At 43.3% G+C, this 288358-nt stretch overlaps 1 protein-coding gene across 1 annotated transcript; it reads left to right on the top strand.

Annotated features, from left to right (window-relative positions):
* The first annotated feature begins 60480 nt into the window (after positions 1-60480).
* CCDC134 (coiled-coil domain containing 134) lies at positions 60481-286477 on the top strand. The gene is made up of 7 exons (XM_073592725.1): positions 60481-60791; positions 134367-134478; positions 137395-137516; positions 187555-187639; positions 195724-195905; positions 196093-196164; positions 277354-286477. The coding sequence occupies exons 2-7, from the start codon at positions 134376-134378 to the stop codon at positions 277477-277479; spliced, it is 690 nt and encodes a 229-aa protein (XP_073448826.1). The 5' UTR covers positions 60481-60791; positions 134367-134375; the 3' UTR covers positions 277480-286477.
* The last annotated feature ends 1881 nt before the right edge of the window (positions 286478-288358 follow it).

The following is a 288358-nucleotide window of genomic DNA, read 5'->3' as shown; positions in this document are numbered from 1 at the left end:
TACTGGCACGAGGATATACACGCACATCTCTGAAAAAATCCTTCAAGAGAGTAATGGATAAACCTAGGAGTACACTTTTTCAGACCCCCAAACCTAAAGATACCAACTCATTGCGTATCATAACAACATATAACCAACAACACCGCCAAATTAGAAGAATAGTTGAAAAATACTGGCACTTACTAACTCTTGATCCATCCCTAGGTCATCTGATACCAAACAAACCCCAGTTTACATTTAGGAGAGCCACATCTATTGGCGACAAAGTAGTGAACAGTGAACTTAAAAATGAATCAACCAAAATACACTGCAAATACAAAGGAACATTTATATGTGGCTCGTGTCGGTATTGCGGATATATGTTGACACAAAAGAATCCCATTCTTCCCAATGGAAACATTTTTTATCCAAAGCATTTCGCTAACTGCAGAACCACTGGAGTCGTCTATCTACTCCAGTGCGACTGCGGTTGCTTCTATATAGGAAAGACTAAAATGGAGTTTTGGAAAAGAGCATACAGACATATCGTGTCGATGCAAACATCTGATCCTGATCTCCCTCTGGGTCGCCATACCTCCCTAGTACACGGGGGCAAATTCCCCAGAATTAAATTTTTGATTCTGGATCGGGTGCACCCTAGTCCTAGGGGGGGCGACTGGAACAAAATTTTACTCCAGAGGGAATTAAAATGGATTTATTTGCTGAAGGCTACCCTACCTCCGGGCCTCAACGATGCTATGTGTTTTAAACCATTCCTCGAAGGTTTCAACTCCGGTGGAATAGAGAAATAAAACACTAACACATGAAATTACGAGATCCCCCACTAACATGCAAGGAATATTCTCCGCCTTCTATCTGTACCCACTCTATATCCTCAACCATGCCTAAATACCACGAAATAATATTGTATCTGACATTTATGTTGTAAACTTTTGGGCTGTCTGTTCTTTGCACATATGATCCCCATATCATGAATTGCCTTGATCTCACAAGAGCCAGTTCTGACTCCTTTATTATGTTTCCCTCAATGCAAGGTTAATTATATATTCATTTAGAAGCTAAGATCTGACTGCCCCACACAAAACCTCCATATTATAGTAGCTCTATCATATTCAGTAATGACAAAATAGGGAAGCATGTGTGCAGACATGCAGATAGCCCAACAGTATTAATTTAACAACACCTTTAGTTTGTCAAACCCTTTGTGAATGTTTATTAAGCTGTATTGTTGCAACAAACAAATTGATTCTTTGTTTATACATGAATTGTGAATTAAGAATTGTCTATCTGCCTTACATCTATTGAAACTACTAGCTCACATGTCAGTACTAACATTGAGACATGTTATATGTTCATTGATATGAATTGATACAACTAACGAATTCAATTATGGTTAGAGCTATAATATAAACCGTGAAGCTAGATGAGCCATGCCACATATTTCACTGACAAAAATATTATGAGGTATTTATAATAGCCTGTATTATGTATGTCACTTTTTAGCCTTTGAAAGAGAGTTACATAAAGAACTAGTCTTTTTTGTCCATCTACAAGTAATCATCCATATAAAGTACTTGTAAGTATATAATAACTCGTCATTAGGCGTTTTGCCTGCTGTTCTCTGCTTACCCTTTTATATATATGACTTACAGATTTCATTATACATCTCTCTTTTTTCTATGCTATTATCAAATCCCTAATAGATTGTCTAAGTACTAATACCTTTCCTCTGCTTGCCTCTCTCCCGCCCCCCCTGGATGCGTTTGCCACTAGCGGTTGCCCGACACGGAAAGCCGCCCAGCACTTTTAGCTGGGCGGCACTTCAGGAGGTTACCAGGGCAACATAACAACTATGCCCATTACCTCCATATTGCCACTCCGGCGGACATGCGCAGTCCGCCGGTGAGGCATTCTGTGCCAGTGGGACGGGTGTGCGTGACGCAGCCCCAACATAACTGCGCTCGCGCATGCGCGGTAGGGGCGGCGTCGCGCATCCCTGTCTCAGGGAGCAACATTGAGGCTCTCCAGCTGACGAGTATTACCAGTCAGCTGAGCGCGATCACCGCTCCGGCTGATTGGAACTCATCCGATATATAGACTGGCTCCACTCATTCCCAGTTCAGGCGCTGTACCTGCCGGATGCTGGGATGTGTGGCTGGCCAAACATGAATACTGTCTGAGATAAGGTAAAAGAATCTTCCCTCCTAACCACCTAAATGTTGGACTCCCCCTTTTACTTTATAAACCTATTTACTATTTGTGAAACACTCCCTTTTGTTTGCCATCTTTTTCTTTTTTTTTTTTTTTTTTTCGTTATCTTTCAAACTTAAAATGCAATATTAGAGTCACTACCATAGGTACCTGTGATCTCCCATTCATATGTATAAATAGAGAGAAGGGACTGTAGGCATAAAGCCTAGGGATTTTAAAGGTGTCGATAACAAAAATTATAACAATCAATTGTGTGGGAGATAAAAAAAAGGAATTTTTTTTACAATTTAGATTAAAAAGAGCCTATCACTAGGCGATACATAGTACAACATTATTCAAATAGTTTTTTCATAAAGTGCAAATAACAGTTTATGATACAAATACCACATATAGTCTCGACATGTTTTGCTCAGTGGAGCTTCTTCGGGAGATCGTTTGTTATTATTTGTTTAAAAAACTGAAATTAATATAAAGAGAGAAAACATCAGTACAGAATAACATATAAACGTATTTTTGTAGTAGAAATAAATCTTACAGATCAATATATCAATTTGGTAAAATATGGCATTTAAATTTATAGAGATCATTATTTATATTAATTTACATTTAATTAGGAAGGAAAAAAAAGATATATATATGTAATGAAATAGACTATAACCTTACCCAGAGACAATATTTATAAAGTGAACCTGAAAGTTCATCAGGTAATGAAGAAATTAATCCCTATGTTGACCCCCTCTCATTAGAGTTCCCGAATCACCAGATTGCTTGCAGAGGCAATATTTCTAAGGTCACAATTTTTGTTTTTTATGTGCCAACTGAAAAACATAGGACACAATATAATTGGAAGAATATTAATAAATGTTTAGATTTATTCAAAAAGAGAGAGAATTGATTAATTATATTCAACAGAAATCATTATTATTGGGATTTTTACCTGAATATATTTTAAGGATAGAATCAATTTTGCTTTACGTAGGGCATCCAGGGTGTTTAGTGGGACATGAGCACCAACCGTAGGATGTAAAAAGAAAACCACAAAGATAGGGAGAGGTCGGGACAGTCTGAAAAGGGAAGGGATAAAAATCAGCCTTCATTTGAGTCTGTCAGCCATCTAAATAGCCCAGTAATAAGATTTACTCTCAGTTTAAATAGATCCCAGGCACCCTAGAGTGGGGGAGATTCTGATAGGTAAAACAGTAGGAGTTAGCATTCAAAATAAAGCTGCCTACCTTGCAGAAATATCTTGGGGTTTCAATAAAGTGAGGGGGAGAGATCCTTCCCTCCTCCTTCAATGGTGTCCGGCAGAGAAATGACAGCGAGATAGAGACAATCTCACTGTTTAAATATTGCACTCCGGAGCGGCTGGCGTCTGACGTCACCACCGCTCCGCGGACGTATATGAGACCCTATTGCGCATGCGCCCGCATTGGCTTAAACGCCGTTGTACGCTGTTAAGGAACACAGCTGTCGGTCGTCATTTTTAAAGTGGTTTTGCCCTCACATGATGGGAGGGGGGCTGGCATGGCTTAGAGGAATAGATGCTAATACTACAGACATACGTGAGCCAAAATAAAGAGCAGTAAAGGTCTATTTAGCAATGCGAGGCATAACGCAGAGGGCCAGGAGAGGCATTTGAAGACGAGGCCATTGATTGGAGACCAACATTCTAAACAAATGCCTGAGTGTCCGTGCAGGCTAATAAAGGGCGAATCAGGATAGAGGAGGGGTCAAAACATAAAGGAACCATTCCATATATGAAAAAATAATAACATAAAGATATAAGTATTCATAATAAAAGTTATTATCTGGAGGTAGGAAAAAAAAAAAAAAACCCATGATATATACAAAAACATAATTATGGCATACATAAGATACTAATACAGAAAATATGTAGTTAATCCAAGAGAAAAAAAGGGAAAGGGGACATGTTATGATGTTTTTTCACAGAAAGGGTTTGTAGCTTAAAGCATCATTCAGGCCTGGGGCTTTCAAAGCCTCTAGATTTGAAATCCATTTGGCCTCACGTTGTAATAGAATTTTGTCATAATTACCACCCCTTTCTCCTGGAGGGACATATTCTAGGGTTACAAAGCGCATCATAGTGTCATCAAATTTATGGAAGAGGCCCATATGACGGCTAATGGGCATCTCCATTCTTTTTTTACATACAAGGGAAACATGATCTCGTATACGGTGGAAAAATGGGCGCTTTGTTTTGCCCACGTAAAAGGCATCACAGCCACAGGTCATCAGGTAGACAATGCCAACTGACTGACATGTGACTGAGAATTTGGGAGAGTAGATGCGGCCATTGGGAAGGGCAATGGTACGTGTTGCATGAATATACCTACAGAAACCACATTTGTGGCAAGGTCGTGTACCCCTATTCGCACTGGTAGGGATGTGAGATGGATCATAATGACTGTGAACAATCCTATCTTTAATGGACTGTGATCGTTTAAAAGTTATTTCTGGATGATTTTTTAAATATTTAGAGACCCGTGGATCCCCCAATAAAAGATACCAGTATTTCTGCATTAATTCCCGTACTTGTTTGTGTTGTCCTGAAAATCTTGTGATCATTCTTAATTGTGAAGAAGGTGTGAGAGTTTTTTGACCATGAATGAGGTCCGATCTATTTTGTTTTTTGGCCCTCGCGTATGCTTTTTTTAGGCTTTTATTACTATAGCCACGGATCTTTAGGCGATGTTGTAAAGCCTTAGCTTCTTTTTCGAAATCGCTACTACTGCTGCAATTTCTTTTAAGGCGAAGGTATTGCCCATAGGGGATGTTCCTTTTTAATGATAATGGGTGAGAACTGGCGGCATGGAGGAGGGAGTTACCCGCCGATGGCTTACGGTGGAGGGTAGTGCCAATGGTTCTATCCTCGTTAACAAAAATTTGAATATCTAGGAAGGTTAACTTGTCTTGACTTGCTTCCATGGTGAAGCTAAGGTTATACTGATTGACCTTTAGGCTTTCAAAAAACCTGAGTAAATCAGAATGACTACCCAACCAGATGAAAAAATATCATCTATATATCTTCGCCAGATCGGTATCTGTTCCAAAAAACCTTGTGTATTGTCATCAAAAAACAGATCTCGTTCCCACCCCCCCAGATACAGGTTAGCATAAGAAGGGGCACATTTAGTCCCCATAGCCACACCCTGTATCTGGAGGTAGTGGGAGCGTTCAAAAATAAAAATATTATTGTGTAGGATGAATCGTAGAAGATCAAGAATTAATTGGTTGTATGCTGGAGAGAACTCCCCATTGAGAGAAATAAAGCCCTCTACAACTCCAACACCCTTGGTATGGGGGATGGAGTTATAGAGGGCCTCCACATCCAAGGACACCAGCCAGGCCTCTTCAGGTAGAGCCAAACCATCCAGAGCTCTCAAGAGATCTCTAGTGTCTTGTAGATAAGATGCTAAATCTTCCACAAAAGGTCTAAGATGGTCATCCACTAATTGGCTAGCCTTTTCAGTCAGGCAGCCATTACCTGACACTATTGGGCGGCCAGGGGGATCATTAAGATCCTTGTGGATTTTGGGAAGTGCATAGAACGTGGGCGTACGTGGGAAAGGGACGTTGAGGAATTGCCATGTGTTTTTGTTTATAAGACCTGACTGATAGGCAGAGCCTATAAGTTCATGATAGCGGATGGTCATATGTTGTACATGAGCATCCGATATTCGTTTGTACCAATCTCGATTGTTTAGCAGTCGTTTTACCATGGTCACGTATTGTTGGCAATTCATACCAGGCTAATGAGCGTCCCTCGAATCAAAAAAAGGTGGACACTTCTAAACACCCGGACGGTAATGCGAATGCACTTACTAACTCTCTCAAACGCACTCCCAACACCGGACGACCCCCAATGAGCACTCAAGCCACCACGGCTAAAACTAATACCGCCCTTAATTATAGAGAATCGGTTACTAACGTTGGCTCTGTCAACTTACTCCCTACTCAAATTTCATCCTCGCAAGTAAGTATGTCTAATGACACCAACACACAATCGGATTTTCGCCCGGCTCCGATTTTTACGCAGCCGGTGCACGACCAAAAGAAAAACATAGGCACGGATCCAACATTACTCAAAACTCTGAAAGGTTTGAAATAGTTAATCTTTCATCCTGCTCCCTTACACCAGATGAGATCTCTGTGTTAGAGTTGGGACTATCTTTTTGTCCCACACAAAGGATTGATCAGTTTGAGCTAATCAAGGATTTAAACTTATTCGCTAGAAAGCTACTTCTTCGCATATCTTTTGACAAACCTGCTGCATCATCTGAACCTGGTTCCATTCCAGTATCTTCTTCCCAGACCTCTAGTTCCACTTCTGTACTTCCTTCTCAGACGCCTAGTCTGGAAGACATAAAAGCTCTTGAAGATCTCATGGAGCTTTGGGATGAGGGACGCATCGATCAGGAGGAGCTATGGGAGGCCGAAATTTTGGCCTCTGATCGATGTGAACCCTCCACTGTTCCATCTAGTCCAGACCCACTATCCCAGACTCCTATTTTCTCACAACCTAGGGAATATAGACCAAAATCAAAAACCTTTCCTGCCCTACAGGGAAACCCTAATATCTGGGCCTTCACCCAACAAATGATTGAAGCCATCAAAAAAACAAAATGGAAGGGAATACATGACTCCAACTTAACCCCCTCGCAATTAGAAGCTCTATCCTCTTTACAGAACAACAAACAGCTAATTATAAAACCATCTGACAAGGGTGGGAACTTGGTCATTATGAATTGCCAACAATACGTGACCATGGTAAAACGACTGCTAAACAATCGAGATTGGTACAAACAAATATCGGATGCTCATGTACAACATATGACCATCCGCTATCATGAACTTATAGGCTCTGCCTATCAGTCAGGTCTTATAAACAAAAACACATGGCAATTCCTCAACGTCCCTTTCCCACGTACGCCCACGTTCTATGCACTTCCCAAAATCCACAAGGATCTTAATGATCCCCCTGGCCGCCCAATAGTGTCAGGTAATGGCTGCCTGACTGAAAAGGCTAGCCAATTAGTGGATGACCATCTTAGACCTTTTGTGGAAGATTTAGCATCTTATCTACAAGACACTAGAGATCTCTTGAGAGCTCTGGATGGTTTGGCTCTACCTGAAGAGCCCTGGCTGGTGTCCTTGGATGTGGAGGCCCTCTATAACTCCATCCCCCATACCAAGGGTGTTGGAGTTGTAGAGGGCTTTATTTCTTTCAATGGGGAGTTCTCTCCAGCATACAACCAATTCATTCTTGATCTTCTACGATTCATCCTACACAATAATATTTTTATTTTTGAACGCTCCCACTACCTCCAGATACAGGGTGTGGTTATGGGGACTAAATGTGCCCCTTCTTATGCTAACCTGTATCTGGGGGGGTGGGAACGAGATCTGTTTTTTGATGACAATACACAAGGTTTTTTGGAACAGATACCGATCTGGCGAAGATATATAGATGATATTTTTTTCATCTGGTTGGGTAGTCATTCTGATTTACTCAGGTTTTTTGAAAGCCTAAAGGTCAATCAGTATAACCTTAGCTTCACCATGGAAGCAAGTCAAGACAAGTTAACCTTCCTAGATATTCAAATTTTTGTTAACGAGGATAGAACCATTGGCACTACCCTCCACCGTAAGCCATCGGCGGGTAACTCCCTCCTCCATGCCGCCAGTTCTCACCCATTATCATTAAAAAGGAACATCCCCTATGGGCAATACCTTCGCCTTAAAAGAAATTGCAGCAGTAGTAGCGATTTCGAAAAAGAAGCTAAGGCTTTACAACATCGCCTAAAGATCCGTGGCTATAGTAATAAAAGCCTAAAAAAAGCATACGCGAGGGCCAAAAAACAAAATAGATCGGACCTCATTCATGGTCAAAAAACTCTCACACCTTCTTCACAATTAAGAATGATCACAAGATTTTCAGGACAACACAAACAAGTACGGGAATTAATGCAGAAATACTGGTATCTTTTAATGGGGGATCCACGGGTCTCTAAACATTTAAAAAATCATCCAGAAATAACTTTTAAACAATCACAGTCCATTAAAGATAGGATTGTTCACAGTCATTATGATCCATCTCACATCCCTACCAGTGCGAATAGGGGTACACGACCTTGCCACAAATGTGGTTTCTGCAGGTATATTCATGCAACACGTACCATTGCCCTTCCCAATGGCCGCATCTACTCTCCCAAATTCTCAGTCACATGTCAGTCAGTTAGCATTGTCTACCTGATGACCTGTGGCTGTGATGCCTTTTACGAAAACAAAGCGCCCATTTTTCCACCGTATACGAGATCATGTTTCCCTTGTATGTAAAAAAAGAATGGAGACGCCCATTAGCCATCATATGGGCCTCTTCCATAAATTTGATGACACTATGATGCGCTTTGTAGCCCTAGAATATGTCCCTCCAGGAGAAAGGGGTGGTAATTATGACCAAATTCTATTACAACGTGAGGCCAAATGGATTTCAAATCTAGAGGCTTTGAAAGCCCCAGGCCTGAATGATGCTTTAAGCTACAAACCCTTTCTGTGAAAAAACATCATAACATGTCCCCTTTCCCTTTTTTTCTCTTGGATTAACTACATATTTTCTGTATTAGTATCTTATGTATGCCATAATTATGTTTTTGTATATATCATGGTTTTTTTTTTTTTTTCCTACCTCCAGATAATAACTTTTATTATGAATACTTATATCTTTATGTTATTATTTTTTCATATATGGAATGGTTCCTTTATGTTTTGACCCCTCCTCTATCCTGATTCGCCCTTTATTAGCCTGCACGGACACTCAGGCATTTGTTTAGAATGTTGGTCTCCAATCAATGGCCTCGTCTTCAAATGCCTCTCCTGGCCCTCTGCGTTATGCCTCGCATTGCTAAATAGACCTTTACTACTCTTTATTTTGGCTCACGTATGTCTGTAGTATCAGCATCTATTCCTCTAAGCCATGCCAGCCCCCCTCCCATCATCTGAGGGCAAAACCACTTTAAAAATGACGACCGACAGCTGTGTTCCTTAACAGCGTACAACGCCGTTTAAGCCAATGCGGGCGCATGCGCAATAGGGTCTCATATACGTCCGCGGAGCGGCGGTGACGTCAGACGCCAGCCGCTCCGGAGTGCAATATTTAAACAGTGAGATTGTCTCTATCTCGCTGTCATTTCTCTGCCGGACACCATTGAAGGAGGAGGGAAGGATCTCTCCCCCTCACTTTATTGAAACCCCAAGATATTTCTGCAAGGTAGGCAGCTTTATTTTGAATGCTAACTCCTACTGTTTTACCTATCAGAATCTCCCCCACTCTAGGGTGCCTGGGATCTATTTAAACTGAAACTGAGAGTAAATCTTATTACTGGGCTATTTAGATGGCTGACAGACTCAAATGAAGGCTGATTTTTATCCCTTCCCTTTTCAGACTGTCCCGACCTCTCCTTATCTTTGTGGTTTTCTTTTTACATCCTACGGTTGGTGCTCATGTCCCACTAAACACCCTGGATGCCCTACGCAAAGCAAAATTGATTCTATCCTTAAAATATATTCAGGTAAAAATCCCAATAATAATGATTTCTGTTGAATATAATTAATCAATTCTCTCTCTTTTTGAATAAATCTAAACATTTATTAATATTCTTCCAATTATATTGTGTCCTATGTTTTTCAGTTGGCACATAAAAAACAAAAATTGTGACCTTAGAAATATTGCCTCTGCAAGCAATCTGGTGATTCGGGAACTCTAATGAGAGGGGGTCAACATAGGGATTAATTTCTTCATTACCTGATGAACTTTCAGGTTCACTTTATAAATATTGTCTCTGGGTAAGGTTATAGTCTATTTCAATACATATATATATCTTTTTTTTTTTTCCTTCCTAATTAAATGTAAATTAATATAAATAATGATCTCTATAAATTTAAATGCCATATTTTACCAAATTGATATATTGATCTGTAAGATTTATTTCTACTACAAAAATACGTTTATATGTTATTCTGTACTGATGTTTTCTCTCTTTATATTAATTTCAGTTTTTTAAAAAAATAATACCACACGATCTCCCGAAGAAGCTCCACTGAGCGAAACATGTCGAGACTATATGTGGTATTTGTATCATAAACTGTTATTTGCACTTTATGAAAAAACTATTTGAATAATGTTGTACTATGTATCGCCTAGTGATAGGCTCTTTTTAATCTAAATTGTAATAAAAATTCCTTTTTTTTATCTCCCACACAATTGATTGTTATAATTTTTGTTATCGACACCTTTAAAATCCCTAGGCTTTATGCCTACAGTCCCTTCTCTCTATTTCTACTATATATGGGATGTGGTGTCTTATTTGGTGTTTTTTTGTTTTCCTCTTTCCCATTCATATGTATGTATATGGGTATGTAGGTATGTGTGCATAACATATGTGTATGTATATGTGTATGTACATGTATGTATGTATATATACATAACTTTTCCTGATTTTGATTTTTGATACTTTGCACAGCCCTTGCTTTAAATCCTCAAGCATAGTGATGGCACTGTATTACAACTGTCATTGCGCCTGAACATGAATTATATTAATGTATGCGATGGGAGCTTACAGTACAAAATAAACATAATCCTCATGAACTTACTTTCTCTATCTAGAATGATATATCAGGAGTGTTTCACAATAAATATACTTTGAAGTGGACTATGTCCAGGAATTACTAATATAATTAATAATATATACCAACTAAAAATTACTGTTGCTCTCTTTGTCAAGCGAGAACTCATTACTTATTTAAATTATGTGGACTTTTATCCATAGGATTGCTCCTCTTCGCTCCAGTATACCGCTGTGGCCTGCACGCATCCGTGGGAGGCAGGGGTAGGTGAAGCTTTATGTACATACTTAAAAACAAACCCCCCCTCCCCTCTCTTTGGGGAAGTACTATATATGTGATAGAAGTACCCAGAGAACAGCATACTTCATCCACGAACACCAAATTAAGCGCCACCTCTTCTGCAAGCATTCCTTGCTCCTTGTTGTAATTGCCACCATCTTTTTGCATAGAAACCAACGGTAACACAACAGGTAAGTGATCCAAGGATCATTTAACCTACAACTGGTTATTGGCATATAGATATATATGGCAATTGATCAATCATATGTTTTTAATTAATTTAGATGAACCTTTCTTTTCAACCATGTCCCTGAAGAAGGACTGAAATAGAATGCACCCGAAACGCGTTGGGCTTGAAAAGAACTCCATCATATAAGTGTTATCTGCTAACAAAAATAGACACAAAATTTTTTTGAACTATGTTTATTATATAATATGTTCTCGTTGTTTGCAAATGTTTGCATTGTTTTTAATATAAGAACTTTTTGAATAAATATAAACATTGTTTTACTCTATACATGAATGTGTACTCTCCCACTCTATATAACATTTTGTGCAAGTGCCGGAAAAATCCACTCAGGGGAACCTTCTTTCTTTGAATAAGCTTTTTGGATGTGGCATGGCCTCTTTCTTTTCTAACCTAGGAAAACTAGTCACTCCCCTTCATATGTCTGCAGTCTCTGACCATCTCCTGTATTATGTCTGCACTCTCTGACCATCTCAGGTAATATGTCTGCAGTCTCTGACCATCTCAGGTAATATGTCTGCAGTCTCTGACCATCTCCTGTAACATGTCTGCACTCTCTGACCGTCTCTTGTATCATGTCTGCAGTCTCTGACCGTCTTCTGTACTATGTCTGGGGGCTCTTTCTAACAGAAGCTCCCTCTGTGTGCATCAGAGAGACTCATTAGTGTAAGCTCGTCCTGTATTTTTTTTTTTGTTAGAAGATCATGGGAGGATCCTAAAAGACTTCTTAGGAGAGCATCTCTGTGTTTGAGTCGTTGCCATAGAAACATGTGTAAAGGGGAGGAGTTTGTAACATGACCACGCCCATGTGGGGGTGCCAGAAATATCTGTGCACCCAGGCATCTGTGACCCTAGGATCGGCCCTGTCAGGAAGAGTGGGTCAATTATATCTTGCGGTAACAAGCTAGAGTTACGGGGGGTGCCCCCTCAGAGGTTTCTAAGATCCAGTGTTCCCTCAGATCCTCCAAAAAGAAACTTATTGCTTCAGGCACTACATCTAGTGCATCAAGGAGTGATTGTAGAGGTTCCGGTATCCAAAAGGGGCACAGGGTTTTACTCAAACCTGTTTATGGTTCAGAAACCAAACAGGAACACAAGGCTCATTTTGGACCTAAGGTCCCTGAACAAGTATCTATTGATACAATCCTTTTGGATGGAGTCTGTCCGCTCACTAGTAACCTCACTCCAGAGGGGAGACTTTTTAGCCTCCATTGATTATAAAGGACGTGTACTTACAGATACCTATCTTTCAGCCTCATCAGAGGTTCCTACGTTTTGCAGTAGAGGAACGTCATTTTCAGTTTGTGGCTCTACCCTTTGGGCTTGCTACAGCTCCCCGGGTGTTGGGGAGCTGGGAGGAGCTGTATTAAGGAGGGGGAAGATCTGTACTGGGAGACTTTATTCAGGTAAGCTGTACTATGAAGGGGGAAGTGATTTAGTGCTGGGGGAGGCTTAGACACTTCTGACTATGGTACTCTTAAATGCTGGGTGCTCATAAGTTATTGACTACTATGTTAATGGAGTTCTTCTTTAAGGTAGGCTGTGTGCATAAAAGCATATGTAATGGAAGAGTTTAATTTTTACAGGTCCATATTGTCCATATCAAAGGAGCCCCATTCCCACACATAATTATTATGTACCATTAAGTAATAGACTTGATGAAGATAGATCTGATGGGTATCACCATTCCGATACAGACTACAACAGGTCTTTTTTAGGGAGAGGCAGAGAGAATCACTCACCAAGGAATACAGAGGAAACAAGAAATACCAGGAGAAGCCCAGAAAGAAGAGAGGATGCAGAGCAGGCAAAAGAAAAAGAGAATAAAAGGTGCAGGAATTTTTAACCCCTTCAGCATTGGAAGGATTTACCCCCTTCCTGACCAGAGCACTTTTTACAATTTGGCACTGCGTCGCTTTAACTGCTAATTGCGCGGTCATGCAATGCTGTACCCAAACGAAATTTGCGTCCTTTTCTTTCCACAAATAGAGCTTTCTTTTGATGGTATTTGATCACCTCTGCAGTTTTTATTTTTTGCGCTATAAACGGAAAAAGACCGAAAATTTTGAAAACAATTGATATTTTCTACTTTTTGTTATAGAAAAAATCCAATAAACTCAATTTTAGTCATACATTTAGGCCAAAATGTATTCGGCCACACGTCTTTGGTAAAAAAAAATGTCAATAAGCTTATATTTATTGGTTTGCGCAAAAGTTATAGTGTCTACAAACTAGGGTACATTTTCTGGAATTTACACAGCTTTTAGTTTATGACTGCCTATGTCATTTCTTGAGGTGCTAAAATGGCAGGGCAGTACAACCCCCCCCCAAATGAACCCATTTTGGAAAGTAGACACCCCAAGGAAATTGCTGAGAGGCATGTTGAGCCCATTGAATATTAATTTTTTTTGTCCCAAGTGATTGAATAATGACAAAAAAAAAATTTACAAAAAGTTGTCACTAAATGATATATTGCTCACACAGGCCATGGGCAAATGTGGAATTGCACCCCAAAATACATTCAGCTGCTTCTCCTGAGTACGGGGATATCACATGTGTGGGACTTTTTGGGAGCCTAGCCACGTACGGGGCCCGAAAACCAATCACTGCCTTCAGGATTTCTAAGGGCGTAAATTTTTGATTGTACTCCTCACTACTTATCACAGTTTCGGAGGCCATGGAATGCCCAGGTGGCACAACCCCCCCAAATGACCCCATTTTGGAAAGTAGACACCCCAAGCTATTTGCTGAGAGGCATGGTGAGTATTTTGCAGCTCTCATTTGTTTTTGAAAATGAAGAAAGACAAGAAAAAAAACATTTTTTTTTCTTTTTTCAATTTTCAAAACTTTGTGACAAAAAGTAAGGTCTGCAAAATACTCACTATACCTCTAAGCAAATAGCTTGGGGTGTCTACTTTCCAAAATAGGGTCATTTGGGGGGGTTTGTGCCACCTGGGCACTCCATGGCCTCCAAAATTGTGATAGGCAGTGAAGAGTGAAATCAAAAATTTACGCCCTTAGAAAGCCTGAAGGCGGTGCTTGGTTTTCGGGGTCCCATACGCGGCTAGGCTCCCAAAAAGTCTCACACATGTGGTATCCCCGTACTCAGGAGAAGCAACAGAATGTATTTTGGGGTGTAATTTCACATATGCCCATGGCACGTTTGAGCAATATATCATTTAGTGACAACTTTGTGCAAAAAGTTGCCTGTTACATTCTCAGGGAATGTAAATAGTGACAGGTACTCTTTTTTGAAAAAATTGGGGTCTATTAGACCCTAGATCTCTCCTCTGCCCTCAAAGCATCTGACCACACCAAGATCGGTGTGATAAAATACTTTCCCAATTTCCCAATGGCGCTGTTTACATCCGGCGAAATCTAACTCATGAAATGCTCGTAGCTTCCGGTTTCTTAGGCCATAGAGATGTTTGGAGCCACTCTGGTCTCTGATCAGCTCTATGGTCAGCTGGCTGAATCACCGGCTGCATTCTCAGGTTCCCTGTTCCCTGTTGAGACAGGAGAGCCAGAGAAAAACACGGAAGACGGTGGGGGGGGCATTCCTTCCCACTGCTTGTAAAAGCAGTCTAGAGGCTAATTAGCCACTAGGATTGCTTTTACATGAAAGCCGACCGCTGGCTGAAAAGAATGATACCAAGATGATACCTAAATCTGCAGGCATCATTCTGGTATAACCCCTCAAAGTCGTGAATGGCGTACCTGAAGACAAAAAAATGGTTAACAATAAAACACAGTAAACGGTAAAGTATAAAAAATTGCATACCTGAAAAGCAAACATGATAAAACATAATAACAATAAAACATTGCAGAATAGAATACAGTAAAAAAGAGCAGAACAATAGAGAGAGAATAGAGAGAGAGAGAGAACAATAAAACGACAACTATTTTTTTTAGTTTATATATTTTTTGTGTTTTTTTTTTTTTTTACACTTTTTTTTGTAACTAACTTTTATAACTGTAACCGGTTCCAGGTTCGGGTCTCTCAAAATGCGATAGCATCTTGGGAGACCCTGTGAAAGTGTGCCTAGTCTGTGCAATGCTGTACCCTACGCTAATACTCATGAATGGTAGCGTTCAAAACATTCACCAATGCAAAGACCAGGATTGTCAGGACAGGAGGGACAATAATAGCAGGTGTCACGTCTATATCCGCGCTTTCTACAGACACGACATCTTTTTTGGGGGGTTCGTTGGGTAGGGGTACTCGGGAGGACATAAAGAAAATGCCTCTCATGCAGCTGACTGCATCTGGTTGGAGATGTGAATGGGGGAAGTACGGGCACTGCAGAAGTGGTGGGTTCCAATTAGGATTGGCGAATGCAGCAGGAAGGGCATTATGGGCATGACGGGCCTGTGTTTGTCTTCTTCTTGGTGGCAGTGGGACACTACTTGTGCTTGCCACCTCACCAGCTTGAACTGCACTTATGGGACTCGCCACGTCACCAAGTGTTACTGCAGTGCTGGTTTGACTACGACCGGGGTGTACTAGGCCGCTGGTGCTTGCCAGTTCACCAAAACGCTACCAAAAAAACTGTTAGCGATCGCAGGGATCAGGCCTGACTCTACGAACGCTGCAGTTATGCGTTTAGTAATTTTTAAGTGACAGTGATCGATCGATACTGCACTTGGGTGGGCTGGGCCGGGCCGGGTGGAGGGGCAAAACGCAGGTGCTAGCAGGTATCTGGGCTGATCCCGCTAACACTGCGTTTTTGGGAACCCTAAACTGCTGGGGACACTCGTATAGATCTGATCAGATTAGATATTGATCCGTTCAGATACTATACCACTAAGGGAGGTGTACGGTGCGTGCGTGGGTGTTATCGCTACTGGCACTAACCTGACGCTGCCTGGGGCTGGTGCTTGCCAGTTCACCAAAACGCTACCAAAAAAACTATTAGCGATCGCAGGGATCACGCCTGATTCTGCGAACGCTGCAGTTATGTGTGTTTAGTGTTTTTTTAAGTGACAGTGATCGATCAATACTGCACTTGGGTGGGCTGGGCTGGGCTGGGTGGAGGGGCAAAACGCAGGTGCTAGCAAGTATCTGGGCTGATTCCGCTAACACTGCGTTTTTGGGAACCCTAAACTGCTGGGGACACTAGTATAGATCTGATCAGATCAGATATTGATCCGTTCAGATACTATACCACTAAGGGAGGTGTACGGTGTGTGCGTGGGTGTTATCGCTACTGGCACTAACCTGATGCTGCCTGGGGCTGGTGCTTACCAGTTCACCAAAACGCTACCAAAAAAACTGTTAGCGATCGCAGGGATCAGGCCTGACTCTGCGAATGCTGCAGTTATGCGTTTAGTGTTTTGTAAGTGACAGTGATCGATCGATACTGCACTTGGGTGGGCTGGGCTGGGCGGAGGGGCAAAACGCAGGTGCTAGCAGGTATCTGGGCTGATCCCGCTAACACTGCGTTTTTGGGAACCCTAAACTGCTGGGGATGCTAGTATAAATCTGATCGGATCAGATATTGATCCATTCAGATACTATACCACTAAGGGAGGTGTATGCTGCGTGCGTGGGTGTTAGTGGTACTGGCGCTAACCTGACGCTGCCTGGGGCGACGCATATCACCGCCGGGCGATCAGGGGGCTAAACCTTTATTTGGTAATAAACAGCGGGTACCCTGACACTATAAAAAATAAACAAACTAACCAGCGTCACCCGTAACAGTTATACGGTGATTACTGGTGAAGGGGTTAACTAGGGGGCAATCAAGGGGTTAAAAACTTTATTGGGTAGTATATGGGGGTCCTTGACGCCATAAAACCCTGACGGCGAACCTAAATATTTACCTCCCTAACTAGCGTCACCAGTGACACTAATACAGCGATCAGAAAATCGATCGCTTAGTGACACTGGCGACGGGGCGATGATCAAGGGGTTAAAACTTTATTAGGGGGAGTTAGGGGGGTATCCTAGACCTAAAGGGGGCTAATACTAGCTGCCCTACCACACTAACTGTCACAAACTGACACCAATGCAGTAATCAGAAAAAAAAACTGCTTGGTGTCAGTGTGACAGGGGGGGAGGGGTGATTGGGGGGTGATTGGGGGGGATCGAGGGGTGAGCGGGAGTGTAATGTGTGCCTGGCATGTTCTACTGTGTGTGTAGTGTTTGTGCACTCACATCGATGTCTTCTCTCCTCGGCGCCGGAACGGAAAATACCGAGCCGAGGAGAGATGACATAATTTCCTCTGCTGCTGTTACTATACAGCGGCAGAGGAAGAATCTGATTGGCTGGGAGTGATCGCGAGGGGGGGCCACGAATGGATAGCCTCCCCCTCACCCCTCATCGCTCTCAGGTACGTGATTTTGCCTGCCCGTGCCATTCTGCCGCAGTATATCTGCGTTAGGCGGTTGGCAACTGGTTAATCTAAGTGGACAACCGCTAACCCATAAAGAAATTGGAGTACTTGACAAGGGCCTGAAATATGCACCAATAAAAACCTTGATAAGTTCCAAACTTATATAGGGATACAAAAAATATATTAGGAGACTGAATATTAAAAAATATATCATTAGTAATCCCTGTAAACCCAAAACTTCAACCTTTAACGAAGAAACGATGCACAGCACTTTAAGGAATAAATTGATTTTTAACCCCCCATGAAAGATAACAAACATATCGAGGTGTTCAAGAGAGTAGTTTTAGAAGAAGTAAAGGAATTGAAAATCAAGAAAAAAGAACCCAAACACATAAAGATTGGAATCCGCAAACTTACAAAGAGGAAGGATCTGGTAATTTGTCCAGCGGACAAAGGTGGAGGGATTGTGGTCCTCTCCAAAGAACAATACAGCGCAAGTATGAACTTATTACTACAAGATGAGGACACCTATAGCCGCATTTTGGGTAACCCTATGTTCAAGTGCAAGAAAAGCCTTAGAACAGACTGTCCATTTGGGCCTAAAAAGAAATATTCTAAATAAAAAGAGGCTAAAAACCTAATACCAGAGCCATGCCCCACACCGATCTTATATTCGCTCCTGAAGATACATAAAGACAAGAATAACCCACCACCCAGGCCAATAGGCAATGGGATAGACTCCCTTACAGCTAGAATGGGGCAATATATTGACTACTACTTACAGCCAGCAGTACAAAAGACCCAAGCTTACTTAAGAGACACCAAGCAGATGTTACAAATTTTGGAAGACATCCCAAGAAGAGAGGGCCCGTGGTGGCTGGCCACAGCAGATGTTTCTTCCTTATATACAGTCATACTACACCATGAGGCTTGTGAAGCTGTGAAGTGGGGACTTAGAAAATACACAACGCTGCCATGCCTTCAAAGAAAATACCTTGTGAAGTGTCTTGATTTTTGTCTAAAAAATAGCTATTTTTGGTACAACCGTAACTATTATTTTCAGAAAACAGGAGTAGCTATAGGAGCAAAATTTGCTCCCAGCGTGGCAGGCCTTTTTATGGCACAATGGGAAGAAGAGAAAATATTTTCCAACTCTCCAGAAGGTCTGTTTATCTACAAAAGATACATTGATGATATCTTTATCCTGTGGAAGGGCAAACAAGTACATCTATCTAATTTTCTTGAAGAACTAAACGGAAATGATAGAAACATTAAGCTGTCCTGGGAAATTAGCGACAAAAAGAGCACATTTTTAGATTTAGAGATCCTACAAGAAGATAAAGATCTTATTTCCAGAACACTTTTCAAGAATGTAGACAGAAATAGTTATTTGCCCCTTGAGAGTTGTCACCACAAAAATTGGTTGTACAACATACCAAAAGGCCAATTAATGCGCTTAAGATGGAACTGTACCCATAAAGATTCCTTCATGACCCAAGTTGAGAGCATGGGACATAGATTTATAGAAAAAGGCTACAACAAGTTCATTAATAAGAAAATAGCAGAAGTGGCAAACATGGATCGTGGTGAATTAATTAGAGACAAACAAACGTGAAGTCTCAAAAGATATGATACTGATTATCTTCGACTACAGCACTCAACACAAACAAATCGAAAAAATTATCAAACGACATTGGTGTATCCTGTTGGCTGATAGACATTTGCAAGACATTCTTCCCATTTTTCCAAAATTTGTTTACAGAAGAACCCCCACTATTCGTGACAAAATTGTGAAGAGTATCCTCGACCCTCCAGGTAGAAGTTTGACTTTCTTCACCAGCAAAGGTTTTTACCCCTGTAGACGGTGTTTCGCATGCATTAAAACAAAATGCCCAATCGAAAAGAGTTTCACTTCCACAAGTACAGGAAATTCCTACGAGATTATTGAGTTCATTTGCTGCAATACAGAGGGAGCAGTCTATGCACTTGAGTGTAGTTGTGGGCTACAATATATAGGTTGGACAAAAAGACCCCTCAAAATACGCAAAGGGGAGAACATGTGTAAAACATACTCAAAGGATTTGATAAGCACAGCGTATCTAAACACTTCGCCACACATCACAACAAAGATCCTACTCAATTTAAGTTTTGGGGAATAGAACCCTATGTGAGACATTGGCATGGGGGCTACAAAGTGAGAACACTGAGTCAATTAAAACCAAAGTGGATTTTTACATTGGACACTTTCGCACCTTGGGTCTTAACATAGAATTTGATCTTAACCGGTGCATACGTAATATATTTTATTGGATTTATTTTTATTGCCTCTGTATTCAGAATTTATCTATATAAATGATCTTCCAGATTGTGGTCGGCATTTTTTCTCATTTTATGTGTGGTTTACCAACCTTGGCATCACACTGTTTTAAGATAAAGATTCATCGTTTTTTTAGGTCATTTATATCTATTTTATAAACTATACAGTTATTTTTGTTCTATTAATATAATTTTTTATAACTGTATTTTTTTACATATTCTTTTATATATATTTTCCATGTATTAGCCTTTGTTGGTCACCTACTTTATGACCACCAGGTAAATTTTTTAACTGAACTCCGGTATAATGGCCGTGAGTTGCCCATTGCTTGTATAACTACAGCCGCCATGATAAGAAGGTCTTTGTGACTATGTAATATAGTCTGTTTATCTATTACGGTTAGACAACCATAAGAAAATGGCCGCTGCCTCATTTCCAGCCATTCAAAGCTATGGGAACATGGCCGCCAAATAAATGTTTACATACTATGGTTAGATACCCACAAGAAAATGGCTGCCGTTGCATTTCTGGCGACCGGAGCTACAGGAAAATGGCCGCTACACATAGGAATTAACAGGTATATATAAAGACACTTCCAGTACCAATAGTTATCCCCTGATGAAGTCACGTGACCGTGACAAACACGCGTCAGGATGTTAGGCACCGGAAGTGACGTTGGTGAGCTCGCTGCTCGTTTTTATTTGCCTGTTTTAGAACTGTTAAAAGTGAGTACCTTGATTTTACTTGCTGTTACCAAATAAATCTTAAAAATTACTACACTATCGAGCATCCCTCCTGTTCTTGACATCTCCCCACGCCCACCTACGAGGCTTACTTGATCCAGGCACACTTGGCACAAAAGGGGACTCTGGTTACAGATACAGACATACACCAGCAGAGACGGAGACGCCAGACTGGGAGGCTGCCAGACATCTAGATCTACAGGAGACATATTGGTTTCCTATAAAGATACACTTATATGCTGTTACCTTACAGCAGTAAGGTAAGGGGACATCTATACACTACGTTGCACAGAAAACAGGAAGTCACCAGTCACTTTCACTCCATTTAAGAGAGTGATCACCAGCACCTTATATTTGTTTGTTGACACTGAAGATATACAGTCACCAGCCATTTTGCACTTTATATTAAAGACTCTCACAGATACAATAGTTATCTTGTTTACATTTATAAAAAAGGATAAACTTTGCATATATTGAATATTTATACAGATTTATTTTGATGTTTGGGATATCATTGTTTCCATCTGAAGAGTACTAGGATTAGCACGTGACACTTTTTTATACCTGTTCATTTGTATTAATAACTTAAAGATATTTATTGTTTATTTGCCACAAGAATTGCCTCTATTAAATGTATTTAGCACTGTGCACTTGGTCACTTTATATTGCACATTTGAACTTTTTTATTATTTTATTACAGCGCAGCACTATCTTGATTTTATAATTTTTACAAATGATTGCGCAAATGATTGAGTTTTTAATGTGTTGAACTTCTGCTTGTGGCATAGTCATTAACCGCTTGCTGACCAGCCGCCGCAGTTGTACTGTGGCAACATGGCTCGGCTGTCCGTTATATTACGTCGCTTCCTTTTCTGGCCACTAGGGGCACGTGCCGCCGATGCGAGTGCGCCGAGCTCCCGCAATCGCTCGTGACATGGCGAGAACCGTATCTCTATAAACACAGAGATCCCGGTTCTCTGAGGGGAGAAGAGACTGTAAAAAGTCTGAACTATTTTCTATTGGCTCTGTCCCCCAGGAAACAAAAATATCTACAGCCCTGGAATTGTCTGGACTGAGGAGTTTGTGCTGGTTGAGTGAAGGGGCTGTAATTAGGGGGCTGTGCTGATAGGGGAGGAAGTCTATGCTGGGGGTGTCTATGCTGAGGGGTCTGTGCTGGATGGGATGGTGGTCTGTGCTGGAGGGGTGGGTCAGTCTGTACTGAGGGGTCTATGCTGGGGAAGTCTCATCTGTTCTAAGAGGGGCTCTGTTGAGGGGAGGGCATCTGTTCTGGACGAGGGGGTATGTGCTGGGGGGGAGTCAGTCTATATTGAGCGGTCAGTGCTGGGAAAGGGTCGGTCTGTACTGAGGGCTCTGTGTTTGGGAGGTTGGTCTGTAATGAGGAGTCTGTGCTGGGGGGTCGGGTTGTACTGAGAGGTGCTGAATAAGGGGGTAGGGGTCTGCATTGAGAGGTTAGTGCTGGGGAACCTGCACTGCGAGATCTGTACAGAGCGTGTGGGCTGGCAGGGGGTGGGACAGACCCAACCAGGACAGGGCCTTTTGAAGGAGACTGCAGGGTAGCCTCTTGCCTACTGACTAGGGACCCTGGCTTTTGAGGGGGGTTCTATTGTTGGAGTGGTTTTGCTTCGTATTCGGGTCCATGTTTCCCTAAAAGACTCTAACTTAGACTCTGGGAACCTAGGACCTGAATACAGATTTGGGGCCTCTGTGCCCAAACCAGCAATGATTGCTTCATCCCCTCTCCTAGACTCAGAGACTTAGAATAGATGTTAACATAATCAGCTCAAAACAACCTGTTGCTGGGGTTTCCTGCTATAATCTGTTTATTAAGGTGTCTTTCTCTCATGGTATAATTCCCCATTGTGTGCCTCCTAGGTGTGAATTCCTATTGTTCATTGAGTCACCTATTGTTTCTGTCTGCTAGTATTGTGTCCACTTCCCCTCGTTACTAAACTATTATGGGATTTTACAGTGCCTTGAAAAAGTATTCATACACCTTGAAATTTTACACATGTTGTCATGTTACAGCCAAAAACTTGTTTTATTGGGATTTTTTGATAGACCAACACAAAGTGGCACATAATTATGAAGTGGAAGGAAAATGATAAATGGTTTTCAAAAGTTTTTACAAATAAATATGTGAAAAGTGTGGCATGTATTTGTATTCAGCCCCCAAAGTCAATACTTTGTAGAACCACCTTTCACTGCAATTAGAGGTGCAAGTCTTTTTGGGTATGTCTCTACTAGGGATGAGCCGAACACCCCCCTGTTCGGTTCGCACCAGAACATGCGAACAGGCAAAAAATTTGTTCGAACACGCGAACACCATTAAAGTCTATGGGACACGAACATGAATAATCAAAAGTGCTAATTTTAAAGGCTTATATGCAAGTTATTGTCATAAAAAGTGTTTGGGGACCTGGGTCCTGCCCCAGGGGACATGGATCAATGCAAAAAAAAGTTTTAAAAACGTCCGTTTTTTTCGGGAGCAGTGATTTTAATAATGCTTAAAGTGAAACAATAAAAGTGTAATATCCCTTTAAATTTCGTACCTGGGGGGTGTCTATAATGTGCCTGTAAAGGGGCGCATGTTTCCCATGTTTAGAACAGTCTGACAGCAAAATGACATTTCAAAGGAAAAAAAGTCATTTAAAACTACTCGCGGCTATTAATGCATTGCCAGTCCGACAATACACATAGAAGTTCATTGATAAAAACGGCATGGGAATTCCCCACAGGGGAACCCCAAACCAAAATTTAAAAAAAAAAATGACGTGTGGGGTCCCCCTAAATTCCATACCAGGCCTTTCAGGTCTGGTATGGATATTAAGGGGAACCCCGGCCAAAATAAAAAAAAATGGCGTGGGGTCCCCCTCAAAATCTATACCAGACCCTTCAGGTCTGGTATGGATTTTAAGGGGAACCCGCGCCAAAATAAAAAAAAAAAACGGCGTGGAGTCCCCCAAAAATCCATACCAGACCCTTATCTAAGCACGCAACCTGGCAGGACGCAGGAAAAGAGGGGGGGACGAGAGCGCCCCCCCTCCTGAACCGTACCAGGCCACATGCCCTCAACATTGGGAGGGTGCTTTGGGGTAGCCCCCCAAAACACCTTGTCCCCATGTTGATGAGGACAAGGGCCTCATCCCCACAACTCTGGCCGGTGGTTGTGGGGGTCTGCGGGCGGGGGGCTTATCGGAATCTGGAAGCCCCCTTTAACAAGGGGACCCCCAGATCCCAGCCCTCCCCCCTGTGTGAAATGGTAAGGGGGTACAAAAGTACCCCTACCATTTCACTAAAAAACTGTCAAAAATGTTAAAAATGACAAGAGACAGTTTTTGACAATTCCTTTATTTAAATGCTTCTTCTTTCTTCTTTCTTCTATCTTCCTTTAGTTTCTTCCTCCATCTTCTTCTTCTTCTGGTTCTTCTGGTTCTTCCTCCGGTGTTCTCGTCCAGCATCTCTTCCGCGGCGTCTTGTTCCCTTCTTCTCCTCGGGCTGCTCCTCATCCATGATGGCATGGAGGGAGGCTCCTGCTCCTCTCTTCATCTTCTTCTCTTCTTCATCTTCTTCTCTTCTTCATCTTCCTTTTGGGCCGTTCCGCATCCATGGTGGCATGGAGGGAGGCTCCCGCTGTGTGACGCTTCTCCTCTTCTGACGGTTCTTAAATAATGGGGGGCGGGGCCACCCGGTGACCCTGCCCCCCTCTGACGCATGGTGACTTGACGGGACTTCCCTGTGGCATCACGTGGAATTCCATAGGGAACTCCCATCAAGTCACCGTGCGTCAGAGGGGGGTGGGGTCACCGGGTGGCCCCCCCCGTTATTTAAGAACCGTCAGAAGAGGAGAAGCGTCACACAGCGGGAGCCTCCCTCCATGCCACCATGGATGCGGAGCGGCCTGAAAAGAAGATGAAAACAAGAAGAAGATGAAGAAGAGAAGAAGATGAAGAAGAGAAGAAGATGAAGAGAAGAAGATGAAGAGAAGAGCGGGAGCCTCCCTCCATGCCATCATGGATGCGGAGCGGCGCGAGGAGAAGAAGGGAAAAAGACGCCGATGCCGTGGAGGAGATGCTGGACGAGAACACCGGAGGAAGAACCAGAAGAGCCAGAAGAACCAGAAGAAGAAGAAGATGGAGGAAGAAACCGAAGGAAGATAGAAGAAAGAAGAAGCATTTAAATAAAGGAATTGTCAAAAACTGTTTCTTGTCATTTTTAACATCTTTGACAGTTTTTTAGTGAAATGGTAGGTACCCCCTTACCATTCCATACAGGAGGAGGGCCAGGATCTGGGGGTCCCCTTGTTAAAGGGGGCTTCCAGATTCCGATAAGCCCCCCGCCCGCAGACCCCCACAACCACCGGCCAGGGTTGTGGGGATGAGGCCCTTGTCCTCATCAACATGGGGACAAGGTGTTTTGGGGGGCTACCCCAAAGCACCCTCCCAATGTTGAGGGCATGTGGCCTGGTACGGTTTGGGGGGGCGCTCTCTTGTCCCCCCCTCTTTTCCTGTGGCCTGCCAGGTTGCGTGCTCGGATAAGGGTCTGGTATGGATTTTTGGGGGGACCCCACGCTGTTTTTTTTTTTTAATTTTGGCGCGGGGTTCCACTGAAAATCCATACCAGACCTGAAGGGTCTGGTATAGATTTTGAGGGGGACCCAACGCCATTTTTTTTTGGCCGGGGTTCCCCTTAATATCCATACCAGACCTGAAGGGCCTGGTATGGAATTTAGGGGGACCCCCCACGTCATTTTTTTTAAATTTTGGTTTAGGGTTCCCCTGTGGGGAGTTCCCATGCCGTTTTTATCAATGAACTTCTATGTGTATCGTCGGACCGGCAATGCATTAATAGCCACGAGTAGTTTTAAATTACTTTTTTTCCTTTGAAATGTCATTTTGCTGTCAAACTGTTCTAAACACGGGAAACATGCGCCCCTTTACAGGCATACTATAGACACCCCCCAGGTACGAAATTTAAAGGGATATTACACTTTTATTGTTTCACTTTAAGCATTATTAAAATCATGGCTCCCGAAAAAACGGCCGTTTTTAAAACTTTTTTTTTCATTGATCCATGTCCCCTGGGGCAGGACCATGGTCCCCAAACACTTTTTATGACAATACCATGAATATAAGCCTTTAAAATTAGCACTTTTGATTTCTCCCATAGACTTTTAAAGGGTATTCCGCAGCATTCGAATTTGCCGCGAACACCCCAAATTGTTCGCTGTTCGGCGAACTTGAGAACAGCCGATGTTCGAGTCGAACATGAGTTCGACTCGAACTCGAAGCTCATCCCTAGTCTCTACCAGCTTTGCAAATCTACAGAGTGACATTTTTGTCCATTCTTTGCAAAAAAGCTCAAGGTCTGTCAGATTGGAGGGGAGCGTTTGTGAACAGCAATTTTCAAGTCTTTCCACAGATTTTCAATTGGATTTAGGTCTGGAATTTGACTGGGCCATTCTAACACATGTATATGCCTTGATCTAAACCATTCCATTGTAGCTCTGGCTGTATGTTTAGGGTTGTTGTCCTGCTGGAAGGTGAACCTCCGCCCCAGTCTCAAGTCTTTTGCAGACTTTAACAGGTTTTCTTCTAAGATTGCCCTGTATTTGGCGCCATCCATCATCCCATCAACTCTGACCAGCTTTTCTGTCCCTGCTGAAGAAAAGCATCCTCACATAATGCTGCCACTACCATGTTTCATGGTGGGATCAGTGGGGTCACCTGGTGCGGTTAAACATGGTGTCACCCCCCTCCAATATATATTTTTACATATAACACTGTATATAATGGCAATAGTAGTGCTGGTGAAAACTATAAAACAACTATCAAATTAAAATAACAATATGATTTAAAAAAAATAAAACTTCCCAGGAAATAACAACCCCCCCAGGATCAGTGCCCGTTTCAGCAATAATAACCGCCAGCATTGGTGTCAGTTTCTGCAATAATAACCGCAAGCATTGATGTCAGTTTCCGCAATAATAACCGCCAGCATTGGTGCTAGTTTATGCAATGATCCCCAGCATTGGTGCCAATTTCCGCAATAATAACTGCCAGCATTGGTGTCAGGTTCCGCAATAATAATTGCCAGCATTGGTGTCCGTTTTCCGCAAAACTAATTGCCAGCATTGGTGCCAGTTTCCGCAATAATAACTGCCAGCATTGGTGCCAGTTTCTGCAATGATCCCCAGCATTGGTGCAGTAGCTGCAATAAAAGCCCCCAGCATAGATGGTGAGTGGCATTATGCTATTTTAAAACCCTGCAGCATGACAGAGCTAATTAACACTGACACTGGCCACTAATTCAGCACAAGGGGTTAATTAGTACTGTAATGAAACGTCCCACACTCCGCTTGAGTGCTTTCGTCATATGCTGCTTCCTCCCAGCCAGACTATAGTTATCAGATATTCCAAACCGCTGACAACTAATAACAAGGCAGTACTCGTTTGGTTGCTCAATATGAACTGTTTATTGAAACACATGTACAGAGAGGTAACACTCGGGGACAACCCCTCCCCTTTCCTTTGCATTCAGGGTGGGGTAAACTGTCCAATAACAATAGACACACAGGTCAGGTGTATTCAAACTTCTCATCAGTAAACAGTCTTATCAGCAGGGAGGGACTGCTGGAGGAATCCCCCCTCCACATAGACATACATCCCATGATATACTTTTCTCCCAGGGCAGACAAACACAATAGAACAATGGAATACAACCACACCCCAAATGACCCAGCAAAGAATACACATCAAAATACATACACACAACATTCAGGTGTGGTTGTACAGTGAGTCCTAATAGTACAGAAGAGACTGGATTTCTCGGTCATCCTGTGCCCCTATACAAGGGATTCTGGGTTCCACGGGCCCCCTGCCCAAAATGACTCCCGTGCTGTATTAGTGGTCAGTGTTAATTACTCCTTTGTATTGCAGCATGAATGGGTTAATTAACTGCTACTGGCAACTACTGCATTACAGATCAATGGTAGAGTTAATAAAGGCCTAGTTCTGAATTTGCAACCAGTGTCAGTACATTAACCCCTTCATGCTGCATATTACTGGCTAATGGCAGTGTTAGTTAATTAACCCCCGATCACAAAACCCACCACAGTTTCCAAGACATTACCCAGTCCAGTGCACTGGAAAAGAGTCACTGCAACATTACACTGTTAAACAGCATATATTCTCCTCTGTGTGCCATTGCTCACTTACCTAATCCCAGCAACATGCACGCTCCCTTGCGGTGCCTCTCTCTCTTTCTGTCCTGGCCTCTGAATGACATCATGTCAGAGGCTGGGAATAGAAATGATCTGTCGGGCGGAGTTCACTCTTCCTGACAGAGAAGTTTTATGGATGTTTACTAGTGCTGAGTGTAGCAGCGCTCGGTACCCCACTGCAGCTCTGCAAAGTCACTGTGCAGGGTCATAAGGTCTGACTTCGGCAGTGATCTGTAACTGTGTACCGATGTGCATGTTTATCTGCCATCGGGCACAGTTTAGCCGGCACTGCCCGCACTGTCATTTCTTCACACTCCCCCCCTTGTCCTGGCCTTGGTGTCACCCCTGTGGCGGGTGTCACCCGTGTGCGGCCTGTCGCCCCCCCCCCCCATAGCAACGCCACTGGTGGGGATGGTGTGTTCAGGGTAATGTGCAGTGTTAGTTTTCACCACACAGCGTTTTGCTTTTAGGCCAAAAAGTTAAATTTGAGTCTCATCTGACCAGAGCACCTTCTTCCACATGTTTGCTGTGTCCCCCACATCACTTCTCGCAAACTGCAAGCGGGACTTCTTATGGCTTTCTTTCAACAATGGCTTTTTTCTTGCCACTCTTCCATAAAGGCCAGATTTGTGGAGTGCACGATTAATAGTTGTCCTGTGGACAGATTCTCCCACCTGAATTGTGGATCTCTGCAGCTCCTCCAGAGTTATCATGGGCCTCTTGGATGCTTCTCTGAATAATGCTCTCCTTGTCTGGCCTGTCAGTTTAGGTGGACGGCCATGTCCTGATAGGTTTGCAGTTGTGCCATACTCTTTCCATTTTTAGAATCCTCCGTGAGATGTTCAAAGCTTGGAATATTTTTTTATAACCTAACCCTGCTTTAAACTTCTTCACAACGTTATCCCTGACCTGTCTGGTGTGTTCCTTGGCCTTCATGATGCTGTTTGTTCACTAAGGTTCTCTAAAAAAAAACCTCTGAGGGCTTCAGAGAACAGCTGTATTTAAAAAAAAAAAGTCTATTTACTAATTAGGTGACTTCTAAAGGCAATTTTAGCTAGGGGTATCAGAGTAAAGGGGGCTGAATACAAATGTGCGCCACACTTTTCACATATTTATTTGTAAAAAAATTGGAAAACCATTTATCATTTTCCTTCCACTTCACAATTCATATAAAGTCCCAATAAAATACATTTACGTCTTTGGTTGTAACATGAGAAAATGTGGAAAATGTCAAAGGGTAAGAAATACTTTTTCAAGGCACTGTACTAGGGAATGTTTGCCTGGTTAAAGAGTATTTGCCATGGTGTCGGAGAGAGACTGGGCTGCCATATCTGTGCAAAGGGCACAGCTGTCAGAGAGACCCAGCAAGCTGGATGAATAGGGCGTCACTGGTTCTGTGAGAGATCACCATTACTGGGCCTTGAGTTGCTGCCAACACTGGTTCTAGACACCAGTGAGCAGGAGGAGACTTTATTAAAGCAGTTGTAAACCGCTGCACTTTTTTTTTTTTTTCCACAAAAAAATGTTATTTTGAAAAGATTCATAGGAAATACAGAAAGTATATTTCAAAACATACCATAGTTAGTGCATTTGGCATCAACAAGGCAATTCAAACAATTATAAACCAATAAACCAACATTTAGTGCTCCTCACGTGCCCTCCTTAATCGGTCTAGTAAGGAACTAGCCCTTTGATTTCTAGTGGTTGTGGCAGGGTTTTTATTTTTTTCCCCCCAAGTAGGGTGATGTTGTTAGGATGCACTGTAGCTTATTGGTGGTAGTGCTGTGTGTTGGAGGCCAGTAAGGGAGCGGACAGCTGCATTTGGTCGTACTATTAATCTTTAGTAGAGGATGGATAGCGTCCGACTCTAGGTCATCCCGCCATCCCAGTTCTCTTCAAGAAGAGAGTCCATGTAAAAAAAGAAAAAGGGGAGAAGGGGAAGAAAGAACAGAAGAAAGAACAGAGTAGAAGGGTGGGTAGGGAGGGAAAGAGGGGAGTCTCGAGAGACGCGCCTCCAGTGGAGGTGCCGCCTGCCCGGGGACTATGTGGGGAGGGGGTGGGAGAAGCCACCAGCTACCCTCTCCACGGGTCCCCGGGTATAGCATATAGTGTTCAGGGTCTAGTCAAGGGCTTTCCTGCAACAGTGCTTGGTATCGTTGTGAGTTCCGATATTCAAGCCAGGGAGCCCAAGTAGTCGAAAAATTCGGCATTCTGTCTTGTGAGGCGCGGATCAGCTCCTCTATCGCTGCTATTTTATTGATTCGGAGTGTCCACTCCTTCATAGAAGGGGGTAATTTGGATTTCCAATGGACCGGTAAGCATAGCCTAGCGGCATTTATCATATGCATGGCCACTGATTTGATAGTATTTTTTTTGGGAAATTTTGGAGAGGTGTAAGAGGTATTGTGCTGGTGTGAATTCCAGGGGGAGTGAGGTTATCTCAGTTGTTACTGCGTAGACCTTTTTCCAATACGGCTGGATTAATGGGCATGTCCACCATATATGGAGAAGGGTCCCTTGGTCCTGCTCACATCTCCAACATCGGTCGGAGACCATGGGGATAAACTTGTGGAGTATTTCTGGCGTTCTATACCATTTCATTTTAATCTTATACCCATTTTCCTGTGTGTGTACGTTGAGGGAGCCTTTGTGGATATATAGATGAACTCGGTCCCAACTGGTGTCCTCTATCTCCCTATCCAGTACGGTTTCCCAATAAGCGTGTTCCGAGCGCAGGGAGGTATAGAAACATTGCGGCGTAGAGCACTGAGATCAAGTGACTCTGGGGGAAGGGGCCGGTACACAGTGATTCTAAGACTGTAGGGTTTTTCCCAAAGCTGTCCCTGTTCGCGGGGCTGTCAAGAAAATGTTTTATTTGGATATAGGCCCAGAAGGGAAAAGACTTAGTGTTTGAGATTGCTGTAAGTTCTTGCTGTTGAAGGAATCTACCTCTCAGAAATAAGCGTTGGTTGAGCCCGCATCTCCAGATATGGCCATTCAGCCGCTAGGGAGGCTTGTTCCATACCAGGAGGGAAGTCTGGGTTGCCTTTAAGAGGCGTGATTGCGCAGTTTTTTGCTGAGAGTGAGTGTATTCTGCATGCCTTATTGAATGCACTTAGGATCGCTCCAATGAGGGGGTGTGTTTGGGTGGCTGCTGGTATATGTTTGAGCGGCAGCCAAGGAGCTAGGCCCAAATCAGTCCCTGCAATCAGCTGTTTTAGCAGTACCCAGCTTTTGTGTCGTCTGTGAAGCCTCCAGTCTACCACTTGAGTCAGGTGTACAGACCAGTAGTATCTCTGCAGGTCCGGGAGGCCTATCCCGCCTTTTAATTTTGGCAGAACCAGTTTTGCCCACCCAATACGTGCTGTCTTGGTTCCCCAGAGAAAGGCCCTACACATCCTCTTGTAGGTAGCAAAGAAAGAGGGTGGCAAATGGATTGGGACAGTTTGGAGTTTATATAGTAAACGAGGGAGTACTGTCATTTTGAGAATCGCGGCCCCACCAAGCCATGATATGGTGGGGGCTTCCCATCTCTTAAGATCTTGTTGTATGGATTTTAATTCTGCTAGGAAGTTTTTTTTGCATAAATCTTTGAGTTTACTAGGAAGCTGTATACCTAGATAGGTAAGGGCCTCTGCTATAGAGCAAAACGGGAAGTTAGTCTGACAGAGCTGAACCACGGAAGAGGGTAGTGATATGTTTAGCGCAAAGGATTTAGAATAGTTAATCTTTAGGTTCGAGATAGTCTTGAATTTTTCTAGAATCGGCATTAGATTGGGAAGGGCCGTTAACGGGGACGAGAGGAAAAGCAGGATATCATCCGCAAAGGTGGCAATCTTATATTCCCGCTGGTGTACTTCTATACCTTTAATATTTGGGTTTGCTCGAATGCAGCGGAGGAGAGGCTCTAGAGTGAGGATATAAAGTATAGGGGAGAGCGGGCTCCCCTGTCTGGTCGCATTCTGGATGGGGAAGGCGTACGACAGGTGGCCATTAACCCGGACCGTAGCTCTGGGATTCGTGTATAGCGCCCTGATAAAGGCCCGCATACAGTGACCCAGTCCCAGTTTTTCCAGGACTGCGTCCACATAGTCCCAGGCCACCCTGTCAAACGCCTTCTCTGCGTCCATTGCCAGGGCTTTAATGGTGTTGTCCCTGGCCTCTCTCCCAGGGACAAAACCAACCTGGTCCAGACCCACCCATGCAGGTACATGGAAGGTCAGTCGGGTGACCAGGATCTTGGCAAACAATTTGACACCCGCATTAAAAAGGGAAATGGGTCGGTAATTGGCTACGTCAGTGGGATCTTTATTTTCTTTAGGGATTACCGAGATATAAGCCTCTAAAAGGCTTCCTGATCTGCAAGGGGAGCAGGCAAGGGCATTGAAGGCCTTGAGAAATCCCGGCGCAAGGATATCGGCGAAGCTCTTATAGTATTGTGCCGAGAACCCGGACTTTTGCCAGGTTTCGTGGCCTTCAATACCGCCTCCCACTCCTCCGCTGAAATCAGGGCTTCCAGGGCCTCTCTAACTTCTGTTGAGAGCGCCTGTGGGCTATATGTGGTTAAGAACTCCCGCATGACATTCATGCGCACATTCTCTGCTACTGATCTGTGTTTGTGCGTTTGAGGATCATAAAGTTTGCTGTAAAATAATTGAAATTGGTTAGCAATCTCCTCATTTTTGGAATGGATAGCCCCGTCTTATCCTTTGATATGGTGTCCTGTAGATGTAAGGGTTCGTTTCTGAGTGGTTTTCGCTAGGAGCCTCCCTGGTTTATTACCCTGTTCATAGAACAACTTCTGTGACAGGAGTTGCCGTGTACATGCTCTTTTGAGGAGCTCCTCACAAAGGAGCGCTCTGGTGTCAGCTAAATCTTTTGCCACCCTCCTTGCCAGCGAGCATTTATGCTGTGCTTCCAGAGAGGCTATTTTGTCAGATACTTTTTTAATAGTAGTTTGGTATTCTCTTTTCTTCCTGTCCGCGATGGAAAGCAGGTGTCCTCGTACCACACATTTGTGCACTTCCCATTGAGTCATTGGAGACACATCTGGTGTATTGTTATGTCGAAAATAGTCCCTGATAGTCTGTGTTATGTCCGCGAGGTCTCTAGGTTCGGACAGTAGGGTGGCGTCTAGGCTCCATATTTTGGTGGAGGTTTCCCTCTGAGGGAATTGTAAGGTCAGTGTGATCGGATGATGGTCAGAGAGTACCATATTCTCTATAGTCACTTCATGGAGGTATGTCAGGTCGGCTTGGTGGATGAAGAGGTAATCTAGCCTCCAGTACCGATTATGTGGAGGTGAGAAAAATGTGTAGTCCCTTTCCTGTGGATTTATGGTGCACCAGGTGTCGTGGAGTGTGAGAGAGGCTAGGTGCAGCTTTACTTGGCGTAAGGCAGAGAACGGGAGTGAGGATGTGCCATTTAAGGTATCAAGGAGTGAATCCAGGGGTATGTTAAAGTTGCCACCCAGTATGAGCAGGCCTGTCTGAAATAGTGTTAGTTGTAAGAGGACCTCCTTCAGGAAGGTCACTTGGCCAGAGTTGGGGCAATATATGTTTGCCAGGGTTACTGTTCTATTTTTCCAGATCCCCTTCAGGAAGAGGAATCTACCATCAGGGTCAATGACTTGGTCCGTGAGGTGGAATGCAAATGATTTTGCGAGCAATATCCAAACCCCCTTTGTTTTGGAGTCTGCACAGGTTGCATGGAATATCTCATTAAATCTACTATTGGATAGGCGGGGTATGGAGCCCGATTTAAAGTGTGTTTCTTGCAGAAATACCACTTGGGCTCTGTGGCGGTGAACCTCAGAAAGAACGCTACTGCGTTTCTCGGGTATATTGAGACCCTTTGTGTTCAGGGAGTAGACCTTGAGGGATAAAGGAGCTGATGTCTGCACTGCAGGAGGCATGTTTGATAAAGGGGGCTGTTCGTTATTAAAACCTCCTAAGTTTGGATGGGAGAGGTTTAGGGGGTGGGGAGGGGGATAGGGGGTGGAGGGTGGGGGGTAAGAAGAGGAAAGTAGGAAAATAGAAAAGAGAAGGAAAGGGATTGAGCCCGGTACAGGGGGCAACTCAGATAGCTATAGTTACCTAAGAGGGCCTCGAAACAGGTGTGGTACACCTAGTACCTTGATAGGGAGTGGTACAAATTCACCGGAGGTACTGTCAGTCCCGCTGAGTTACCTAAAGGGGGGTTTATGGGGAAGGGGGATGGGAAAGGAGTATTCCGGTTCAGTTCAAAGGGGGAGCCTGCCTCCTTGTGGTGGGGTGAGAACTCAGCGCCAAAAACAAAGTTACGTACCCCGCCATCCAGGAGCTCCAAAGGGCATATATAGGGTTTGATGGGGGGGACACTCGTCCCAACAGATGGGAGGGGTGATGGGCAAGACCAGTCAAGCCCGGTGGGGATAATCCCTCTGGGATTCCTCTCCAGCCATGGCTGTCCATAACATCCTTTGAGCAAATCTTATGAACATGTGGAGTAACTTGTAAAAAAGGTTATGAAGTGCTAAAATATACCACGCTAGAAAATTTGGATTAACTGAACTCACCCAGTTGCCATGTGAGCTACCATGATGGTATGCTGAGGCCCCCAGCACCGGGAGCACCCAAGTCAGGGACACCTCTGGATCAGAGGGTCCCACCCACCAGTGGATCTCAGGGTGAGGCCCTTGGATGACTTTGCCCGAAAGTGAACAGATTACCTTGTAAAACCTTATCCAACTTAACCAAGCTAAACTATGGGGGCCCGCACTCTGCCCTGTTCAGGCAGAGGGCGCATGCCCCTGTGCCGTGGGTTTCCTAGTCCCACAGGTCGCAGGCAACTATAGTAAAGTAACCAGCCATAGGTCAGGGTTTGGCTTCCCAAGGTACCCCAAAAGGTGTCCCGGCCCGGGCGGTTATGTATTGGAAAATATCAATAGTAAACAGGAAACAAGCAACAGTATACAGTTATAATCACAGTCCCGGACTCGGCGGGCCGCAGCGGCCACCCCCCTCCCCGATCCCAAGCCATAGGAAGCAATAATAATAGGGTTCTGCACTGCCAGTGCGGTGCGTGCAACAGCGGCATGGTGCCCTTTGGCAGAGGGGAAGGGGAGGGTTAACAAAATGACTGCTCCCATGTATTAGGTACAGCAGTGTTGTTGTCAGAGTCATACAAAAAGTGTCCATTGTACTAGGTTCCCTACTATCTTGACCAGGAGGTCAGTCTCATTGTGAGGGGGGCCCGGACCAGTTGAATATGAAAGGGCCTCCAGCTTTACCTCGCTGTGACTGTGTATCCTCTGTTCGCTGGCTCGGAGCTGTGTAAAGGGAAGAGAGCGCTCCTTCCCCTGGGTCAGCTGGTTCGTCAAATGGGAAAGGACTTTCCAAGCCCTGGCTGGGGATGGAGTACATCTCAGATAGTCACAGAGGGGTTGGGGCATTGTTAGAGGTAGGTGTTTATCTCTGTCAGATTTACAGTCCAGATCTCGTAATAAGGCCTCTATGTCCTGGTCTCTGGACACTGCAGCGCTTAATCAAGTAGGTGTCTTTTCTCATAACATGAAGGAGGGACTAAATGAGATCCTCTCAATGTGGGGTGGGGTATATGGTGGTGTAAGGGTACCTGAGGCAAACCCCTCCACTACTCTTTACCATTCGCTTGTGTCTTGCTTGGGTTCGTGAAAATGGCGTGAGCCAGGTCTCTGGACAGTGCTGGTTGATGAAGGTAGGCAAGGGAGAGCGGGGGCTACGACACAGCCCACCGTGTTCCGGCCGTGTGTTCAAGGTTCTGTTTTGCGGCGAGCAGATGACGGGGAGACGCGTGGGCTTTCATCTGTTTCCATGTCCCCTTGTCTTCTGGGAGGAGAGTTAGCTGAAGTTCTGCAGCGCCGTTGTCTGCTTCTCTGCGATCTTGGGGTGTCACCAGGGTGGGCAGGAATCCAGGGTTCCGCTTGCAAAAATGCACTGTACCAGTCCGGGACTGGAACCACAGGAATGCCCAGGGTTTCACAGAAGGGTGGCAGGTCCGATGGCGTTCGCAATTGTGCTGTGCGATTTCCAGTGGTCGCCTACAGGCAGAATGGAAATTTACATCAGTAGGGGATACGTCTGTCCTGCAAAACTTGCAGGAGTGGGTGGAGGTCTCTTCTGTGCTGCAACATGATGGCAGAGAGGTCTTGGAACAGTTGGATGCGTACCCCTTCATACGCCAAATGAGCGTGGTTTCGGGCCAGGCGCAGTATGCCTTTTTTTTGGGTAAAACTGACCAGGCAGCATACTGCATCTTTGGGTGGGTCAGTGTCCCTTCCCCTAGGTCTCAACACTCTATGGCATCTCTCCATTTCTACTGGTGCATCTGGTGGTCTGCCCAGCAGGGTATTGAATATGGCCCACACAGCAGCCTGCAACTGGGGTCCCTCTACTGTCTCCGGGATCCCCCGGATGCGTAGATTGCATCTGCGGCCCCTATTATCTAAGTCCTCCAAGTGCCTGTGCATGTCCATGAGGTGCTGCGTGTGTGTGCTCACTGTTTGCTGTACCTGTGTGATGGCTGCTCCTTGTGTTATGGCTGCCGACTCCACATGCTCCAGGCGCGCTGCAACAGCTTTAATGTCCAGTTTCAGCTCTCAAATGGCTGCTGTTAGTGTGCTCTTAATATCCAGAGCAACTAGCTGGAGGTCCGCTAGGCAGAGGAAAGGAGAAGCCTGCGAGGGAGACTTGTTCGTGAGGGGGATTGCAGGGGTATCAGCAGCGGCTGGGTTTCCTGTATTACCACAGTCCGCAGCTTGAGATGCGGCCTGTGTGTCTGTGACTTGGGTCCGGAACATCACTGGGATGTTCCTGCTGAGCTGCGTGGATGGGTCTGGCTGTGACTGGGAGGTCGGCTGGCTCCTGCCCGCCATCTGTATAGCCGCGGACCGGGGCTATTTAGCTGCTGAGGTGCTTCGGTGGAGCTCTGGATGGCAGAGCTGTCTCTAAGCGGCCATTCCGTTCCAACGCTAGGCCACGCCCCTTTTTTTAATTTTTTCTTACCTGTAAGGAAAAGGCAATATGTGCTAGTTTGCATCGAATACTAGCACATTATGTGAAACTTACCTCAAAACGAAGCATTCCATCCGGGTTTGCGGACTCCGGCTCTGTGACTGCTGTCACTCACTGTCTTGGTGGACTCCTGGCCAGCCAAGACCCACTTTAAGTTGTTCACCTGGCTCACTGACCTGAACAGGTTGCTAGCCGCGGCCCGCCTGGCTTCTAGCAACCAGTGATTAAACGTCAAGGAGGAGAGCGAGGATGAGGTCCCAGCATTCAGAGCAGAGGAGGATTTAACTTCATCTTTCTCAGCACCTAGTGCTTAGCTCCACCCACCACCTCCCTGTATCTTCTCCGGTGGCATGCAAATGAAAGATCGTGAGGAACTGACTGCAGTGCATACTGCTGAGAGGACAGTCGGCAGATGAGTATGCTGGCAGAAGAGGAGAGGACAGATGAGACAACACCCTCTGAGGAATGGGAAGAGGACACATCCTTAGATATCAGGGCAGGGTTCATGCCAGAACTTGCAGTCCTTCACTTTTGGGGGATGTGACCCCCTCAAAAGTGAAGGACTACAGGTCCCAGCATGAACCCTCCAGAGCTGAAGATGTGACACCCCCGTCCCCCCAACTAGAGAAGAACTACAGGTCCCAGAATGAACCCGTGAAATATACGGGGACACACCCTTAGATCATAGGGGTTCATGCTGGGACTTGCAGTCCTTCAATTTTGGGGGGGTGGAGTCACATCCTTAGATATCGGGGTTCATGCAGTGTCCCAGCATGAACTCCTCAGAGCTGAAGATGTGACAACCCCCAGCCCCCGCATGGGAGGATTTACATCAGCAGCCAGGGGTGGGAGGGGGCTGGTGGCAGGCTGCGACACTGCATCTGGTGGCAGGCTATGGCTGGCAAGTGACATGGCTGTGGGTGGCAAGTGGCACACTGCATCTGGTGGCAGGCTATGGGTGGCAAGTGGCACACTGCATCTAGTGGCATGCTATGAGTGGCAAGTGGCACTGCATCTGGTGGCAGGCTATGGGTGGCAAGTGGCACAATGCATCTAATGGCAGGTTATAGGTGGCAAGTGGCACACTGCTTCTGGTGGCAGGCTATGGGTGGCAAGTGGCACTGCATCTGATGGCAGGTAATGGATAGCAAGTTGCACACTGCTTATAGTGGCAGGCTATGTGTAGCAAGTGGCACACTGCATCTGGTGGCAGGCTATGGGTGGCAAGTGGCACATTGCATCTAGTGGCAGGCTATGGGTGGCAAGTGGCACTGCATTTAATGGCAAGCTATGGATGGCAAGTGGCACACTGCATCTGGTGGCAGGCTACGGGTGAAAAGTGGCACACGGCATCTGGTTGCAGGCTATAGGTGGCAAGTGGCACACTGCATCTGGCGGCAGGCAACGGTGGCAAGTAACAAGCTGCATCTGGTGGCAAGCAACGGTGGCAAGTGACAAGCTGCATCTGGAGGCAGGCAATGGTGGCAGGCAATGGTGGCAATTAACAAGCCGCATCTGGGGACAGGCAATGGTGGCAAGTAACAAGCTGCATCTGGTGGCAGGCAACAGTGGCACGCTGCATCTGGTGGCAGGCGACTATGGCAAGTGACAAGCTCAGGGTTCCCACTGATTCTGCATTACGGTGAGTTGAACAATTTCATTATATACTACAGTATGTAGTAATAGAAATAATGTGAAAAATACAAAAAAGTGAGCACTGAGTAGGATAAATAAGGCTGCTGGCACTAAACAGGTGAATATACAACCCTCAAAGAACAATATAAAAGTAAGATAAGTGCAGTGCTATGAATTAGTATAGATAATTATACAAAGTGAAAAAAGTCCAACATTTTCGGTGTAATACCCTATGTTTCTTATACAATGGTTTGGCTGATGTCTGAGTGTTCTGACACTCCACATAAGGTGAACTCCGGATGACCTAACAGTTATCCAACAGACGATCTGCTGCAAATATTCACTATTTTGAACTTTCATCACTTTTCACATCTGTTCACGAACTGACGGCTCAGTTTCACTAATTGGACTTTTTTCACTTTGTATAATTATCTGTACTAATTCATAGCGCTGCACTTACTTTAAATGGCAATAATGTGATTTGATCATCCTGACATCATATTAAGCATGGTGACGGGGTGATTTAAGTGCTAACACCAACCATTTGTCTAACAAATCACCCACCACCAAATTCCCTGTCAACCCCGAGACCACATTCCCCCCCCTCAACTTTTTTTGGGAAGCGGGGTGTCCCTGAATGGCAGTTTGGAAATGTGGTCACCCTACATTGGGGGGTATCAGGCCGGCGTTGCCCACTGTGTCAGCTTTAATTAAATTGGCCAGGTGCCGCCGTCACAAAGTCCCACCTCCTGGTATGGCTCCTTTGACAGGCAGCACACTTGTCCAATGCCGGGACATGTGCTGACTATCATAGGTGGGAGCCGATCCAGGAGGCGGGACTAGTGTGTGACGACGGGCACCCGGCAATTCAAATTAAAGCTGGCACAGCAGCAGACGCCAGCCTGTGTGATGATTCGGCCAGCTCTCCTCTTCCTCTCCGATCCCCTACACAAGTGAGACTGCATTGCTGGGCACTGGTGAGGCTGCATTGCTGGGCACTGGTGAGGCTGCATTCATGGGCACTGGTAAGGCTGCATTCATGGGCACTGGTGAGGCTGCATTCATGGGCACTGGTAAAGGCTGCATTCATAGGCACTGGTGAGGCTGAATTCCTGGGCATATGTGAGGCTGCATTGCTGGGCACAGGTGAGGCTGCATTGCTGGACACTGGTGAGGTTGCATTCCTGGGCACAGGTGAGGCTGCATTCCTGGGCACAGGTGATGTTGCATTCCTGGGCACAGGTGAGGCTGCATTCCTGGGCACAGGTGAGGCTGCATTGCTGGGCACAGGTGAGGCTGCATTGCTGGGCCCAGGTAAGGCTGCATAGATGGGCACAGGTGAGGTTGCATTGATGGGCACAGGTGAGGCTGCATTTGTGGGCACAGGTGAGGCTGCATTGATGGGCACAGGTGAGGCTGCATTGGTGGGCACGGATGAGGCTACATTGGTGGGCACAGGTGAGGCTGCATTTCTGGGCACTGGTGAGGCTGCATTTCTGGGCACTGGTGAGGCTGCATTGATGGGCACTGGTGAAGCTGCATTGCTGGGCACTGGTGAGGCTGCATTGCTGGGCACTGGTGAGGCTGCATTTCTGGGCACTGGAGAGGATGCATAGATGGGCACTGGTGAGGCTGCATAGATGAGCATTGGTGAAGTTGCATTGCTGGGCACTTGATAGATAGGCACTGCTGAGCCCTGCATTCTTTATGTAGCACACTGCTGAGCCCTGCATTCTTTATTTAGCATGCTCCTGAATGCTACTTAGCCCTGCATTCTTTATTCTTCTATATATTTTTCAATCTTTATTTATGGACATAATGTGAAAAATAACGTATATATCATAAATCATTCCATAAATACATACCACATACACTGCATATATAATTTGAGTAAAATATGCTTATAAAATAGTTTACCATTTGCCAATAAAAAAGAAATATGTCCCCGGATTTAATTTTAAAAATCTGGTCACCTTAGAGTATAGCTCCCCCTCAGTTTTTCACATACCAAGTGGCCTGGGCTCCAAAGGACCAATAGCTAGCTCAGGAGTTTGGTTAGATCATTGAGCTCTAACCTGCAACCTTGTTAATATGCAAAACCTTGCATAAAAGTGAGCGCTGGGCACTTGGGGAGCTGTACAGATAAGGAGAGAGATGTTCTGGGACCTGACATTGTACACAGTGGCCATCGGAATGAATGTCTTAGTTTGTAAGCTTAGGACGATTACATGCCTTCGCTTTGATTTGAGTCTGTTTAAAGTGTTTGTTACCCCAACATTTCATATTCCTGATATGTGCCTGCTGTACCATGTGCTTGTATGAAAAAGTATACTGTTCTCTCTGTATTGCTTTCTTTGTGTAAAAATCCCTGGTATTCCTGCCAGTCCCTTTGCTTTCCTATTAAAAACTGACCACACTAAGCAGGAGAACAAACCACGGTCAGTTCTCTAGCAACTATATGCTCGGAACTCATCCTGCTCTCCTCCAATGATCAGACTTGTTCTGACACGCCTCCTCTGCACAGCCTTTCACTGGGAAGCTCAGTGTACAGTTGCTTCCCCTCCCCCAGCTCCTATGCAACTGAGAACAGAGGGAATGTAATCACTAATATAAAAGGGTAAAGAGGTATTTATAATGTTGTTTACATCTATACACAACTATTTTGCCTTTTCATTTTCTGATTTAAACTAAATTGGTTGTCTTACAAGGTTATCAATTGCAATCTGTTTAAAAAAAAAACTTGGAAAATGGAAAAGGGGGACTTTAAAGGTGCCTAAAGAAAAAACAACTATTTCATATATAATAATAAAAAAAACACATTTTATTAAATAGATTTGTTAAAAAAAGATATAACAATCTTCTAGATAAAAGCATATATAATGATCAGACCAAAATATTGATATATCTACTGTACAAAAACGTATTTCTCAACATGATTCGCTTTGATAAAAAAGCTTCTTCAGGAGATTAGTAATTGTCTGTGTACAGCGTATTTACTGCAATACATAAAGAGATACATAAGACAAAATACAATAATAGAAAATAATAAGGACAAAAAAGTCCTAATTCAATCATCTTAAAACAGGAACAAAAATTGTTTAGGATCAACTGGAACTGCTCTTACCCCAAAATTGATTTCAGGTCAGTATGCAAACACACCAGGGCCTCCAGACCGTAAAATATTAAGGATATCACTGTGTCATAGGAGGACCAAGGTGCCCATCTAGAGAGCTACAAATTATCAAAATGTAAACTCTAACATATTTGTCAGTGGCTTTATATCAAAGGACCTCCCAGTAACACCTACTGCCAACCTCTGCCTATATCAGGGGTCTCAAAGTACCGGCCTGTGGACCGGTTACAAATGGCCCGCAGGCGGGGCCGATCCTGGGCAAGTGCCTGGGGTGCACCGCACAGCGGCTGGGAGCTTTCTCTCTGTCTCTTCTGTGTCCTCTCCTCTGCATGCTGCTGCAGCCCAGCACGCACAGCAAAGGAAACAGACACAGCACAGGAGAGCAGAAAGAACAGAGTGGAGGGAGGATCCGCCCATCGCCCCACCCACCAAGGCTCTGATGATCATTCAGAGCTGTGCTCCCTCAGAGGCTGTGCCCGGATCCAGGGTCCTGCTGCCACCTCAGGGTGGAAGATCATGGCATTCTCGGGGTGCCCTGCTACTAGGCCTGTGTTGAGCCAGGATCTAACAGGAGGAGAGGACTCTGGAGGCAGAAGATCAGGCCACCAGCTGACTGCCAGGAGGAGAGGTAAGTGAGCCATCACACTGAGGCTGAGCAAAGTCCTTAGTGGGGTGACTGGGGTTGAAATTTGTGAACAGGGGGTATTTGTGAAGTGTTGGGGGGGGCATTTGTGAAGTGTGAGGGGGGGAGTTATTTGTGGAGTGTAGGGGGTAGTGCTGGGGGTTAATAGTGCGTCCACTGACACCAATGCTGGGGGTTAATAGTGCTCTGTTGACACCAATGCTGTGGGTTAATAGTGCGTCCGCTGACACCAATGCTGGGGGTTAATACAGTGGAACCTCGGATTACGAGTATAATCCATTCCAGGACTATGCTCGTAATCCAATGTACTCGCATATCAAAGCGAGTTTTCCCATTGAAGTCAATGGAAACGAAAATAATTTGTTCCGCATTGACTTCAATGAGATGCAATACCACATGCGGCCAGAGGCGGGGGGCGCCGGAGAGCCTCGGAAACGGGCGAAAAGGCCCGAGGGACACTTCGGTGGACCTCCACAAACGGAGTCTTTCCGAGGTTTGCTGAGGTCAGCCGAACTGTCCTCGGGCCTTTCCGTGCATTTCCAAACGGCACCGATCGGCGACTTTCGGCTCTGCTCGGCTCCAGCGCCCCCCACCACAGGCCAAAAGCGGTACTGCACACCGCTTTTGGCCTGAATCCTGCTCGTTTTGCGAGACAACACTCGCAAACCAAGTTAGGAATTTTAGAAATACAGTGCTCGGTTTGCGAAACGCTCGTTAACCGCGTTACTTGCAAACCGAAGTTCCACTGTAGTGCATCCACTGACACCAGTTCTGGGGGTTAATAGTGGGTCCACTGACACCAATGCTGGGGGTTAATAGTGCATCCGCTGACACCAGTGCTGGGGGTTAAAAGTATGTCCGCTGACACCAATGCTGGGGGTTAACAGTGCATCCGCTGACACCAGTGCTGGGGGTTAATAGTGCATCCGCTGACACCAATGCTGGGGGTTAATAGTGTGTCCGCTGACACCAATGCTGGGGGTTAATAGTGCATCCGCTGACACCAGTGCTGGGGGTTAATAGTGCGTCCGCCCACACCAATGCTGGGGGTTAATAGTGCGTCTGCTGACACAAGTGCTGGGGTTTATGCTGACACTAGTGTTTATTTTATTTATTTCAGGTACTTATATAGCGCCGTCAATTTACACACCGCTTTACATTGTACATTCACATCAGTCCCTACCCTCAAGGAGCTTACAATCTAAGGTCCCTAACTCGCATTCATACATACTAGGGACAATTTAGACAGGATCCAATTAACCTACCAGCATGTCTTTGGAGAGTGGGAGGAAACCGGAGTACCCAGAGGAAACCCACGCAGGCACAGGGAGAACATGCAAACTCCATGCAGGTAGTGTCGTGGTTGGGATTCAAACCAGCGACCCTTCTTACTGCTAGGCAAAAGTGCTACCCACTACACCACTGTGCCGCCCACGGTGTTGGGGTATTAATGCGCCCCCTGACACCAATGCTGTTTTTGATGTTTGAAAGTTTGCAAGCGGCCCCCATGGGATATGAAAATTTGTCTTGTGGCCCTCAGGTAACTTGAGTTTGAGACCCCTGGTCTATATAATCCCTTTCTTATGTAATAATTACCTACTACACATGAAAAGCTGGTTTGACAAATTTGGAAGCTGTAGTTTCCACCAGACCGAACACCGAAAAGCTGTGAGTATAACAGTGAAAGGACTTATATTGAGACCTCAATATACAGCAAGAAAGACAGAGGCAGTTCAGAGATAATTATCAAACTTCATTCATTCCTGATGCCGTGTACACACGACCGGACTTTCCGGCAGAAAAGGTCAGACGGAATCATTACATCGGACATTCTGATCGTGTGTGGGCTTCATCGGACTTTTTATTTCTAAAATTCTGATGGACCTAGAAATAGAACATGTTTCAAATCTTTCCGACGGACTCAACCCCAGTCAGGAAAACCGTTCATCTGTATGCTAGTCCGACGGACCAAAAACGACGCAAGGGCAGCTATTGACTACTGGCTATTGAACTTCCTTTTTCTAGTCCCGTAGTACGTCATCGCGTTCTAAACAAACGGACTTTGGTGTGATCCTGTGTAGGCATATCTGTTTCAGCGGAACTCCGTCAGAAAGACCGTCTGAGTCTATTCTGACGGAGAGTCCGGTCGTGTGTACACGGCATTAGGGCATTTGCATACAGTATTGCATGACCGGGCAGTTGCCAGTGAGTTACATTAGTAGTTCAGCGCTGAAAAGCAAAAAATGCCCTGGTCATGAAGGTGGTAAAACCTTCTGGTGCTAAAATGGTTAACCTCCAAGGCCAGACCCAAACTGGAAGCCACTTTCCAAAGTAGGTTGATATCTGTTGGCCTTTGAGGACCCCTGGTCAGAAAGCATCTTGGGCGTCAAGGTAACAGAAGTTCCAGGGGCTACAAGCTAGAGTTCTGTTCTCTGCCGCGTCCCTGTTTCATGCTATCCAACCTGCCTTAATGTCTGCTCCTCTAGCGCTGACATCAGGCCACTGTCTGATACTGGGTCGGCAGTGGCACCCATTGTCATATGTTTTTATGATTCATTTTATTTTGGCTTTTAACATACAATTCCAATAAATACTACACTATGGAGACTTCATCTGGCTCCCGGTGAGCTTTATTTACTACAGCTACATCTGGATGGTGCGAGTTGCTGAACAGCCTTCCCCACAACAGATGGCGGATCTACACTGAGTGCGTGTTTGCTGCTGTAACGGCAGCCAGCTTTTCTGATGAGTGTCCATTTCACAGGGGTGCAGTGGATGATTCTGGAGCACTGTACTGGATCACCTCTTCACTTTTCAAGTCGGCACAAAATTTTTGTGCACATCTTTGCACTGAACTATTGTGTTTTCACCAATAAGTTTATATTGCAGATCCTATCATGGAACTGTACATTTAAATCTATATTTTTCACTGTTTTTTTATTGTTGATTTCCATCCACAAGATTGGACTTATATAAATATATTTTTCACTTTAACGTTTTTTCACTTTAACACTTTTTTTGGACTTTATTTCAATGTGCTGTCCATTTATAACACAGTATTCTCATCTAATTGCTGTTCATTTACTTTTGGCACTACACACTTTTTCTTAAGATTATTTATAAGTTTGGTATATTACTTTTTTGTGTCAGCTGCCACCCCACCACAGCGCAGAGATACATCTTTTTTAGTACTATAAAATATGCTTTGATTGCTTTGTCTGAGCCTACCTTAAAGAAGAACTTCATTAAAATAGTCATGGACTGCATAGCAACCAGCAACTGTTGAGATAATGAACACTTTGTGTGTGGGGGTGCAGTAAAAAATGTCAGGGGGACAAAGGATGCAAGGTCAGCAGGGGAGTGTAGAAAAGTCAGTAGGGCAGTGTACAGGGGGTCAGCTGGGTGGAGAGCAGGGGTTATCGGGGCAGAAGACTGGGGTCAGCAGGGGGGAGGACAGGAATCAGCATGGCAGATGAGAAGGGGCTGCAGGGCATTGTACGGGGGTCAGCAGGGCAGAGCCCAAGGGTCAGTATGACAGAGAAGAGGGGGTCACAAGGGCAGAAGACAGGGATCAGCAGGACAGAGGATAGGGGGTCAGTAGGGCAGTGTAAAGGAGTCAGCAGGACAGAAGACAGGGGATTAGTGGGGCAGTGTACAGGGGTCAGCAGGACGGAGGACAGGAGGTCAGTAGGGCAGTGTACAAAGGTCAGCAGGATGGAAGACAGGGGTCAGTAGGGCAGGGTACAGGGGTCTGCAGGACAGAAGACAGGGTCAGTAAGGAAGGGTACAGGGATCAGCAGGAGGGAATACAGGGGGTCAGCAGGCCAGAGCCCAAGGGTCAGTATGGCAGAGAACAGGGGATCACAAGGGCAGAAAACAGGGATCAGCAGGACAGAGGATAGGGGGTCAGTACAGCAGTGTAAAGGAGTCAGCAGGACAGAAGACAGGGGATTAGTAGGGCAGTGTACAGTGGTCAGCAGGACGGAGGAGAAGAGGTCAGTGGGGTAGTGTACAAAGGTCAGCAGGATGGAAGACAGGGGTCAGTAGGGCAGGGTACAGGGGTCTGCAGGACAGAAGACAGGGTCAGTAAGGCAGGGTACAGGGATCAGCAAGAGGGAATACAGGGGGTCAGTAGGGCAGGGTGCAGTGGTCAGCAGGACAAATGACAGGGAGTTAGTAAGGCAGTGTACAGGAGTCAGTAGGGCAGGGTACAGGGGGTAAAATCCCCCCCATTACACCCCCCAAAATGTCCCCCCTTTACTCTGTACACTCCCCAATGAGCTTCCCTCAGTCACATGGGACCCCCATCCAGGTACCTTCAAGCTGACAGCAGGTAGCTCTATCTCAGCTCTTGAGCCCAGTCAGTGGGCGGGGCTCTCTGTCATGTGACTAGATTCTAGGACAAGAGGGTGAGAGGGAAGAGAGCGAGTGTCAGGGCCTGGACTTGAACCTCATGGGACCTCTGCTGTGTCTGGCAATTACTCTTCTTGCTGAGCTACCTGAGATGCTGGACAGGTCTGTCTGATCCATTGGACAACCCCGCCCCGACTTCTGCTGAACCTTGAACTCTATGCTCCTCCCATGAACTTCCTAAATTAAGCTATGTCTCTGCACTTCCTGTTTGCCAGATTATTGTGCTCTCCTCAGCCAGTATCTCACTGTCGTCTTCCCTGCTGCCATCCATATTGTGCTACCACTCGTTATTGACCTTTGGCTTGTTCCTCGACTACGCTTCTGCCTGATTTCACCCTGCAACTACTTGTTACTGACCATTGGCTTGTTTTACTGACTATGCTTCTGTTTAATCCTTACCTGCTTATCTGCTTCTGGACCCCGGCTTGCTCACCTCCTGGTGTGGCGATCCTGAGAACTGTGACCTGGTACTAATGTTCAGCAAAATCCATCTCTACCATCGGGAGCTCAGTTGAACACTGGTTAGTACTTAGACTCCGCACCTTAGCTGAGTCCGCGTCTTCCACCAGGGTGACTGCCTGTGTGCCCATCCTGCTGGTCGGTGGTAGTCCCACTACTGCTATAGCAACTGATCTTTGAGGCTGACCCCTGATCGTGACAGTTAGGGAGCTGGCCAGTCACATGAGCCCGGCAAGTTGCTAGGAGATGGCGTCCTGTAGGAACGAATTGCACAGGTGCATGTTTGCAGCCTTTTGTGGGCATCAGAGTGGCCCAGGGTGGTAATTGCCACCCTGCCCCCAGCCCAGTCCGCCCCTGCCGTGACTCCTCCCCACCTCCCCCTCCTGTCTGTGTGCAGGAAAGAATCACAGCCAAGGAGGAGGCGGGTTCAGCTGCAAGCTGCTCTGCAGTGCACTGTGTATGTGTGAGGCAGCCGGCATCTCTCACCACCGGCTGCCTCTCACATATACACAGCTATGTTTGTGGCATGTGGGACCCCAAACACCCTGCACAAGCTGCAGGGTGGGTGTTACTGGTGCCCGCGCTAGTGTGTGCTTGCGGGCAAGCCACTGGAGCCAAGTGCTGGAACTTGTTCCAGCACTGGGCTCAACTCTGGGACAAACCCTTGATTCGCCAGGACATTGAGACTTACATCAAGTCCCAGTGAATCTGGAATGGTTGGGAGGTATGCCAGTGCCATTACAACAATTGAGCCTCTAAATCCTCCAAGCCTGAGGACCAGTCCTTCTCCTCATTAATGGATGCACCAACTTGGATGCACCAACTTTTTAAAGTGGGGGAAGTCTGTTGGCCTTGGCAGACACCTGGCCAGGAAACATCTTGGAGGTCTGTGTAGGAGATGTGATGGATGATGTCCCCACCAGGAGATTTCTATGCTGCTCTTGCAGATTTTTGGAGCCAGGGAGTTATTGCTATTGTTCTAGTTGCAGAAGGGTTTCAGAGGTTTTACTCTAACCTTTTCACTGTGCTAAATCCAAAATGGGGCATCCACCCCATCTTGGACCTGAATGCTTTAAATGTCTTCATTCATGTTTAAAATTGTATTAAATCTACTAGGTCTGTCATAGCCTCCCTTGATCAGGCATACTTTATAGCCTCTGTAAACATTAAGGATGCATACTTGCATGTCCAAATTTTTCCAGTGCAGCAATGCTACCTCCTTTTTTTTTTTCTTTGCAGACATTTAAATTCCCCTTCTTTTTTTTCTAAAAAGAGTCCCTCTCTCCCATCTCCAAAGGTTGGGAGCTTTGTGCAAACACATGGGGTGTCTGTACTAAAAAAAAGGGTTTAATTAGACACAACTTTTTGTTTCCGCTAAGAATAACATGAGCTAGTTTTTTAAGGCTAATGCCCTGTACACACGATCGGAAATGCCGCCAGCAAAACTCCAATGAGAGCTTTTGGTCGGAAAATGTGACCGTGTGTATGCTCTATCGGAATTCCAGCCAGCAAAAGATTGGGAGCAGGTTCTCTATTTTCGGTCGGAAAAAGTTCCTATCCGAAAATGCGATTGTCTGTATGCAATTCCTACGCGCCAAAAATCACGCATGCTCAGAATCAAGTACGAGACGGAAGCGCTCGGTCTGGTAAAACTAGCGTTCGTAATGGAGATAGCACATTCGTCACGCTGCAAATTCTTTGATCTTTTAATGCAGGGCATTCTTTTGTTCTTTATAATGCTAGAAGAATGAAGTTTTTTTGCTGCTGATATTCACACAGAGTTCTTACAACCTTTTTTTAAATTATTTCTCGTGATCTCCTGAATAATCTTTTTTGTTTTTAAAGCCAGATTTCCATAATGATGTTTAGAATTATTTTTTATAGTCATTTTTTTTATTTTTAATCAAGATCTCCTGTTTTTTGGATTATTTTAAAATTAGTTTCTAGTGATCTCCAAATTTTTTTTTTTTTTTTTGGTGTGTCAAGTTTACACAACAACATTATTATCTTGTATTTTTATAAAGCTCAAAGAGGTTGGTGTTGGTGTCCCTTGTTAATTAGACATTGTATTTTTGAAATGTACCTGCCTACTCACAAACTGTCCTATTTGAATAAAAACACATAGGCAAGTATTTTTATATAAAAAAATCTCCATTTATTCTGGCTCATAATAACAAAATAAAGAGGAAGGCAACGCTGGAGAAACTGCTTCAATTTGAAAAGCCTTTGGCCCCCAGGGCAGACATCAACTCTTTGTAAATTAAAATTGGTAGCCTGAGAAGTCCATATAATAGTGAGCACAATGTGGTCCAGGACTCCCAGAAATCAGGAACAGCAGCAGATGACATATATGTCCCCAGGCTGTGGTACTACAACAGGCTGCGTCTTCTGTCAGACCAGACTGAACCCAGGCCATTACTTTCTTGTCTTCCCTGCAGCCTTCCTTGGAGGCTGTGGCTCTGGAGGTGGACTTGTGGCAGGAGGAGGAGGAGGATGGGCGAGCGCACATAAGTGCATGTTCTCACTAATTTGGCCCTTCTGAAGGGCATGAAAAATTAGATTCTCACACATGAAGCATTGGCCCTCCTCCATTTGCTGCAATTTGGCAGCTACATAGCAGCCATAGGCCTCTTCAGCGTCGGGGGATGTTTTCAGGGCTGCATTAGCGTCCTTAATGAGGCCCAGTGCTGCCTCCTCCACGTTACTCCCCTTCCTGGCCCTTTTTTTGGAAGGCAGAGGGGAGGCACCTGGGATTGTGTGAGGCTACAGGGCCCCGCCACCTCCTGGCTGACACTTACCACCGCTTCCTCCTGTGTGCCACATTCCAGAGCCTCGTCCTGGCTGAGGTCTTCCTGTGTATGAAAAAGGGACATAGTTTTAGTTTTTGGTTCATCAATCACACAATTTTCATGACTGTTGCAAATTGAAAAGACTATCATTCTGAGCCCAGCATTTTTCATTCTTGTCACAATCATTTTTGGCCACTACTGTCTATTGATATGTAAAACACTTTTTGTTAAATCATTCATTTGTTAGCAATAATACCATCTAGTTAACAACAATAATTTTCGGACAATAAATATGTTAAAAAATACTATACCTGGCTCCAGCTGGTCTCCTCCACGTCTTCCAGGATGGGGTTGAGGGAAGGGTTGAGGGAAGGCTGGATGGAAGTGTAGAAAGTGATTCCCTGACTTCCATCTGGTCTTCCAGAAACCGCATCCTGTTGTAGTACCACAGACTCGGTACATACACATCCTCTGCTACTGCTCCTGATCTCATGGAAGTCTGGACCTTATTAAACTTCTTCCTATACGTGCTTCTCAAGCTACCAATTTTCTTCTCCACAAACTTGATGTCTGCATTGGGGACCTGCGTCTAAACAAATTGCAGCAGTTTCTCCAGCGATGCCTTCCAAGCTTGTTTATTGCGATATAACGGGTTTTTAACCTCCCACAATTTTCGCATATCCCTGTATTTGTCAATGAACTGGCCCATGAATTCAGGGTCTTTGAATTGTTTCATATTTGCTGCAAGACAAAACACAAGACAAAAACACTAATATCATGCTGAACTCTCCTAATCTTATCCCAATATAGGCCTCAATCTCAAATCAGTATAGGCCACTGATGTCCCAAGTTAAAATGTTACCTTCGTTAGAACGTTCAGTGCTACCGGTCCTCCTTCCTACGCACACAGAACGTAGGTACAACATACGCGTGTTAGCTTTATATGCACTGCGCATGCATGAAACTCCACCTGCGTCGCCCTCCCCTGACGTTCTTTCTAGAATATTCCCCACCCCTTCTCTTTCGGCACAGTGGGAGATGACATGGCGGAGACACAGCAGGTGCGTGATAATAGCAGCAACAAGGAGGAAAACCTGGAGCCAGTAATGTCACGATCCCGGAGGAGAAGATTTAAAGCCTCAAATATGGCCTTTGTAGAGATGATGGAGATGGTGGACATCTTGAAGAGGGCCGACTATGATGGGAAGTATGGACCGTACCTAAACCCAAATGTGAGAAAGGCCAAGATCATGACTAAAATTGTGAAAAGTCTGCACTGGAATTTTGGGGTACGACGATCCAAGGAGCAATTGAGGAAACGCTGGTCAGACCTGAAATTGAGGGAGCAGGATCAGTACAGAATGATCAAGAAAGTGCTTCTAAAAAGTAAGTCGTTGTCGTGTGTCCCTATTATTATTATTATTACTTGCATGCTGCTCCATGTGCTTTTCTTTACTGTTGTAAAAATTAAAATGGCAACTTTCAGGCTCGTGGGCACAGTAATCGTTTGCAGTAAACATCGTTTGTTCGCCAACTAAATACGATGTTTTTGGCAGATACAGGGTTAACTACATTTGGTCATGCTAATTTGTATTAAAAGAAGTTTAGGACATTGTTGTCTAGATATGTTTGTAACTAGAATGAATAGCAAACTTGATTCAGTGTAATTATAAGAAGAGCACACTCAGCAGCTGTTTACACATCTGGAGCACTAGTGTGGGACACAATAACAAACTTTTTAGGGTGTCCCACACAGTGGATACTTGGGGTATCTCCATGTGTGAAACTTGTCCAAAAAAGGTAAGCACTGCTGCTTTGTTAAGGGAATAAATCATGTCTTCAGCTTGAAACGCTGCCCAAACAGACAATTGTACCCCACTTCCAAGCAATGTTTCACATTCATATTTCTGGCCACAAATATCTGTGTGCTAAGTATACCTTTTGTTTCATTCTCATAGGGGAGAAAAGACTCGGGACGTCTGAGGACTCCAGGAACCCCCCCCCCCCAACCTCCTGAAGAAGGGGAACAGAGGACACCACAACCTCAGGATGTGGAGGAAGGAGAGGTGGTTGAGATTGTCACCCCAACAGGTGAGTGTCTGACACCACAGATTCAGGTAATAGATGTATGGCTGTATATTTTTTTAATACATGGTGTGTATTTTTTCTGTTAGGTGATGTGCGTGTTGTGGAAGAACAATCTACTCATTTCACGACTGACAGTGCACAAAGGCTAATCCAGGAGATAATGTTTAGTAGTCGAGATTTAGACCTCATAAAGGAAAAAAACAAGGAGATTGAACAAAGAATGAAGAACATGATTGATGTACTAGGGAGAATATAAATACCAAAAATATTACACCTTTTTTTTTTTGGAAAAGAAAATTTAAATAAAATAAAAATAAAAATGTTAATAAAAATAAATAAAAATAAAATGTTGAACTTTGTAAGTTCCTGAGTTGTGTATGTTATGTTTTGAAACATGCCTGTTTATGTACCAAAAAAAATTTTCAAGGTAAAACTTTATAAAACCAAGATGTTATTTTTTTTTACCAAAAAAGGTTTTACAACGCACATGTGAATGTGCACGGAGTAAAAGTTTTTATACTCAACAATGTGTGGCTTCTTTTTTCAATGCTCAATACCAGTTTTTGTATTAAGTTGGTGTTTACAGTGACAATGGGTGTTATTTAAATAATGGAAAAACCACTTAGCACTACAAGTGCACTAGGAGAACCTAGGAGACAGATAAAAGAAACAAAAGCAGTAAATCAAATTCAATATTTTATCATATCATTTTTTTTTTATTTTGAAAATATTTAAAAATTTGCTGGCATAGCAATGGCCCCCCTACCCGCAAAATAATCAACATATTTTTGACGCACTTCACGGGCGCTTTGGGGGGGCAAGCCAGGACGGCCAGCTTCCAGGGCCGTCATTGTTGGTTCATGAAGTCTGGCCTCAGGCCCAACTGAGGCCACATAATTAGTAGCATTTCGCTTTAAAAAGTTGTGGAAGATGCGGCATACTAACACGATGTGGTTAAGTTTGTACTCCGCCATATTTATTGCCGTTAGAAATAGGCGGAACCGGCTGGCCATTATCCCAAAGGTATTCTCCACGACTCTTCTGCCTCTGGCCAGCCGGAAATTAAAAACCCTCTTCTCTGGGGTGAGGGTTCTCTGGGGGAATGGCCTCATCATGTGATCACTCAGACCAAACGCTTCATCAGCAATAAAAACAGGAGTCCTTCCTTGTTCTCTTCCGCAGGTGGCAATCCCAAGCCACCACTCTGGAGACGTGTGTAGAACTCCATCTGGACAAAGACTCCACCATCTGACATCCGGCCATTCTTCCCCACGTCCACGTAGAGAAACTCATATGTCGCTGACACCTCCGCCATTAACATGATACTATGAAACCCTTATAGTTAAAATAATATGACCCCGAATGGGGTGGTGGGACGATGTGGACGTGCTTCCCATCAACTGCCCCTCCGCAGTTGGGAAAGTCCCAACGGTTGGCAAAGTGGGATGCCAAAGTCTGCCATTCCTGTGGTGTTGAAGGAAACTGTGGAGTCAAAACATAAAAAAGAAATTAGTACATTTGCACTTAACATTGCAAGCAGATTAGACACAAACATTCTTGGCCAACATCAGTATAACATTTATTTTAAGGAGTATTTAAAGACAAAAATATAAGGTCCACTTATCAGATTCCTCCCCCCCCTGATGGCCCATTGGACAAATTTTAGGGGTGGGGGGGTTCTAAATGAGTTTGGGAGCCAAAAAAAAGCCTCTGGCACTCTTCCTGAATTTAAGGACAACAATAACATTTGGACACATTTTAGGGGGTGTTTAGGGTAAAGCACTACTATGGAGCTGACAAAATACACTGTTAAGTGAATAGGCTAGGTGTATATAGGCCCAGGATAGCATGCTGGGGAGGTTAGTGAAGGGAAATATGCATGTAGGCCAAAAAAGGAGCATTAAAAGCTTACAGCATGCATGGGCACAAAGGGGACATTCACAGCATATTACAATCATGGTAATTAGGGAATGATAAAATAAAAATACAAAACATTAGCATACATTAAATACATAGAATGTGATGTTAAAGGAGAAAACTTACCCTAATATAGTCCTTCTGCAGGACCTGAATGATATTGAACAGGTCTCTGGAATAATGATCCCCAGAGCCTGGGGGGAGATGCCTGTCGAGAACTTGAGGTCCTGCAGACTTCTCCCTGTCGCCAAGTACCGCAACGTGGCGACTAGCCTCTGCTCCGGGGTGATGGCTTGCCGCATGCAGGTGTCCTGCTTCGTAATATAAGGGGACAGCAAAGCCAAGAGATGGTGAAAAACGGGGTCCGTCATCCGGAGAAAATTCCTGAAATCATCAGGGTTATTCTCCTGAATCTCACGCAGCAAAGGCATGTGAGAGAATTGGTCACGCTGGAGCAACCAATTCTTGGTCCATGAACTCCTCCCCACCCTGTTCATGGACTGGGCTTGGAGCAAGAACCCCAACACCAAGCCCCCGCACAGCATGAACTCTACGACGAGCACGTACCTGCAACATGGCTTCAAAGCGGTCGGCTGGTCAGAACGAACAGAACACACTGAAAAACAGCAAGGCCCGTGAAGAGCGAGATGAAAATCAGAAACGAGCAGACAAGAACGCACTGGAAAACAGATACGAACTGACTACACGCACTAAAAACCAGATACAAACCCACAAGCACAAACTGAAGAGCAGTAATGGACTGAAAAGCACGATGCTGAAAAGCGCGAATCGTCTCTCACCAAACTTCTACTAACAAGAGATAAACACGAGTTTAGCAGAAAGAGCCCAAAGGGTGGCACACTGGCTATTGAATTTCCTTTTTATTGTGCCGTCGTACGTGTTTTTTTGTCACCGTGTTCTTGACAGTCGGAATTTGGTGTGACCGTGTGTATGCAAGACAATCTTGAGCGGAATCCCGTCGGAAAAGCCATCATACCTTTTTCCGACCAAAATCCCGATCGTGTGTATGCAGCATTAGTTTACAGACTGAATGTGCAGACATTGCCACGTCAGTCTGTAGTCCAGCAAGCAGTCTAGGGTAACAGTGCTGCTCCAGCACAGATGTATAGGCAGTGATTGCTGTTATCATTTAACAGGAAAAATCTTGTGTGCAGGAACACAATTGGGGAATAAAAAGGCTAAAGAAAAGAAAAAAAATAATGCAGCTACCACAGCTAATTACAGGTGATTTGCACTACAATAAAATGGGATTTTTGTACTTGCTGTAAAATTGGTTCTAGGCGTTCATTAAAGGAGAAGTTTGAGAAGTGAAAAAAAAAAACTATACAGTACCTACTCACCTACATGGCTGCAGCATCGGTCCAATGTTCCAGCTGTTCCCCGCCACCTCTATGCCCGAGAACTGCGTAATCATGTGGCAGCTGATTGCTCAGTTCTTGGGCCTGCTCTTAACACAAAGCGTGAACTGCCAATCACCGCTCTGTGCTCTGGCCCACCAGTGCTTATTGGAGCGCCAGGCAGGAGAGGGGCTAGAGTGACTGGCTCAGGCTCTCAAAAGTGGGCTGAGGGGCTGAACAGCTGCTAGTCAGGCATCTGAATGGATCCCAACATTATTGTCGGGACCCTCTCGGAGACTGCAGCGTATCTGTAACGTCAGCTGACAGCGTTGAAGTGAGGAGAAATTTCCTACTGATGTATTGGAGTTGGACCGAGAGATGTAAGAACAATGTCCTGGTTGAGATGAAAGACCAAATTTACTTTAAGAAGAAAAGAGGCTCTATTATGTCTAAATACTGCTTTATCCTTGTATAAGACCAAAAAGTTTTTTCTATGGGAAAAAGCTGCAAGAGTTATGCCTTGCAAAGGTGATAGCAACAAGGAACGTAACCCTGCGAGTGAGAGTGAAAAGGGGAATATTGATAGGATGACACGATTCTTGTAATGTTCAAGTGCTCTGCACCAACCAGGTCTAGACCTTCTTTCTAGCCCTTCAGGCTAGCATTCGTTGTGATGATTTTCCATGACAATGGGATGAAGGATTTTCCAACTCTGGAGCTGAATTCCTGAGGTACAAGGTCAGAATCAACCTGACCTTCTATGTCAGGTGAACTGGTTTGTCCAAGACTGCACCAATTTGTCCCATGACAACAGAATGCTGTATTGAAAATAAGCAAATAGGACTGCCCATAAGGAGACTAACATCAAGCCCAGAATGTTCCTACAGAGTTGGTCAGCTCCTCGAATGCAGAGTCCCAGTATGGGAGCAGAGTAGAATTTTTCTTGAGGAAGAAGAACTTTTCCCTGAGCTGAGAGAGACTGTCATGAGATAATCCAAGCCATGTGTTAGTTCCAGCACTCATTTCTGGAGGTTCAAATCCAACTGAACCTTGTTAAAATCTGAACTGTCTGTATTATGTTAATAGTCAGAGCTTGAGCTGACTCTTCCCACAGTCGAATATTGTCTAGTTTTCCCACAATGAAAGTACTCTGAGAGCATAGTAAGGCTAGCACAGGGGCTATAAACTTGGTGAACATGCGTGGTTTGGATGATAGGCCAAATGGTAAGGCTATAGACTGCAAGTGTTGAGAGTGCCCACAACAAAGTGAAGGTAGCGTTGGTCTACTGGAAAAATGGAGACATGCAAGTATGCTTTCTTGCCTCTTGATAGAGGGAGGGTATGACAGACTTGATGCATTCCTTGCAGAACTTTAGAGTTTGAATGAAGACATTTAGAGCCTTCGGGTCCAAAATGGTGCAAATGCCCCCTTTTTGGTTTTTCAAAGGTTGGAGTAAAGCTCCTAAACTTTTCTGCCAAGGTAACTATGGCGTGGACTTGATTTAAATGATCTGCAAGGACAAGATGGAGGTCTGCTATCCTGGGACTGGGAGGAAATTACATGAATCAGGGCAGGAGGTTGGATGACATGAATCAGGGCGGAGGCAGAAATCTAAACTCTAGCTTGCAGCCCCTGGACATCACGTCTCTTACCCAGACATCCTAGCTGCTTTATGACCAGGGGTTTGCTAACAGACATGATGAAGAGGACTTGTGTGCAAGCCTGGAGGATTTAGAAGCATAAGGTTTGTGGTTGTGTGGCCCATTCCATTACTTTTTTTGTAAGGAATCAAAAGGACCTCTTTTTAGTTTCAGAGGCAGAAAAAGATCTAGCAGTCTGAGGTTTGGGCTTCTGTCATGAAAAATATCAAAATTTTGTTCATTGTTACAGTAAGGGTCCATGCACACTGGGCTTAAAAAATGCTGCTATAGGAGTTTTGCGGGTTTTTCTTTCTCCTACCTGTAGAAGCAGCTCAGTGTTATTCTATGTGTCCATGCACATTAGGGTGTTTAGAGGCATATTTGAAGAGGAGAGTTTATAGGCAGAACAAAAACCTTCATCGCTGACAGTTGAATGTAAAAAAAAAGAATTGCCGGCTTAAAAAAAAAATGTGAAAAAAGTGTGGGGTCCCCCCGGTCCATACCAGGCCCTTGGGTCTAGTATGGATTCTGAGGGCCCCCCCCCCACGCCAAAATTGAAAAAAAAATGACATGGGGTCCCCCCAAAATCCATACCAGACCCTTATCCAATCATGAAGCCCGGCAGGTCAGGAAAGGGAGAGGACGAGCGAGCGCCCCCCCCCCCCCCTCCTGAACCATACCAGTCCACATGTCCTCAATGTTGATGGGGACAAGGGCCTCTTCCCGACAACCCTGGCCATTGATTGTCGGGGTCAGCGGGCGGGGGACTTATCGGAATCTGGAAGCCCCCTTTAACAAGGGGGCCCCCAGATCCCCGGCCTCCCCCCTATATGAATGGATATCGGGTACATCGTACCCCTACCCATTCAGCAAAAAAAAAAGTAGTGTAATGTGACAAAAGACAATAGACAGTTTTTGACAAGTCCTTTATTAAAAATGTCTTCTTCTTCCCCACTTCTTCCTCTTGGGGGCTTCTCCCTTTGGTCTTCTCCTTCTTCCTCCGGTCTTCTCCTTCTCCCGCTTCTTCTTCTGGTCTTCTTTCTCCTGTCTTCTTTGTTCGGTGTTCTTATTTCTCTGCCGCCGCTCCTGCCGACGACCCTCCTCCAATGCTGTGTCCCACTGATCTGTCTGCGCCAATGTCAAGCATTTCTTAGATAACTATGGGGCGTGGCCATCAGATGATGTCATCCGGAGACCCGGCCCCACGTGACATCACAGATCCATCATGCCCCTGGCGGTGAAGTCACGAGGGGACTGGGCCTCCGGATGATGTCATCCGATGGTCCCTATGTTGAGGGCATGCGGACTGATACGGATCGGGGGGGGGCTCGCTTGTCCCCTTACTTTCCTGACCTGCTGGGCTGCATGCAAGCTCCAAAAAGATGTCCACTATCAAAAGGCATGTGGTGTGAACGTTTTATGCATGGTTCTCTGCAGATTTAACAGATAGGAGACTTATTTGGGAGATGAGATGAATAATGTCAACCATACTGTCTGCACAGTAATGTAGAGCTATAGGCAAAAGATTTAAATGCTCCATAAATAAATGATCAGTTAAGAATGTAGTTGGATCATTAGTCATAAGCTAAGGTCTGAATGACGGACACAGCATGTCCTACAAGCAAAAACAAAGATTAGGTCCAGCCATAGGCAGATTGAAATTCGATTTTTGGTTGGTTCAGCAGGAACTGGCCAAATTTCAATCTATCTATGGGCATCTATGGACTGTCCCTCGGTGTCCTAACGTCCAGAGCAGGGGTATGGACCCTGCTCTGGCCTTGATGACATCAGGGCTGTAGATGGCAAGAACACAGAAAGGAGGATTGGTTAAAGGGTAACTCCACTTTCGTGGGGAAATAAAATTGCAAATAAAGAAAAAATATAGCGCATATAATTGCGACACTAATCATATTGTAATTGAATGTTATTAAAAATTACCTTTCTTTTTCAATCTGCAGCCATTGTAATTTTCTGAGAATACATTGCAATATGGCTACCTGGAGGTGCTGACCACTCCCCAGAAACATAATTTCCTGCTTCTGTGATTGGCTCACCAATTTTCCCAGAAGTCTGCCTAAGGCCCCTTTCACACGAGGCGGACTCCGTTTCCACGGAGCCCGCCTCGGTCCGCCGGCTCAGTGGGAGATCAGTCCGTTGATCTCTGCTGAGCCGGCGGATGACAGGTCCCTCTCTGCTCACTGAGCGGGGAGGGGCTTGTCAGACGCCGCTGCCACCTATGGAGGGATCGGACGAAAACGGACAGCATGTCCGTTTTCGTTAGATCTCACCCGATCCGATCCGCCAGCAACTGACGTGGACGTAGGGCCATCCGTCTACTTTTAGCGGATCAGACCGTGTCGGATGTCAGCGGATATGTCTCCGCTGACATGCGTCGCTCCATAGGCTAACATGGAGCGCCCGTTCAGGTCCGCCGTCAAAACTGACAGGCGGACCTGAACGGTCCGATCGTGTGAAAGGGGCCTAAGAAACAAATCAGATTTCAGGCATCCCTTGCAACAAAAATGTCATTTTTTGAGAGATACTTTCAATAGGAACACATCTAAAGAGATGCAGGCCCAGCAGATTTTGTCATTAGTGCCCAGTAGCTCCACACCTGACAGTTAATTATGAAACCCCTCCCATTAGACTCCCTCAGAACAGAGGCACAGAGAAACACACATAGATTTCTTCAGAATAACAAAAGGTAGGAATCTGCAACAAAGGTTGTTATAATCCTTGCAATGTACATAGATCACAAAAGTGGAGTTACACTTTAAGTATATTTCCATTTAGAGCCCTTTCACACTGGGTCGCGGGCTGCGTTAGCGGTAAAGTGCTTTTAACCCCATTGATTTCAATGGCAGGGGCGGTTTAGGAGTGGTGTATACACCGCCCAAAGATGCTGCTTGCAGGACTTTTTTTCCAGTCCTGCAAGCGCATCGCCCCAGTGTGAAAACACTCGGGCTCTCACACTGGAGAGGCTTGAGAAGCGCTATTTTTAATTTTGTGAATTATTGTTTTCCCAGACCAAAATTAGCAATTAACCCTTGCAGTGCAGGCACAGCCCCACCGCAGAGGATCATTTTGTATTTGCCCGTAGCTGGGTTTTAACGTATGAACGCAACCCTTTTACTACAATTTTAATATGATGTTCTGTTATAAATAACTTGATTTGAAAACCACATGCAAATCTATAGAGGACTGCTGTCGTTAGTGTTCCGATCATGTCGTTACCTTTACAAGCCGTGAAAACAGCTCAAGCATGAAATGACAGCGCCTCTTGTACAGCTATACACGGTACGACCAGCAGAGGGCACCGAATTAGCCACGATGATTTGTTCTTCGTCAGGACTCTTTAAAACGTGATTGTTTTTTTCACGCACATAGAAAGGTAACTTGGCTCCTTCACTACATCTGCTGCCACGAATCTGCTTTATTACACACATTATTGCAGAATAACGCGCTGCAATCTCACACACAGCAAGGCATCACCAGCACAACTACACAGCAGAGACGTGTGGGAAGCGGCACAGGAGGTGACGTCAGCGAGGGAGAAGCGTCTGATTGGTGGCTGAAGGTGCTCGAAAAATATACCTGGAAATAAGCAGCATGAGAGCCCAGAGGGAGTGAAGGGTCCAGCACGTCTGTACTGCCGGCTGCTGCTCAGGTCAGTGTCCAGTGCTGGGGATGATTGTGTCTGGTTATGGATCGGAGCGATGGGCTGACATAGTGATCGGTTTACATTGCATGAATGAGCTGTACACCGATTGGTCTATGTATAGGCGTCCAATATCCCATGGGGTATATATTGTATATTGTGCTTCCCTGACGTCACATGACCTGTTCTAATGATCAGGCTGGTTGGAGGGCTCAGCTCTCGATGGCCTATGTATGTGACATGGTAGCTGTGAGAGCAGGTTTATTATCGTGTTTAATAAGAGGTCACACACTCACATTGTCAGGCTGACATATCGACCTGGGAGCAGCTGTTGCCCATTGGGATCCAGTCTGGGCTCCTCCTGGAAATAAAAATATCACAATGTGGGTTTGTATGTCTAAAATGCATGCCAAATGTGCGTAAGGTAACCGCCACAACACCTCTACTTCGTTTTACTTTGCGTTTTCTTTGCACCTTATTCCATTCAGCTCTCTCAACTGATTTCTTCATTCATTTACATTGAAAAGCAGGTTAAACACATGTACAGCTGACATGAATATAATAAGTATTGTTTCCAGAACTTCTCCACATGAGCCCTTACTTTCTATGGCTCTACTCTTTCATTGCCATGCCCATGCCGCCATATTGGATCAGTGTGATGTCATAAACATCCCTACCTCTTTGTGTACATGCAGCAGTTGATTTGTCCTGGAGTGACAGCTTCCTTTTCGGATTCAGTCTGAACCCAAGTTCTGACCTAACCTGGGCTGGTTCCTGTTCACCCCTCAGCCAATGTGTCTTGAAACAGAAATGTACCCATAACAACTTGATAAATCGATGTAATGGTTTCACAAAAGTTACATTTCTGGAATGCCAGGATTGCTTACTGTCACATTTGCGTGTGTCCTCAACCAAACTGTCAAACCAGCAAATAGCTGGTGTCTGATCACATGTATAAACAAATATTAAATTAAAGTGGTTGTAAACCCTTTACAATCCACTTTTTGCTACAGGTAAGCCTATAATAAGGCTTACCTGTAGCTACCCCGGATATCTCCTAAACCTGCACGGTTTAGGAGATACCCCCTGTATCTGCATGTGCCGATGTCATCGGCACATGCGCACTGAAGCAATGGCACGTACTTGCCATTTGCTTCAGTGAGTGTGCTGTTACTGGCGGCTCCCACGCGCAAGCGTGGGAGTGACTTTATCGCGCCTCCGGCCAATCACAGCGTCGGAGCCACAGTACCCGGAAGTAACCCCGTGAAGAAATGTCGCCGGCCGGTACTGTATACGGGCACCGCAGCAGGGGCTTTGATCTCAGGTGAGGTATTACATAATGAGCTAGCTCGTTATTCCTTTGTCTTGCAGGTCTTTTTTATTTTTTTCCTTTCATGTGGGTTTACAACCCTTTAAGGATGGCGCTGATTCCAACAAACATATAGTAAATGCATAATTCAATCATAAACAATCCTGGAAGAAAAGAGTCCACACTCCAAAAAAAATGTCCATGGCAGTTGCAGCTTCCTTGACTGAATGGAGTGTTTAATTCTGCGCCAAGGCTCTCAGCAGATCATCCTCTACAAATTCAGCAGTGCCTAAAATAAAGAGCAACTGAGTGTGTGCAGAGCAAGGTGAGATAGTGTATTGGTGTATTTTAAACAGTATAAACACTTATTTTTAATGTTTTGCATAGCTATACCTGCAAAAGGGGCCAGCATGGAATGATCTAGCAGGACTTCATTTTATGACTAAAGTTCATTTTTTAAACCGGAACTAAAGGAAGTAAACTAACCTCTGGGTCCCTCGCTGGTGCCATCATCTTCTCTCCCGATGTCGGTCTTCACTAGCCAGTCATTCCACCACACAAGGACCATGCTGGCGATGTAAACTGAGATGTGCAGTTCAGTTTACATGCTGCAGAAGACTGCAGGCAGGTGTATTTTATAGCAGAAGATATATTGCATCTCTATTCTGTGATAATAGCTGCTCAGTCTTTTGTTAAATGCTTTCAGTCCTGCTTTTAGCTGGCCATAGACAGATCAAAATGTTGCCCGTTCAGCAGGGATGGGAACTGATTTTGTGTGACTATCCCCACTCGACATTTGCTTGACTTCTGTTAAAAAGAACATGCTTGAAAACTTTTGTCAATCAGCAGCTGCAGTCACTGATCAGTGTATTCCTCCAGCAGCAAGTTCTGCTGTCAGAATACAATGTCTTGGTGGGAGAATTCCTCTATCCAGCTAGTTTGTAGAGGAATCTGTTTTATTATTTATTTTCCCAGTCCATTTCTAAAAACATAACATTAATAAGTCACCGGGACCAGATGGCTTGCACCCGAGGGTCAATGAGAAACACAGTCAAGTATTTGCAAGGCCATTGTTCCTAATTTTTACAAACGGTCTGCTGACTGGAATGGTACCAGCTGATTGGAGAAAAGCCAATGTAGCACCAATATTTAAAAAAGGGCCAAGATACATCCCTGGGAATTAGACCAGTTAGCCTAACATCAATTGTATGCAAGCTCTTGGAGGGGATGATAAGGGACTAATATACAAGAGTTTAGTAATGACAACGGTATCATTAGCAGTAATCGGCATGGATTCATGAAGAATCGTTCTTGCCAAACCAATCTATTAACCTTCTATGAGGAGGTGGGCTGCCATCTAGATAAAGGAAGGCCCATAGGCGTGGTGTATCTGGATTTTAGAAAAGCATTTGACACAGTTCCCCATAAACGTTTACTGTACAAAGTAAGGTCCGTTGGCATGGACCATAGGGTGAGTACATGGATTGAAAACTGGCTACAGGGGTGAGTTCAGATGGTAGTGATGAATGGGGTCTGAATGGTCAGGGGTGGAAAGTGGGGGTCCCCCAGGGTTCTGTCCTGGGACCAATCCTATTTAATTTATTCATACACGACCTGGAGGATGGGATAAACAGCTCAATCTCAGTATTTGCGGACGATACTAAGCTAAGTAGGGCAATAACTTCTCTGCAGGATGTGGAAACCTTGCTAGAAGATTTGAACAAATTAATGGGGTGGACAACTACATGGCAAATGAGGTTTAAAGTGGTGTTCCAGCCGAAATTATAGTTTCTAAATAAAAATATCCCTATAATACACAAACTTAATGTATTCTAGTAAAGTTAGTCTGTGAACTAAGGTCTGTTTTGTTAGTTTATAGCAGTAGTTTGATATTTTATAAACTTACAGCAGGCCGTGGGCATCTTAAGTATGGGCATCTGAAGCCAGACTGTATTTCTTCCTGGATCTCATCCTTGCAGATCTCGCACATGCTCAGTGCAGCTCAAGCAGTGTAATAGGTTTCAGGTCAGGTTTCCATAGCAACGGCAGTTTCAGAGGAAGTTGCTGCCCCTTCCCAGAAGGCATTGCAAACAGGAAATGATGCGATGGGCATCGGCCAGGGAGGAGGAAGTGAAAAATGAATACAGCAGATATACAGTAGGTGCTGAGAAAAAAAAAATAAAAAAATATCTAATTTGTTTACAGTGCACAGTTTAGTGAGGGATTCTGAAGAGTTGTAAAAGTGGGTGGAACTCCACTTTAATGTAGAAAAATGTAACAATGCATTTGGGTGGCAAAATAATGAATGCAATCTACTCACTAGGGGGAGAACCTCTGGGGGAATCTAGGAGGGAAAAAAAGGACCTGGGGGTCCTAGTAGATAAGCTCAGCAATGGCATGCAATGCCAAGCTGCTGCAAGCAAAGCAAACAGAATATTGGCATGCATTAAAAAGGGGATTCATTCCAGAGATAAAACGATAATCCTTCCACTCTACAAGACTCTGGTCCGGCCGCACATGGAGTATGCCGTCCAGTTCTGAGCACCAGTCCTCAGGAAGGATGTACTGGAACTGGAGAGAGTCTAGAAAAGGGCAACAAAAATAATAAAGGGACTGGAGGACCTTTAGTTATGAGGAAAGGTTACGAGCAATGAACTTATTTTCTCTAGAGAAGAGACGCTTGAGAGGGGATATGATTTTAATGTACAAATACCATACTGATGACCCCACAATAGGGATAAAACTTTTCCGCAAAAGGGAATTTAATAAGACACACGGCCATTCACTAAAATTAAAAGAAAAGTGGTTTAACGCTAAACTGCATGGAGGGCTCTTTACAGTAAGAGCGGTAAGGATGTGGAATTCTCTTCCACAGGCAGTGGTTTCAGCGGGGAGCATCGATAAGTTCCCCCCCCCGTTCTCCTCTCTTTCCCCTTCCCATTCACCCCTTCCTTCTTCTTCCCTCCCACTCCTCTTCACCTTAGTGACTCTTATCCCCCTTTTTTTGGTTTTCATACTTAGTCTTGTTCACCAGACAGAGCCTTTTGGCCCCGTCCCTGGGCTCTTCCTGGCCAGCCTCTCTGTGTGCGGCCTAGTGTCCGTTTTTCCATTTGGCTCAACATTAAGTCGCAGGACATCACTTGGGTGGTTGATGGGTATTGGGCTAGGCGGTCAGTAGCATATTTTTCGTTTTTGATTACAATTTTGTTGTATAATTTTTTGTATTGTTTTTTAACTGTACTTTGTTCTATGCAGTATCACATCTACCTCTTAATAAACATCCCCTGAGGAAGCCCTAAAAGTCGAAACATGTTGGAATATGTCACTCCATGCTATTGAGTGACCATTTGTTCCATCATTTGATTAGATTTGTATTTCCTGTCTGCGTAATATATGTACAGTCAAAGTTTTAAATTTGTCTTCTGTGTAATAAATTTTGTTATATATTTTTTTTTTTTACACTTTGATGTATTGTCAGTAACTATATTGCTTGGCACCCTTAAAATCCCATCAAAATCATCTTCCTGCCCATATACTCTTCAGGGATGTTGGCGCCACCTTTTTGACCCTGTCGCCTAGCCATACAAACTACTAGAAGAAAAGAGGTTCAACCTTAAACTGCGTAGAGGGTTCTTTACTGTAAGAGCGGCAAGGATGTGGAATTCCCTTCCACAGATGGTTTCACAGGGGGGCATCGATAGTTTCAAAAAATTATTAGATAAGCACCTGAATGACCGCAACATACAGGGATATACAATGTAATACTGACCTATAATAACACACACAGGTTGGACTTGTGTCTTTTTGCAACCTCACCTACTATGTATTTATTCACCACTGGGTTTTTTATCTTTTGCGATTTATAAGCGAAAAAATTTGGAAAAAAACCCCCAATATTTTCTACTTTCTGTTTTAAAAAAAATCCCATAAAATCTAATTTCGTCATACATTTAGACCAGAATGTATTCTGCTAAATGTCTTTTGGTAAAAAAAAAAAACTGATACGTGTATAATTGATTTGTGTAAAAGTTATGCTACGTATCACTGAAAATTGATCAATCCTGATGTACTGACTGCCTATCTCATTTCTCGAGGCCCTAAAATGTCCCCTTTTTGTAAAGATGACAGACTAAGGTATTTAGTAAGGGGCATAGTGAGTTTTTTGAAGTTGTAATTTTTTTACCCACAATTGTTTGGAAAATGAAGAATCCCCCCCCCACAAACTTGTCATATTAACAAGGTATTTCTCACACATGGCATAGGCATACTTGCAATTACACCCCAAAATGTATCCTGCTGCTCCTCCTGAGTATGGCGATACCACATGTGTGAGACTTTTCCACAGCCTGGCCACATACAGAGGCCCAACATCCAAGTAGGATCGTCAAGCGTTCTAAAGGCATAAATTACACATTTAATTTCCTGACTATCACATTTTTGAAGGCCCTGGAGCACCAAGACAATGGAATTACCCACGAAATGACCCCATTTTGCAAAGCAAATACCCCAACATACAGTATCTCACAAAAGTGAGTACAGCCCTCACATTTTTGTAAATATTTTATTATATCTTTTCATGTGACAACACTGAAGAAATGATACTTTGCTACAATGTAAAGTAGTGAGTGTACAGCTTCTCTAACTAAAAAAAATTTAGTAAATTGTAAATTTGCTGTCCCCTCAAAATATCTCAACACACAGCCATTTAATGTCTAAACCGCTGGCAACAAAAGTGAGTACACCCTAAGTGAAAATGTCCAAATTGGGCCCAAAGTGTCAATATTTTGTGTGGCCACCATTATTTTCCAGCACTGCCTTAACCTTCTTGGGCATAGAGTTCACCAGAGCTTCATAGGTTGCCACTGGAGTCCTCTTCCACTCCTCCATGATGACATCACGGAGCTGGTGGATGTTAGAGACCTTGCGCTCCTCCCCTTTCATTTGAGGATGCCCCACAGAAGCTCAATAGTTACATAGTAGTTGAGGTCGAAAAAAGACACAAGTCCATCAAGTCCAGCCTATGTGTGTGATTATATGTCAGTATTGCGGTCGTTCAGGTGCTTATCCAATAGTTTCTTGAAACTATCGATGCCTCCCGCTGAGACCACCGCCTGTGGAAGGGAATTCCACATCCTTGCCGCTCTTACAGTAAAGAACCCTCTACGTAGTTTAAGGTTAAACCTCTTTTCTTCTAATTTTAATGAGTGGCCACAAGTCTTGTTAAACACCCTTCCGTGAAAAAGTTTTATCCCTATTGTGGGGTCACCAGTATGGTATTTATATATTGAAATCATATCCCCCCTCTCAAGCGTCTCTTCTCCAGAGAATAAGTTCAGTGCTCGCAACCTTTCCTCATAACTAATATCCTCCAGACTCTTTATTAGCTTTGTTGCCCTTCTTTGTACTCGCTCCGTTTCCAGTACATCTTTCCTGAGGACTGGTGCCCAGAACTGGACAGCATACTCTAGTTTAGTTAAGGTTTAGGGTTCAGGTCTGGAGACATGCTTGGCCAGTCCATCACCTTTACCCTCAGCTTCTTTAGCAAGGCAGTGGTCGTCTTGGAGGTGTGTTTGGGGTTGTTATGATGGAATACTGCCCTGTGGCCCAGTCTCCGAAGGAAGGGGATGATGCTCTGCTTCAGTATGTCACAGTGCATGTTGGCATTCATGGTTCTCTCAATGAACTGTAGCTTTCCAGTGCTGGCAGCACTCATGCAGCCCCAAACCATGACACCACCATGCTTGACTGTAGCCAAGACACACTTTTTTATACTAACCTGGTTGCCGCCACACACACTTGACACCATCTGAACCAAATAAGTTTATCTTGGTCTCATCAGACCACAGGACATGGTTCCAGTAATCCATGCCCTTAGTCTGCTTGTCTTCAGCAAACTGTTTGCGGGCTTCCTTGTGCATTATCTTTAGAAGAGGCTTCCTTCTGGGACGACAGCCATGCAGACCAATTTCATGCACTGTGCGGCCTATGGCAAAAAAACAGGAGAAAAAGTGAATTCATCAATGAGGGACATGCAATGGTCAGATCATGTAAATACTATTTATTGAAAAAAACTCACTTTAAACACCAATCCAAAAAAGATATACTGTAAAGACAGGTACCATCACCAATTAAAATGACAACTTGGTCATACACAGACGCAGATGGCCACCTATCACAGCCAACCACTCACACCACGCAAGTAGACTCATGCATAATGATTAGATAAGGATAGTTACAGAATAAATTGAATGTACTGATTTGCTGGAGTCCTTAAATTTCACGGAAAGGCAGCAGCTAGTAGCATTGAGTGTTCCTTGGATGATAGGTGTTGTGGTGACAGACGTAGTAGGTCCAATGAGGATCTTTGGGGACCGGGAAACCCAGAGCAGACCACTGAGGAGGAAGAGGGGAGGGGGGGGGAGGGGGAAAGGCCAATGGGGTGGGAGCCAGGGACAGAGGGACCAGGGGCTGACTTAGAAGCATTTTAGGAATACACAGCTGTGTAATGAGTCTCTCTGAATCAGTAGTGGCTCACAGCACTAGAGGCCGAGATGTGGAGGAGCGGAAGGTGAGGGTGCAGGGGAGTACTACTGGTGAGTCCTGGACTGAGCTAAATGGCTCGCTGGGTGGACCGGGTATCGTGTGGTGGATACCAGGTGGTCATAAGAAATAACTGTCCCAGACTTGGGATAAAGACAGGTAAGATCTCACCCAGTGTTGGCTGCAGTCCACGTCAGGAGCAGGGAATGAAGATCTCACCATCTCCCACTTGTCAGATGCTTGGTTGCATGGTGTTCCATCCTCCGGAGGGTCATCCATGGTGCACATCCATTGACGGTGTGATAAGGATAAAAATAGGAGAGGGTAGTCCCGGGAGAATACAGCGGGCAAAGCCGAATCTCCTCACACCGTCAGTTCCCCTCGTTCCGTTTTCCGCGAGCTGATTCAAGCGGCCACAATGATCCTGGGCCAATGGTGTCTGGGCTGGTAGGCGGGTCTGCTAGTCTGCAGGAGCGCTATGGACAGCGTGATGGCGTCATGCTGACGCGTTTCATCCGTGACTCGGATTTCATCAGAGCATGCGCAGTAGCAGAATTCGTCGTCTTATAAAGCATCCAGACGGAACCACGTAAGGGCTTCAGCGTCTTGTTGTCAAGGCTACGGCGTTAATCACTGACAGCCACACACATAAACAGGAGATTAAAAACACACAAGTAGTAGGGCGGATCCGTGAGTACGTACATCCAAGGGAGGAAATTAAATAAGACAGTAGCACCAGATATAGAAACCCAAATGGGAGAAGAAGTGAAGGAGGAGAAAGAGGAATTAGAACGAAGCAAAAGAAATAGGGAAGAAAAAAATTATTAAAAAATTATAAATAGGGCAAATATGATGCCGAAAGAAAAAAAAAAAAAAAAAAAAAAGGGGTGGGGGGGGAGAGAGAGAGAAAGTGGAGAATGGATATCCAATCAATGAGACGCTCGGGTAAGGAAAGAACGGGAGGCAGAAATAAGATTATTAATACTTTGAACCAGGAGAGAATAAAAGACTGGGTGAACTTCGACAGAACGTTCCAACCATAAGAAGGAGAAAACAGGTAATGTATCAGAGGAATTACGGTGTAAGGAATACAGCAAGATTGCACTCATTATTCAACCCCTGTGGGTACATACTGTTAATATTGTATATCCACATTTTCTCCTTCTGGTACAATATCCTGTCAAAGTCACCCCTTCTTTGTGGAAGATTAAGCCTGTAAATGCTTTTAAAAGAAAGCCCATCGGGCTTTCCTCCATGGCATTGAAGTGTAGTGGGATGGGTCGTTCATCATCCTTACCAAGGATGCTCTGAACATGTTCACCCATTCTGACCTTCAACTGTCTCTTGGTCTTGCCGACGTAATGTTTCCCGCATGGGCAGGTGAGCATATAGATCACCCTGGTAGTATTACAGTTGATAAAGTTATCTATTGTAAAGCGCTTTTGGCCCTCAGAGTCGGTAAACGTGTCTGTGCGTTCAACATACTTACAGACCGAACAGCGACCACACCTAAACATGCCTTTCAAAGGTGGTAATTGAGTAAGCCAGTTAGGGGTGGGTGATCTTTTATACTCAGAATGTATGAGGCTGTCTTTTAAATTTCTGGAACGGCGAGCCGTCAGAAGTGGTCTTGTGCCAACAATTTTACCCAGGGTGGGCGACTCAGACAGGATGTGCCAATGTTGGTTAAGTATGGACCTAACTTGGTCCCAGTGGGCACCGTATTTGGTGATAATCCTTAGGGGCCCCTGTGGCTCTTTGGGGAGTTCGGGGTCCTTCTTCCTAAGAAGCTTTGCCCGCTGTATTCTCCCGGGACTACCCTCTCCTATTTTTATCCTTATCACACCGCCAATGGATGTGCACCGTGGATGACCCTCCGGAGGATGGAACACCATGCAACCAAGCATCTGACAAGTGGGAGATGGTGAGATCTTCATTCCCTGCTCCTGACGTGGACTGCAGCCAACACCGGGTGAGATCTTACCTGTCTTTATCTCAAGTCTGGGACAGTTATTTCTTATGACCACCTGGTATCCACCACACGATACCCGGTCCACCCAGCGAGCCATTTAGCTCAGTCCAGGACTCACCAGTAGTACTCCCCTGCACCCTCACCTTCCGCTCCTCCACATCTCGGCCTCTAGTGCTGTGAGCCACTACTGATTCAGAGAGACTCTCATTACACAGCTGTGTATTCCTGAAATGCTTCTAAGTTGCTGCTGAGTCAGCCCCTGGTCCCTCTGTCCCTGGCTCCCACCCCATTGGCCTTTCCCCCTCCCCCCCCCCCCTCCCCTCTTCCTCCTCAGTGGTCTGCTCTGGGTTTCCCGGTCCCCAAAGATCCTCATTGGGCCTACTACGTCTGTCACCACAACACCTATCATCCAAGGAACACTCAATGCTACTAGCTGCTGCCTTTCCGTGAAATTTAAGGACTCCAGCAAATCAGTACATTCAATTTATTCTGTAACTATCCTTATCTAATCATTATGCATGAGTCTACTTGCGTGGTGTGAGTGGTTGGCTGTGATAGGTGGCCATCTGCGTCTGTGTATTACCAAGTTGTCATTTTAATTGGTGATGGTACCTGTCTTTACAGTATATCTTTTTTGGATTGGTGTTTAAAGTGAGTTTTTTTCAATAAATAGTATTTACATGATCTGACCATTGCATGTCCCTCATTGATGATGAATTCACTTTTTCTCCTGTTTTTTTGCCATATGTTATATGAATTCAGAGGAACACACCCATCATTGTTGGTGTTAGCAATTGTCTCTAGATCTACAAAGACGGGGCTATTCTTGCCTCCAGTCTGTTTCAATTATATTTGATTGCAGAATGTATTAGTTCTTTTTATCACCTGTTGTCTGCGGCCTATGGTCTGATCACTGACAGGCTGACCCCCAACCTCCACCCCTTCAACCTCTGCAGCAGTGCTGGCAGCACTTAACCGTCTTTTTTTTTCCCAAAGACAACCTTTGTATATGACGCTGAGTCTGTGGACTCAACTAATTTGGTCGACCGTGGCGAGGCCTGTTCTGGGTGGAACTGCTGTATGGTCTTGGCCACCATGCTGCAGCTCAGTTTCAGGGTCTTGGCAATCTTCTTATAGCCTAGGCCAGCTTTATATAGAGCAACAATTCTTTTTTTCATATCCTCAGAGTTCTCTGCCATGAGGTGCCGTGTTGAACTTCCAGTGACCAATATGAGAGAGTGAAAGCGATAACACCAAATTTAACACACCTTTTCCCCATTCACACCTGAGACCTTGTAACACTAGCGAGTCACATGACACAGGGGAGGGGAAAATGGCTAATTGGGCCCAATTTAGTCAATTTCACTTAGGGGTGTGCTCACATCCACCAGCTCTGTGATGTCATCATGGAGGAGTGGAAGAGGACTCCAGTTGCATCCTATGAAGCTCTAGTGTACTCCTTGCCCAAGAGGGTTAAGGCAGTGCTGGAAAATAATGGTGGCCACAGAAAATATTGACACTTTGGGCCCAATTTGGACATTTTGACTTAGCGGTGTACTCGCTTTTGTTGCCAGCAGCTTAGACATTATTGGCTGTGTGTTATTTTGAGGGGACAGCACATTTACACTGTTATACAAGCTGTACCTTCACTACTTTACATTGTAGCAAAGTGTCATTTCTTCAGTGTTGTCACATAAAAAGATATATATAATAAAATATTTACAAAAATGTGAGGGGTGTACTCACTTTTGTGTGATACTGTATATTCTATTAGGCATAATGAGTCTTTTGAACATGTAATTTAGTTCCATAAGTTTTTGGAAAATATGGAAAGGAAATAAATTTATTTATTTTTTTTTTTTTTTATGCAAAGTTGTCAAATTATAAGATATTTCTAACACACATAGCAAGTACATACCAAGAATGACACCCTAAAATACATTCTGATACTCCTCCTCCTGAGTATGTCGATCTCACATGTGTGAGACTTTTCCACAGCCTCGCCACATACATAGGCCCAACATCCTAGTAGCACCTTCAGGCTTCTAACACACAGTATGTACATACCAAGAATTACACCCCAAAATACATTCTGCTGAGCAAAGGGTAAAAAAAGGTTTACCTATGGTTTTAGCAGGCAGGAATACTGTCCCAGCACAGGCAAAGCATTGGTCCAGGTAGCCAAAGGAATTGTCCAGGCAGAGATGTGCCAAAGTATTGATCCTGGCAATAGGCAAGGACGTGGTCCATAAGCAGGCAGTTCAGGTGGCAGGCAGAGGCATGGCCAGTTGCAGGCAGAACTGTAAGGCTTAGGGCCTCAGTCAGGTAAGACCTGAGGACAGGGGTAGAGGCTTCTTCTCATCCAAATCTCTTCAACGTCTCCAGACCCTAATCCGAGAAGACGAAAACCCGGAGAAAGCCAAAAAGGTTTTCTCCACTCAGAAAATCTATTCTGTAGCCCCTCACATATGTGAGACCCCTGTGTTGCAGGGCAAAAGATCAGTTCAGGAGGCAGGCATAAAACGTGGTCATTTTACAGGCAGAGGTCTATTCAAGTGGAGGGCAGGAACGCGGTTGGCAAAGGCATAGTCAATAAACAGTCCGGGTCATACACAGAAATAGAAGATCGTGGAAACTGGAAAAATATCTTCACTTCACATATACTTCACTAATAGTGTAGTGGTGTGTGATAGATCCTATAGCACTCTCCAATACAGAGGCCTGGCTGGGAGGGACATTGGGGACAGTAGTATCGGGTGTCACAGCAAATTCATTTACTTGAACATACACAACTTTTTTTTTTTTGGGGGGGGGGGGGGGTTGTAGCCTGTTTGGGTAAGAGAGAGTATATAAGGGGTGCCTTTCATGAAGTCTGGCAAATGTATCAGAGCAAATTTGTTCAGGGGCGTGGCCATTCAGATGGAGAAGGCCTCTTTAAATTTTAGGTAGGTTAGGGATCTTTGTGTGCACTTGTAAAAGATAACATAAATTGTACAGGGCTAGTTGAAACAAGTAACTGGTGAATATTAATTGGGAAACAATGGGTAGAGGGAATTAGTGGGACTTTATATGAGGTATAGGGGTGCCGTTCAGGTCCCCCCCCTCCATCCCGGTTGAATGAAGAATAATAAAAAAATAAAAAAGGTAGCGGGACTTTATATATAGACACTCGGGAGCGGGAATAAAATTAATAATTTTTAATGGAATCAAATGATTATAGAGTTTCTGTATTCGAATAATTCAATGCATGATGCTATATATAAAATCATTCGTACAACTATTACAATTCATTGAAACCAGAAAAGATATACATACATACATGTTCCAACAAGGAATCAATACAAATACATAATGTAAAAACATTTAGAGCATGATTACATAATTAATTGGAAAAGTTGGAGACCAGAAAGAAAAGGGAGGGTTACAGATCATAGGGGGCAAAAAACAAATTATTATGGAACGGCCTGGTAGAATGCATCAATATGTACACTAGGTTGATATTGGCTCTACGCGTTTCAAGGTATTTGACCTATCATCAGGAGCAAGGAACCATAGTGATAATCTAAAAATTGAAAGGAAAAATGTTTAATTGAAAGAGAGAAAAAAAAAAAAAAAAGAAGGAAAAAACTCAGAACAGGCAGGAAGGGTCCTCACTAATGGACCCGAACCGCCTGTGCACTTACATGTGTGGTCCACACAGTGGCGGTGCGGCCACGAAAAGCACAGGCCAAACCAATCATGCCATGCACGGGAGCTGAGGGGACATGTAGCAACGGGCAAGACACAGGAATGGACGACGTCCCGCAGGAGTGTCATTGTAGATGATGGTGAAACAAAGGGACCAAATCTGTAGGGGAAAGAAAATGAAGTGGCTGTAAAGTGGATGTGGGGCAAGGTGCAGGAAATGGGTGGAGAGGGAGGAGATGTGGAACAAAGGGAGGAATGAAGGGGGTTAAAAAAGGGTTAGTGTGATTAGAAAAAAGGTTGAGAACATGAGAGAGGTAGATGGAATAGGAATATGAAAATGAAAAAGGGGAAAAAAAAAAAAGAGAGGGTAGGATAGGCGGGGTGATACAAGAGGGACAAGATAAGGAACAGAATGGGGAAGGAAGGGCAAGAAAAAAAGGGAAAGGGCAGAAGTGAGAAGGAGGAAAGGGAAAATTACAAGGATGTGAAAGTGATGAAGGGAAGTGGAACTCGGTTTGAAAGTCAAGAATAATGAAGGAGAAAATGTGTACCTGATAAACAAAGTGTCCAGACAAAATTGCATTGATGCATGGGTGATAGATAGGAAGGTGGAAACAAGTGTGTACCAAACGAGGTGCAGAATCCAAGCGGGATTGGGGTCCATAGCCGTCAAGCCCCCGCAGTCATGCCCCCAACGTCAGACGCTGGCCCACAGATGGGGAGAGAAGGGGAGGACGCCGACAGCCCAGGAACCAAGCCAGTGATGGCTCCACCGGCGGCGGCGGCGGCAGCCAGACCACCCCCCCAATGGGCCAGGAGATGATGATCACTCGGACGAGGATTCTGCACCTCGTTTGGTACACACTTGTTTCCACCTTCCTATCTATCACCCATGCATCAATGCAATTTTGTCTGGACACTTTGTTTATCAGGTACACATTTTCTCCTTCATTATTCTTGACTTTCAAACCGAGTTCCACTTCCCTTCATCACTTTCACATCCTTGTAATTTTCCCTTTCCTCCTTCTCACTTCTGCCCTTTCCCTTTTTTTCTTGCCCTTCCTTCCCCATTCTGTTCCTTATCTTGTCCCTCTTGTATCACCCCGCCTATCCTACCCTCTCTTTTTTTTTTTTCCCCTTTTTCATTTTCATTTTCCCATTCCTATTCCATCTACCTCTCTCATGTTCTCAACCTTTTTTCTAATCACACTAACCCTTTTTTAACCCCCTTCATTCCTCCCTTTGTTCCACATCTCCTCCCTCTCCACCCATTTCCTGCACCTTGCCCCACATCCACTTTACAGCCACTTCATTTTCTTTCCCCTACAGATTTGGTCCCTTTGTTTCACCATCATCTACAATGACACTCCTGCGGGACGTCGTCCATTCCTGTGTCTTGCCCGTTGCTACATGTCCCCTCAGCTCCCGTGCATGGCATGATTGGTTTGGCCTGTGCTTTTCGTGGCCGCACCGCCACTGTGTGGACCACACATGTAAGTGCACAGGCGGTTCGGGTCCATTAGTGAGGACCCTTCCTGCCTGTTCTGAGTTTTTTCCTTCTTTTTTTTTTTTTTTTTTTTTTTTTTTTTCTCTTTCAATTAAACATTTTTCCTTTCAATTTTTAGATTATCACTATGGTTCCTTGCTCCTGATGATAGGTCAAATACCTTGAAACGCGTAGAGCCAATATCAACCTAGTGTACATATTGATGCATTCTACCAGGCCGTTCCATAATAATTTGTTTTTTGCCCCCTATGATCTGTAACCCTCCCTTTTCTTTCTGGTCTCCAACTTTTCCAATTAATTATGTAATCATGCTCTAAATGTTTTTACATTATGTATTTGTATTGATTCCTTGTTGGAACATGTATGTATGTATATCTTTTCTGGTTTCAATGAATTGTAATAGTTGTACGAATGATTTTATATATAGCATCATGCATTGAATTATTCGAATACAGAAACTCTATAATCATTTGATTCCATTAAAAATTATTAATTTTATTCCCGCTCCCGAGTGTCTATATATAAAGTCCCGCTACCTTTTTTATTTTTTTATTATTCTTCAAGTAACTGGTGACTTTCTTTATACCAAAACGGTGATCTCCTGGTGGCTAAGTAGAGCTGCATCAGTTGGTCATTCAGATCCACCCCTTGGTCAGTTTACGAGGGAGATATTGTTTTATGCCAAGTCTTCCGGTGAAGTGTACTGGGGATTTATCCACACAAATATGTATGTCGGGAATAAACATTTTCTTAAGGCTAGAGCAAAAAAAATTGATTCGTGGCCAAATTTTTAACAGTTTGTCTGAATCAGGATGATTAAGGGAGGCACTGGGCATTATTATTGAATTGTAAAAATCTCATTATTTCGTAACGGTTTCTGGGCATCAAAGAAGAGTAGACTGGCATATGATGTATAGGTTGGGTAGACCACTAGGCATGGACTTCATCATATTATTATTATTATTATTATTAATATAAATATTTATTTTTTTTTTTTTGTCAGTTCCATGTTCAGGGTTAGTCCAAGAAAATGTTTTAATTCTTCCACTGTGAGGGGTTTCCACACAAATGGGCGAGCATAGGAAGAATCAGGATTGCTGACAATATGTTGGCTGGCGTTCAGATTACACTGCTCCACAATGTAATTCAGCAAATCATCCGTGAAAAATAAATGAGAAAAATTAAATTGGGGTAACATTTTCTGTTTGTATCTGAGGGCCTGGCTGCGCTGTAAAAGGGGGAATTGCAGGTTCTGCTGAAGTAGCTGCCAGCCATGTAGGATATAATAGGACGTCTGGGAGGCTAGTATGGGCCCTCGTTGATGGGACGCCCCATTACTAGCACCTGGCCTATCATCTGAGAATGTTGCCCTGGTTGTGCTTGCCACTGCACAAGGACTTGCAGAACTACTGGTGGATGCCTGCTGTCACGTATAGGTTGGAGGCTGAGGTGCTGAGAGGGCTCTCCTTGTGGCTAAGTGCAACACACCTCTGGAATTGTACAGGGAGTGTAGTGCCCAAAGAAGCACGGTTTGCCAGATGTTGCTGTAGTCAGGAGAGCTGATCGCCAGGAGATGGCTGTAGCAGGCTGGGAGCACTTGAAGAGTAAGCCGAGGTGGTTGGTAGAGGAGAAACTGAGAGCCAGGCCAAAGGTCATACACGTGGATCGGTCAGGCAGCGGAACCGGAATGAGCCGGGGTCATACACACAGGAGACAGGAGAAGTGGAGTCGGTGGGCCAAGCCGGGGTCAAACATTGGGAAGCAAGCAGGAGCAGAGTCAGAAGTACAGGCCAGAGGTCAAACCAGGATATTGGGAAGCGGGGTCAAGTTAAGTTGGGTCGGTAATGGGAACACGATCGCGCATCTGCATGCGCCGGTTCGCAATGCGTGCGCCACCGCACATTGGGGTTCTCCATATGCGCCCATGCTGGATATTGGCACCATTGCCAGTTCTTCTAAGGCCATTTCCCTTACAGTGCCCTCCCAAGGGGCAGCCTCCAGATGCCCAAAGGAGCCCATCTTTCAGGGTATCTGTTGCGGAAACTTTTCAAAAGTCTAGGGGCATGTACATGCAGGCTCCCAGTAATTTTTTTTCCTCTGAGAAATACCCTTCCCATTTAACAAGGAATTGAATTTGCATTCCTCTCTTCTGCCAATCCAAGATGGCTTCCACTTTGTATTCTGTTTCATTTCCTACTAAGACTGGAGGTGGTGGCTGTAACTCTTCTCTTCCAGGGAATGGGCTGGGTATAGTTGGTTTCAGCAAGGAGACGTGGAATACTGGGTGTATCCTGTAAGAATCTGGCAAAAAAAGTTCAAAGGCCACAGGGTTCACTTCCCTCTTAATTTCAAATGGCCCAACAAACTTTGGCCCTAGTTTCCGCGAAGGACAAGAAAGTTTCAGATTAATAGAAGATAGCCATACCTTGTCTCCCACTTTTAAAAGTAGGATTACCTCTTCTCTTCCTATCGTACTACCTCTTAAAGTCTTCTTGGGCCCTCTGTATGGTTCCCGGAGGGTTTGGTAGTTTGGATAAAGCTCATCCTGTCTTGGACGGCTGTTACCAATGACTCAAGAATGGTGTCAGGTGGGAACGAGAGGTGAAATCCGTAATTGGCCGAAAAGGGCGGTTGGTTGGTTGCAGCATGCACAGAGTTATTCTATCCAAAATCGGCACATGGAAGTAAAGAGATCCAGTCCTCTTGGGAGAAAGAACAGAAGCACCGCAGGTATTGTTCTAGAGTTTGATTTTGTTCTTTCTGTTTGGACATTACTCTGTGGGTGGTAGGCTGAGGAAAGGCATACTTCAATTGCCAGGATCTTGCCACCAAGATGGTCGTGAATCTTTCTGATGGGGGCAGGTCTACTATAAAGTCCATAGATATATTCTTCCATGGTTGCTCTGGAACTGGTAGTTGTCTTAACGGGCCCCAAGATTTGGTGTTGGAACCCTTGTTGCGTTGGCATGTTATGTAGGAGTTCACATACTTCTTAGTCTGGTTTTAAGGAAGGCCACCGTAGGTATTGTTGGATAAGATCAATTGTCTTCCAAACCCCAAAATGCCCAGCAAGTTGATGGTCATAAAAAGTTTTCAAGGCCTTCAGTCTGGCTTGCTGAGGGACAAAAATTTTGTCCTGGTGCCATAGGAACCCCTCTTGGTTTCTTTATGGATGATACTTCTGGTTCTGATTGGGTTTAATCAGAAGAAAATTCTGAGTCGACAGAATTGTGCCAGGTGTGGCCTCTTCTGGAGTATCTGGAAACATCCGAGACAGGGCATTGGCCTTCCCATTCTTGGATCCTGGGCGGTTGGCAATATGAAAATTGAACCTGGAGAAAAACAATCTACGCCCACCAGGCTTGTTGAGGTTTTAAACGTCTGGCAGTTCTGAGGTGCTCCAGGTTCTTATGATCCGTGAAAATCATGATGGGATGTGGGTCACCCTCAAGAAGGTATCCCCATTCTTTTAAAGCAGTTTTTATGGCCAGTAGCTCTCGGTCCCCTACATCATAGTTCCTTTCTTACTGGCTCATCTTTCGTGAGGAAAAGGCTACAGGATGAAGTAATGCCTTGGGCCCCTGGCGTTGTGACAAGATTGCTCCTGTGGCCCCCTCTGAGGCATCAACTTCTAGGACATAGGGCAGAGCAGGGTTGGGATGCTGGAGAACTGGTGCTGAAATGAATAAAGACTTAAGTTCATTAAGTGCCGTCCTGAGCCTCAGAGGACCATTGGAATCGGGCATGCTGGTGGGTTACTTGGCTGATGGGTGTGATGATGGCAGAAAAGTTCTTCACAAATGTTCTGTAGAAATTTGCAAAGCCCACAAACCTCTGAACACCCTTCTTATCCGATGGAGCCGGCCATTCCAATATTGCTTGCACCTTTTGTGGATCCATGGCAATCCTCTCCATAAATATAAGTTCCAGGAACTGGATTGACTCTTTCTCAAAGTCACGCTTTTACATAAAATCCATGCTTCCTTTAAAGTGGACAGTACTTTCTTCATATGTATTCTGTGGATCTCCAGAGTAGCTGAAAAAAGGATATCATCAAGGTATACAATTATGAAGTTATCCATATGTTCCTGAAAGATGTCGTTCATAAAGTGCTGGAGCATTAGAGCCAGAATGGCATCACCAAGTATTCAAAATGCCCGAATTGTGTTCTGAATGCTGTCTTCCACTCATCTCCCTCACGCATGCGGATGAGATTGTAGGCACCCCGCAGATCTAATTTAGATAAGATTCGAGCAGTACGGAACCTTTGAAATATTTGATAATAGGGAGTGGGTAGCGATTCTTGATGGGGATTTTATTTAACTCTCTGTAATCCACACAAGGTCTTGGTGTTTTGTCGTTTCTCCACAAAAAATGTATGCCAGCCAGCGCCCGCAGGAGAGGGGGATGGGCGGATGAATCAGTTTTTTCCAAGTTTTCATTAATGTATTGCCCTAAAGTTTCAAGTTCTGTTTCCTAGAGATGAAGTATATGGCCAAAGGGAGCCTTTAAGCAACTCAATTAGACAGTCATATGGCTGGTGAGGAGGAAGGGCATCGGCTTTCTTCTTGTCAAAGTCATCCAGGAATTCTTGGTAGGCAGATGGTACATGCTGGGTGGTGGCTGGCGCTGGGTACCGGTTGAACGGTCAAACAACTAGCAGAGTCTCTGGAATTGGAGCTAAAGCAATGCTGTTGGTAGTATGAAGAAGTAAAGAGGACTTCATTCTTGGGCCAGTTGACCTGTGGATTGTGTGCTTGCTCCTAGAATGACTGGGAACAAAGCTAAACGCACACCTTCAAAACGTACCAACTCCCGATGGCCAGAGTCGGTCACGGTGAGGAGAGGTGCAGTCTCTTGTGTAACTAGCCCAGAACTGGGCAGAGGGCCATCGGCTAGGTGTACTGTCAGCCGTTGTGTTTTTTGGAGACCAGGGGAATGCCAAATTTTATTAGCTGGAGTCAGGTCCAGAAAACAGCTGCAAGCCCCCGAGTCAACGATTGCCGGGAGCCGAAGATCCTGAAACCTGGCAGTATACAGGAGTACGTGAAGGTGGCTTACTAGGTCTTATGGAGCAATTTTGTAGGAAATGTCCAGTTCCTCCACAATAAAGGCACAGATTCGCCTGGCGGCGAAGGAGTCTTTTCCTCTGAAGAGAGCTGAGCGGACCAAGCCTGCATGGGTTCAGTTTCCGATGCTGGGGCAATGGGAGGCCCAGTTGCTGGCGAGGAAGGAATATGTTAAGGCAGCTTTGTTCCAGCCCGTGTCTGCAGACCATTTGCAAAAGTCCACCATGTAATCCTCCACTGGACGCCATCCCTGCTGTAATGTGTGTAAGGCGGCTTCCACTGTGGCCACACGCTGCGGGTCATCGTATAGTTGTGCCATGGCCTCAAAGAATGCGTCTGTCAAGTTGATGATGGAACTCTGTTGAAGCAAAGAAAAAAAGACTGTGGGCCCAGACCTGGGGTTCATCTGATAGTAAGGAAATAATGAACCCCACTTTCACAGTTTCTATAGAAAAATGTGTTTAGAGGGCCAGGTACAGCAAAGATGCATTTTTAAAAGCTCAACTTTTTCCGGTCTCCGGTGATTCATTAAGGGGTTGGCACCTGTGGCTTAGGAGGAGGAACTAGTACAGTAGGAGTAGAGGTGGTACGGTCGTGGGCGGAAGCAACAGAGGCTGAGCTGGCGAATGAAGGACCGGGATCAGAGGAGGCAGGTGTTCAAAAATGTTGCAGACGGCCCTCCAGCTGGAAGTGGCCTTCTTGTAGTCTTTGTACCGCTTGAGTCAATGCTGTGACCTGCTGGCACAAAGCCTCTATTGGGGAAGCACCCCCGTCGGCCTCAAACATGGCTGGGTTATACGGTTATGTACCAGTTGGTGGCCAAGGTGTTGAGAGGGCTCCCCTTGTGGCTAAGTGCAACACACACACCCCTGGAGATGGTACAGGGAGTGTAGTGCCCATAGAAGCACGGTTTGCAAGATGATGCTGTTGTCAGGAGCGCTGATAACCAGGAGAAGCAAGCAGGAGCGGAGTCGGAAGTACAAGCCAGAGGTCAAACCAGGATATCGGGAAGCCAGGTCGGTAACTGGAAGTCCAGGAATACAGAGGCTGACGATAATCCAGCAACATCATGCTCTCAGCAGCAGTTTTAAATAGGCCAGTGGGTGCCAGTATTTGTCGTGCCACTGTGCACGGGGGTTCTCCATATGAGCCCATGCTGGATATTGGCAACATTGCCAATTCTTCCAAGGCCATTTCCCTGACACCTGCCTATTATTTGGGAGCTCTGCGCTGCTGGTACCTGCCACAGGATTTATTGCGCTGCTGGTGGATGCATGCGCCTCCTCAGATCTCCCGAGCCTCTTTGTTTGGATTCTGTTCTCCTCAGTTTCCATTTCAGAGCCACTGCTTTCTACTGGCTCATACTCGCTATCTGAGTCTGACGAAGAGAGTTCCCCGCTACTCTTGTCTGACATACTCTGGAGTATCTGGAAAGCCTCCTTGCTGCTGAATAATTTTTTTTAGCCATGTTGATGCTGCTGATATTCACTGATGTCATTGGCACAGATTTTTTTTTTTTTACTCTGACAGATGTTGATCAATGTGTGATCACTGGGACTGATGTGCGACCGATGTTTATCACTGTGTGGGGACACTGTGACAGGACACTGTTTGGGAATGGTAGCTGGGTGATCAGTGTGTGTGTAAACCGCTCAAAACTCACTGATCCCTGGCTTACAGCACAGATCGTCTCTCCTTCTCACTAACAGGCTCTGTGTCAGGAGAAGCAGAGCCGATTGCCTGATAACCATCTCTATTTACATTACATGATGGCAGTGATTGGACACAGCCATCATGTGATCGGGAGGGCCAATCACAGAGCCCACCTGCCGAGTGGAGATGTGCTGTGTCCAGGGGACACGGACACACCAGGATCGCGTAGCTGCATTGGTGGGCTTGTTCTGAGGGACCTTCCTGAACGACTAAGCTCCCACCTAGCTGTTTTATGTGTAGTGTCTGGGTGGGAAGTAATTTAATAAGAGATTTCTGTTTTCCAAGATCCCACCTTATTGGATTGTTCTGCATGTTTTACGTGCATGGCATTAGGGCAGGCATGTGGTCCAGGTGGATGCTGGTGTGGAGATATGCGGAGTCTCCTGTCTTCAGTGTCAGTGTGCATTGTGAAAGATTTTGACCTCCAGCTAACCTTGTGGTGCTTCAACCTACCTATCAACCAGACTGCTTTTTTTTTTTTTTTTTTTTATATTCTTATTGACGTGCATGGGAAAAGAAGCAGCTCTGTCTCATCTCAAAGAATGTTACCCCAGCATTTCATATTCCTCATATGTGTATGTTGTATCATGAAAATACCTGGTGATCCTGCCAGTCCCTCTGCTTTTCCATTTCAAACTGGCCATGCTAGACATTGAAGAACAAAAAAAAAAAAATAAAATAAGTGATTAATAAATAAAAATATATATATATATATATATATATATATATATATATATATATATATATATATATATATATATATATATAATTATATGTGTCTTTAGATAGCGGATTTGCAGAATCCCCACCTAGAGTATGGGGTAAGCAATATTACAGTATAAAGGATAACTGCGCTGACCCTAAAAAATACTTGTCTTACCACATATCTCAAACAGTGAATATATGTTCTTCAATGATCCATCAATAATAATAACCATATATTATAGGAGGTGCATGGTATACTGATATAGGGAAAATTACATAAGTGAAACAAATAGTGGTAGTGTATTAACCGCGTCAGCCTCGGAAGATTTTACCCCCTTCCTGACCAGAGCACTTTTTGCGATTTGGCACTGACAGTTGCGCGGTCAAGCGACATTGCTCCCAAACAAAATTGACGTCCGTTTTTCCCCACAAATAGAGCTTTCTTTTGGTGGTATTTGATCCTCTGTGATTTTTTTTTTTAATTTTCTTTTATTTTTTGCGCTTTTAAACAAAATAAGAGTGGCAATTTTGTAAAAAAGCATAATTTTTTTACATTTTGCTATAATATCCCCCAAAAATATATAAAAAAAACCATTTTTTTTTTCCTCAGTTTAGGCCGATCCGTATTCTTCGACATATTTTTGGTAAAAAAAAAAAATCGCAATAAGCGTTTATTGATTGGTTTGCGCAAAAGTTATAGCGTTTACAAAATAGGGGATAGTTTTATGGCATTTTTATAAATTTTTTTTTTTTTTTTTTTTTTTACTAGTAATGGTGGCGATCAGCGATTTTTATCGTGACTGCGACATTATGGCAGACACATCGGACATTTTTGACACATTTTTGGGACCATTGTCATTTATACAGCAATTGGTGCTATAAAAATGCACTGATTCCTGTGCAAATGACACTGGCAGTGAAGGGGTTAACCACTAGGGGGAGGGGTTAAGTCAGTACTAGGGAGTGTTTTCTAACTGTAGGGGGGATGGGCTAGCTGTGACACGTCACTGATCTCTGCTCCCAATGACAGGGAGCAGAGATCAATGACACTGTGACTAGGCAGAATGGGGAGATGCTGTTTACATCAGCATCTCCCCGTTCGTCCTCTCCGTGAGGCGATCGCGGGTATCCCCGCGGTGATCGAGTCCGCGGGACTCGACTCACGGAGCTCCCGGCCGGCGCACACGTTATGGCACGGCAGCAAATTCAAAGGGACGTACCTGTACGCCCATTTGCCCAGCCGTGCCATTCTGCCGACGTACATCGGCATGCGCCGGTCGGGAAATGGTTAAACAAAAGTTCCAGTGTTTATAATCAAAAAATGGGTATCCAGATCCCACATGCACAGATTTGCATCCGAAATTGAAGAAATCTCCACCAATCCATGAATTCTATACAACCACCTTCTAGAATGAACACTCACCAAAAATAAATGAAAAAAGCGCCTTGGTTTATGCCTGGGTTAACCACTTCACTCGTGAGACTATAACTGAGGGTTTCCAAACGATATGCCAGTAATCACTCCATACATCTCCACATTAGGTGATCTCAGGATCTCCTAAAAAGCAAACGGCCATCGTTGCGCAACATGTATAAAATTGTATTTCATCAATAAAACTAGTATAAGAATTTTGCACTCGCAAGTAAGGTGCTTTTTAATACTATGCAAACAAAGCCTGGGGAATGCCCAGGAAAAAACCAAAGCCTACTTGCCACCAGCTCGCAGACAACCAAATTGACCTGTCTAACAGTACGCGTTAAAAACAGGGGTTTAGTCCGCACGCATTTGCAAATGTATGCGTAAGCCACAGAGCCTCGTCATGGCACCCTGATATCTGTGGTTCTAACGCTAAAATATGAGTATCCCCACAGTGGAGGCACATGCATTCTAATGGAAAAATGCTGGTAGGTGGACTGAAGGGCAGCCCATCCCTTCTTAAAGGTACAGAAGCACACCAAACACCCAGCAAATAGCACTATGGCTGCAAAGGTGCTGGTGCGTTTCTGGACCAATAAACACACTAAGGTGATCTCCTCTTTTAATACTAGCAATAGCAATACTCCTTTAGGGTTTGTTAAGCTCCGTTCCGTCTATAGTTCCCAGCGTGCGATCCAAGCCTCGGCATGGTGCGGGTTGGGACAGGAAGTGACGTTGGCGTTACCCAGAAGCCTCTACGCATTTCGCATCCAATCCTGCATCTTCAGGAAGCTTCTGGGAAGATCAGTGTACTGTTGTTTCTACACCCTCACCTCTCCTTGTGCAATTGAGAACAGAGATTATGTAATCACTCAAAAAAAGGCATTTATAACTAATAAAAATAAAAAATTATATAATATATAGTAAAAGTATTGGGGCGCCTACCTTTACGCGCACATGAACTTTAATGACATCCTAGTCTGCCCACCCTTTGCAGCTATAACCACTTTAACTCTTCTGGGAAGGCTGTCCACAAGGTTTAGGAGTGTCTGTGGGACTGTTTGACCATTCTTCCAGAGGTGTATTTGTGAGGTCAGGCACTGATTTTGGATGAGAAGGCCTGGCTCGCAGTCTGTGCTCTAATTCATCCCAAAGGTGTTCTGTTGGTTGAGGTGCATGCCACTCAAGCTCCTCCACCCCAAACTCGCTCAGCAATGTTTTTATGGATTTTGCTTTGTGCACTGGTGCACAGTCATGTTGGAACAGGAAGGGGCCATCCCCAAACTGTTCCCACAAATTTGGGAGCATGACATTGTCCAAAATGTCTTGGTATGCTGATGCCTTAAGAGTTCCCTTGACTGGAACTAAGGGGCTAAGCCTGAACCCATGATACACCACCCCTCCCACATTCTCCACATCCTCCCTCAGTTCTGAAGCAGAAACTGCTCTCAGGAGGAGATCGTCCAGGTACCCCCACGATCGCGATCCCTCATTGTCTCAAACGCCAGAATCAGAGCCATCACCTTGGTGAAGACCCTTGGTGCCGACGCTGAACCAAAGGGAAGAGCTACAAATTGGTAGTGCGCATTCCCGACCACAAATTGCAGAAACCTCTGGTGCCTGACGCATATGGGGACGTGCAAGTATGTGTCCTTGATGTCCAAGGACGCCAGGAAACCTCCCTGATGAAGTGCAGTGACCACGGAACTAACCGATTCCATCCTGAACCTATGAACCTTCACAAAACAATTGAGGGCCTTGAGATCCAGGACCGGACGGACCCCTTTCTTCTTCGGGATTACAAACAGATTGGAGTAGAATCCCTGAAACCTTCCTGACATCGGTACAGGCACTATCACCCCACGCAGTAGCGAGTCCTGCACTGCCCCAAACAGGGCCTCCCGACGAGACGGAAGGAGATGAAGGTTGGAGGGAAAAAACCTGTCTGGCGGACAAGAAAGAAACTTTTAGCCTGACAAAATCAGCTTGCAGACCCACCGGTCGAAAAGAAGAGAAGTCCACCGGTCTGCAAACTCGCGAAGACGACCCCCCCCCCCCCACCTGAGAGCCGTGCAGGGGTGAACCTTCATGCGGTAGCTGATTTGTTTGCAGGCTTGTTAGGCTTGCGATACCAGGGACGCTTTTGTCCCTCAGCAGGCACCTTGTTGGACTGGGAATGCTTACCCACCAAAACGGGCGGACGAAAAAAACGCTTCTGAGCGGAAAAAAGGGGGCCCCTGCCTACGGCGTGGGTCCTTACCCTTTCTGGACTGTGGGAGCAAAGTACTCTTTTCCCCCCAGTAACATCTTTAATAATGTCATACAGAGAGGCGCCAAACATCCTCCCACCTTGGAAGGGCAACTCTGCCAGCGCTTTCTTAGATGTCTGGTCCGCAGACCAACACTTGAGCCAAATCAGCCAACGCAGCACTACTGCTGATACCGAGGAGATGGCCATTTTTTTCAGGCGACTCTCCTCCAAGGGGTAACGCACCGCCAATCGCCTCGGGACTGAAAAGGCACGCTGTGGGCGTTCCCAATCTCTGTAAACCTATCAAAATAAGTCAGGTAGGGAAACACCTTAACGTTGCGGACCGGCTTGTGTGACCCAAAAGGGACCGACACATCTGCAGATGCCCCTAGAGTATCCTCTATCTTTAAAGTATCCCGCACCGCCGCAATAAAAGTGCCCCCACTAGCGCTTTTTCCCGCGCTGAAACGGACACGGAAGATTCCTCCTCACTGTCCAAAGGGTCATGGTCCGCAACCTCTGAAGCATCAGAACAGGGGCCGCCTGCCACCACGGGGCTAGAGTCTGAATCAGAGCTTTCCCCGGAAGATGTGGGGAAGGTGGCATTTTTTACCCGCCTTGCACGCCACTTCCACCCTGGAAACAAATGATTCCAGGACCACCGACAGAGCGTCCAGGGACACTGCAGGTCCAGGGGAACCAGTTGCTATCACAGGGGTGTCTGGGGAAGAAGCGCCAGCATTAGACGCCATGCCTGACCCACTCTCACCTGTCACCACCCGGGAACCTAAGGCAAGAGACAAAAAATGCCTACCCTCCTAGCTGCCACAGACTGAGGGGGCCCCTGAGCTGAGCTGCTGGGAGCAGAGTGGGGGGTTATTGCCAGTAGGACCACCCCCTGCGGTACTGTGCTTGTTTTTTTTTCTATGTTCTGCCTATTCCTCTCCTAAAGGTGGCGATATAACCCCAAGGTCAAGATTATAGTGCTGTCCGTCAATGAACGAAAGAGAAAAATGCAAGTTAGACTTACCGGTAACTTGTTTTCCAATAGGCTTTCAGGACAGCACCCGAGAGATCATGGCTCCTCCTCCCACAGGAAACACCTCATCAATTAGGTCTTTAATTGGAGTCCTCCACGTTGCTTCGTCAGTTGTTTGTAGAGAGCCTCCAGCCCCAGCTGCAACACATAAGCGACAGTTAGATCATAGTATTACAGCAACAGCATAAAAAAAGGGCGGGTTACTGCTGTCCTGAAAGCCTATTGGAAAACAAGTTACCGGTAAGTCTAACTTGCATTTTTCCAAAACGTCTTTGAGGGCAGCACCCAAGAGGATGATCGAGACTTACTCCATTTAGGGTGGGACAACAGCCTGTAAGACTTTTCTTCCGAAAGCCTGGTCCCCAGCCGTCATGAGGTCTAACCTATAGTGACGGGCAAAGGTTGTCAGACTTGTCCAAGTAGCTGCCTTGCAGATTTGTTCGGGGGTGGCGCCGGCTTTTTCTGCCCAACTTACCGCCGAAGCTTTTGTAGAATGAGCCCGAATACTCGCTGGACTCGACCTGTAAGGGAATAGGCTTCTGAGATAGCCATTCTCAACCATCTGGCAATGGTTCCTCTGGAAGCTGGTCTTCCTTATTACCAGAAAATAAAATGAATGGAGCTTCTGAATATCTAAAGTCATTAGTGGTTTCCAAGTAACTCAAGACTGCTCTTTTAACATCCAAGGTATGGAATTCTTCTTCCTTCTTACCTGATGGATTAGAACAAAAGGTAGGAAGTATCTCCTGAGTTCGATTCTGGACCGAAGTGACCTTTGGTAAAAAAATTAGGATCCGTCTTCAGAACAATCCGGTCTGAGAAAACGGAAAAAAATGGCTCCCTGATTGATAAGGCTTGCAGCTCACTGACTCTTCGAGCTGTTGTAACAGCCACTAAAAAAACTGTTTTTAAAGTAACTAAATTCAGGGAGGCTAAATTAATGGGTTCGAAAGGTTCCCTGGTCAGTGCCTGTAGAACAACTGATAAGTCCCATGCTGGACAGCTTTTGATCACCACTGGTCTAGTCCGGGTGAGAGCTTTGAAAAATCTAATCACTAAGGGTTCTGACTAAATGGACTTTTCCAGTAATACCCCCAGCGCAGCAACTTGAACCTTGAGGGCACTGACCGCTAGGCCCTTGTCTGCTCCTTCTTGCAGAAATTCCAGAACAGAGGAAATTTGCTTTGGTGATCTGTCAGATGCTGTGCACCAGGAGTTGAAGACTTTCCGAACTTTGGAATATATTGCTCTTGTAACCTTCTTTCTGCTGGATAGGAGGGCAACCACCAAACCTTTTCTCTTCAAGAGCTGTTCCTCAGTAGCCAAGCCGAGAGTTTTAGCTTTGCTACTTCCTGGTGAAGCAGAGGACCTTGTAACAGAAGGTCTTTCCTTAACGGAAGGTGCCAATACGGTTTTAGTTGCATCTGAAGAAGGGATGAAAACCAAGGCCTTTTGGGCCAGAAGGGAGTGATGAGAATCACTGTTGTATCCTCCTTCCTGATCTTTGCTATGACCCGAGGGATAAGCTGAAACGGGGGAAATGCGTAACAGAGGTGAAATTTCCAACTGTGCGCCAGAGCATCCACTCCCAGTGATGACTCGTTCCTGTTCAGGGAGAAGAAACGAGACACTTGCGAGTTTTCCTGGGTTGCAAAGAGATCCACTCTTGGGCGCCCCCACTTGTTCAAGATCAAATGGAAGACCTCTGGATTCAATTGCCACTCCGCTTCCAATACCTGATTCCTGCTGAGGAAGTCCGCTATCGTGTTTAGGGTCCCCTTTAAGTAGACCGCGGACAAGGCTAAAGTATGGAGCTCTGCCCAACTTAGAATGCTTCTTGCTAGGTTTTGCAGAAATCTGCTTCTGGTTCCCCCCTGTCTATGTAGGCCACCGCCGTGGCGTTGTCCGACAGGATCTGAGTATGCTGTCCCTGGACTTCTTTTGCAAAGGTCAGTAAGGCTATCTCTATAGCTTTTAGTTCCCTCCAATTTGAGGACCTCATTGCATCTTTTGTGGACCACGAGCCCTGGGCCCACCGACCGTTCATGTGAGGCCACCCAACCTTAGGAACTGGCACGGTTGTTAACCTTACTTGGGTTGGGAAGGACTGTAACAGGCCCTCTGAATATCTTGTCTGGTTCTTCCACCACCAAAGACTCCTTTTCACCGATGTAGGGATCTTCACTAGTGAATATTGTGAATCCTGCTGGTGATTCCAGGTTTTTAACAGGAAACTTTGCAGAGGTCTGAAATGGAGCTTTGCCCACTGGACTGCCGGTATGGAAGAGGTCAAGGTTCCCAACGATGACATGATCTTCCTCGTGGACAGAATCTGATTGGACTGTAGCAGTGACACCACTTGTACCAATTTTTTTTCTGTTTTTCCTCTGGAAGAAAAATTTTTTGCTCTAAAGAGCTGATGCGGAAACCCAGGAATAACACTTTCTATGAGGGAATCAGATTTGATTTTTGCAGGTTTAAGATTCACGCTATGGATTCCAGGTGAACACGGGCTCTGAGCAAGTTTTCTTAAAGACCTTCTCTGGTTTGAGCGAAAAACAGCAGATCGTCCAGATAAGGAATAACTGAGATCCCTTCTAGACGCAGAGGCGCCGATGCTTCCGCCATTATTTTCGTGAAAACCCTTGGGGATGATGACAGACCAAACGGGAGTGCTCTGAATTGCAGATGTACCACCTTCTTCCCTTTCAGTGCTAACCTCAGATATTTCTGTGACCTGGCGGCAATAGGAATGTGGAGGTAGGCATCTTGTAAATCTATTGATGCCATTTAGCACCCTTGATACAGGAGGTTTCTTACTGAAAAAATGGAATCCATCCGAAACCTGTACTCTACTGATTTGTTCAGCATTTTGAGATTCAGGATGAGGCGCAACTTTCCTGAAGGTTTCTGAACGAGGAATACATGTGAGTAGAAACCGTGGAAGAACTCCCCTGTCGGGACCAGAACAATGACTTTCTGGGTTTTCAGTTCCTGAATTAGGGACTTCATGGCGAAATCCTTGACCGGATCCCTTGGGACGTTTGTCATCAAGAATCTTTTTGGAGGTTCTTCCGTGAATTCTATCACATACCCCTGGAAGAGCATATTTACAATAAACTGGTTTGAAGTGATGGCTCTCCACTGAGGAAGAAACTCTTGGAGTCTTCCCCTGACCTTGAGGGAGTCATTGCGATTTTCTGGAGGTCGCAGGAGGATTGAAGAGCACTCCACTCCTACCTTTTGGCCTCTGGGAAGACCATGGCTTCTTGCCCTGCATTTTTCCTTTTTGGGGCTGAAAAAAACACTAGAAGAATTAGTTAAAGCTGCTGACCTGGCTGACACGCGGATAGATTCTGCAAAAGCATCCGCAATATATGATATTGCTGCAGACAGAGTTGTAAAGGAGTCTAGAATCTCCTGTTTTGAGGAATCCGCTGTAACATGGGCCTTCAGCTGGTTAACCCAGTGATCTAAATTCCTTGCAACACAGGTTGTTGCCATTGCCGGTTTTAGATTGTTCATCACCGATTGCCAGGTTCTTTTAAGAAGCAGGTCCATCCTTTTATCCATGGGCTCCTTCAGAGTGCCCATATCCTCAAAGGCGAGGTCCGTAGACTTCGAGACCTGAGAAAAGGCAGAGTCCAATTTTGGAACCTTGTTCCATATAGAATCAGGATTTTCCTCAAATGGAAATCTTTTCTTGTGAGCCCGGAAAAAGAATGGCTTTTTCTCAGGTTCCAGCCACTCTTTTTTAATCATATCAGTGATAACTGAATGGACTGGAAAAGAACGGCCTTTTGAATCTCCTAAACCAGCATACATGCAGTCATGCAAGGAGAGTTCCTTCTTTTCCTCTTCTATCCCCAAAGTGGCATGGATTACTTTCAGGAGTCCTCCAACCTCTTCTAGTGACATTTTGTACTTAGAAACGGCATCTGTTTCATTTTCCTCCTCCTCAGAATCTGTTTCATCTGGAGCGAAGGAAATGGACCCTTGGGAAGTGTCCTGGGATATCGGACCCCCTGAAATTATTTGAGAGCTGCCTTGGGGTTCTGAAGATGGCTGCGCAACCGAAGGATCCCTTGAGGGACCTGGTTCCTCTCTTAGGTTTGACCTAAAAGCTTGAAAGGTGGCCCGAAACTCATCCTTTATGGTTGTAACCAAATCGCCACACATGGATGGAGACTCCTCCCTGACTAGATTTGCGATGCAATCTGCACAAAGCGTTTTGGTCCAAACATCGCTTAATTTCTCTTTGCAGAAAGGGCACCTTTTCTTGACTGGTTGGGCAGAACCTTTGGCCTGGACAAACAGAAAAGAGACAAGGAACAACGCTTAAAAGGCTGCTACACAGCACAGATAAGACACCCAGGTGCACTAGGGAAGATAACATCTTACTTCCATGTGCCCAGCAAGCCACCACCACCTAAAATCCCCTGTTGCTGGGCAGAAATGCTAACACTAGCCACTGCAACATACATTCCCAGGGAGATGGGGGGGAAAGGGTGAGTAAACCCCCACAGGAGAAAACGGCCCAGAGTAATAGAGGACACAGTCCCTTACCTTAGCCTTGCTGGCGCCTTGGCTTGCCCCCTTATCCGCTGCATCGCTATCCATAGCTGTCTGCGGACAGGTGGTAAACGAAACTCCGGTTCCAGATTCAAAAACGCTGCTGCGCTGACCTGGAACCGGAAATTAAGGCACCAGGTGACCCTGCCCTCTCCCTCTGCGCTTTGCAGCAGGAAATGACACGCGCGCCAACCCGGAAGTGCTGCTTCTTCTTATACAGGACGTGGCTGAGTTACTCCTCTGCCACCAGAAACATGGCTGCCGCCACCGCTTGTTCCGCAATGCAGCCAGCAGGGAACGGAGGACAACCGCCTGTCTGGCAAAAAAAGAAGCAGCACTCCCAGGCGTACAGGCTCTCCCCGAGCACAGAAGAGGGAGAGTGAGCCCACGGGACCATCCATCAGGGAGGCAAGTGGGAGGATCACTCTCCCAGCAAAAAAAGCCCTAACAGGTGAGAACCTGTGTCTCCCAGGAAAGCCCTGAGAGATTATGGCTCCCACCAGAGGTGTTTCTCCAGCTGGAGGAAACACAAAAAAACTGACGAAGCAACGTGGAGGACTCCAATTAAAGACCTAATTGATGAGGTGTTTCCTGTGGGAGGAGGAGCCGTGATCTCTCGGGTGCTGTCCTGAAAGACGTTTTGGCAGTGTGTGTGTGTGTGTGTGTGTGTGTGTGTGTGGTTTTTTTTTTTTTTTTTTTTTTTCAAAATTGTTGCTCTTTTTTTGTTTATAGTCCACAAAATAAACGCAAACACAGTGCCTTGCAAAAGTATTCCTCCCCCTTGGCTTTTTACCTATTTTGTTACATTACAGCCTTTAGTCCAAAGCTCTGGTGCAACCAATTACCTTCAGAAGTCACATAATTAGTGAAATGATGTCCACCTGTGTGCAATCTAAGTGTCACATCGGTCTATACACACCTTTTTGAAAGGCCCCAGAGGCTGCAACACCTAAGCAAGAGGCACCACTAACCAAACACTGCCATGAAGACCAAGGAACTCTCCAAACAAATAAGGGACAATGTTGTTGAGAAGTACAAGTCAGGGTTAGGTTATAAAATAAATATCCAAATCTTTGATCCCTAGGAGCACCATCAAATCTATCATATCCAAATGGAAAGAACATGGCACAACAGCAGACCTGCCAAGAGACTGCCACACGCCAAAACTCACGGACCGGGCAAGGAGGCCATTAATCAGAGAGGCAGCACAGAGACCTAAGTTAACCCTGGAGGAGCTGCAGAGTTCCACAGCAGAGACTGGAGTATCTGTACATAGGACGACAATAAGCCGTACACTTCATAGAGTTGGGCTTTATGGCCAGAAGAAAGCCATTACTTTCAGCAAAAAACAAAATGGCACGTTTTGAGTTTGCGAAAAGGCATGTGGGAGACTCCCAAAACATATGGAGGAAGGTGTTCTGGTCTGATGAGACTAATGGCCCGTACACTATCCGAATATCGTACGAAAACAGTCATCCGAGGACAATATCGTACAATATTCGGATCGTGTGTACACTTTCGACAGCCGATCACGACCGTTCATCCGATATTATTTGATCGGACATACACGAAAATTTTCCTCGTACGATTCCAGATCGTACGATTTTCGTTTAGTCAGTATAGTTGTCGTCCGAAAGTACAATACAAATACATTACAACACATGACATTACTTCCGATTTTTTTTTTTGTCCGTCGTGCGAGAATTTTCGTGACTTTAGCTATTCAATTTCTACTTACGACTATTAAGTGAGAACGGTCGTACGATATTCAGAACGTGTGTACGAGGCATAAAATTTAACTTTTTGGCCATCAAAGAAAACGCTATGTCTGGTGCAAACCCAACACATCACATCACATTACTCAAAGAACACCATCCCCACAGTGAAACATGATTGTGGCAGTATCATGCTGGGGGGATGTTTTTCAGCAGTCGGAACTGGGAAACAGGTCGGAGTTGAGGGAAAGATGGATGGTGCTTTTTTACATAACCTAGAAATTGAACTTTCTGAGCTGGATTGAAATTTGATTTCTGAAGGTTCACAATCCAGCCCAAGGCTTCCAAATGATTGCCGGCCTCTGGAAGGGGAAACGAAAAAAAAAACAAAGGAGGTCTTCCAGATAAGGGATTACCGCAATTCCTTGCAGATGGAGAGGAGCAAGAGCTTCCGCCATTATTTTTGTAAATATTCGTGGGGCGGATGGAAGACCAAAAGGGAGAGCCTTGAATTGTAGATGTAGCACCTCCTTCCCCATATTTATTGCCAGCCTGAGGTACTTTTGAGACTGAGGCTATAGGCACATGCAGGTACGCATCTCTTAAGGAATTATTCATGGCATCAATCGACTTGACTAAGATTTCTGACCGAAAAAATGGAGTCCATGCGGAATCTCTTGTATCGGACTGACCTGTTTTTAAAAGTTTTAAGTTGAGAATGAGACGAAAGCTTCCCGACGGTTTCTTTATCAGGAAAATATGGGAATAGAAACCCGATAACATTCCTCAGGAGATACCTGAATCACAACTCTCTATTGCATCAGATCCCCTAACAGGTTCTTCATGGCTAGGGCCTTTGTTGTGTCCCTTGGCAGGTTTGTTACAAAGTATCTTTCTGGAGGAAGGTCAAAAGCTCTATTTTTGTATCCCTGGGCCAGCATGTCTAGAATAAATGGGTTTTCTGTCATGCTTGCCCAGTGAGGAAGGAATTTCTCCCACTGGCAATGACGAGTCATTGCGATTTATTGGTTGGCGCAGGAGGATGGAAAAGGAAATTCCCTCTGCCTTTGCCCCTTTGTGCCAGCCAATTGCCCTGTCCCTTTGTTTTTTGAGGTTGAAAAAGCCGCTTAACTGGCTGTTTTTTCCTGTAAAAAAAAATAAAAAAATAAATAAAAATAAAAAAGATTTCTTTTTATCGGCTGTCCTATCTAAAACTGAATCTAGATCAGGACCAAATAAAAGATCTCCCATAAATGGAATTCCACACAATTTACTTTGACGCTGCGTCTCCTGGCCAGGTCTTTAGCCATAGGGTTCTCCTGGCTGAATTTGTTAAAAGCCACAGATCTAGCTGACATCCTTATTAATTCTGCAGATGCATCAGAAATGTAAGCCACAGCTAGGGTTGAAAAAGAATCCGGAATCTCCTGCTTGGGTGAAACTGCTATAATGTGGGCTTTAAGCCAATTTAGCCAGAACTTCATGTTTCTAGAAACGCAGGTAGAAGCCATAGCCGGTTTGAGGTTGCGCATGATAGATTGCCAAGCCTTTTTAAGCTGTTGATCCATCCTTTTGTCCATGGGATCTTTTAATATTCCCATGTCTTCAAATGCCAAGTCGGTCGATCTAGAAACTTGGGAAAATGCCGCATCCAGGTTAGGAACTTTGTTCCAAAGCGCCTCTGGGTCTTCATTGAACGGGAGGAGTCTTATACGCTCTTGGGAAAAACATTTTTTTTTTTCTCTGGATCCACTCATTCCTTTTTGATGGCTTCAGAGATTACTGAATGCACGGGGAAAGTGCAACTTTTTGATTCACTAAACCCTGCGTACATTCGGTCATGCAGCGATAATTCTCTTTTCTTCACCTAAACCCAATGTTGCAAAGACTGCTTTCAACAGACTGACTACTTGTTCTAAGGACAGTTTGTATCTTGAAGGTGCTTCTTCTTCTTCTTCTTCTTCTTCTTCTTCTTCTTCTTCTTCTTCTTCTTCTTCTTCTTCTTCTTCTTCTTCTTCTTCTTCTTCTTCTTCTTCTTCTTCTTCTTCTTCTTCTTCTTCTTCTTCTTCTTCTTCTTCTTCTTCTTCTTCTTCTTCTTCTTCTTCTTCTTCTTCTTCTTCTTCTTCTTCTTCTTCTTCTTCTTCTTCTTCTTCTTCTTCTTCTTCTTCTTCTTCTTCTTCTTCTTCTTCTTCTTCTTCTTCTTCTTCTTCTTCTTCTTCTTCTTCTTCTTCTTCTTCTTCTTCTTCTTCTTCTTCTTCTTCTTCTTCTTCTTCTTCTTCTTCTTCTTCTTCTTCTTCTTCTTCTTCTTCTTCTTCTTCTTCTTCCTTCCCCGGAATGAGAGGGGGAATGCTCCCCTTGGGTAGGAGGGCCAGCTTCAGCCTCCACCGCTGGGATTAATTGTGAGCCCCGAGAGAATCCTTAGGTAGTTGGCTGACCCAGGGATGGTGTTATAAGAAAAGATTGGATAGTAGCATCTAGCTCTTTTTTTAACTGATGCGATTAAATCGCTGCATGCAGAAGAAGCTTCTTCCTTAACTAAGGAATCAATGCAAATTTGACACAAAGTCTTCCAACCTTCTGGTAACTTTGTTTTACATGAGGGACATCTCCTTTTTGATTGTTGGATCAGAGCTCTTAGCCTGCCAAAAAATGACAAAGAAACATCAGAGCTTTCCAGCGAGTCAAACCTGCCTCCCAACGGGCTCATCACAGGTACACAGGTAGTACAACAGCCAACTCCCTGTGCCAAGACAGGCCGCCAGGGGGAATAAAATGGAAAGAGACAGCACAGTATACAGGCTAGACCCCCCCATGCCCCCTTTACTTGGGCCTTGCTGGTGCCTGTGCCTGTCCTACTTGCTGCTGCCACAGAGTCCATCGTAGTGCTGCTTGTTAGTGGTTAGAACGCCAGTTCCGGAGTCCATCAGCGCAGCTGCACCGGACCGGAATATAGGCACCAGGACCACTCCTCCCTTCTCCCCCTGTGCAATTGCCTGCGGAAATGACGCCGCGCTTGTTCCCCGGTGCCGCCCCTTGCTGGATACCTCATTTCTGGCTGGCCGAGTCTCTACTCTGCCACCAAAAAGATGACAGTGTAACGCCAACATGCTGGGGAACCCTGTGAACGGCTGCCGCCGCCTAGGAGCGGCCCCAGAAAAAGTCGAGCCCTCTCTGAGCTGAAGAGGAAGAAGAAACCCACTTATCAGCTACCCTTGGTGTGGCGTGGGAGGGGCGGACTCTCTGGAGGCAAAATGGTCTGGCCTCTCAGGACAGCACCTAAGGAGACCTTGACTCCCACTAGGAGTTCCCTTGCCGGAGGAAAGACAAAAACTGACGAGCTGTGGGGAGAAGCCTCCTTTTAAAATTTGGTGGAGTTGGTGTTTTCTAGTGGGTGGAGCCACTCTCTCGGGTGCTGTCCTGAATGACGTTTAGGGAAAAAAATGTCATCTCCAAATACGAAAGGGTTTCAGTAAGAGCTGTGAAAATATGGAATAGACTTCCTCCCAGAGGTGGTTGTGTCCAGCTCAGTAGATTGCTTTAAAAAAGGCCTGGATTCTTTCCTAAATGTATTAACAGTTATAGGTAAAGTTGGTAAAATAGTGTAGTGGTACTGCACGCTGCTAGGAGTAGCGCTTCACCTTTTGAAGACTTCTATGAACAAAAACAAAAAGTGGAAAACCCTCTCAATTGTGCATAGACTCTTATATCAACATGCATGCTACTGTTTAAATTACTTTAACGCCTAGTGCCAAAAAACTATTACAGGTGTATACCAACAAATGAAAATCCACTCGTGAAATTGCAAACATAAATAATATGATAAAATGCGAAAGTGAAAATAAAAATTAAGAGTCCCATCAGCCACGTACATAAAGATATAAAAACGCCAATAGTGCTTTATCTTTAACCACTTCAGCCCAGGAAGAATTTACCCCCTTCCTGACCAGTGCGGTTTTTTTGCGATTCGGCACTGTGTCGCTTTAACTGACAATTGCGCGGTCGTGCGACGTGGCTCCCAAACAAAATTGATGTGTTTTTTTACCACAAATAGAGCTTTCTTTTGGTGGTATTTGATCACCTCTGCGGTTTTTATTTTTTTGCGCTATAAACAAAAAAAATAGCGACAATTTTGAAAAAAAACACATTATTTTTTACTTTTTGCTATAATATCCCCAAAAAATAATTAACCACTTCCCTACCCAGCCATAGACATATGACGGCCTGGGATTCCCGTCCGTCTAGGGGGCGCGCGCGCGCCACGTTGCTCGGGACCCGGTACGTGTGCCCGGCGGCCGCGATGTCCACCGGGCACCCGTGATTGCCCGTTAAGCGGGCCGGACCGTGGATCTGTGTGTGTAAACGCAGATCCACGTCCTGTCAGTTGTGAGGAGAGCGATCTGTGCTCCTAGTACAGCGGAACACTGATCGGTCTCCTCCCCTTGTACATCCCCGCCCCCTACAGTTAGAAACACTCCCTTAGGAAACATGTTTAACTCCTTGTGTCCCCCTAGTGGTTAACCCCTTCACTGCCTGTCACATTTACACAATAATCAATGCAATTTTATAGCATTGATCGCTGTATAAATGTGAATGGTCCCAAAAATGTGTCAAAAAGTGTCCGATGTGTCCGCCATAATGTCGCAGTCACGAAAAAAAATCGCGATCGCCACTAAAAAAAAAAATAAAAAAAAAAAAAAATGCCATAAATCTATTCCGTATTTTGTAGACGCTATAACTTTTGCGCAAACCAATCAATATACGCTTATTGCAATTTTTTTTTTTTTTTTTTTACCAAAAATATGTAGAAGAATACGTATCGGCCGAAACTGAGGAAAAAATTTTGTTTTTTTTTAAAAAAATTGGGATATTTATTATAGCAAAAAGTTAAAAATATTGTGTTTTTTTTTTTTTCAAAATTGTCGCTCTTCTTTTGTTTATAGCGCACAAAATAAAAACCGCAGAGGTGATCAAATACCACCAAAAGAAAGCTCTATTTGTGGGGAAAAAAGGACGTCAATTTTTTTTGGGTACAACATCGCACGCCCGCGCAATTGTAGATGAAAACTAAAAATTGGCCTGGGAAGGAAGGGGGTGAAAATGCCCTGTTTTGAACCGGTTAAAAAAACATTTTTTTTCCTCGGTTTAGGCCGATACGTATTCTGCTACATATTTTTGGTAAAAAAAAATAAAAAAAAAATCTCAAGCGTTTTTTGATTGGTTTGCGCAAAAGTTATAGCGTTTACAAAATAGGTTTTATGGCATTTTTATTAATAATTTTTTTTTTTTTTTTTTTTTTAACTTGTAATGTCGGCGATCAGCGTTTTTTTTTTTTTTTTTTACACCTTTTTGGGACTATTGTCATTTATACAGCAAACAGTGCTATAAAAATGCACTGATTCCTGTGTAAATGACACTGGCAGTGAAGGGGTTAAGTCAGTACTAGGGAGTGTTTTCTAACTGTAGGGGGGATGGGCTAGCTGTGACACGTCACTGATCTCTGCTGCCGATGACAGGGAGCAGAGATCAGTGACACTGTCACTAGACAGAACGGGAAGATGCTGTTTACATCAGCATCTTCCCGTTCGTCCTCTCTGTGAGGCGATCGCGGGTATCCCCATGGCGATCGAGTCCGCAGGACACACGACCCTGTAGCAAATTGGATCGTGCTTTGCTGTTGTGTGTTTTTTTTTTTTTTTTTTTTTTTTTGCCTTCCTCTGGATCAACTGTGGGTATAGGATTGTGTATTTGGGATTGTATGCTTTTTTATTTACTTTTGTTTTTTTTTTTTTTATTGGTTGAACTAGATGGACTGGGGTCTTTTTTCAACCTGACTAATTATGTGACTAGGTTTGCATTTTACCATTGACTTCTAGCATCCTCCCAATACGCCAAAAACTTTAATGGGAAAAAGGTACTACTGCATTTCTATCATGGGAAATGCACGTGTTTTAGCATGTAGTAGCGGGTGCGTTACAGGTCCTTATTTCGTAGATTTTTTTTTTTTTTTTTTTTTTTAAATACCAAAACGACAACGTTTACTGTACACACAGAGCAAACAAAGAAACTTGCAAACCTGAGTTTAAAGTGTTCTATAGCACCGCCATCTAAGCACTCTTAAACAGCAGTGTTTTGCTTTTACTTTTTAGGTCCAGTGTCCTAAATGTATTATCTTATGCAATTCTAATACTAGTAAAAATGTGCCTGTCCATTGAACTTCCAAAATAAAATAAAATAAAAAAATCCTAGCCATATCATTGGTCAACATAACATACAGAACTTAACTGTGTAGGAACTGCAAAGTAGAGTACACAATGTATGCAAAGCATAACAACATAGTGGTCCCCTGTCTAATATACAAAATAGCACACATTGTGCAGCAGCCCACAGTATGTAACATACAGCATGGAATACAGAGTACAACTGCCCAAAAGTGTTCCCATATATTTGAGATTAGTGAAGACCTGCACCATTAGTTTGGTGGTCATTGGTGATGTGCCTCCTTACAAACAATTGTAGGTAACATTGGTAGCAGTAGTCATTTACCTGCTGATCCTGTGTTGCTGGCTCTGCTGTGCAATGCTCATGCAGGCACTGTGGGGAAGCAGATCAATCTACTTGCATGATGGGAGTGTGGACACATGCAGTTGATATACTTCCTTGCAAAGAGCTGTCCACTGCCATGTTGTCAAGGCAGACAGCTTTTCTGATGCAATTATAACACAGTAAAACGGTCAACTGTACATGCTCACATAGCCTTGTGGATTTATGGATGAACCTCAGGTTCGGCTGCTATATTGCCCAGGCAGTAACAGTTGGGGCAAAGCAAACACTTGCACTGGGTTTTCCTTTTTATATATCTAATGGCACAAATGATGTCGGCACACTTGGACTTTTTAGTATCTAGGTGCTGGGCTAAACTGCAACTACAATCATTATTAGCATCTCTTGTGTGAGCATAATTGAGGCTACGTTGTTAGTCTTACAGCAAGTAGATGCTGAATTAAATTACTATCATAGAACACTATAATCATAGATATATATGTTCTCCCTGTATTTATGTGGATTTCAAATTAAGGTATAATAAACCTTCCTACCTGCACCATTTGTTTTTCACCTGCATGAGATGTGCATTGATCATGCACAGAGGGTTGAACAAAAATATGGCAACCCCAGATAAAAGAATGAAATAGTTACCGTAATACTATTCTTTCCTCCACACCGCCAAGCAAACCTATTTCACAACTCTTATTAACACCACCTCATCCAGTCCCTGTAAACTCTTCTCCACCTTCAACTCTCTACTTCGTCCTCCACCCACTGACTCAATCACTGCACAGGAGATTGCTAATCACTTCAAAAACAAGATTGATACAATCCGTGATGAAATCTCCACTCTACAGTTATCTCCCCCAGCTAAGACCCCTAGTCAACAGGTACAACCGACACTTCCCTTTTTCAAATCTGCTACTACAGACGAAGTTGCTAAACTCCTCTCTATCGCCCACCTAACCACCTGTCCCCTGGACACTATTCCCTCTCAAATGCTCCGGTCACCCTCTGACTCCATCCCACACTCTCTAACCCACATTTTCAATCTCTCCCTCACCTCTGGCACCTTCCCCAATGCTCTAAAACATGCACTGGTCACCCCCACACTTAAAAAGTCGTCCTTGGACCCTACCAATCTTAACAACCTACGCCCTATCTCCTTGCTCCCCTTTTCCTCTAAACTCCTTGAACGCCTGGTTTACAACCAACTGAGTGACCACCTAATTAAGAACAACCTTCTTGATCCCCTTCAATCTGGATTTCGCCCTCAACACTCCACAGAAACTGCTCTTCTCAAACTCACAGACGACCTACTAACTGCAAAAACCAATGGACACTATTCTATACTCCTACTTCTGGACCTTTCAGTTGCCTTTGACACTGTTGACCACCCCCTCCTCCTCAAAAAACTTTACTCCCTCGGTCTTCGTGACTGTGCTCTTCAGTGGCTCTCATCCTACCTATCCCAAGGCACCTTCAGTGTCACTTACAATTCTACTTCCTCCACTCCTCTTCCCTTTTCCGTCGGGGTCCTCCAAGGTTCTGTTCTTGGACCACTTTTATTTTCAATCTACACCTCTTCCCTGGATCAGCTGATTGCCTCTCACGGCTTTCAATATCATTTTTATGCTGACGACACACAAATCTATCTCTCCACCCCTCAACTCGCCCCATCAGTCTCCTCACGCATCACTAACTTACTAACCGACATATCTGTATGGATGTCGCACCACTTCCCCAAACTCAACTTGTCCAAAACCGAGCTTATAATATTTCCTCCCCCACGTGCCTCTTCCCCTGACTTGTCTGTCAAGAGCACTGGCAGAACCATCCACCCCTCTCCACATGCCAGAGTGCTAGGTGTTATCCTGGACTCTGAACTCTCCTTTCGGCCCCACATCCAATAGCTTTCCATAGCTTGCCGCCTCAACCTCCGCAACATCTGTAAACTACGTCCCTTTCTAACCAATGAAACCACAAAGCTCCTGATTTCACTCCCTGGTTATCTCTCGCCTCGACTACTGCAACTCCCTTCTCATTGGCTTACCTTTAAATAGACTAAATAGACCCCCCCCTTCAGTCCATCATGAATGCTGCTGCCAGACTCATCCACCTTACAAACTGCTCAGTGTCTGCTACCCCTCTCTGCCAATCCCTCCATTGGCTGCCACTCGCCACTAAATTCAAAATACTAACAATAAGTTACAAAGCCATCCACAACTCTGCGCCCAGTTACATCACCAACCTAGTCTCAAAATACCAACCTAATCGCCGTCTCCGTTCCTCCCAAGACCTCCTGATCTCTAGCTCCCTCATCACCTCCTCCCATATCCGCCTCCAGGACTTCTCTCAAGCCTCGCCCATACTCTGGAATTCCCTACCCCAATCTGTCAGACTGTCTTCAAATTTATCGACCTTTAGACGATCCCTGAAAACTTTCCTCTTCAAAGAAGCCTATCCTGCCTCCATCTAACAACTGCACTGTTTTCTCCATTAGCTCATCCCCCACAGCTGTTATCCTCTTGTATAACTTGACCCTCCCTCCTAGATTGTAAGCTCTAATGAGCAGGGCTCTCTGATTCCTCCTGTATTGAATTGTATTGTAATTGTACTGTCTCCCCTCATGTTGTAAAGCGCTGCGTAAACTGTCAGCGCTATATAAATCCTGTATTATAATAATAATGATATGGTGTTGGACTGCCTTTGTCATCCAAGACAGCCTCAATTCTCCTGGGAATTGACAAATATACAGTGCTCAGCATAAATAAGTACACACTGAGTTTTATAGAACATTTGTTAAGCTCGTTGCATGAAAGTAAGTTTTAATAATATAACTTAAATCACAGAATCTTCAGTTTTACTCAAATTAGTTGATGTAAAAATGAATACACCCCACAACAAAAAGTACTACATCTAGTATTTTGTATGACCTCCAAGATTTGAAAGGACAGCACCAAATCTTCTAGGCATGAAATTAACAAGTTGACGACATATTGCAGCATCTGTCTTTTTCCAGTCTTCAAGAACGACTTTTTAGAGTCTGGATGCTGGCTGGAGAATGATGCTCAACTTGTCTCTTCAAAATTCCCCATAGGTGTTTGATTGGGTTCAGATCAGGTGACATACTTGGCCACTAAATCACGTTCACCCAGTTCTTCTTTAGAAATGCAACAGTGGCCTTTTTGTGTTTTGGATCATTATCATATTGGAAAAGTGCACGACGACCAAGGGCACGGAGTGATGGTAGCATCTTCTCTTTCAATACAGAGAAGTACCATCTGTGAACTCATGATACCATCAATCAAATGCAGCTCCTGGATTCCAGCAGCACTCATGCAGCCCCACAGAAGGACACTGCCACCATCATGTTTCACTGTAGGCACCATGCATTTCTCTTCGTACTCCTCACATTTGCAACACCATACAGTTTAGAAGCCATCAGTTCCAAAACCATTTATCTTGGTCTCATCACTCCAGAGTACAGAGTCCCAGTAGCCTTCTTTTTCAGCATGGGCCCTGGCAAAGACTAAGAGGGCTTCTTGGCACATGGGCTTTAGGAGAGACTCCCTTCATGGACGACACCTATGAATACCATTCCTCTGCAGTGTACGCTATATTGTGTCACTGGAAACAATCACCCCAGTTTGGCTTACTACTTCTTTAGCTAACTGCAGTGAACTTGCATGGCAATATTCTTTAACCCTTCTCATCCGACGACGCTCCTGTTGAGGTGTTAACTTAGGGAGGACAGGAGTGATGGAATCTGCAGCTGACAAACAGCCCTGTGAAGTTCACCATACTGGCTCAGCACTGGGAGTTCAGCTCGGCTTCCCCATTTGCACATTCCAGCACACTAGGAGTTAATACAGTGGGAGGTGCGAACGGGGAAGAAGAGCTGAACTCTCAGGACGGAACCAGTATGAGTTGTAAGCAGAGCACAACTCATATGTACTCTACTTACACTTGTTAAACTGTCTTATTGAATCCCGTCTTATAGTACATTAATTGCCCCACTGTACATGCTTTTTAAAACATACGTAGCTATATAGTACCGCATTTCAGAGTGTCCCTCGGCTCACATGTGACTCAGACTGCCCAGCTCGACGCTCTCTTCTCTCCTTCCGGCTGACCTCAGCAGGGGATTCTCAGTCCCGCCCGCTGTAACTGTCAGATCGGGAGAAGAGCGGCGGGCCGGGCAGTCACATGAGGGGTGAGGGACACTCTAAAATGCGGTATATAGCTACATATTTTTTAAAACTCATGTACAGTGGGGCACTTAGTGTACTATAAGACGGGATTCAATAAGGCTACTTTCACACTGAGGCGCTTTACAGGCGCTACAGCGCTAAAAATAGCCTGTAAAGAGCCTCTCCTGTCTCCAATGTGAAAACCCAAGTGCTTTCACACTGGAGCGGTGCGCTTGCAGGACGGTAAAAAAAGTCCTGCAAGTCCAATGGGGCAGCGCCAGCAAACCGCTGCTGCAGGCGGTTTTAACCCTTTCTCGGCTGCTAGCGGGGGTAAAAACCGCCCCCCTAGCGGCCAAATAGCGCCGCTAAAACGATGCTAAATATAGCGCCTAATCCAATAAAACGGTTCAGTGTAGTCTTATCTTAACCACTTAAGCCCGGACCTTTTGGCTGCCTAAAGACCAAAGGATTTTTTACAATTTGGCATTGCGCTGCTTTAACTGGTAATTGCGCGGTCATGCAATGTTGTACCCAAATGAAATTTGCGTCCTTTTTGTTCCCACAAATAGAGCTTTCTTTTGATGGTATTTGATTGCCTCTGATTTTTATTTTTTGCGATATAAACGGAAACAGACCGAACATTTTGAAAAAAAATTATATTTTCTACTTTTTGTTATAAGAAAAATCCAATAAACTCAATTTTAGTCATACATTTAGGCCAAAATGTATTCAGCCACATGTCTTTGGTAAAAAAAGATGTCAATGAGCGTATATTTATTGGTTTGCGCAAAAGTTATAGCGTCTACAAACTAGGGTACATTTTCTGGAATTTACACAGCTTTTAGTTTTATAACTGCCTATCTCATTTCTTGAGGTGCTAAAATGGCATGGCAGTACAACAACCCCCCCCCCCCCCCATGACCCCATTTTGTAGACACCCCAAGGAAATTGCTGAGAGGCATGTTGAGCCCATTGAATATTTAATTTTTTTTTTTGGTTGAATAATGACAAAACAAAAAAAATTTTTTTTTACAAAAAATTGTCACTTAATGATATATTGCTCACACATGCCATGGTTTTATGTGGAATTGTGCCCCAAAATACATTTTGCTACTTCTGAGTATGGGGATACCACGTGTGGGACTTTTTTGGGAGCCTAGCCGCGTACGGGGCCCCGAAAACCAAGCACCACCTTCAGGATTTCTAAGGGCATAAATTTTTGATTTCACTCCTCACTATCTATCACAGTTTTGAAGGCCATAAAATGCCAAGATGGCACAACCCCCCCCAAAGGACCCCATTTTGGAAAGTAGACACCCCAAGCTATTTGCTGAGAGGCATGGTGAGTATTTTGCAGTTCTCATTTGTTTTTGCAAATGCAGAAAGAAAAGAAAAATGTATATAATTTTTTTTTTTCTTTTTTCAATTTTCAAAACTTTGTGACAAAAAGTGAGATCTGCAAAATACTCACTATACCTCTCAGCAAATAGCTTGGGGTGTCTACTTTCCAAAATGGGATAATTTGGGGGGGGGGGGGGGTTGTGCCATCTGAGCATTCTATGGCCTCCGAAACTGTGATAGGCAGTGAGGAGTGAAATCAAAAATTTACACCCTTAGAAAGCCTGAAGGCGGTGATTGGTTTTTGGGGTCCTGTGTGCGGCTAGGCTCCCAAAAAGTCTCATATGTGGTATCCCCGTACTCAGGAGAAGCAACAGAATTTTATTTTGGGGTGTAATTTCACATATGCCAATGGCATGTTTGAGCAATATATGACAACTTTGTGCAAAAAAAAAAAAAAAAATTGTCTTTTTTTTCCTGCAACTTGTGTCAAAATATAAAATATTCCATGAACTCGACATGCCTCTCAGTAAATAGCTTGGGGTGTCTACTTTCCAAAATGGTGTCATTTGGGGGGGGGGGGGGTTGAACTGTCCTGGCATTTTATGCAGAACATTTATTTAAAGCTTATGTCACACATCACCCACTCTTCTTACCACTTGAAGACAAAGCCCTTTCTGACACTCTTTGTTTACGTGAAACATTTTTTTTTTTTTTGCAAGAAAATTACTTTGAACCCCCAAACATTATATATTTTTTTTAAAGCAAAGGCCCTAAGGGTTAAAATTATGGGTGTTGTATTTTTTTTTTTTCACACAGTATTTGCGCAGCGATTTTTCACACGTATTTTTTGGGGAAAAAACACACCTTTTTTTTAATTTTAATGCACTAAAACACACTATATTGCCCAAATGTTTAATGAAATAAAAAAGATGATCTTATGCCAAGTACATGGATACCAAACATGACATGCTTTAAAATTGCGCACAAACGTGCAGTGGCGACAAACTACATACATTTTTAAAAGCCTTACTTCCCTCGATCTGACCTTCGCGGTGATACCTCACATGCATGGTGCAATTGCTGTTTACATTTGACGCCAGACTGACACGTTTGCCTTTGCACGAGAGCGGGGGGGGGGTGGCTGTGCAGGGGTGCGCAGCTGACCACACCAAGATCGGTGTGATAAAATGCTTTCCCAATTTCCCAATGGCGCTGTTTACATCCGGCGACATCTAAGTCATGAAATGCTTGTAGCTTCCGGATTCTTAGGCCATAGAGATGATTGGAGCCATTCTGTTCTCTGATCAGTTCTATGGTCAGCTGGTGGAACCACCGGCTGCATTCTCAGGTTCCCTGTTGGGACAGGAGAGCCAGAGAAAACCATGGAAGACGGTGGGAAGGGGGGTACATTCCCTCCCACTGCTTGTAAAAGCAGTCTAGAGGCTAATTAGCCGCTAGGATTGCTTTTACATGAAAGTCGACCGCTGGCTGAAAAGAATGATACTAAGATGATACCTAAACCCACAGGCATCATTCTGATATAACCACTCAAAGTCCAGCAACATACCAGTACATTGCTGGTCCTTGTTGGGCATATATTGTAATCCTTTTTTTTTTTTTTTTTTCATGCAGCCTGTGGGCTGAACGAAAAAAGATTGATCGGTGGGTATGCCCACCATTAGAATACCGCCCTTCATCCACCCACTTCTAATGGGCATACATGAACCATTTTGTTTTTAACTGTGGTGGTGAAATCACCTCCGACAGCGCTGGAGTCACGGCTTTATGTATCGTGGAAGCAAACGCTGTTGCTGTCAAGATAAATAAATCCACGCTGCAACTGAATGGTGTACCTGCTAAGCAAATGATGGTTAACAATAAAAACAAAGTAACATTACAGTATAACAGTAAGACATACCATACCTGCAAAGCAAATGCAAAAAAAAAACATAGTAAAAAATAAAACATTTTTTAATGCAATCTGTGCCTGAAATATATATATGCTGAAGCATGGGGGAAAAAGTTAGGAGCATATCGCTCCTCTGCCCCTGCTTCCCCATGCTTCGGCATATATGTTCCTTTTTTTTTTTTTTTTTTTTTTAACTCTGGTGGTGAAATCGCCTCTGACAGCGCTGGAGTCACGGCTTTATGTATCGTGGGAGTAAACGCTGTTGCTGTCAAGTTAAATGAATCCATTAATTACATACCTGAAAAGCAAACATGATAAAACATAATAACAATAAAACATTGCAGAATAGAATACAATAAAAAAGAGCAGAACAATAAAACAACTATTTTTTTTCTATTTTTTTAATTTTTTTTTTTTTTTATTATATTATATAATAATTTTTTGTAAAGGTTCCAGGTTCGGGTCTCTCAAAATGCGAGGGCATCTTGAGAGACCCTGTGAAAGTGTGTCCTAGTCTGTGCAGTGCTGTACCCTACGCTAATACTCACTCAACTAGTGTATGGTAGCGTTCAAAACATTCACCAATGCAAAGACCAGGACAGGAAGGACAAAAATAGCTGGTGTCATGCCTGTATCTGCGCTTGCTGCAGACACGACCTCTTCTTTGGGGGACTCGTTGGGTAGGGGTACTTGGGAGGACATAAGAAAGCAGCCGGCTTACAGCATTTGGATTGGGAAGGTGAGGTGGAGCACCGTCTGGAAACAGAAGGGCTCTGATGATCTCTTCCTGGAATTTAAGGCAGGGTCCAGTCCATCCTGAAGCTCTGTATAGCACATGAGCGTTCAGCAAAGCCAATTGAAATAAGTATACACTTTTTTTTTATCCCAGCATCTGCCCTTACGGGCAACTAGGTACGGCGTCAACAACTGGTCGTTGAGGTCCACCCCTCCCATATTTTGATTATATTCGTGGACACAGAGGGGACTGGGGATTAGCGGTGATGTATTGACCAGCATACAAATTGCTTTGATCCACAATAGATCTATAGAGATCTTTCGTGAAAAAACAGCGATCAAGTGACGTAAAATCAACTGTTTCTACCTGAATTCCGGGTTGGCCAGTGAGTGGGGGAAGTACGGGTGCTGCAGAAGTGGTGGGTTCCCAATTAGGATTGGCGAATGCAGCAGGATGGGCTCGACGGGCCTGTCTTTGTTTCTTGGTGGCAGCGGGACACTACTTGTGCTTGCCACCTCGCCAGCTTGAACTGCACTTATGGGACTCGTCAAGTCACCAAGTGTTACTGCAGTGCTGGATGTACGACCAGGGTGTACTAAGCCACTGGTGCTTGCCAGTTCACCAGAAGGATGAGCGGCACTAGTATTTCTCTGCTCCATAGGAGAGCCCTGCGGTTCTTGCACCTCAACAGCAGAAGAAGATCGGGGTCTGGTACGCCTGACCTTGGCAGGGACCACAACTCCATTGTCAGAGTTATCTGTCATGGAGCCACTGTCGTCTACAGGACCGTATTCTGAGCCTGAATCTGACAGATGAGTGACTTCCTCTTTACTATCTTTCATGCTCAGAAACGTGTAGGCCTCTTCACTACTGTACCTTCGATTTGCCATTTTGGGCTCTAAATTTACTAGTAGACTAGTGAGACTCACAGGTAAAAGAAAGCTCGTAGGCTGTGAGCAACTGGAACAAACGTTACCAAAAAAACTGTTAGCAGGGATCAGGCCTGACTCTGTGTACGCTGCAGTTATGTGTGTTTAGTGTTTTGTAAGTGACAGTGATCGATTGATACTGCACTTGGGTGGGCTGGGCTGGACTGGGCGGAGGGGCAAAACACAGGTGCTAGCAGGTATCTTGGCTGATCCTGCTAACACTGCGTTTTTGGGAACCCTAAACTGCTGGGGACGCTAGTATAGATCTGATCAGATATCGATCCGTTCAGATACTATACCACTAAGGGAGGTGTATGCTGTGTGCAAGGGTGTTGGCGGTACTGGCACTAACCTGACGCTGCCTGGGGCGACGCAGACCCTAAAACCTAACTGATATCACCCGCCGGGCGATCAGGGGTTTAAACCTTTATTGGGTAATAAACGGCGGGTATAAAAAAAACTAACCAGTGTCACCCGTAACACTTATACGGTGATCATTGGTGAAAGGGTTAACTAGGGGGCAATCAGGGGGTTAAAACCTTTATTAGGTAGTATATGTGGGTACCTGACGCTATAAAAAGCTGACGGTGAACCTAAATACTTACTTGGCTACCTAGCGTCACCTGTGATACTAATATGGCGATCAGAAAAAAGATTGCTTAGTGACACTGGCGACAAGCGAAGGAGGGGTTAACTGGGGGGTAATCAAGGGGTTAAACCTTTATTAGGGGGTACCCTAGACCTAAAGTGGCCTACCGCTAAATGCCCTACCACTTATAACAGTCACAAATTACACCAATGCAGTAATCAGTAAAACAAAAAAAAACTGCTTTTGGTGTCACTGTGACGGGGGGGGGGGGGTGTGTGATTTGTGTGCCTACGTGTTTTACTGTTAGTGTAGTGTTGGTGCAGACTTACTTGATGTCTTCTCTCCTCGGGCGCTGGAACGAAAAGACCGACACGAGGAGAGATAACATCACTTCTGCTTACATTACAGAAGCAGAGGAAGCTTTTCATTCGTCAGTAGCAATCGCGAGGGGGTGGCCATGAATTGGTGGCCTCCCCCTTAGCACAGATCACTCCTGCAACGATGCCGACTGCCTCGGGCACCGGGGGGGGGGGGGGCCCAATCATGCCCCCCACCCATGGGAGAGGAGTAACGTACCCATACGTTACTCTGCTTGCCGTGCCATTCTGCCGCAGTATATCTGCGTGAGGTGGTCGTCAAGTGGTAAATCATCCACCACACCATGTGCAAGTGATTCCACTCCCTTTAGAAAATGCACTCACCAACTCAAATTGCCTCACACTCTCGTGCTTGGCTATAACGCTTTAAAACCACACAGAAAGGGTTAAAGTGAACTCCGATATCCAGCCATGAAAAAACCAGGATCTCTCCACATGTAAACAATAAGAAGTGCTCCAATAGTGTAATACCATAAAACCAGTTTAATAAAACAATACAGAATCTTCAACCATTGCACTCACATCAATATCTTCAAAGTAAGCAAAAAACATTTACAGAAAGTCTTCCATTGAGTGCCCAGAGTGGTATATAGCAGTCATGGCGCACCCGAGGTGTGCGGACTCTATCTCACCCTCACCTGCTCTTCGGATTCAGATCTCCACCCCCTAGTGTAGCATACAGCATCAGACATTAACGATGGTTGCCGTATAGCCATGCCCCGACATGTTTCGCCACACAGACTTAATCATGGGAGTCCATTTGAGTTATAGAAGTTGGCCACCTATTGATTTATAACATCAGCATGTGATTACGTTTTCAATTGAGAAAGCAGCCTTCCATGTTTCATTCTTGCTACGTTTAGTCTCTTATTATGCAAAACTACAGAAACTCAAGGCATTTAAGGATTAAATTGGTTGTTGAGCTACAAAGAAAATCTAAAGTAGCATTTTTGTAAGGAAAGGGTTTGTAAGCATTTAGACAATGTTCTCTAGTCATCCATCTTAATTGTTTTTCTTCTCCAACATTATACAGCATTACCAACTAGATGAGAGCATATTCTAAATGCAGTATATTTAGTGTGTGTATGGCACACACACACACACACACACACACACACACACACACACACTACTGTGCAAAACTTTTAGGCAGGTGTGAAGAAATGCTGTAAAGCAGGGGTAGGCAACCTTTCAGAGGTTGAGATCTACCTGGGCTACATATAGGAAATCAAAGATCCCAGGCAGGAACGGCGGTTGGGGCATTGGCGTCCTTTAACCACTTCCCTACCCAACCATAGTAATATGACGTCCACAGATGGGATGTCATATGACGGCCTGGGATTCCCGGCCTTCTAGGGGGCACGCGTGTCCGCCGCGTTGCTCGGGACCCGGTGCGTGTGCCCGGCGGCCACGATGTCCGCCGGGCACCCGCGATTGCCCGTTGACCGGGCCGGACCGTGGATCTGTGTGTGTAAACACACAGATCCACGTCCTGTCAGTTGTGAGGAGAGCAATCTGTGTTCCTAGTACAGCGGAACACTGATCGGTCTCCTCCCCATGTACGTCCCCGCCCCCTACAGTTAGAATCACTGCCTTAGGAAACATTTAACCCCTTGTGTCCCCCTAGTGGTTAACCCCTTCACTGCCTGTCACATTTACGCAGTAATCAATGCAATTTTATAGCATTGATCGCTGTATAAATGTGAATGATCCCAAAAATGTGTCAAAAGTGTCCGATGTGTCCGCCATAATGTCGCAGTCACGAAAAAAATCGCGATCGCCGCTATTACTAGTAAAAAAAAAAAAAAAAAAAAATGCCATAAATCTATCCCGTATTTTGTAGACGCTATAACTTTTGCGCAAACCAATCAATATACGCTTATTGCGATTCTTTCTTTACCAAAAATATGTAGAATACGTATCGTCCGAAACTGAGGAAAAAATTTGTTTTTTTAAAAAGAAGTTGGGATATTTATTATAGCAAAAAGTAAAAAATATTGTGTTTTTTTTTTTTTTTTTTTTTTTTTTTTTTTTTTCAAAATTGTCGCTCTTTTGTTTATAGCGCAAAAAATAAAAACCGCAGAGGTGATCAAATACCACCAAAAGAAAGCTCTATTTGTGGGGAAAAAAAGGACGTCAATTTTTTTGGGGTACAATGTCGCACGACTGCGCAATTGTCGTTTAAAGTGCGACAGCGCTGAAAACTAAAAATTGGCCTGGGAAGGAAGGGGGTGAAAATGCCCTGTATTGAACCGGTTAAAAAATAAAGCATGCAATAAAAACACTAAGGGCTGGTTCCCACTGCTGCGGTGTCACACATCGCATATGATTTGCACCGCTGTGCAAATCACATGTGATGTCTGTGCAATGAGAATTCAGCCATACAGATTGGCTAAAATCGCATTCATGCCAAATTCGTGCAGGACCCTTTTTTTGGTCCACGCCAGAATCAAATCGCATGGGTGTAAACACCCATAGTTACATAGTAGGTGAGGTTGAAAAAAGACACAAGTACATCAAGTCCAACCTATGTGTGTGATTATATGTCAGTATTACATTGTATATCCCTGTATGTTGTGGTCGTTCAGGTGCTTATCTAATAGTTTCTTGAAACTATCGATGCCCCCCGCTGAGACCACCGCCTGTGGAAGGGAATTCCACATCCTTGCCGCTCTTACAGTTAAGAACCCTCTACGTAGTTTAAGGTTAAACCTCTTTTCTTGGGGGCGTGGCCAAGATGGCGCTGTGAGCGGTTGGTTCTTTAGTGAGCTCCGCTATTCCGTCTGCAAAATCCGGATTCATCGGCTCTAATAAAGCAATAATTGCATCCCTGCTGACTGGGGGGGACTCAGGGACTCCCTACCTGCTGAAGAGCGAGGAGATTTTTTGGTTCCTGGCCCGTGATCGGCTCCGGGCCTACCGCGGGCGACTAGGCTGAAGCCGCAACCTTTCCTGTCGGCCCGCGCCGCGAGCCGGGAAGCCTCGGCCGTGATCGAATTCGTTGCCAGGCCTCATCGGATGCCGCAGACCGTGGATGGAGGCGGGAGAGCAGAATCTTAAAGGTAGATAGCCCGTGATCTGGCCCTGAACTTTCTTCTCTCCTCCCCACGTTTTACTAGGCCGCTACAGCGGCCTTTCCTGGGGCCCCGGGCCGTCAGTTGACTGGAGGATTGCCAGATCCTCCTGGTCTGGTGGAGGAGACCCTGTGACGGCTGGGGATGAATGCCTGATAGCAGGAACAGATCCTGGAGCGCCCACATCCCTCCCACCCCGGCTGTGAAAGGAGGTGGCTGGGCTGAGCATCCCTGCTGGTCAGTGTAGGCCTGAACTGGACAGCTTCTGCACCATACATTTGCAGGTGAGGGGGAGGACTATTAAAGGGGACACTCACTTTACCCTACCTACTGCCTGTATACTCCTCACTCTGTGGACAGGTTCCCACAGCCAGCTGTTGATAATTACCCAGATCCGGTCCGCCATCACCTGAATGAGGCGCAGGAACTCCAGCGCAAAATATAGCAAAGGGGTAAGAAGTTGACCTTCTCACCACAACCGGACTCCCCTCAGACGCTCAACTGTCCCCCCCCCCCTCCCCGGAGGCCCTCCATACACGCAGCACCCAAAGAGCTACGCAGACAAACACTATGGAGTTGGATAAATCTCGGCCCCCCTGGCTGGCGGATGTTATGGCGGCCATTGCTGCTTGCCAATCCACGCTAACAACAAAGATTGAAGCAGTCCAGCTGGATATGGGTCTTATTCGCCAAGATATTGATAAAATCAGATCGCGAGTCACTGAGACGGAGCAAAGACTGAGTACTACTGAAGACGCCGTTGCGGAACATGGAGCATCACTCTGTATGCTTCAAACCAAAGTAAAGGCCCTTGCATACAGAGCCAAGGATGCGGAGAACAGAAACCGGCGTAATAATATCTGCATTGTTGGATTACCGGAGGGGGCGGAGGGAAACAACCCTACCTCCTTTTATAGAGGGTCTGCTTCGTGACCTCTTGCCCGAGGCTCGTTGGTCACCTTACTACACGGTGGAGAGGGCGCACTGCATCCCGCCTAAGCCGGGGCCTCCCGGATCCCCCCCTCGCACCTTCATCCTCCGTCTCCTCAATTTCAGAGACAGAGACGAAGTCCTCCGCGCCTCTAGAAACGTAGGGGACCACAAATTCCAGAACACCAAGTTGATGATCTTCCCCGACTATTCTGTAGAGACCCAGAAACTCAGGAAACCTTTTGACCAAGTCAAAGCGGCTCTGCGATCACGCAACATTCGCTACAGTGTACTCTTCCCTGCTCGCCTGAGAATCCAGGACTGCGAGACAACTCGCTTCTTCACCACTCCGAGAGAGGCTTCTGCCTGGCTGGACTCGCTACCAAAGATTCGCTGATGATCTACCTGGTATGTGCTGTGTGACCCCTTTTGTTGTTTACTCATCATAGCCTGGGCCCAGGTCTGCGTTACCACACGAACTTCCACATGGATGACTTATTATGTTGCACAAGTTATGCCCAGTTCAATTCATGGTGTGTGCGGACTTGTGGGGGGATGCTTACTATCCCTACCAGGGAAATTCTAAGATGGTGCCCCTGCCAAAGAACTTGGTCAGGAGACATTGAAATATAAAGCCTCTTCTACATATGCTTGTTTCTTTGAGGAATGCTGGACTTTTGGTTCGGTATCTCCACCCAAAAGATGGATCGAATTCACTGTGGGGTCGCATTATGGGTTACTTCCCTTCGTCTGACTTTCTAAGTCCTCACAGCCTGCTGTATTACAAGCGGAGATCTCACGTACATAAGCCGCTTGAACTGCTACTTCCCCCCCCGTGTGAAGTCTCGGGGGGGGGGGGCGGGGTGTAAGTTCGCCTCTTCCACGGACCCCCTGTTGCAGCCGGCGAGCTGAATAAGTTAGGGATTGAAACCCGCCTCAGTTCTGGGAGGTTGGGTGGGGTGGGGTAAGTTCCCCTAATGGAGCTAGCTTCATCTACTTTAGATTTTGGAATCCTTTATCTGTTTTTAGTTTGGTTTTGGTTTTTGTTTGATATTTGTACTATAAAAATTGACTCATCAGCATTGCACTGTCTACAGATGTGTCCACTTCGGGTGACGGGGTCCAGTCCGGGAGCCGTGAATTCTATTGATCCTAACACTCTTCATATTCCTGCTGATCATGTCATCCCTTAACATCATCTCCTGGAACACCAGGGGACTGAACTCCCCGGTCAAGCGTTCCCTGGTGTTCCAATTCATTAAAACCTATAACCCACATATATGTGTGCTCCAAGAGACACACCTAACAGGTCGCAGGGTTCTGGCCCTAAAAAAACCATGGGTGGGACACCACTACCACTCCACGCACTCCTCATTCTCTAGAGGTGTTACTATACTGGTATTGAAGTCACTTCCATTTCAGCTCTTGGATTTGGCCCTGGATCCTGATGGTTGGTATGTAATTATCCATGCTAAAATATACTCCCTAACATGGACCATTGTGGGCTTATATCTTCCTCCCCCGGCCTCCTTGCTGGTGCTCAGTCAGATCACCGGCAGGATGGCCGACTTTGCATCGGACAATAATGTTATATTGGGTCATTTTAATCTGGTCCCTGACCCGGATTTTGACAGACTAACTCCTGCGGGACATCATTGCCCTGGGGTGGCTGAGTGGGCGGATACCTATGGCCTGACTGATGTCTGGAGGTGGCGTCACCCCCAGACCAGGGCATACACATGCCACTCGGCCTCTCACAGAACGTTCTCCCGCATAGACTTGGTCACCGCAGTGAGCCAGGTGCTCCCACGGGTCACAGACATACAAATACTGCCTAGGGGACTTTCCGATCACGCACCCTTGTTGTTGTCATTGAACCTTTCCCTTGGCTCAGTAGAAAGGATATGGAGGCTCTCCAGATTTTGGATTTCAGACACTGCAGTAGACTCCCAATTTAGAACGAAAATGCTTGATTTTTGGGCTGTAAACGAGGGCTCGGCTGACCCCGTAGTTGTGTGGGATGCCTTTAAAGCCACGACGAGGCGACATTACCAGACCATCATTGCCAGAGTCCGACAAGAGCGTAGGGCAGATTTAATTAAGGCTGAGAGGGAGGCGAGTGGTGCGGAGGCTCTTTTTGTTCGTACCCGAGACCCTGTGCACTACTCGCATCTACAACTTATGACGAAGGAGGTGGTTCGTCTCCGTACTTCTCTTACCCAGAAGAAAATGCTGGCTCAATCCCAACAGATTTTTGAGCAGGGAGAGCGGTCGGGTCGCTTTTTGGCCTGGCTCTCTAGAGAGCAGGCGGGAGGGATGAGCATCTCGCACATTAGGGACTCCTCGGGACAGTTGATCCACACGCCGGAAGGGATCAACCGCTGTTTTGCGGAGTACTACGAATCCCTCTATGGGTCCAGGGTGGACTATAGAGGGGAGGATCTGGTGGCATACCTAGACGACATTGATATCCCATCCCTTACTGTAACATATCGTGACAAGCTTGATGCTCCAATCACGTCCTTGGAGATATTACAGGCTCTTAAATCAATGCAGACAGGGAAAACTCCGGGACCCGATGGCATCCCTGTGGAGTTTTATAAACAATATGCTACGGAGCTAGTCGATAAACTTCAGGGCCTCTTCTCTGCATCGACGCACCTCGGAAAACTCCCGGACACTATGAGCGAAGCAATCGTAGTGGTGATCCCCAAGCCAGGGAAAGACCCCACGTTATGCTCCTCTTATCGCCCTATATCCCTTCTGAACATGGATGCAAAAGTACTGGCCAACAGGCTTAACCTGGTAATTACTGCTCTCATCCACAGGGATCAAACAGGCTTCATGCCCGGGAGAGGAACTGACATTAATATCAGACGCCTCCATACCCACATAGACAGGGCAGATGAGGTGGCTAATCGAACGGTGGCCTCACTCGACGCGGAGAAGGCTCAAGTGGGGCTACTTATGGGAAGTGCTCTTGCGGTTCGGGTTTGGACCGGGTTTCACAAAATGGCTTTGCATGTTATATCATTGCCCCTCAGCTAGAATACGGAAGCCTCTCGGGGAAGTTCCAATTGTTTCGAGGTATGCGACAGGGGTGTCCCCTCTCCCCGGGTCTATTTGCTCTGGCGATGGAGCCCCTGGCTATATTGTTGAGGGCCGACCCTGGGGTAAGGGGACTCCAGGTAGGTCCCATTGAGGAGAAGTTATCACTATACGCGGACGACGCTCTGCTTTATTTAGCGGATGCGTCGTCCTCTTTACAGACTGCACTCAAACTGATTAACCGATTTGGTGGGGATTCGCATTAATTGGGATAAGTCGGTTCTTTTCCCACTCCATTCCTTGACCCCTAGAATACCACACCCACAGCTTAAATGGGTAGATGACTTCAAATACCTGGGGATAAAAATTAGCGGCAAAGTCCAAGACTACATCGACAACAATTTGCGGCCACTCATGGCACAGCTTACGGCTAGGTGTACTGCTTGGCATTCCCTTCCATTGACCCCTGTTGGTAGAGTCAATTTATTAAAAATGATTTACCTCCCAAAATATCTATATTTCACCCATACCCATCCCTAAGATTTTTTTTCGAAGGCTGGAGAGTCTGTTGATACACTTTGTCTGGGCTGGGAGGCCACCCAGGGTGGCCAAGCAGATCTTATATCTCCCACTTTCGGGGGGGGGGACTGGCGCTACCGAATTTCCAAATCTACTATTGGACAGCCGTTTTGGTCATGATTCGATGGTGGTTCTCTCAGCCCATGCAGAATCCGGCAGTCCCTCTGGAGGCAGCCATTCTGGGTTCCTTTGCTGCCCTGAGCAATCTCCCGTTTCGCGGTCTAAGGGCCAGTTTGTCCATGACAACTCTGATGCGAACCACTGTGAGGGTATGGCAGGAGGTTAGGAAAGTCTATAGGAAGCCCAACCATATTTCACCCCACATGCCCCTATGGGGTAATCTTCTGCTCTCCCACTTTTACACTATACCGGACCCCTCTCTCTGGGCAAAAAAGGGAATCCTCACATTAAAACATATAGTTAGACGGCAGGCTTACGACTTTCTAAGCCCTGAGGCAATCCTTTGCTATCCCATCCTCCTTCCAATTCAGATACTGGCAGCTGAAGCACGCCTTTGAGGCTCAGTTCCCTGCCCCTCTCACTCTGGAACCGGACTCCATTGAAAGGCTCCTGACCTCCAGCGTGATGGGGAAGCCTCTCTCAACACTATATCTATACCTTACGGTGGAGTATGATGTGAAACTAACTAAAACCTGGGAAAAGTGGAGGGTTGATATTCCCTCTTTAGAAGAGGAGGAGTGGAAGGAGTGTTTAATATCCTACATTCCTTCCATGATCGCTGCAAGGGACAGGTTCATACAATTCAAGTTCCTACACAGCGTATTTCACCCCACAGAGATTGGCGCGCATATACCACCAAAGAGATCCCAACTGTCAGAGATGCAGACAGGAAGTGGGTACTTTCTGGCATATGGTCTGGTCTTGTCCCAAACTAAGACCCTTTTGGTCGGCAGTGGCCTCCACACTGGGTAATGTTATAGGCTCAGACTTACCGGTTGATCCCCAAATACTATTGCTCAGTCATCTGGAGGATGTTGAGGGTGAAAGGTATGATAAATTGTGTCTAACCTTCGCATTGTACTATGCTAGACGGGAAATTCTACTGCGATGGAAACTGGTGGAGCCTCCTACCCTGGCCTCATGGATAAGGTCGGTGAACAAGGTACTCCCCCTGTATAGACTGACGTATGAAAGTAGGCAGTGTCCGGGGAAGTTTGACAAAATTTGGTCGACCTGGGTCGACGCTTCTGGGGACCCTGAACCCCCTACCCCATAAGTAGGACGTGAAACATAGTAGAGGACATCCTGCATCTCAAGTCTATTCTTCTTATGCCCGTTTCCCTTCATCCCCTTCCTTTTCCTCCCTTTCCCTCTCCCCCCCCCCCTGCCTTCCTATATCTCCTCCCCCCCTCCTCCTCCTCACCGCCCCTACCAATCTTGATTAACCCCTTCCCGCCGACCGAACGCACATATGCGTCCTCGGCTTTCCGGGGTTATACCGGGATGATGCCCGCAGCTGCAGGCATCATCCCGGTACCGTTGTTTTCAGCGGGCGATCGGCTACCCGAATATAACAACCGATGCGGCTAAAAGCCGCTCGGCTGTTATACCGGAGGAGCGGGAGGGGACATCCCCCCCCCTCCCGCCGCCTCCCGCCGCTGTTACCGGGCCTCCCGTGCGATCGGGAGGCCCGGTGTCCATTCGGGAATCTCCGGCGGCTGGGGGCGGGCTGGAACGAAGCTGTGAGCGGCTTCGTTCCAGCCTTCTAATTGTAAACGCGGAAGCGACGTCATGACGTCACTTCCCGTTTACTCGGCTGCCAATGGCGCCGAATTTAAAAAAGTACACAGTATTCAGAATCGCCGTTTTCGGCGATCTGAATACTTTGAAGTGTAAAGGAGGGATGGGGGGTCTTTTAGACCCCCCATCCCTCCATAAAGAGTACCTGTCACCACCTATTACTGTCACAAGGGATGTTTACATTGCTTGTGACAGCAATAAAAGTAAAAAAAAAAAAAAAAAAATTTTTAAACACAATTTATAAAAGTACAAAAATAAATAAAATAAATAAAAAAAAAAAAAAAATTTTTAAAGCGCCCCCGTCCCCGCGAGCTCGCGCAGCGAAGAAAACGCATACGGAAGTCGCGCCCGCATATGTAAACGGTGTTCAAACCACACATGTGAGGTATCGCCGCGATCGTCAGAGCGAGAGCAATAATTCTAGCCCTAGACCTCCTCTGTAGCTCAAACCTGGTAACCGTAAAAAATTTTTAAAGCGTCGCCTATGGAAATTCATAGGTACCGTAGTTCGTCGCCATTCCACGAGTGCGTGCAATTATAAAGGGTGACATGTTTGGTATCTATTTACTCGGCGTAACATCATCTTTCACATTATACAAAGAAATTGGGGTAACTTTACTGTTTGGATTTTTTAAAATTCATGAAAGTGTCACTTTTCCAAAAATTCGCGTTTAAAACACCGCTGCACAAATACCGTGTGATAAAAAATATTGCAACAATCGCCATTTTATTCTTTAGACTCTCTTCTAAAAAAATATATATAATGTTTGGGGGTTCTAAGTAATTTTCTAGCAAAAAATACGGATTTTAACTTGTAAACACCAAATTTCAAAAATAGGCTTAGTCATGAAAGGGTTAAATATTGGGTTATTTACTTTATATTATCTAAGTACTTTAAGATGATATGAGCCATGAGAAGTATGGTTAAGTGAAAATTCTGTTGTGTGCACATCTGGAACTCCTGATAAACAGTAGTTATTGTTTCAGGGTAAATCTCACTGTCATTATTCTTACCGTAATGAATGTACTAACTTCCTGTACTGTAATGCTGATTTGTTTAATAAAAATTTTCTGTTAAAAAAAAACCAAAAAAACAAAAAAACCTCTTTTCTTCTAATTTTAATGAGTGGCCACGAGTCTTGTTAAACTCCCTTCTGCGAAAAAGTTTCATCCCTATTGTGGGGTCACCAGTATGGTATTTGTATATTTGTATATTGAAATCGTACCCCTCTCAAGCCTCGCTTCTCCAGAGAGAATATGTTCAGCACTCGCATCCTTTCCTCATAGCTAATATCCTCCATTCTTTGTACTCGCTCCATTTCCAGTACATCCTTCCTGAGGACTGGTGCCCAGAACTGGTCAGCATACTCTAAGTGCGGCTGGACCAGAGTCTTGTAGAGCTGGAGAATTATCGTTTTATCTCTGAAATTAATCCCCTTTTTAATGCATGCCAATATTCTGTTTGCTTTGTTAGCAGCAGCTTGGCATTGCATGCCATTGCTGAGCCTATCATCTACTAGGACCCCCAGGTCCTTTTCCATCCTAGATTCCCCCAGTGTATAGATTGCATTCATATTTTTGCCACCCAAATGCATTATTTTACATTTTTCTACAGTGAACCTCATTTGCATAGTTTGTAGACACACTAACTTTTGCGCAAACCAATCAATATAAGCTTATTGCGATTTATTTTTATTTTTTTCACAAAAATATGTAGAAGAATATATATTGACCTAAACTAATGAATACATTTTTTTTTTTTTTTTTTTTTTTGCAAAAAGTAAAAAACAATTTTTATTTATTTATTTTTTTTTTTCCAAAATTGTTGCTCTTTTTTTGTTTATAGCGCAAAAAATAAAAACCGCAGATGTGATCAAATACCACCATAAGAAAGCTCTATTTGTGGAAAAAAAGGACGCAAATTTTGTTTGGGTACAGCATTGCAATGACCGTGCAATTGTCAGTTAAAGCGACGCAGTGCTAAATTGTAAAAAGTGCTCTGGTCAGGAAGGGGGTAAAATCTTCCGGGGCTGAAGTGGTTAAACTCCCTTTTGCGGAAAAGTTTTATCCCTATTGTGGGGTCACCAGTGTGGTATTTGTAAATTTAAATCATATCCCCTCTCAAGCGTCTCTTCTTCAGAGAGAATAAGTTCAGTGCTCGCAACCTTTCTTCATAACTAATGTCCCCCAGTCCCTTTTTTATTTGTTTTGTTGCCCTTCTGTGTACTCTCTCCAGTTCCAGCACATCCTTTCTGAGGATTCGTGTCCAGAACTGGACAGCATACATCAGATGCGGCCGGACCAGAGTCTTGTAGAGCGGGAGAATTATCGCTTTATCTCTTGAGTTAATCCCCTTTTTAATGCATGCCAATATTCTGTTTGCTTTGTTAGCAGCAGCTTGGACCCCAGGTTCTTTTTCATCCTTGATTCCCCCAGAGGTTCTCCCCCCCAGTGAGTAGATTGTATTAATATTTTTGCTACCCAAATGCATTATTTTAACTTTTTCCACATTTAAACCTCATTTGCCATGTAGTTGCCCAGCCCATTAATTTGTTCAGAGCTTCTTGCAAGGTTTCCACATCCTGCGGAGAAGTTATTGCCCTGCCTAGCTTAGTTTCGTCTGCAAATACAGGTGTCCTTTTATGAAAGTGCAGTAAAATACCGCTTTTCAGTTCTCAGGCATTCTCAGAGGAGATCGCTCTCCTCTGAGTGCCTGTTTATGAAAGTGTGTAGATCGCTTCTCATGTTGAGTTGAGCGATCTACAAACGCCAGGAACTCCTGAGAATGGCTCCTCTCACTATAATCTCGTGTGATGTAGCGGGATTACAGTATGAGGAACCATAAAATACAAAAGTTTAACACAAATCAGCACACATTATTCCCCAACATATTAATAAAATAATAAAGATAAATTCCCCCTACACAATATACATTAACCTAATTATAAAAAAAACATTGTTTTTATCAATATTTAAAGATGATACATGTCCCTATTTAAATGTGAATGGTGTATAGTAAATGAATGTAATGCACATATGTAATGCAGCTATACACCATTCATATAAATGCAAAATACATTTATAATCATTAAAAAAATAATTTTAATAAAGTATACAAGTATAAATATTTATTAATAAATTAAAATAAAATATATTTCATTATAGATAAACATAAAAATTGATAAACTGGTGCGATGCGAGAACACTGCGAATCCACTGCGGGTTCCCGCATCGCACCGACTCGCATGTCAGTTCACACTGCCATATGCGAATCGCTGGGGAGTGTCAATACATTGTTAACGACACCCCCAGATCAGCTTGCATATCGCACTGCGAACTGACAGTTCGGACATGAATCGGATCGCATATGTGTGAACACACATGCGTTCCGATTCTGGTCCGAACAGAAAAAAGGGTCCTGTGCGTGTTTGCACCGAATGCGGTGCGATATCAGCCATACTATCTGTACAGCTGATATCGCACCGCACAGACATCGTATGTAATGTGAATGGCAGTGTGCTGCGAATAACACGCGATGCCTGTGCGATGTCCGGCATCGCACAAGTGTGAACTGGGCCTAAAAGTTAACACCCCCAAATCAGTTCGCATATCGCAGTGCGATCTGCAAACTCGGACAGTAATCGAATCGCATGGGTGTGAACACCTATGCGATCCGATTCTGCTGTGGACCAAAAAAAGGGTCCTGTAAGAGTTTGGTCCGAGGGCAATGCAAATTTAGCAATACTATCTGTATGGCTGAAATCGCATCGCACAGAGATCGGATGTGATTTTGCACTGCAGTGCGGTGCGAATCACATCCGATCTCGGACACCGCAGCAGTGGGAACTGGCCCTAAATCATATTGCATTTGCACCAAAATGGTACAGGACCCTTTATTTGGTCCGCACTGGAATCGGATCGCATGGGTGTGAACACCCATGCGATCCGATTCCTGCACCATTACATAGTTTGCACTGCGATCTGTGAAATGATCTGGGGGTGTCATTAACTTTACATTGACACCCGCAGTGGTGCGCAGATGTCAATGTAGGTGCGATGTGAAAACCTGCACAGGAATCACGCTGGTTCACGCATCGCACAAGTGTGAACCCAGCCAGAGACGTGAACATCTAAAAAAAAAAAATAGATATAGATATATAGATATATAGAGATATATATATATATATATATATATATATATATATATATATATATATATATATATATATATATATATATATATATATATATATATAGATCTAGATCTCTATATAGAGATCTATATATATATATACACTATAAATTCCTATCCTGCTGGTTTTGGGGTGTGTAATGGTGGGGAAGGTGTGCTCTGACTGTTTGGTGAAAGAAAGAAGTCAAAAGACTTCTTGCTTTCTCCAGAATATCAGCCAGTTTCAGGCTTCTCACTCTGATTCTCCACTTCTGAAATGGTGAATCAGAAAGTGAGAATTCTGCCACAGATCGCCAGTGAGGTACTGAGATCGCACCTTCATAAACTGGCCGTTTCTGTGAAGTCAGTTACAAATTCTCACTGTGCTGAGATAATCAGCAGAGAACATGTTCTCCGCTGATTATCTCAGTTTCATAAACTGGTAATGAGCTGAGATCAGCGGTGAGACTCGGGATCGCCGCTGATCTCAGTTTCATAAAAGGACACCACAGAGATTAAACTGTTTACCCCATCCTCCAGGTTGTTTATGAACAAATTTTAAATAGGATTGCTCCCAGGACAGAACCCTGGGGGACCCCACTTCCCACCCCTGACCATTCAGAGTACTACCCATTTATCACCACCTTTTGAACTCGCCTCTGTAGCCAGTTTTCAATCCATGTTCTCACCCTATGGTCAGTGCCAACGGACCTTATTCTGTGCAGTAAACGTTTATGGGGAACTGTATCAAATGCTTTTGCAAAATCCAGATATACCACGTCTACGGGCTTTTCTTTATCTAGATGGCAGCTCACCTCCTCATAGAAGGTTAATAGATTGGTTTGGCAAGAACGATTCTTCATGAATCCCTGCTGATTACTGTTAATAATACCATTTTCATTACTCATCACCCATGCGATCCGTTTCCTGTCCAAATTGACAGTTAGCACTACGATATGTGAACCGATCTGGGCGTGTCATTAACTTTTGTATTGACTCTCCCAGCAGTTCACATAGGGCAGTGTGAATTGCTGGCGGGAGACGTGCGATGCGGGAACTGTACTGGATTCGCAGGGTTCCTGCATCGCTACTGTGTGAACTGAGCCATAGTGTTTGGTTGCAGAAACCATACCAGACTAAGATCCCATGTCCTGTAATGTACTTCAAAAAAAGGATTTTGCAGCCAAGAGAGAAATTAGATTTCTTTCCCCAGTTTAGTACTCTCAGGTGATTGCTCCCTTTTTCATGAGCATGGTACACAGTGCCACTGGGAAACCCAACTGTGTTTAATTGTTATCAATCTGACTCTCCGTGCTTGACAACCAACAATAGTGTGGAAAAGGGGAAAAGCCCTGGAAGTCGCACATCTCTGCAAAACCCGTAAGAAGGCATTTGACAGCCTTGGGCCGGGGTCCAACCAGGCCATGCCCCCAATGCTTTTCACTCTGCCCAGGAGCTTAGTCATGGGGATAAGGATCCTATGCCTAGAGGGAAAATAAATGCATCATCGGATGGTGACTTTTAGCCTTAAGAAATGAGGAGAACCCCGCGCTATGACTAAATTAAACACTATATAAGCTGCTCCCCTCAAAGTGCAAGGTGCTGACTTTGTGAAATGTGGGTAGTATAATATAAGGGGGCGCTTTAAACCCAATAAAAAATGTGTACAATATTTACATAAACGTGACAAAGTGCAACAATGCTTAATAATACATATACATCGCTGGTAAATTAATTCAAAAACATCCGGAAAACACAAAGTGCAAAGTGATAACAAATGTCCAAATGAGTTAAGTAACAAGAGTGTCCATAAAAGGTTTGAAGCAATTAAAGTGGTGTTCCGGCCGAAATTATATTTTTTAAATAAAAATACACCTATAATACACAAGCTTAATGTATTCTAGTAAAGTTAGTCTGTAAACTAAGGCCTGTTTTGTTAGTTTATAGCAGTAGTTTTTTATTTTATAAACTTACAGCAGGCCGTGGGCATCTGAAGCCAGACTGTATTTCTTCCTGGATCTCATCCTTGCAGATCTCGCACATGCTCAGTGCATCACAAGCAGTGTAATAGGTTTCAGGTCAGGTTTCCATAGCAACGGCAGTTTCAAAGGAAGTTGCCGCCCCTTCCCAGAAGGCATTGCAAACAGGAAATGATGCGATGGGCCGCGGCCAGGGAGGAGGAAGTGAAAAATGAACACAGCAGATATACAGTAGGTGCTGAGAAAAAAAAATAAAAAAATATCTAATTTGTTTACAGTGCACAGTTTAGTGAGGGATGCTGAAGAGTTTTAAAAGTGGGTGGAACTCCACTTATGTGCCCATTCACACAGGGGCAACACGACTTCCAGCGCGACTTTGGGAGGCAACTTGGACACGACTTGAGTATGAATCACAGCACGACTTGGGGCAACTTACAACACAACTTGAAGTCGCCTCCAGGACAGGGAACTTTACAAGTGGCCAATCAGAGCTTATCAGCTGTGTGTGAGAAGGAGGGGGCTGGCTGTTTAGTGGAGGAAATTACTTTGTTTCCTTTCTGCTTCCTGTAAAGTTGCCTCAGTATGAACAGTGATCAGACTTGGAGGCAACTTCCATTGAAATCAATGGGTACAAGTTGCCTTCAAGTCGGATTGAAGTAGTACAGGAACCTTTTCTGAAGTCGGAGCGACTGCAGTAGTGTGCATTAAGATGGATCCATTCATTTACATTGATTTTTTCATGTAGCGCGACTTGAGGCGACTAGGGACGACTTGGGGCGACTTGAAGTCGGATCCAAAGTTGCCCCTGTGTGAATGGGCTCTTAAGGTCTTTACACCGTCACCACTGGAAACGATCATGAAAAACAAATGACACCCGGTGGATAAGGGTAAGTAGCCTACTTACCAAACCACCGTGACCCCTTTAATTAAAGAGACAGGTCAGGTGGAGCTTTGACAGATTTAGGTACTGTCACCTGTACTGATGAACACCAATGGGATAAGCCTGAGGAATCACTCCATTTCAACATTGCTCAGAAAAAATAGAAAAAGAGCAAGACTATAGAATAATTCTGTTTTTATTAAAAATATATAAGTAAAAACAGCAAGCCAAGTGGCCTCTTACTTTAAAAAGTGCCTTGCCTCGGCATTGAAGGGAAACCGCATGTAATGCCAAGTGGGTTGTGAAGCAACCGTCCTGCTCGCGCTGTATTTGGGCGGCGTGCGTTCCACCACCTGGAGATGCAGAAACCGGAGACTGGAATTAGCCGGAAGTGTAAACGTGACCGGGATGCGCCTCGACGTACGTTTCATCGTAATGATGTCACCAGGTCTTTAGAAAGGTCATGTTTTTTATTTACCCAGATCCAATGTAATTGGCTGAGGTTGAGAGGGTTTCTTATGATGGCCTCTAATGCCATGTTGTGGATTATATGGATACTACTGCCGCGAGTAAACGAGTGAAGTTGTTCACAACCCACCAGCTATATGACAAAAAAATATCTTATGACAGATGACATATAAAAAAAGGGATTGAACTGGAAAATTACAAAAATGTAACTAAGTACCAGACCAAATGTGTTTTAAACCTCTCTAAATCCATGGTTTAAAATACAAAACAAATTATTTACAACACTACTTGACATAATCATTTTTTAAAAAACAGTTTAAATCAACATCTATGTTTAAACCAGCAGGTTGTAAAGTGTCTAAATTATATAGCCACTTGGTTTCGTTTTGTGATGCTGCTTTTTTAAAATGGGTCCCTCTCCAATGTTTTTTTACTTTATCTATCCCATAGAAGGTTGCTAGGGTGGGGTCACTATTATGAACTAGCCTGAAGTGATTTGAAAGGCTATGCTTTAGGAAGCCATTTTTGATGTTGGTTAAATGTTCATTAATTCTAATGCGTAATTTACGTGTAGTTCTACCTACGTACTGTTTTGGGCACAGGCATTCTATTACGTAAGTAGCATTTTTCGAATCGCAGATGATTAGTGGTTTAATTTTAAATTTGTTTTTAGTGACTACTGACTGAAAACTATCAATTTTCCTTTTTGTCCTGTTGGTCGTTTTACATGCTTTGCACCTAGTGGAGTAAGGAAAACCTTCCCTATCAAGAAAGGTGGAAATGGTTTTGGGGGGCACTGGAATATTAGTTAAAATTCTGTTTCGTAAACCTGGGGCTCTCTTGTATATAAATTGTGGTTTAAGGGGTAATACCTGTTTTAAATCTTTGTCTTTCAAAAGTATAGGCCAAAATTGTTTAAAAATATTTTCTAATTCCTTATATTGGCGATTAAAGCCAGTCAAAGCCAGGTTTTTTTTTTTAAGATTTTCTCTGTTCATGTTGAGAACTTGTACTTGGCATTTCTGTAATGCTTGAGGTGAGTAACCTTTCTCTACGAATTTGTCTGTGAGGATGGAGGATTGTGCTTTGTAGTCCTCTACTTTCACACAATTCCTCCTAATCCTCATATACTGACCCTTTGGGATTGCTGTGAGCCATTTAGGGTGGTGACAACTTTGGACTGTCAGTGTCTTTAAATGATATTATAATAATGTGGGAGGGCCCCTTAACCAGTCTAGAAAAGTTCATAGAAATGAACACAACCAGATACGGACTGAAGTTCACAGCCACATGGGATACCATGTCCATGAATTATCTAGACCTGGTACTAACCATTACACAGAATAAAATTACCACACATACGTTCTTGAACTATGTACCTCTTGTATTATTTGAGGCCATTCCACTGTTGTCCATAGATGTTCTCTTGTTCCCATTTATTTAATACTAGGTTTGCCACGCTGGGAGCATAGCGAGCTCTCATTGCGACTCCCTTAATTTGGTTGTAGTATGTCCCCTGATACCAAAAAAAATTATTCCCCATAGCTAGTTGTAATCCTTCTATGAGGTATTTTCTTTGTGATGATTTAAGCTGGGATTGATTTTTCAAAGCCCATTTTACTGCTGCAAGTCCATCTTTTTGTTTGTTAGTGTACAGGGATTCCACATCCACTGTAACTAATAAGGTATCTGTTTTTAGGTTTTACTTTGGAGAGAATTTTTGAGTTCTCTGCTATCTTTAAGATAGAATTCACCCTTAACCACTAACGGTTGAAGGAATATATCTAAATATTCCCCTACCCTAGAAAAGAGTGAACCAATCCCACTTAGGATCGGCCATCCTGGGGGATTATCTATTGATTTGTGGACTTTGGGGACAATATAAAGAAGGAAGTATCGGGGCATGTGGAACAAGATGTTTGGCCTCTTTTTTTGTCTAAAATTTTTGCTTCCGTACCCTTTTTAACCCATTTTGTGAGTTCAGCTTTAAGTTTTAGAGTGGGGTCACCCTTTAGCTCTTTATTAGTAGTTTTATCACTAAGTAATCTAAGTACTTCTTTATTGTAGCTGTCCTTAGTTAATATTACCAACCCACGGCCCTTGTCAGCTGGCGTTATTACCACATTTTTGTTTTTTTTTTAGTTTTTTAATGCCTTTCCAGATTCCAGTATTATTTTTAAATCTTTTGCTTTTTAGTTTTTTCACCTCATCTTGGACCATATTTTTGAGTACTTCTATGAAGTGATGAGTTCCCATTTTAGGATTAAAAACAGAATTGTTTTTGAGCCCACTATGTGTATAGTCATCTGGGTCTATATCTAATGGAAGCCCTGATGGTTGTCCACAAAAGCGTTTTTTAACAATTTGTTTTCTCGCATATTTTTCTATATCTATATAGGTTTCAAACTTGTCCAGATATTTATCTGGAGCAAATTTTGAGTCCCTGTGCTAAAACTTCCATTTCTTCTAGAGAGAAATCAATTACTGCTACATTAAATAGCCCTGTGCTTATTTGTCTCGTTTTTTTCTTCTTTCTCCTTACTCTCCTAGTTCCTCTCCTTCTTCTATATGGTCCCTCTGATAGTATTGTGGAGGTGGGATCCTGTAAGGCTCTTTCCATCCCCGCCATTTCCCCCCCTTGTTGGTACTGATTCTGGTAAGGTGCTGGCCTACCTCTAAAATCACCCCTAAAATTACCTCTAGGGGGTCTGGGTGGGTAGTAATTCCTGCCATAGTCATAATGGTCATACTGCTTGGGTGGCCTATTTAATGGGGCAAACCTATTTTGGGTAGGAACTGAGTACTGGGGAGTGCGTGGATAATTTTGTTGATTGGGTTTATTAGGTGGTTTGGGGTCTTTTTTAGATAGTTGAAGATTAAATTTATTTGTAGCATTAGTTGTCATCTGAGTTATAATTTCCTGTATTTCTATTTCCCTCTCAACTGAGGACTCATTGGACCCTGGGGGAATCAAATATTCCTGCCATTTATAAACTTTTTGATCATTAAAGTCCTTTATATCTCTTTGGTATTTTTTTCATTTTTTTTCTGTTATTTCACCATCCTATTTTGATAAATAGGTTTGTAGTTTTTGAGCTTTTTACTGATATTCATTAGAATTTTTGAATGGTGCCATAGTCTCTCTCAAATCAGTGATTTTGGACTCTAATACTGTATTTTTAGTTTTTCTCCTTCTGATCATCAATTGCATAAGCTTTTTTTCACATGAGTTGAAAAACTGGTACCATTCGTCCAATAAATTCAGGTCCTCTACACCATCAAGGGGGCTCACGTCCCATCTAAGTCTTCTAGGTGTGAGGTTTTTCTCTATATACATTTCTAATGAGGCTGCATGCCGCCATAACCTAATTTCTTTTTCCATGTGATGTAACTGTTTGAATCCTTTTTCTAAATCATCATTGGTCTTTGTGTTTTGTTGGAAAAATTCTTGAAGATCAATGTTTCTTGCATTCATAAAATCAAAAACATCCATTGCAGCGTGGGTAAATGTGTTATCAGAGTGTTAACTAAACCAATAACCATAAAAGTGAGAACACCAATGGGATAAGCCTGAGGAATCACTCCATTTCAAGATTGCTCAGACAAAATAGAAAAAGAGCAGGACCATAGTATAATTCTGTTTTATTAAAAATATACAAGTAAAAACAGCGAGCCAAGTGGTCTCTTTAAAAAGTGCCTTGCCTCGGCACTGAAGGGAAACCGCATATAATGCCAAGTGGGTTGTAAATGTAAATATGTAAGATTGTGTACACATTTTTTATTGTGACTATTGGCCTTAAACTGGGATGACACAGCATGAAAAAGCTGACTGACTAAAAAAGCAGTAACTGTTAGATCCCATACACACTATTAGATTTTCTGTAGATTTTTGTCTTCAGATTTTCCAAAACCATGTAGTGCAAGGGCCTGCCTGATTGCATACAAATTGAAACTCTTACTCTTTGACCCCATATTATATGGTTTTGGTAAATCTGAAGACCAAAATCTGCAGAAAATGTAATTGGTGTGTATGGGGTCTTAGACAGGACAATTTGGTTTGTTGCAGGCTGGCTGGTAAGTGAGCTGGGAATGTTTCTTTGTTGTTTTTTTGACATGCATTGCCCTTCCATATGCCCCTTGCTGTTAAGGCCAGTTATAGGTTGGGGTGGTTGATATTTGTTTGTACTGTTGGTGAGGGGACGCACTGGATACCTTGAATGAATGAATGAATGAATGAGTGACTTGTATATCGCTACCTATGCAAACTGAATCGCCTCGGGGCGCTTTTTGCCGCTGGTTTCCATCTGCAGTGTAGCGCGGTCCTTTACCCCGTGGGGTCCCAACACGCTTACAAACACATACAACATACACATATTTGGCCAATTTTCGACAAGATCTAATTAACCTACCAGCATGTCTTTGGAATGTGGGAGGAAACCGAAGTACCCAGAGGAAACCCACGCTGGCACAGGGAGAACATGCAAACTCCAGGCAGATGGTGTCATGTTCGGGATTTGAACCAGCGACCCTATTGCTGCTAGGTGAGAGTGCTAACCACTACACCACTGTGCTGCCTCTTCAAGTAAAAAAGTAGATCATAAAAAGTAAATTGCAGACTGTTACCATTTTATTCTACAGGACCTTTTTTTTCAGAAAATATATAATTGTTTGGGAGGTTTAAAGTAATTTCTAGCAAAAAATGCAGATTTAAACTGTGCAATTGCCCTGGTAGACAGGTGTTTATGTTGATCACTTAATTATGTACTTATGGAAAATATTGAATTCTTTTTACTCTGTTGCTCAAAATTTTTCCACTTTTTTCATTTTTTTTTTTTTTGTCACTGTGTGTGTAATCAAGTGAAACCCACCCACCTGGGTGGAGAGAGTGCTGCTAGCCCAAAATATGATTAATTTGAAAAATTGCTCCCAAGGGCCCATAGACGATTAGAAAAAAAATTGGACTGAATAGAATATATCAGTTCATTTCAATTTGCAGGTATGAAAACTTTTTGATCAAGCAATGGCTAAATCAATTGGACGATGTGTCCAAATATGTAAACTTCTTCTTCATTTTAGAATGCCATATCCTTGATATGTTTTGTGATATTCGATGTCCTCATCCCCCTGTGGAAGATCAGAACAATATACGATCAAAATGTTGGGGCTCTTCTGTGAGCAATAGCATTTAGTGTTAAACTCTTTTTTGCTATTTGCAATATTGACATCTTATGTTTTGGATACCATGCATACCAGAGCTCATGCAGTTTTTAATTCATTTTGTTTTTTTTTTCATATATTCTATTCAGTCCAATTTTTTTCTAGCTGCCTATAGGCCCTTGGGAGCAATTTTTCAAATTAACTGTGTTTGTGCGAACTGCACATTGGGGTGGATTTACTAAAGGAACATAGATTTCACTTTGTAAAGGATTTTCTGGAGAAAAGACTTGTAATCACGAACAGCCCCATTTGCAAGTCTGAGTGGGGCTGTAGGACTAAATAGACAGGTGGTTTTACTTTGCGAACGCTGAGGAGCAATCTGACTGCCAAATTAGGTGATTGTTTCTACCTGTCATTGTATAACTGCCTGCCCACGAGGTACGAGCAGACAGCTTACACAGACAATCTGCAGGAGTCCTGCATTGCACCTGCGATCTGCTGATAACGAACACAATGCTTTGCAGGCTTCTAGTAAAAAAAATAATTAATGCCTACAGTGGAACCTTGGATTACGAGCAAAATCCTTTCCAAGAGAATGCTTGTAATCCAAAGCACTCGCATATCAAAGCGAGTTTCCCCATAGAAGTCAATGGAAATGAAGATAATTCATTCTGCATTGACTTCTATTACATGCAATACTGCATGTGGTCAGAGGTGGGGGGCGCCAGAGAGCCTCGGAAATACTCAGGGACAGCTCGGAAACACTCGAACTGAGTATTTCCGCGTGTTTCCGAGTATTTCCGAATGGCTCCGAACCATTCTGAGTGTCCCCGTCTCCCCAGCACCTCTGGCCAAATGCGGTACTGCACCGCCCATTAGCTTGAATTCTGCTCGTTTTGCCAGACAACACTTGTAAACCGAGTCAGAATTTAAAAAAGAACAGTTGCTTGTCTCTCAAAACGCTTGTTAACCGCGTTACTCGTAAACCAAGGTTCCACTGTATTTTTTTGCCTGGAAAAAGATGTGCTTTTCAGTTATTTATCTATTTGTTATGAACGTTAACTTATCCTTTAAATTTCTAAGCCGCAAAAAAAGACCTTATAGTTTTTAGGTTAGGACTGCACTGGCAATATTGGGCTATCCATAAATCAGTATATTGTCTTAATAAAATCATAAGTCAACCTATTGTCTATGCAGTCAACTTGCACATGCATAGTGCTGCACCTAGAAAACTAGAAAGAGGAGAAAGAACAAAGGCTGCACACTATGCGGGTTTGCCTCCTGAAGCAATGAAACCTCTCATGTGAGGTGTGTACTTTTCACAACTAATGTGGTGGGGAGTGTGGGCAATTGGTAAAGGAGGGGGTGGGGGGTTGCTCTCTGGGAAACAAAGTTATTTAATGCACACATTTTGTGTTTTTCAGATCCCTGTGATGGAACCTCTCCAAATATTAAGTTTTCTCTTGTTTGTATTGCTGACCTTGGGGGAATGCTCAGACACGAACAAGCAGAAGAAAGACACAGCTTTTGACATCTGTATCCATTTACGGTTTTAAATTTTTTTTATTAGTAAATCAATGCAGCATCTTCTTGACATAGAGGGCTAGCTGCTTTTATTTGAAACCCTTATTTGCTCTAATTATTTGACATATAGGGAATAAACTGATCGTAGCAGCTGTGTTTATATCTTTGGAACAATTTCTAGGGAAAGACATGCATGCAAAATGTGTATATATATATGTGTGTGTATGTGTGTGTGTGTGTGTATATGTATATATATTTAGTGTGTGTGTGTGTATATACAGTTGTGCTCATAAGTTTACATACCCTGGCAGAATTTATTATTTCTTGCCCATTACATTTCTTTCACTTATGTTTAGTGTTTGGCTGAAGCCATTTATTCTCAATCAACTGTGTTTTCTGTTGTCATTACGATTTAAAAAGAGTAACTAATCAAATGACCCTGATCAAAAGTTTACATACCCTGGTGATTTTGGCCTGATAACATGCACACAAGTTGACACATATGGCTATTAAAGGTAACCATCCTCACCTGTGATCTATTTGCTTGTGATTAGTGTGTGTGTGTGTGTGTGTATAAAAGGTCAATAAGTTTCTGGACTCCTGACAGACCCTTGCATCTTTCATCCAGTGCTGCACTGACGTTTCTGGATTCTGAGTCATGGGTAAAGCAAAAGAGTTGTCAAAGGATCTGCGGCGAAAGGTAGTTGAACTGTATTAAACAGGAAAGGGATATATAAAGATATCCAAGGAATTGAGACTCTAAGAAGTGGAAACTGAGGGGTTCTGCTGAAACCAAACCACGGTCAGATAGACCAACTAAAATTTCAGCCACAACTGTCAGGAAAATTGTTCGGTATGCAAAGAAAAACCCACAAATATCTTCAGGTGAAATACAGGACTCTCTGAAGACATGTAGTGTAGCTGTTTCAAGATGCACAATAAGGAGGCACTTGAAGAAAGATGGGCTGCATGGTCGAGTCGCCAGAGGAAAGCCATTATTACGCAAATGCCACAAATTATGCCACTTACAATACGCCAGACAGCACAGAGACAAGCCTCAAACCTTCTGGCACAAAGTCATTTAGAGTGATGAGACCAAAATTGAGCTTTTTGGCCACAACCATAAACGCTACAATTGGAGAGGAGTCAACAAGGCCTATGATGAAAGGTACACCATTCCTACTGTGAAACACCGAGGTGGATCGCTGATGTTTTTGGTGATGCGTGAGCTACAAAGACACAGGAAATTTGGTCAAAATTGATGGCAAGATAAATGCAGTATGTTATCAAAAACTACTGGAGGAACATTTGCATTCATCAGCCAGGAAGCTGCGCATGGGACTTACTTGGACATTCCTACATGACAATGATCCAAAACACAAGGCCAAGTCGACCAGTCATTGGCTACAGCAGAATAAAGTGAAGGTTCTGGAGTGGCCATCTCAGTCTCCTGACCGCAATATCATTGAGCCACTCTGGGGAGATCCCAAACGTGCAGTTTATGCAAGACAGCCTAAGAATTTACAGGAACTGGAAGTTCTTGCCAAAAGGAATGGGCTGCCTTTACCATCTGAGAAGATGAAGAGCCTCATCCACAAATACCACAAAAGACTTCAAGCTGTCATTGATGTTAAAGGGGGCAATACACGGTATTAAGAACTGGGGTATGTAAACTTTTGATCAGGGTCATTTTGGGTAGTTTTTGTTATGATTTTAAAAAGCGCAGGTAAGCATGACATGTTTATTATTTAACCACTTGCAGACTGCCCACCGTAGATATACACTTCTGGTCCTGGGGCATGCGTGCGCTGCCGGCACCCTGCTCCTGCTGTGATAAAACACAGCGGAGCCCAGCGGCAAGTAGACTTGTGGACTTGGTGTCTGTCAGCACCTGCCGATTACACAGGCAGAACGACAATATAAACAAGGCAGATTGTCGTTCTGTCAAAATGGAGGGCATTGATCCTGTGTTTCTGCTAAGCAGGAACACAGATCTTTACCTTCCCCTAGTCAAGGCACTTCCCCCACAGTGCATAAGCACAACCTAGGCACACAGTTAACCATATGATCGCCCCTGATGTTAACCCCTTCCCAGCCACAGTGTCATTAGTACAGTGACATTATTATAGAAAAACTTTGACACTGTATTAGTGTCACTGGTCCCCAAAAATTGTCAGATGTCCAATTTGTGTGCCACAATATCGCAGTCTCGCTATAAGTTGCTGATCGCCACCATTACTAGTAAAAAAAAAAATAAAAAAATATCCCATAGTTTGTAGATGCTATGACTTTTGTGCAAACCAATCAATATATCTTATTGGGATTTTTTTTTACCAAACATATATCAGAATATATATTGGCCTAAATTGATGAAGAAATTAGATTTTTTACATCCTTGTTAACAGTATATAGCAGAAAAGAGTAAATGGTAGGACTTGAAATGCCCCTCCAGTGAACACGCAAATTTGTGCGATATGTTTTTCTTATTATAACGACTATAGGTTGATAAAAAAACACATGACTGAGTAACCTTCCCTGTCCCTGTGATATGTCAAGAGGAAAAGAAAAATCAATGGGAACACAGGCAAGAATAAATCGCTGACAGAGTTTTTCACTCTTCCCAACTCTACCAATAAGTGATTTTATGGCTGTGTCTTGCAGAGACTCTGCTCACGTCTTCTCCCCCTGACACACAAGTCAGTGCTAAGCTATGAGGGCACAATAAAAACATTTCTGCCTGAGCCCACTCTTTTTGAAACTATTAAAAAAAAAAATAATAAAATTTTGTGTTTTTGTTTGTTTTTTTTTCTGCTGATAAATATTGACTGTGGCCCTTCTTTTCTAATTCTGCTCCTTCCCTTTTTTTTTTTTTTTTATGTTTTCACAAACAAATTTTTAGTTTACAGTTAAGTCCTTGACAGATTGCAGATAAGAAGCTTTTTGAGGTAAAGAGAAAGGATCAGATCAATGCCCTCAATAACCTGATTGAACTAAATGATGTCAACCAACAGTACAAGATTATTGATATCATGCTAAAAGGCCTTTTCAAGGTAAGAATCTCTATACACTAAATGTCTTGATATTTAAGATCTGTCTAGAAATTATGAAGTCCTAACTATAGTGTTTTTGTACCAAAAATCTTGAGAATGTGCCCTATTGTGGAAATTTATGGTTGAAACACTGAAAATATAAATTAAAGTTGTTGTAAAGGGAGAAGGTTTTTTATCTTATGTATTCTATGCATTAAGTTAAAAAAAAAAACCTGTGTGCAGCAGCCCCCCTCAGCCTTACTAATGCTTAACTGAGCCCAATCTAGATCCAGCGATTTTTGCAGGAGTGTCTCGGCTGCCCAGGACTCCCCTCCTCATTGGCTGAGACAGCAGTGCGGCGCCATTGGTTTCCACTGCTGTCCATCAAAGTCAGTCAGCCAATGAGGAGACAAAAGGGGACCAGGCCACGGCTCCATGTCTGTATGGATACACGGAGCTGTGGCTTGGCTCGGGTGCCCCCATAGCAAGCTGCTTGCTGTGGGGGCCCTCAACAGGAGGGAGGGGCCAGGAGCACCGAAAAGGGACCCAAGAAGAGGATCTGGGCTGCTCTGTGCAAAACCACTGCATGGAGTGGGTAAATATAACATGTTTGTTATTTTTAACTAAAAAAACCGAGACTTTAGTACCACTTTAACTCTGCATGTGCAAGCTTTGTGCTTTAAAGTGTCTGTTCTGACAAAATGTATTACATTCTATTTTAGACAGGGGACAAGGAAGGGATGGTATGGGATGTTATTAAAGACTAGCAAATAGAATGATGTCACATTTGTGCCCAAAGTTGTGCCTAAAGTTACAAAACTAAAACCTTAAGGGAGGGTGAGAACTTCTTCTAGGAAATTTTAATCTGTGTGCTTAAAGTCAAACAAAACTCACCTCAGCTCCAGTAATGCAGTGTTCTTGAGTGCCCCGTCCAGCCGCTGATCTCTTCGGGCGGCCGGCTTCTGGGTCTCGGAAATTACATCACTCCCATACATGTGCAGGAGTTCAGTCAGATTCGGCATTGCTGAATTTGTACTGTGAGGTGCGCGGCTCACTGTACAAGGGTGGACCAGCAGGTAAGTAGCTTTAATACAGAAGAGACAAATCATGTCTCTTCTGCATTAAAAATCCTGCCTGTCCACCAGTTTTAACTCCTCTCCCTAAATATACCCTTATACCCTAAAAAAAACATATCCTGATCAGCAGTGTCATCAGCAATATGCCATATAACTTAAATACATCACAACAACAAGCAATCGCTATCCCTCTATGTGTTTCGTGGATATACCGCTTCTTCAGGACCTACAAGGATTTACTTATTGAGAAAGCCTTTTCACAATCCTAAAAACAAGTCTACAAAAAAGAGTGAGAAATATAATGATCAAACAATCCTGTCTAACTTATAGATGCTAATACATAATTCTCATACATATTCCTTCATTAAAGATGTAATCTTAAGTCCCTAGTACATTAAACTCCTTAATCTACAATACCAGATCATTTTGTTATTACCATTGTTTAGTTAATTAGTGCAAATGCTTCAGCAGTCCCACTATTGTTGTTCCTTTTTTTAATTAGTGGGAATGCTTCAGCAGTCCCACTATTGTTATTCGTTTTTTTTATTTATTAGTGGGAATGCTTCAGTAGTCCCACTATTATTGTTCCTTTTTTTATTTAGTGGGAATGCTTCAGCAGTCCCACAATTGTTATTCGTTTTTATTCATTAGTAGGAATGCTTTAGCAGTCCCACTATTGTTATTCGATTTTATCCATTAGTAGGACTGCTTTAGCAGTCCCACTATTGTTATTTGACTTTATTTTTATTAATCTTATTTATTATTCTGTACGTTTTTTGGCTCTGCGTAACTTCTGCATACTTTTAGCTATTAAAACCATTCAACTATTAAAATGTTCATCTCTTTCAGCTGATGGGACTTTTTCTACTTTTTTTTTCTACTATTTATACTTTTTAAAATACTAAGCTTTTTAACACTTTTTTTTTACATTGAAGTCAATGAGAGCATGCTTCAGATCCTTAAAATCTTCTTCCGCTCCCAAAAGTTTCAGCTCCTTCATACTTTCACCTACAGACGCCAAACAAACTTTAAAATGTTCACAAAATATTCAGCTATCTGGCTATATCTTTTCAGTTTGATATCTTTTACAGTTTTTGTGAAAAAGCTGTTTGTTTAGAGGTCATTTCAGGAAATTTTATCGCTTAAACAGAGTGTACTGTGTTGCTTTTGTTGCCATGGTTACCAAAGCTTCTGTTATACACAAGGGGGGAGGTGGCTGGAGCATCTCAGCTCTGATTACAGAGCCCGGGGGAGGGGACAGACACACCATGTACTGATTTATAATAGAGGAATGTGATGGGGCAGTTTTGATGGGGCAATTCTGATGGGGCAGTTTTGATGGTGGCAATATGATGGGTCAGTTTTGATGGGGCAGTTTTGATGGTGGCATTATGATGGAGCAGTTTTGATGGGGCAGTTTTCATGGTGGCAATATGATGGGGCAGTTTTGATGGGGACAATTTTAATGGAGCAGTTTTAAAGGTGGCAATATGATGGGGCAGTTTTGATGGTGGCAATATGATGGGGCAGTTTTGATGGTGGCAATATGATGGGGCAGTTTTGATGGGGCACTTCTGATGGGGTAGTTTTGATGGTGGCAAATATGATGGGGCCAATTTTGATGGGGCCAATTTTGATGGCAATATGATGGGGGCAGTTTTGATGGCAATTCTGATGGGGCAGTTTTGATGGTGGCAATATGATGGGGCAGTTTTGATGGTGGCAATATGATGGGGCAGTTTTGATGGTGGCAATATGATGGGGCAATTCTGATGGTGGCAAAATGATAGGGGCAGTTTTGATGGGGCAATTCTGATGGGGCAGCTTTGATGGCAGTATGATGGGGCAGTTTTGATGGGGGCCGTTTTAGCAATTCAGCATTCCCACGCATTTTCCCCAGGAGATGCATCTTCTAGTGAGTGGGACTTCTTTAGCAGTCCCACTATTGTTGTTCGATTTTATTAGTAGGACTGCTTTAGCAGTCCCACTATTGTTATTCGATTTTATTTATTTTTTTTTATTTTAATTTTATTCCGTATGTTTTTTGGCTCTGCGTAACTTCTGCATACTTTCAGCTATTAAAACCATTCAACTATTAAAATGTTCGTCTCTTTCAGCTGATGATGGGACCTTTTCAACTTTGTTTCTACCATTTATACTTTTTAAAATATTAAGCTTTTTATCACTTTTTTTTAACATTGAAGTCAATGGGATCATGCTTCAGATCCTTAAAATCTTCTTCCGCTCCCAAAAGTTTCAGCTCCTTCATACTTTCACCTACAGACGCCAAACAAACTTTTTAAAATGTTCACAAAATGTTCAGCTATCTGGCTATATCTTTTCAGTTTGATATCTTTTATAGTTTTTGTGAAAATCAGAAAGGATCGTAGGGCCTCAGTTACAGATCAGTAAAAAGCTAGTATAAGTACCATCATCCCTGGGTTGTATAGTAAGAGGGGATGTGAGGGTGGAAACGTGACGTCAATTGCTGCTAGTGCCTCTTCACGTATGCACCCCCCATTATTTGATGAATGGGACTATTGCGGGTACTAGATAATATTACAGTTACACAGTTCTAAAAAAAATATATATAAATTTTAATAACTGAAAATAGATTACAAAAAAGATAATTGCATACAATCATAAAAACAAATACCACACTGAATAAAGCGAGTGGAGCCCGCAAAGTTTTTACGGGGGATGTGTGTGGAGTTTTTTTATCTCGACCGGTTTCGCGGCTGCAACCGCTTCTTCAGGAGAAACACATCTATAAAGTAATTTAGAATAACTTAGCTGAATACATACATATATGATTACATACATAAACAATGCAGCAAACATAATTAGTCACAAGTATAGTCACGAATCACAATACGTACAGGGTAAAATTGAGGACAAGCTCACCCGCTCAGGCGGCAACAGTGGGACAGCGGAACCCAACACAATTCCCCCTGCGGCGGACACGGGGGATCTGTAAACGGACTCTAGTTTGGTAAAGAATAGTAATAATAATGAAATTGTAATAATTGGAAAAATAACGGCGTTGTCAAGGGGGCAGAGGAAAAAGAAAATTGAATCGGGATGGTGGCGTAAGAAGTGAGGGGGGGGGAGGGGAAAGGAAGAAGAGAGAAAAGGAAGGGGAGAAAGGGGGGGGAGGGGAAAGGAAGAAGAGAGAAAAGGAAGGGGAGAAAGGGAGGAGGAGAGAGGGGGGGAGAGGGGGAAAGGAAAGCACAGGGAGACGGACTAGAGGGGGGGGGAGAGGAAGGACAATATGGACATGGGCAAGGAACAGGGAGGTAAAGGGGGGGGGGGATAGGAAGAGGGAAGGACAGAAGGGAATATTGGGGTGTGGGGAAAAAAGGAGGGGGTGGCAAGAAAGGGGAAGGAGGGGGGGGGAGAAAAAAAGAAGGGGGAGGGGGGGAAGGACAGGGAAGAGAAGGGGAAGGAAAGGGGGAGGGGGGGAAAGAGAATATGACGATAAACACAACCAGGGGACACCAGGCTTACAGAGTACTGTGTGAAAGTAGACTTGGGATAATGAAAAATACACACAGAGACTGGCACTCACCGGGTATTGAGTGGACCACCCTAATACACATGAGCTATGAATGTTATATGGTGATATAGATGAGCAGCATAATTGGAGAACATGAAAGGATGTTGGATGATTAAATTTCAAGGTTTCAGAGTTGTAATGCTGCTGGTCATTGTACAGAGATGCCAATTCAACTAGAGGTAAAAAATGTATATAAATAATCGTCAGGCAAGATGACCAATAATAAATGGATCATAGCCCTCCAGGTCAGAGAAAAAGAGGGGACTGTTAAGCATACATAGGCAAAGAGGGGAACCAGATATAGAACAGTGAGCATATGTATGGGTGAAAAGGAATTGAAGGGATGAAGGTATGGGGTGAAACAGCACTGTATGTGTTGCAGGGACACAGAGCAATAGAAGAAAGTAAACCTAGATCAGTACAAATATGCCTCTGCGCCTAGTATAGGCGCAGACCGACACTGTAAAGGAAACAGAGTGAGGAAACATGGATAAACTGTGGGTTAAGAGGCAAAGAGGACTGACCTTAGGGTGAATGATCCATTCGGCAGCTCAGTGTAAGCGTCCGTCAGCTCACACAGCTGTCCACAAATGGCCGCTATATGGGCTCCCCAACCCGGACGTCAGAGCACGCCGACGTGGGCAGCCTCTGACATAACCGGGTCTGTTTGCCCACACTGCGCAGGTGCACGAACGCGTGCTACTGCGCAAGTGCGCGCCGATGTCAACGGGCATTGGGTTCCCCGACATACGGTCACAAGCAGCCTAATTACAGACTGCCAGGGCAAACACATGTCCGCCGCGGGGAGAGAAGACCGGACTCCCGCAGAGCACCACCACCGCTCAGAGGGAGGGGGGAGAGCGTGTCCTCTTACAGCAAACAGTAACAAGGTTCAGTAAAAAAAAAGATTACAAATAAACAATCCAAAGCATATATAAACTAAATAGGAATGTCAAATGCTGTCACCTAGGGACTGTCACCAATCCCAGCAGGGTTAGTAAGTCCATCAAGACTGAGACGAATAAGATGATAGAACCATATAGAGCTTAAAGGAGAACACACTGTAACAACTGCCATCGTCCAAAAGAAAGGAGGGGAGAAAAGGGGGGGGGGGGGAGGAAAAGGGACACGGGAAGAAGGGAAGGGGGGGGGGAGGGAGGAAAAGGGACACGGGAAGAGGGGGAGGGGGGAGGATAAGGGACACGGGAAGAAGGGAAGGGGGGGAGGGAGGAAAAGGGACACGGGAAGAAGGGAAGGGGGGCGGAGGAAAAGGGACACGGGAAGAAGGGAAGGGGGGAGGGAGGAAAAGGGACACAGGAAGAAGGGGAGAGAAGGGGGGAGGGGGAAAGGGAGGAAAAGGGACACGGGAAGAAGGGAAGGGGGGGGAGAAGAGAATGGGGGGGAGAAGGGAAGATGGAAAACTAGGAATATAAAGGACCCAAGGTTGTCACAAGAAGGGTTTATAGGATACTGTCTCATTGAGGCCAGGGGGAACAGTGGCATTGAGCCGCTCAATCCAAAGGGACTCCCTTTGGAGGACCGAGCGGTCCCAATCGCCACCCCTGGGATTGGGTTGAACTACCTCGAGGACAAAGAATTGGACGATTGAACTGTCGAATTTATGGTATAGGCCAATGTGTCGACCAATCGTGGTCAATTTCCCATTCTCCGAGTAGTAGAGATGGTCGCCAATTCTTTGTCTAAATTCTCGGATAGTTTTTCCCACGTAGAAGGCTTTACATGAGCATGTCATCAAATAAATCACTCCTTTTGTACCACAATTAGCAAAGGTCCGTGGGACCAGGGGCTCCCCATTAGGTAGGATAAAGCGCCTGCCCTCTCGGACCCAGGGGCAACGGGGACAATCCCCACACCTGAACGTACCGTTAGGTCCTGTCCTAGGAGGTTTGATATAGGTGTAATGGCTAGAGGTTAGTTGGACCCGCAAGGAACGGGCCCTGCGGAACACTAATTCCGGGGTGGACCATAGATATTTGGCTAGAGTGTGGTGCTCAGCCAAAAAATGCCAATTCTTGGTTAAGATGTTGCGGAGCAAATCATGATGTGCCGAATAGGTGGTAATAAATCTCACGGAATCGTTGGAGGAAGGAGGCTTTTTACGATTGAATAGTAGGGAATTACGGGACCGTGACAAAGCTTGATTGTATGCTTTTCTGAGAATAGTAGGGGAGTAACCACGTAAAAGCAAACCTTCACGTAGCGCCTTGGCCTGGAGTCTAAAGTCACTGTCAAGTGTACAGTTTCTGCATAAATGCAGGTATTGGGCATATGGTATGCTGCGCACCAATGGGCCAGGGTGGGCACTGGTGGCAAACAAAAGGGTGTTACCAGCCGTGGGTTTACGGTAAAGGTCCGTGCCCAGGGTACCATCTTGTTGTTTGATAATCCTTAGATCTAAAAAGGAGATCTGGTCTGTATCAATCTTGAAAGTGAATTTAAGATTTAAGTCATTGATGTCCAACTCACGAAGGAACAGCAATAGTTTGTCCCTAGGTCCAGTCCATACCAATAGTAGATCGTCAATAAAACGGTACCACTGAAGAATATCGTCCAGAAATTCGGAAAATCTCTCATCCGAATAGATGTGCCTCTCCCAGCCACCTAAATATAGGTTTGCGTAGGCTGGGGCACAGGACGTACCAATCGCAACTCTCTGTGTTTGCAAAAACAATTGATTGTTAAAAGTAAAATAGTTTTTGGTTAGTATAAAATGTAATAATGCAAGCACAAAATGGTTTAGGGGCCACGTGGTGGTATCCTGTTCAAACAAGAAGGAACCAGCCGTCCGTACGCCCTGCTCGTGGGGGATACTGGAGTAAAGTGCCTTAATATCAACAGCCATGAGCAGGGTGTCAGGAGGGAGCTGGATTCCCTCAAGACGTTGCAAAAGATCAGTGGTGTCTCTAATATAAGACGGGAGGCTGCGGACGTGCGGCATCAAAAATGCATCCACTAACTTACTGGCGTTATCAGTTAAAGAACCTATCCCCGAAACTATAGGTCTTCCTGGGGGGGTTTTTACATTCTTGTGAGTCTTGGGTAAGGAATAGAAAGTGGGGACACGGGGAAATTTGGGGACCATGAACTCAAGGGTATCTTTGTCAATGAGGCCTGTAAAATAGGCCTCAGTACAAAGAACCTGGAGTTCCTGTGCAAAGGACGATACATGGGATTGGGTGATGGGTAAATACCAGTTCTTATTATTGAGAATGGCTAGACACATGGATTGATATTGATGGTGTGTCATGAGGATGAGGTTCCCGCCCTTATCCGACTGTTTTATGACGACATCTGCGCATCCCTGCAAAGATTGAAGTGCTCGAGTTTGCCTAGAATTAAGGTTGGAGGGAAAGCCAGGCCATTGTTGTTTTTTGAGGTCTCTGATGGTAGCTTGAAGGAAGGCCCAGATCTCCGGGCAAGTGTTGAGATCAGGGAACCTGCGAGACCGTAGACGAAAGGGCTTAGGACATGAAACTTGATTGAAGACAGCAGGCCGACCTGAGGAATTGGGTATAGAGGAAGTCCCCACAGAGGGTGCTCTCTGAGGGGCATCAGCAGGGGATCCGGTGTCAAAGAACCGATCGGAATCCCCCGTATCCCCCTCATCAAAAAGGAGCATGAGGTCACGGAGTGCCCTGAACTCCTGCATAGTGAAGTCTCTGGTGCGCTCCGTGAGCTCACGCTCCAGACTGAGATTAGCACGGTCAGAGTCATACATACTGTATATCTAAATGTGAGATTGCGTACAAACAGATATAGGTCCTTGATGGTCTCGGTGACTTTGAGCGCATCAAGGGGGCAAAAGCCTAGCCCCAGTTGCAATAACGAGGTTTCCTCATCAGTTAGTATATAGGGAGTGAGATTTATGACATTGAGGTTGGTGTCACGTGAAGAGTGTTCTGCTGGGGCTGTGAGGGTTTGAGGACATATGTGTCTAGATTGCTCTGTTGCTTCTTCAGATCTAAAAAAAAATGGCGTCTTCATTAATTTTGGTGTATTTATTTGTCATCAAAGCTGAACTTAAAACTTTTGGAATAGTGCCATGTAGTGTAGAGTGTCCCACTGCCCCTTCTAAGGGGGCAGTGGTATCATTAGGGGTTTGTGTAGGAGGTGCACGTGAAGATCTAGAGCCTTTAGGGCCTTTTTTATCCTTCTTAGAATTCGTTGGTGGGGCGTTACCCCCAAAACGAAGTCTCTTACGTGAAGAATTAGATGTGGGTAGCGTATTAGGACGGCTGGTGCTCTGAGAGGACAAGATTGAGGATAAAGAGGAATCCGATTCGATATTCGTAATAGTTTGTAGTGGTGTTAGCCCGGGAGGGACCCCGTCTGCTCTGGTTCCTGCCGGACCAGCGGTAGGCTAGGCCCTCTGTAAAGGCTGACTTATCCCTCCCAAATTTGATTTGTTTCTTGACAATGATCTCTTTATTCATACTTTCCAAGCGCTCTTTGAGCTCTTTCCACTTGGTTTTGAATACAATATTGTCTACCAAGTGAGAATAATCGGAGTTGAGGCGTTCGATGTCGCTGTCAAGGGTAGTCATATCATGGGTGTATTGGGTGATAAGCAGTCTTATAAGGTCAAGACTACAATTGGTTAGGATCTTCTCCCATGTTTTCTTAAAGTCCACTGATGGATCTTTTATGGTGGGGAATATCTGACCTCTCAAACCGAGGGGGCAGATATTCTCACTGACATATATTTTGAAATATTCGATATGCCAATGTAAGTGCGACTTACGTTTAAGTAGTTTTAAACATTTTAGCAAAGAAAGTTTGGATGTCGTCTTCAATTTTATGATCATTTAGACATGCAGTTTTAAGGTTCGACATAAAGCCTACCCAATCGGTGCCTAGGACGTTCATATTGATATTCGTCTAAGACAGGAGGACCCAGTCTATGTTAAGGTGACAGGAAACAACAATGATAAAAAACGCACAGGGAAAAGCAAAAGTTATATAAAGGCACAAAGGGGGCATCAATTGGAGTTGCTGTCCACCAAGAGATATAAAGACAAGGAGATGTGTGTATTATCCACCCTGTGTATATCAGAAAGGATCGTAGGGCCTCAGTTACAGATCAGTAAAAAGCTAGTATAAGTACCATCATCCCTGGGTTGTATAGTAAGAGAGGATGTGAGGGTGGAAACGTGACGGCAATTGCTGCTAGTGCCTCTTCACGTATGCACCCCCATTATTTGATGAATGGGACTATTGCGGTAATAGGAGGGGGGGGGGGGGAATAATGAAAATAAATAAAAATTTATTTTCATTATCCTAAGTCTACTTTCACACAGTACTCTGTAAGCCTGGTGTCCCCTGGTGGTGTTTCTCATCATATTCTCTTTCCCCCTTCCCCCCTTCCTTCCCCTTCTCCTCCCCCTCCCTTCCCTGTCCTTCCTTTCCCCCCCCTCTTCCCCCCCCCCCCTCCCCTCCCCCCGCCTTCCCTTTTCTTGCCACCTCTCCTTTTTCCCCACACCCCATATTCCCTTCTGTCCTTCCCTCTTCCTATCCCCCTTTCCCCTCCCCTCCCCCCCTTTCCCCTCCCCTCCCCCCCTTTCCCTCCCTGTTCCTTGCCCATGTCCATCTTGTCCTTCCTCCCCTTTCCTACCCCCCTTCCCCCCTTTCCTTTTCCCTTCCCCCTCCCCCCCCCCAGTCCCTCTCCCTGTGCTTTCCTTTCCCCCTCTTCCCCCCCTCTCCTCCTCCCTTTCTCCCCTTCCTTTTCACTCCCTTCTTTCTTTCCCCCACCCTCCTTTCCCCCCCCTCACTTCTTTCGCCACCATCCCGATTCAATTTTCTTTTTCCTCTGCCCCCTTCACCACGCCGTTATTTTTCCAATTATTACAATTTCATTATTATTCTTTACCAAACTAGAGTCCGTTTACAGATCCCCCGTGTCCGCCGCGGGGGGAATTGTGTTGGGTTCCGCTGTCCCACTGTTTCCGCCTGAGCAGGTGAGCTTGTCCTCAATTTTACCCTGTATGTATTGTGATTCGTGACTAATTATGTTTGCTGCATTGTTTATGTATGTATTCAGCTAAGTTATTCTAAATTACTTTATAGATGTGTTTCTCCTGAAGAAGCGGTTGCAGCCGCGAAACCGGTCGAGATAAAAAACTCCACACACATCCCCCGTAAAAACTTTGCGGGCTCCACTCGCTGTATTCAGTGTGGTATTTGTTTTTATGATTGTATGTAATTATCTTTTTTGTAATCTGATATTTTCAATTATTAAAATTTTATATATATTTTTTTAGAACTGTGTAACTGTAATATTATTATCTAGTACCGCAATAGTCCCATTCATCAAATAATGGGGGTGCATACGTGAAGAGGCACTAGCAGCAATTGCCGTCAAGTTTCCACCCTCACATCCCCTCTTACTAGTTTTTGTGAAAAAGCTTCTTTTGAGGTCATTTCAGTTAATTTTAGCCATTAATCAGAGTGTACTGTGTTGCTTTTGTTGCCATGGTTACCAAAGCTTCTATTATACACAGGGGGGGAGGTGGCTGGAGCATCTCAGCTCTAATTACAGAGCCCGGGGGAGGGGACAGACCCACCATGTACTGATTCATAATAGAGGAATATGATGGGGCAGTTTTGATGGGGCATTTATGATGGGGCAGTTTTGATGGGGGCAATATGATGGGGCAGTTTTGATGGGACAATTCTGATGGGGCAGTTTTGATGGTGGCAATATGATGGGGCAGTTTTGATGGGGCAATTCTGATGGTGGCAATATGATGGGGCAGTTTTGAAGGGGCAATTCTTATGGGGCAGTTTTGATGGTGGCAATATGATGGGGCAGTTTTGATGGTTGCAATATGATGGGGCAGTTTTGATGGCAATTTTAATGGAGCAGTTTTAAAGGTGGCAATATGATGGGGCAGGTTTGATGGGGGTAGTTTTGATGGTGGCAATATGATGGGGCAGTTTTGATGGTTGCAATATGATGGGGCAGTTTTGATGGCAATTTTAATGGAGCAGTTTTAAAGGTGGCAATATGATGGGGCAGGTTTGATGGGGGTAGTTTTGATGGTGGCAATATGATGGGGTAATTCTGATGGGGAAGTTTTGATGGGGACAATTTTTATGGGGCAATTCTGATGGGGCAGTTTTGATGGCAATATGATGGGGGCAGTTTTGCTGGGGGCCGTTTTAGCAATTCAGCTATTCAGCATTCCCACGCATTTTCCCCAGGAAATGCATTTTCTAGCTCTATTTATTATTCCATACGTTTTTTGGCTCTGCGTAACTTCTGCATACTTTCAGCTATTAAAACTATTAAAATGTTCGTCTCTTTCAGCTGATGATGGGACTTTTTCAACTTTTTTTCTACCATTTATACTTTTTAAAATATTAAGCTTTTTAACACTTTTTTTTAACATTGAAGTCAATGGGAGCATGCTTCAGATCCTTAAAATCTTTCGCTCCCAAAAGTTTCAGCTCCTTCATACTTTCACCTACAGACGCCAAACAAACTTTAAAATGTTCACAAAATATTCAGCTATCTGGCTATATCTTTTCAGTTTGATATCTTTTACAGTTTTTGTGAAAAAGCTGTTTAGTGGTCATTTCAGGAAATTTTAGCCATTAAACAGTGTACTGTGCTGGTTTTGTTGCCATGGTTACCAAAGCTTCTGTTATACACGGGGGGAGGTGGCTGGAGCATGTCAGCTCTGATTACAGAGCCCGGGGGAGGGGACAGACCCACCATGTACTGATTTATAATAGAGGAATATGATGGGGCAATTCTGATGGGGCAGTTTTGATGGTGGCAATATGATGGGGCAGTTTTGATGGGGCAATTCTGATGGGGCAGTTTTAATGGTGGCAATATGATGGGGCAGTTTTGATGGTGGCAATATGATGGGGCAGTTTTGATGGGTCAATTCTGATGGGGCAGTTTTGATGGTGGCAATATGATGGGGCAGTTTTGATGGGGACAATTTTAATGGAGCAGTTTTAAAGGTGGCAATATGAATGGGCAGTTTTGATGGTGGCAATATGATGGGGCAGTTTTGATGGGGCAATTCTGATGGGGTAGTTTTGATGGTGGCAAATATGATGGGGCAGTTTTGATGGGGCAGTTTTGATGGGGCAGTTTTGATGGGGATATTTTTGATGGGGATATTTTTGATGGGGATATTTTTGATGGGGACATTTTTGATGGGGACATTTTTGATGGGGACATTTTTGATGGGGACATTTTTGATGGGGACATTTTTGATGGGGACATTTTTGATGGGGACATTTTTGATGGGGACATTTTTGATGGGGACATTTTTGATGGGGACATTTTTGATGGGGACATTTTTGATGGGGGCAATATGAGGGGGCAGTTTTGATGGTGGCAATATGAGGGGGCAGTTTTGATGGTGGCAATATGATGAGGCAGTTTTGATGGTGGCAATATGATGAGGCAGTTTTGATGGGCAATTCTGATGAGGCAGTTTTGATGGGCAATTCTGATGAGGCAGTTTTGATGGGCAATTCTGATGAGGCAGTTTTGATGGGCAATTCTGATGAGGCAGTTTTGATGGGCAATTCTGATGGGGCAGTTTTGATGGGCAATTCTGATGGGGCAGTTTTGATGGGCAATTCTGATGGGGCAGTTTTGATGGGCAAATCTGATGGGGCAGTTTTGATGGGCAATTCTGATGGGGCAGTTTTGATGGGCAATTCTGATGGGGCAGTTTTGATGGGGCAATATGATGGGGCAGTTTTGATGGGGCAATGTTGATGGGGCAGTTTTGCTGGGTGCCATTTTAGCTATTCAGCATTCCCATGCATTTTTCCCAGGAAATGCATTTTCTAGTTTATTTTTAATTTTAATTAGTGGGACTGCTTTAGCAGTCCCACTATTGTTCGATTTTTGTTTATTTGTATTTCTTTAATTATTATTCCGTACTTTTTTTGGCTCTGCGTAACTTCTGCATACTTTTAGCTATTAAAACCATTCAACTATTAAAATGTTCGTCTCTTTCAGCTGATGATGGGACTTTTTCAACTTTTTTTCTACCATTTATACTTTTTAAAATATTAAGCTTTTTATCACTTTTTTTAACATTGAAGTCAATGGGAGCATGCTTCAGATCCTTAAAATCTTCCTCCGCTCCCAAAAGTTTCAGCTCCTTCATACTTTCACCTACAGACACCAAACAAACTTTAAAATGTTCAAAAAATATTCAGCTATCTGGCTATATCTTTTCAGTTTGATATCTTTTACAGTTTTTGTGAAAAAGCTTTTTGTTTAGTGGTCATTACAGGAATTGTTAGCCATTAAACAGAGTGTACTGTGTTGCTTTTGTTGCCATGGTTACCAAAGCTTCTGTTATACACAGGGGGGGCGGTGGCTGGTGCATCTCAGCTCTGATTACAGAGCCCGGGGGAGGGGACAGACACACTATGTACTGATTTATAATAGAGGAATATGATGGGGCAATTATGATGGGGCAGATTTGATGGTGGCAATATGATGGGGCAATTTTGATGGGACAATTCTGATGGGGCAGTTTTGATGGTGGCAATATGATGGGGCAGTTTTGATAGGGCAATTCTGATGGGGCAGTTTTGATAGGGCAATTCTGATGAGGCAGTTTTGATGGGGGCAATATGATGGGGCAGTTTTGATGGGGACAATTTTTATGGGGCAATTCTGATGGGGCAGTTTTGATGGCAATATGATGGGGGCAGTTTTGCTGGGGGCCGTTTTAGCAATTCAGTTATTCAGCATTCCCACGCATTTTCCCCAGGAAATGCATTATCTAGTTATTAGTGGGACTGCTTTAGCAGTCCCACTATTGTTATTCGATTTTATTTATTTTTAATTATATTGATTTTATTCCGTACGTTTTTTGGCTCTGCGTGACTTCTGCATACTTTCAGCTATTAAAACCATTTGACTATTAAAATGTTCGTCTCTTTCAGCTGATGATGGGACTTTTTCAACTTTTTTTTCTACCATTTATACTTTTTAAAATATTAAGCTTTTTATCACTTTTTTTTACCATTGAAGTCAATGGGAGCATGCTTCAGATCCTTAAAATCTTCTTCCGCTCCCAAAAGTTTCAGCTCCTTCATACTTTCACCTACAGACGCCAAACAAACTTTAAAATGTTCACAAAATATTCAGCTATCTGGCTATATCTTTTCAGTTTGATATCTTTTACAGTTTTTGTGAAAAAGCTTTTTGTTTAGAGGTCATTTCAGGAAGTTTTAGCCATTAATCAGAGTGTACTGTGTTGCTTTTGTTGCCATGGTTACCAAAGCTTCTGTTATACACAGGGGGGAGGTGGCTGGAGCATCTCAGCTCTGATTACAGAGCCCGGGGGAGGGGACAGACACACCATGTACTGATTTATAATAGAGGAATATGATGGGGCAATTCTGATGGGGCAGTTTTGATGGTGGCAATATGATGGGGCAGTTTTGATGGTGGCAATATGATGGGGCAGTTTTGATGGGGCAATTCTGATGGGGTAGTTTTGATGGTGGCAAATATGATGGGGCAGTTTTGATGGGGACATTTTTGATGGGGCAATTCTAATGGGGCAGTTTTGATGGCAATATAATGGGGGCAGTTTTAAAGGTGGCAATATGATGGGGCAGTTCTGATGGGGCAGTTCTGATGGGGCAGTTCTGATGGGGCAGTTCTGATGGGGCAGTTCTGATGGGGCAATTCTGATGGGGCAATTCTGATGGGGCAATTCTGATGGGGCAATTCTGATGGGGCAGTTTTGATGGGGCAGTTTTGATGGGGCAATTCTGATGGGGCAATTCTGATGGGGCAATTCTGATGGGGCAAAATGATAGGGGCAGTTTTAGCAATTCAGCTATTCAGCATTCTCACACATTTTCCCCAGGAAATGCATTTTCTAGTTTATTATTATTTATTTAATTTTATTCCGTACGTTTTTGGCTCTGCGTAACTTCTGCATACTTTCAGCTATTAAAACCTTTCAACTTTTAAAATGTTCGTCTCTTTCAGCTGATGATGGGACTTTTTCAACTTTTTTTCTATTTATACTTTTTAAAATATTAAGCTTTTTAACACTTTTTTTTTTAACATTGAAGTCAATGGGAGCATGCTTCAAATTCTTAAAATCTTCTTCTGCTCCCAAAAGTTTCAGCTCCTTAATACTTTCATCTACAGATGCCAAACAAACTTTAAAATGTTCACAAAATATTCAGCTATCTGGCTATATCTTTTCGGTTTAATATCTTTTACAGTTTTTGTGAAAAAGCTGTTTGTTTAGTGGTCATTTCAGGAAATTTTATCTCTTAAACAGAGTGTACTGGGTTGCTTTTGTTGCCATGGTTACCAAAGCTTCTGCTATACACAGGGGGGAGGTGGCTGGAGCATATCAGCTCTGACTACAGAGCCCGGGGGAGGGGACAGACACACCATGTACTGATTTATAATAGAGGAATATGATAGGGCAGTTTTGATGGTGGCAATATGATGAGGCAGTTTTGATGGTGGCAATATGATGGGGCAGTTTTGATGGGGCAATTCTAATGGGGCAGTTTTGATGGCAATATGATGGGGGCCGTTTTTGCAATTCAGCTATTCAGCATTCCCACGCATTTTCCCCTGGAAATGCATTTTCTAGTTATTACTTTTATTCTTTTTTTGTTTATAAAAAACAATGCCTTCTTCACCACCTTTTCCTTATGTATTTTTTTACATAGAATCAGATACATTATGCTCCCCTAATTCATTATTTTAAGTATATATCTTTTTTTTTTTTTTTTTTTTTTTTTTTTTTTTGTATTTTAAATCAATGTAAACTGACATATATTCTCAACCTATATTTGACAATTGTTATGATGTCATATTGTCGTCTGTTATAAACTTCCAATAAATTTTGATTGTGGAAAAAACAATCGTAACAAAAACATCACATTGCATAATAAGCAGATTCAGGTCTTAGGCCCCATGTACACGGGACGCTGCTAAACGTACGTTCAGAGGCAGTTGGACGTTTTTTTCAACTGCCCCTGAGCTCATTCAATGTTATCCTATGTGACCATGTACACAGTCTCGTTTATTGTAGTTTGTAGGCAGTTATGTTTAACAGCGTTTCTTTGAAAGCAAAAAATAATGGGTTCAGACGCTGCAGATTTCAACGTTTCAGATGCCAAACGCGGCTAAACGCTGTATAGGCGTTTAAAAACTCTTATAAACTAAAACGCTTCTAAAGGTACCCTATATTTTTGACCTGAAAAGTCAAAAATATGGTGGAAAATGATGAAAAAACATTAATAGTTTAAAATGTTTTAATTACTTGCGATTGATTCATAGACCATATATAGCCCTTGATGCAATGCAATACACCACTAGCATTGCTGTATCCAAATTTTAATTGGAGTTTGACCCATAGACTGGGTTGTACTTTTTCTAGTAGAAGGTAAAATGTGGCAAAGGACATGCGTGTGGAATGTAAAAATTTGTCGTGGTAGGTACGCAGCTGTATGTACATGTTGGAAAAATATCCTACCGACATTCGCTGCGCAATCAATGGATGGGTCCAGTAGCGACGAACTCTGACTCTGGACCTCGCACGCAATTTTCTACGTCGTTCTAGCCTCATCAAGAGCAACGTCAGGAGCATTTCCTCACATATGCCCATTATGGGATCCATTGCCAAAAAAAGCACAGAAATAGAGGCAAATACAAGTATACAGCTGCCCTCTCTGCTGCTGCTACTCACTCTAGTCAAAATGGCTTAAAATAGTTAAATAACAATGTTTTTTGAGCTTGGGGAAGGTCTTAATGAGGTTATCTTAATAAACGCTTCTAGGCGCAAATGCGGCTAAAAGCGGCATGCAAATGCGGCAAAACGGACGTTTCTAAACGCCGGTTTCAAGTTCGTTCAGAGGAGTTTGCCCCAGCGTCCCGTGTACATAGGGCCCTAAAGTGGTTGCATGCCAACAAAAAAAAAACCTGTAAGGTAAAGGCATAATGAGCTAGTATGCATTGTATATTAACTCATTATCAAACACTTACCTTAGAACTAGGCCCCCGCATCGCCTCCCGGTCACAGCTGAGGTAGCTGCTATGTTCCCTCAGCGTTTATTCCAGGTTCGTGGCTCCGGTGCTGAGAGGCTGGAGCCGCGATGATGTCACTGCCGTGCGTGCAAGTCCTTTTTCCGGCAATGAGCTCTGATTGTCCTGCAGCGTCCGCCCAATGTTCAGAGCGCATGCACCGCTGACGTCAGCGGCTGCATGCAAGGTGAATATCTCCTAAACTGTACAGGTTTAGGAGATATTTATTTTACCTACAGGTAAGCCTTTAGCTGATTATATATATATATATATATATATATATATATATATATATATATATATATATAATATTTATGGGAGGATAACCTACAGGTATAACGTATGTCATTAGCCAGATAGTTCCACAGTGCAGTCTATATACTGTACGTGAGAATAGGCATAAGAACACCATAAACCATGATAGGATAAATTGAAGTAAGCATAATCTCTGTATGCCTAACCTACCAATATGGTAGGTGAACAGATTGTAACCCGTGGGGTGATAAAAGAACCATAATCCAAATATTCTAGGTGGATAGAATGGATAAGGTGGATATGATGCAAGGCAGATGTAATTTAAATCGTATCGCTCAAAACCCCACCAGCTGATGGTCAAACTGTGCATAAAATGTGACAGAAAGTAACCGCAGATTAAAATAGTTGAGTATCCGGATAAACACTGACCTTAGACTGAGCCTCTGGCAGTTAAGACTCTCCACCCTAGACTGAATCAGAGGCAGCCCAAAAAGTCATATAAGACAGTGTATATATACCCCACAGGGGTCCCCCTGTCACTTGTGGGGCCAAGGAGGACCCCAGAGATGTCCACGCCCTCCTGGTTGGCCTCTCCTGCCCCTCACGCTGGCGTCCAGAGTAGCAAAATGGCGTCCCTGCCAAATGAATGGCTGCCAAAGGTGAAGAATAGACAAATTCACCTTAGCTCGTGTACACCCATAATTAACGGGTGTATTAGGGTGGCGCCCCGAATCGGAAGTGCACAGTCGGAAGTGACGTAAAAGCGAAAGTGCCACTAAGAAACAACATCGTGTACACCCAAGGCGGGAGTACCAAATGTGACTACACAGATCGCAATTACAATGGGGCCACACTGCATTATCATGACTATTTAAATTAAATTTAAACCGAGACACTTTGTGAACTGCAATACTGTAAGCATCGTTTATTTGATGACCTGTGTCTGCAGTTCATTCTACGTTGGTAAGGCCAAAAGACAATTTTGGAGACATATCAAGGATCATGTGGATGACCTGACCCTGGGTATAGTCGCCAAGCAGTCACTAATTGCCAGGCATTTCGCCACAAAACACCAATACAGGCCTGATAGTTGGAAATTTATGGCCCTAGAACATATGCACCCGGCCCCTGGGGGGGTGACATTGATCATAGGATCTTACAAATTGATACCCGGTGGATCTATTCCCTTCAGGCTGCTAGACTAGGCCTGAATGATTCAATAAGCTATGCTCCCTTCCGGGGGGGCCTCACTACCCCTGCCCTGTATGCCATAATTGCATAAAGGATTATATGTTCCTTTTTTGAGACATCTGACCCCTCTGTAATATGATGCCAAAAAAGAATATTGTTGCATTAATGTGACGTGATATGATTAATGCGAGTTTTTGAGTTTTGTATGTAATATATCAGATAAGGCTCTCTTGGTATACATATTTCAGCATGATGTTTGGAATAATGCAGAGAGGAGAGCAGTTGTGCTATTCTTATCCTGCCAGCCCATGTCCTTCCCCCGCCCCCATATGCTGGGCTTCTTAGCAGATGTGATATGCTTTTCTGATGTGATAATGCAGTGTGGCCCCATCGTACTTCCTATCTGTGTAGTCACGTTTGAATTACTATGTATTTCAATGGGCGAGCATTTCCACGCTGACGCCATCTTGCTACACCCGCCTTGGGTGTACATGATGTTTTAGTGGCACGTCCACTTTTATGTAGCTTCCGCTTGTGCACTTCCGGTTCTGGGCGCCATCCCTACTACACCCATGTTAATCATGGGTGTACATGACTTATGGTGAACTCGTCTATCCTTCACCTTTTGGAAGCCATTCGTTTGGTGTGGACACCATTTTGCTACTCTGGACGCCAGCATGAGGGGCAGGAGAGGCCCGTCAGGATGGCGTGGGCGTCTCTGGGGTCAATCTTGGCGACATACCCGATGGTCCTTGGAGGACCCCTGTGGGATATATATAGACCGCCCCCTTTTTGGGCTGCCTCTGATTCAGTCTGGGGTTTAAAGTCTTGCCTGCTGGAGGGTCAGTCTAAGGTAATAGTGCTTGTTTATCCTGGTACTCAACTATTTTCATTTGCGGTTACTTTCTGTCACATTTTATGCATAGTTTCTTAAATGGGGGATATACAGTTGTTCTCATCAGTTTACATACCCTGGCAGAATTTATAATTTCTTGGCCATTTTTCAGAGAATATAAATAACACAAAAACATTTCTTTCACTCGTGGTTAGTGTTTGGCTGAAGCCATTTTTTATCAATCAACTGTTTACTCTTTTTAAATCATAATGACAACAGAAACCACCCAAATGACCCTGATCAAAAGTTTACACACCCTGGTGATTTTGGCCTGATAACATGCACACAAGTTGACACACAGGGGTTTGAATGGCTATTAAAGGTAGCCACCCTCACCTGTGATCTGTTTGCTTGTAATTAGTGTGTATAAAAGGTCAATGAGTTTCTGGACTCCTGACAGACCCTTGCATCTTTTATCCAGTGCTGCACTGACATTTCTGGATTCTGAGTCATGGGTAAAGCAAAAGAATTGTCAAGGGATCTGCAGGGAAAGGTAACTGAACTGTATAAAACAGGAAAGGGATATAAAAAAAAATCCAAGGAATTGAGAATGCCAAACTCTAATTAAGAAGTGGAAAATGAGGGGTTCTGTTGAAACCAAACCACGGTCAGGTAGTCCAACTAAATTTTCAGCCACAACTGCCAGGAAAATTGTTCCGGATGCAAAGAAAAACCCACAATTAACTTCAGGCGAAATACAGGACCCTCTGAAAACGTGGTGTGGCTGTTTCAAGATGCACAATAAGGAGGCACAAGAAAGAGGAGCTGCATCGTCGAGTCGCCAGAAGAAAGCCATTATTACGCAAATGTCACAAAGTATCCCGCTTACAATATGCCAAACGGCACAGAGACAAGCCTAAAACCTTCTGGCACAGTCATTTGGAGTGATGAGACCGTAATAGAGCTTTATGGCCACAACCATAAATGCTTAATTTGGAGAGGAGTCAACAAGGCCTATGATGAAAGGCACACCATTCCTACTGTGAAACACGAAGGTGGATAACTGATGTTTTGGGGATGTGTGAGCTATAAAGGCACAGGAAATGTGGTCAAAATTGATGGCAAGATGTATGCAGTAGGTTATCAAAGAATACTGGAGGAACATTTGCATTCATCAGCCAGGAAGCTGCGCATGGGACGTACTTGGACATTCCAACAATGATCCAAAACACAAGGCCAAGTCGACCAGTCATTGGCTACAGAAGAATGAAGTGAAGGTTCTGGAGTGGCCATCTCAGTCTCCTGACCTCAATATCATTGAGCCACTCTGGGGAGATCTCAAACGTGCAGTTCATGCAAGACAGCCCAAGAATTTACAGGAACTGGAGGCAAGAGGAATGGGCAGCTTTACCATCTGAGAAGATGAAGAGCCTCATGCACAAATACCACAAAAAACTTCAAGCTGACATTGATGTTAAAGGGGACAATACACGGTATTAAGAACTGGGGTATGTAAACTTTTGATCGGGGTCATTTGGGTAATTTCTGTTGTGATTATGATTTAAAAGAGTAAACACAGTTGATTGATAATAAATGGCTTCAGCCAAGCACTAACTGTGAGTGAAAAGTTTGTGTTATTTATATTCTCTGAAAAATGGCCAAGAAATCAAATTCTGCCAGGATATGTAAACTTGTGAGCACAACTGTGTATATATACATCTGCCTTGCATCATATCCACCCATCCATCTTTTCCAGTCTATCCATGTAGAATATTTGGATTATGGTTCTTTTACCACCCCATGGGTTACAATCTGTTCACCTTCCATATTGGTAAGTTAGGCATACAGAGATTATGCTTGCGTTAATGTATCCTATCATTTTTTTATGGTGTTCTTACTCCTATTCTTGCGTATTTAGACTGCACTGTGGAACTATATGGCTAATGACATACATTATACCTGTGGGTTATCCTCCTATGGGCCAGCAGGCATAAGAAGGCATAAGAAGATTAAAGGGGTTGTAAAGGTTTTTTTTTTTTTTTTTTAAATAACAAACATGTCATACTTTCCTCCTCTGTGCAAGGGTTTTGCACAGAGTGGCCCCCGATCCTCCTCTTCTGAGATCCATCAGCAGCGCTCTTGGCTGCTCCTCCTTCTCAAGTGCCCCCACAGAGAGCCGCATTCCATCTGAGTCCTGCTGTTGCATCCATTGACATAGACAGCAGGACTCTGCCCCGGCTCCCGTGTCACTGGATTTGATTGACAGCAGTGGGAGCCAATGGCTCCTGCTGCTATCAATCTATCCAATGAGGACCCGAGACGGCGGCTGGAGCTGCTGAGTTTGTCCCCGTCACTGGAACAATCGGGTTCAGGTAAGAAAAAGGGGGGGCTCTGGGGGGCTGCTGCACTACAGGTTTTTCACCTTAATGCATAGAATGTATTATGGTGAAAAACCTTGAGGGTTTACAACCCCTTTTAATGACTACTCATATATATCTCTGCACCTCATCCTCTTTTTCCTTTTGGGTAAGAGTTTATTTTAATTATCAAAATATTTCCTTTGGTTGCAATCAATACTATGCAATCAATACTATGCATGAGGAACGTGTATAAAATATTTGGATACTAAATGTTGTATTTTGTATCGTGTCAAGTGATTTTAGACCTGTATCCTTGTATTATGCAATGTGATATTTTAGGTTCAATAAGTTTTTTATTGTTTTTAACACATTTAAACAACAAGAAGCAAGAACAGGACCAGGTGACTGACACAAGGCATTCTGGTCTAATAAATTTAATTTATACATAGAAAAAATATAGTGCATTCTATTGCATACGTATAGGTAGCTTGAGATTGTGGCCTTGAGGTAAAATTACAAACATAGTGCTTGTGTAAGTGCAATTTCTATCAGTCCGGATGCCCCTATGGGAGCCTGCTACGTCCAGAGACCGAGGGAAATAATGTATTTAAACTGAACATTAGGAATGATCAGAACCGTGGTGGTGATGTATTTTCAAGTCTCCTGAATGATTCTGATACTCGTATTGGGAGATCAGTATACAGGTGGTTTTATGGTATGGCTATGCACAGCCGAGAGAGACAATTTGGGAAAAGATATAAGCGATAGTAAAAGGGGGAAAAGCATCTAAGGAGAGGGAGGGCTGTAGGGGTACAAGTGGGAAGGGAGAAGGGGATTGAGAGACAGCGAGCCTCAACCTAATGGGGGTTTTACATTTCAGAGTATAAAGTCGAGATTATGGGGTTATTTAGTCTCTCAAGGGGTATTCGCCGTTGAGCCTGTGCTTTAGTTCATCTGAAGTAGAGTAATGCCTCCAGATACTCCAGATGAAGGAAAACTTTGCATCTTTGTCTAGGCCTTTGGCTTGCATCTCCTCCATAAGCATAATAATGTTTATCTCGCCTAACCATTCTATAAGGGAATTGGGGGAGGTAGTTTTCCAGTGTCTAAGGATTAATTGCCACCCTGCACTGAGAAAAAATTTTAGGAGGTTGTTTTTTTGTGATTTGACAGTACCAGGTAATATGGAAAGGAGGGCAATAGAAGGGGAAGGCGTGAGCGGTTTTATCGTATATTTCTGTATACATCTGGAAGATTTGTGTCCAAAATAAACGAAACACAACGCATTCCCATCAGATGTGGTCGTACGTACCTTTCGCTGAATTGCATCTCCAACAGACGTCGGTGGTTGATGGGAACATGATCCTAAGGTTGGTTGGCACACGATACCACCTAGATACCGGTTTATAATTTTTTTTCCTGAGTGTAGCTCCAGATGGATGATTTGTGGGTAAAAAGAAAGGCTTTACCACACTCTGCCTCTGTTATGTCTCTCCCGAGTTCCTCTGACCAGACTTTAGTGTACCTAGGTAGGGTGCCATGAGTATGATCCAGAATCAGTTTATAGATCAGTGATAGGGTGTGACGGGGCATTTCTGAAAGTGTGCATAGCTGTTCAAAACCAGTCAGGGGTCTGTGGATCTGCTTGAAATCGTGAAGTTTTTTACAGTAGGAAGTCAAGTGTAGACGAGTAAGCCACGTTACATTGGAGGTTGTATTTTGGTTTGTCACAAAGGTTACCAAGGGTATTGCTGACAAATTGTCTTGCTGTGAGCCAGGAGGTTCTGTTGTAGTTATCTATGATGTGGGTTGATCTGCCCTCTGGGAGGGCCGGGTTGTCGAATAGGGGGGTGAGGGGGCTCGGTTCGGAGGATAGCGAGTAGCTCTCTTTCCTTCGGTACCAGATTGCCAAGGCATCTCTGGTAAGGGGGGACAACATTGATAGAGATTTGTGAGTCTGATCATAGCTCCATAGAGGTGCTCAAAGGTCGACCGAGGACAAGTGGGAACCACTCTAGGATGCGGGAGACCACTGCTGATGTGTGATAAAGCTCAAAATCTGGTAGGCCTGTCCCGTCTTTAGAGGTGGGGGAACATAAGAGTTTGTTTCAACCTTGGGTGGTTCCCCTTCTATACAAATCGAATTGCCATAATGCGGATAGGAGGGCCTGAAATAAGTACGGTAGTTTGGGAAGGATGTCCATTTTTAGTGTGTTCATTCGACCAAACCAAGAGATTGGTAGGTCCATTCGGCCTTCAGTAAGGCGTCTGAGTTTTGTGAGTAGTGGGCTAAAGTTCAGGGCATATATATCTGATGTTTGTTTTGGGGATGGCTGTTCCTAGGTATGATATGGAGTTTGTCTGCCACTGAAATGAAAAATTGGCTTTAAGAGAGGGAGAGGGTAGGTTGCGTTAAGGAAAGGTTCAGTGCTTCCGTTTTGAAGATGTTTCGTTTATAGTTACTAAAAGAGCCGAACCGGTTGATCTCTGCGAGTATGGATGGTACACTGATGTGGAGTTAAGTCACGTAAAGGAGCAGATCATCTCCATATAGGGAAAGTTTACATTGGGAGGAGGGGGTTTGAATGCAGCGTATGTTAGGGTTTGCTCTGATAGCGTGGGCTAGATGTTCAGTTACCAGGGCGAACAGTAGTGGGGAGAGAGGGCAGCCTTGCCTGGTGCCATTTGCGATCGTAAGTTTTTCTGATTGGGTACCGTTCACTATAATCATGGCAGAGGGTTTGGAGTATAGGGACATGATGCGTGAAAGCATTTTAGGGCCTAGTCCTATCTGGGAGAGGGTGGCTTGCAGAAAGGGCCAGCCGACCCTGTCAAAGGCCTTTTCTGTATCACAGGAGAGAAGGCAGGTCGGTATGTGATTGCGTTGAGCGTATGCTATTAGGTGTATGGTTTTGGTGGTGTTGTCCCTGGCTTCGCATCTGGGGACAAAACCCACCTGGTCTTTATGTATTATCTCGGGCAATAAGGGTAAGAGGCGATTTGCCAGGATCTTGGCATACAGTTTTAAATCTATGTTTAAAAGGGATATCTGTCTATAGTTGGAGCATAGGGAGAGGTCCTGACCTGATTTCGGAATAACTACTATTTGGGCTTGGAGTAGAGTAGGAGAGGGGGCAGGGGTCTCTTCTATGACGTTAAATGCTTTTGATAGCAGAGGTGCCAGTATGGGTGCAAACGTTTTGTAGAAGCATGAAGAGAACCGGTCTTGACTAGGGCTCTTACTGTATTTTAAGATATTTTTTTTTTTTATGGCAAGTTGAAAGTCATTTTCGGACAGGGCGGATTCTAAGTCCGCCGAGTCGGAAGCTGGGATGGTTGGGAGTGCAGTTTCCTAGATATGAGGACAGGTCTCGCGATGAGTTACCTGAATGGGGCATGGGCGGTGGTGCCTGGGGGGTGAGATTTTACAGGGTGGAGTAGTATTGGCGGAATTCTTCGGCTATGGCCGAGTTCAGTATTTTACCTTTGGTTGAAGAATTCATAAAAGGAATAGTTTTTCGGGCCTGTCGGGGCTGGAGTGTGTTTGCTAGGTGTCTGCCACACTTGTTTGCTTTAGAGTAGTGGGCGAATCGCCCTTTATCTCTCGCCACCATAGAGCGCTCCGCAAAAATTTGCAGGAGATCTCTCCTGGCGTTAGTAAGATCTAATTGTACTGTGGCATCAGGGGTTCGTTTATGTAACTCTTCCAGAGTGGCTGTAGTGGCAGGGAGACGTGTAACATCTACTGTGCGCGCACGTTTAAGTCGGGAACCATGTTGGATGAATTTACCCCTAAGCACACATTTAAGTGCTTCCCACTTCATAAGCGGGTTGGTGTCATCATGTGCATGGTCTGATACAAAGTGTTTGATGGTCTGTATGATGTTCTGGGTGCAGACTGAGTCAGAGATAGTAAGTTCTCATTCAACCTCCAGGAGGCTCACTTGTGTGTGGGGAGGTTCCCCCACGTCATGTGTATGGGGGCATGGTCAGACCAAAGGGTGAGGCCTATAGAGGTGATGGGGGAGCAATCTAATAATGATTGGGAGATGAAAATGTAGTCCAGTCTACTGTAGGAACTGTGTGCAGGGGAATAATACGTGTAGTCTTTAGTGGTGGGGTGTAGAATTCGCCACACGTCCACTAGAGCTAAAACAGATAGAAGTGTTTCACATTTTGGTCAGGGAGGCCAGGGAGATTGAGTACTTGCCAGTCGAGGCATCGAGATGAGGTATCAAGGCTGCATTGAGGTCACCTCCCAGAATCATGTTGGTTGGGCTAAATCGTTTCAGGCGAGAGGTCACCGAGGAGAGGAATTGCAGCTGATCCTGATCTGGAGAATATATGTTAATTACAGTATAGATCATAGTCATGTATGACAATTTAAGAAAAACATATCTCCCTAGTGGATCAATATAGGTGTCAAGGACATCTGGTGTGAATGAGGCATGGAATGCGATGGATACCCCGTTGGATTTTGCTGAGGTGTTGGTACTGTGAAACCAGGTGGGGTATTGTTTATGGAGGAGGTGTGGAATCTTGTCAGACCTAAAGTGAGTTTCCTGCAGGAGGAGGATTTGGGTGCGGAGTTTATGAGTAGGATACAGTATTTGCCTTCTCTTCTCTGGGGTGTTAAGGCCTCTACAAATTAGAGAGGAGACTTTCAAGGAGGCTTGTGTTGCCATGGGGGAAATAATTTGAGGGGTAGGCAAAGATTGACATAGGTGAGGTTGGCTGTCTCAAAGAGGAGGGTAGAAGGCGGTAAAAGGGGAGTATAGCGACATTTAGTGGTGAACAAGTAGAAGGTAAGTATAAGAAGTGGTAAAGAAAGAAAAGCAGAAAGAGAAAAAGAAAACCAAGGCCTCAGCGGCCACACTAATGGCGTTGTGGTCAACATGTCAGCTAAGACCGCTACGGGCGCTGAAAACCTTAAGTAGGGGGTCGTGGTCAATGCACAGAGAGGCCCACACACACCGCAACAACTTCTTATATAAACATAATAGCTCAGGTCCCTGTATTGCTGTGTGCATTTTGTATATGTGTAATTGAGTATCTGGAAGGACTAGTCCTAGGAAGATACATTATAAACCTGACAGCGTGCAGGGACGTATACCTGGCTTCTAAATATAACAGTACATTATAAAGAGGTGGAAGGGGGGGGGACATGAGTGAACCCATAGTGGGGGGGGGGGGTTATAATTACAAACAGGGGTACCTCTCATTTAAGAGGAGATCAGATCTCTGAGGAAAAAGTCAAAACCTGTATGTGAAAAATAAAGAATGGTTTAGGAGCGTAATGTCCCAACAGAACTGTAAACAGGGACGGCTTCACTGGTCTGGAGCCTGTGAAGCAGAGGTTCATCTATCTGTCGCCTTGGAGGCTTCCGATTTGGAGCGTTTATTCTTCTTGGATTGTTTTTGCCAGCCTGTGGCGACCGGGAATCCAGGAGTAGCTGCATGAAGTGACCAGACCGGTATAGGGATCTGTGGCAGCCCAAAGGTCCTGAGGAATTTTGGGAGTCACCCAGTGTGCGGAATGTAGCTGACTTTCCTTCGTGGAATGCAAAAAGGTTAAATGGGACACCCCAGCGATATTTAATTTGTTTTGCTTGAAGAGCTCCTATGAGGGGTTTCAGAGCACGCCGCATGGCCAGGGTCAGCTTGGAGATGTCTGGGAGTAGAGACACTTGGGTGCCATTAAAGTGTATGGCCTCTTGAGCACATGCTGATTGCATTATGGCATCTTTAATCGCATAAAAGTGTACTCTGCAGGTAACGTCTCTGGGGTGTTCCAGGTTTGGATTTTTAGGGCCAAGGGCGCTGTGCACACGATCGATTTGCAGAAGGGCATCTTTGTCTTTTTGGAGCAGGTCGTTAAACATGGCGATGACTGCAGAGGCCAGGTCTTTAGTTTCCATAGACTCTGGGAGGCCACAGATGCGTATATTGTTGCGTCTGGTCCTGTTCTCTTGGTCATCTTGGTGGTACATTAATTGCTGAATCTGTAGGGTGTGCTCATGTAAAATGGCTTCATGTGATTGTAGTGTGGAGGCAGTCTCCTCTACGTTGTGTTCCACTTCTTCCAGCCTGTTTGTAACATCTCTGCGCAGCTCTGATGTCTTACTTGTATGAGCGTTCAAGTCTCTGTACACAGGCTTCAAAATCATGTCTGGTAGGGAGGGCCCTAATGTAAGCTTCCATGTCCCATCCACCAAAAGACCGGTGTGATTCAGGGGGATGACAGGCAGAACGGACAGAACCGTTTTCAGAGTCTGCAGGGGACCTGGCATGCTGTCTGGTTTTCATGTGAGGTGTGGAGCACTGTGAAGCAGCTCCTTGTGAGGCCGCATGTGTGCCCGAGAACCGGGTCAGCGCCATCTTGAATGAGGGGGGGCCGTGCTGATTCTGCCCCAATTGGGTGAAAAATCGGTCTATTTCCCCCTCTGTGTGGATCGGGGGTACGGTGGCCTTCTCCCCCACCACCTCTCCTCCCCATTACCAACCTTTGTGCTGGATCTGGGAAGCGCTAAGAGCCTTGATTAGTCCGGTGTGTGCGGGAGCTCCAGGAGGACATGTCCTACTGCTCCATGCGCTTGGCCACGCCCCTGCAATGTGATATTTTGTTATGATTATAATCATTTGTGTCTTCTTTTTTTTTTTTTTTGAGTATATTAACCATTTCCAGCCCAAGGCCATCATATGATGTCCTTGACTTTCAGTGGAAATATCTGATGCCTGCAGCTACAGGCATCATTCAGATATCCTCATTTTCAGCCGGCGATTCTGTGCACCATAAGAACGATCATAGTGGCAGTTCCACCGCTTGATCGTTCTTCCAGGCGACAGGAGGGGACCCCCCCTCCCCCCCACCGCCATCTGGTGCTTTTCCGGGGCTCTCACGTGCCATCGGGGACCCGGAGAAAGAATCGGCCGCCGGATGACGACCATAGAGCTTTCCGGTGACCAGATGGTCACCAGTCATCTCTATGACCTTTTGGAGGCCTAGGCCTGGTGTTATGACGTCACATCTGGGCTGCGATTGTAAACAAAGCTGCGATCGTGGCTGGTAAGCATGAGATTGTGAATTATTATTTTTTTGGATCTCATGCTTTCCAGCCTGGGGGAGAGATGTGGGGTCTTATTAACCCTGCATCTCTCCATAAAGAGGACCTGTCACGCACCATTCCTATTACAAGGGATGTTTACATTCCTTGTAATAGAAATAAAAGTGATCAAAAGAAAAAAAAATGTAAAAGAGAAAGTGTAAAAATAAAAAAAATTAAGTAAAATAAACAATTAAAAAAAAAAAAAAGTTTAAAACGCCCCTGTCCCCGGTAGCTCGCACTCAGAAGCGAGTGCACACGTAAGTCCCGCCCACATATGTAAACGCCGTTCAAACCACACATGTGAGGTATCGCCACGTGCGTTACAGCGCGAGCAACAATTCTAGCACTAGACCTCCTCTGTAACTCTAAATTGGTAACCAAACCTATACAAAAAAATTTAAAGCGTCGCCTATGGAGATTTTAAGTACCGAAGTTTGGCTCCATTCCATTAGTGTTCGCAATTTTAAAGCGTGACATGTTGGGTATCTATTTACTCGGCGTAACATCATCTTTCACATTGTACAAAATAATTGGGATAACTTTTACTGTTTTGTTATTTTTTAATTCATGAAACTGTTTTTAAAAAAAATAAATAAATAAAAAGACTTTGAAAAATTGTTGCGCAAATACCGCATGAGATAAAAAGTTGCAACGACCGCCATTTTATTCCCTAGGGTGTCTGCTAAAATAAAAAAAAAAAATATATATATATATATATATATATATATATATATATATATATATATATATATATATATATATATATATATAATAGTTCTGAGTGGTTTTCTAGAAAAAAATTATGATTTTTACTTGTAGGAGAGGAGTGCCAGAATAGTATGAAAGTGGTTAAATGATAAGTAAGAGTATATTTAAAGTCCCAATATCCCCTTTGCCATATATACCGGGATGATACCCCGAGTCACTTTTTCATTTGCGGGTATGTTCTCCATTACACAATAGATTCTCTTGACATATTCCTTTCCCTAATGTTTCACTTTAAGAGAAGGACACAGATTTTGCAAGCAAGATGGAATCTCTTGTACTTAAATGAACACTACAGTGAAAGTCCATGTCGGCCCCATGCCTTTTTTGGTAGTTGTGTTTTGTTTTACGTTTCCGTTATGTGGTTAATTTATTATACAGTAATGTACATTTGATCAAAACTGCAAAACCAGTTAGATTCCTCATGTTGATGTATAAATCCGAGTGTACCTTATATGAGGTGGTATCAAAAAGTTTAGAGGCTAGTTTTGCAAAACGCCAACAGATGGCAGCACAAGGCTGCACGAACATCACAGGGAGCACCAACCTTCATAAGTCAATGTGCCAAAAGACATTGTGCTGTGTACATCGGGAGCTGTGCAACTGGTGCTATTCTGACGGCGTGCGTTACCACGTCTGCTATTTCATTATGGATAGCAAGTTAAAACAAACGTGAGTTTCTTGCTGGAAACAACATGATCTCACTTCCGCATCCAGCCTACTCGCCAGATTTGGCTCCTGCAGACAAGGCCCTCTTCCCGAAGATGAAGATCCAGCTCAAAGGTCGCAGTTTTGACACCATTGAAGGCGATGGTGTGTAAACAAAGATCTTTTGTAAACGGAGCTAGTCTCAAAACTTTTTGATAACACCTCGTATATACAGTTCTGCTCACAAGTTTGCATAACCTGGCAGAAATTTTGAAATTTTGGCAATAATATTGAAAATTATAACTGATCATGCCAAAAAACATTTATTTAAAGTGGATGTAAACCCTCACATATACCAAGTGAAGTGAACAGCCTCAGATGATACACACAGATGAAACAAATCCTCCTACATAAGTTTTTTACATGTATAGCTGCTGTCTTCAGCTTTATATACTGATTAGAAAGTGCACATCGTGTTAGAATTTTTACTTCATCACGTAGCAGTGTAGTGTTGGAGTACACTGGGAGACAGCTGACTGGAGGAAAGGCACGCACCCGCCTCAAGATAGGCAGAGACTTTCAGAGCTGTCCTGTGAGTAGAGCAGCTTTCTGCTAATCTATAGAACCCACCCTGACACAAAATTCAATCCTGGTTTTATCACATGTTGGAGAACTTGTCAGAAGTTATTAGACTGATAAGAGAAGAACAGAGCAGGAGAAAGCCCAGGGGTCTTAGTGCTTTGAAGGGAGATAAGAAAACACTGCAGATATATGTACCCAGCTCAAATTTCATGAATCTGGCTTACATCCGCTTTTAAGGATAGTGATCCTATGAAGCCATTTATTATCACATAGTAGCCTAAAGAGAATAGATCCGCCGGGTGTATACATTCTAGGGCAATACATTTGAAACTATAAGGTCTGTATTGCTGATTTGTGGCGACATGCCTGGCGGGGCTGTGCTATGCAGCCTGTAGTTGTGTCTATGGAGCCCTATTGCTGTCTGGATTATGGCCCAGACCCCTAGCTCTATCCTTACAGAACCCTCTGTTCATAGTCATAAGGCTGAATGCAAAAGTTCCAGCTATTAAGTGAATGGCTTGGTGGCCAAATTTCTAGGATGAACCTTCTCTTTGTACACATTTGCAGGATTCTCTGTCTTAAATGGTAGTCAGCTGAGCTCCCATGCAAGAAACGCCTTGAGCGGTTTACCTTTAAAGGTGAAACACCTGTTTGTTCCCACCTTGGATATGTATACCAGTTAGATCACAGGGTTAAGAGTACTTTTGTCTACAGCATGAAAAAGGCGTTCATCTCTAATAGTAGGTAATTTAACTAAGGTTAAGAAGGGTCCCTTTTAATCTTCCAAAGTCTAAATCTAAGTCGGGATCATACTTTCTAAAGAAAACATGGCCTTTTACTTTGTCCAGAAGCTTTCTTCCTCAGGACAAACTATTGACCCATTGTTATCACGATAGGACCCTTCAGGCCAAAAGGACTCCCTTAATTCATGGGAGTCATGGTGGCCTCCTTTTGAGGCAGTGCCATACTCCCAGTTTCTTTCCAGACTGTTTCAAATCAACATTCTGGCTATGTGGGACAAATCTCTCCTTGACCTTAAGTGCCAGAGTTACTGAAGCCTTTTCTTCCACAGTCATTATTATTTATTTATTTTATTTCAGGTACTTATATAGCGCCGTCAATTTACGCAGCGCTTTACATATACATTGTACATTCACATCAGTCCCTACCCTCAAGGAGCTTACAATCTAAGGTCCCTAACTCACATGCATACATACTAGGGACAATTTAGACAGGATCCAATTAACCTACCAGCATGTCTTTGGTGTGGGAGGAAACCGGAGTACCCGGAGGAAACCCACGCAGGCACAGGGAGAACATGCAAACTCCAGGCAGGTAGTGTCATGGTTGGGATTCAAACCAGCAACCCTTCTTACTGCTAGGCGAGCGTGCTATCCACTACACCACTGTGCCGCCCTAATTAGTGGTCCTTATTGGGCATTAATGGGCAGTCTTGAACTTCCTGTCAGGACAGAGGGGACAGGGTTGTCAGCGCAAGCTTGACTTTTATGATCAGCATTCTGGAAGTCAGGGTTTTTTTTTTTTTTTTTTAAGCCACAGACTGAGAGACAGACCTTGGGATTTGGTCATACCTACTAAAGTCTCTGTGGAATGTATCTTATCCTTCCTCCAGTCTATTGTGGACCAAATATTCACTAAGAGACATATCTCAGCTTTGGCTGTTTCTTTTCAGAGACTTATTGCTTCTCACTCAATAGCTAAGGTCTTTGTCCAGGGACATATTGCATAGTGGTATTAGAGCTGCACAATTAATCGTTAAAAGATCACGATCTTGATTCACCCCCTCTGATGTTCTATGTTGTGGAGTGTCTCGATTCTTTCATGTTACAAGTATAGAGTTCTCTGCTTACTCTGGCATTCTGCCAAACCGGGCATTCTGCCAAGATTTTAACAGCATTGTAACTCTAAGGACTTAGATCAAAGGGATGAAACTTCTGTGTGAATATGCAGGAAGTTTAACCACTTAAAGTCTAAACCTTTTTTCTGACACTTGTTTCTTACAGTTAAAATACAGTTAAAATACAAAATACTGTGCAAATACAGTGTGACATAAAATATTGCAACCATCCCCATTTTATTCTCTAGGGTCTCTGCTAAAAAAAAAAATATATATATATATATATATATATATATTTTTAGCAGAGACCCTAGAGAATAAAATGGGGATGGTTGCAATATTTTATGTCACACTGTATTTGCACAGTGGTCTTTCAAACGCAATTTTTTGGGAAAAGTACACTTCAATGAATAAAAAAAAAAAAAACACAAAACAGTAAAGTTAGCCCAATTATTTTGTTTAATGTGAAAGATGATGTTACGCCGTGAGAATCGTGATCTATCTTCTAAGCAAAAAAATTGCGATTCTCATTTTAGCCAGAATCGTGCAGCTCTAAATGGTATACAATATAAAGAGTGGAGATTCCGACTGAGTGATCGCTTTCTGAGGACATCTTTTGCATGACAAAACATGTAGGGGAGGCATTTCTGATCTAATATCACATCTGCCATTTTGGAGCACACTCTGGCTCCAGGAAGAGTTCAAAGCAGCGGTGCTTTTGTGTATACATTCAACTGGCTGATTTCATCTAATGCCAAAGGGACACAAAATATTGTGCGTGTAATTCAGTTTTTATGGGTTTATTTTAAGAGGTATGTGATTATGGACATTTTTTTTTTTTGCCTGTGTTTCCTACTTTTCTTAAATGCGTGAAGGTGCATGGCAGGGCTTACTTAGGTCCATTCTTTCATTATCCCTGTGGTGGTTGGATGAGGAGGTTAGAGGAGTCCACTCTGCTTTTGAGCGCATTTAGACCTGCTTTTGTAATAAGAGGTCAAAATATTCTTGCGAGTGAACACGTTGAAGGGATACAGAGGAGCACTTGTGTGACATTTAAAGAGTTGGCACGCTTTTTATAATTACAGGAAGTGATATATCGTGTGGCACCACAGTTTTTGGACACTTCGTATTCTATTTCTTTGCGCATAGGATGATGTTGAATTTTTATTTTGCACATTTAATATTGATTTGAGCACTTTTCTGTCAATAACTTGAATATTTAATCTACACATTTTATATTGGTTTGAGCAATTTCTGTACTTATTTATAATTATAAGTGAGTTTATTAACACTACAGTTTGGAGCACTGTTTACATTAGTTATTACTTTGTCTAGGTGGTAGTAGGGCTGGGAGATTTCCCCCTCCCCCCAAAAAAATAATTTATTTATTTATTTATTTTTTTTTTTAATAAAAAAACTCAATTTACGATTCAGACTGCGGATATACTGCATGAGGTTATCAGAGACTGCGGATATACTGCATGAGGTTGACTTGGTTAAATTGATGATAGGCAGCTCCTATCCTCATATTGAGTAGTGGTTCCAAATTAATAATAACTACTGCAGTAGGGAACGGACACAAAAGATACGCTCAGCATCTTTCCAAATAACTGTTCTGCTTTATTATGACGCATTTGAAGGTTTTTATGCACATGATTACGTAGGTATCACATTAATATTACAATTGTATGTTTATGGTAACAAGGGGCGTTACATAGGCAGGCTAATTCTAATCAGGACTCGAAAGAATGTAAACATTTGCTGAAAACATTATTAGTGCTGTGTGCACAGTGAGGGCAGTGTGCAATACATACAAAATACAATACAATTATATACAGAACGTACAAATTTCCATTACAAGGTTATCAGAGACTGTGGATATACTGCATGAGATTACCTGTGAATTGGGGCCCCGATGACAGCTTTGCAGAGGACACATGAGGCTGTATTCGCGCGCTAGCTAGCAGAGAGGGGGCAGGGCCGGGAGCTTCACTCGGAACAGAGCGGCTGTAGTAAGCCGTTATTTTCTGAGATGTGAGGATATTGTCCTTTTTGTTCTTTAAGTGCTGCTCCTAAGCATCCTATGAAATTTTCTCTCCACTGTCTGTACCTGGTGCCTGTGATGAGTTTACCTCTTTGCTACTGTCACTTTTAATAAATATGATTTAATGATTTTGATTTATGAATGTTGCCACAAGGGTCTACCCTTTCTTTCGCTCCACCACTGCTGGGTGAATCAGAAAAGTTATTGGATGAAGCCTTGCACCATTAGTTAGGTGCAAGGGTTCACCAGTTAGCACTGTCAGTGCCCTGATTGGACAAAGTGATGATGACTTTCTCCAATCACTGATCAGTTCTCCATAGTCCCACCCCACACTATAAAAGGTAACTTCCAATAGAAAGCTTTTGCAGTGTGGTGGAGTGGAGCCAGAGCAGGGCTCAGTTTGCTACTAGTGTAGAGTGTTAGTAGTATAGTGCAGTGGTTCTTAACCTCAGTCCTCAAGTACCCCCAACAGGCCATATTTGCAGTTTTTCCTTTTTTCTTGCACAGGTGCTTTAAATCAGTCAATGGCTTGGTATTTTGGACAGCTATTTTATCAAAGAGAAGACCTCCATAGCCTGTTGGGGGTACTGGAGGACTGAGGTTGAGAACCACTGGTATTGTGTCAGCATAGTGCTAGTGCAGTGTTTAACACAGCATTACATAACAATTATTATTTATTTATTTTTTTTTTACATTTCTGTCAGCGCCAGTCCTCAATTCAAAGTGCACCAAACACCACCTTTCATTCAATAAAGTGCATCCAATCACACATTTCCGAGTCTATATTAAATTTGGGTAATAAGCCCCCCATCATGTCTGGGAGGCCAACAAGGAGAGGCAGACGTTCCCATGCCACTATGAGGGGGCAAGCAGCATCTGTGTCCACAGGCAAAGGTGGACGTGGTCCATTCTCAGACAGGGCACATTTGTCTCTGTTTAGTGATGTTAACTGTGCTATCCAGCCACAGCATGTAGAGGAGGTGGTGGACTGGCTTACTAAATCATCCTTTATGATCCAAGCTGACACTGGTGTGCAGTCTACCGCAGCTGCCAGAGCAGCTTATTCTGCCTCCTTGTCCACAGCTACTCCTGCCATAGCCCCAGCATCATGCATGGAGGAGTCGGCTGAATTATTTGAACACAGCGTCAGCCACTTGCTTGAGAATGCACAGACATTATTTGATGATGGTTCTGAGGTAGATGAAGAAAAAAACATGAGCTTACAGAGAGGGGAGAACACTGATAAACAACAAATTGTCAGTCATGTTCCCCCAGCCACAGCGTATTGCCAGGTTGGCTCCAGGAATGATGATGATGTTACTGACGCGACTTGGATGCCGTATAGAGCAGAGGAGGAAAGTGAGGGGGAGAAACAACCCCAACGAGGCAGGATGTCCTCCAGAGGCAGCCATCATGGAAGAGTAGAGAGCAGCCACCCTATTCCATCAGATCGTGGAGCTGTTCTCTCCCAGCCCACTTCCCACAGCTCAACTGTGTGGGGCTCTTTTTTTTTTTTTTTTTTTAGCGAATGTGCAGCCGATCGCACTGTTGCAATTTGCAATCTCTGACGCAAGCTGATCAAGCATGGCAAAAACACCAGCCATTTGGGTACCACATGCTTGACAAGGCATTTAACCTCCCACCACTCAGCTGGTTGGAAAGAGAACCTGAAAGCCACACACAAAGGACATAATTTTTCTCCTCACTCCACCTTTCATGTCTACTTCTGCTATATCTCATGACCTCTCAGCAGCCTCCATTGATAGGGATGATGGTATAGCAAAGGGTGTCACAGGTCCTTGCAACACGTCTGCAAGCAGCACACCACCAGCTGTAGAGTATAGCAGGCCAATTTACCTTCCCCAGCTGCTGCAGCAGAAAAAAAAATACACACCCTGCCTCCCACATGCCCAGCATCTAATTTCCAGCTTGTCCAAATTGCTGGCTTTGCAACTCCTGCCTTTCCATCTGGTGGATTCTGCCAGTGAATTTGCAGAATGTGCTGTACCACAATGGCAGTTTCCCAGTCTATTTCTTTGCATGTAAGGCCATTCTAGATCTGTACCATCATGTGGAAGGCAATGTTTTGGCATCGTTGGTCAAGACAGTCAGCCGCAAGGTCCATATTACTGCTGACACTTGGTCTAGCAAGCATGGTCAGGGACGATCTATATCGTTCACAGCACACTGGATATTTCTGCTTGCAACTAAGAGGGATGTAGAACAGGGTTCAGTGCTGGGGCTTGTTTTGCTGCCACATCTCTTTACAGCTGATGGTGATGTGAGATCTGTCATGTCCTATGAACCACCAGTATCCCCTAAGCGTTCAAGTGGCCATTCAACAAGTTGGGCTAAAAGATGCCATGCAATGCTTCAGCTGGTCTGTCTAGGGGATGGGATGCACACCAGAGCAGAGATTCTTTCAGTTTTCTGGTGCAGCATTTCTTAAACAGGTACCCAGGTTTGCAAGATCTATTAAGGCAGGCCATAAGAGTCTTTAGCCATTTCAGGCCAGTGTTTGGTTGGCTGAAATTCAGTGGGAATTCCATCTGCCCATAAACCACCTGATTTGACATGCCCACCAGGTGGAACTCAACTTTGGCAATGCTGCAGTGGCTGCACATGCAGCAGAGGGCTGTCAACAAGTACCTGTGTGAGTATGGCACAAGGATAGGCTCAGGGTAGCTCAGCTTTTTTCCCCCACTCCAATGGCTGCTGATAAAGGATGCATGCACTCTACTGTCACCATTTAAAGAGGCAGTGGGAGGAAGAGGAGGACATCCTTTCCTCTCAAGGCCTGCTTTATGCAGACACCATTCTTGCAACGCCACAGAACACACAAGAGGAGGGGGAGGAGGAGGATTCTGGCAGTTTTGGAGGCATAGAAGCAGAAGAAGATATACATCAAACTTTAAGAGAGTTTTCAGTCCCCAGAAACCTTGGGAGTAGTACGTGGCTGGGAGAAGGCAGTTCCAGTTACTGTAATCCTCAGTAACCCCGAGGACTCTGCTTCTCATGCCTCTGCAAACTTGCAGTGCATGGGCTCCTTTATTTTTCAAGCCTGCAAAAAGACCCAAGAATTTGTGGCATCAAGGAATAAGGATCATTATTGGTTGGCAAGCTTCCTTGACTACCGTTACAAGGGGAAAGTTTCGAAACTCATCCTGTCCTTGCAGAGGTAGCACAAGATGAAATATCTTGAGGACACATTAACGAGACGTTTATGTAACTTCTTTGCAGTCTCTAGTAGGTTACAGTCTCGTGGAAAAGCTAGTTTTGATGCTTCTGTTGGTCAGAGGGGCGATGGAGAGGGAGGTTGCCTCAGTGATGCATTTCACTTTTTTTTTAGTCCTCGCTGCCCAGGACAGTTAGCTTCAAGATCTCATCGGCAGCGTCTGCATCATATGGTGAAAGATTATCTAGCGAAAACAGACATCGAGAGCTTTCCAGCAGACAATCTACTGGGTTTCTGGGTCATGAGAATGGAACACTGGCCAGAACTTGCCCAGTATGCAATTGAGCTGCTAGGCTGCCCTGCATCCAACGTGCTTTCCAGATGGGCATTCGGTGCCGCCAGAGGTTTTGTGACAGATAAAAGAGCGCGTCTGTCCACAGACTCCGTTGACTGGCTGACATTTGTCAAAATGAATCATTGCTGGATTAACAGCAGTTATCAAGCCCCTGATGCCGATGTCGCTGATTAAGTGTTATTGGGATCTGGAATCTGCAAGACTGTCTAAGCTGCCTAGCTTTTTGGGTGTTGATTTTATCTTGAATTTTTTTGGTATAGTTTTCATGGGCACAATTCAACACCCAAGGACCAATTTTCCCACACCTGTTTGACCAGGGCATCAAATTTTTAATTTTTTACAGCAAGGGCAATTTTTGCTTTCATCAAGGGTACCTCTAGAAGATTACGGGGTGAAGGCACCACCAACACCCAAAGCCCAATTTTTCTGCACCTGTTGCTTCTATCCAAAGTCTGCGAAAGACACCAGACTTTATGTAAAAAAAATTGTTAATCTTGGCCAGAGTGTACTATAATTTGGCTTCTTCAAATAAGGTTTGCTCACTGTGGTGCAAAACTTTTATGGCCATCCAAAGTCTGCCAAAGAGACACCACTAAATAAAACTTGCAGGGAAATGTACATTTTGTAAATGTAATTTTTTTTTCTTTATAAATGTCGTCAGTTTTGCTGCAGCAGGTTCTATACATGGTGCAGATGCGCCACTTTACAGGCAGCCTAAGAGGACCGACCGCCCAGTCACTATATTTATTTAACCACTTGACCACTGGGCACTTAAACCCCCTTTCTAACCAGACCAATTTTCAGCTTTCGGTGCTCTCACACTTTGAATGACAATTATTCAGTCATGCAACACTGTACCCATATGAAATGTTTGTCCTTTTTTTCACACAAATAGAGCTTTCTTTTGATGGTATTTAATCACCACTGGGTGTTTTATTTTTTGCGCTATAAATCAAAAAAGACTGAAAATTCGATTTAAAAAAAAAAAAAAAAAAAATTCTTTGTTTCTGTTAAAATTTATGGCAGAGTGTAGCACACATCCAGCCCACAGCGCTGCTGCAATCTCTCCCTCTCTCCCCTGCACTGTACCCATCGGTACACAGAGGGGAGGGAGTAACCGGCGTCATGACGTGACGCTGGTTTGTTTACAAGTGATCGCTCCGTCATTTGACAGAACGATCACGTGGTAAATGGCCGCAATCAGCGACTATTTACCGTGATGCGCCGGGTCCGGTCACGGATGTTCCCAGGTGCGTGCCCCAGGGGGCGCGCGGGAGCAACATTCTGGCATGACGTCCCACGGACGTGCACCCAGAATAAGCCAACCGCGCTGTAGCCATCTTTCGACTATGGCCTGGTCGGCAACTGGTTAAAAGATTTTTTTTCATTTTTATTGTTTCACTTTAAGCATCATTAAAATCACTGCTGCCTTAAAAACTATCTTTTTAAAAAGTTTTTGCATTGGTAAATGTCCCCCAGAGCAGAAGCCAGGCCCCCCATACCCTTTTTATGGCCAATAACTTGCTTATAAGCCTTCGAAATGGGGACTTTCAAATTCATGTTCCATAGACTTCAATGGCTTCATTGTTTGTGTGCAAAAAAACTCATAAACCATGCGCTTACTCAAAATAAAAATAAGCAGCTAACACAACAAATAGAAATTTTGCTATAAATCTTATACACCCAAGTGCAGCGCTAATCTGTGATACAAAAATATAGAGAATGAATGATGCAATGACACATGCAATAAAGGAAAAAAAATTCAAAAATTAATGTTGCATTTTAATGAATATTCATAATAAAAAGTCCATCATAGTATGAACCCTTAAGGGCACCATGTGTATCAACAAATAAATAGTGACGGGGGCGTGGCGACCGAGCTCCAACATGGACGCTTAATGTAAGAGCTCCTCTCGGCCGCCGGAGAGAATCCGAACCCATCCACGCTCACCGGCAACATCCAGACCCCACAATTCATCCACAGGATCCCTGGAACCCACTGAGCCTGCTGATATGCCCAGGCACCGCAAGAATCCACAGAATTTGCAGAAATTGCAAGATTTCTTCCAGGCGCGCGATCACCACCAAAATGGCGCCGGCGCGAGGCTGAGCCAGAAAGCACATCGGGCTGCATCCACACTAAACGGCCGCTCCGGCCCTCAAAACGAGCAGCGAAACACCCGAACGGATAGCGGGTCTTCTTCTGGGACCTCTAGTCCGTCCACCAGGAGTCCAGCAAAGCAGAAACAAAGAACTGTTTCCCCTGAGAGACCGCTGATGGACCCTGACATGGAGGTAAGCAGGCCTTACAACACTGAAGCGCCAGCTACATCCCATACACCAGACCCTATAGCAGCTTTCCCCACTTCTGACAGACCGGTGTCTGATACAGTCCTAAAGGACATGTTACTGTCATTAAAAGCCTCACTGCATGCTGATATGACAGCAGGAATCAACCACTGTCAGAGGGAAGTGCAGGCCCTGGGTAGCAGAGTAGACCATGTTGAACACAGTATGCGTGACTTTACCTCATCCTTCAATACAATGGTGGATGCACACAGCAACCACACGGAAGAAATCGCATGGCTGAAATCAAAAGTAGCAGATTTGGAGGACCGTTCCCGGAGGAACAACCTAAAGATTAGGGGGATACCTGAATCAATTCCTGCTACACAACTACTGGCGTACGCCCAAGCGCTCTTTTCCACCCTAATCCCATCTCTGTCTCCACAAGACCTCATTGTAGATCGCATCCACCGTATCCCCAAACCATCCTTCCTTCCAGAAAATACTCCCAGGGATGTATTACTCAGGGTACACTACTATCATATCAAGGAACAACTCCTGATAGTGTCTCGCAAACCTGACAGCAGACATCCGCAATATGCTGAGCTGCAGCTGTTACCAGACCTATCTAGACACACTCTCCAGCAACGTCGCAACCTTGCGACAAAGGCTCTAAGAAACCACAACATTATCCATAAGTGGAAATACCCCGCCAAGCTGTCCGTTACTCATAATGGTACGTCAGTCCTGATCTCCACATTGGATGAAGGCATTGCATCACTGCGACAATGGAACATACTACCAGCCCATACTCCGCCACTTGCCCAAGCTTCTACACCTTCTCCAATACAAGATGACTGGCAAGTGGTTTCACGCAAACGTTCCTCTAAGAAATCTGCCGGTGAAAACGCATAAGCACACCACGACTTTTGACATTCCTTCTCTCCGGACACAGGGTGTTCAAGTTCAATCCCTGTTTTCTCCCTGCCTCTACCTAAACAGCAGTTACGTCTGCAAATGGATCTATTTAATGATCCCTTTCTTAATAAGTTTGTTAACTTTGCAACATTAACTTTATTTCTTCTATATTGTTTGTTTTCTTTTACCTCCTTTATGATGGAAGCACGCCGACCAGTAGTGGACGCCAGTTACGAACCGGAATCACCCTGCCAAACGGCGCTCCATGTGGGCCGAGGCCCTTAAACACAAGGCAGACATACTATGTGTACAGGAGACTCACTTCCAGGAATCCAACGCACCGACATGCACCAACAAAGAGTACCCCCATGTGTTTCTGGCATGCACACCAGGACATAAAAGAGAGGAGTTCTAATTGCCCTGAGAAATACGCTATGCTTTCAACACAAGGAAACCATTCTAGATGCTAACGGAAGATATATCATCCTCAAGGGTGACATTAACTCAACTCCATATACGGTAGTGTCTCTGTACGCTCCTAATACACATCAAACCCGCTTTCTCAACAGGCTTCTTAAGAAGACGAAGTCCCACTTGTATGGCAACCTCATACTCTGCGGTGACTTTAATCCCATTATGGACCCGAAACTAGATACGACAAGCACCAAAATGAATGGGAATACATTCTTGAACAAAACCATTCATAGTGCACTGGCGCTGCTTAAATGCAAATGCTAAAGATTACACTTTTTTCTCCCATAGGCATTGTTCTTATTCACGAATTGACTTATTCTTTACTGATAAATGGTTATTACAGAAAGTCTCCTCTGCACAGATCCACGATATCACGTGGTCTGACCATGCAGCAGTTACTATTACTATCAATGACCAGGTTGTCTCCTCTTCTACACCCATCTGGCGCAATAACATTAGAATATTACAAGAACCCCGCACGTCCAAAATCATATCTCAACACCTTAGCAATTTTTTTCATGAAAATGCAAAATCGGTAGAAAACCCTTTTACTCTATGGAACGCCCATAAGGCGTATATGAGGGGAATACAAATTCAGTTAAGTGCTAGAGAAAATAAGCGACACAAAGCCCATATCGATTCCATTCTGTCGGACATACAATCCTTAGAATCACGAAATAAACAAAAGCCTGATCTGAATCTCACACAACAACTTTCCTCACTGAGAAACAATCTAAGAGACCTATTGACCCAACAATATGACCACCACCTACGCTGACTGAAACTGAACTCCTACGCTAATGCTAATAGAGCAGGCAAATACTTGGCCAATCGAATAAAAGCAATACAATCCAAAACAAGAATCGCACATCTGATTCACCACACCCTCAAACACAAAATGACTAATCCACAGGACATTGCCAACCAATTTGCCAATTACTACAGCAGTCTGTACAATATTAAAGATGACTCCACCACACACCAACCAACTCTACCAAATATACAAAACTTTCTTCACAACCTAAAATTACCTTCCCTATCGGAATCCCAAATCAGCTTACTTAACTCCCCATTCAATATACCTGAAATTGAAAATGCATTAGCCTCCCTACCTAATGGCAAATCGCCAGGACCTGATGGGTTCTCCAATGAATATTTTAAAATATACAAATCACACCTTACACCTTATCTTCTTCAAGTCTTTACAAAAGCAGCAGACACATCATCCTTCCCCCCAGAAATGCTAAAGGCATACATAGTTACTCTGCCCAAACCAGGCAAAGACCCTAATACACCACATAATTTTCGTCCAATCTCCCTACTAAACACAGACATAAAGATATATGCAAAACTCTTATCACAAAGACTAGCGGAATGTGTACCATCCCTTATACAACGCGATCAGATGGGCTTCATGAAGGGGAGACAAACCTCAGATGGTACACGGAGAATGGTCAATATAATCCACTATGCTGTTAAAAAACAAACGCCTTCTCTGCTGCTATCAATTGACGCAGAGAAGGCGTTTGACAGGGTCCACTGGAAATATATGTCGATGACTTTGTCAAAGTTTGGTTTTTGTGGTCATATACTAAACGCAGTACTGGCCCTGTACTCTTGCCCTTCTGCACAGGTGTACACATCCAGCATGCTTTCCATACCATTTCAAATATCTAATGGTACTCGCCAGGGCTGCCCTTTATCCCCAACGATCTTCAACCTCATGATTGAACCCCTGGCCGAGGCCATTAGAACTCACACTGATATACATGGATTCCATTTTAACACCTCCCACCATGTCATCAATTTATTCGCAGATGATGTGATCCTTATGCTATCAAACCCACTAAAATCCCTCCCAGCAGCACACGAAATATTGAAATCTTTTGGCGATGTCTCATATTACAAAGTAAACTTTTCAAAATCCCTCATACTTAATTTGGGTGTACCGAAAGCAGATTGTCTGAAACTACAACATTCCCTCCCATACGAATGGAGCACTAAAGGCATAAAATACCTGGGCATCACCCTAACCAATGATACTACTTCACTAATGGCCATTAATATGAAGAAACTCATTCACAACCTAGAAACTCAAACTTGTAATTTAGCGAAAAGAGAACTATCTTGGTTAGGTAAGCCAGCAGCATTTAAAATGATGATTCTCCCTCAAATTTTTTACGTGTTCCGAGTGCTTCCACTTGCTATTCCCGAACATTATCTTAAATCCCTCTCTAACCTCCAATGGAAACTCTTATGGGGATCCAAAACAGCAAGATGCTCTCAACTCAACCTAATACCCCACAAATCCGCAGGGGGCGCAGGTCTGATAGACATACATAATTACATGTGGGCAACTAGACTTGACCAACTCAAATATTGGTTTTTGACCACGGATAATCCACTATGGGTTGACATAGAAAGATATTTAGCTCCTTTACCAGACCTACAAACGGTCCTCTTGGGAGACACTTGGATACCTTGGAACCTCAAACACCTACCCCCAACTATCGCCATAACATTACAAGCTTGGAGATTCCTCCTAACACGCACACTTTATGACAGCAAGTCAATAGATTTTACTCTACCTCTAAGCATGATTGAAGCTAATATTCCAATGATTTCCTTGAAAGCGCTCCCCAACTATGGGATAACAAAAGTACAGGACCTCATCACACAACACCCCACAATCAGCAGAACATATTATGAAAGCACATAATTTACCTCAACATATGCTCTTTACATGTTTGCGAGTATCTCACTTTATGAAAAAAAATCCAATAGGTACCTTCAAACTCCCGCTCTCCATTTGGCGACACTTCACTCAAGGGGCTAAAAACAATAAGGGTATATCACTATATTACAACACACTACAAAATAAAAGAGTGTTTAAAAAAAAAAGCAGTACATATGAAGTGGGACATGGACATAGGTAAAACGCTTACTGAAGACCAATGGAAATTCATGTTTCAAACTATACACCGTGCCTCACACTGTATCAATCACTGGGAATCTTCAATAAAGGTGATGAACCGCTGGCAATACACCCTGAGCAGAATTGCACACATGTTTCCCAACTCGTCACCCCTATGCTGGAGGAACTGTGGACATAAAGGTCACCTTCTCCACATGTTCTGGGAGTGCCCCAATGTAATTAGCTTCTGGAATCAAACTTTTAAACTCATATCGTTCATTACAGGAATACTCACGTCCCCAAATTCCGCATTGGCTATCCTACTAATAGGGCTAGAAAAATTTCCGCAAAACATGAGACACATAGTCACCCATATACTACTAGTAGCTAGGTCCCTGGTACTCCAAAACTGGAAAAATACCCTAACACTCAATATAAACGAGGTGATCAGAAAAGTGCATCAAAACTATACATTTGAACGTCTCTTAGCAATTAATTCACTTTATTGTGATAAATTCGACAAATGTTGGGTGTTATGGACTAGCAAATATCAGTATACATAAGTATCTGTAAATATATATTACTGTAATTCTAAATACGATCACTCTGGCTCTGTGCTTCCTAACTAAATTTGTTACTTATATTAGTTTACATTCTTCTTTATGTGTTTTAACCCTGTCTCTGTATCATATTGACAAACTCAATAAAAAACCTTTTAAAGTTTAAAAAAAAAAAACAAATAGTGACAAGACTGTCCCAAAATTGAATAAAGGCGTGCGATAAACAAAATTGTTGCGATGATGATGAACACCAAAATATACGATCGTGGAAACCTTCGAATACAATCCGATATGTGTTGATATACACTTGTGCAGCACCACCACCCAAATGACTGGAGGCTTACCAGAAAGTTGGGACCCACAGAGCGTATGCTGTATGGGTCAAACAGGCTTAAGTTGCTCACTGGCAGTGGAGGTAGGACACCAAGGACAGACAGAAGGTGGAATCCTAGCGGTTCTTTCCCAGGGGCATCTTCTCCATATAGAGGCTTAGGCGTCCTCGGACATAACCTCATTCACATGATATTTAGCATGTTCCCGGGTGCGTGCCCCAGGGGGCGCGCGGGAGCAACATTCTGGCATAACGTCCCACGGACGTGCACCCAGAATAAGCCAACCGCGCTGTAGCCATCTTTCGGCTATGGCCCGGTCGGCAACTGGTTAAAAGATTTTTTTTTTTTCATTTTTATTGTTTCACTTTAAGCATCATTAAAATCACTGCTGCCTTAAAAACTATCTTTTTAAAAAGTTTTTGCATTGGTAAATGTCCCCCAGGGCAGAAGCCAGGCCCCCCATACCCTTTTTATGGCCAATAACTTGCTTATAAGCCTTCGAAATGGAGACTTTCAAATTCATGTTCCATAGACTTCAATGGCTTCATTGTTTGTGTCCAAACTTTTATGATGTTCGAGAGCTCTGGAGTGAACCGGGTGGAGGTGTTCAGCCCATCTCTATTCTGCTTTTTGCTGATTATATTTTGGGGGTAAATTTATAGGAATGTGCAAATTACCTGAGCATTGTGTTTGGAAAATTTAAAGGAAAATGCTTTTTTTTTCTCTAATATTTAGATCTATAAGTATACTTCTAAATGGGACATAAAATTATGTGCAAACTTATGATACACAAGTGTCCACAACCACCACCCTTTTTGGTATCGATCTGGGTGTACCAGTCCAAAGTGTGTGTGTGTGTGTGTGTGTGTGTGTATATATATATGTGTGTATGTATATGTATGTATATGTGTATATATATATATATATATATATATATATATATATATATATATATATATATATATATATATATATATATATATATATTGTGTATATATATATTGTGTATATAATATACAGTGGGGACGGAAAGTATTCAGAACCCCTTAAATTTTTCACACTCTGTTATATTGCAGCTATTTGCTAAAATCATTTAAGTTCATTTTTTTCCTCAATGTACACACAGCACCCCATATTGACAGAAAAACACAGAATTCTTGACATTTTTGCAGATTTATTAAAAAAGAAAAACTGAAATATCACATGGTCCTAAGTATTCAGACCCTTTGCTCAGTATTTAGTAGAAGCACCCTTTTGATCTAATACAGCCATGAGTCTTTTTGGGAAAGATGCAACAAGTTTTTCACACCTGAATTTGGGGATCCTCTGCCATTCCTCCTTGCAGATCCTCTTCAGTTCTGTCAGGTTGGATGGTAAATGTTGGTGGACAGCCATTTTTAGGTCTCTCCGGAAATGCTCAATTGGGTTTATGTCAGGGCTCTGGCTGGGCCATTCAAGAACAGTCACAGAGTTGTTGTGAAGCCACTCCTAAGTTATTTTAGCTGTGTGCTTAGGGTCATTGTCTTGTCTGTCAATATGGGGTGCTGTGTGTACATTAATGAGGAAAAAAATGAACTTAAACGATTTTAGCAAATGGCTGCAATATAACAAAGAGTGAAAAATTGAAGGGGGTCTGAATACTTTCCCTCCCCACTGTATATGTATGTATGTATATGTGTGTGTGTATATATATATATATATATATATGTGTGTGTGTGTGTGTGTGTGTGTATGTGTGTATATATATATATATATATATATATATATATATATATATATATATAGTGTGTGTGCATGCGTATATATATTTTACACGCACTACTGTGTAGCTTAAAATCACACAGGTTGGACTTGTGTCTTTTCTGAACGTCTTTCTCCTGGCAGGAGAAAAGCAGAGTTAAAAACCTGCCTAAAGCCCTATCTTTCAGTTGCATATGAGCATAATATTTCCAGTGCACGTGTTCCTGAAACTGGTTGTAGATGTAAATGGGTGCTGCAGTGATCATTGGCTGGGAATCGGACATTCAAAGTGGGAAGTATGTCACCAACACACCAAGGATCTACAGAACAGGTTTAAAGCTTTATTTGGTGATCACATCATGGTTACAATAGTGATGCTTCAGAGCCAAGCAGGACCCCTTCATCAGGCATTTGACAGTTCAGTGCAATACAGGATATTTATGGAACCATCCACCAATCTGGAAAAAAAACAGAAAATGATCTGTAGCCCACTCCCAATGACGTCATAATGATGTCATAAGCCTGCCATAATCACGTTTTGTTTAAAGATAACATAACTGCTGGAATTCTAATCAAAATCTATCAAAACTATAAGCTTTGTTATATTGTAAGAATACATTGCTTCCAATGGCTGCCCAAAATTAATCTTATGCAGAACAACAATTATAATTGGACATCTGCTGATTGTACCCTATCACAGTGGGTAAACAAAGTCCTGCAGTCTGTGTATTCCTGGTTCCTAGGCACTCCTGTGGGTGTGCCGTCATCCAATAGCACTGTTCAGTTTTTGCATGCGCACTAAGGCCTTTATGTCATAGCCCATAAAACAGCAGGCAAGCTGCCAGTGTCGTGGAAACCCATACAAGGGTACACAGACCGAGGCCTGATTCTAAAGGTTTGAATTTTTAAAAAGAAAAATAAACATGTTTATACTTGCCTGCTCTGTGTAATGGTTTTGCAGCCCTGATTCTCTTCTTCTTGGGTCCCCTGCTGACTATCCTGGCTCTCCCCCTGCCGACTGCATTCAATAGCAAGCCTCTTTCTATAGGGGCACTTGAGCAGGCTGGCTCCCAAACCAAGCTTTTGTGAATGGACATTGTCCATTCACACACAGAGTGCGGCCTGGCCCCATCCTCCATTCTCTCCTCATTGGCTTACTGGCTGTGATTGACAGCAGCAGGAGCCAATGAGGAGAGAGTCATTGTGCTTGTGCACATCGCTGAATCGAAATGGGGCTCAGGCAAGTATAAGATGGGGCTGGGGGGAGAGCTGCACCCAGAAGGTTTTTTTCCTTCATGCATAGAATGCATGAAGGTAAAAAACCTTTCGCCGTTTAGAACCACTTTAAGGCTTCAACAAACCTTGCCGAAAGCTCTGCAAATGCTTTGCAAAGCTTACCGTACATGCTGCACTTACACAAGCTGAAGCTCCTTTTAAGGAAGGCCTAATATTCCTAATGCCTAATACAAGTTTACAATGCTGGAGTTCTTATCTGAATGTTTATTATTAGATCAGTGAATTAGAATTGATGCCCGGGACATCCAAGCATGTTGTGCTATTAGGAGAAAAGCAGTGATATCCCTTGTATTTCACCCAGCACAGGTTTTCTTTACCAGTTCTCTGGAGTAAAGATAGTGGAGGGGAAAATGGCATGTTAAGCACAAACCTCTGCCATTCCTATATTAACTCCTTCTCTTGAGGCACCAGAGGTGTTTAAGAATCTAGGGACATTCGCCACTGGGCTAATGCTATTAAGTGGGTGGCTGAAATGTAAACAAGCTATTGCCATCCTAAAGTTAACTTGTGTAAAATAACTGTAAAAGTCAGAAAAAATACTAGCGGTCAGGATCAGGCAGATCTCTTGCATGGATGACTAAAAGGCGCACAATTTTTATTATTTTTCAGTACAGTTAGATTAATGTGTCAAAGTTTTTCAGGATGGTTTTTGTTGTAACAGGTATTGGAGGACTCTCGAGCAATTCTCATTGCAGCTGGAGTACAGCCTGATGGTCCGTTCCCTGAAGATGAGAAGATTAAAGATGGTATGATGTATTTTGTAGGTGTAAAATGGTCACTTAAGTCTTAAATATAAAGATTCTCTTATGAAGCATTTTCTACCTACATGCAATACGTGATTTATAAAGTGTATTAGTAATTTTTAGTGCCAAAAAACATTAGTAAAAAATTAGGTAATGAAGTAGGTTACATTGGCATGCTTTACTGTTCGTACACCTAAATGGCAGTTAATCACATGAACCATTAGAGGTAGTAGTCAAAGAGAGGTCACATGGCCCATTTTATTGATTGCTTCTATACACCTATTTACGAATTGATAATTTTTGCCAATTTGTGACATGTTTCAGTTTTCAAAGGTTCTAGTTAAAGAGGAACTGCAGTCTGCTCACATAGTTTGTAATAAAAACATCTTTGCCATTCTGAAGCTTCCCTTCAACCACTTTGCATATTTTATTTATAATATGATGCTGTACTTGCCAAATATTCTGCAAACATCTCCTTCCACTGAGTCTGGCTGCAACCATTTTAACTGTGGGCAGTTGAAACTGCTACCTGTTTACTTCCTGGATTTACACAGACACACACCTCCAGCTCTGCTGCTTTCATTGGCCCTCTTATGACTCATCCACCCTCTCTTCCTGGCAAACTCTGAAGCGAGTGAGAGAGACCTGTTCCTGATGTCATAAGCCTAGGCTTTTTACCAGACAAAAAATAGGAAGTGGGCTGTATAAGGTATTTACTGGCAGAAGAAAAAGGTTTTACTATCCAAACAAGGACAGAAGATTTAATAGATTGAAAGTAAAAAAAAAATACTGAAGTTCTGCTTTAAAAAGGAACTGCAGTCTGCTCACATAATTTGTAATTAAAACATCTTTGCCATTCTGAAGCTTCCCTCCAACCACTTTACATATTAATTTATATACACTGTGATTCTGTTCTTGCCAAATATGCTGCAGAAATCTCCCTCCACTGAGTCTGGCTGCAACCATTTTAACTGTGGCCAGCTGAAGCTGTTGTCTTCACTTACTTAGACACACAGAAGCACACCTCCAGCTCTGCAGCTCTCATTGGCCCCCTTATGACTCATCCCCCCTCCCTTCCTGGCAAACTCTCACGAGAGAGAGATGAGCATGATGTCATAAGCCTAAGCTAATGACCAGACAAACGGGAAGTGGGCTGTATAAGGTATTTTACCGGCAGAAAAAAAATGTTTTACTATTCAAAGTTAAAACCACAAGGGCAGAAGATTTAATAGATGGAAAAAATGACAGAATGTCTGCTTTAAGTTTAGTTATTGCATGTTTTGTATTTGATCAATTTTTACTTTATGTGTATGTTAAAGGCATTTCACAAATTACAATGGCAAGATAAAAGTATGTGAACCCCTTGGAATTAACTGTTTTTCTACAGAAATTTGCCATCCAATGTCATTTGATCCTCAATAGTCACAACAATAGAGACACACAATGTGCATAAGCTGCTAACAAACAAACCATTCTAATTTCTCGTGTCTTTATTGAACACACCCATTAAACAGTCACAGTGCTGGAGGAAAAAGCAAGTGAACCCTTGGAGTTATTAGCTGGCCAAACTTCCTTGGCAGTAGTAGTAAAAAGTGGATTTCACTAACTTCTATGTATAATAACCACTCCTAAAACATAAAATGTGCAAAATAGAAAAATTATATAATAATCCTGTAATAAAGTGCTTTTCTATGCCAGCTGAATTAATATAAAAAAATAAAATAAAAAATAATCTTTCCCACATAATAATCCTGATTTAAAAGTATCAAAGTGAAACAAAATATTAAGAAATGGAAGTAGAAAAATAAATACCGTATTTATCGGCGTATAACACGCACCGGCGTATAACACGCACCCCAATTTAGGAGGGAATTTTAAGGAAAAAAAAACTTACATTTAAATGCCCATCATTGCAGCCTTCTCAGTGCAGCCTTGTCAGTGCAGCCTTGTCAGTGCAGCCTTCCCCAGTGCAGCCTTGTCAGTGCAGCCTTGTCAGTGCAGCCTTCCCCAGTGCAGCCTTGCTCCAATGATCCCAGCCATTCTGGGCTTCAAAATCGCCGACCGCGATTTGAAAATGGCGCCGCAATACACAGAGCCGGTCCTCGACTCTTTCCGGCGGCTCTCGTTCACTTTCGGCTCCACTCGTAGTCCCGAGCGGAGCTATCCGAACCTAGCCGAGTAGGTTCGGATAGCTCCGCTCGGGACTACGAGTGGAGCCGAAAGTGAACGAGAGCCGCCGGGAAGAGCCGAGGACCGGCTCTGTGTATTGCGGCGCCATTTTCAAATCGCGGTCGGCGATTTTGAAAATGTGACAGGTCGGGATCGCAGGGGATCGGCGTATAACACGCACCTGCGATTTTCCCCTGGTTTTAAGGGGAAAAAAGTGCGTGTTATATGCCGATAAATACGGTATATAAAAAAAAATATGATAAAATATAGAAATTAAAAATATAAAATGAATATGAAAACTGGAGTCCTACAATGTGCCAATATTACTTAGTGATCATGGAATTCACATAATATATATGTGTGTTGCACAGTGCAAAAAAATGTCCCCGACATGTACATATAAACCACATTACACTGGATGTCCTCAGTGAGTGATCACTGAGAGCAAGAGGCATTATTATACTGCTTGGACAGGCTGTTATTGGATCCATCATAAATGGAGTGGTTATCCTAAATGAACCAAAGGCGCATATTCTTACCGTATCTGGTGAGTGGCCATTGCACTAGGTGGTGGTGAAGTCACGATAAGTGGTGAATTAGGAGCACTTTATATTGAAGAGGAACGTTATTACTGCACAGAAGTGATCACTCACTGAGGACATCCAGTGTACTGTGGTTTATACGTACATGTCAGGGACATTTTTTTGCACTGTGCAGCAATCATATATATTGTTATGTGAATTCCACGATCACTAAGCAATTTTGGCACATTGTATGATTCCAGTTTTCATTTTATATTTTTCATTTCTATATTTTTTCATTTGTTTTTATATATATTTATTTTTCTACTTCCATTTCTTAATATTTTGTTAGCACTATTGCATTCCACCATTTTTTGAGTGGGTTTATATGATTGCAGCAAACTAGATTGATGGGTTATTATTTAATCTGAGTTTTGCGCCGGTAACACATATTGTTGGACAAACTTCCTTGGCAGCTCTTTCGGTAGCTCTGGATCAGACCTGCACAACATTCAGGCAGAATTGCTTGAACATTGAGACTTAGATGATTATCACATCACATTTTATGACAAGTTACTGAAGAAAACCAGTTAATTCCAAGGGGTTTACGCACTTTTTTCTGCATCTGTATACCATGTTTTCCCCCCTAAAATAGTTACAGGAATATTTGTGAGGTTCAATGATTTGCCTGTAAGGGGAGCAGAAAATACAACCACTAAGGTAGGGGAAATATTTTGAGAATTTAAAGTGTAGAATAATTATACAATTATTTCATGCTAAAATATAATAATGTCACAACTTTAACCACTTTAAGACCGGGCCTCTTTTTTTAGATGTGGTGTTTACAAGTAAATACATTTTTTTTTTCCTATCATCCTAGAGAATAAAATGGCGGTCGTTGCAATACTTTCTGTCACACACTTTCTGCGCAGCTGTCTTACAAGCACACTTTTTTAAAAAAAAAATCAACTTTTTTGAATTAAAAGACAACAGTAAAGTTAGCCCAATTTTTTTTTTTTTATACTATGAAAGATAATGTTACATCGAGTAAATTGATACCCAACATGTCACACTTTAAAATTGCACCCGCTTGTGGAATGGCGACAAACTTTTACCCTTAAAAATCTCAATAGGCGACATTTAAAAAATTCTACCGGTTGCATGTTTTGCATTACAGAGGGGGTCTAATGCTAGAATTATTGCTCTCGCTCTACCGATCGCGGCGATGTGTGTGACCTCACATGTGTGGTTTGAACACTGTTTTCATATGCGGGCGCTACTCACGTATGTGTTCGCTTCTGCACGCGAGCTCGGCGGGACGAGGCGCGTTTAAAATTTTTTTTTTCTTATTTATTTTACCTTTTACTTTTTATTTTTACACTGTTTAAAAAAAAAAATGTCACTTTTATTCCTATTACAAGGAATGTAAACATCCCTTGTAATAGAAAAAAAACTGACTCACTCGTCTCCATGTCAGCACAGGGGACAGACGCGATTGGCTCCGGTAACCGGCAGGGGGCACCGGATCTTGGCGAGGGGGGGGGGGATCTTAGTGTACAAACAGCATCATGAAGGCCAAGGAACACACCAAACGGGTCAGGGATAAAGTGTGGAGAAGTTTAAAGCAGGGTTAGGTTTAAAAAAAAATCCAAGCTTTGAACATCTCACGGAGCAGTGTTCAATCCATCATCCAAAAATGGAAAGAGAGTGGCACAACAGCAAACCTACCAAGACATGGCCGTCCACCTAAACTGACAGCCCAGACAAGGAGAGCATTCTTCAGAGAAGCATCCAAGATGCCTATGGTAACTCTGGAGGAGCTGCAGAGATCCACAGCTCAGGTGGGAGAATCTGTCCACAGTACAACTATTAGTTGTGCACTCTACAAATCTGGCCTTTATGGAAGAGTGGCAAGAAGAAAGCCATTGCTGAAAGAAAGCCATAAGAAGTACCGTTTGCAGTTTGCGAGAAGCCATGTGGGGGACACAGCAAACATGTGGAAGAAGGTGCTCTGGCCAGATGAGACAAAAATTTCACTTTTTGGCCTAAAGCAAAGTTCTATGTGTGATGGAAAACTAGAACTGCGCATCACCCTGAACACACCATCCCCACCGTAAAACTTGGTGGCCGCATCATGTTGTGGGGATGCTTTTCTTCAGTAGGAACAGGGAAGCTGGTCAGAGTTGATAGGAAGGTGGATGGAGTCAAATACAGGGAAGTCTTAGAAGAAAACCTGTTAGAGTCTGCAAAAGACTTGAGACTGGGGTGGAGGTTCACCTTCCAGCAGGACAACGACCCTAAACATACAGTGAGAGCTACAATGGAATGGTTTATATTGCAGCATATTCATGTGTTAGAATGGCCCAGTTAAAGTCCAGACCTAAATCCAATTGAGAATCTGTGGCAAGACTTGAAAATTGCTATTCAGACGCTCTCCATCCAGTGACACAGCTTGAACTATTTTGCAAAGAAGAATTGGCAAAAATGTCATAGTTACATAGTAGGTGAGGTTGAAAAAAGACACAAGTCCATCAAGTCCAACCTATGTGTGTGATTATGTGTCAGTATTACATTACATATCCCTGTATATTGCGGTCATTCAGGTGATTATCTAATAGTTTCTTGAAGCTATCAATGCTCCCCGCTGAGACCACCGCCTGTGGAAGGGAATTCCACATCCTTGCCGCTCTTACAGTAAAGAACCCTCTACGTAGTTTAAGGTTAAACCTCTTTTCTTCTAATTGTAATGAGTGGCCACGAGTCTTATTAAACTCTCTTCTGCGAAAAAGTTTTATCCCTATTGTGGGGTCACCAGTACAGTATTTGTAAATTGAAATCATATCCCCTCTCAAGCGTCTCTTCTCAGTGCTCGCAACCTTTCCTCATAACTAAGATCCTCCAGACCCTTTATTAGCTTTGTTGCCCTTCTTTGTACTCGCTCCATTTCCAGTACGTCCCTCCTGAGGGCTGGTGCCCAGAACCGGACAGCATACTCCAGGTGCGGGCGGACCAGAGTCTTGTAGAGCGGGAGAATTATCGTTTTATCTCTGCAGTTGATCCCCCTTTTAATGCATGCCAATATTCTGTTTGCTTTATTAGCAGCAGCTTGGCATTGCATGCCATTGCTGAGCCTATCATCCACTAGGACCCCCATGTCCTTTTCCATCCTAGATTCCCCCAGAGGTTCTCCCCCCAGTGTATAGATTGCATTCATATTTTTGCCACCCAAATGCATTATTTTACATTTTTCTACATTGAACCTCATTTGCCATGTAGTCGCCCACCCCATTAATTTGTTCAGGTCTTTTTGCAAGATTTCCACATCCTGCTGAGAAGTTATTGCCCTGCTTAGCTTAGTATCGTCTGCAAATACAGAGATTGAACTGTTTATCCCATCCTCCAGGTCGTTTATGAACAAATTAAATAGGATTGGTCCCAGCACAGAACCCTGGGGAACCCCACTACCCACCCCTGACCATTCTGAGTACTCCCCATTTATCACCACCCTCTGAACACGCCCTTGTAGCCAGTTTTCAATCCATGTACTCACCCTATGGTCCATGCCAACGCACCTTATTTTGTACAGTAAACGTTTATGGGGAACTGTGTCAAATGCTTTTGCAAAATCCAGATACACCACGCCATACATGTCGCTCTCTAGATATGTAAAGCTGGTAGAGACATCCCCAAAAAGACTTGCAGCTGTAATTGCAGTGAAAGGTGGTTCTACAAAGTATTGACTCAGGGAGGCTGAATACAAATGCATGCCACACTTTTCACATATTTATTTGTAAAAAAAAGGAATATAAACAGTGTATCATTTTCCTTCCACTTCACAACTATGTGCCATTTTGTGTTGGTCTGTCACATAAAATTCTATAAAATACATTTACATTTTTGGTTGTAACATAACAAAATGTGGAAAATTTCAAGAGATATAAATATTTTTTCAAGGCACTGTATAAACAGATTGTTTTATGAACTTGAACAAATGGTCATAAATGAATTGACACTTTTGACCAGGGAGGAAACAGTAACACTGCTTGTGTCTTTGGAATATTCATGTTTATGATAGTTAATAAGAGGGCCGTTTTCATATGCATAAGCAAGCATTCGCATTTATACTAAAGTTAGAAATTGTTATAGAAATGCCTCTATACTTATCCTGTCAGCAGCACACCAAAGTGTGAGTATGTATAGGTGTGGGCGCACAAGCTCTGTCACATAATAGTAACACTAAGTCCTCTTTTACACTTGTGCTACTTTTCCTGTGACTTTGGACATCAAACGCATGACAAGTCATACCCCATGATTCCCAATGATAACCACTCACATCTGTGCGACTTCAAGTCGCACTGACTTCAAAGTAGTCCCTTTACTACTTTGGTCCGACTTTTGAAGCGAGTTGAAGTCCATAGACCTTAAGTTTACATAGGCATTCCCTGAAATTGCATCATAATCGCGTCCGCGAAATCGAAAATTGCGGTAAAATCACGCGATTTTCAAGTCATGGCAGTGTGAAAGGGCCCTAAGAAGTATGCTAAACATTAATCCAGAAGTTTTTGAAGGTATAGTGTGCAGGAGGTGCATTCTGCATAAATCTTTTACCAAAGTGTACCTGTTTTGCATTGAGTAGACCACCCTGATTCTAGTCTCATCTCCTGTAAAACAATATCTGTCATTCTGACACCAGTCAGGCAATGGTGTCTGCAGTGACGGTGGAGTGCTTATAGACCTATAATTGAATTCTGATTGGACTGAGTGAAAGATTCCTTGTGTGTGGGTTGTGGCACCCAGCAGGTTTACATAACACACTAGGAGGGTGAAAATAGAACTAGAATACCACAGGCAATGTTTCTGAGATTGAGGAGCATCAGTTGTTGCTGGGAGCATTTGTTTGCTCCATGGTTTAGCGTATAAATCTTTACAAGGCGTACCTATACATACACCTATACCTGTGAGCTGTGGACTGTAGAGTTTGTACCCATAATGCAACAGGAAACCCAAAGTTATTGCTTCTCCTGTTACAAGAGAGATTTTGAAGGCCAACTTTACTGCCCTTCCTACCTGTAGAAACAATGTCCTGATATCTAACTTACATATAGTAGCAAACCCAGACCACGGCCCTATTTGTCTAACTTTTTCTACCTGATATCCTGTCATACTGTGCCACCAACTCATGCATAACCAACCTGCTTCAGAACTTTAGCTTGGTGTTTTTAATGAATCTCTGTAAGTAAGGAAAGTAAAAATAAAGAATAAACAAAATAACCCTGTTTTGTAGGGCTGTACAGCATAGGCTTGCACTATATTTGTACACAAAGCAAGTATGTGACACCAATGCATAATTTTAGTGTACTAACAAAAATGTGTATTTTGCATCTCTTCTGAATCCAGCTTATTCCCACACGGTGGAAAATTCAGCTTTTTTTGGCGATGTAGTCCTACGCTTCCCAAAAATTGTTCACCATTATTTTGACCGTAATTCTAACTGGAATAACCTCATTCGATGGGGAATCGGTTTCTGCAATCTGAGTGGAATCTTCAGTGATGGTCCACATTCCCAGCTCCTTGACTTGGTAAGTCTCATTAAATGCAGTCTTCTACAAGGTATTGTAGACAAGCTCTCTCCATAGTTTTGTTGGAAGAACACATGATATTTCTTTGAAGTGATTATAGAAAAATATGGTTAGTGTTAATTATGTGTCCTAGTACAGCATGCATCTGTTTACCATATCCTGATTTCTTTTGATTTAATGTTTTTAGATGTCTCAAGAGTTGGGCATTAGTGAAAAGTCTCCTGATTATCGAAATCCTTTCAAAACTGACAATATGGAGGTAAGTAGAAACTACTATTCATAAAAAGTTAGCATTCTTCATTGCATCCATTTTAGTTTAGAGACACTGACTGTATCCTCCAGTAAATTAAGAATTAAATAGTTCAAGTCATAAGGTCTACTTAATATATCTTAGCCACATGTGTAGTTGGAGCCTAGTGCTGTACTATACCGTTTTTGAGTGGGACTGTAGCAGTCGCTGTTGAACGAGGGGTTTGGCCAAATAAACTTAGAGACAAGGACACAGTGGTGTAGGGAGCAACTTGAGCAATGTTTGGGTTGGGAAAAGGATTGATGAGGGAGAATTACATAGCCATAACATTCCAGTAGTGTGCTAGATGGCCCCAAATAAAAGAATGTAAAGTATTTGTGCTAGTGGGGTATCTTGGAACGCAAATGCCATAGATGATTAAAAACTAGCCCTGGGCAGCTGAGCTGTGTCTGAATTCATGTAAAAAACATATTCAGTTTTTACTTATGTATGCTTTGTTTATTAACCACTTAAGCCCCAGACCATTTGGCTGGCCAAAGACCAGAGCAATTTTTGCGATTCGGCACTGTATCGCTTTAACTGACAATTGCGCAATCATGCAACGTGGCTCCCAAACAAAATTGATGTCCTTTTTTCCCCACAAATAGAGCTTTCTTTTGGTGGTATTTTATCACCTCTGCGGTTTTTATTTTTTGCACTATAAACAAAAAAAGCGACAATTTGGGGAAAAAAACAAATTTTTTTACTTTTTGCTATAATAAATATCTCCCCCCCCCCCCCAAAAAAAAAAAAAAAATATATATATATATATATATATATATTTTTTTTTTTTCCCTCAGTTTTTTTATACTTTTTTTTTTCCCTCAGTTTAGGCCGATATGTATTCTACATATTTTTGGTAAAAAAAAAACGCAATAAGCATTTACTGATTTGGTTTGCGCAAAAGTTATAGTGTCTACAAAATAGGGGATAGTTTTATGGCATTTTTATTAATAATTTTTTTTTTTTTTTTTTTTTTTTTTTTTTTTACTAGTAATGGCGCGATCAGCAATTTTTATTGTGACTGCGACATTATGGCGGACAGATCGGACACTTTTGGCGCTATTTTGGGACCATTCACATTTATACAGCGATCAGTGCAATTAAAAATGCATTGATTACTGTGTAAATGTGACTGGCAGGGAAGGGATTTACCAGGGAGGGGCGCTGCAGGGGTTAAGTGTGTCCTAGGGAGTGATTCTAACTGGGAGGGGGAGGGGCTACGTGTGACACGACACTGATCACCGCTCCCGATTACAGGGAGCTGTGATCAGTGTCACTAGGCAGAACTGGGAAATGCTTGTTCTCATCAGCATTTCTCCGTTCTTCCTCTGCTTGAGACGATCACGGTTATTCCCGCGGGACCCGCGATCACACTCACGGAGCTCGCGGCAAATTTAAAGGGATGTACCTGTACGCCCATTTGCCTGTCCGTGCCATTCTGCCAACGTATATGTACATGAGGCGGTCGGCAAGTGGTTAACGAAACAAGGTTTACTATCATACCTTACATGTTAATGTCACAACTGGCCTTCTGTGCAACAGTATGCATCGACCGTTATCACAGAGCCTAAAGTCTCTGTGGGTCAGTGAACAGATCCAGTGGGATGCCCTTCTCCCATCTGACAAATAGTTAACAGTTCAACATGATTGAAACATAATCAAATTAAATAGATACTTTCTCTACGTACAAAAACTGAGACCAATGATTGCTGACTATTGATGCATACAAAAAAACGCAGGCTTAGCACATATTTATCCACCTTAACAGATGAGGTGTGCACTCGTAGACCATTCACCGTGTGAGGTGCTGTTACTGTAACTAAAGGCATATGTCACGAACAGAAGTCCGGTGTAAAGCACCAGGAAAGAGTTACTTATGGCAACAGCTATCGGTCATATTAGAGTATCAAAAATTCATATTTATTGTAATAATTTAAAACCGATTTGGTATAGTCATAGGCCAATATCCGAGAAGAAGATAGCTTCACAAAAATGGCCAAACAAATCACTGGTGAAAATAAATCATCACATATACACACAGACACAAAATACAACAATACAAAAAGAAACGACTGGATGCCATTTAGCAGCACACAAGTTAGAGTGTCAGATGAAAAAATTCATCATGATTTAAATTTGAGAAACCAACAATTTGGCTATATAAGTCAATAAGTGGCAGCCTAGCCCGTGTGTGGCTCCAAGGGGTGTGTGTGTGTGTGTGTGTGTGTGTGTGTGTGTGGAGGGGGGGGGGGGTTGGGGAACAGGAAATGGAAAAGAGGAAACTAGCAGACACTGAGGTAATTGTCAAGGAGCATAAATGCTCTAAAGTGCACTATAGTGGGGGACACTGGTCTGGATCATGCCATCCGCAAAAAATAGCGTAAGTAGCATTAGTACTGGTACTGAGGAAAAATGCTACATGGAAGTCCAGTGTATATGGGAGGGTTTGTTTATAGGAAGTCCCGCTAGCAAATATAAGCAATATTTTTGGGATGCTAGACCAATCCTTAAGTGAAAGAATTGTTGCTTAGTCCCAGTACTATATGAGCCTGGGGTTGGTATTCCGTTTTAAACTCATCACAGTGATATGAATGTGGATTCTATCATCAAAGCCCCTTATAGGCTAGGGGATTGGGAACTTCATATAGGCAATTGGTGCAATCCAGTCCTGGGCATGATACAATCGCCCTGTAGTGTGTGTACCTTACCGTCGCATATGGTGGATATGCTGGTTGCCTTCGTTCTCCGTGATCCCCTCCGTAGATGTTTTCTGAGGTGTGTCTTTGGCACCAGTACTGATGCATGGCTGTTTGTGGCTTATCCTATGCAGTCGGCGATTAGCCTTGCAGGATCGTATCTTCCCACTGCTGTTCGCGTCCTCAGCGCTGGGAGCTTGTAAGAGCGCCATCACGTGACGGAATGGCTGTGAAGTCAATGCGTTTCGCTATTGGAAATAACGTCGCTTCATCTGGACGCCCACCAGTATACTTTAATTAAAGGGACAGATGTCATGTTTGCAGAAATAGTGATTGATGAACTTCAAAAATGGCCAGTAAACGCCAGAAAGTCCAAGGCAGCTTAAATCATTATTTGATTAGATTCAGTATTATGAACTATCGGCTTTTTAGGGTAGGAAGTAAAGGCAAGGGAAGAGAAAGAAAAAAAAAAAAGCAAAAGAGAACGGACAAGAGAAAGAAAGGAGAGGGAAAAAAAGAAATAGAGGGATAAAAAAGGGCATAGAAACAATAGACCAAAAACAAACCGGCTGGGATGGAATAACAAAAAAAAATATTATATATAATATATTAATATTATAGTGTGTAGGGGAAACCAGAAGAATGGAGGGAATTCAAATCAAGGTAGACTTATTGATATCCCCAAATATAGGAAACAAGCTGCTAGGTCCTATTGGGAGGTCATCCTTGTCGTTACATTGGTTCCACAAATGGACCACCCATCTATCTTTATAGTTATATAGTGATTCAGGTTATGGGGATTCGACTGAATCACTAGGGCTAAATACAATTGGCTCTCCAAAAAAACCTCCACATTCAATTCTGTATTGAGGCCCACCGGAAAGAGGGACTTCAACCTATATACCCACCATTTTTCTTTTTGGAGGAGTATACGGTCTAAGTCTCCTCTTCTGGTGGGAAACTTCAGGGCATAGATCCCCTTTACTGTCATGCCTGTTGGGCTTCCATCATGGCATTGGGCAAAGTGCTTTGCCAGGGGTTTCTCTGGATTTCGGTCCCTAATTTCTCTTAGGTGCTCACCTATCCTCATTTTCAATGTCATTTTTGTTTTCCCTACATAAATTTTAGGGCAGGGGCAGATGATCATGTAGATAATTCTCGTTGATGAGCAATTGATTAGATCCCTAATCTCAAAACTGTCTTGTTCAAAGCGTGCGTAAATGTCTGAGTTCTGTCAACAATTGGACAGAATTGGCACTTGTTACAGGGGAACATTCCTTTTGTTCTCGGATAAGTCGATAGCCAACTGAGTCTGGTTCCTTCGTGAACTTAGACCGAATTAACATATCTCCTAGATTTTTGTTATATGTTGTGGTTTGTGTCTGTGTGTGTGTGTATATGTGATGATTCATTTTCACCAGTGATTTGTTTGGCCATTTTTGTGAAGCTGCCTATGACTATACCAAATCTGTTTTAAATTATTACAATAAATCTGAATTTTTGATACTCTAATATGACTGATTTCTGTTGCCTTAAGTAACTCTTTCCTTGTGCTTTACACCAGACTTCTGTTCATGACTATTGATGCAGCTTGGCTTCCCTGCACAAAAATGAGTACTTTTGTAAGTTGCCAAAAGATCGGACACATAGAGGTCACAAAAATTTGCCAGTGGGTGTAAAAAAATTTTTTTTTTTTTTTTTTTTTTAATTCTTTGAGAGCGAGGAACGTGCAGAAATACAGAGACACCGTTGATGCATATCACAGTAAATTTGTTTTTCCCCAAAATCCATTATATAGATCACACTGTAAAGAAGAGGATACTGCTATCAGAGGGGAATCGCATCGCGTATCGAGGGAACGGAAGTCTTCTGTACCCCGCATGACCATTTTTACGGCAATTGCCGTTTTATTTTTTGGAAATAGAAATTTGTGCCCGTTGGTGACCGGCTCCAAAAGGCATAGCACTCTTGTGCTGGCAATATAGTCAGAACAGGAAAAGAAAAAGAAGGTTAGACAGGGAGCACAGGGAAGGGGAGAAAAAAAAAGGGGGGGGGAAGAAAAAGAAGACTGAGTTAGCACGACCCTCCAGTCACATTCACTCCCCCCTGGGAGCTTTCAGAGTCGACCCCCTTCAGGGGGACCGAGCCACTAGCTGTCCGTACTCCTCAGAGTAGTAGAATTCTTGCCAGTGGAACCATGTTTTGGAAAATTTCTTGTTTAGGCCCTTCTCCGTGGCTAACCAAGTCCTCCATTGCATGTATATCTGCCACTCTTTTCAACCAACAGGCCACCGACGGAGGCTGAGTCTGTTTCCAGTTCAGAGGGATGCAGCTCTTTGCCGCAGTGATCAGAAGCGGCAATATGGATTTTTTATAGCTCTTACTCGGGATCTTGTAATGGTGCAGAAGGAAGAGCTCGGGGGACATCGGTAACTCCCGGTCTGGATGATGCGATGTACCTCTGCCCAGAAGGGTTGTGTAAAAATTATTTGAAGATTGTCTCCTTGTCACAGTTCAAAGTTTTTTTTTTTTTTTTTTTTTTGTTTTATCAAGTACAAACATCATATTTTATTTATGAGTTTCATTAAATTTTGCCATTTTTTTAACATTTTATAAATGTAAGTCGCTTGAAAAGTGGAGATTAGCAATGCAATACACCATTTGGTGGCAGTGTTTTGCCAAGAATGAATTCAGTATGGCCTGCACTTGTGTATGCAAGCTATCATGGGCAAAATGCAATAAGACCACATTCACACGGCAGTAAAAAAAATGCATTTAAAAGTGTTTTGTTTGTGGATCTGAATGCAGCAGCATTGTTTTTCAATTAAGACATATACACAGTTGTGTAAACATGCACTGTATTCAGATCCATAACATACAATACTGTACAAAAATCTGTGTCTGAGGCAAGTGTATACACTTACACCAAAAAAAAAAAAAAAGACAATTTGTAAGTATTAAAAAAAATGATCTTTTTATGCAGGAACTTTTTGTTCCCTTACCTAATGATCAGTAACATTTTTAGGATTAGGTTATGTCCAAGTGAATGTAGCCTAAAAATATCAAACTGAATAACCCTGAACTACACACATTTTTTTTTAATTTTTCTAAAAGCTGCCAGATGAAAATTTTCCCCCTTAATAATTCCAAAATTATTTAAAGTCATACCCAGCACTATTATAAAACACCACCTCTCATACTCATATATTCTACTTCCCTACATACACTTAAAATTCAAACAGCAAAATAAACAATTTCCAAAGATTTGTGTAAAACACATGTCGCAAACCATGAAAATTATGTGAAAAACTAGAGACTGATAACCATGTAATATAACCCTTTCTTTCCTAACATAAACTTGAAGTCCTTCACAATTTTGTACCTCCACCCTGGAAAAATCACCCCAAAGTGATCAACTGTATACACAATCCTTTCACTGGTAGCGCCTGATGTTACATGTATCCTCCCTTCAATGCTCCTCATCCAATGGACTTCAGGGGGTAGCATTATGTCAACCCGTCAAAAATACTTAATTTAGTCTATAAACTCTCAAAAATATTTTAGATTAAAATTGAATCACATTTTTTAAAATCATCAGGTATTCAGTGCAATAAGACCCCACTCCCAAGCTGATTTGACCCCTGATAATTTGACAAAAAACCGAACTCAGGGTTAAAATTCCAGGCAACTAACAAATTATCCCTTGCAGTGGGATTATCCCACACTGCAGGTGTTAATTGGTCATTTAGGTCTAAGGGGCCAATTAAAAATGATTTACTTACCTGATTCTCCCTTCCTCCCCACTGCTAGACCGTTTCCCGCAGCTATTTCTCCCCTGTGCTCCAGCAGTCTAGTGACCTGACATCTTCAAGTCCAAAGTAGGGTCAAGAACCCTGTATTAGATATGTTGACGTTGACGGGCAGTCCACCGCCAGAGTGTGGGGGTGTGCCTTCTGCCTCGGGGAGCAGTAGATCATTGAAGTAAAATGGTTTCTCCTCTCTAGACAAAACTAGCCAATTAACCCATGCAGTGCTGGTGCGGCCCATCTGCGAGGCATCATTTTACCAGTGGTGGATTTGAGACCTTTCAGCTCCAGTAACTAGTCCATATATCAATTTGGTCTCGTTTCTTGAAAACTTCCCTGATCATATTTGACCTTCTCCAGTGTCCCTGGAACGTATCAATCCCACTAAATGTCATTTGCCCAAGGTCACTAAAATGCAGTAGCTGAAAATGTTTAGCTAAACTATAATTCTTAAAGTGGTTCTAAAGCCTCACATGACTTTACATTAAACATTAGCTACATTAAACATAACTGCATGATTCTTTCTTTTTAAAAATCTACTGAACAAAATATTTTATTCACTGTTATGGGCTGCGTGATCCTAGCTCTGGACTCCCTAATTTCTTGGTACCACGTGATGCTTCTTTAGGGACTACATGTGCCAGCAGACTTTGCAGTAATGCACATGCGCTACCCATTCCCTCAACAGGCTGACATGTGCGCTATCACTGGCACCGTCAGAATAAATCAACTTTTCTGTTCTGTCTCCTAGACACATCCACTCCCTGCCTCCTGGAGCCTCTGCCCAGGACATTTATGCAGAGGTGGAGCTCCGGTGCTCCGTTGTCGGGATGCCTGTGCGTAAACAAGTGGTCCTAAGCCTGTGAGCTCACACAGAGGTGTGCCCATTGGATCAGCGATGGGCATGGGGCACTTATCAGAGGACAGGCAGAAGTTCATAAGAAACACACAGAAAACAAATATAAGGCAATATGTAAAAAAAAAAAAAAAATGACGCTTATTTGAATAATTTATAATAAAATAGGAGGGTTTATTATAACTTTAAAACCTTTGCTTATAGTAATATATTCCCCTGATCTTTTATATGAAGTTTCCTGGTCATACATACCACATAGTGGAGTTCACATGGGCAGTTTAACAAGTATTCCAATAAATTCTATCTCTATGCTACTCACAAGAAATATGAAAAAAATATTTAAAAAAACACACCCAAAGAGCAGCTAACACCTATGTGAAATCGCCAGACAAAAGTAGAAAATATCAATGATAAATAGTGCAGCATTCCTATTAAATAAATTATTTAATTATTTTCAATATTGAATAATTACCTCAAATGCAAATATATGTTACTTGTATAGTTAGCCCCTGTATAAGTGCATTCAAACAATATCATAAATACAACCCCAAACAAAATCAATTATATACGTGTGTGTGTGTATGGATTATTAAAGATCTCCCAGCACACTTACTGGCCAGCCTGCAAAACAGACAAATTGGCCCTCTCTAACTGTTAAGTTAAAAACAGAGGGTTTTGTTTGCACACATTTGCAAATAAATGTGTAAGACACAGTGCCCAGTTTCCAGAGCCTGCATAGTAGAAGCACATATAAGAATAGATAGACTAAGGGCAGGTATACCTGGAGGCAGCCCACCCCTCAAGTTGGAACAGTGGCCATTATACTGTCAGAAGCTTAAAGTGCAGTAAAATAAAAATAAACAAATCAGCAGATGAGACATAACTTGCAGAAGTGGGGTGCATTGATGAGGCATCAGCACATGATTCTTCTTTTTTTTTTGTTCAACCAGTGAGTTGGATAAACTAAAAATGATCCGATTTCCCCCATCCACACATTCGATATGGATGGGGGAATCGCTCCCATTGAGCTATTGTATTCTGGCGGCGGGGAGCCTTACCCACTGGCAGAATATAATGATCAGTGTTGCCAGCTATAGCCAGTGTCCCTGCTGAATCTGGCAAATTTTGATCCATGTATGGTCAGCTTTAGTTCTGTCCCTTGTGTTGATTTTTGTGTTTTATATTGACTGCACTTAGGCTTTATGACATGCAGGATATATCTGACTTTCTAAAAAAGCTCAATACTCTTATCATTCAAAATAGTTTTCTCTATATCTGTGTTTAGCTCTTCACCTACGGTACTGCATTTACATTTAGGCAGTTTCAAAGAGACATGAGGCGTCATCAAGCTTTGGGCCTAAGATTAAACAGGAAAAAAATTACGCGCATGTATTCAGTCAGGCTTTCATATATTCTTGGGGGGGTTGAAAGTTGAACACTGAAAGCAGTGGCTTCAGTGTTCACCCCAAAGTCTTTTTGCAAAATGCATATTCAGAATACAAATCTGTCTTGCTGCTTTGTGTCCCTGATTCATCTTTAGATAAAGCCGCTATGTCCGCTAAACTTGACATTTCTGATCCTGCTCAGAAGGTGACTTATTATGAAGATTCAGGGGATGAAGAAGAGGCAGAGAATGATGATATGAATAGTGACTATGCTTCTGGGAAAAGGGGATGGGAAAGATACGCTTTGCTTTGAAAGGATTGAAGAACATTGAAGGCTGTTTTAAGACACTGTAAGTAAGAAGATAAAACCCAGTCTTGTAAAGAGACACTTAAAGTGATTGCAAACCTTCCGGGAATTTTTGTTTAAAATATTAAATATGTTATACCAACCTACTTTGTGCAACGGTTTTGCACAGAACAGCCCCAATCCTCCTCTTCTCAGTTTCCCTACAGGCGCTCCTGACCCCTCCCCCAGCTGAATACCCCCATAGGAAACCATTTTTTAAAGCGGACACTTGTGTGGGTTTGCTCCCGAGCTGGTCTGTTTGTGTCTATTCAGACACACAGCCCTGCTCAGAACCCCCACCACCACCACTATCTGCTCACAGGTTTCGACTGACAGCGGCAGGAGCCAATGGCTTCCGCTGCTTTCAGTCTAGCCTGTGAGAGCCAGGAGAGGGGAGAAGATTGCTGCAGATAGGCACAACGCTGGACCGAGAACGGGTTCTGGGGAGTATTTAGGGGGGCTGGGAGGGGAGCTGCCCTTAAAAGGTTTTTACCTTAATGCATAGACCTTAAAGCGGGGGTCCACCTATCTATCGTTTTTTTTTTTTTTTTTTTTGAGTTCATTCACAAACTTTTCTTCTCAGCATTACATACTCACATATTGTGTGTAATATGTCCGCCTGTGTCAGATTTCGTCGGAAAGAATAACTTATATTATTCACTGCAGGCGGTTTCCATCTTCATTGTGGGCATTTGAAGCCCACAAGCATTTATTTCCTGGATGCGGTGAATGCTGTGCTCCCAGCATTCACCACTCGTTCCCGCACATGCTCAGTGGCATCCTGGGAAGCCTGAGACTAGCTCCCAGGAGCATGTGCAGAGTCTGGGAGAGGCTAGAAACACGCCTACTCCCACGGGAGGAGAACCAGGAAGTGCAAAGAAGAATAGAAAAATAAAAGGTAATTACTGCGATTTAAATTTGCGATTTTTTTTTTTTTAAACGGCATGTCAGCATCTAGGCAAGGAAGAGAATACATACAGATATTGTTCAAAATTTGGGTGGAACCCCGCTTTAATGCATTTAGAGGTTTTTTTACCTTTCTTTATTTAGTTGGGCAAAGGGAAAAGTTGGTGGGGAAGAAAGAGCAGAGGGTGAGAGAATTTTTAAAAGAAGCAGCCCTCCCAACACTGTCAGAAATAGTTTCAATGGAACTGGATCGACCGATTACGGAGGAAGAGGTCCTGAGAGCTCTGAAACAATCCCCCGTGGGCAAGAGTCCCGGGCCGGACGGTTTCACAGCAAGTTTCTACAAAAAATTTAAAGAATCCCTGGTTCCACGGCTTTGCCAGATGTGGAACGGTCTGGGAAAACAGGGAGAAATGTGTGGAGATGCCTTACTGGCAGCAGTGACCCTGATCCCCAAGGAAGGGAAAGACCGCACCCTATGTTCGAGTTACCGCCCAATTGCGCTGTTAAACGCAGATACCAAACTTTATGCTAAGGTGTTGGCACTCCGGTTGAGGGAGAAAATGGCCTACCTGGTTCATCCGGACCAGGTGAGGTTTGTCCCGGGGAGAGAGGGAAGAGACAATGGGGTGCGGTCTCTCCTTATAATGGAGGCATTTAAGGCAAGCAGATCCCCAGGGCTACTTCTGTCGATAGATGCCTAAAAGGCGTTCGACAGAGTAGACTTGGGGATTCATGTTCAGTACGCTGGAGGCAATGGTAGTGGGGCCAATAATGTTAAAACGGATAAAAATCCTAAATAACCAACCAGCGGCCTTCGTGAGGGTGAATAATGTACCTTCTGCACGGTTTGTCATGGAGAACGGCACTAGGCAGGGCTGTCCGTTGTCCCCGCTCCTATTTGTCTTGGCCTTAGAGCCCCTCCTTAACATGATCCGAAAACACCCGGACATCAGTGGATGTACGGTAGGTGAGGAGGATCACAAATTGGCGGCATTTGCCGACGATATACTCTTCTATATCTCAAATCCCAGAATTTCAGTTCCCAATCTGTTGGCCATAATGAGGTAATATAGCGACCTCTCAAACTGTAAAATTAATATAGAAAAGTCGGAAGCATTAAAGATCAACATTAATAAACAGGAAGCTAGTAGACTTGCTGAGGTGTTCCATTTCCCGTGGAGAGATAATATTAAGTATCTGGGAGTGAAGCTGACAGGCTCTAGGGGGAATCTGTATAAGATAAATTACTTACCTCTTTTGAATGAAATAAGAGCTGAAATAAAGAGAATATCACATGGTCCTGTCTCTTGGACGGGGCGAATAAATATTGTAAAAATGGTGCTTGCACCTAAAGTGTTATATAAAATACAGATGCTGCCCATTCCGGTCCCGCGAGACTTCTTCAGGGTCCTGTCAGAGTTAATAAATAGATATGTTTGGGGTAACAAGAAACTGAGAATAGCGCACGCAGTGTTGAGTAGAGAGAAAGTACGAGGGGGGTTAGCAATCCCCGATTTCAGAAATTATTATAAAGCAATTGTAATTGCACGGGCACTTGAATGGGGAAAAAATAGTAATAATAAAAGGTGGGTTAACTTAGAATCAGGGTTAAGTAATGCATGTTTGAGCCATATGATTTGGAATTCACCACACTACAGGAGTTTAGGTAAAGATACACATTACATAACGCACCTCACATTTAAAATTTGGGACCAGGTTCATTATTTAAATAAGTGGGAGTATAATTCCCCTTTAATTTATATAAAAGATAACCTGTTTTTTCCCCCAGGGATGGAGAAGATAGGAGGAAACTGGATTTTTGATAAGGAAACACAGTTAAGGGTTATAATAAGTAGAGGTAAAATAAAACAACTTCAAGAATTAAAAGCACAAAAGGATGTATTGTTAATGAATGGGTGGCGGTATAATCAACTTAAGCACTTTATTAGAAGTCTTCCGGGCCCCTTAAGGGAGGAAGCAGACTATAGAGGGTTAGAGAAATTAGCATGTAGGGAAGAAGTAAAAAGGACTGTTTCTGAGGTTTATAAAATTTTGATGAGCGGGGGCCGACAGAACCCTCCTCCGTTCATCAGAAAATGGGAGGAGGAATTGGGGACCCGCTGTGACAGGGAAATGGAGAAGTGTATCCTGGGAGCGACGCACGGAACGGCAGTTGATATGAAAACAAGGGAGAGTAACTATAAGTGTCTTGCCAGGTGGTATATGACCCCGGCTAGAGTGAGTACATTTTCATTAGATAAATCCCCCAACTGTTGGCGAGGGTGTGGAACCCTGGGAACAATGGTGTGAATGCCCTAAAATTAAAATTTTTTGGCAGGAAGTGATTAGGCTAATAGAGGTGATAACGGGTAAGGGTATACAGTATGACCCTTGGAGCTGTTTGTTCCACGGCCTGGAGGGAGGGAAAAAAGGGTCCTCATTAACCCCAGTATTACTTAATGCTGCAAAAAATGTAATTACAAAGAAATGGCAGGAAGAGGAGGCTCCGATGATTAAGGACTGGTTTGCTAAAGTGAATGAAATTTATAGATTAGAGAGAGTCGAGTGTAAAGAACATTAAAAAAACAGACAGATATATGGAAGCAGTGCTAAGATAGCACATTGGGTTGGAATTAAGGTTGATAAGATCTGACTAGAAGAGAAGGAAAGGGTCTGCGGGGGGGGGGGGAGAATCAGTGGGGAAGGTATTCTTATTAAGTATAACAGGTGAAATGGAAAGATTCTGTTTTAAGATGTTTAGAGACCCTTCTAGCTGAAGGGGTCCTATTTGTATGTAAACCTTTTTGAAAACTAAATAAAGATTTAAAAAAAAAAAAAAGAATGCATTAAAGTGGTTGTAAACCCTCTCCTATACCCAGTGAAGTGAATATTCTCAGATGATACACTGGGATGAAACAAATCTCCCTACATAGGTTTTACATGTATATCTGTTGTCTTTCCCTTTCTACACTCTTTGTAGAAAGTGCAGATCCTGTTACAAATCTTGTTTCCTCTTTCAGCAGTGGGTGTAGAGTCTGGGCATACACTGTGTGAGAGCTGATTGGAGGAAAGGCACACATCCCCACTCCACATAGGCAGAGGAAGGAAGGAACATGCAGAGCTGTACTGTGAATAGACCAGATCTCTGCTAATCTCCCTCCCAGACACAAATTTTCAGCTGCTGTTATCTTCTGTGTCGGAGAACTTGTCAGAAGTGACTCTGCTGGCACGGGACTTAGAGCTTTGGAGAGAAATAAGTAAACAATACAGATATATGTGCCTACGTCAGATTTCATGAATTGGGTTTACAACTACTTTAAAGAGGAAGTAAACCCTGATGCCCCTGCAAAGTAAAAGCATAATGTGCTAGTATACCCACGTCGTCCCCGCTGCAGGCCGCATCCATGTTCGCCCCTCTTCCTTCTGGGGCTGCGAAATCCGGCTCTGTGACTGGCCAGAACCGCGTCACATCACTCCTGTGCATGCGCGCGGGAACAGCTAGTCATGGCACTCGCACGTGAAGAAATTGCATGGGGGGGCGTTTCTTCACAGCACATGCGCCGATGACATCGTTGGCCAAAAACACAGTAAATGTCTCCTAAACGGCAAATTTTTAGGAGATATTTACAGTACCTATAGGTAGGCTTAGAATAAGGCTTGCCTATAGGTACAACTTCCTCAGAGAGGTTTACAACCTCTTTAACCGATTCCTGACTGCCCCACGTACATTTACTGCAGTGGGGTGGCACGGCTGCGCAAAATCACATACCTGTACGTGACTATGTGCATGCGGTTTAGGGGGCACGCTGCTCCCACTATGATTGGACACAGCGGGAGCCAATCAGCGGGTCCGATGGCCGCTGCGACCTGCTGATCGTTCACAAGAGAGACGGATCAGACGTCTGCCTGTGTAATGGAGAAAAAAAGGAAAAATATACTGCGCTCAAAAGCAAAAATCTGGAAAAATAGCTGCAACAAAAACCATCAAATATCCATATGGTGCAAAATCAAATAAAACCTATAAGTTGCGCTTACAAAGTGAACACTCAAAATTACAAAATTACATTAAGGTGAGTGATAGACTGGTGAATAAGTGAACCAAAAAAAGTAATAACTAAAATTAATTAATAAACATATGATCATTATGACGCTGGTGACTCTCTGCGGGGTGCACTCTGTATCATGGATGCCTTCTCCGTCTTCACAAGGTTGAGAGTGAACTGGCACAAGTCTCAGCTGTTCCCTGTGGATGAGGGGGCCAGGTCCTCCTCACCCTCCTCTCTCCCACTCCAGTGGGTTGATCAGTTTACCTATTTAGGTATTATCTCAAGAGAGAGTAGGGACTTTGTGCGGCTCAATCTTGACCCTGTCTTGGTAGCAATTAAAACCAAACTGAAGGCATGGAGCAATCTTCCCCTTTCCCTCATTGGGCGCATCAGTCTTCTCAAAATGAAAGTCCTCCTTAAATTTTAAATACATTTTTCAGGACTCCCCACAATGGCTGACCAAAACTTTCTTTAATTCTCTTAAGCAACTCTTCCTCTCCTTTATTTGGGGGCCTAAACCGCCTAGATTCAAATACACCACTCTGACCAGGCCTATGGACAGTGTGGGCTTGGCTCTCCCTGATTGCCACAAGTATTTTTTGTCCACTCAGCTTGTGACCGCCCATTGGTGATTGCAGCCAGACCTGACCAACTCTGTGGTCTTGCTGGAGGCGGCTATAGTGGGGTCTCTGGAGGCCTTGAAGGGGTTGCTATTCAGGGGGCCTAAAACGCCTCACCATCTCACCCCTTCTATGTGTACCACTATACGGGCATGGAAGGTGGGTGAGGCGCTGAGGGCACCCCAGCCGAAGTCCTGGTCTCCTCACACCCCCCCTGTGGCTGAACCCTAACCTATCACAGTTCAATACCATCCCAGATCCACAGGCCTGGGCCAAATACAAAATACTGACCCTTGAGCATGTTATCACCAACAGAGAGCTCACCCCCTTTCACGCACCACATTTAATGTGCCTGCCCGGGCCCATTTTAGGTATCTTCAAATCTCTCATGCCTACAGGTGTCAGTTCTTAGGCCAACCAGTTGAATTGGCATACTCGGAGCTCGAATCCACCCTTCGGGTGAAGGACTTGGAGAAACCCACGTCTCAGCTATATGGGTCCCTGCTGGTTGCTGCCGGCCCCGAGTTGTCCCCCCTCCGCAGGAAGGTGGGGGACATACCGGAGCTGGACGAGGACGACTGGAGGGAGATTTGGGACTTTCCCTTCTCCCCTCTGGTCTCAGCTAGGGACAAACTAGTCCAATACAAAATTGTGCATAGAGCTCACTACACGCCTCACAGGCTGCACCAGATGTCGCAGGCGCATTCTCTGGCGTGCTGTCGTTGCTCCTACCAACCGGGTGACTTTTTCCACATTTTTTGGGTTTGCCCAGCAATCGAACATTATTGGAAAGAAGTACCCCAGGTGATTGCTAAGGTCACTAAGACTCGTGTTTCTTATGATCCTAAATATTATTTGCTGGGGCTGGTGGAACAACTGTCAAAGCTCAGAGCCAAGAAAATACTCATATCCCTGCTATTGTACTATGCTCGTAAGGCCATTACAATGAACTGGAACCAATCATCTCCTCCCTCTGTCAGGTTCTGGAAAAGCCTAGTGAATGCCAGTTTACCCCTTGTCAGGGGTTGTCCACAAAAATTTAAAAAGGTATGGACCTGTTGGCTAGATAATACCACGGCAACTGATGCAGTAACCAATTCCTAGATTAACACTATATCTCTAGTCTGTTAGTATATTGACCCAACTACTCTCATGTTGCATTATCCTGTTGGTACCAATTTGAGAACAGATTCTCCTGAACTGAACCTCTCCCCACATTTGGGTTATAGTATAAGTTAGTTTGTTTATGTTATGTGTTGTGCCCTGTTGCGGTATGTTGCCGCATCAGAAGAACTGCCCCTGCGTGGGCAAGGTTCGGCCCCTGCGTGGGCTAATTTTGTATGCTAATGAAAAATTTAATAAAAAAGATTTTGCAAAAAAAAACAAACATATGATCATTAAATAAGCAAAAAGGAAGAAAAGTCCATGAGCAGTTTGAAAAAAGATCACTCATGGGGAAGAGGCGGCAAGACCACTGAGGGGAGCAACTATCCAGAAGTCAGGCACCTTCACTGAAGATGGGAGCAGGAGGAGAGATGAAAAAGAATCCCTAGTTGATCACAATTGATAAGTGAATTCCCTTGCCAGAAACGGTGGACCCCCTAAATAGCGAGGTCTAAATGGCAAGAAGATATGGCCCTCTGCACGGGCTAGGTGGAACTCGTCTCGCTTCGTAGTCTCACGTCCCCGTGATGATCCAAGGCAAAAGGGACACTTTAGTTCGGAATTGCAAACTATTACAGCCCTCAGCACTCTTTCTGTCTCGGATCATCTCTGTCCCCAAGATGATCCGAGACAGAAAGAGACACTTCCAGTCGGAGCTAACACTCGTTGGCCCGAAGAGCCACGAGTGTAAAGAGACGAAAAAAATTCCGATAGTGTGATAATTAGCCAGCAAAAATCTTTTAAAAGCGAACACCCGTATACCAAAAAGATTGTATGGGCGGTGCTACGTACTGACGCCATCACGCCTTATGCGATCTTTTTGGTATACGGGTGTGCCAGCTAATTTTATGTACTGTGCGGAGGACGCCAATCCCCCGCGTTTGTGTCTTTTATCCTTAGTAATAAATGTTCATTTTTTTTTACGATATCACACTATCGGAATTTTTTTCGTCTCTTTACACTCGTGGCTCTTCAGGCCAACGAGTGTTAGCTCCGACCGGAAGTGTCTCTTTCTGTCTCGGACCATCTCGGGGACAAGAGGTTACGAAGTTAAAGGAGTTCCATCCAGCCCGTGCTAAGTGCTGTAATTGTTTGCAATTCCGAACGGAAGTGTCCCTTTCGTCTTGGTTCATCACGGGGACGTGAGACTACGGAGCGAGACGAGTTCCACCTAGCCCGTGCAGAGGGCCATATCTGCTTGCCATTTAGACTTTGCTATTTAGGGGGTCCACCGTTTCTGGTAAGGGCATTCACTTATCATTTGTGATCAACTGGGGATCCTTTATCATCTCTTTTCCTGCTCCTATCTTCGGTGAAGGTGCTTGACTTCTGGATTGTTGCTCCCCTCAGTGGACTTGCTGCCTCTTCCCCCATCAGTGCTCTTTTTTCAAATTGCTCATGGACTTTTCTTCCTTTTTGCTTATTTAATGATCATATGTTTATTAATTGATTTTATTTATTACTTCTTTTGGTTCACTTATTCACCAGTTAGTCTATCACTCACCTTAATGTCATTTTGTTATTTTGAGTGTTCACTTTGTAAGCGCAACTTATAGATTTTATTTGTCTGCCTGTGTAAACAAGGCAAACGGTGGATCAGTCAGGAAGGGAAAGAAAGAGTTCTTGTGATTCAGCTAAGCTGAATCATGGATCTCTTTTCCTTCAGTGTGACACTGCACCACACAGTTGGTAAGCACCTCCCTAGGGAACATTTAACCCATTGATCGCCCCTGGTGTTACCCCCTTCCTTGCCAGTGCAATTTATACAGTAATCAGTGCATTTTTATAGCACTGATAACTGTATTGGTGTCACTAGTCCCCAAAAAGTTTCACTCTGTCAGATTTGTCTGCCGCAATGTCGCAGTCCCATTAAAAATAGCAGATCATCAACATTACCAGTAAAAAATAAAAACAGATAAGTCAATAAATCTATCCCGTAGTTTGTAGACACTATAACTTTTGCGCAAACCAATCAATATATGCTTATTGGGATTTTTTTTACCAAAAATATTTAGCAGAATACATATTGGCCTCAATTGATAAAGAAATTGTTTTTTTTTTTTTTTTTTATAATTTTTTTTATTGGGGGGGATATGTATTATAGCAGAAGGTAAAATATATTGGGTTCTTTTTTTTTTCAACATTGTCTGTCTTTTTTTGAAAGCTCTATTTGTGGGGGAAAAAAGGACATCAATTTTATTTGGGTACAGCATTGCACGACCGCACAATTGTCAGTTAAAGCGGCACAGTGCCGTATCGCAAAAAATGGCCTGGTCAGGAAGTGGGTAAAACCTTCAGGAGCTGAAGTGGTTAGGGTAAAAAATCTTTTTACCTTTACAACCACTTTAAACATGATTTAAAAAACTTCCTAATAAAAGGTTTCTTCAACTTCCAAAGCTTTCTGTACACTAGGAGATAAGAAGAATATTTGTACAAAAGTTCTTAATACTCTCGATGACTGGATGAATGTCATCCGAAAGTACTTGAAAATATTTATTGCTTTTAACACTCACTTGATTTTGTTAAGAACTAATTTTCTCATCAAAAATGAAAAATCCGAAAACGATTGCCAGTTTGATCCCACTAACCATTCGTCAAATGACCGTTCTTAACCCCTTGCCGACCAGTGCACGACGATGTATGGCAGCACAATGGCACGGCTGGGCAAATGGGTGTACAGGTACGTCCCCTTTAAATCGCGGCATTGTGGGCGTGTGTGACCGTGCCCGCAGACTATGTCCGCCGGGGGCCCACGATCGTGTCACGGAGCGGCACGGAGGCATTTCCCTGTTCTGCCTAGCAACATGACAGAGATATACTGCTTCCTGTCATCGGGAGCAGTGATCTTTTATGTTGCTGTGAGCCCCCCCCCCCCCAGTTATTTTATATATACGCTATAACTGTTGTGCAAACCAATCAATATACACTTATTGCGTTTTTTTTTTTTTTTTTTTTTTTCTTTTTTTACAAAAAATATGTAGAACAATACATAACGGCCTAAACTGAGAAAGAAATTTGGATATTTATTATAGCAATAAGTAAAAAATATTGCTTTTTTCAAAATTGTCGCTCTTTTTTTTTTTTTCTTTGTAGTGCAAAATATAAAAACCGCAGAGGTGATCAAATGCCACCAAAAGAAAGCTCTATTTGTGGGAGAAAAGGATGTAAATTTTGTTTTGGGTGCAACTTTCCTTGACCGCGCAATTGTCAGTTAAATCAACGCAGTGCCGTATTGCAAAAAGTGGTCAGGAAGGGGGTAAATCCTTCCGGGGCTGAAGTGGTAAAGTAAAAATCTTTGATCAAAACTCTACTAGTGTATAGCCAGTTTCTGATAGTGTGACAGTGCTTGGCTCTGCCACTGTGTAAAAAGTACAAAAAAAAGTACACGGCACACAGTATTCTCAAGGATGCAGATTGAGGGGCTCCAGAATATCTGTTTTGTTTGTTGTTTTGTTTTTAGTTTACTCTGGGTTTGGTAACTCTCAGGTTGGGTTCTGGGGTACGGAGGTTTCAAAGGGTTTTGGGTGGGACAAAGCCTCTAACCCTGTTTCCAGGTCTTACTGATGACCAGTACACTGTGTGTGCAGGTGCGCACTGCCTTTATAATCCAGAGGTTGTCTGCAGTTTGGGGCTTCACCCTGGTGGCAGGAGGTTCCCTGCCCAGAGGCTAGGGCTTGGGCCAGAGCTGCAGGGAGCTTCGAGAGGTACAGAGGTGTATGTGAGAACAGTGTTGCTGTGTACTTGTCTGAAGGACCAGGGACTGAGCTTGAGGCCTGAGCAGCGTCACTGGGAAAGGGAGCCAGGAGGCTTAAGGTTGTTTTTTCTTTTGTATTCTGTAGTGATGGTGGAACCCCCTACAAGGTTAACCATTTGTTTAGCGTTTTACTTTCCTCCTTAAAGTGGGCCAACAAGCACTAGGGCAGAGTTTTTTCTGGTTGGACCGAACTTGGTAAGCACTACACTTGCTGAACTTGAACCCCCTAGAACAGGGGTAGGCAACCTGGGACCCCTCAGCTGTTGTGAAACTACATTTCCTGTGAGACATTGCAAGGCTATGCTATGCTAGGCAATGAAAAGACTGAAGACATGCACATGACCTTAATCGCTTTCTGAAAACCTGTATTAGTGCATTGTTGCGACCATGATAGCACCTCGGCACTACACCAATCAAATGAGTTTTGCATCTGTAACCAAGGATAACCAATGACAACTAAGTAATGAGGTGAGGAAATGACTTGGAATTGGATTATCTCATGGTTAAGAACCCCCTACAGCCGTGGTCAATGGAGCGGTTTCATGGGTCACATGGGTAGGCTGTAGAGGTCTCCCATTAATAGCCTCAATGGGGAGGCACAAGGCTGTAGCGCTATTGAGTGCTTCAACATGAAGGCACGGTCTATGAACAAGCCTGCAGCCCCCGAATCGATCAGTGCCTGGGTATCGATGGAAAACTCAGACCAGGAAAGGGTAACCAGAACTAGAGGCTTATCCTTCAGGATAGCTGGGGATGCAGAGATGCCACATAAGGTCTGTCCCCTACAGGACCTCAGGTGTGGGTGTTTCCTGGACGGTTAGGTCACTTATTGAAGTCTTGCCCTATCTGGCAACATTAAAGGCACAATCTCTCCCTCTCTCCTCCTAAAGGCCCTCTTTTCAGCAGAGAGATGTGTGAAGCCCAGCTGCATGGGCTCTACCTCAGTAGAGGACTTGGACTCAGGCGGCATAGGTGGGAATGCAAAGCTCTGAGCCAAACATACAGGAGGCTTCAGCAAGTGCTCCTTAAAGGAAGGTTTCTCTCGGAGTCTGGAACCAATGAGCACGGAAAATTACATCAACTCCTCAAGATTCCTAGGTATATCTCGAGCTGCAATCTCATATTTAATGTTATCAGAGAGGCCATGGGAAAAAGCAGCCATGGGAGCCTCATTGTTCCAACCAACCTCTTCTGCTAGAGTACAGAATTCAATAGTGTAGTGTGCAGCAGTTCTCGTACTCTGTTTACTGGACATGAGGCTTTTGGAAGCAGAGGTGGAGCAAGTGGGAATATCAAATACCCTTTTAAAGGAGGCCACAAACTCAGGGTAATTCTGGGCAATGGGCTTTTGTGTTTCCCAGACAGTGTTTGTGAGAAAGCAAAGAAATAATTATGCCTACTTTGCTTCTATACGTAGGGAACGCCTGGGGCAGCATCTCAAAATATTTTCCAACCTGGTTGAGAAACCTTCTGCACTGAGCTGGATCACCCCCAAAATGCTGGGGAAGTAGAGCAGAACCAGTCATACATCTTTCATTGGTAGCATCAGAGGCGGCTGCCTGAACAGAGACAGGAGTAGCAGCAGCAGGGATGGCTTGCAACACTGGTTGTACTGGAGTAGGAAGATCCAGATGAACAGTGGAATTGGGAGAGTTTGTAACGCTATGGCAAACTGATCCATGTGGTGGTCCTTCTCATCCAATCTGGAGAAAAAATTACAACTAGGTGGATTGCCTGCATCTTCTGAATTTATGGCCCTTGAGTAATGTCAGAAACCATAAACCAGGCGGAGACAGAAAATTCTGTTAAAATCACACCTTTAATAAATTATTGAAAAAATAACACAGTTCAGGAACGTAGTCAAAAACTAAAGCCAGGGTTTGGATGCCAGAGCAAGAAATCAGACGAGCTGGGGTCAGGAAGCCAGAAGTCAGCATAGCAAAGAGCAAAAACAGGAACAGATATCGGAAGAGAAGTCAGCCAGGCCAAGTCACACACAGGAACACACTGGAGATCATAGACCATGCAAGGGCAAGGAGAAAATGAGCAAAGCTGTTTAAATAGCCAAAATGGGCTGGCTGTAGGCTGGACAAATGAGGCAGCCAATAGTAACCAGGTGAGTCACTGTGGAAACAAGAGTCTAATAAGTAACCAACGGTATAGCAGCCTCTGAGCACTGAAAGAAAAGAGCTGCTTCTAAATAGCAAGAGCACAGCCCTGACAGCTGTAAGATTACCAAGCATGCTGGCAAAGTGTTAGGATATGCTCTCATTGTATGGTGAGTCTATCTTGGTCTTGAATGTGTTGCTCTGTGTTGTGGCTTGAATGCTGATTATCACAAACAATATCACTGATGCAAAGTATATCTAGCATACAGAACATCACTTGAAAAATTGCCTGGTGTGCTGTGCCTTAAATGCCGATTTAGTACATGGGAAGTACAGTTCTGTGCAAAAGTTTTAGGCAGGTGTGAAGAAATTCTGTAAAGAGAATACTTTCAAAAATATATATTTTGATAGCTCACTTTGCATTTTGTAAATTGATATAAACAAACAGAAGTAAAATCTAAATCAAACAACATTACCAATCTTTGGTGTAACTACCCTTTGCCTTCAAAACCGCATCCGTTCTTTTTGGTACACTTGCACACAGTTTAAGGAACTCGGCAAGTAGGTTGTTCCAAACTTCATGGATAACTAACCACAGATCTTTTGTGGATGTAGGCTGCCTTAAATCCCTCTGTTTCTTCATGTAATCCGAGACAAACTCAACGATGTTAAGATCAGGGCCCTGTGGGGGCCAATCCATCTCTTTCAGGACTCCTTGTTCTTCTTTACACTGAAGATAATTCTTGGCATTGACTGTATGTTTGAGGTTGTTGTCCTGCTGCAGAAAAAATTTGGGGCCAGTCACATGCCTCCCTGATGGTATGGCATGGTCATAACAAATACTGATTTGCTTTGGATGTGTCTTGTTCATTTACTTTCCATGTTAATTGATAAAAATAAACTATTAACACTTCTATTTCTGAAAGCATTCCTAATTTTATAGCATTTTTCTAAAACTTTTGCACAGTACTATATATCCAGCATATTGGACATTGTTGAGCAGAAAGCACTAAAACACTGGATACTTGAATACTTAAAATACAAGCATTTTGCTGATGCAAAGAATATTGAGAATATAGGACATTTAGCCGCTTTCACCGAGCAATACTGGGAATGTTGATAGTTCAAACATTTCCAGAACACAAAGTATAGGCAGCATACAGGACATATGCCACTGAGACTCCAGGAAAGTCGTGTTTTATGCAAGCTGGTTGTGGTGGTTGTTCTATGTTTACTAATTTGAGACACTTGGAAGTACTGTACAGTGATTTGAGTTATGCCAACATGAGCATAAGGCTGGCCGTACAGGGAGCAAATTTTTTTCCGGCAACCACAGATCTTGCTGAACCAGCCAAGATTAGATCGACGTATGGCTACTCACGTTGGCCATTTTGAACCTGTAGAGGGGCATTATAAATTACAGCCACTAGTCTGTGTTATTGACAGGCCTTATATTTACTAGTCATAACTATGAGGTCTCTGTGTAGTTTGCTTATATTTCAACCTCTGTGAGCTCACACATAGGTTGAATTATTGGGGTCCTGGCCTTGATTTGTGAGTTTTATTAGACAACTTTGTCTAAGTTTTACCACAGCATAGATGGTGAAGTGGAATTGATAGTAACATTTTTATAAACAAATAAATCAATTGCGCCACCTCCAAACCAAAGGAAAACAATTGAATATCCATATAATAAACAAATGTGTGCTGAACAAAAAGATCTGGAATTATTATCCTTTTTTGTTTGTAGTACAAATTAAAATGGCAGCCTAGGGTGTCACCACGGTGCCTCTGTATATACAGTACAGCGAGTTAACATTGTCACTTTAGGACAAGAGCTGTGTTATTGGTGGCATAACCAGGTGAAAGTAAAGGGGGAAAAAAAGCCTGAAAGTATAAATCTAATATAGCTACCACATCTAAGGACTAGTAAGCTGCAGTATATTGAATGTTTGTTTTTAGGTTTAGACACACATTAAACAGAACAGGTTACTAAAAGTGCACATCTACTGCCCTCCTGACCTTCTTAAATGGTCCAGGAAACTTGGCTAGGCAGTAGATTATACAAAACACATATTAACAAAAATTGCATAGACCTATGATTTCAGCACAGCTGCATTCTTTGCTTGTTAAGCTGACCATACAGTAGAATAGAAGTGGAATTTCATTTAAAAAAATTTCATATTAAGAATTTTAGTTCAGGTTTTTGTTAGTGGGGTCAAATCAATATTTATTTTTGACCGCAGTGAAGAGAAAATTTGAAGGAGCAGAATTGAAATCTTTTCTCGGATGATCACATTTCTAACGGTGAATGTGGTTTTATTTGGGAAAGTCTATTCACTCCGAAATCAAATGTTTTTAAAAGCAAATGTTTTTTGAAGTACTTTCCAACAACATTCGTCAAGTCATCAAATTTACTGGTGAGAATTTTCATACAAATGTTCATTTAAAAATCTTCAAGTAATCAGCGCTAGAAATGCTAAAACTGGCCATACACTTGAACACCTTGCCTGGAACTGATCTATGAATGCCTCAGTAGCATGGAATTAGTTGCCATGTAAAGCCTAGAATTTTTGTGTTAGTATGACTGTGGTAGAATATTAACAGAAAAGAGTATTATTTTAGATATTGCTGAGGATTTGTGAAAATGTATTGTGAGACTTCTAAAGCTGGCCATACATAGATTGAAATTCGGACAGTCCCTGCTGAATTTCGATCCATGTACAGGCAAGGTGATTGTACAGAAGTTGGTCTACTGATCGACTTCTGTTCAACCGCCCAGTCAGTTGTTTGCCTCTTGATCAGCACTGCTGGCTAAAGCTGGCAGTGCTGATGAGTGTATTCTGAGAGCAGGGAACTCTATCTGCTGTCAGAATACAATATAGTGGGGAATATGACTATTTTACCCCCTTAAGATTTTGTAAGTTTGCTCCATTACAAAGAAATGAAGGGTCTATAATTTTTATCATAGGTGTATTTTAAATGATAGAGACAGAATCTCATCAACCAAAAATCCAGAAAAAACACATGATGAAAATGTTATAAATTGAGTTGCAGTTGAGTGAGTAAAATCAGTATTTGATCCCCAAGGAAGACATGACTTAGTACTGGTGGGGAAACCCTTATTGGCAAGCACAGAGGTAAGACATTGAAGTTAGTGATCAGGTTTCCACACATATCAGGAGGAATTTTGGTCCGCTTTTCTATACAGATCTTCTCTAAATCCTTAAGGTTTCTTGGCTGTCGCTTGGCAACTCGAAGTTTCGGCTCCCTCCATAAATTTTCTATAGGATTAAGGTCTGGAGACTGGTTAGGTCACTCCATGACCTTAATGTGCTTCTTATTGAGCCACTCCTTTGTTGCCTTGGTGGTATGTTTTGAGTCATTGTCATGCTGAAAGGAGGAAGGTTCTCATCCAAGATTTTACAATACATGGCCCCGTCCATTAGCCCCTCAATGTGGCAGAGAAAAGGCCTCAAAGCATAATTTTTCCACCTCCGTGCTTGACTGTAGGGATGGTGTTCTTAGGGTCATAGTCAGCATTTTTCTTCCTCCAAACATGGCGATTCCCTGTCCTCAAGAAGGCACATGTTCAGTCATGACAATGAACATCTAAATGATTCAGAGATTGGGAGAAAGTGCTGTGGTCAGATAGGACCAAATTTGAGCTCTGGCATTAACTCGACTCTCCGTGTATGGAGGAAGAAAAATGCTGACTCTGACCCTAAGAACACCATCCATACAGTCAGGGTGGGTTCACACTATTGCGCATGCGGCTAACAGCAGGGGTCCGGTGCATCACCGTTCACCCTTTTCAGGTCCGATTTCAGCCCGAATTTTGTGCTGAATTCTGACCTGAAATGGACCAAAAGACGCACAGGACCCCTGTGAAAATTCGCACCGGAGCCTCAGCGGAGAAATGTGAACCGGCTCCAAAGAGAGCCAGTCACAATCTCCTGCTATGCCATTTGGATGCGGGGAAACCCCCGCATCCAATTCGCATAGGTGTGAACTCAGCTTAAAGCATAGAGGTGGAAACATGATGCCTTGGGGCTGTTTCTCTGCTAATGTATTGTAAGATCTTGGATGAGAACCTTCTTCCCTCAGCCAGAACACGGAGGATGGGTGGTGGATGGGTCTTCCAGCATGACAATGACCCAAAACATACCGCCAAGGCAAGTGGCTCATGAAGAAGCACAGTAAGGTCATGGAGTGGCCTAGTCAGTCTTCAGAACTTAATCCTAGAGAAAATTTATGGAGGGAGCTGAAACTTCAAGTTGCTAAGAAACAGCCAAGAAACCTTAAAGTGGATATAAACCCTCACATATACCCAGTGAAGTGAACTGCCTCTGATTATACACAGGGATGTAGAAGATCTCCCTACATAAGTTTTACATGTATATCTGCTGTCTTCAACTTTTTATATTGTTTAGAAAGTGCACATCGTGTTAGGAGATTTTCTCTTCCTGGTTACCACTGCAGTGAAGCCTGGGCATACAGCCAAGACAGCTGATTGGAGAAAAGGCACACACCCCCTCTCCTCATAGGTAGAGACTTTAAAGCGTAACAAACTTTGTTGCAGATTCCTACCTTTTTTTATTCTGAAGAAATCCCTGTAAGTTTCTCTGTGCCTCTGTTCTGAGTAGGTGTGATGGGAGTGGTTTCATAATTAACTGTCAGGTGTGAAGCTACAGGGCACTAATGAGGAAATCTGCTGGGCCTGCATCCCCTTAGATGGGTTCCTATTGAAAGTATCTCTCAAAAAATTACATTTTTGTTGCAAGGGATGCCTGAAATCTGACTTGTATCTTAGGCAGACTTCTGGGAAAATTGGTGAGCCAATCACACAAGCAGGAAATTATTTTATTATTATTATTATTATTATATAATTTCTGGGGAGTGGTCAGTACACACTGTGTACAGAAAACTCAAGATAGCCATATTGCAATGTATTCCCAGAAAATTACATTGGCTGCAGATTGAAAAGGAAAGGTATTTTTTTTAATAACATTCAATTACAAAATAATTAGTTTCGCAATCATATGCATTATTTTTTCTTTATTTGCTATTTATTTCCCCCACAAATGTGGAGTTACCCTTTTAAGATCTGCCCCTTGAATTGTTCAGCACGCTGCTAATCTATTTATAGCATCCTCCCCAACGCAAAACTCCAGCTGCTTTTATCATATGTGACTGAGAACTTGTCAGGAGTTATCAGGCTGATAACAGAAGAACGGAGCAGGAGACCGCTGCAGGACATAGTGCTTTGAAGAGAGATAAGAAAACACACTGCAGATGTATGTGCCCAGCTCAAATTTCATGAATCCGGTTTAAATCCACTTTAAGGATTTAGAGAAGATATGTAAAGAGTGGATATGTAAAGAAGAGTGGACCAAAATCCCTCCTGAGATGTGTGCAAACCTGGTCACTAACTACAAGAAATGTCTTACCTCTGTGCTTGCCAACAAGAGTTTCTCCACCAAGTACTAAGTCATGTTTTGCTTGGGAATCAAATAGTTATTTTACTCACTGAACTGCATCCTAATTTATAGCATTTGTTTTATGTGTTTTTTCTGGATTTTTGGTTGATATTCTGTCTATCATTTAAAATACACCTAAGATAAAAATGATTGACCCTTCATTTTAAACATACAAAATCTGCAGGGGATCAAATAATAATTTCCCCCTTGTAGCTCAGTGGAAAGGATTCCCTCATCCTCCTTGGATGTGTAGATGGGGGTAATCCCACCTGGGAGTATCCTTTCCTGCCTTTTTATACTGATGTCAAATCTAGTAACATTCTCAAATTTAGCCAATAGATGGCTCTTTTGTTTCAGACATGCCATAGGTTAACCATGTCAAAAGTTCAAGCTGAACTCCGATAGATAGATCTATCTATCTCACAAAAGTGAGTATACTCCTTACGTTTTTGTAAATATTTTATTATCTTTTTATGTGACAACAGAACTACAATGTAAAGTAGTGAGTGTACAGCTTGTATAACAGTGTAAATTTGCTGTCTCATCAAAATAACTAAAAAAAAAAACAGCCATTAATGTCGAAATCGCTGGCAACAAAAGTGAGTACACCCCTAAGTAAAAATGTCCAAATTGGGCCCAATTAGCCATTTTCCCTCCCCGGTGTCATGTGACTCGTTAGTGTTACAAGGTCTCAGGTGTGACTGGGGAGAAGGTGTGTTAAATTTGGTGTTTTCGCTCTCACTGGTCACTGGAAGTTCAAAATGGCACCTCATGGCAAAGAACTCTGAGGATCTGAAAAAAAAAGCTCTACATAGATTGCCTAGGCTATAAGATTACCACGACCCTGAAACTGAGCTGCAGCACGATGGCCAAGACCATACAGCAGTTTAACAGGTGAGGTTCCACTCAGAACAGGCCTCGCCATGGTCAACCAAAGAAGTTGAGTGCATGTGCTCAGCGTCATATCCAGCGGTTGTCTTTGGGAAATAGATGTATGAGTGCTGCCAGCATTTCTGCAGAGGTTGAAGGGGTGGGGGGGGGCTGCCTGTGAGTGCTCAGACCATATGCCGCACACTGCATCAAATTGGTCTGCATGGCTGTCATCCCAGAAGGAAGCCTCTTCTAAAGATAATGCACAAGAATCCCCGCAAACAGTTTACTGAAGACAAGCAGACTAAAGACATGGATTACTGGAACCATGTCCTGTGATCTGATGAGACCAAGATAAACTTATTTTGGTTCAGATGGTGTCAAGAGTGTGTGGCGGCAACCAGGTGAGGAATACAAAGAAAAGTGTGTCTTGCCTACAGTCAAGCATGGTGATGCGAGTGTCATGGTCTGGGGCTGCATGATTGCTGCCGCCACTGGGGAGCTACAGTTCATTGAGGGAACCATGAATGCCAACATGTACTGTGACATACTGAAGCAGAACATGATCCCCTCGCTTTGGAGACTGGGCCACAGGACAGTATTCCAACATGACCCCAAACACACCTCCAAGACGACCACTGCCTTGCTAAAGAAGCTGAGGGTAAAGGTGATGGACTGGCCAAGCATGTCGCCAGACCTAAACCCTATAGAGCATCTGTGGAGCATCCTCAAACGGAAGGCGGAGGAGCGCAAGGTCTCCAACATCCACCAGCTCCGTGATGTCATCATGGAGGAGTGGAAGAGGACTCCAGTGGCAACCTGTGAAGCTCTGGTGAACTCCATGCCCAAGAGGGTTAAGGCAGTGCTGGAAAATATTGACACTTTGGGACCAATTTGGACATTTTCACTTAGGGGTGTACTCACTTTTGTTGCCAGCAGTTTAGAATTAATGGCTGTGTGTTTGAGTTATTTTGAGGGGACAGAAAATTTACAATGGGGGAAAGAGTACGGGCGATGAGAAACTGAAATTGGCACCACATCCCTAGGGATAATAGATTTTAAAGGTACAAAAGGCGGGACTTTAAAGGTGCCAGTTAACTAGACGGTTTGTTTAAAAAAAAAATTATAAATTTTATTAAATGACAGTATCTTTAAAATGACAAAGAGTAGTCAAATACTTACATTTCATACACCATTGCAGCCACTTGTGCTCAACATGTCTCGCTCAAGAGAGCTTCCTCAGAAGACTTACAATGCTGCATGAAGTTGATATTGAAAAAAGAATAGGTAATTGTAATTATTGAACAATATTGACAATAAAATATTTTTGCAACAATGAGGTTATAATGAGTATATATTTGCATTTTACATTTCACAAATTTACATATAATTATCAGACTGAAAGAAAAGGCCTACCGGATGCTTTAAAATCATATCTTGAATCGGTTGAATCTGACAATTCTTCTAGATCCTAGGCAAAGGTGGCATGTTGCAACCATAGGTAGAAGGACATTTTCTAAAACTATGTTAAGGGAGGTATTTTAATATAATTAAATGAATCAATAATTGTATCTGATGGAGAAAATTCTGGTTAAACCTAGGTGAAAAGAATTACCTTATTCACATAGATGTCTAAGTATAATTAATTCTTTATTTCTTAGAAATAAGTAAATAGCTGCTGCGATTTAGAAAGGGAAACATGGCAGATTAATTTTCTGGGGCCCACAAAAAAGGAGCATAAAGCAGTGGAAGTCCCTCCTGCTAGATAGCTAGATATATATATCTAGCAGGAGGGACTTCCACTGCTTTATGCTCCTTTTTCTCTATCAGATACAATTATTGATCCATTTAATTATTTTAAAATACCTCCCTTATATATTTTTAGAAAATTTCCTTCTCCCTATAGTTGCAACGTGCTGCCTTGACCTAAGATCTAGAAGAATTGTCGGATTCAACCGATTCAAGATTTGATTTTAAAGCATTCGGTAGTTTTTTTCTCTGTCTGATAATTGTATGCAATTTTGTGAAATGTAAAATGCAAATATATATTCATTGTAACCTCATTGTTGAAAAAAAATTTTATTGTTAATATTGTTCAATATTTACAATTACTTATTATTTTTTCAGTATCTACTTCATACAGCACTATGTCTGCTGAGGAAGCTCTCTTGAGCGAAACATGTTGAGCACAAGTGGCTGCAATGGTCTATGAAATGTATGTATTTGACTACTCTGTCATTTTAAAGATACTGTTATTTAATAAAATGTATAATTTTTTTAAACAAACTGTCTATTTAATTGGCACATTTTTAAAGTCCCGCTTTTTGTACTTTTAAAAGCTGTACACTCGCTACTTTTACATTGTAGCAAAGTGTCATTTCTTCAGTGTTGTCACATGAAAAGATATAATAAAATATTTACAAGAGGGATGTACTCACTCTTGTGAGATACTGTATATATAGTTGGCCAGAGCACCAGTATAAACAATGGAAGCAGAAAGGACATCTTGTGTAAGGATACCAGGACATCTGTTGGACAAGTGTCCACTTGCAGAAAACCTGCTTAACAAACCACCCCCTGAGTGTGCATGTGAGGCTGGGATAGTCACAAGAATATATATAAATATACATATCATATACGCACATCTCCATGCATATTGTATACAGAAAAACACATCAGATGCAACACATTCCGCCCTTGACTCTCCCAGACTCCTCATAGAAAATTACTTAATGTCTAACAACATTCACTCTAAACCTTCATTAGCCATGCATGTAACTCGCCTCCCATTTATCGGCACCGAGAAGGTGTTTTAGTCTTCAGCAAAAGATCATTAGAAGCAAGTCCAGGCTTGTATCACATCCAATATCAAAGGCCTTGCTCTCCACAGCTCTTGTAAACGTCTATCATTCTTTCCATCATGAAGCCACTTTTCTCTGGTCTTCCTATGGATGAAATCAGAGACAGCCTGTGAAGTGGGAAACAAAGTGGATTATCTGTGCCTTCCAATAATACATAAACAGTAGACCCTTGCGCTTCTGCTACAATTTCTCCTCTAACCGGCTTCTTGCCTGGATCTCTGACCAACACTTCGCCACCTGCCTGTATCCACTTCTGATACTCCCAAAGAACATCAATAGGGAGGAGAGGAAATATACAGATATTTCCCAAAGGACATTGTTTATTTTGGAAGGTTCGATTGATATAGAGCCTTACTTTCCACTCTTGCTCCGAAGTGTCAACTAACCAGTCAGAGTCCCAGCCACCAGGGCTGGATTAAGAACATCATGGGCCTGGTGCGGAGGATTTTGGTGGGCTTTTTATAATAAAAAAAAATGCAAACAATTTTTTGTTATAATAAATTACAGAGAGAGGGAGGATGAGAGGGAGAGAAAAGGGATGAGTGTGGGGGAAGGGAGGGAGGAAGAGAGAGGGGGGATGAGCATGCATGGGAGTGACAGCAACACAGCCCGGCCAAGGCAAGTGACCGAAGGCACAGAACCCGGAAGGAAGATCGGGTAAAGATGGAAGCATCCTGGACCTGCCCGATTGATCGCAGCGCTGAAGGGCTCAGTCTGACAGGTAAATGTACCCTAATGTGCTAATATGCTGTGCATACTAGTACATTATGGCATAACCTACCTCAGGGCCTCTAATAAGGTAGTAATGTTAGCAAAGTTTACTACCGCTTTAATATCACAGGAGGGCCCCCTACTGACCCGGTGGCCCTTGGGCAGTGCCCAAGTGCATAGTTGCCATCATTTCAAAAATATTTTCAGGGACACTTTTTTTTTTTTTTTTTTTACCAGTGGTATATTTAGAGTAGCTGACATCTGACAACATCTGACATTAGCTGACAATAAATATGAGAACTGAGAAGATTTCCTTTATTTGAACTAACAAAAGTGTGCCCACTATCAAGCTGATAACATTGAGGATATTCAATATAATTTTAAAGAACTGATTTTGTGGGTAAGAGGCATAGGAAAGGAGTATGGATTCTATAAAAGTGGGAAGTATGTGCAGGTGAGGGAGAGGAATGTGGAGGGTATAACAGTGGGCACTATGTACAGCAGAGGGGTGTGGAGGGTATGCCAGTGGGCAGTATGTACAGGAGAGGAGTGTGGAGGGTATGATGAGGGCAGTATGTACAGGAGAGGAGTGTGGAGGGTATGACAGTGGGTGGTATGTACAGGAGAGGAGTGTGGAGGGTATGACAGTGGGCGGTATGTACAGGAGAGGAGTGTGGAGGGTATGACAGCAGACATTATTTAGAGTAGTGGAGTTTATGAAAGTGGGCAGTATGTACAGCAGAGTAGTGTGGAGGGTATGAGAGTGGGCAGTATGTAAACAATAACACTGCGGCAGTGATTCCCCTATCCACAGGTCAGCAGGTGAGAGGGTGTGTGGGGACAGGCTGGAGGAATATCAATCAGCGGGTGGGGCAAGTACCTGGGAGTGATATCTTTTGGAGTAGGGTATGTCATCTGCAGTTTGGGAAATGGTCACCTGTGATATAAGTTGAAGGGAGGTGGCTAACATGGGAAGTGGCTGGGGAGTGACCTGGTTGGTGGTAAATGTGCAAAATGGATGATGTGTTTCAAGTTTCTTTCACATTTGCGGTAATGCTTACTGCCCTCTGAAAAGTGATCTGTGGTGGATTGCTTTTGAACGAATGGTATAGCAGCAGCTGACAGTGTTCATGAGGTGCTACTGCCACCTCCTTGTTTTTGTTTGTTTTTTTTTTTTTGTTTTTTTTACATTGCTGAATGGTATTTTTACATTGTTGGACTATGCTGCTACTGCGAGAGAGTCTGGCTTGCAATTACAGAGTAGCCCCATTAAAATCAATAGGTGAGTTTGACAGGCGGTGCTGCCTGTCAAACTCTGCAGGCTGAGTTAAAGATACTGCAGCTAAAGAAATTACAAATAAAAAGTCGAAGCTGTGAAGTGAAGCATCACAGCTACGGCATTCATACATCCCTGTCCAAATGTATTTTTAAGATTTGGGTCAGGGATGTGAAGTGAGGTCAGTGGCTGGTGAGTCACTGGCTAGTATCGGAGCCTGATACACACAGGTTACATATGCCCTGATCGTTAGAGCAAAAGCAATAATTCTAGCACTAGACCTCCTCTGTAACTCTAAACATGTAACTTGTAAAAAATGTTAAAGCGTCTCCTGTGGGGATTTTTAAGTACTGAAGTTTGGCGCCATTCCACTAGTGTGTGCAGTTGTAAAGGGTGATATGTCGAGGTAACTTTAGTTTTTTTTTTTATTGTTCTTGAAACAGTTTCTTTCCCAAAAAAACACATTTGAAAAATTGTTGCGTAAATGCCGTGTGACATAAAAAGTTGCAACAACCACCATTTTATTCCCTAGGGTGTCTGCTAAAACAATATATATAATGTTTGAGGGTTCTGAGTAATTTTCTAGCAAAAAAAGATGATTTTTACATGTAGGAGATAAGTGTCGGAATTGGCCTGGGTGGTAAGGGGTTAATTGCCATAAGTAAAGTAATATACAAATCATATTTGTGTAGTGTGTGTGTGTGTGTGTGTGTGTGTATATATGTATGTATATATATATATATATATATATATATATAGTGTGTGTGTGTGTGTTTGTGTGTGTGTGTGTATGTATGTAACGAGCCCCTTGCTCGCTCGGTTCCACTCTCCCGACACTCCTCTGCAGCTATAGCATCAGATTGCAGATCGCAACATCTGATTGTTCAGTCATCCAATACTCCGGGATTAGAACTACAGCTCTGTGCCGTTCTAGTCCAGTTGTGATAGCTCAGAACAAACACCAGGCAGGCTGTATGTAAGTTCAAACAGGAATCTCTTTTATTGCAATATACAGGCTCTTTTATACACTCAAAGTGGAGGTGCATACCTCCGACTCATATTACTCTAACAATACACCTGTAACCTAATTAACATGAGCTAATTAACTAATCCCTTTAGACAGCCTAGATGACTCAGACATGACCTTTAGGCCAGAGTGGCCGTCTTGTAGTTCAGAAAATCCAATCAACATTATTGCAATAGCAGAGTTAATTAAACACAAACAACAATGGGGATCTAATGACTCTTAGATCCCATACTAGAGACTTATTTACAATACACATTTTAGCAGACAACAGACAGGTAGCTGGAATTGATGACATTAGCATTTAACAGTAGGAGTCCCAACGTTATGAATTGGTCACTATTCCAATATGGCAAATCCAGGGTCCCCAGAGTCTGTGTGTCCTGGGGGACCAGGACCCAAATCCACAGTAATACCACCTCAAGGGTCCCCAGGCATACAGCTCACAAAGAACACCGTTCCCCCAAATGCCAGGGCCCACGATCGATCGGCAAGAGGCTAGCATACAGTCCCCTCCAAAAGTCTCTCTCCCGGCTAGGTCTGTCACAAATATATATATATATATATATATATATATATATATATATATATATATATATATTTTTTTTTTTTAAGGTAAAGTAATTAAGGCACTGTGAGCTCGTCCTTTTCAGTCTGCTGCAAACAGTGTGTGCCAGCTTGTATTTAAACTGGCCGCTTTGTATGTAGCTTCTGACTAGCTGCACAAGGAGCCCTGTATCTCCGAAACCATAGGTCCTAAGAGTCCCAAATTTTGACCAGTGTTGGGGTAGGTCTTCAGCTACCTACCCCCAAAATCTCTACGACCCTCAATGTATTTTTTTTTGTGATTTTTTTTTATTTTTTTTTTTTTGTTAATCCAGCCTTGCCAGCCACTGTCCTGAAGCTTATCTGCCAATGCAAATATAAGCTCAAACCTTCCTGACAGATTCCCTCTTATTGCTAGATAGGCCTCAGCTTCAGATATGTCACTCAGGCACCTTATGTAAATACTGAACTCTGCACTCCAGCTGTGGAATGTGCATTGCTGTACTGTTGATCTGGTAAAGTGTGAGCCGTTATCACTTTGGACTTGTTTGGGACAACCATAAGCAATGACAGGTTTCTGGAGCAGTTGAAGTGTTGCAGCTTGATCTGCACGTTATCAAGGATGAACAAGAAAAAGTCCTGAATAGGTGTCCACTGCAGTGCAACAATATCTCAGTCCATTGTTTCCCCGGGGCAGGGGGCCGATTAAGTCAATCTGCCAAATCTCAGCAGGCCTCTCACCCCTCTTAATCTCCCCAGTGGAGTACTTTTGCAGTGGCCATTGTCTCACTTCTCCACACACTGTACTGTTCCCTATTACAGTCTTTATCATGTCCATGGATATGGGCAATCCTCTCTGCTGTGCACATTCATACAGTATGTCGGTTTCTGCCCCCAAATGTCCCATTTTTTTAGTGCAGGAGTGAGCATCCGTCCAGATGTAGTCCCAGACTCACACCACCTTTCCATGAATCATCCATTCATTGGACTTCCACGTGGGCATCCAAGTTGTCAGTCCATTAAAGACGGCCCAGCTGTCAGTGTAGCTAGTGACATAGGAAGAAAGATCCTGCTGAAGAGTGATCACTACAGCTTTCAACTCTGCATACTGACTGGACCCTCCAATTCTGGTCTCCTGCAGGACTGTGTCTTTACTCAGGCTGTAGGCTGCTGCTGTTCATTTATGCTCAGGCGAGGTGACTGTGGCTAAACCATCAGTGAACCATGCTGACTCCTTCATGTCTTCTGACAGAGACTCAAAGGGTGGAGCCTCGTGAATGGGGGATGACTGCAGCACAGGAATTTCTTCTTCTGGCTGGGTGCTTGTGAAAGTAACAAGCCCTGACAACTGTTTTGAAATGTCTGACATCCCCAGCTGCAATACCCCCTCTTTCTTGAAGGTATCACTTCCATGTCATCAGTGTCTGGTTCTGGGCTACAGCTACCCTAGTGGTCAGTCCATTATCTCTCACCCATCCTGCTATTGGCAATGTAGTATGGATGATGACTGTAATGGTCTCTACATGTTGAAGTGCAGTGTAGGCTGCAAACGGGTACTTCTCTAGGGGCATGTATCTCTTCTGTGCCCCTGTCAGTTGCTTGGCCCAAAATCCAATGGGTATTGCTCTATGTCCTTTCTTTTTGTTTGGCTGCCATAGACTCCAAGATATGGCACCATCCTGCTTCACTACATCCAGTTAAAATGGTACTCCTTGTTTCACGGGTTCCAAACCCCGATGCTGCAAAATGGCTTCTTTAGCAGCAAGGAATGCGGTCTTCTGCTCTGAACCCCATGAGAACTTTTTTCTGGTGACATTGTATATAGGCCTCAGGATTAGTCCAAGATGTGGGATGAACAATCTCCAGAATCCCACAACTCCAATGAACGTCTGTGCCTTCTTTTTGGTAGTAGGGGGTGACAGTGACTAGATAGTTTGCACAACTGTTTCTGGAATTTTCCTCTGCGGCCCAGTCCACAATTCCCAGGAATTTCACCTCTGTGGCAGGTCCTTGGACTTTGTTGATAGCCTAGCCTCTGTTCTGCATCAGCAGGTGCAGTGCTTCGGTTACATCTTCTTTGGTTCCAGAGATTGTCATCAATGTAGTGAAACACAGCGTCATTTAAATTCAGGATACTTACATCTTGGGCAATCAGTCCATTACAAATCATCGGAGACTGAAGGTAGCCTTGAGGAAAGACACCTTAAGGTGTACTGGTGGCCGTCCCACACAAAGGAAAACTGGTCCTGATGCTCTGGGCCTATCAAAGTCGAAAAGAAACTCGCCGGATCTGCAGATGCAATGGGTGGACGAAATGGTGTACTTGGGTGTACGCGTCTCGAGAGACGCATCCAGCTTTATCCCCCTTAACCTAGACCCGGTAGTCCAAGTAGTCAAGACCAAACTAAAAGTCTGGGAGAACCTTCCTCTATCCTTATTAGGCCGCATTAACTTAATAAAAATGAAAATCATACCTAAATTTACCTACCTACTTCGTAATTTCCCACAATGGATACCTTGCTCATTTTTCCCGAAATGTAACCAAATTTTCTCCTCCTTGAGGCTCTGGTGAAGAAGGAATACCTTCGAAACGCGTCAGCCAGCAGCGGTTCGTATGTCCACTCTCCAGGACTCAGAGACTGCAATCAGTAGACAGACTGCCATATGTCAAAGACCTTTTTTAAGCGTGATTGTCTCCTACTTTTGTGAGTAGTTTTCATTATGTTTTCTGAATATATGTACCATAAGATAATGCACTAGGCTGGTGCGCCCTCTTTTCTTTGTGTTTTCATCTACTACTAGGATATCCCTATCCTGGAGGGCAGCAAGGCCGAAAGCCATTATCCAATTTGATCTTTTGGATCACCTAGCCAACAAACCTGTGCGCAGGAGTATTTGCTTCTTTTGTCGTACTATTTTTCTCCTCCTTCCTCTGGGGTCCAAACCCCCCTAGATTTAAACTCTCCACACTGATGTGTCCGGTGTCGCGGGGGGGCTGGCATTTCCAGACTGGCAAAAATATTTTCTGGCAGCCCAGCTGGTCACGGCAGTTTGGTGGCTAGTACCAGATGCATCCAACGCCGCTGTGGTCCTGGAGGCTGCGGTGGTCCGCTCTGTGGAAGCCCTAATACATTTACCCCTTCGAGATCCCAGGGCTCCATATGATTTGACCACCTCCATGCACATGACTCTAAGGGCCTGGGGGGCGGAACTGGGACTTGAGAAGTTCCCATGGAATGCAGTCTCCCCACACACCCCCTATGGAACAACCCTACCCCATCTCTACTCACTACCAGACCCTAAAATCTGGGCCAAATGCGGTATTAAACTGTTATCTGACCTCACCACCGGCACCGCCATACACCCCTTCAATCACCTAGTATCCCACAACAATGTGCCTCCCTCGCATCTATTTCGCTATATGCAACTGTCTCATGCGTTTAAAGCCCAAATACCCAACGACATGCAAATAGTGCAATCCGATCTGGAGAGGGTCACAAGATATGAATGCACCAGGAAACCGACCTCAGTCCTTTATGCGCATCTCCTCAGTTTCCTCTCCAGATCTGTCAAAGTTCTGGCAGCGATGGACACAGGATATCCCGGCACTAGACCCTGAGGACTCCTGCTCTTTTATGCCAGGAAAATGATCACACTCTGCTGGAAAAAACGTGCCCCACCATCCATATTGTTATGGAAAACACATGTCAATAAAGTACTACCACTCTATAAGGAAACCTACCAAATAGGGGATGCCCCAAAAAATACGATGGAGTGTGGGCCAAATGGTTAGCTGAGGCCTCCACGGCAACCTGAATATGTACATAATACCACTCTACGGGAGAAAGTGATACTGATACATTGGTCGATTTTTTTTTTGGTAATGTAATCTCGGATATGGGTTTATTTGATATCTATTATTGTCCCTTTGGTCTCAACTGATAGATCTGATCCTGAGATACTTTAATTGAGCAGGAGCCAATACAGCACTAGGTTTGTTTTTGTTTTCTTTTGGATGTGCTACAGCTGTTATTAATGCTGGAAGCAGCCCAATGGCCAGCTGGCACTGACTCCAGCGTGGGTCTAGTCCCAATGCTGTGGCAGGTTTACTGTTATTTGTTTGTATGTCTTATACTCAATTAAAAAGATTTTCAAAAAAAAAATCAAAAAGAAACCAATAGCCAGGTTTATCACAGCATTATATTCTCCTGCTTCTTTAGCAGTTTTCTCAATGATTGAGATCATATCAGGTATAGCTGACTTTAATGGAGGTGCCACTTTGTTTAGACCTCTGTAATCCTCATTCATTCTTTATATTCCATCAGGTTTCTTTACAGGGAACACCAGAGAAGAGAAAGGTCTTACAGCGGGTCTAAGGATCTCTATGCTCAACAATTCTTGAATGGTCTCCCCAATTTCTTTGTGACCTCCAGGAAGTCTGTACTGCTTGAGACAGACTGGCTTCTCTGGTAGATGGGTATAGACGGGTCCATTTTGCATGACCTCTGACCACAGCCTTCACCGCCATTACCAGATATGCTTCACCAGGATACCCGAATGTGAATGTACCCCGTTCAGTCTGAATAGTTTGACCTTGAAGTACATCCATCCCAACAATATTTTCGGGTAACTCTGATACCAAAACATTTGTCCAAAAATCTGGTACCTTGCCAATAGCCAATTTCACCTATGTCCTAACTGCTGTGTGGTTTGCTCTCCCAAACCTACATAAATCACTTCTCCTTTGTGATGGGAAGGATTTCCTTGCAAAAGTACATGATTTTGTAACGGTATGGGGAGAGTTTGAGTTTTGGGAGTCTCGCCGGGTGTTGTGAAGATCGCAACATTATCCCCACTCTATCGAGGACAGCTGATCCACCTGTTATGCTCTGGAGGGCTTTTCTATATGCAGGCTTCCCTTGATCCTCTGTAGTGGGGGATCGTGGGCTTTTGGTAAGCAGTAACCCCTTTCTTACTGGTGGTGGATTTCTTCACTAGTTTCCTCTACTTTTGGAAATTGCACTGTGTACGGATGGGCTTTTTTTGTTCACGGGTGATACTGCCGTGTAGGCTTTTTTGGACACTATTTGTGGTTATATCAATTTTTGCTTATTAATTTGTCACAAGATCACTTTTTGGATAATTGCACATATTATAGGTGGTGTCACCCACCATAAGGGTGAACCCAATTTGGAGGGGTGGTTTAAAGTATTTTAACGATACAGGTGTTAGCCTTTTACGTCGTCTTGTTCAGAGGAAGAGTGAAAAGCTTGCCCGGTTGGATCAGGAGATCAAGAACATCAGAGATAAATTGGCTCCTTCGATCAATAGTGAGGAGTATAAGGAATGTTCTAAGAATTTGTTAAAAACGCTAGAAAAGGAGGACTAAGATCAAAAGGTTAAAAAGAGAAAGAAGTATATCAGGGATAAGCAAGACTATCAATCAGTTTTTGTTTGGCAAAACAAGCTTGCCTCTGAGAATGAGGGAGAGAATAGGATGGACACACAACCCCAAGGACCCCCTGTAGGGAATCCTGTGAACAACCCCGCTCCCTCTCAGCTCAGAGGTGACCCCGCACACCAAGGAGGGATATTAGGCCTAAGAGAATTAAGAATAAACCCAGGGGCCCGAAGGATGGACCTGTTCAATCCCATGAGGTGACTCGCTTAAGAGGACCCAGTAGGAATCCTAGATGATACAACCATGATTACCAACAACGGGATATATATCCACAAACGTGGGCATCTCTCCCACAAACATGGGATAATCCACCAGTCAGGTCTGGCCCACCCAATTATAATCAAGGATCTCATTACAGTGACTCAGGTTATTACAATGGGGGTAATAGGAACCATGTAAAAAAACGGTTTTTACCTCTGTCTGGTCTGGAGACCCCTGGACGTTCCAGATCAGACACTGGGGGCTACGGTTATAGTGACCCCGAGAGGAATTCGGGTGCACACTATTCGGGCAATTAGGACTATGACTATAACCAACAAAGACCAATTCAGTACTCCGGACCTCCCTTTAATAGAGGCAATCAAAATTGGGGTTTTCACAAGGACGCCCGGGGCATAAAACGGCCTGTGGAACGAAGAGAGAAGTCAGAGGGGTGAGGCGGATCCAGTCAATTAAAAAGAAAAAGGACTTAGGAACTGGAATTTTCAACTTGAGTAAACAAACGCTGACGGACCCTAAGAAAAAGTTGCTTGACAAAGGTCTGAAATTCGCTCCTCCCAGAAGCATGAGCAAATTCCAGACATATATGGACGTACACAAGTACGTCCGTAAATTGAATATTAAACGATACATGATTTCCAACCCCATCAGGGAGGGTAATGTAATTAGATCAGGGTATCAACACTCTAAGCTTTCTAACGCATCCCTCTTCAACCCCCCCCAGGCTCTTTAGCACCTTCCATTAGGGTCTTTAGAGATGTAGTCCTACGGGACCTTGATCAGATGAAAGTTAGAAAGGTTAGGATGCAGAGGGATCTGGAGGTTGGTTTAGAATCCCTTTGCAACAACAAATCCCTAGTGATTAGACCAGCCGATAAAGGCGGAGGGATTGTTATTTTGGACCACTGCGATTATTTGAAAGAGATGCATCGCATTGTGGATGATGGTGAAACCTATACAGCTCTTAGTAAAGATTCGGTTATAAAATATAAGAAAGAACGTCAAATAATTGTTGATAGAGTTTTCCGTAAAGGTATTTTGAGTGATAGGGAGAGATAGTCTTTGGTACCCAGTGCTCCCCGCACAAGGCTCATCTACTATCTTCCTAGAATACATAAGAACCAGACTTGCCCCCCGGGACGACAATAGTGAGTGGCATCGATTCTGTCACGTCCCGGGTGGGCAAGTAGATTGACCATTATTTACAACCTTTGGTCCAAAAAACTTCTTCTTATATCAAAGACACTAAACAGGTGATTAATTTATTGTCTAGCATCACACCTAAGAGAGGACTCTGGTTACCGCGGATGTAACCTCTCTTTACACCATTATACCCCATCGTTTAGGCCTCGAGGCAGGCTATTTTTGGAGAGGGATTCTGGTCTGGTCTCATCCCAGATAGATTTCATTATGGAATTATTACAGTATGCTGCAAGCCATAACTGGTTTGAACATCAGTTCTAATGACAGGATAGGGGGGTCGCTATGGGGGCTAAATACGCCCCCCAGCTTGGCCAATCTTTTTATGGCCAAGTGGGAGGAGGACGTCGTCGATGCCCCCAGGAGACCAGAAGTGGTCCTGTGAGCTAGTTATATCGACGACGACCTCCTCCTATGGAATGGTAGTAGGTCTGCTCTATTTGACTTCATGGCGGGCCTCAACAATAATAACAGAGGGATTAAACTCAATTTTGAAGCCAGCTTAGAAGAAATCAATTTTCTTGACTTTAAAATTAAGATTTTAGAGGATAGGTTTGTGGCATCCACGTTTTTCAAGTCAACTGACAGGAACTCCTATATCTCGCTAGATAGCTGTCATTATGAGCCTTGGCTGAGAGCAGTCCCTCTGGGCCAATTCACGCGCCTCAGACGTAACTGCACTGAGATTGGTACATTTGAAGATCAGGCGGCCACTCTCTCCAGTAGATTCATGGAGAAAGGTTATGATCAGGATTTTCTGTCCCAGGCTGTGAAAACAGTACGTGACAAGGATAGGTCATTACTCTTGTCTGATAGACATCCTAATGGGGAGGATAACCTTAATGTTGCACCGTTTATCACCACGTTTTCGGTGCAACATCGCAGCGCCAAGAGATTGATCCAAAAACACTGGCACATTTTGACAAGTGACCAAGTGCTTGGTACCATTTTACCCGACAGACCCCGGATTGTTTTTAAGGGGGCACCCTCTCTAGCTAGTAAGATTGCCACGAGTGTTCATGACCCCCCAAGAAACGACGAGTGTTTGTTTTTTTTTCAAAATCTCACTGGATATTATAGGTGCAGGAACTGGCAGGTTTACTCCCTTAAGTGCAAAGAGAGAAAGATCTGTAAATTCACATCCACCAGCACTTCACGAACTTTTGAGGTGGAACCTTTCAATACATGTGCATCAGAGGGTGTGGTCTACCTCATACAGTGCCTTTGCAGGCTACAGTATGTAGGGATGACCAAAAGGGCACTTCGTGTGCGATTAAACAAACACATCAATAATATTAGGAGAGGTTATGACAAACATCCAGTATCTAGGCACTATGATCAAGTACATGACAGAGATCCATCAAATACTTTATAGGGATTGATAAATACAGACCCCATTGGAGGGGCAGTCTGTTAGTCCGAGAAATCTCAAAACAAGAGATGGCTTGGATCCATAGACCTCTTAGGACCTACACCCCCTTTTGGACTCAATGTCGATACAGATGTGAACGCCTTTATTAATCATTCTTGATAGGGGGCTCATATCGTGTTGAGCATTCAATTTTTGACCCTTTTCTCTTTAGAATAATTATTAATTTCTATTTTAAATATAATTTTTTTTTTTTTATATGTAATATACCATTAAACTCAACTATTCCCCATAGTAGATTTGTGTTTTATACATAATGTTTTTAAAATATGGCAATTGGGCCACCAGATTACTGAGAATCTGCAATCTCATGATTGACTATTGGATGTCATCTGCGCTGTCAGTGTAGTGACCCCCATGTGTCTTTAGACTGCTATTCTGGTTACTAGATTTACATCTGACACCAACATATGATTTTTGAGAAAAATGTTTTAACTAGATTCGGGTCCCCTTTTTTCAACAGACGCTGGACAACAATTTGGAGTTCAGTGTTCTTTGAGATCAAATCGGTTTGCGAGATTGCATTTAGGAATGTTTTTGTCCTTTGCAATTGGATGTTGGTTTTATTTTAATATCTTCCTCTTTTCCCTTTTTTGTTTATATTCAAATGCAATACATGGTCCTGACCACCAGGCATCGCATGTCGTTGCGGCTATGGTGACACCAGTAGGAACATCTAGCTTTGTTCCGTCCAAGTTGGGTGACACTATGCATTCTGATTTTATATATATTTTTTAAGTTTCATCTCCCTGTGTAAACAGTTAATCAACTTCCATTGATGGAGTCATCTAATGGTTTCTTGCTCAGTCCAGCTCAAAATGTCTCAAGTCCTTGAGCTTCCAACACACGTCTTGTCTGTCTTCCAAAAACCAACTCCTTTTGTCCAACCACATGCCTCGTTTAAAAGACCCCAAGCCCCTCCCACAAACTTCCTGTATACGCCAACTTCCTATCCTCTGCTCAGCTCCAAAACCTATCCAACTGGTTTATTTACATATCAATGGAGGGGGAGCCTGGCTTCCTTTAAAACATATCTCAAAAATATATGTAACTCCATATTATGGCTACCAAGTCACTACAAATAGTCATGGCAACACAGGCCTATAAAAATGTGTCTCATTACTAAGGTGCCGCACAAGAAACCTTAAAAAGCATAGAGCTCTCTCTAAAAGCATAGAGCTCTCTCAAGACCTTAGGAACCTTATTTTTGCAAAACATACTAATGGCATTGGTTACAGAAGGATTTCTAAACTTCTGAATGTTGCAGTGAGCACTGTTGGGGCAATAATCTGGAAGTGGAAGGAACATCATTTCACCATAAACTGGCCACGACCAGGTGCTCCTCACAAGATTCAGGTTTTCCTCGCAAGATTTCTGACAGGGGTGCTAAGAATTATCAGAAGAGTTGTCCAAGACCAAGGACCACTTGTGGAGAGCTTCAGAAAGCCCTGGAATTAGCAGGTACAATTGTTTCAAAGAAAACAATAAGTAATGCACTTAACCGCCATAGCCTGTATGCACACTCACCATGCAAGACTCCATTGCTGAAGAAAAATAACGTTGACGCTCGTTTAATGTTTGCTACACAACATTTTGACAAGCCTGTGAAATACTGGGAGAATATAGTCTGGTCAGATGAGACCAAAATTGACCTCTTTGGATGCCATAATATACACCATGTTTGGAGGTCAAATGGCACGGCACATACCATACCAACAGTGAAGTTTGGAGGTGGAAACATCATGGTGTGGGGCAGTTTTTCAGCAAAGGTACTGGCAAACTTCCTATCATTGAAAGAAGGATGAATGGAAAAATGTACCAAAACATTCTTGATAAAAATCTGCCATCTACCAGGATGATGAAACAAGGGTGGACATTTCAGCAAGACAATGATCCCAAACACAAAGCTAAGGTAACTCTCAATTGGTATCAAAGAAAGAGAAAATGAATCTGCGAGAATGGCCCAGCCAATCACCTGACTGTGTGAAAGAATGTGCCAAAATCGCACCAATGCATGTGACTAGTTTCTCCATACAGGAGGCGTCTTGAAGCTGTCATTACCAACAAAGGTTTTTGTAAGAAATATTAAATACATTTCACTTGGCATGTTCAATACTTTTTTCCTGTGTCATTCCACTTTATTACACATAACTTGTGTAATAACATGATTTCTGAACTTATTTGTTTTGGTTTCATTGTATGTATGGATTGCATGGGTTGTTAGACATGTGGTGCAAATTTCATGTCAATAGCACCTTTAGAAATATATTTATATATTAAATACTTATTTTACCCGCTGTATATGCTGAAGCATAGGGGCGATCCACCCACTGACCACCCCAGGCCCTAGAAATCTCCTCCTAGTGCTGGAGCTGAATGGCGTTCCTGCAAAGCAAACAACGTTTAACATTACAGCTTGGTAACAATTGAATATTAACTCAAAACAACTTTTTTATTTTTTACTGAAATCTGTGCCAAAAAAAAAGTAAAATATATATGCTGAAGCATAGGAGGGATCCGCCCACTGATCACCCCAGGCTTATTTGCTCTTTTTTTAAATCTCCTACAGTGCTGAAATCACTGATGTATTTTTTTCTGAAAGCACACCCTGCTGCTGTCAGAATAAACAGATCAGTGCTGTAGCTGAGTGGCGTTCCTGCAAAGCAAAATAATACTGTTACCAATAAAAACACAGTAACAGAATATGAACTCAATAAAACAAAACTTTTTTGACTGTGCTGTACCCTATGCTAATACTCCATTAGTTTGTGGTAGCAACGGAAACCGTCCTTGAGGCAGAGACTAGTCTGGCCAGGACAGGAGGGACAAAAATAACGGGTGTCTCGCCTAAATCCACGTCTACTACAAACGCATCTTTTTTGGCGTGCTCTTTGGGTCGTGGTACCAGGGAGGACATCCGGAAAATGCCTCTCATGCAGCCGGCTCACTGCATCTGGATTGTGAGCTTGGGCCACAGCTCCACCTGGATACAAAAGGTCTGTGATCTCTTCCAAAAATTTTAGGAAGGATCCACTTCTTCCTGATGTTTTGTAATACAAAAGCGTTGAACATCAGCCAATTGAAATAAATATACAGACACTTTCCTGTACTAGTGTCTGGCTTTACGGGAAATTAAGTACGGTGCCATCATCTGGTCATTGAAGACCACTCCTCCCATGTTAAGGTTTTAGTCGTGGACACAGGGGATTCTCAACAACACTAGTCGCTGTTGTAATTTGGACTGTCGTATCTGGGTGAATGGAAGACGAGATGAAAACATCCCATTTGTCCTTCAACTTCACTGCAAGCAACACATCATTTCTCAAGCATGCTTTCTCCCCCCATCTAAGCCGGGTATTTACAAGATGTTGGGGGAAGCCCCGGTGCCACATGAGCCAATTCCAAATTCAAAAAGCAGTCTAAAGTGGCAGGCTTGTATAAAAATTGTCCGTATGGAAGTGCTACCCCTTTTGAAATAAGGGAAACGCCAAGTCCCAAACAATCTTGCAACTGTTTCCTATGTAGTCTGGGCATCTGAGGGGCTCCACGTAAATCCAGAAATCACATATATAGCCTGTTGCCCTGTCACTGAGCTTATACATTTTGACCCCATATCTGGCACGCTTGTTGGGGAGAAACTGTTTAAAAGCAAGGCGACCAGAACAATTAATGAGGGACTCATCTACGCAGACATTTTGTTGTGTATACACGTCTGCAAATTTTTGGGTAAAGTGTATTTACGAGGGGCCAAATTTTGTGGAAGCCGATAATATCCAGGGTCACCCCGAGGACGACAGTGTTAATTGTTGTTGAAATGCATAAATCTTATTATATTCTCGTATCTACCCCTGTTCGTGGCAGCAGAGAACATGGGCATATGATGAGTTGGGTCACTGGACCAATATGACCGAAACTCATTCTTTTTAGTAATGGCCATGTTGAGGGTTAGGCCCAAAAGTCTTAAATTCGGAAACCGTGATACGTTTCCATTCAAATTGTCTGGCAGGGTTTGAATTTGGATTGGTGGCGATAAATCACTCGGTATAGATCTTCCGTGAAAAACGGCTCCAAAAAAAACAGGGGGAGTTAAATTTCCTGTTTCCACCTGAACTCTGGGTTGGGCAGTGAATGGGGGAAGTACGGGTGCTACAGAATCTGTGGGCTGCCAATCAGGCCTTGCAAGCCCATCAGGAATTTTTGTTTACTAACGATTTTTATTGTTGCAAAAGGTCATAGTTTGGTACAAATGTATAACAAAAACATAGGTACGTTCAGTATAAATCAGGTATGTGCTTAATGTGAGGTAAATAGTATATATAAAAAAGAACTTGGCAATACAATGTATGAACAATAGTGTTTGTCTAAGAATTAGTTTTTCCCATAAGGTTATGTAAATTACATCAGTTTAATTCTAGGCCGATATTACTTTTTAGGCTACAATATGTGATATTCAGGGTTGAGGTACATCCCAAGGAGACCATTTTTTTTTTTTTTTTTTTTTTTTTAAATGTGCATAGTGTCGGGAGCATGGTGGATACGCTCTGAAAGATTTATTTGATCCATTCTATTCATTACTTGGGCCATGGAACTTTTTGAGTGCCAATTAAACACTATCATCCAGTGGATTGAATTGAACAGTGTGTGAACTAACCTAATATGCTGTATGGGTATATTTGGTATAGGTGCAAACAGTAAACATATCTTAGGCATGAGGGAAATTTTTTTGCTTATATGTTCAATCCTAGCCACTGCCTGTAACCATATGGATTTCAAAATTTTACAATTCTAGAAGGTATGCAAGATGGTGCCTTGATCTGGGCATCCCCTAAAACAAGTGGGGGATACTGATGGATAAAATGAGTTTACTTTGGAGGGAGTTAGGTACCATCTGGTGTGTATTTTGAGGTCTGTTTCTCTTGCCGGGATTGAGCGAATACATTTCAGTAAGTTTTGGATCATAGTGGTCCATTCTGGTAGTGTAAAAGATTGGTCCAAGTCAATTTCCCATTGTAGCATTGGTTTTGATTTTTCTAAAAGAGAAAATTCATTTAGACTTCGGTAAATACGAGAGATCAGGCCCTTATCTCTTGGTGAGGAAATGCAGATTTGTTCAAATTGAGAATAAGGGTATGTAATGTTAGAGAGAAGTACTCTTGGTAGAATATTTAAATTTGAGTATAGCTGGGTCATTCTGAAAGTGGGAGATTATGTAGTTCGCATTAATCTGAAAAAGGGCGAAATTTGTTATTTATGGATAGGGATTTCAGAGCAGTAAGGTTGTATAATTTCCATATCCCGAATTTATTACTATTTCTAAAGGCTGGAGGGAGGCGGGGGTCTCCTATAAAAGATGCCGGGAGGGGGGGTGGGAGACATCAAATCAAATTTATCTTTGTAACGATGCCATAACTGATATGAATGAGCCACCAGCTTATTTAAGGAAAAGATCTCTCTGGGTTGAGTCGACTTGGACCATAATATTCCTTGTAAATGGAATGGTAAAATTGATCTTCAAAATGTAACCAGGCCACTTGATTTGAAGAAGCAAACCATTGAGCCAACTGTGTAAATCTTGCTGCTAGGTAATAACACCATAGGTTAGGAAGGCTCAAACCACCCTTGGATTGAGATCTGTGCATAACAGAGTAACCAAACCTTGTTTTTTTTGTTGAGCCATATAAATTTGTTAATTTCTCTTTGTAGGGAATCTAGCATATTTTTTGGGACCTGTATGGGTAGAACTCTAAAGTGAAAAAGTAGTTTAGGCAATATCACCATTGTGATAGCAGTTATTCTCCCCAAAAAGGAGATGTGAAAGTTGGACCATGATTTTAGTGGTGTTTTAATATTTGTGAATAGTGGTGGATAGTTGGTTTGAAAAAGAGTTTTATAGGATGGGGTAATGATGATGCCCAAATATTAAAAAAAGTGTGATGTCCAGGTTAAAGAGAAACTCTCCTGTAAAGATGCTATTAACAGTGGTGGAATATTTATAGGCATGGCAGTACATTTGGATAAATTAACACCTAGGCTGGTGAGATCTTGGAATATTTCTAGTTCTTTGATCAGGTTAGGGAGGGAAACTAAGGGGGTCTGAAAGGAATAGCAAGACGTCGTCGGCGTATAAGCTCAGTTTGACCTCTATTAGGCCTTTGGAATAGCCTTTAATATTGATATTATTATGTATGGCACATGCAATGGGTTCGATGGTCAGGGCAAAAAGGAGAGGGGAAAGGGGGCACTCTTGCCTAGTACCTCTACCTAATGCAAAAAACTTGGAGTTTTCTCCAGGGAGTCTAATTCTAGTTTGAGGATTTTGATATAAGGCTCTGAAGCCATGCATAAATTCATTGCAAAGACCGTATTTGGGAAATAATAGTTCCAGGTATGACCAACTGACACTATCAAAGGCCTTGTGAATATCGAGGCTAAGAATAGCTACTGGGTTTGCATGTAAGTTAGCGTCCTGTACTATATTTGTGACCAACCTTAAATTGTCTGTAATCTGTCTGCCTGGAATAAAACCCGTTTGATCTGGGTGAATTAATGAAGTGATAACCGCAGCTATTCTGTCTGCCAGCAAACGGCTGAAAATTTTGAGGTCATTATTTATAACTGATATTGGGCGGTAATTCTGTGGGGACGTGAGATCTTTATGGGGCTTGGGTAGAAGACACATGTTGGCTAGAAGCATTTCCTCTAGGAAATTATTGCCTTGTAAAATGTAATTGAATAATTTAGATAAATGGTAGGCCAGAATATGGGAGAATTTTTTGTAATAAAGGGTAGAATATCTGTCTGGACTGGGTGCTGTGAAAGTTTTTAGGTTCTTAATAATCTCAGTTGTTTCTATAGTGGTGCATGGAGCGTTCAGTTTTTCAATTTATTGGGCGGAGAGAGTAGGTAGCAAAATATCTCCAATCCATTCTTGAGAAGAATGTTTTGGTGAAGAATGGGGAGCAGATAGCAAATTTTTATAGAAGTCCGAGAAGATCTCTATAACTTCTTTGGGGTGAGAGACTAAATTCCCTTTGGAATTGCGTAATTTGTACACGTGGGGGGCTTGTAGATTGTTTTAGCTTTCTAGCAAACATTGTGGAGGCAGAGTTGCTATATAATAAGAATTTTTCTTTGGACCATCTCAAGGTCTTTTCTGTGTCAGCAGACAACAATGTGTCTAGGGTACATCTTTTATGTTGGATTTGATTATATAAGTCAGAAGAAGGGAATTGGAAACGTTTGTAATATAATTTGTCTAATTCTTTGGTTACGGTATTATTATCCATTAATTTTGATTTGTTTTTGGCTGAGGTGGTATTAGGTGGCCTCTCATAACTGCCTTGTGTGCTGTCCATAAAGTGGTAGAAGAAATGTCGGGAGTTATATTATGAGTAAAGTAATCTTCCATTTTTGTTAAAAGTTGTTGGGTAATAGTAGGGCCTGTTAAAAGGGAGTCATTGATACGCCACTTATATGGGGTAGGGGCCAAGCCTATGTGAGAAGTAGTGAAAGACAATGTGATGGTCAGACCAGGGGCATGTATGGATGTCTGCATTAGATGAGTTAGCCAGAAGGATTGGGGTTACAAAAATAGTCTAATCTGGCATAGCTTTCATGTGGATGAGAGTAAAAAGTATAAGCCCTTATACCAACATTATGAGCTCTCCATGTATCTATTGAAAGTTATGTAGAGAGCGGGTAAGAGATTTAGGGAATGCCTTTGACGAAGGGACAACTCTACTTCTATTGAGGACAGAATTTGCTGCCAAATTGAAGTCTCCTCCTACTATTATGTAGGGGAATGATATCTGTCCAGAATATCAAAATTTTTTTTTTAAAATGTTGATTGTGCTTCATTGAGGGCATAAATTGAGGCGATAGTGATTTGATGCCCATTGAGAATGCCTTTCACGATCAGAAATCTACTTTCTGGGTCTTTGTATATGTTTAGTATTTCCATAACTAGTGATCTCCTTTATAAAAATGGCGGTACCACGAGTCTTGGAAATGTAGTCTGTACGGTAATGCTGGTTATACGACCTGTCAAAATATTGTGGGTGATTATTGGTGGCAAAGTGGGTTTCCTGTAGTAAAATAATATCCGCTCCTAATGTTTATAATTGCGAAATGCCTTTTTGCGTTTACTGGGCGAATAGAAACCTTGTACATTATGCAATAACACTTTAAGTACCATTATAGTTGTCATAGATGATATAGATTGGTCTGATAATATAGTATGTGTTGTTTACTACCATAGGGGCAACAAAAACCAGAATTATATATCCAGAGTAGTCGACCATACTGTTCACAAATTCACAAAAAATGGTGAATATAGTATCTATCACATTGAGCCTTAGAAATGATAACCCTATAGAAAATATCCATGTTGCATTGTATAATGTTAATACCATATAACGCCTTAAGGAAAATATTGATATTTTGTTAGACCTTTTCAAACTGTATAAAAATAAAGTAATTTAGTAGAACTATGACAGATATTATGTATAACTTGGGGGTCAGGGTGGGATACACCGTTTGACCAAGAAAAATTTTGATGTGGACAATAATGTCCAATACTCACAAAAGGAGTCCCATCTGTTGAAACAGCATGAACAGTCGCATAAAAATTACTACAAGCTGAACCATGTTTTGGAAATCCTCTGTGAGTAAGGGGGACAAACTAACTGAGGAGCAGATCAGCCTCAGCGAAGCTATTATATACCAAAAATGTTAATGCATGCTGTATATCCTATATTGAAAACTGGAAAGAAGTAGAATGTATATGTTAGTATAAAAGGAGCTATGATATACCAACTAAAGTCATTTTAAAGTTGTAGATCAGCTTTTAACTTTGAGTTGTCAATAAACTTGCAAACTTTCATCACTATAATAACTTTTCTTTGAACTTGAAAGGAAAAGTGGAAGTCTTAAATCATTATTTCCATTTAATTCCTGTCTTTTCTGTTTTGATGTATTTTTAATGAGAGAAGACTGTTAGCCCATGGACCATGCATCTTAATCTTCATGCATCCATATTTCTGAAGGATTGTCACCATCTTCTTTGATCCCGACATGTGGCTGGGGTAGCCCAGATAGGTGAAGTATGGGGAGTAGTAGGAGGGCTTGCGACTGCGACTGGATCTAAAAGACCCAACTTCACCAGGAGATCCTTGCCTTCTGAGACATTGAAGATTGTGTAGATAGTGCCGTTGTGTGGTATTGTTAATTTAAATGGAAATCCCCATGGGTATCTGATATGAGCAGATTGTAGTACAGAAGTTATTTCCTTCAATTTGCATCTCCTTTCCAGGGTAGCATGGGAGTTGTCGGGAAATATTTGAATTTTAGCGCCATCTAATTCGATGTGCATATTTCTGGAAGCTCTTAATATGCTTTCTTTTGTGATGAAATCTTTCATGCACAGAATGATGTCACGTGGGGGTTTTATCTGGAGGTGGTTTAGGACGCAAGGCTCTATGTATTCTGTCACATGTCAATGATGATGGGGGTAACTCTGGAAGGAGATTGTGGAATAATTTGGACACTGCAGGCATCAGGTCAGAAACTGATTCTGGGATGCCACGAATCCTTAGGTTGTTCCTGCGGTTTCGATTTTCCAAATCTTCCACTTGTGATTGTAAATATGAGTAGTTTTCAGCTAGAAAGTCTTTTCTAAGATCATTATGTGCAAGTGATAGTTCATCATGTTTGGTTTCCAGAACGTCTGTGTGTCCCCCCAGGGTTGCTATTTCTTGTGTGAGTGTGCTTGTTTTTTGAAGCTCAAACTGTATTTTATCAGCAAGCTTTTCATAAATCTTAGTTAAGCTGGAATCCAAATCAGCTTTTGTGAGCTGAGAGGAGTGTTCGCTGTTGTTTTGTGTGGAAGAAAATTCCTGCGGAGGGTCACCTGCTGTTGTTGGAGACTGTACAGGCTGGGGGGAACCAGCACCTTTTTGAGCCATTTTCTTCTGCCCTTTATTGCGCCGCAGATATGTGGTCAAAGAGTGCTGTTGTGACTGGCGACGGTGCGCCTTCTTGCCCGATGGCATGCACTAGTGTGAGCTGCAGGGGCGATTATGGAAATGATCGCAATTTGTGATGATTTCTCCCTGTGTTGTACCCTCGCTGATCCAATGGTGCTCCTATTTAGAGATGGTGCTCGCCAGTTCACCGAAAGAGTGGAACTAGTACTAAGCACTCTCCTGCATACCAGTATCATCATGTGATTGTACCACCTCAGCAACCTGGGCACTGGGTCGGGTGGGCCTGACCATAGCAGGGACCATCGTCGGAGCTATCTGTCCGAGTGCCGCTGATCTCTACAGGTTTGTATTCTGAGCCTGATTCTGACAGTGAGGACACCCCGTCACTCTCTGTTATGCTTAGAATCCTGTAGGCCCCCTCACTAGTGTACCTTTCTTTTTACATTTTGACCACTAAATTTACAGGTACCTAGTGTGACTCGCAGGTAATATAGGGGAGCTAAACTCATGTACAGGCAGGTGTCCGGGCTGATCCTCCCAACACTGCCTTTATGGGGACACTGAACTATTGGAGACTCTAGTATAGTTCTGATCAAAGATATTCATTCATTCAGACAGTATACGAATACTATATTATGGAGGTTTATAGTGTGTGTGTGTGTGTGTGTGTGTGTTAGTGTTGGCAATCAAAGGGTTAAAATTTATTAGTGAATATGATGCTATCTGGGATTTACGCTAATACAGTGATCAAAAAAATCTGTACACTACTAATGGTACTGTGACAGGGCAGTGAAAGGGTTAAAGCGGATGTATACCCGATTCATTCAATTTGAGCTGGGCACATATATCTGTAGTGTTTTCTTATCTCTCTCCAAAGCACTATGTCCCGTAGCTGTCTCTTGCTCCATAGCTCTGTTATCCGACTGATAACGTTCTCCGAGACTGGGGATAGAAGTGTGTGTCGTGGGAGGTTGCTATAAGTAGATTAGCACACAGCTTGCCATCTAAGAGCAGACCTCTGCACTAGAGGTCGACCGATATGGGTTTTTCTCTGGCTGATGCCAAAGCCCATATTTAGAAATCGCGATGGCCGATATATGATGCCGATTTTTTTTGGGCCGATATATTAGGCCGATTTTTTTTTTCCCTTCATCTCATAAAATCTAACAGTTAGACCCCTTTCACACTGGGGCGTTTTTCAGGCGCTTTTGGGCTAAAAATAGCGACTGTAAAACGGCTCCCCTGCAGTCTGTGTGAAAGCTCGAGTGCTTTCACACTGAGGCGATGCGCTGGCAGGATGTTAAAAAAAAAAAAGTCCTGCAAGCAGCATCTTTGGAGCGGTGTATACCGCTCCTCCACCACTCCTGCCCATTGAAATGAATGCGCACCGCTGCCAAAGCGCCTGCAAAGCGCTTCGGCAGCAGCACTTCAGGGGCACATTTAACCCCTTCTTGGGCCGCTAGCTGGGTTATAAGCGACCCACTAGCAGCCGAATAGCGCCGCTAAAATGACGGTAAAGCGCCGCTAAAACTAACAGCGTTTTACCGTCAACACATGCCTGCTCCAGTGTGAAAGCAGCCTTAAGTAATAAGAGATACAGAAATTTTTTTACATTTAAACATTTATTAAACCAAACAAATCTCCAATCAGTTCACTTGTATGTATAATTTAGATTTAAAAAAAACACTATATCTTAAATATTAAATACACAAAAACAGGTAATCAAAACTTTTGGACGAAAAAAAAATGGGCTAACTTTACTGCTTTTTTTTTTTTTTTTTTCTTTATTTCATTAGTGTATTTTTTTTAAATAAAAATGCGTTTGAAAGACCGCTGCGCAAATACCATGTGACATAAAATATTGCAACAACCGCTATTTTATTCCCTAGGGTCTCTGCTAAAAAATATATATATTATGTTTGGGGGTTCTAAGTGATTTTCTAGCAGAAAATACAGGATTTTTTTTTTTACTAAGTGTCAGAAAAGATTTAGTCTTTAAATGGTTAAACTCCTACACACAGTCTATTGATAAAAGAACCTGAAGAGATACAATGTTTCTTCTTATCAGACTTGGCAGGCTGCCCAGGGAGGAGAGAAGAAAACTTCAGACAACTTGCATTGACTTCTATTACAGGAGTCATTTGCAAGTCCCACTGAAGTTATAATCGGCTTTTTTTATCAGCACTATCGGCCGATGCCGATTAAGTAAAAAAAGCCAAATATCGACCTCTACTCTGCACATTTCTTTTTTTCCTCTGCCTATGAGGAGAGGGGGGTATGTGCCTTTCCTCCAATCAGCTGCCTTAGCTGTATGCCCAGGCTTCTCTGCAGTGTTAACCAGAAAGAGAAAATTTCCTAACACAAAGAGCACTTTCTAAAGGATATATACAGATGAAGACAGCAGATATACATGTAAGGGAGATTTGTTTCATCCCTCAATATCATCTGAGGCTGTTCACTTCATTGGGTATATGTGAGGGTTTACATCCACTTCTTTAATGGGGGGGGGGGGGATCAGTGGGTTAAAATTTTACTAGGGAATATGTGGCGGGCAAACTGACGTTATCTAGGATTGACGCTAATGCTATCTAGCATCAACAGTGACAGTAATACAGTGATCCGCAAAAAAAAAATCTGTACACTGTACTAATGACACTGTGACAGGGGAGTGAAAGGGTTAACTGGGGGGGGGGGGGCGCACGATCAGGGGGTTAAATGTGCCTAGCTATGTGATCTGGTGTCAGTGTAGTGCTTTTACTCGCTCTCTGATGCTGTCTCTTCTCACGCTGGAACTGAAAAGAGACCGTCATTTCCTGTGCCTGTGTTTTGTAAACACATGCTGGTCTGTGATTGGTCAGAATTGATCAGCAGGTCCAGGCCAAAACTTATTGGCCGGACCTGAAGACTGATCGGTGCTGAATCAAATCGCAGCACCACCAGGTCGGCGGGAGTGCGGATCGCATACTAGGTATGTGATCCTGAGCAGCAGAGCCACCTTGCTGCTGTATATCCAAGTTATACGGTCCGCAAACAGTTCTGACTATTCCACCACATGTTCAATGTGTCCACAACAACTTGGAGGCTCACTGGAATCGATTGATCATTTTTAATTTTAAGTAGGTCTAGAACATTTTTTCCCAAAGGGGCAAGTATGTCCAATGTGATGTACACCTTTCCTCTATGACCCAAATAGCTCCTATACCAGTTTATCACTCCACTCTCCTCCTTAAAGCAGTATTACACCCACAGAACCAAAAATGTAACCTTTTACAGCTTAGCAATCATTACATGTGGTGTCTCCATTAGTTTTCTTTTTTTTTAGGCTTTTTTTCCCTCCGTTTTTCACCTGGTGTTCTGGCCAGTAACACACCTTGTATATTAGAGTGTCCCCACACTGCATGAAGGAGCACAGGGGGCACCTTTAGACAGCAACATTGTCGATCTGGGGTAGGGAAGATGTATTTGCAGATTTAGATACACTAACAAATTGAAGCCAAACTCTAGCGAACACTTTACAAGCAGGTACAGATAGTTTATTTTTTTTTCCTTTTTTAGAATAAAGGTTTTATATAAATATAATTTGATCATTGTAAGCACCCCTTCTCCATGGTAAATGGTTTGTTTCAGCGCTATAATTGCTACATCTGCAGAAGAGCTTGTTGTAGCCGGATCACCAGGTGAACATAAAGAAAAGAGCACCTAAGAAAGAAAACTAATGCAGCCATCACATATAAGAATTGATAAACTGCAGTATAATAAATGTTTGCTTTTGGGTTTAATATTGCTTTCCCCAAAAGTGCAGGATGTTTAACGCCAATTTTCTGATCTCTATCAGTACTGTACTCACTTTTAGGCCTCATGCAAACTGGATGTTTTGCTAACTATAGTAAACTTCTTTTCTCCTGGCAGCACAATTTTGGCAGAAAAAAAACACGGACGCTTGGAAGCTCATGTAATGTGTTTAGGTGCATCAAGCGCTTGGGCGTAATTCATTTAATTGGCCATAATAATAATGTATTCTGGCCATTGAAATTAGTAAACTCTCAAGTGCTAAATGCACCTAGCGTTAAGGCACATCAAGCGTTTTTTCCACCAAAACTGTGCTGCTCCTGGACGCACTGGCTGTGCGTTTTTTTTTAAATGCAGGGGCATTTTTATACAGGAAAAAAACATCAAAACGCTACCCCCCCCCCCCCCCCCCGAGCAAGAAAAAAACACCCCCCAGTGTGCATGAGGCCTTAGCCACATTAAGACCAGGCCTTTGTAAAAAATTTGTAAGTAAGTTTCTTCCTTCGCTAATGGGCACTGATAAGGTGGCACCAATGAGGTGGCACTGATAGGCGGCATTGGTGGGTAACACTGATATGCAGCACTGATGGGCATTGATAGGCGGCACTGATGGGCATTGATAGGCGGCACTGATGGGCATTGATAGGCGGCGCTGATGGGCATTGATAGGCGGCACTGATGGGTACTTATGGGTGGCACTGATGGACTGCACTGATAGGCATCACTGGTGGCAATGGCAGGCATTTTTAATTGCCACTGATTGGCAGCTGCCTGGGCACTAGTTGGCATATCCCTAGTGGTTTAGGGTGGCATACCTGGTGGTCCAGTGTGGTGGCCATCCCTGGTGGCATCCTGGTGGTCCTGGGCGGGCAACCGAGGGGGGCTGTGCTGATAAACAAACAGCGCAGCCCCCCCCCCGTCAGCCGATTGCCTTGCCTCTCCTCTACTCGCGTCTATCAGACGCGAGTGAGGAAAAGCCGATCAACGGCTCTTCCTGTTTACATCGTGATCAGCAGTGATTGGACACGGCTGATCACGTGTAAAGAGCCTTCGTCAGAAGCTCTATACCTAGATCGTGTACCGGTGTGTCAGACTGACGCACCACACCATCGATCGCCACGATAAACGCCTCGGCTGTTATCCTGCTGGACATCATATGACGCCCAGTCAGGAAAACTGAACCACCGCCCGGCCGTCATTCTGCTTTAGGCTGGGCGGGAAGTGGTTAAAAACACCTGAACATATTCAAAAAATATGGGGATTTGGGCACACTATATGGTCATATAGTGCTAAGCCCACTTACTGCGTCAAAGTACCCCATTATCAGTGTGAGCGGACATGTCTCGCAAAGCTCCCGCACTAGATCCTGAATAGGTCCTGTTCCCAGCTTGGATTCCGGTCGGAATTAACACTCGATCCTGCTACACCCACCTCTGATCCTCCTGACATCGCTGGCTACCCAATCCAGCGGCATGGTGACACGCAAGCAGAAGGAAGAGGGCGGGCAGCCTGACCCTCAACATGGCACTGCGGCAGGCCGCCCTCAGGGTCCTTGTGGTGGGGAGAAACAGAAGGACATGGGTAAACCTCCTAAAATGCCCAAAGCAGATGGGAAGGAGCCTCTGCGGGATACACTCTACTATGCCCAGAAGCTAACAGAGAGGGGACAGGACGAGTTTCCGAGATGGACTTCCGAGACTGACTTAGAGGCAACCCCAGCCATCTTTCACACTGAGGAAGAGGGAGAGCCATCCACACAGGGCCCCTCAGCAGCCATTACTCTTCAGATCACTGAAACAGAGGAGCATGTAGAGGACGAAGAGGCAGAGCAACTCACTCTAGCTGCCGTTCTCAGGGCTGTTCACAAACACACGGCCTCAGATGCCCTAAAAGAGAACTTTGGGGGCTTAAGGAGGAGTTGGGCCTAATCCGCCATGATCTGCAAAAGATCCAGGAGTGCACCACAGCATTAGAAGGTTGCATTAGTGATGTAGAGGATAAAATTGCCCTGTTCCAGAGAGATGCACAATCTTTCACGCAGCTTGCAAAGGCATTACCAGTTTAAAGTTTACACAGGAGGTCGTTTGCTAGAATTATTGCTCTCACTTTGACGATCACGGCGATACCTCACATGTGTGGTTTGAACACCGTTTACATTTGCGGGCGCGACTTACGTATGCATTTCCTTTTTGGTGTGCAGGGACAGGAGCGCTTTAAAAAAAAAATTCTTATTTTTGTTTTTTTGTTTTGTTACACTCTTTGAAAAAAAAAATCTGATCACTTTTATTGCTGTCACAAGGAATGTAAACATGGTAACAGGTACTCATTATGGAGGGATCTGAGGTCTAAAAGATCCCAAATCCCTCCTTTTCACTTAAAAGTATTCAAAACCCCAAAATCTGCATTTTGGAATACTAGGGAATTTTTTTAATTTAGCGCCATTGGCAGCCGAGTAATCCGTATGTTTTGCTGTGACGTTGCTTCCAGGTTACTACATCAGATACTCGATCAAAGCTGATTCCAGCTTTATCCGGGACTCTGGCCAGCCGGCGGATGTGCCGGCTGGTCACTCGGGTCTCCCGGTGGGACTGTAGACTCGGGCCGACTGGCGGGAGGGGGGGGATGTCTCCTCCCGCTCCTGGTGAGAACGGCCGAGCGGCTGCTGAGCATCAGTTGTTATCATAAAAGCCGACCGCCAGCTCTAAAAAACGGTACCGGGGTGAAGCCTCCAGGTATGTTTCGTGTGAAGTGGTTAACCTACAGTCCCCGGTAGATAATACTGGAGATAGGGCATTGCTGCCGTTAGATGCCCATAAGATCTTCAACCTTATTGAATGGCAGTTTTCTGGCCAAATTTCGTCAGAGAGGCGGGAGGAATCTTACAGCCCTTCCCGGCAGGGGTGTCTGCTGCCCCCCCTCCTTTTCTCCATCGAGCCATTGACAGCTATGATCCACTCTAATGCCGTGTACACACAAGCTGACTTTTCGACCGGACTGGTCCGATGGAACGAATCCGGGGGACAATCAGACTGTGTGTGGGCTTCATCGGACCTTCAGCTGACTTTTTATGTCGAAAATTTGACGGACTTTAGATTTAGAACATGTTTCAAACCTTTCCGCCGGACCCAGTTCCTATCGAGAAATCCGCTCTTCTGTATGCTAGTCTGACAGACAAAAAACGACGCATGCTCAGAAGCAAGTACGAGACGGAAGTGCTCGGTCTTGTAAAACTAGTGTTCGTATTGTAGCTAGCAAATTCTGTGATCGTTGAATGCAGCGCAGTATTGTCTTCTTTATAATGCTAGAAGAACGAAGTTGTTTTGCTGCTCATATTCACAGAGTTCTCACAAACTGATTTATGGATTATTTCTCGATCTCATGAATGATATTGTATTTTTTAAAAGCCCGATCTCCATACTAATGTTTACACATTTTTTGGAGACATCTTTTATTATTTTTTATTTCATCAAGATCTTTTTTTAGGATTGTTAAAAAATTATTTTTGAGTGATCTCCATATATATATTTTTTTGGGTGTAAAATTACCACAATAACATTGGATATTTTTCATTTTTTGGAACCTCAAGGAGGTTGGTGTTCCTTGTTAATTTGACATTGTCTTTTAATAAAAACACATAGGCAAGTATTTTCAGAAAATAAAATATCTATTTATTCTGGTTAACAAAATAAAGATGAAGGCAACGCTGGAGAGACTTTTGGAATTTGTGAAGCCTTTTGGCCCCAGTGCACACATCAAGTCTGTGGAAAAGAAAATTGGGATCTTGAGGAGTCCATATAATAGGGAGCACAATCTGGTCCAGGAATCCCAGAGATCAAGACCAGCAGCAGATGACATATATGTCCCCAGGCTGTGGTACTACACCAAAAATAGCTGCAGTTCTAAAATTGTGGGATATACACAATCAGATAGGATAGTGGTTAAATAAGAACCGCTCTGCAAACAGGTGTATAACAATATAAATAGATCTCGGAGGGATCCACATAAATATCAAAAAGAAAAAACACTAAACACAACCCATGTGAAAATAAAACAATATGGGAAATCACATAAGTGAAATAATAAAGTCTAAATATAAATTCAAATAATGTCCAATAAGGTGCAATGAAGCTAATAAATCTTTCCAGTGACACTGCGTGGAAAAATCCACCACCAGGTAAATTAAATGCTTACCAACGGCAAGCTGTGAAACAGCTTGTAAATGAACCAGGCGCACAATCATATTGATGTCCTGATATGATCGACAATATGGGGGGAGGATGACCAGGATAGCCAGACAGACCAGGCAGACCAGGGTGGCTCCGTCCAAAAGATCAATATACAAGCAGCAGGGAGGACCCAAAAAGAATAAAGAGACGGCTCTCCATAGCGCAAATTCATTAAATAGATAATTGCACTTACGTAAACAAGAGTTAAAAGCAAGGATAAAAATACAGCAGCCGGCCGACCAGCGAACGCCCATTCAAGACGAGAAGCACAGCGATGACGTCAGCGCGTCAACCTTCCTTTTGGAAGGTTGACGTGCTGACGTCATCGCTGTGCTTGTCTTGAACTTTTCTTTTTGATATTTATGTGGATCCCTCCAAGATCTATTTATATTGTTATACACCTGTTTGCAGCGCAGTTCTTATTTAACCACTGTGGTACTACACCAGCCTGCGTCTTCTGTCAGACCAGACTGAACCCAGGTCATCACGTTCTTCTCTTCCCTGCAGCCTTCCCTCCATGCTGCCCTGCACCCTTCCCTGCAGCCTTCCTTGGAGGCTGTGGCTCTGGTGGTGTACTTGTGGCAGGAGGAGGAGGGGCTTGCTCATTTATTTGGCTGTTGGCAGTAAACTCGCCCCTCAGCCCCTTGTGAAGGACATCAGAAAAAAGTTTTTCACAGAGGAGGCGTTGGCCCTTCTCCACTTCAAGCAACCAGCTGGCTATATAACAGCCATAGGCCTCTTCAGGTTCGGGGGGGCTCTTGAGGAAATTTGTAGCTTATCTCATGAGGCGCAGTGATGCCTCCTCTGTCACTGTAACCTTCCTGGGCCTTTTTGTCTGAAGGCAGAGGGGAGGCACCTGCGATTGGGTGAGGCTCCTACTGGGCCCGGCCACCTCCTGGCTGACACTGGTCCCAGCCTCCTCCTGCCTGCCACTTTCCAGACCCTCGTCCTAGCTGAGTTCATCCTGTGTCAAAAAAAGGGACATAGTTTTATTTTTTGGTTCATCAGTCACACACAATTTTCAGCTCATGACTTGCAAATTCTATGTTAATACATATAAAAGAGTATCATTCTGACCCCAGCATTTTTTCAAGCTGGTGACAAACATTTTTGGCCACTACTGTCAATTGATATGTATACATAATTTTTTGTATAAAATCCTTAATAGGTAATCAATTAGAATATTTAGTTAACATCATTAATATTAGGACACTAAATATGTCTAAAAATATACCTGGCTCCAGATGGTCGCATCCGGTTCTTTCAGGATGGAAGTCCCAGGTTGGTCCTCATCCGCCTCTGCTGGGGTGGAGGGAAGGGTCGAAAGATTCCCTGGCTTCAGTCTGGTCGTCAAGAAAACGCAGGTTTTGGAAGTACCACAGCCTGGGTACATACACATTATCTGCTGATGCTCCTGATCTCAGGGAAGCCTGGATCTTGTTATGCTCCCTCCTATACATATTCCTCAAGATCCCAATTTTCCTTTCCTGTTGCCTTCCTTACTGGTTTCATGTAATATTGAGAGTGTTTGACCTCCCACAGATTCCTCATCTCCCTGTACTTCTCAATAAATGGTGTCAAATTCAGGGTCCTTAAATTTATTATTCATTTTTGCTGTGACAATACACAAGACAAAAACACTAATGTTAGCCTAAACTCTCATAATCTTATCCCAACATAGGCCTCAATCTTTAAGCACTATAGGCCGCTACAAAAAAAATTTGTAAATTAAATAAAATTTACCTTCGTTTCGGACGCTCGTAACTTCAGTTTCTCTTTCCTCCGCGCATAGAACGTACGTACGGCTTTCCCCCACGCACAGAACGTACATACGGCACATGCGTGTTAGCTTTATATACACTGTGCTTGTGTGAAACTCCGCCTACGTCGCCCGCCCCTGACGTTCTTTTTCACGATTCTTCCCCACCCCTTCTCTACGCACAGAGCGTACGTACGGCACATGCGTGTTAGCATTATATACAATGTGCTTGCGTGAAACTCCGCCTGCATCGCCCGCCCCTGAGGTTCTTTTTCACGTTTATTTCCCGCCCCTTCTCTACGCAAAGAACGTACGTACGGCACATGCGTGTTAGCTTTATATACACTGCGCGTGCGTGAAACTCTGCCTGCGTAGCCCGCCCCTGACATTCTTTTTCACGAATATTCTCCGCCCCTTCTCTCTACGGTGCGCAGTAGGAGCAACATGGCGGGTGGTTCATAATTTTACCACAAGCGAGGAGGAAAGCTGGGAGCCCAAAACATCAAATATGGCCTTTGAAGAGATGGTGGAGATGGTTGAAATTTTGCAGAGGAAAGATTATGATGGCAAGCATGGACTGTACACCCAGCCCAATTTACGCAAGGCCAAAATCATGTCAAAAGTTGTGAAGACTCTGCAGCATAATTTTGGAGTACGCCGCTCAAAAGACCAATTGAGGAAACGCTGGTCCGACCTAAAACTCAGAGAGCCAGATCAGTACAGAAGAATAAAAAAGTGCTTGAAAAAAAGTAAGTACTTGTCGTGTGTTCCTATTCTGATTATTAATTTGCATGCTGCTCCATGTGCTTTTCTTTACTGTTGTACAGTTTTAAATGGCTACTTTTATGTTCGTGGACACAAACATCGTTCGTAGGAAACATCATTTGTAAATATACAATGTTTTTGCCAGATACAGGGTTAACTACATTTGGTCTTGCTAATTTGTCTTATTAAAAGAGGTTTAGGACATTGTCTAGATTTTTTTTGAAACTAGAATGAATAGCAAACTTGAATCAGTGGAATGTAAGGAGAGGACACTCAGCAGCTGTTTACACATCTGGACTCAGGAGCACTAGTGTGGGACACCAGAATACATTTTTTACGGTAACCCACACAGGTGCTCCAGTGGATACATGTTGGGGTGTCTCTAGCTGTGAAACTTGGCCAAAAATGGTAAGTATTCCAGCTTGTTTAAAAGGGCATTTTAATCATGTCTCTGCCCAAACAGACAATTGTACACCACTTCAATACAATGTTTCATATTCCTATTGCTGGACTCTAATATCTGTGTGCTAAGTATACCTTTTGTTTCATTCTCATAGGGGAGAAAAGACAACTGGATCCCAGGGACCCCCGACCTCGCCTGCCGGATTGGGAAATAAGCCCGAGGCCCCCCCCCCCCCCCCCGAGGATGTGGAGGAAGGAGAGGTGGAGGAAGTGGGCGACATGGGCACCCCACCAGTTGAGCGTCTGACACCCCAGCTTCAGGTAATCTATGTATGCCTGCATATTTCTAAATACATCTTTTTTTCATCAATTGTAGATGATGTGCTGGTTGTGGAATGGGAAGCCAAAGAACCATGTCAAAGCACCAGTGCCCCCCCCCGAGGATGTGGAGGAACTGGGCGACTTGGGCACCCCACCAGGTGAGTGTCTGACACCCCAGCTTCAGGTAATCTATTTATGCCTGCATATTTCTAAATACATCTTTTTTCATCAATTTTAGGTGATGTGCTGGTTGTGGAAGGGGAAGCCGCGGAACCTTTTTCAACAGACAGGGCACAAAGACTGATTGGCCAGCTCCTGGCCTGGAATGGGGATATTGATGTCATGCGCAATCGGCTGGACATTATGCAACAGGAAATGAAGAGCATGATCATTGTTTTGGGGAGAATTTAATCCCTTTGTCGATCATGTTCTTCATTTCCTTTTTATATGACCAGATTTTGGCCTTAAATTTTGTTACGATTGTGTACAATTTTCAAGTCCAAATTTTGAAGATGCACACGGTGTGTCAACATGTGCTGTCTGCCGTCAGGGGATCTCAATGTACGCGTTTTGTGGGTGCAACCCCTTCCTCATAACGCTAGTAGGTGAGAGGAAGGGATTGCACACACAAAACACGTCCATTTATCCCCCATGATGGGAGATGGCACATATTGACATTACCCATTTGGAATCCAAATTTGAGTGCATCTTCAAAATTTGGCTTTTACAGGGCTGATTTTAGGGCAATATCAAGACATTTTTGTCACTATAATGTCTGATATTGCCTTCATTTTAGAGATGTGCAACTTTGTTAACTTCCAAAGTTGTGTGTATGTTTTATATGTTTTAAAACATGCCTGTTTGTTAAAAAAATATATATATTGCGCAATACCAGTTTTGTAAGTATAATTTTGTGTTTATAGTGACAATGAGGTTTACTTACTAAAGGAAAATACACTTGGCACTACAAGTGCACTAGGAGAACCTAGGAGACAGCCAAAAAGAAAAGCAAGCAATAAATACATTTCTAGATTTTATCAGATATTTTTTTTTTATTAATAAAAATTAGAGAATGTCTGGCATTGCAATGGCCCCCCTATCCGTAAAAAAATCAACATATCTATCCTGAACTTGAGGGGCGCTTTGGGGGGCCAAGCCAGTACGGCCAGTATCCAGGCCTGTCAGAGGATTCTCAAAGTCCGGCCTCAGGCCCAGGTGATGCAAGATAATGTCTTGAATTTTTGAGTGAAAAAATTGTGCAGGATGCAGCATGCTAGGACAATGTGATTAAGTTTGTAGTCCGCCATGTGGATTGCTGTCTGAAACAGGTGGAACCAGCTGGCCATTATCCCGAAGGCATTCTCCACAACTCTTCTCGCTCTAGCCAGCCGGTAGTTAAAAACCCTCCTCTCCGGGGTGAGGGTCCTTTGGGGGAATGGACTCATCAGGTGCTCGCCCAGATGAAGGCTTCATCTGCAATGAAGACAAAGGGGAGTCCTTCCACATTATCCGGAGCAGGTGGCAATTCCAGGCCACCACTCTGGAGACGCTGGTAGAACTCCGTCTGAGCGAAGACTCCGACATCCGACATCCAGCCATTCTTCCCCACGTTCACATACAGAAATTCATATTGTGCCGACACCACCGCCATTAACACAATACTATGAAACCCCTTATAGTTGAAATCGTACAACCCCGAATGGGGTGGTGGCACGATGTGGACATGTTTCCCATCTATAGCCCCTCCACAGTTGGGAAAGTCCCAATGGGTGGCAAAATGGGATGCCACAGTCTGCCATTCCTGTGGCGTTGAAGGAAACTGGTGAGTCAAACAAGAAAAAAAAAAGTACTTTTGCAAATAACATTGCAAGCAGATTACACAAAAAACATTCTTGCCCAACATCAGTATAACATTAATTTTAAGTATCATTTAAAGACTAAAAATATAAGGCCCACTTATCAGATTCCTCACGCCCTCTGATGGCCTATTGATACAACTTAAGGGGGTGGGATTATAAATCAATTTAAGGACACACAGACCATTTGGAGAAATTTTAGGGGGGGTTATAAATCAATTTAAGGACACACAGACCATTTGGATAAATTGGGGGGGGGGGGGGGTTATGAATCAATTTAAGGACACACAGACCATTTGGAAAAATTTTAGGGTAAAGCACTACAATGGAGCTGACAAAATACATTGTTTTAAGTGACTAGACTAGGTGGATATGGGCCCAGCATAGCATGCTGGGGAGGTTAGTGAAGGCAAATATGCATGCAGGACAAAAAAGGAGCATTACAAGATTACAGCATGCATTAGGACAAAGAGGACATTCACAGCGTATTGCAATCATGGTAATTAGGGATTGAGTAAAGAAATACAATACATTAGCAACAATAAAATGTGATGTTAAAGGATAAATCTTACCTTAATATAGTCCTTCTGCAGGATCTGGATGATGGCAGAACAGGTCTCTGGGATAATGATCCCTAAAACCTGGGGGGGGAGATGCCTGTCGAGAACTTAAGGTCCTGCAGGCTTCTCCCAGTTGCCAAGTACCGCAACGTGGTGACTAGCCTCTGCTCCGGAGTGATGGCTTGCCTCATGCAGGTATCCTGCCTGCTGATATAAGGGGTCAGCAAAGCCAACAAACGGTGAAAAACGGGGTCTGTCATCCTGAGAAAGTTCCTGAAATCCTCAGGGTTATTCTCACGGATTTCACGAAGCAGAGACATGTGAGAGAATTGGTCACGCTGGAGCAACCAATTCTTCGTCCATGAACAACTCCTCGCCCTGTTCATGGACTGGACTTGGGCTGAAGAATGAACTACAGCACCAAGCACATACAAAGCAGGAACTCTACGATGAGTACGTACATACAACATGGCTTCAAAATGGTCGGCTGGTCAGAACGAACTTAACAGAACGCACTGAAGGACAGCAAGGCCTGTGAAGAGCGAGCTGAAAATCAGCAATGAGCGGACAAGAACACACTGAATAAATTAATGCGAACTGACTACACACACTGAAAAGCAGATACAAACCTCACAAGCACAAACTGAACAGTTAAACGATCTGAAAAACACGAGCCTGAAAAGTGCGAATCGTCTCTCACCAAACTTCTACTAACTTGAGGTAAACACGTAATTAGCAGAAGGGGCCCAAAGGGTGGCGACAAGCTATTGAACTTCAGTTTTATAGCCTCGTTGGACCTGTTGTACCGCGTTCTAGACAGTCGGACTTTGGTGTGATCGTGTGTAGGCAAGTCCGTTTCATCAGAACTCAGTCGGCACTAAGATGGAAAGTCCGTCAGAGTGTAGTCCAACGAGAAGTCTGCCCGTGTGTATGCGGCATAACTCATTTATTCGTATGGAAGTTTACGTGAGAAATTAATGCTCTATGCTGATGATACCATGCTCCTTCTGGGGGATACCTCTGAATGCTTACGGAAAGCAATGTTAGTCATATATCCACTTTTGGTACATATTCAGGATTGATTATCAGGAGTCCACATTGCAAAATATTCAAGTCTCCTCCTCTAAATATTTAGGCGTCTATGTCACTCCTAATCCCCTAGATTATGTCTTCCTCAATTTATTGCTGCCACTGGGGCTTATCAGAGCCAAAGTTAAGGTATGGTCCAAACTTAGGTTGTCCATAGTGAGGAAAGTTAACCTTATTAAGATGATTTTTATGTTTTGCATAATGCCCCAGTGGTGATCACGCTAAAATGTTCTGTATAATTAACTCAATGTTTAGGTCCTTTTTATGGTTAATTAGACCATCACGGATTAAATTGGAACAACTTCAGAAACCTAAAGGCGCTGGGGGATTCGCACTGCCCAAAACCTGGCTTTACTATCTTGCAGCTCAGCTGCAACATATTCCATGAGCCATGCCCGTAGACCTACTAGCAGCAGTTGGGAGTGTGGATTCCACTACTGCCTTGGTGTGTCATGTAACTAGGATTAGTGATGTGGCTATGGGCCCGGAGGCATTAGCCTACGCAAAATTTAACAAACGCTTCCCACGTATGTCCTTATGCAAAAGATCTGGAATAAGACCAGGCAATTGCAAGCCGTCACTGGTTTCATCAACTATAGTCCTATTTGGGATAACCGGTATTGCCCAGAACTGCAACTTCTACGAAGTGGGACTTGATGGAAAATATATGGGGTTACATGTCTGAAGCATATTTTTCCTAATGGTATATTATGTCCTTTTTCTGACTAACAAGGAAAATTTAATCTACCGCAACCAATGTGCTTTTACTATTTACAGTTGCAGCACGCTATTAAGGCACAATCGGGTGGGGAACTTTTGATACAAGTCCCGACTCCTATTTTTAAGATGAGATCTCTCATCTTAAAGTGTTTAAGTCTAAGTCTAATGTTGTATTCACTGCCAGCCCCTCTATTAAAGGCTGGCATACCACATTATGCAAGTCCTTTGTAAAAACAATTGTCTAAATACTTCTTTAGAGCTATCTTCAGGTCGGTTACATGACTCGCAGCCGCTTTACAGCCCTGAGACATTGCTTCTGCGGGAGGTCACGTGATCTCCCTCTGTCAGTCGGTAGATCAAGAAAGATTTCAGCCACAACTGCCACAGGAACTGTTCGGGATACAAAGAGAAACCCACAGGTAACCTCAGGAGAAATACAGGCTGCTCTGGAAAAAGATGATGTGGTTGTTTTTAAGGAGCACAATACTATGATATTTGAACAAAAAAGAGCTGCATGGTCAAGTTGCCAGAAAAGCCTTTACTGTACAGGTTCCACAAAAAAAGCCTGGTTACAGTATGCTCAACGACACCTTGACATGCCTCATTGGCTTTTTGTGGCATTGGCGCAGTAGAGGCTTCCTTCTGGCAGCTCAACTATACAGCTCTTTTTTGTTCAAGTATCGTTGAATTGTGCTCCTTAAAAACAACCACGCCGTCTTTTTGCAGAGCAGCTTGTATTTCTCCTTCGGTTACCTGGTGGGTTTTTGTTTGTATTCTGAGCAATTCTTCCCCCAGTTGTGGCTGCAATCTTTCTTGGTCTACCTAACCTAGGCTTGGTATCAAAATAGCCCCTCATTTTCGACATCTTAATAAGTGATTAAATAGTACTGACTGACATATTCAAGGCTTTGGAAATCTTGTAAAATCCTTTTCCATCTTTGTAAAGTTTCATTACCTTGTTATGCAGGTCTTTTGACTGTTCTTTTCTACCTCCTCATGGCTCGGTGTCTAACCTGCCTAGTGCATCCATGTGAGAGCTAACAAACGCATTGACTATTTATACACAGACATTAATTGTGATTTAAAAAGCCACAAATGTGGTTTATTAACCTTTTTTACTGCCATTTTAACCTGTGTGTGTCACCTTCTGTGTCTGTACCAAGGCCAAACATTCCTGGGTATGTAAACTTTTTATCAGGGCCATTTGGGTGATTTCTGCTATCATTATGATTTTAAAAGGATCCAAAAAACTGTGTGATAATAAATGGCTTCATGTGATTGCTATCCTTAAATAAAAGACAGTTTTTTGGCATGATCAGTCATATTTTCAATATTAATGCCAAAATTTCACAATTTCTGCCAGGATATGCAAACTTTTGAGCATGACTGTAGCGGCAGTATTCTGATATAAACAGATAATTTAGAAGCTGTGTGCACTGTGGGGGGGTGGATGATTTTTTTTAATATTGCTGGGTTTAGTAACACTTTAAGGCATGGGTTATCAAACTGGTGGCCCTCCAGCTGTTGCGGTACTAAAAGTCCGATCATGCCTCTGCCTTAAGGTGTCATGCTTGTAACGGTCAGCCTTGCAATGCCTCATTAGACTTGTAGTTTTGCAACAGCTGGAGGGCCACCAGTTTGAGACCCCTGCTTTAAGGGGTTAATTCTCTGCATTGAGTAAAAAGGCTCTTTGATATTGTATACATAGATCCTTCCCTCCTGCAGTGTCTTATCTGGGGAAGGCCAGCTAACACACAGGCAGGGTAGGAGAGAACATTTCCTTGTTCTCAGAGCTAGCCAGGTCACATATTGACATCACACATGTGGGCGTGTATACAGGCTATAGTGGAAATCTCCTCCCTGAACACACAGCTCTGGACAAACGCTGCAGTTTATCATGTAAATGTGATATACGGAACGGCCAAAAAGGTATATAGTGGCAGTATTTTAATGTAAAAAGATTTATAAGCTGTGGGCATTGTGGGTGGTCAGATAAACTATTATCATATTACTGGGTTTAGTAACACTTTAAATAATGAAGGGACCGGGCCACCCAAAAACTTCAATGGGTGACCCTGCCCTCTTGTCACATCATCGGCCCTTAGTTATTTAAGAACTGTCAGATGGCAGAGCTGGCACGAGCGGAGCTTTTTCTTTTTTTCTTTTCCTTTTTCATAGCGGCGGTGCGCATCGTGATTGACGATAGATCTACAGCGGGGGACTTTTTCGTTTTTTTGTTTTGTAAATAAAAGTCTAAAATCAAAAACTGTCTGTTTTTTTACGCTACACTTTTTTTTTGGGGGGGGGGGTTGAATGCGTAGGGGGGGACGTGGGATCTGGGGATCTGGGGATTCCAATAAGCCCGCCCCCTAGCCACAGACCCCCACACCCGTCGGCAAGGCAACAAGGCCCTTGTTCCCATCAATATGAGGACAAGGTGCTTGGGGGGGGGGGGGGTTTTAGAGACCCCCTGCCCCAAAGTACCCCCATATGATCAGGGCATGTGGTCTGGTATAGTTCGGGAGGGGGGGTGCGCTCGCTCGTCCCCTCCCTTTCCTGACCTGCTGGGCTGCATGCTCGTATAAGGGTATGTTATGGATCTTGGGGGGGACCCCAAGCAGTTTTTTTTTTCTTATCGTTATTATATATATATTATATTTTTTTTTTTATTTTTTTTTTTTTTTTTTTTTTTTTTTTACATTCAGCTGTCGGCAAGGAACCCTGCTGGCAGCTGATGACTCATCGGTTAATAAGGACGTGGTGGCCAACCCACTCCTTGACAACCACTACACATGGTTGTTAAGGACGCCGATTTTTCGTCAGAATCAGCGACCCGTCAGATTAGGCAACGGAGGTGACATTCCGTCAGCTGCGCATGCGTTCCACCACTGCCAGGTTTGCTCATCTGACAAAACACCAGCAGTTAGAAGAAGGCAGCAGACATCTTAGTACACCCAGCTATGTCTTGAATTTTACAGTAATTTTGACAATAAAGTGAGCGTTTATAAATAAATATAGTATATTGACATCTGTGATGCGGTTTGGATGTTACATTTTAAAAGAAGCTTAACTGCTTGCCGACCAGCGCAAGACGATGTATGTCGGCACAATGGCATGGCTTCGCAAATGGGCGTACTCTACGGAGCGACAGGAAGGGGAGATGCAAACAAGGCATTTCCCTGTTCTGCCTAGCAACATGACAGGGATCTACTGCTCCCTGTCATCGGGAGCAGTGATCTCGGTCATGTTGTAGTGAGCCCATCCCCCCACAGTTAGAATCACTCCCTAGGACACACTTAACCCTTTGATCGCCCCCTAGTGTTTAACCACTTCTTTGCCAGTGTCATTTACACAGTAATCAGTGCATTTTTATAGCACTGATCGCTGTATAAATGTCACTGGTCCCAAAATAGTGTCAAAAGTGTCCGATGTGTTCCGCCGCAATGTCGCAGTCACGATAAAAATCACAGATCGCCGAAACAAATTAAAAAATAATTATAAATAATAAAAATGCATAAATCTATCTCCTATTTTGTAGACGCTATAACTTTTGCGCAAACCAATCAATATACGCTTATTGCGATTTTTACCAAAAATATGTAGAAGAATATATATTGGCCTAAACTGAGGCAGACATTTTGTTTTTTTTATATATTTTTTGGGGATACTTCTTATCGCAAAAAGTAAAAAATATTGCTTTTGTTTTCAAAATTGTCGCTCTTTTTTTGTTTATGGCGCAAAAAATAAAAAATCAATTACCCCCAAAAGAAAGCTCTATTTGTGGGAAAAGGACGTCAATTTTGTTTGGCTGCAACGACGCACGACCGCGAAATTGTCAGTTAAAGCGACACAGTGCTCTGGTCAGGAAAGGGGTAAATTCTTCCGGGGCTGAAGTGGTTAAAAGAGAAGTAAGGCTGGGTTCACACCTATGTGAAACCCGCATCCAATTCGCATAGCAGGAGAATGTGACTGGCTCGCTATGGAGCCGGTTCACATATCTCCAGGGCGGCTGCGGAGCACACTGCACAGAAGTTTCTGTGTGTCTTTGTCTCCATTTCAGGGCCGAATTCAGGAAGAGATTCGCCCCTTATTCGTCCCTGAACTGGGGAACCGGGATGCACAACGTTCCTGTGCGATCCGCAGCTGGTTCCAGTGTGAACCGAGCCTAAAGGTTTGGATTTTTTTATTCACTTGCCGACCGCCTAACGCAGATATACTGCGGCAGAATGGCACAGGCAGGCAAAATCACGTACCTGGTACGTGATTGCCTTCCCGCGGGCGGGGGGTCCGATCGGACCTCCCCCCGGTGCCCGAGGCGGTCGGCTTTGGTCTGGCAGCGATCAGAGATGAGGGGGAGGCCATCCATTCGTGGCCCCCCCCTCGCGATCGCTCCCAGCCAATGAGAATCGTCCCCTGCCTCTGTGTAGTACACAGGCAGAGGATGTGATGTCATCTCTCCTCGGCTCGGCAGTTTCCGTTCCGGCGCCCAGGAGAGAAGACATCTGAGTGAGTTGCACAACACTACACCTCACAGTAGAACATGCCAGGCACACTTTACACCCCCGATCACCCCCCAATCACCCCTCCCCCGCCCCGGTCACACTGATACCAAGCAGTTTTTTTTTTTTTCTGATTACTGCATGGTGTCAGTTTGTGACAGTGTGTTAGGGCAGTGAGCATTAGCCCCCTTTAGGTCTAGGATACCCCCCTAACCCCCCCTAATAAAGTTTTAACCCCTTGATCACCCCCCGTCGCCAGTGTCACTAAGCGATCAGTTTTCTGATCGCTGTATTAGTGACACTGGTGACGCTAGTTAGGGAGGTAAATATTTAGGTTCGCCGTCAGCGTTTTATAGCGTCAGGGACCCCCATATACTACCTAATAAATGTTTTAACCCCTTGATTGCCCCCTAGTTAACCCTTTCACCACTGATCACCATATAACCGTTACGGGTGACGCTGGTTAGTTCGTTTATTTTTTTATAGTGTCAGGGCACCCGCCGTTTATTACCGAATAAAGGTTTAGCCCCCTGATCGCCCGGCGGTGATATGCGTCGCCCCAGGCAGCGTCAGATTAGCGCCAGTACCGCTAACACGCACGCAGCATACGCCTCTCTTAGTGGTATAGTATCTGAACGGATCAATATCTGATCCGATCAGATCTATACTAGTGTCCCCAGCAGTTTAGGGTTCCCAAAAACAGTGTTAGCAGGATCAGCCCAGATACCTGCTAGTACCTGTGTTTTGCCCCTCCGCCCAGCCCAGCCCACCCCAGTGCAGTATCGATCGATCACTGTCACTTACAAAACACTAAACACATAACTGCAGCATTCGCAGAGTCAGGCCTGATCCCTGCGATCGCTAACAGTTTTTTTGGTAGCGTTTTGTTGAACTGGCAAGCACCAGCCCCAAGCAGCATCAGGTTAGCGCCAGTACCGCTAACACCCACGCACGCAGCATACGCCTCCCTTAGTGGTATAGTATCTGAACGGATCAATATCTGATCCGATCAGATCTATACTAGCATCCCCGGCAGTTTAGGGTTCCCAAAAACGCAGTGTTAGCGGGATCAGCCCAGATACCTGCTAGCATCTGCGTTTTGCCCCTCCGCCCGGCCCAGCCCAGCCCACCCAAGTGCAGTATCGATCGATCACTGTCCGTTACAAAACACTAAACGCATAACTGCAGCGTTCGCAAAGTCAGGCCTGATCCCTGCGATCGCTAACAGTTTTTTTGGTAACGTTTTGGTGAACTGGCAAGCGCCAGCGGCCTAGTACACCCCGGTCATAGTCAAACCAGCACTGCAGTAACACTTGGTGACGTGGCAAGTCCCATAAGTGCAGTTCAAGCTGGTGAGGTGGCAAGCACAAGTAGTGTCCCGCTGCCACCAAGAAGACAAACACAGGCCCGTCGTGCCCATAATGCCCTTCCTGCTGCATTCGCCAATCCTAATTGGGAACCCACCGCTTCTGCAGCGCCCGTACTTCCCCCATTCACATCCCCAACCAAATGCAGTCGGCTGCATGAGAGGCATTTTTAGGTCCTCCCGAGTACCCCTACCCAACGAACCCCCCCAAAAAAGATGTCGTGTCTGCAGCAAGCGCGGATATAGGCGTGACACCCGCTATTATTGTCCCTCCTGTCCTGACAATCCTGGTCTTTGCATTGGTGAATGTTTTGAATGCTACCATACACTAGTTGAGTATTAGCATAGGGTACAGCATTGCACAGACTAGGCACACTTTTACAGGGTCTCCCAAGATGCCATCGCATTTTGAGAGACCCGAACCTGGAACCGGTTACAGTTATAAAAGTTACAGCTACAAAAGAAAGTGTAAAAAAAAAAAAAAAAAAAACACAAACAAAAATATAAAATTAAAAAAAATAGTTGTCATTTTATTGCTCTCTCTCTCTCTATTCTCTTTCTGTTGTTCTGCTCTTTTTTACTGTATTCTATTCTGCAATGTTTTATTATTATGTTTTATCATGTTTGCTTTTCAGGTATGCAATTTTTTTATACTTTACCGTTTACTGTGCTTTATTGTTAACTATTTTTTTGTCTTCAGGTACGCCATTCACGACTTTAAGTGGTTATACCAGAATGATGCCTGCAGGTTTAGGTATCATCTTGGTATCATTCTTTTCAGCCAGCGGTCGGCTTTCATGTAAAAGCAATCCTAGCGGCTAATTAGCCTCTAGACTGCTTTTCCAAGCAGTGGGAGGGAATGCCCCCCCCCCCACCGTCTTCTGTGTTTTTCCATGGCTCTCCTGTCTCAACAGGGAACCTGAGAATGCAGCCGGTGATTCAGCCAGTTGACCATAGAGCTGATCAGAGACCAGAGTGGCTCCAAACATCCCTATGGCCTAACAAACCGGAAGCTACGAGCATTTTATGACTTAGATTTCACCAGATGTAAACAGCGCCATTGGGAAATTGGGGAAGCATTTTATCACACCGATCTTGGTGTGGTCAGATGCTTTGGGGGCAGAGGAGAAATCTAGGGTCTAATAGACCCCAATTTTTTCAAAAAAGAGTACCTGTCACTACCTATTGCTATCATAGGGGATATTTACATTCCCTGAGATAACAATAAAAATGATTTAAAAAAAAAATGAAAGGAACAGTTTAAAAATAAGATAAAAAAGCAAAAAAATAATAAAGAAAAAAAAAGAGCACCCCTGTCCCCCCCTGCTCTCGCGCTAAGGCGAACGCAAGCGTCGGTCTGACGTCAACTGTAAACAGCAATTGGACCATGCATATGAGGTATCACCGCGAAGGTCAGATCGAGGGCAGTAATTTTAGCAGTAGACCTCCTCTGTAAATCTAAAGTGGTAACCTGTAAAGGCTTTTAAAAATGTATTAATTTTGTTGCCACTGCACGTTTGTGCGCAATTTTAAAGCATGTCATGTTTGTATCCATGTACTCGGCCTAAGATCATCTTTTTTATTTCATCAAACATTTGGGCAATATAGTGTGTTTGAGTGCATTAAACTTTAAAAAAGTGTGTTTTTTCCCCAAATCGCTGCGCAAATACTGTGTGAAAAAAAAAAAAGAAACACCCACCATTTAATTCTGTAGGGCATTTGCTTTAAAAAAATATATAATGTTTGGGGGTTCAAAGTAATTTTCTTGCAAAAAAAAATAATTTTTTCATGTAATCAAAAAGTGTCAGAAAGGGCTTTGTCTTCAAGTGGTTAGAAGAGTGGGTGATGTGTGACATAAGCTTCTAAATGTTGTGCATAAAATGCCAGGACAGTTCAAAACCCCCCCAAATGACCCCATTTTGGAAAGTAGACACCCCAAGCTATTTGCTGAGAGGCATGTCGAGTCCATGGAATATTTTATATTGTGACACAAGTTGCGGGAAAGAGACAAATTTTTTTTTTTTTTTTTTTTTTTTTTTTGCACAAAGTTGTCACTAAATGATATATTGCTCAAACATGCCATGGGAATATGTGAAATTACACCCCAAAATACATTCTGTTGCTTCTCCTGAGTATGGGGATACCACGTGTGGGACTTTTTGGGAGCCTAGCCGCGCACGGGACCCCGAAATCCAAGCACCGCCTTCAGGCTTTCTAAAGGCGTAAATTTTTGATTTCACTCTTCACTGCCTATCACAGTTTCGGAGGCCATGGAATGCCCAGGTGGCAAACCCCCCCCCCCCCCCCCCCCAAATGACCCCATTTTGGAAATTTTTTTTTTAGACACCCCAAGCTATTTGCTGAGAGGTATAGTGAATATTTTGCAGACCTCACTTTTTGTCACAAAGTTTTGAAAATTGAAAAAAGAAAAAAAAAATTTTTTTTCTTGCCTTTCTTCATTTTCAAAAACAAATGAGAGCTGCAAAATACTCACCATGCCTCTCAGCAAATAGCTTGGGGTGTCTACTTTCCAAAATGGGGTCATTTGGGGGGGTTTGTGCCACCTGCGCATTCCATGGCCTAAAAAACTGCGATAGGCAGTGAAGAGTGAAATCAAAAATTTACACCCTTAGAAATCCTGAAGGCGGTGCTTGGTTTTCGGGGCCCCGTATGCGGCTAGGCTCCTAAAAAGTCCCACACATGTGGTATCCCCATACTCAGGAGAAGCAGCTAAATGTATTTTGGGGTGCAATTCCACATATGCCCATGGCCTGTGTAAGCAATATATCATTTAGTGACATCTTTGTGCAAAAAAAAAAAAAAAATTTGTCACTTTCCCGCAACTTGTGTCAAAATATAAAATATTCCATGGACTCAACATGCCTCAAAGCAAATAGCTTGGGGTGTCTACTTTCCAAAATGGGGTCATTTGGGGGGTTTTATGCCATCTGGGCATTTTATGGCTTTCAAAACTGTGACACACATGTGGTATCACCGTACTCAGGAGAAGCAGCTGAATATATTTTGGGGTGCAATTCCACATATGCCCATGGCCTGTGTGAGCAATATATCATTTAGTGACAACTTTTTGTAATTTTTTTTTTTTTTTGTCATTCAATCACTTGGGACAAAAAAAATGAATATTCAATGGGCTCAACATGCCTCTCAGCAATTTCCTTGGGGTGTCTACTTTCCAAAATGGGGTCATTTGTTGGGGTTTTGTACTGCCCTGCCATTTTAGCACCTCAAGAAATGACATAGGCAGTCATAAATTAAAGGCTGTGTAAATTCCAGAAAATGTACCCTAGTTTGTAGGCGCTATAACTTTTGCGCAAACCAATAAATATACTCTTATTGACATTTTTTTTACCAAAGACATGTGGCCGAATACATTTTGGCCTAAATGTATGACTAAAATTGAGTTTATTGGATTTTTTTTATAACAAAAAGTGGAAAATATCTTTTTTTTTTTTCAAAATTTTCGGTCTTTTTCCGTGTATAGCGCAAAAAATAAAAACGGCATCAAAAGAAAGCTCTATTTGTGGGAAGAAAAGGACGCAAATTTTGTTTGGGTACAGCATTGCATGACTGCGCAATTAGCAGTTAAAGCGACGCAGTGCCAAATTGTAAAAAGTGCTCTGGTCAGGAAGGGAGTAAATCCTTCCGGGGCTGAAGTGGTTAACAAACAAAGGTGTTTTATTGTTGTCATATAGGTTGAATACGAAAAGTATATATATAGGTACAGTACACATCATTGCATGAAATAAGTTTGTGTACATACAGGTCCAGAAAATACAGTGAACAAGTACAACATGCAGTGAAAGCTCATATACAGGGTAGCATGCGGACTAAGTTAATACTTTCTGCGTAGGTGTCGAGTAGTATACCTTTTACAGTTGTGGTCCTCACCAGTACACTAGTCAGAAGTCCATGGGGCCCAAACTTTGTCATATTTCCATTGACAGCCTCTGTTCATATATGTAATCCTAGACATAGGTAGTGCAGCTTTGATCTCTGCCTTCCAGGAGGAGATGGAGGGGGGGTCTGGATCCATTTGAGAAGTATTTCTTTTTTAGCATAAAAGAATAGCTATGCAATTAGTAGTTTTAAATGGTGGGGTCGCTGCTCGTCATCGTGAACTCCCAGTAATGCCAACTCAGGTGACATTGGGAGTCCCTCTAATCATACTTACCTAGGTGGATGCAGCATCGGTCCAATGCTGCATCTCTCCCCCGCCACCTCTGCACTGAGAACCAAACGATTGAACATCGCTGATGGCTCTGTTCTCTCAGCTCCCCGAGCAGAGAGCATCTGCCTGTCAGTCAGCAGCTCTTCGCTCTGTCCTCCCACGCTCACTGGAGCGCTGAGCTGTGGAGGGGCGGGGAATGGCCATCTCAGGCTCGCTGATAGGCTGCAACGGGCATCAGTCTAGGCACCTGGTGGATCCAGATTTTATTGTCCTGATGATGCAGTGCCTGGACTGATTCCAGTGATGTCAGCAGAGAGCGGACTGCAGATCACTGTCTGCTGAAAACGGGTCACAGAATTGCAAAACGAATTGCACTCCTGTGATCCATAGAAGAAGACCAGCCAAACAAGCTCAGGCTGGATGACTTCTTTAACGCTAGCAGTAGGAAGGTGGCGGAGGCCATGTTGGTACACCCTGCACTGCTCAGCACTAAACCTTTTAGTCTTTCAAGATTATACATGCAAACAGCATCACAGATGTCAATATACTATATTTATTCATATACGCTCACTTTATTGATAATACTGTTAAGTTCAAGACTTAGCTGGGTGTAGTAAGATGTCCGCTGCCGCTTCTTCTGACTGAAGGTGGTCTGTTAGGTTTGCAAACCTGGTAGCAGTGGATGCATGTGCAACTGGCGGAACATCACTTCTGTTACCTAATCTGACGGGTCGCCGATTCTGACGGAACACCGGCGACCGCCTGCTCCTTAACCACGCCTATTTAATGATGTTAATAAATATGCCGGCTACCGCAGGAAGATAACATACCGCATGTTTTCACTACTACTTCATAAAATAACTCATGCGGTATTTTAGTGAATGCCAAAAAACTTTTTTAAAAATGCGTTTCAGTACCCAGTACCCAATCAGCTCTATAGTAAGCTGGCCGAAAATGCCGGCTTCTTTCCAGGCCCGCTGGAGGGACGGTACAGAACAACCCCTCCCACTGCCTGTAAAGGCAATCCAGTGGCTAACCATTAGGATGGCTTTTACACAAAAGCCAGCTGAAAAAAACAATACTGGGATGATGCCTGTAGCCACAGGCATTATCCGGTGTAACCATTTGAAGTACCTACATAAAAATATGTTGTACATCATTCGGATTAAAGGCTCATTGAATAAAAAGGGCTAGTTAACTCCGAGTCAAACAAGCATCCTATATAAGCTCCTTCACAGGTTGGGGCTCTGTCCACCAATACTTCTGTGTCCACACAATGACCTCTTCACTTCAGATCAGGTGAATTCCAAAATCTACTTGCACTGGTATTAAAGGGGAGGGAAAAAACTCCCATGATATAGTACAACTAGTATACAGTATGTGACCCGTTTAACCAATAAGTGAATTAAAACCACATTTCACTTAACAGTGTTATTTAAAACCAGCCACCATTAGTATACAAGAAAACTTACCAAAAGTAATTGACCCCTTCATTAACAAAATTAGTCACAAACATATTCAAGAGTACTGTGTCTTTAAATCTGCCACCAATGGCGTGTGCATGTATATATTATTTATTGTTTTGTATTTTGCTGTGCCCATATGCACATTTCCCAATCCTTTTTTTTTTTCTAGTTTTAATTGATCAAAGTGCATGCTAGTGTTGCTTTTATGAATTTAGTGCGGACACATATTTAAGTTTTTAGCTGCCTTAGGTGATGCCTGTTCTTCTGGTGTGTAGCTATAACTTTTAAAGTGGAATCCGCTACCTCCAAATTGGCCTGTTCTCAGTTTGTGCAATGTCCTGTAGTTGGGAACCTAGTTTTAAGTTAGGGACCATACTTTTTAGGAGGTACCTCTGTTTTTGACCTGATAAATCTGTCCCTAAATGTAATGAGAAGACTTGGCTGTGGAGGTGAGGAATAGTGACCAAAGGGGCCAGATTGGAGAAAGAGATGGCAAAACCTGTTGCCATGGTTCAGAGTACAGCTCAGACAAATCAGAATCTACCCATAGGGTGAGAGCTAAGTGGTGGTCAGAGTATAGAGCTGCAAAAACAGTGATGAGAAAACACGGATGCCAGAATTAGGAAATAGCCTGTTTTTAGATAAAGTGAGATCCTAGGCAGAAGTCACCCAGGCTTGCCTAAGCTGAAAAACCTCAATGACAGTACAGCACCATTTCATGCATTTCTCCAAAGAATAATTTAAACCCTGAATCATTGTCAAAGTGGAACTCACCTGTGAACAGTAAATATCCTGTTAATGATTGTAGCAGATCCAGCATATCTGTTAATTTTATGCCATTTTATTGTAAAATGTATAGCTGTTACTAGTTTATAACCTTGCCTCACTTTACCTCCTTCTACCCAAACATTCTGCTTTTGGACTTAAAGCATACCTTCACACATCGATAATATTTAGAATCATTACAGTCCTCCCCCTACCTGTAACACAATCGCATGCCATTTCTTTTGGGAAGTGAAATAGAAAGTACCTGTTTCTGCAGGTTCTTGCTCCCACATCCTTATTCCTCACCTAGGAGGAGATGATGTAGCCCTTTCCCGGCCCACCCTGCCCACAGCTTCCTGTGATGCATGTCACACATCCCCGGAGGTATCAAAGTCTCTCTCAGCAGTCAGTAATCGGCTACTTGAAGTAATTGATGGCTTTTTTTTTTTTTTTTTTTTTTTTTGATAGACAAGTTAAGTTCCTCTTTAGGCTGCATGTGCTTTTTGGTTTTCAGACCTAACCTGACTGAATATGGCAGTGTTTTTTTTTTTTCTGTTTTAAATGTAACAATCTACTACAAAAATATTCTGCTTTGTGCATTTTTAATTGTGATTTTTTTTTTTCTTTTTTATAGTTTTTATCTAATGCAGATGCTTTTCAGAAAGCTTTAAGGGAAGAGGAGAAGAGAAGGCGAAAAGAGGAGAAAAGGAAGGAAATAAGAAAAGGTCCTCGGATAACTCGATCTCGATCAGAGTTATAACACTGAATGAGGCTAATGTGGGCATTTGGTTGGTCATAGTCGTCTTACAGGGTTGGAAGCACATGTGCCAAATCAGTTCCCTGGAAAATGCAAAGGTTAAGAAATTTGGTGTGCTACAGCACTGAATCCTGAATGTCGCAGAAACAAAATTTCAAAGTATATTATTGTAAAGCATTTATTTATGTAAAGCTGGACAATTAATTTGTTTTAATTCATCCACAAGTAACAAAACCGGTATTTTTTTTTATTTTTAAGCAAATCTTTTATAGGTAGAATTATAACAAAGTGGTGTCAGAGCTGAACGAGTGTGCCCAGCTGACCAGAATTTGAGTAAAAAGGTCCAACAGGTTTTCCACTGAGAATGATAGGAAAAGAGGAATCTACCCATTTTTGTGATTGTTTACCTTCCAGGTTCCATGTATTTGATACAGAAGAGGTCATTCATATTTCACTGGGAAAAAGCAAGCGACTGCTGACCTGTCACAATATGATAGAATCAGGGCCGTCTTTAATATTGATTGGACCCTGGGCAAACATTTTCTTACACCCCCCCAATGCAGTTTTGCTCTTCACCTGGTCCTGAGGCATACAATAAATGTCAGCTGACTCAAATTTAGTAAAGCAGTAGATCAGGAAGCAGTTGCGATTGGTTGCAGAGGTTTCAGCACACATAACGGCTCACTGATTAGATGCTAGAGGTTATAGCACAACATTTCTGCTCGCTGGCTGGTTGCTAAAGGTTTCTGCACCTCCTTACCACTCACCCATTAATTGCTAGCGGTTACTGCACATCATTAGCGCTCACCCATTGGTTGCTAGAAGTTATGAACATCGTTACTGCTCACTGGTTTCTAGAGGCTACTGCGCATCCATATATTAGAAGTTACTACACATCCTTACTGCTCCCTCACTGGTTGCTAGAGGTTACTGCACACCATTACCACTCACTGATTCCTAGAGGTTAATGCACATAATTACTGCTCACCCATTGGTTGCTAGAGGTTTGTGCACATCATTACTGCTCACTGGTTGCTAGAGGTTACTACTGCTCATACCCACTCACTGATTGGTTGCTAGAGGTTACTACACATAATTACCACTGACTGTTTGCTGGAGATTACTGCACATAATTAGTGCTAACTGATTGATTGCTAGATTATGCTACAAACTCACACAGCAGTCCCCTTGTCAGAGTAGAAGTGTTGTCTTGCATTGCAACAGAATTTAACATGTGGAAGAAAAAATGGACTGCATTCAAAAACAGTACTGTCAATAAGCATAGCCGGCAGACATAAGTGACTTTAGCAGCTAGAAGAAATGAAAGTTCAACTCAGCAGAACAAACTAACTCTTTCAGATTGCTAATCACAAAACATACTGACCAGTGTATGTATAGGCATTCCTAGTAATGTTAGTAGCAAGCAAAAGTCAGCTCAGCCAAGCACATGTTCTATTTCAGATTGTAACTTTCACACCACCGGTTTTCCTTATGTTTGCTGCCTAGGGATGTCATTATCTCCGCTATGCAATCCTCCTTGCTGAAATGCTATTCCATAAGGTGACTATAGACATTTGAGATTGCTTACTTGATCTGGCCATTTGTGGTCATTCATTTGTCTGTAGAGCATTCTCTATTTTTTTTTATATCTAAACAAATACTTTAATATTTTACAGTTTGCCAGTCCCTCAATATAGTGACTGCATATGTTTTCTATTTCTCTACTTTTAAATGCTAATTCCACAAATAACCAGTTTTCTGGTTCCTGGGTGGCTATGCTCATTCCTCCACTGTGCCTCTGGGGGCAGCTATGTTTGCCACCCAGGCTGGGTTTTAAACAGGCTCGACTTAGTTCCTTCCCTTTATGTGAGGGATAGGGAGGTTAGTAGTTTACATAAGAAAGGTATCTCTGTAGGAAGCCAAGCTGCTGTCCTGATTTGGAGTACACATAGGTTCTCCTATTCATCTGCATTAAATGGGTGGAGAGGAATAAGTGGTTTACAGAAGATGGCTTGGAAGGTAAACAATAATATGTTGTGCTTTCAGCTCAGAAGTGACCAGGACACTGCATTTCTGGCAGGATCAGCTGGTATTTTTATACCTGGTAAAATGCTTTTAGCCTGAAAAATGAAAACTAATGCAGCCACCCTATTTAAGGACTTGTACGTGACAATATATTACATTTAGATATCAATTATCCTTTGGCCTGCATTACCAGAGTGGGACAAAAAGTGCATTCCCACTCCTGCTGGTTTCCAAGCTCTCTGTTGACCAATGTGGTTGCTTGTACAACAAAGAGCCAGTAGTGACATTCTGGATGTGATTGAGGTCTAGTTCAAGGTTAGGGTTTACATTTTACAGGATTAGTCAGATATTTGTATATAAACTGTGTGTGTTTAGATCCCCTGACCATTTTGTGGTTTTCACTGAAGTTAAACTTTGCTTATGATTTCTTCATCATATGCTTAGTTTGAAATAAATAAATGGGTTTAATTTAAACTACAGACACCCCTAGCAATAACCCTAGGCTTGCTGCAAGATTTGTCTGTCCGAAAACAATGCCTCTTTATACAACTGTGGGACTTATGTTAATATATGAAAGGCAGATCACCCACTTAGCCCTAACTTTTAAAATTATGAGCAAGTACATTGGAATGTCAGCATCTGTAGAACAGAAACCAGGATCTGCATAAAACTTTGCCGAAATCCTTGTAATGTACAAAGCTGATATGGAGAGGCATTTCATTCTTACTTTAGCATGTGGCACCCTGTTCCAAACTTTTGTGATTTGACAAATGCATTTTTTTTAATCTTGCCCATTTATGTATTTAAATACAGTGTCAGTATGGTGTTAAATGTAGTTTTATTTTCAACTATAATGTCAGTGATTTGGTTTTGTGTACTATATACGGGAAAAATTGCTACGTGTATCCATGCTTTTGGCTATTGAGAACCATTCAGTAAGAATGAGCTCGGGCATGTTCGGATCAAACCCGCCAGGAAGCCTGCACACCACCAATGTGTGTATGTGCAGCTGCCAGTTGGGAAATGCCTCACTGCCTATGATTGGCGGTGTGCAGTGACTGCTTTCTGGCGGGTTCGATCCAAACATGCCCGAGTCCGTAAATACGATGCAACAATTTTCTTAAACTTGTCAATAGAGCTGACTGCAGTGCTGAATAATATCCAGGGTGGTGGCTGTGTATTTTTTTACTCTTGGCTGAGTAGTTGGTAAGACTGTCAAATTAGACACTGTGCACAATTATTAGTCAAGTTGTATTTTTGAAGATTAATTTCATTATTGAACAACTACAGTGCTCTCGACCAATCCAAAATGCTAATAAACCTCAAACCTGAATATTTAAGAAAGTAAAAGTGAGGTTTTGGCTTTCTTAGAAGAGTATCTATGTGCACAATTATTGGGCAAAAACATCAACTTCAACACACATTAAAGCACCTACCGCTTCAACATGCTTTTTTAGGGCTCATTTCCACTTGCTTAAAAACGTGCTTCGGACACATGTTTTTTAAAGCTCTCTGAACGGCAGTTAAAGCCCCTGGCACTAAATAAAATGGTTAGCTTACAGTCCTGCTTACACCTTGCTTTTACTTCGACTTCAAAAATGATACCCCATGTCGCTTTAGTGGTGCTTCAAAGCGTCTTCAAAGCCTCCATAGAAGTCTATGGCAAAGCTTGCTTGAAGCACCTGCAGCTTTTGAGAGGCTTTAATTCAGCTTTAGCTTCGCATTGGTTTGGAGAAATTGCAGGTATATTACAGGGCATCTGCCAAGCTTCATTAAAGCTTAAAAAAAGCACCACCGAAGCATTGCAGACGCATCAAAAACACATCAAAAAAGCATGTTGAAGCAGTAGGCGTTTTAATGTTTTGAAGTTGAAGCAAGGGTAAATGAGCCCTTAAAGTGTTTTTGACGCTTCGGGGTGTTTCGATGGTGCTGCTTTAAGGGGTCATTTACACTTGCTTCGGCTTCAACACACATCAAAGCTCCTACTGCTTCAACATGCTTTTTGATGTGTTTTTGATGCTTTAGTGGTGCTTCGATGATGCTCCAGTGGTGCTCTAGTGGTGCTTTGATGGTGCTTTGATGATGCTTTGGTGCTTCAAGCAAGCTTTTTTAAAGACTTCTATGAAGGCTTTGAAGACTCTTTGAAGCACCACTAAAGCGGGGTATCATTTTTGAAGCGAAGCTGAAGCAAAGCAAAAGCAAGGTGTAAACAGGACTGGAAGCTAACCATTTTATTTAGTGACAGGTGCTTTGACTGGCCTTCAGAGAGCTTTAAAAAAAGCGTATTTAAAGCAAGTGTAAACGAGCCCTTAGTGTGCAGAGTTATTAAGCAACTAAGACCCCTCTCACACTGGAGGTGTTTTTCAGGCGCTTTAGCGCTAGAAATAGCACCTGTAAAGCGCCTGAAAAATGGCTCATCTGCAGTCCCAGTGTGAAAGCCCGAGTGCCTTTACACTGGGGCACTGCGTTTGCAGGATGTTAAAGTCCTGCAAGCAGCATCTTTGGGGCGCTTTTAGTGCGGTGTATACTAGAGGTCGACCGATATATCGGCCGATATTTGGCGTTTTTTACTTAATCGGCATCAGCCGATTGTGCTGATAAAAAAGGCCGATTGTAACTTCAGCCATGACTTGCAAATGACTTCTGTAATAGAAGTTAATGCAAGTTTCCTGAGGTTATCTGTGGAGAGGATTCTCTCCTCCTCTGGGCAGCCTGCCAAGTCTGATAAGAAGATACATTGTATCTTTCAGGTTCTTTTTATCAATAGACTGAACTCTGTGTGTAGAAGCTCTCAGTTTAACCATTTAAAGACTAAATCTTTTCTGACACTTGTTGCTTACAAGTAAAAATCCTGTATTTTCTGCTAGAAAATCACTTAGAACCCCCAAACATTATATATATTTTTTAGCAGAGACCCTAGGGAATAAAATGGTGGTTGTTGCAATATTTTATGTCACACGGTATTTGCGCAGCGGTCTTTCAAACGCAATTAAAAAAAAAAAAAAAATACAGTAATGAATTAAAAAAAAACCTAAGCAGTAAAGTTAGCCCATTTTTTTTCGTCCAAAAGTTTTGGTTACCTGTTTTTGTGTATTTAATATTTACGATAGTTTTTTTTTTTTTTTCTTTTTTTTGTTTTCTAAATTATATATACAAGTGAACTGATTGGAGGTTTGTTTTGTTTAATGTTTAAATGAAAAAAAATTCTGTATTACTTAAGGCTGCTTTCACACTGGAGCGGGCATGCGTTGATGGTAAAACGCTGCCAGTTTTAGCGGCGCTTTACCGTCATTTTAGAGGCGCTATTCGGCTGCTAGTGGGGCGCTTATAACCCAGCTAGCGGCCGAGGAAGGGGTTAAATGCGCCCCTGAAGCGCCGCTGCCAAAACGCTTTGCAGGCGCTTCGGCAGCGGTGCACATTCATTTCAATGGGCAGGAGTGGTGGAGGAGTGGTATATACCGCTCCAAAGATGCCGTTTGCAGGACTTTAACATCCTGCCAGCGCATCGCCTCAGTGTGAAAGCACTCGGGATATCACACTGAGACTGCAGGGGAGCCGTTTTACAGGCACTTTACAGGCGCTATTTTTAGCCCAAAAGCGCCTGAAAAACGCCCCAGTGTGAAAGGGGTCTAACTGTTAGATTTTATGAGATGAAGGGAAAAAAGAAAAAAAAAAAAAATCGGCCCAATATATCGGCCCAAAAAAATCGGCATCACATATCGACCACCGCAATTTCTAAATATCGGCATCGGCCAGAGAAAAACCCATATCGGTCGACCTCTAGTGTATACACCGCTCCTAAAGAGCCCCTGCCTATTGAAATCAATGGACAGCGCCTGTAAAGCGCAGCGGCGCTCCTAACCCTTTATTCGCCCGCAAACGGGGGTTAAAGCCGCCCCGCTAGCTGTTGAAAAGCGCCTCTAAAACTACGGTAAAGCGCCACTAAAACTACCGCTAACGCGTCTGTGCTGTCAATGTGAAAGGGCTCTAAGAGAAAGGACAATTTTCCCATCACACTTGTTTACTGTTCTCACTTTAACAAATAAAAACAAACAACTCAAAATTTACAAATAAACATTTCTGACATTTTCAAAAAAAATTCAACAATCCAGTAACCAATATAGCCACGCTTCTTTTTAATAATAGTCATAAGCCTTCCATTCATGGAGTCGGTTTTTTGATCTCTTGATAATCAACTTTTTGTGCAGCAGCAACCATAGCTTCCCTGACACTGTTCAGAGTAGTGTACTGTTTTCCTTCACCGTAAATCTCCCGTTAACCACTTCAGCCCCGGAAGAATTGGCTGCTCAATGACCAGGCCATTTTTTGCGATATGGCACTGAAAATTGCGTGGTCGTGCGGCGCTGTACCCAAACAAAATTGACGTCCTTTTTTTTTCCACAAATAGAGCTTTCTTTTGGTGGTATTTGATTATCTCTGCGGTTTTTATTTTTTGCGCAATAAAAAAAGTGACAATTTTGAAAAAAACACAATATTTTGTACTTTTTGCTGTAATAGCCCCATTTAAAAAAAAAAAAAAAAAAAAGCTAATGGTTTCCTCAGATTAAGGCGATATGTATTCTTCTACATATTTTTGGTAATAAAAATTGCAAAAAGCATATATTGATTGGTTTGCGCAAAAGTTATAGCGTCTACAAAATGGGGATAGATTTATGGTATTTTTATTATTTTTTTTACTAGTAATGGCAGCGATCTGTGATTTTTTTTTATCGAGACTGCGACATTATGGCGGACACATCAGATACTTTTGGCACATTTTTTGGGTCGATTGACAATTATACAGCGATCAGTGCTATAAACATGCACTGATTACTGTATAAATGTCACTGGCAGGGAAGGGGTTAACACTAGGGGGCGATCAAGGGTTAACTGTGTTCCCTATGTGTGTGTTCTAACTGTGGGGGATTGGACTGACTATAGGAGATGAGAGATCATGGTTCCCAGCTCGTAGGAACTCACGATCTCTCTCTCCTCACAGAACTGGGGTGTTTATACACACACACACACACACGTCCCTGTTCTGCCTCTCATGGCCGCGATCACTCGCGGCTGGTGGTCATCGCGACCCCGGTCACGAGTATCGGCACCCCCACTGTGCAGCGGTGCACACATGCCTGCTATCCCGTTTAAAGGGACAGACGTATAGCTACGACGGTTCGTGCGATCGTGTCCCGACCTGCCGCAGTATAATGACTGCGGCTGATCGGCAAGTGGTTAAAGAAGGTACCACAAGTTCTCAATAGGGCTTAGGTCAGGTGAGCAAGGGGGCCATGTCCTTATTCTGTCATCTTTAGCGCTTTCCTGGCTAGCCAAGCAGTGGAGTACTATGATGCATGCAATGGAACATTGTCCTGCATAAATATCATGGTTTTATTGAAAGATGCAGACTTTTCAATGTTCCACTGCTTGAAGAAAGTCTTCTAAAAATTGGCAGAAGTTTTGGGAGTAGATTTTGAGTCTATCTTCAACCCGAAAAGGTCCAACTAGCTCCTCTTTAATAATACCAGCACCCCACTTCCACCTTGCTGGCGTCTGAGTTGAAGTGGAGCTCTGTGCCCGTTATGATCCAGCCACAGGCCCATCCATCTGGTCAGTCAAGAGTCACTGTCATCTTATCAGCCCATAAAACCTTTGAAAAATCTGTCTTTAAATATTTCTTGGCCCAGTCTTGACATTTCAACGTGCATGTCTTGTTCAGTGGTGGTCGGGTTTCAGGCTTCCTTACCTTGGCCATGTCTTTGGTCATTGAACACCTTGTACTTCTGGGCACTCCAGGTAGGTTGCAGTTCTGGAATATGACAGCACTGGAGGATAATGGGTTCCTGGTAGCTTCACATTTTGATTCTTCTCAAACCCTCGGCAGTCAATTTGCATCTTTTTTTTCTCAACACGTTTCTTGCGACCTTGTTGACTGTTTGCAACAAAACGTTTGATGGTTCTGTGATCACGCCCAAATATCTTCGCAAGTTCAAGAGTGCTGCATCTCTCTGAAAGACTTTTTACAATTATTTACTTTTCATAGTCAGATCTCCTTTTTGGCCCATTTTGCCTCAGGAAAAGAAGCTGCCTAAAGCCTAGTACACAGCATGGTTGAATAAAAAAAAATCCTAGAGCTCTGGTCGGAGCCGCTGTACTAATAATCTGATGTTAGTACAGCGATCTCCCCCACTGAGCTGTTGTGTTCAGACGTGGGGATGCCCTCTCCCCACTACACTCCGCTCAGCGCTCTCAGCAATTAGAGAGTGCTGAATGGGAGCCAGTCAGATGCTGATTTTTCAGCATGCTCGTCCAACAGAAGCCGGCCAAAAGGCTGGCTGCTATCAGTGTTAATTTTTACATCGAATTTCAATTCAGTCTTCGTTATAGTCTTTTGACTAAAATGCCATTATAGTTTGTCGTATTTTAGTCATCTGAATTGTTTTAGTTTGTCGTATTTTTGAATCGAAAGGGTTTAGTTAAATTTTAATGCATTATTTCTTTAGATTTGCCAAACATTATACACTCCTGGAGTAAAAATCTAATAACATATCATTAATTATGGTATTAAGGATTGAACATACACTACAGACACAGATTTAGCCATTGTGATATATAACGTCTTTATAAATAAAAACAAGTTTCATAAACAAACAAATTGCTTTTTGACAAGCAGAAGTACAACTTGAAAATCTAAAAAACTGTAAACTCTATTGGCTGTAATGCCATTGCACATATTACCTGAATATGTTACCAATATTAAATATTAAGAAAAAACGTAAGAAAAGCTTTTTTTCTTCCTTTTTTTTTTTTTTTTGTTTTTCTTTCAGCAGCTTAGTAAATGCCCCATACGTATCCCTGTGTTAGTACAGTGTTAATTTTGATGTCTAATTTCAATTTAGTTTTGGTCATAGTCTTTTGACTAAGATCCCATTTTTGTTTTAGTTGTATTTCAGTCATCTTAATTGTTTTAGTTTTAGTAGTATTTTAGTTAACTAAAATAGTATTAATTTAGTAGCCGAAAACATTTTAGTCGCCAAATTTAACACTGGCTGCCATACACATGGGCCGAATGTTGGCCAGTTTTTATTGAACCAGCCAATATCGCCCAATATTAGGCCCGTGTGTACTAGGCTTAATAATTATGCACACCTTGATATAGGGTGTTGATCTCCTTAAGCCACACCCTCCCTCATTACACAAATACACATCACCTTGTATGCTTAAATTCAATAAGCATTCAAGTTTATACAGCTTGGAATTGGACAATATGCATAAAAATGTATGATTTGGACAAAATACTCACTTGCCTAATAATTGTACACACAGTGTATATTTAAATGTTTTGTTTTAGATGGTTGATTCAACAACTGGTGATTAATAGAAAAAAAAAAAACATATAATTGTGGTAGACACGTAAGCATGATCGAGCAAACCGTGGCATGGAAGCCAAGCTGGAAAAACAGGTGCAGATTGCCAAATAAACTTGATATCTGTTTAGATCTAAAATATCATGATAAATTTAATTTTAACTTCATATGTAAGGGATACATTATTTCCTTGTTAAATTTCTGTAAGTGAAAAATACATATCTTTTTACTGATAAACTGTTTGTAAAAATTACAGCCCTTGTTTTAAACTGCTGCTTTATTTATTTTAAACATTTCTCTGAAAATCACCTCCATGTTTGTTGATATTAATGTTTGCTGGGCAGCTGAACAATATAACACATGCAGATAAATATACAGAAATTTTATGAAAGATCTGCATTGTATCTTAAATTACATCAGCAGAGGGTGTAATCACAAAACTGCTATGCGATTCCTTCAACTTTAACCCCCAGCGACAATTGACAAAAATTGGCTTAAAGAAAAGCTCCAAGAAATATTCGAAGGAAAGACTTCAGGAAGTAATTATAATGTGCCATCCTTTCAGGTATGGTATATGTTTACATAGTTAACATTGGTCCAGCTTGGTCTAATGTATATACAATACCTGGCCGATCCCCCTGAAAGCTGGAAACTATTGAGGTAGATGATGCTACGTCATTGCCACTTGTTTTGGGGTCTCGTGCCAAGTGGCTGGTCTGCTGTATTGTGAATACAGGGGATTGGCAGCTCAGTATGGGTGCCATTCAAAGAATGCTTCACATTTTATGAATGAATGCAAAGTGTTCTCTGATTGGATGAGGTGGAGAGCAGGATGTCAAGACCCTCATCCAAAGCATTTTCTGAATTTCCCTGTGCTCAAAATGCATCAGGCCAGTCGCTCAGCACGGGACCCGGTAGTCGGGTATGGTTTAATACATGGTTACCATATAAACCAATATACCATGCCTGTAATTAATCTTTAACGATGAAGATTTAACGTTAGAACCTATATCTTTTTCTGATTATATTAAAGGGCAACTTAAGTTTTAGTGATGTCCTTTAAATGTTCCTCTACCTACCAAAATATTTCAGCCGATCGTAATAAATCGTTGCCTCCATTAGACCAAAAAGTATCGAGGGTGCCACATCCCTATTGATTTAAACAATAAGGACAACATATGGTCTGGGAATTTCCTGGCACCAAACGTACAACACAAAAATGATAGGTTTTTAAAAAGCATTAAAAAAAAACAGGGCCAAAAAATCCTATATTCTTAAAAAAAAACAAATATGCACAGAACAGATAATCAATATCTATTGTGAACCACCACTCAGAACATCTTCAATGAATGAAGTATGTCCCAACGCATTTTAGCTTGTAGAGTATGAGCCTTTTTCAGGGGTTAGTAAAGTGGTGGAATCTGCAACATAAATACATATAAGTAAAGTTGACCAAACACAATAATGGTCACAATACAACAAATTGTGCA

The sequence above is a fragment of the Aquarana catesbeiana genome, linkage group LG07 (assembly GCF_042186555.1).
Source record: "Aquarana catesbeiana isolate 2022-GZ linkage group LG07, ASM4218655v1, whole genome shotgun sequence".
Taxonomy (NCBI): domain Eukaryota; kingdom Metazoa; phylum Chordata; class Amphibia; order Anura; family Ranidae; genus Aquarana; species Aquarana catesbeiana.
Note: the sequence above shows the minus strand (reverse complement) of the source record. Positions and strands in the feature narration are given on the sequence as shown.

Coding starts and splice junctions, on each gene's coding strand:
- CCDC134 (XM_073592725.1), top strand. CDS start 134,376: ATGGAACCTCTCCAAATATTAAGTTTTCTCTTGTTTGTATTGCTGACC. Junction 137,517..187,554: donor TGCTAAAAGGCCTTTTCAAG/GTAAGAATCTCT, acceptor TTGTTGTAACAG/GTATTGGAGGACTCTCGAGC. Junction 187,640..195,723: donor AGATGAGAAGATTAAAGATG/GTATGATGTATT, acceptor TTCTGAATCCAG/CTTATTCCCACACGGTGGAA.